The sequence below is a fragment of the Haliotis rufescens genome, unplaced genomic scaffold (assembly GCF_023055435.1).
Source record: "Haliotis rufescens isolate VD_foot unplaced genomic scaffold, xgHalRufe1.0.p SCAF_6, whole genome shotgun sequence".
In the NCBI taxonomy this organism is placed as follows: Eukaryota; Metazoa; Mollusca; class Gastropoda; order Lepetellida; family Haliotidae; genus Haliotis; species Haliotis rufescens.
The window spans coordinates 11,137,706-11,383,683 of record NW_025964334.1 but is presented as its reverse complement, the minus strand read 5'-3'; the positions used below and the strand labels follow the sequence as shown (position 1 = coordinate 11,383,683).

The window sequence follows — 245,978 nt, the reverse complement described above, 5'->3', positions numbered from 1 at the left end:
TGGACATATCTGAAGCTTGAGTAAAACGTCTTGACCTAAGCCTCTTGTTTTGATGATGCTTATCACACAGAACCTCTGACCCGTATGCATAAGGAAACAGATCAGCAATGATCCCACCGCCAATTTCAACATGACAGTTATCTTTCAGGAAGTCAAACATTTCACATATTGTTTTCTCAGTAAACTTCAGATAACATTTGCTTTCATTTTTCTCAAATTGTGATGAACCTTTGAAGATAGAATTAGTAACTATATGTTGTCTGTGCTCACCACGTGATGTGAGAAATGACTCGTGAAATGAGGAATGAAGTTGTTGTAAAGTTTGTCATGTGGTATACTTGTGAAGAAAGTGAAAACATTGGGATTTGACAAAAATTGAACCAAATCCTTCATTGGTTTCAGATCTAAATGGTTTTTGTTCCACTTGTCTCGAATACACCGTGACGCTACAACCCTTTCACCTTAATCTTATATAATTTCAGATGGGAAACGAAATCCTGATTTGTCAATAAAAAATGAAAAATGTGACTTAATGATTCAAGGGTAATTCGTGAACATCGGGAATGTCAATGTCAACAATCATTTCCAAGATTAGATTTTCTGGATGATACACATGACAATCACGTCGTCGTTTGTTGGAAACAAATGACTTAATTTTTGCTTATTAAACAAAAGAGGCAACCTGCTACAAAATCACTTATTTTATGAATATATGATGAACTGTTACAACAGGTGAATTGACAACTCAACAATATTTACGCAGTTCATTGGGAAATACGCTGCGAAATTAACAGAAGCAAAGCGTTTTATGAATAAGTCTATTCGAATGTAAATCATACATTTTCGTATATACATTTCAAATGGGAAACGATTGTATTTTAGATAATGTTTGCATTTTGCTTGGACAGCACTGCAGTAAGAATGGCCACCGTTGATTTACGAATCCACGATTTACAACAGTCGCTATTTCATGTCTTCTCACTTTGTAGATTCATGAATGTCAGCGAAACGCTGACCATGGTAAAAAAGTCTGCAAAACGTTTCATTATTGTACTCCTTTGAAAGTTGAGTCCCTAGTACGGTGGCCTAACTTTGGTTGCTGGTGATTCATAGCCCATCTATAAAATGTATTTTTACAATAGTCACAATGATATGGCTGTATACTTGTTTTAAATTTATACCTGTCATAATCTAGTACTTTACTGACCCTTGTCGACAGATGTTAAAGTCTATAATTATGTATTATTACTGTAAACTGGATTTAGTCACGACATGGCTGAAATACTGCCGATGTGACTATAAATCTTAACGCACTCACTCATGTTTACGAAACACTTCTTATCATTGAAGGAAACTACATGGATATGTTGCCTCTTGAAATCTTGAAAAACATCTCACTGATCTTTGGCTACTTTTCAATCATGATAAAACATGAACGTTAGATCATTACCGGACACGCGAATAACGCATGTTCTTCCCTGCAGGTAGCACCCACCACTGGCACAATTTAATCAAGAATGTAAGTGTTTGTTTCTTTCCTGACACTGAAAAGAGGTTCTTCTTTCATGCGACGACGACATCTAAATAATTAAGTGATGGAGCAGAAAATCCAGTTACACGATAGCGAATTTGCTGATTTTGTTGAAACTAAATACGATATGTCAATTTTTAATTGTGTCCGCTTTGAACAAGATCAGATGGCTTTCTGCCTATGTGTAAAGCAAAACGTTTTAGAAATATGTTCGCTTTGCAACACAGTTGGGAGCAGTTTTATGTCTCGGCCCAACCATTACTTTTGTAGCTTTTAATGAAACTCGGGACTGAAGTCCACCAGTTTCTCAGTGTTGATGACGTCTTTGTTACCATTGGCAGAATTAACAAACTGTAAGAGAGGACACAGAATTGGAATATATTCTTTCTGTCCCAGTCAAATGTTTTCCCGAGTACCAGGGCTCCATAAAAAAATCCGTGCAACGAAAAATGTATGGCAGGGTAAATGATAACCATAATTCGTAATACAATCAAGAAAGGACTTTCTTCACATTTACAGAGGATGTCCCACGCAACAACCTTGATGATAAACTTCATTCCTTGATGACATTTGTTGAAGCATTTGTCACTAAGTGCTGTGCCAAAGACATAATGACATCTTAATCGTCAATGGTTCAAGACAATTAGTCAAAAATGAAAGCAAATGTCATACAGTTACGTCCCGTTAATCCAACATTGTTGTGTGCATATCATTAGGTCGGATTAACGAGTAGGTCGGATAAACGAAATTAGGTAGTATTAACGTTCGTGATCGGCAATCGGACAACTACACTGCAGATAACGATTCAAAGGCGTAATAAAAAGGGAAAAAGGGAATATTCATATTGTTATGTTACATTGTTGGCGGAATACGTTTTCTAATCATGCAACCTCTAAAGTTTAACACAATACTACTGTTACGGAATGTACGACTCATTCACATGACTGTATGTTGCTGAGTACAAAATGTGTGAAAAAATATTGGACATAGATAAAGTTTTCGAGTGGGATTGGTCTTGAGCAGCAAACAGAAAGCCTTCTGTTTCACTTTTCAGACCTATAGACTTCATCCAAGCAGAGGACTCTGCACGGTTGCTGATCCTCTCAACACACTGCATATAAAGGCGATGCAGTGGTCGTTCAGATAGCGTCTGAGTCTGGGATAGTATGTGGCACCTCGCTTGCTTGACGCTCATTTCAGTACCGTCCAGCAGTATAGAACTATCAACAAAATCAACATTAACATTAAAATTATGTCCATCATCCTTGGCTCGTTTATGGAAACTGTGAAATGCCTTGTTTTCATCCTGAGACTTGACATGCTTCACAAGAGGATCATCAGACCAATAAATGTGTGCAAAAGTGCACAAAACAATCCTATCAGGAAGAGCCTCCACCATTAATCAAACCACGCCCTCCCATATAAATTTGCAAATATAAGCGGTTAAAGTTTAAATTTTAACTCGCTCACTTGTGTTAGGGTGTCAGTACCCTGAATTTCTTGTTTCGTCAACAGCACCAAAAGATGAGGATAGAACGGTATTATTATAATAATTATTATTTTCTGACAGCCAGGTAGCCAGTTTCATTCCATTTATTTATCCACTTAAAGTAGATATAAATGAGACAAGTGAAACCACCTGATCTATTTTGTATTTAGATCTGTACATGAAGAGTCAGCGTCACAAAGAACTATCCACAAAACACAAATTCTAAATCAGTCACAAAAATTATGTCTGACGTAATTTCCTCTTTTTACTTGTACCATATGTTGTTCGTTGTTTAGGTCATCACGAGTCTTGCCTTTACATGTGTTTTTGAAGAGTGCTTATGTCGAGTGAGTGAATTGGGTTTAGCGCTGCTTTTAACATCATTCCAGTTATATCACGGCGTGTCAGCTTAATGAGGGAGGAAAGCTCGAAGTGATGCAGGTCTCGGACGTTTACCTCTTCGGCGAAACCCACGCGCACGGGTATGGTGCTGACAAACCTAGAAACGTAATCAGGGCGAACCGGGATTCGAACCCTCAATCATAGTTTTTTGGCGTGCCAAAGGGACGCAACTCTGCACAGCGAATAGCGGCGCCTTAGACGACTGGGCCACCCGTGCACCCCGCCACTGTTGGGGCAGGCTACGCTCAGGTTGTTGCGAAAACCTGTTGTCATCATTATTCTGCATCCCGATCATTGTTATTTTAGCTCAACATCAAGGACATCAACGCACATCTTCTGCACCATTCAACTACTACCTAAAGTACTCACGGAAATGAAAAAAACAACTGTTTTTTCGATCTCAGATTTTATATAAATGCAGTTAATATACAAAATATATAAATATTCAAACAACTCAATTAGTACTAATACATCGTATCAAAGGTTTCTGTGTCTTTTGACAGTAAAAGTGTGTTAAAATATGAACAAAACAGACTATTGTGAAACTGAGCATGCCCAGCTGTTAGTAGATCAAGGTGAATGTCCATGACCTATGACACCTTGACGACAGGTGAAAACAGGTGCTTGAAACCCACGTGCATGTGATTTGTCAGTGGTTAGTGATTTGTCAGTGGTTTTGTGGGATAGTGAATCATCGTCAAAATATCAGAACGTAAAAGTAACATTTTCCCTTCTCAAACAACAACTTACATGTCATTATTATTATGTACATAAACATAGCTGTTAGTTTTATTGTTGTTTTGATATTTTTTTCCAGGCTAATTTACATAACAGACACTTGGTCCTGATCTCACCTTTAACATACAGTTGTCATCCATCTGCAATAACGATCAAATATCCCAAGATGTTACTTACTTATAATATTAACGCTAAATGGGTGACCAACAGCCGTAAGAATGTACGTATCAGAATACGGATCACATGTATGTTGTTTTGTTGTGTGAATGTAAACTGTTTATTGATCATGATATTGTCCAACTCTTTGTTAAAATTATTTGATAATTTATTTGAAACATACGAAATCTGTTGTATTTATCCTTAAAACCACCTTCCTAATTATGGTTAATATTGTGAAATAAATGTTCGTTTACAAATTAGATATTCATCTACCTCATTAGTTATATTTAGACATATGCATTATTTGACTACTTAGGGCTGATGTTTCTGCTGGTAGACAGAAATCATTATTGATTATTAATGATCCATTCATGTATTTTTTATATTTTCACTGCTGTTTTGCCTTTTACGTCCATTGAAATCTGTTTCTGGCATCAAAATCGAGACAAATGATTATTGGGGTAGACGATGTATATTCATTATTCTTGTATACTGTGTATCCGAATTCCAAATTAATCTTGTTTATGATTGGTATGTCGGCATCATCAACACGCCCAAACTCATTCACCATCACTGAGTATCGTGACCCACGACCTCAACCTCTCTCTCACAACCAATGTCACGTGGCAGTAACTGATTTCCTACTGTACGCCCATGCTTAATGATGTCATCTGAATGTCATACAGTATTTAGATACATTCACCCTAAAATTAACGATGGAAGACAAACAGGCCGACAGTTAGGTGGTTCATTGAACTATCCCCCTGTATATATACAGAAATAAGTAGCATAAAAATGATTACATATAGATATACAAGCAACTCCTTCTGGAGTTATGAGAGAAATGTTAAAATGTAATGCATTCTAACATAACTCTGTACATATGTTTAAAATGATCCTAAATGTGAATATATTGTAATGTGAGTATATAGTAATATATATATATTGCGCTGTTTTGTCCAGGTACGAGGAAAAAGGCATAACTGTGTTAGCTTACCTAACAGAAGTCACACAACTAGTTTTAGTTATCTTTCACCTTCCACTGCAATACGTAATTCATTCAGTGTTGAATACTTGGTATCCTTTGCATTTAAAGTGACAGTATCAATTATACCCCCACATAATTCAGAGATAGGTCTTCATTGTCCAACATGTAGGATGTACTTTGAAGTGTGGTAGACAGTTTTGGTAAAATGTTGAATAACACACAACTTTCATCTGTCAGTGATGGATAACACAATATTAGTTCAAAGTGCATATGTGAGTGATGAGAAACACAAGCAAGGTTCATAGGGCAGTGATGGCCAATGCCTGCATAATCTCTGTGCAATATCTACTTTGAGTGAACCATATTTCTTCATTCCCCACGTCTATAGGAGATTATGTTTGAGTGAGTGCGTTGGGTTTAACGTCGCTTTTAACAACATTCCAGTTATATCACGGCGTGTCAGCTTAATGTGGGAGGAAAGTCCGAAGTGATCACGTTAACCACTTCGAGAAACCCACGAGCACGGGAATGGTGCTGACAAACCTAGAAACATAATCTTGGCGAACCGGGATTCGAACCCACAAACAAAGATTTCTGGCGTGCCCAAGGGACGCAACTCTGCACAGCGAACTGCAGCGCCTTAGACGACTGTTCATCCGTGCCCCGATTATGTTTGTGAGTAAGGTGACAAGGGGATTCTTAAAATGTGAACATGAAATCCCCAAACGTAACATACATTGATTGGACATCTTGGATCTCTATTTAAGGCTAGTCCCTGTTAAAGGAATGTGTCGTTGTGCTGAGACCGAACTGCATGTGAACTATACGTAACACTGAAGGTTGCTCTATGGAGCAGAGGCCTTGTGGCCGCCCTTACTGGAATTACTCATGGAGAAGAGTGTCCACTGTGTCGGTTGCGATGGTTTACTTAGTTTGAGCTTCCTCTTAATTCAGTGGAGATCACCCACCAGCACCCGTCACACCAACACATCAGATCAGGAAAATAATGTCAGTGCAATTTCGTTAATCGATGAAGTTAATCGTATGATTATTTCACTGATTTCTTTCAAAAAGGCAGAAATTATTAAACGATTATTTGAAAGTTATTACTTAGGTGAATGTTTTATTAACGAAAACTTTTATATGATGCTAATTTTTTATGGATAATTTTAGTACACAGGGCTCCACCGTAGGGTAGTCACATGCGAATATGTACAGTTAGCTACACGGATTTTGTCGAAATATTAGATACCTACACAACGTGACATTATACATTCATGCAATAAAGATGATTTAAAAAGAGAGAAGTTGTTGATTTGTTTGTTGATTGCAGAGTAGCCTCGGTGATATTGATTTGAACCCTCCTAATTAAATATGGTACCTTTACCTGGCCACATTTGTGGTCATCTTGAGTGATCTTTCCACTTCATAAAAAGTAGAGGATACTCCGAAATAAGTTACAATTGCCAGCATTGCAAGATGTATTAGCGTCTAGTAATAGTTGTATGATACTTTGAACGAATTGAGAACGAATTACAAACAGTAGTCACGTATGCCAGTAGATGTCATGACCGTCAACGATCTAGAAGGACGATAAGATGGGAAATGACACTCTAAGGACCTGCTCACATACTTAACAAGGGACACCGTTAGGGTAGGACATGGTGACACATATCATGGGAGTTACTGATGGGGCGAGACATGGTCACACACGTGACGGGTGCTACCGATCGGGCAGGACATGCTCACACACATGATGGGTGATATCGATAGGACAGGACATGGTCAAACACATGACGGGTGCTACCGCAAGGGCAGGGCATGGTCACACACATGACGGCTGCTACCGATAGGGCAGGACATGGTCCCTTATATGATGTGTGATGTCGATAGGGCAGGACATGCTCACACCCATGACGAGTGCAACCGATTTGGCAGGACATGCTAACACACATAACGGGTGCTACCGATAGGGCAGGACATGGTCAGACATATGATTGGTGCTTCCGATAGGGCAGGACATGGTCACACCCATGATGAGTGCTACGTATAGGGCAGGACATGCTCACACATATGACGGGTGCTTTCGATTGGGCAGGACATGGTCACACACATGACGGGTGCTTCCGATCGGGCAGGACATGCTCACACATATGACGGGTGCTTCCGATTGGGCAGGACATGCTCACACATATGACGGGTGCTTTCGATTGGGCAGGACATGGTCACACATATGACGGGTGCTTCCGATTGGGCAGGACATGGTCACACACATGACGGGTGCTACCGATTGGGCAGGACATGGTCACACATATGATGGGTCTTTCCGAAAGGGTAGGACATGGGTCACACACATGGCGGGTGCTTCCGAAAGGACAGGACATGGGTCACACACATGACGGGTGCTTCCGATAGGGCAGGTCATGCTCACACCCATGACGAGTGCTTCAGATAGGGCAGGGCATGCTCACATCCATGACGGTTGCTTCCGATAGAGCAGGACATGCTCACACCCATGACGAGTGCTTCAGATAGGGCAGGTCATGCTCACACCCATGACGGGTGCTTCCGATAGGGCAGGACATGCTCATACACATGCCGGGTGCTTCAGATAGGGCAGGTCATTCTAACACACATGACGAGTGCTTCAGATAGGGTAGGTCATGCTCACACCCATGACGGGTGCTTCCGATAGGGCAGGTCATGCTTACACCCATGATGAGTACTTCCGATAGGGTAGGTCATGCTCACACCCATGACGAGTACTTCCGATAGGGCAGGTCATGCTCACACACATGACGGGTGTTTCCAATAGGGCAGGACATGCTTACACCCATGAGGGTTTCACCGAAGTGCTGAACGTCTCAGACATGCATCACTTCGGGCTTTCCTCCCACATTAAGCTGACACGCCGCGATATAGCTGGAATACTGTTAAAAGCTGCGTTAAACCCAACTCACTCACTCACTCACCAATATTCATGTTAAAGACATGTTTAAAAATAAAGAAAAATAATATCGCCGATCAAGAATCAGCTGTTTTGTATCAATCCGCGTGTGAGCATTACTGTCACCCCAACCGCATTTCTCAGTTAACATGTTGTTCCGCATGAAAAATAGTACAGTTAAAACAACTTTAAAGATCACCTTGCAGTTTGATTTGCATAGTGTACACTGAGAACATCACACTGCTGAAAGCGGACAATGTTGCTAATCAAGGCTTGTTGTTATTAGCAAGACTTTGTCATTGAGACAGCCGCCGTCGCGTCGTGTCGCTCAGAGAAGAGGAAAGACGCAAAACCTGTATCAGATATGTGACAGCTGAATCAGGAACGACAACAGAACTGGTTTTGCGAGTTTATTCCGGACAACAAGTTCTATAGACTACTCAGAGTCAGAATCAATGAGTATTCTTCTCTTTGGTACCGGTAGATGACTATCGACAGTAGAGTGACCCGAGTCATTCTTTTTCCAGGACTGTGGTTCATCAGCCTTTTTGTCTGTGGACAGTCCAGCCCTTGATGGCATGGTCTTCACAAGGGAGCCCAGCTTTTGTCTGCCAACAGGTTGGCGTTTAAACCACGTCTTTCCAGATTTTACCCCGAACACTGTGTAGGGTACAAGACAAAATGGACTGTCATCATTGCAAAAGACTCGCTTGCGAACATCCCATACAACTTGTAAACGGCAACCGGACAACATTCGTCCCCAGGTTGAGCTCAGGCTTTGGGTGTCGTGTCATGGGATTGATCACCCCGTCATGTGTTTGACTGACGTTCCAAATACTGTAAATATTCCTTATCATCGTCATCAGTTTTGAGTCCAAAGTAGACTGTAGACTGTTCTGTTCCACCACAATGTGTTAAACACAGTATCTGCAGCTACCAAGCTGGCCGCATTCACTGAGCTTATTCAGTTCAATGTCGGACACAGGATCAGATCGCTGGGGTAGGTTTCCTTTGCCTTGCTTTTTTATGATTTTATTTTGATTTCAAAACCTCCCTCAGTTTAGCAAAGTGCATAGATTTCCACAAGCAGATGTTTGTAATCTTGTCTCTTGAGGTCAAGCTCTATGCTACCCTTGATCCCCTTCAAAGTAGACGGTTTGTATTCTGAACCATCTGATTTGCGTGGCGAAATAAAACTTTTACAGAGAATAATGTTAAGTTTACTGGGCTAATGTCTTCAACTTTTCTTGTGTCATTTAAACTTTCCTGTATAGATTTGTGCACTAAATTCATATCAAGATTAATCTTAATCCTGTTCATTGTGTTTTCATGTTCATTGGCAGTTATTATTGGCAACTTATTGATGTCATCATCGTTCACAAAGGCAAACCCGTCTGCTTTAAGTCTGGTGTTCGAATTCGGGGTTTCCAAAAGGTTCTTCAGCATAGACGCTGGAAACCCGGACTTGGTGGTGTTGATCTTGGCGCACAAGAAACAGTTTCTCGCAAAACTCGCAATCGGAATCTTGGAACTTCAATCTGGCTATATGCAGTTTTGACAACAAAGACATTAAATGTGTTCAGAGGTAGAATTATGTGCATAACTCTTCCTGTCAAATCTCCGTCCACTTTAACGAGGTCATTTACTTTGACAGGTGTCAAATGGTCCGCCATGTTTGTTTACAACATGTGGAATCGTTGTCGATGATATGAAACTATGTTCTTGGCTTATAAATCTCGAATCAGTGAGATTGTTGCAAGTGAAACATATCAATGAATGCACTTGATTTGTGAATCAATGAGAAACAAATTGTTCCGTCGTCGAATGAATGTTGTTTCACTGACCAATCAGCTTCGAGAATCACTTATTGCACACTGTGCAAATCATTCGTGACCAACTCGTGTTATTCCGGGCCAAGCCGAATAGCGACTCGTGCCCCTTATCATGGCCATATTTGCGACTTGGCTCCGTCTTAGCGCAAACGGGCATACCTAAAAAGATTGTCAACTCGTTGCGTAATGGTTCACATATATTTCCCCATATATTATATATATTTCTGATGCAATTTAAAGGACATCGGGACGTGCGGAATTATACAGTATGATTAAACACATTTAACTGTGTCTTGGGTATATTTTTAGATGTAAGACATATGTTATATTAAATCAAAAATTGTTTCTGAGGGATTCTTTGACGAAGAACTTGAAATCATACGCGCATTCTGATTGGTTTGTCGTATTTTCGTACATAACATTCATCGAGAGGGGGACGAGTCTTCTTGCAGGTTACGGAAAGGGGCGAATGGTGACGAATGTGTGCAAATATCAGGACACTGCATAATAATTCGCGTTCTTGCCTATGTTTGGCTCTTGTGGCTACTTGTGGCGCATTTCGTTGTGCAGAGCTACGTCCCTTAGGCGTGCCATAAACCAATGGTCGTGGGTTCGAATCCCGGTTCGCCTTCATTTTGTTTCTAGGTTCATAACTTAACCCTTTTCATCTGACACGCCATAAAAAAAGGTTAATTATTGTTCCACGCGGCGTCAAAGCAACGCACTCAATGATAGATAGATAGTTTTTCTTAGACGTGAAAATCAGTCATACAAACGTAACTGTAAATGAGATAGGTCTAAAGCAGAAAACTAAAACAACTACAAGAGCACAGTTTGCCGCAACAGAAGTTGTAAACAGTTATCGTTAGGGCGTGACGACGGCAGATCTCGTGTTATTGAGCCAATCCCGTTTCTTTTCATGTGACAGAAATCGTGCATGAATACCCTCACGACATGTGGTGTTTGTGAAAAATCAAGCGTATCCTGATCCACTGGTTACACCTGTCACAAACATACGCAAAGGCAAGTCAATTCTGCATCTGAAAACAACAGGGAACTGTTGGCATTGCTATTTGCATTAGAATAACAGATGAAGACGTAACACGATAAAAGACAGCTGATATAATTCCCATAGAGTAAGATATATTATTTGTATTGCGCGCACGTGTGTTTAGATAAATAGATAGACATGTCACGCCCATTGTGTCATACAATAATGTCTCTCAGACGTGAAAACAATCATACAAACTAACTGAAAATAAGATAAGGTATAATACAGAAAACGAAAAGAAATGACTACAAGAGCACAGTTTGCCACAACAAAAGTTGTAAACAGTTATCGTTAGGGAGTGACGATGGGAGGTCTCGTGCTATTGCGCCAATGCTGTTTCTTGTATGAAAACCCCTACCGCGTGGCGTTTGGATTACATTGTGCTGTCCACAACATCCTGTAACATGTGTACGTGCCCTGTGGGTTGGTTAAACGAACTAGCTGGAGGTTAATAGCCCCTTGCCTGTGTTTGAGTCAACCAGGACGATAACTGTATGTTCAATAGTGTCATTATTATTGAGTTTCAAATCCGAAACTTACTAATTATAAAGGTCTGAAAGATTGCTGCTGGCATTCAGTTGTGATTCATTTTGTCCAAATCGCACACACCAGTTGACAAAAGTAAAAGTTACTCAACCAGTGATTTTGTTTATCATATCATCTGGAAAATATAGATACAACCCAGACTGATGGAAGTGCTTAGGTAATTTATTCCAAGGTTCACAAGACGTCATTTGATCATTTTATTAAGGTCACAAAATGTGAAGCATGCATCGGATGCCTTAAAGACATTTTAATACTTGAGTACGTGATCACATTCAGATGATAATGTTTAACACTGATTGCAGTAAATTATATAGTTGCTTTATCGTATGTTGAGCTGCATTGGTGATGTTGCAGAATGCTGTTCTGCTTTCATAGTCTTATGAACAGGATAGGATGAACCAGAGTATTTTCAGTGGTCAAACGCTGAATCAATATCATTGTGATGTTGGGGATATCGATTAATGAAGAGTAGTATTATGAGTCCTTTAAAGGTTAACACGCGCACATTTATTGTTGTGCCTTATTATCCGCCGTCATTATCATGCTATCGTAGGTGTTATGGCGACCACCTGATAGTTAAAAGTACTCTGCATTTATAAGCGAGTGAGTTAGTATGGTGTTTCGCCCGTTTAGCAATATTCCAGCAATCAGTGATGATTGTTGAGTGATGCACGGTGAGCGGTGTGTGTATGTGCACCAAAAATGACCTCGCAGATCCATCTTTGAGAATCAAACCCTGGCCTTCGCTGGGACGAGAGAACGTTTAAACACTTGGTTTTGTTTTAAGACAAATCCAATTGGGCATTAAGGTGACAGACACTGAACCATTATCTTTGTTGTTTTACACTGCAGTGATTTTGGTTTTCAGTGATGTAGTTAGTTTTGGAGGATACCAGCTATCCTACCGCCTCTACAGCATATACGAGAGGAATCGACAAAGTCTGAAGGAGGTAGTCGCAGTATACAGTAAAATACACATTTGACTGTTGGACAATACCAAGCGTAAACGACTTGGGCAAAATGACACTAGTAATATTGAACTGACTCGAATTGACAATCGGGTTAAACATTGACTTGCATGTGAATGCAAGTGTTTTCTTAAACACACCAGGTTTTGTGCGCAGAGAGAACATTCCCATAGGACACACGGTCTTAACATTCCTAGCCTTGATATGACTTAAACACACGACTTTATCGTTGCATTAACGAAATGTAAGGGGTTTCTACATGCGTCACACGTTTACATTACATTTACATAACAATTTTGTTCAACAGAATAGGGCGATTTATGCCCATTGAACACTTTCACTCATGCATGGATCTGCCTGAAATAACGTTTGTATAACTGACAAGGAAAGCGAATATTGATTTTATTGCAGCTATAGAACTAGCATATGCATGAGCTTTTCATATCAAAATGCCAATTCAACTGTGTGCCTGTAAGGAGAGCATTACTAAAGCAACTCTTGTGTGTGTCTCGGTTCATACGTGAAGTCCAACGACGTCAGTCACCATACACACTGAGAATAATGTAGAAATATTAATGCGTACAATGTTGTTTCTGGATAAATCAGCGATTCTTTGGATATTTCTCGTTTCGATTGGCTTTTCCAATTCACAAGGTATGTTCACTTTAGTTTACTGAAGATATCAAAGAAAATCACAATCATACAGATGTGTAATATTTATGGTTGATTTAATATAATAATTAATCAAATATTGACAAAGTAACCCACGTGAATGCACATGGTCATAACACACATTAACGAAGGAGAATCAACAGAACGAAGTAAGAATAGTTTGACATTTGGGCCATGTTCAAATCGTCTTTGAAATTCACATTGTGACATTGATGCTGGGGCTGTCTTGTTGCAGCCCCAGGTCACCCTGATCATTCCGAAATTTTAAGAAATATGTGAGAAACTATTTCACCATGGATAAAGGAACCCGTGCTCTATTGTTACACTACATTTCGAACATGGCGTGATAATACCGAGAAAGCGGCTCGAAAATGACTCGAAAGTGACGCGTAAATGATGCGAAGTTGGCACAAAAGTGGCAGGATAGTGCCATAAAAGCGACGCGGTAGAGGGCGCGATGGTGTCGCAAAAGTGACGCCATATTGAAACACGTCAGAAATACTGCCGTGTGTTACTTCACCATGTGTATCGAATGCGAAGTTACATGTAAATGTATGTTCAGTCTTACCTGGAGCCTGTGCAAAACGTTTTATTTGTGTTCCTCATGTTATGTTTAGCAATGTGTAACCGTTACATCCATAACAATACAAAGCTTAACATGGACATGTTCTGTGTACTTTTTCTGTATGGATACAAATCCTATTATATATTAATCAAGAAGAAGTTCATAGAAGTTCACAAACTAATGTGTGTGATATTTGAGTAACTCGTTTGTATCAGTTATCAATTGTCTTGAATTTAGGAGTAGTGGTGCCTGAATACACTGAGTGTGTATGACTTCCAGATTCACGCCAAATTTGGTCCTGGGTTCATCTGATTTATACACATTAAGGACATGCGTTTTTCTACCACATGTTCCGTAAATTCCAGAAATGTTTTATATTGCTTTGGTTACCAACAAAACCCCCGAAATGATCAATGTTCAAATTATGAACATCAAGACTTGTGGTTTGGTACATAAGAGGGGAAATTGAACAGGTGGCGTAGCGGAATTCGATGCCTTGGTGAATATTATATGTATTCTAAAACTAATACTTGGTGAAATAAACAGGTGTAATAGGTCATGCCATTCTCTGTATCTGGGTAATGAGCATGACACTATATGAGCTGCCGCTCTTGACTTTTACCGCTACATTTGTACATGTATTAGATATAGGTCTGTCAACACTTGAATTTGTATTGCAAAAACATGTTTAGATGGCGAATGATCATTCGTAGAATGGCAAGAAGAAATCGGAAGATTGCTTGCTTCAATCACACCAAATACAATCTTTAAAAAAATAATAAATCAGGTCTTTGTATTTGAATATGAACAGCTCCTTACTATCTTATGCCCAGATACACATTACCAAGCATCACAACCCGTTGCGATCAGTCCGTGCAGCTTATTGAGCCATTCTGGTTTAAACATCTATTTCGTAGGTATCAGATAGACACGTTTATTGTAGTTAAGTTAAGATAGCAAAACCTAAGATAATGAAAATAATATCAGTATCATTATCAGCATGTCCCGAAATATGTAACATAAGAAAAAAAAAACCAATGGAAGAAAAGGGCTGGGTTTCAATGCAGCATATTTTAATAACGCGCGGGAAGCCATGATTCCTACTTATTAGATAGACAATGCAAGTCAGCCATGGCCATGCTTATATTTTTTACCTGTATGCCGTGCTTTCTCATGCATTATATTCATATAGGATGGGTGTGTGTTTATGCTTTGTACGTGAGTACTTATATTTTGACATTAAAGTGTTGACTGACCAAATGTCATGGAGTTACACAATGTATTGGTGCGGTTTCATGATAAGTCAATACGTCCACCTTTGATAACAGGTTACTGAATAATTATTATATAAAATCCAATCGTGCTTAGCCATAAAATAATAGCGTAAATCTTGAAATTAACGCGAGCGTGAATTAAATGCGAAAAATGCGAGTGGTGTTTTTTCGCATAAATGAAACTTTGCATTTGATTTTGAGTCGTATTTTTGGCTTGGGGTCAACAGTCGTATTAATTTGGAGACGCATTAATTTCAAGATTTACAATATGTACATGTAAAAGTACAATGTGAAATGTACAGTTCCTTGATAAAGGCACTATGTCCTGGACCGAAACGACCCTTTGAAATAGTGAAGAAGATAAAATCCGTGTCATCCCTATCTTCCACATTACCTTATAATTAATTGATGTTTCTTGAAACATTTTAAAGGTCACTATACATGAAGTGATCATGCTTACACCTTTGGATACTTTTATTTTCTGTTTGTAACGCCTGATTGTAATAAGGGGCGGTCGGGTAGCCTAGTGGTTAAAGCGTTCGCTCGTCACGCCGAAGACCCGGGTTCGATTCCCGACATGGGTACAATGTGTGAAGCCCATTTCTAGTGTCCCCCGCCGTGATATTGCTGGAATATTGCTAAAAGCGGCGTAAAACAATACTCACTCACTCACTCACTGATTGTAATAATAATCGACAGTTGATCGAAAATGATTTTACAAGCCCCTATTCCTCAATTGTTCAACTGGAGTCTTGTGCGGCAGTCAATATCAGTGTCAGTACGAATTAAAAGTAACTGCCCGTATCATCTAAAGATTAGTCCTTTAAACTCATGTCCACATGATACCAACAATTTTTAAAAATATTTTTTTAAAGTGATTTATTTCATATGAAAACATATTTATACATATGCCACGTACTAAGCCAAATGTAATCAGTGGTGAAAAGTGGGAAAATTTGACAATTTGCGCAAAAAACGTGCACTTTGCAAAAACGATGTCAGGTGCCGTTGCACGGAATGCACGTGCAGATATTCTGTATAAAACTGCTGCGCCGACTCGACGACCACTCTGAAAAACACACCACAGAAAGGCACGTTTAACTGCATTAGAGAGGGGGAGAACCGTTGGAATGGCCAAACAGAGAGTGACGCACGCCGTCATTGCCAGAACGTTTGGATGTGCCCGTATAACCGTTACCAGTTAGATGCAACGGGGATGTGAGACAGGCCGGACAACAGACATGCCGAGAAGCGGGAGACCACGGGTGACTACGCCCATTCAAGACCGCTACATCCGTACAATTCATCTGCGCTCACGTGGCTCACGAGAATGGTGGTTATTCATGGTAACATGAATGCACAGAGACATAGATAGTTTTGCGACCAGTTGTGGAGCCATTCATCCAGCAACAGACCCGTGGAATCATTTTCCAGCATGACAATGCGACACCGCTTGCGGCATGGTTGACGCTGAACTTCCTTAACAACGCACACATTCAGGCCGTTATGGGACCACCTCAATCGCCAAATCAGAAGTCGCCCAGTGGCTCAGGTCAACCGCCAGCAATTGGAACAACAACGGCTCCTTAACGATAGGCAACGCATTCCCCAAACGACATCCGACGATTGACGTCATCGACGTGTTCTGGCGTGCATTAATGCTCAAAGTGGACATACTTTAACGATATTAAGGTGACATTTATGATGATTAATTTATAAACGGAATCATTTTCCATGAAGTAGAATGAAAATGCAATGTAATGCCGATATTGCATTCTCCGCATTACACAAAGAAAGAGTCAAGGGGTCCAAATTAAAAATTACACAAATCGTGCACGAAGAGTCCATTAATGACACAGTATACGAAGTCAGGTAACACGTCATCAATAGCGAGTGTGACCACCCTAGGCATCCATGCACGCCAACACACGCCTCCTCATTGACGTCGTCAGTCGGCAGATAATGTCAACAGGAATCCTGTTCCATAAATTCAATAGAGTCTGTTCAAGTTGCTGTCGGTTCGCTGGAGGCGGTACATGTTGTCTCAGCTGACGATCAAGATGATCCAAGATATATTCAATGGGGTTCATGTCTGGAGAACAAGGTGGCCAGGGCAATACGTTGACGTTAACGTTGTTCAGGTAGTATTGAACAATTCGGGCGGTGTGAGGCCTTGCGTTGTCTTGTTGCAAAATTAATCCTCTTGGCTGATGTTGAATAAAGGGCACCGCAACAGGTCTCAACACTTCAACCCTGTATCGCTGAGCATTCAGGTTTCCTCGGATGATAACCAATCGTGTTGTAATCTGGCCACAAATGCCACCCCATACCATGACGCCTCCACCTCCAAACGGGTGGCGCCAGTCGCTCTCCCCTTCGTCGAAAAACTCGAACTCTGCCATCGTTCCTGAACAGACAGAACCGACTTTCATCTGTAAAGAGCACTCTCGCCAAGTCACGTCGTTGCCACCGACGTACAGTTCTAGCCCATTGCAGTCTGCGTTGACGGTGTAGACGGGTCAAGGCCATTCCACGGAAGGGTCGGTAGGCTCGTATACTAGCCGTACGAAGTCGTCGAAATACTGTTCGTCTGCTGATGGTTAGGTAAGAGGGAGTTAGGGAAAGGTCATAAAACAATATCCACAATATTAATGAGAAGAATTAGGGAAGGGGAGTTATTTTCAGTCAGTTAGAGCGTCAAAATCCTCTCACCTTCCTCTGCCAGTAATCTTTTACTTCTTCTTTTTCAAATGGGAAGAACAATTCTATCTGCCTTTGTTCATTTGAATACAGAATTGGCATGTTCCTTGACACATAAGTGTGAGGTTTTCATCATAACAATATGTTCACTTGAAAATCAGGAAGTTCCGTTTGAGTTCTACTGATAAACGATTTTTTAATTTGCCGTTTACACGATATACGGCTTTTCCAATGGACGAGAGGTCGGTCACATCACTGCAAAATTGACGTTCACAATTGTATGAACGACTCAATTTGACACGAGACCGTGTTTTTGAAATGACGTAGACATGGATTGACTATTTTCACATTCCCCTGGGAATTTCCTAGCACGAGAACTCACAGAAGCGTTCTTCTAATCATTTAGAACCCTAAAGCTTGAACTCAGCGTGTCAGTATACCTTGAGAAACGTCAGTGAGCATGCTTGTTCACGAATACCCTCGTTACGGCCCATCCTTATGAACGAAACAAAGAAATACACATCTAAACTATCGTAGTATCAACTCGATCCGTGTCTAGGCTCACAGTGACCTTTCCCAGCAATCTTTGAATTTACCAAAGTGTCTGTTCGGCACATTTTGAACCACCTTTCAATGTTTGGCCAGTTGATAATTGATGACTAACACATGTACCCGCCACGTTTTTTTAACAACTTCGGAAACCTCTCCCGTCACGTTTATCGTGTCGGCCATTTGGACGTCTTGTACCTGATGTAAATGTATTACGACGCGCTGTCATTGTGACTGACTTACTGAGGTAGTTCTTGACCTTTCTCATCTAATGGTGATATTAGTTGGATACATGGGTTGCTTAAGAGTTTCTGTAGAGCAGACTGCACATCCACACGCTCATGTCACCTCTATTTTTGAGAGACTATTTTGTTCCACGACATAGCTGATTGTTGTATGGCTGTCAGTGTGAACATGAAGTCACACGTACTAAAAAATTTGTTGCATAGATCTTGGCCAACAACCTTTGAGGTAAGAAATTGTGATACCAAAATTATAAGAATGGACTTTCACTTTGTGTGAGTTCATTGGAGTATGAACCTACATAGAATGAGGGCCAAACTGTATGAACATCGGAGCTTGCGATACAAAGTGAGTGAGTGAGTGGGGTTTAACGCCGCTTTTAACAGTATTCCAGTAATATCATGGCGTGTCAGCTTAATGTGTGAGGAAAGCCCGAAGTGAGGCAGGTCTCAGACGTTTACCACTTCGGTGAAACCCACGAGCACGGGTATGGTGCTGACAAACCTAGAAAAATAATTGGGGTGAACCGGGATTCGAACCCACAATCATAGGTTTTTGGCGTGTCCAAGGGACGCAACTCTGCACAGCGAATCGCGGCGCCAAAGTGAAAGTCAATACTTAAATAATCTATTGATATATGAGGAAACTCAATTTCCTGAGTGGAAGGCGGTTGTATACATATTCCTATTGCCATATTATTGATAATCGTTTTGGATTTTTTTTCATTATGCTGATAAAAAGTGCGATTGTCCTCATCATTTGAACTGATGGCGAACGTCACAAACACATGCAAAGGCAAGGCAATTGTTCACAACATGGAACAATGGTACAAGTCAAAAAAGGGAATTGCATCGGATACAAGTTATGCCACTGATGCTTCAAATTTGGAAATGTCCTCCACATGTCTGACATCATAAAGCAAAATAAAACACTAATATCATAGCATTCACATAACGTTGAATTGTCCTAAAAATTTGGAAGTGATTACGTACACCATGCATTTGCTGCCAAACTGACCTTATAAAAGATAGGTAAACTCCAAGTTTGAAGGTTTATCAAAGGGCAAGGTCAAGGTGTAAAACATGTTCCGTAAAAACATGTCAGTTGTGACATGCAGAAAAGAGGACACCCTACAGCAAGTAAGATGATATCAATTCCCGACCAGTATCAACTACAGGATAATTATACATTTTGAGAACACGTGTCATCTCCATTTTCTGTTGCATCTTCAGATATAGATGGTGGCGTCTCCGAATGGCAGGAATGGGGTGATGTCACATGTGACCAAACATGTGGAGTAAATGTGACGGGCACAAGGACGAGACTGAGGAGCTGTGCCAACCCGTTACGTAAGGGCAATGGAAAGACTTGTGTGGAACAAGGACTTGTGCAGCAGGAGTCATCACGGATACTGTGTGACAAAATACCTGAGTCCTGTGGTAAGGGTATATGACGTTGCGCTCATATATGATTGTTTGAAAAATATGTTTGTTTTTGATACGTTTGTCTCTAAAGTACCATGCTCCAATTGCATAATACTGTTTCATCGGTATGTTTTAATGTCGTCACATATATCATTGAACAATCGATTCAACGATCTTAAGTACATGTACGTTGAATGTGTTGTATTTTGTTATATTCACATACAGTTCGTTTGACTCCAAATGAGAATGATGAATTGCAAAATAACTCGAAATCCAGAAAAGTGTACGAAACATCAATACGGTACTTGACCATGAATACCCTGTACCCAACAAAATCTGAATTTTGTTTATTTTAAGACCCATGACGGATGAAGTTCTTTAAGAAACTATCATGTAATTTTGTATAGAAATGTGTACATGACACGCAGGGGGACACACCGTGGAAGGAACAGCGCAAGCATGGTCGTGCTACACAGTGACCCTGTTCATTCAATGACAAGATGCGCTACTCAGCAGATGTTAAACAGTTGATGTTGAATGTGTATGATTTCTTTAGAAGTGAAGCAGAAAGAGCAAAGCCTTTTTATGCAATGAATAAATTCTTGAAACGAGCTTCAAAAGCTATTGGTATGTCCCCTCAGAAACTTAAAAATGTTGTTATACAAATAGTCAGGCCAAGGAGGTAGGGAACATGTCAAAACCACGCAAGGTTGATAAATAAGACAGTTTTCAGAGGGATCAAGTCAGATGTGTAATTGTTAAACTGCACTCAGAAAATAAGTACCTGTCCCTAAGAATTTTGAAGAAACACCCTGAAACTGACCACGATTTACGTGTTACAAAGTACAAACTATGGCAGCTGTTGCATACATTTGGTTACAAATACAAAAAGATAACTGGAGAAAATAGGGCTGTGTTGTGTGAACGGTCTGACATTGTTCGTCTCCGAAATCATTACCTTCGTACCATCAAGCAGAAACGTGAAGAAGGATATGAGCCCGTCTTCTTAGATGAGACATGGGTAAATGCGTCACACACAGCCAGCAGTCAGTGGGTACCCAGTGGTGACTGTAAGGAGTCTGGTAGAAAGTTACCAATGGGAAAGGGTGAAAGACTCATAGTTCTCCATGCTGGTTCTGCTAGTCAGGGTTTTCTCCCAGACTGTGACCTCGTCTTTAGAGCCAAGGCCAAAGACAACAGGGACTACCACATATAAATGAACGGCAATGTATTTCTGGAGTGGGTGAAAGATAAATTAGTCCCTGCTTTGCCTACCAAGTCTCTCATTGTCATGGACAACGCATCATATCATAGTGTGCAGGATCCAGAAAGCAAGATTCCAACCTCTAATAACCGTAAAGGAGACATGGTTACTTGGCTGCAACGGAGGAACATTACCTTTCCTTCTCGAGCGACGAAACCACAGCTCTATGAAATCATCAAAACTATGAAACCTGACCCCGTGTATAAAGTTGACAGTTACATCAAGGGTCAGGGTCACGCTGTCTTACGACTGCCACCTTATCACTGCGACCTGAATCCAATCGAGTTGGTATGGGGCATCGTCAAGGGTGACGTTGGAAGATCGAACACAATGTTCAAATTACGAGACGTTGAACAACTCGTAAAGGAATCCCTTGGTCGGGTAACAGTAGAAACATGGAGGCGTTATGTGGCCACAGTTGTTGACGAGATAGAGCCACGTTATTGGTCACGAGATGGACTACAGCCAGCAACAGCCCAGCCTCTAATAGTGGCAGTCGGTTCAGGCACCAGCAGTTCCGACGACGAGATCAATGGCATGAGCAAGTCAGATTGCGACGGCCCCTCTAACGCTCTGTCATTTCCCCTACCACAGAACGTGCAGTTCATGCGTGCTTGCGCTTTTCCTTCCACGGTTTGTCCCCCTACGTGTCATGTACACATTTCTATACAAAATTACATGATAGTTTCTTAAAGAACTTCATCCGTCATGGGTCTTAAAATAAACAAAATTCAGATTTTGTTGGGTACAGGGTATTCATGGTCAAGTACCGTATTGATGTTTCGTACACTTTTCTGGATTTCGAGTTATTTTGCAATTCATCGTTCTCATTTGGAGTCAAACGGACTGTAGGTTATCGTGGTAACACTTCCACTATACATGGCAGATATACATTGTTTGTTTCAGAATGCAATGACATTGTTGGCTATAAGTATGAAGTTGATATTCATGTTTAAGGCAGATATGTATCAGAATAATAAGATGTGCAAGAAATAGTATATACATTTGACAATACTTGAGCAAAATATGTTAAAGGTATCCCACTTGATGGTGCATATGGGGAATGGAGTTCGTGGTCGGGAGAATGTCCTACAACCTGTGGCCTCAATGTTAGATACGTACGAAGGAGAAATAGGACATGTGACAGTCCTAAACCACAAAATGGTGGCCTTGACTGCCAAGGTTCCCATTCTGAAGAAAAGACTAGTCCATGCGACATACCTCCTTGTCCAGGTAAAGAATGAATCGGAATTTGTCATCATGGCGTGTCTATTTCATGCATGGTATTCAAAACATTGAAGAGGTGCTTCATAACAAAATTATCGAAATACATTACAATGAGGGTGAGTGAGTGTGAGATTAACACTATTATGAACAGTATTACAGTTACATGACAGTGTGAGGGGAAATCCCGAGTTGTGTTGAGCACTTTCGTAGAACACATGACCACTGATTACCAAAGGACTTCGGCTTCTAGGAATCGAACCTACTGATCCTTGGTGAGGTGAGGTGAGGTGAAATTGGGTTTAACGTCGCGTCCAAGATTATTGCACTTATGTAGCGACGTACATGTACGTGTATGTGTTTGTGTGGCTGCTTGTACTAGTCCGGAGTGATGCCGATTTATAGTGCTAGCTCACTGAGATACCATGCCGCAGTTTAAAATGAATGCCCCACTCAGACACAGTATACTGACTCCTAGCCGACCAGTCCTTGTTTTAGCCCCTTAATGTCAAGCGCCAGACAGGGTAACAACAAGTACCATCTTTTGACGTCTTTTGGTATGACGCGGTCGGGGATCGAACCCCGGACCTTCCGCTCTCCGGGCGGACGCTCTACCACTAGACAACAGAGGCGGTCTACTGATCCTTGAATTATCCTCGAGGGTTTTGGTTTTGCTTATTGCTTGCGCCGCACTCAGCAATATTCCAGCTATATGACGGCGGTCTGTAACTAATCGAGTCTGGACCAGACAATCCAGTGATTTACATTATGAGCATCGATCCACACAATTGGGATACGATTACATGAATCACCCAAGTCAGCGAGCCTGACCACCCGATCGCCTTTTACAAGTATAGCGCCTTTTACGGCAAACATGGGTTGCTGAAGACCTATTCTAATCCGGATCTTCACGGGTCTGTCCTCGAGGGACAGATGATCACGAAATGGTATGAGAACATCAGTCAACACCTTGAGTTAACATTTTTTAAGGTAAATGTTAAACATAATGTTCTCTGAAATCAAGATATTATTAAGTACTTTTTTAACTATGTTTCAAAATATTGTATATTGATATCTTGTATGCACTAGCTTATAAACATTTGTATCTGTGTTTGCTGTCGTTAATTGGAGATGCAGTTTGAGTACCATGTTGATATATTTCCACACCCCACTCACTCCTTTTAAGATGGCATAATCAATGGCAAGTATGGAGAGTGGGGCCCATGGACTACGGATCAATGTTTACTAACCTGTGGAGTCAAGGTTCAGACAGTAGTAAGGAGAAATAGATCCTGTAATAGCCCGGCACAACAAAATGGGGGATTGCCTTGTCAAGGTCCGTCTACCGAAGCACGACAAATTGATTGCGAGGGTGTTGCACCTTGCCCAGGTAGGTTTTGCTTGTCTTTTACTGGCAGTGTAACATTAATATATATAGATAACTTCCTATCCCTTCCCACATCCAGTATAAATCTCTGCATGAAGCAGAGTTGATTGTACGATTCCGACTATATCATGGGCATGTGTTTATGAATCAAGTGTTTATAAAGTAACCAAACAGTGAGCGAGTGAGTGAGTTAAGATTTAACGTCTCATCAGCAGTATTTCAGCCATATCGTGACGAGAAGTACATTAATAATACATATATTTAGACAATATAAAAAGCTGTCAACGTTGGACAGTACAATAACTAGAATATCACTGAGTCGATTTAAAACCAGTTGAGAATATATAAAAGTCATAAGTATTAGTGAACAACACAATATAAACTGGGCTAGAGATCGTCAGTGACTAAAGGGAGATTACCATACTAGGGACCATGGGGACTTACAGAGCCTTTGCTTCCTGCATTGACCCCGGCAGGATTCATATCATCGCTTCAGTCACTGGCGACAGTGTACCAATTAAGCCTAAGATAAAAATGTCAAAAATGCTACGTTTAAAAGCATGGCATGCAGAAAAATACTTCGAATGATATGGGACTTACATACACTCTTTGGGGGACAATAATTTTACGCTACTTTAACCCCCCTCGAGGGTACAGCCACTAACAATCTAAGTTATTAATTATCACTACCCATTTTTAAAACAATACAGTAAATACATCAACATTTATGAATAAGGTCTATTTCCTTTAAAAAAACATAGTATCAAATGTTTTAAAACTGAAATATTTATCTCTTGTGAAGGAAAAATCAATACAGTCAAGCAGGACATGCTTGACTGTGATTCTTTCATCACAAGGGTTACAAAACGGAGGATTCTCACCTTTTAACAAATACTCATGTGTATATCTCGAATGGCCAATACGACATTGTCGCATCTTCAAATCTGGACTGACAGCCCAAGTAGGTGTAACCAATATTTCAACCAAACAGTGAAATAGGTTTTTGCGAAAAGGTGAGCGTATCCTTCCCCATGGGGGCACACGTCACAAACGCATGCAAAGGCAAATACATTTTTCACCTGAAAAAGCATGGGAACATATGGTACAAGTCAAAAAGAGGAATTGCATCGGACATCATTTTTGTCACTGATGCATCAAATTTAGAAATGTGCTCTACATGTCTAATATCATAAAATAAAATAAAACACTAATATTATAGCAATTAATTTAATGTGGAAATGTCCTCAAAATCGAACTGAAGTATGGGGTCTTGTGCATCCTACATGCTGCGCATCTGGCTACTTCTATTCTTCAATTATGATTACACCATGATTGCACCATCGACCTTTACTCGTGATGCAATTTGTAATAACAAGTGCTAAGAACTGTAAACATTTGATACAAAATCACCGTGTTGGAGAATAGATCCTAATAATGTTACACACTTTCGCTTAATACACATACAACCTTATTCCTAATTCAGGTACACGAGTTCGCTTTATACATACACACACACACACACACACACACACACACACACACACACACACACACACACACACACACACACACACACACACTACAGCAAATGTCTTTTATGTTGAAAGACAACTTACCTACATGTTAGGTAACAATATCTTTTCTAGATGACATAGTTGATGGTGGTTATGGAGAATGGAGCCAGTGGGCTGGAGCGACGTGCACAAAGACTTGTGGAGTCGGAGTTACCGTTAATATTTGGAGAAACAGGTCATGTGACAGCCCTGCACCACAAAACGGTGGACTTCCATGCAGTGGTACCAACTATGAATCAACATCCATGGAGTGTAACATACCTCCGTGTCCAGGTAATGGAGCCGACAGATATTCTACTCTATACTAACGTACTTCATACAATTCAAACGCGGAAGTATTACTTCCATGCATTCAGTTGGTTAGGATGTACCAATCCGTTGGTGTAGTTTGACTTCCGTTCATTTTGCAAATAAAACTAGCAAAAATAATCATGATAGCAACAAGTATATGAAGAATATTTAAGCAATATTTTTATTTGGATTTTTTATTATTATTTTACTGCTGATTGTGTTTAGAATGTGAGAATACTCATTTGCGATAAATGAGCTTTTGGAACCTGTGACTTTCCCCTTTAAGATGATGTTGTTCACGGCGGTTACAGCCCATGGGGCAAGTGGAGTGCTGATAATTGCTCTGCAACATGTGGAGTGCAGATTACAAAGCTGCTGAACAGATATAGGCGTTGTGAAAGCCCTGTGCCATTAAATGGTGGAAAACCATGTGAAGGACCCTATTATCAACAACAGTTTGAAGTATGTGAAGACATTCCTCCATGTCCAGGTAAAACAATAATATTTGCTCTCTGACACGTGTTACAGATATAGGCATTATTATCATGTATTTGAAATGAAATAGAATTGAGTTCAAAATATAAACTGTTATAGATCATTACATTGGAATGTATTTTTGTCAAATCATATATTCTTGATACATGCAGTCATGATACATTGTCGACTATATTGAAAACACACGTGTTCTATTTTATATATGCTATCGACGTCGACCGCACACGTATTTGACGAAGCATTTTGTTAGAAGGGGAGATAAACACGTGTCTACACTTGACACACACTATTCCTTAAATATCATAAACGTATAATCGTGTTCTTTTAAAATGTAAACGTACTCTCCAAAAAGGTAGGGGTATTCGAAAATAACAGACGATTACTGAAATACAAAGATGCGTCGAGTGATGGTAATGGATGAATAAGGAAAGGGAAGGACACGGTAGTTGATTACGTGCATGCGTGGGACAAGCATTATCGCCTTGAAAAACAAAACGTGAACGAGCATGGCGATAAACGACACAACTATTGGCACCAGTATGTTGTCCCTGTAGTAATCCTTCCATGAACAATATTCAGTGGCGTTCTGGTAATCATGGTGATCACGCGGCACATCATTACAGACTTACGCCCAAATCTGTCATGTTGGCTTACGTTCGCGTTTGCATGACTTTCGTTAAAGACATATCTATCTAGAAGGTCCAGAGTGAATCTGGACTATCTGAAAACATTACACGAGACCATCGGGGATTGCCCTAGTTTATATACTCCAAACTCCATTTGTGTTTGGCTAACATGTTTTGACACAGGGTCGCCGTGCATGCTGATTAGCTGCATGCTGACGATAGCGTATTGTCTGGTCAGAAATTTGAACTCTGGTGTCCTGGCGCAAGTGAACAGCGACTTAATCGTGGACTTGTGTTGTAAACCTTGCACATATTTCTTGTCTGCAGGAACCTGTTCTATAGTCTGCAAAAAATTGTTCCAAAGCTAATTGCTGAACGTTCAAATTGACATGTGGTTGGTGAAAGTGTATGTAATCAAGGGATCGACCGTTTTATACCTTGCATGGATGGTGAAAGAAGGCAAATGTACAAGTATTTTTAACACACTTGATTCCCTGGGAGGAACATGTTGATGTGTATTTTTCAGGAAACAATCCCTCTTATCATGCGACATCGTCATTCTATGAATGTTTGAAGCTAGTTTGTCTTTGTTTATAAAAACAATATACAATCAGTCGATGTCACTTGAACATGTCGCTGTAGCATATTCATGTGTACATATTGAGTTCAAAGAGAGCACTGTCTCGAACACTGTCTTTTGTTATCAATTTATTCGTCTTAGGTCAAGTCGTGAATGGCAGTTTTAGTCAGTGGAGTGAATGGACACAGACTTCCTGCCCAGAGACTTGTGGAGTCGATGTGGAAACTTTACAGAGAAGGAGTAGGGCATGTGACAATCCTCCTCCATTCAATGGTGGGCTTCCATGTGACGGTTCAACTTCTCAGGAAAGAAATGGGAAATGCACGAATCTATCTCCATGCCCAGGTGCTGTAGATTTTCTTTATATACATTGAACTCTTTCCATGGCTATGATATTCAATCAGAAAAACGGCATATTTTAGTTTCAATTAACACGACAAATAAAAGACACCAATATTCGTTGCTATACCACTGTACATATACCGATCACGAATGAACTCATTGTACAAACATATTGAAAGTTAAAAGGTAGGACACAAGAAAGAAGAATTTAGTATGTTTCTCTTGGCGGTAGATGTTGTGTGTTGTTTGTATAAACTGTTATAAGATGTTCTGCGATTATGCATTATTGCAATTGATCGTGAAAAGAAATGGACATAATTACTCTTTTGCACGCACCCTTGTCTTGTCTATTTTAGTGACACTGTGATATGTCTAAATTCTACCTCTTGACACTACCAACCTTGTATATTTCCTTAGTTAATTAACGTTGGTTCTATTGTCACTGTATGAATGCTAGAAAACGATTGATGTATCGGATATAAATGTAGAATACGCATTTATTCAACTTTTCAAATTCGTAACCATTTTCAGACATTTGGATTAATTTCTGTTTTCACAGTTGATGGTGGAGTGTCAGAATGGGGAGAGTGGGACACTCCACGGTGTCCAACATGTGGGGAGTATGTTACAGGAGTATCATTAAGGCTGCGCCCATGTGACAACCCAGTTCCGGCCAATGGTGGATCATTCTGCATTGAACCAGTGCAGGAGATCGTCGTCAGATCATGTGAAGTCGCTCGTTGTCCAGGTATGTGTACTACTGTCAACTACCATGCAAATGCAAAATCGTAAATCCAGAGTATTTGAAATTAGCAATAGCATAGTACGACGGAACCAAGCTGAACATTAAAAGTTGTTTTCTTAGAAATAATTTCGTTGTTCAAAGCATCCAGATCAACAAATTTACAAACTTAATGTAAACAGTGAGATGTTTGACCAGCGATCAAAGTTAAAAGGAAATGGAATCTGTACGGGTACACACTGTTCTGGAATGTTTATAAAGTTGATAGAGATGCGCATTGGGTATGCCAGTTAGCATTTAGAGGAGTGTAATGTGAGTTTTGTTATAAATACAATGAAACCATGGGTACAATTTACTTTCAATTTAAAAACGTAATTAGTTCACTATTAACTATTCATTATCTATATATGTTTATGTTGTGGTACATATGACGCTATTATTTAAAATTGATTAGATAAACCTTGTTGAGAAAAACTAACAAATTGATTAGCATTTTTGTGTTTATGTAAGAAATAAACGACGAGTTGAAGTTGTTGATCGTACAATAAACCACTGAAGGGAGAATATACTATGAGAGGCGCAGCAGTGTTTTATTGTATGATAAACAACGACCACGATTCGTTTATTAAATATACTGAACGGCAAAAGAAACGCCACCATGGGTGGATATATGAGAAAGCTTATTTGTCCAAACACTAAACATAATTTGAGACATATTAAAAAGATGAAACTTGGCAAAACTGATCAAGGCTGAAATTAAAGTGTCAAATGCTCTTAAAGTGAAACACAATACTAGTCTCAGAGAAAATTGAGAAAATGGCATCACAAGTCAGTATCTTGTGTGTCCGCTATGTGCATTGATGACTGCCCTGCAACGTCGATACATGGAATGGATGAGGCGGTTGATGAAGGCCATAGGCACTTGAGCCCACACTCTGAGGAACGCCTGACGCAGTTCATCTGCAGTTGTCGGCCTTGGTCGGATGTCATTCAGCCGTCTTTAAATCTCGCCCCACAGGTGCTCAATGGGAATTAAATCGGGACGGAGAGCAGGCCACTGCATGTTTCTGATGCCATTCTGCTGGAGCAAGTCTCTTGTTGCTCTCGCAGTGTGGACACGGGCGTTATCATGCTGAAACTCGTGGTTGCGGGGATGTGCCAAATGAGGTATGGCGGGTGGTCTCAAGACTTGATCAATGTACCGAGCTGCTGTGACACCATTGCCTCTCCCTTGATCGATGTTCTGGAAGACCACAGGGTCGAACCTCTGTGCAAACCAATTCCACCCCACACCATGATGCCCGGACCAACCCACGCGTCTCTCTCAACAACACAAGCATCCGAATAACGTTCCCTACGGCGTAGCCAGACTCTCTCTCTCTCTCTGCCATCTGCTGTTGAGATACAGTAACTGCTCTCGTCTGAGAAGAGGACTCTTCTCCACTGCTGGAGGTAACGTCAACGTTAGAGAATAACTAGTTTCGATTATCTGCCTGTAAATAATGGTAACTAATTCATGAATGGATCACGGAAAATCAGTGCAAAGTAATGTAAGGTCATGTTAAAGTTTAGAAACTTTGACCAAAATTACGCAGATATTTAAATGACAACTTTTCATGCAATGTTACTTGGGGTGACGTTTCTTTTTCGGTTCAGTATATATGAGATATCAACATTATGTACAGCCGCTCTATTGTTAGTCATAAAAAGATAGTTGAAGACGTGAATTGTTATTTTAGTTATTCACAATTCTTTTTACACACTCAGCAATGAATGCAGCCTTTTGTAGGAACAAAAATCGCAACACCTTAAATTAGATCTTGATTGACCGGTTCCTGCTAAGCATCTGAAGATTATGTAGTAGATAGACGCTACCGCAACGCGTACATATCAGACATTGAAAACGTTTACCTTTGACATCGCGGTAGATTATTTCATGTTAACTGCACTTTAACTTAAATTTCCCTTGTTTTGAAATGCTCAATCAGAGCAGAAATTCCGATTCATATGTACAGAAACAGATCAGCAAAGAGGGGAGCACAACAGGTACCGATGGGGATGTTAAAGTCCAGCATTTTACTCTCTGTGTAAACTTCCGATGACATTTGCTTTCAGTGTTTGACAAATTGCCCAGAACCTTTGAAGATGGAAATATAACTTTATCTATGATTGCTATAATTTAGTCACAAATGCTTTATGCGTCAATGAATGATTTTTTTCCATAAGCTTTTTCGTGTGGGATAATAGTAAGCAAAATTGAAAAACAAATGTTTTTGCAAAATATTGAACGTTTATGAGATTTATTTTTGAGATTTTACTTTAATATACATGCACAAAATACATGTAGGAAATAAATATCATATATGCATTAAAGACAACAGAAACGTGTGATCAGCTTAAGTGTATAGGTGTATACAAAGGCACATTCTACGCCATACTTGAATATCAGATACACCCGGGAAAGCCAGACTCATAATTCGAGGGAATCTGCTGTTGGTACCACGAGCGCCACGTCGATGGCTCGGCCGTGAATGTTGTGAACCGAGAATTCGTAGACTTTTATGATTTAATCGAAGCATACAAAAATACGTTAGTAGACATATGCCTTGTGATATTAACGAATTGCCCAGAAAGTGCAAATGCATGTACATAAAATGCAGTAAACAAACGTACAATTAATCGTATCACAGGATTATCAAACTACAGCTAACGGGCGGTGAGTCAACACAAGGTGTGGATGTGATTACATTTTCAACGCTTGTTTAAGAAGATCAAACATATCGCAGTGTTTTCATATGCTGAACTGTAATAACATTGAGATGATATTAAGTAAAAATGCTATAAAAGTCATATCTTACATAATAATACCAGCCGAAAATTTCATAGGCAGAAGGTGACCGAATATATCAACAAAATGAATCCCCCTTGAGTTATTGGTGACGGAAACATGAGAGTCTAACATGTTTATATTAAATTCATGCATAAAGGTAACAACCCTTTCCGTCGCTTGGTAATGAGTGAGTGAGTGAGTATGGTTTTACGCTGCTTTTAGCAATATTCCAGCAATATCAGGGCGGTGCACAAACAGAAATGGGCTTCACACATTGTACCCATGTCGGGAATCGAATCCGGGTCTTCGGCTTGACGAGCGAACGCTTTAACCACCAACCTACTCGACCGCCCTTCGCGAGGTTATGAGAACTTATTCAGTCTGGATCGCAACTGGATCGTGTATAGGATCGCCATCGGATCCCAACCGGACCCGACCGGATTCTTACATGATGATGGTAGTATTCCGACTTGATCATGACAACAGTTGTTTACTAACGGGATATATATTGCATGTGTGCACCAAATTTGCTCATACAATAATTATGAAGTCCCTAGGTGGCTACAGAAATTCTTTCATAAGACCCTGTGGAGAGGTTTCGTTGATCTCACATTTGTGTTAAGCTGTGACAGGTCAAATGTTGCTGCAGTCGACCACAAATGAATGTAAATATAAAACGTCAACGTTAGAGAAGAACCATTATCGATTATCTGCCGGTGAATAATGGTAGCTAATGCATGAATGGATCACAGAAAATCAGTGCTGACATCTGATGTTTTCGAAAGACTGGTGGAACCCGCTACTAAATAACTAAAAAAACGCGGCATGTAAAGAAAAGAATCATGACCAGACAATGTCCTGTTTTTATTGAACCTAAAAGGATATATTCAGTTTAAAATACATCTGTTGCTATCAAGTAAAGACAAACACTTAAAAAATATCGTCGTTTTGCTACATGGTGGGAGACTGTTTTTTGGAGTTGGAGGATAAACACATTCAGCTAGCATGTCTGTCTGGCGGTACTGTCCACAGTCGCATCACACTGGACCATTATCTTTGTTGAATTACACTGCAGTGATTTTGGCATGTAGTTACTTTGGGAGGATACGAGCTATCCTACCGCCCCTACAACATATATGAGAGGAATCAACAAAATCTGAAGGAGGTAGTCGCAGTAGAACAGTAGAATACACATTTGACTGTTGGACAATAACAAGCGTAAACGCCTTGGGCTAGATGACACTAGTAATATTGAACTGACTCGAATTGACAATCGGGTTAAACATTGTGTGAGTGAGTGAGTATGGTTTTACTCCGCGCGCTTTTAGCAATATTCCAGCAACATCACGGCGAGGGACACCAGAAATGGGCTTCACACTTTGCACCCATGTCGGGAATCGAACCCGCGTCTTCGGCGTGACGAGCGAACGCTTTAACCACTAGGCTACCTGACCGCACCGGTTAAACAATGACTTACATAGTGTGTTAAATCAGGTTTTGTCAGCAGAGAGAACATTCCCATAGGACATATGGTCTAAACATTTCCAGCCTTGATATGACTTAAAAACACGCTTTTATCGTTGCATTTACCTCGTGATAGTGGGCTAAATGTAAGGGGTTTATACATGCGTCATACGTTTACATTACATTTAAATTTCAATAGTCGGAAAATGCGATATCGTTCACCTCAATTTTGTTCAACAGGATAGAGAGATTTATCCTCATTGAACACTTTCACTCATGCATGGTCATACCTGAAAAAACGTTTGTATAACTGACAAGGAAAGCTAATATTGATGTAAATTGCAGATATAGAACTAGCATATGCATGAGCTTGTATATTTATATCAAAATGTCATTTCAACAGTGTTTGCCTGTGAGGAGAGCATTACTAAAGCAACTCTTGTGCGTGTCTCGGTTCATACGTGACGTCCTACGACGTCAGTCACCATACACACTGAGAATAATGTCGAAATATAAATGCGAACAATGTCGTTTCTGGATAAATCAGCAATTATTTGGATATTTCTCGTTTCGATTGGCTTTTCCAAATCACAAGATATGTTTACTTTAGTTTACTGAAGATATCAAAGGACATCACACGCATACAGATGTGTAATATGCATGGTTGATTTAATATGATAATTTTCCAAACATACAAACAGCGGCTGCCAACTCTTACCTACTCGTTTATATTGCTTTGGCTAACAGAAAAAATTCACGAAAGTTCAATGTCCAACTTTCAATGTTCAAAACTCACGACTTTGTGGTTTGGTACATAACAGAGGCAAAAAAGGCGGCGCTGCGGAATTCGATGCCTTAATGAATATTATACTTAACATACCTAATCTAATATTAGGTGATATAAACAGTGTAATAGATCAAGTCATTCTCTGTATCTGGGTAATAAGCATGACACTATATGATCTGCCGCCCATGACTTCTACCGCTACATTTGTACATGTATTCAATATAGGTTTGCTTGAACTTGAATAATATTACGCAGACGATGCAATTTGTATTGCAAAAACATGTTCGGATGGCGAATGTTCATTGGTAGAATGGCAAGAAGACATCAGAACATTGCTTGCTTCAATCACACCAAATACAATCTTTAAAAAATAATATATCAGGTCTATGTATTTGAATATGAACAGCTCCTTCCTCTGTTATGCCCAGATACACATTTATACATCACAGGGCACAAATGGTGAGTATACTGGTGAGCCGGGGAGGTGGAGAGGCTGTTCCATTGAGTGATGCTGTTGTCCTTTAGCATATTAGCATACAATCATAAGGGTGTCCAAATTTGTCCTTCCCAAATATGTCTTGAATCGATTACATATTCTTCACGTGTGACCATTTAATTTTTTTTAACAGGTTGCTCTGGGACATACACAGCTTACTTTGTCGTAGATGGATCGGAGAGTATCAGTAACTCAAGTTTTGAGGAAGTTAGGATTGCGTTGATGACGTTTGTTAATGAAAGTATGTGTAGTCCTCCCTTTAGCAGGCTAAGATATTTAGCAATTGCACACATACATTGGTATTATATGTAGTTTTGTTTTGTTTGTTGTTTAACGCCGCACTCAGCAATATTCCTGCTTTATGACGGCGGTCTGTAAATAATCGAGTCTGGACCAGACAATCCAGTGATTGACATCATGAGCATCGATCCACGCAACTGGGATAAGATGACATGCACTATTTTATTCCGGTATGGCCTATTAAAGCTAGTGGTATCTTATGTGTTTAAATTACGGTTTTGGGCGTTAATAAAACACACTGTCGCAAGTATATTCTATTCAAATCAAATGGATAATTGAATATGCTTTCTTTTACATAAAACATAACATCACTGCACAAAATTTGAACAGTTGCAGTAACACACGGTAATCGCATTAAACATCATTTTCAACTGTACAGTATTTCAGTATTTCAGTTATATCACGGTGTATTAGACTGATGTGGGATAAAAATCCGAAGTGGTTTAGGTCATCCAATGGGTGTTCGGGAAAAGGTGAGCGTATCCTGCCACACAAGTGGCACCCGTCACAAACATATGCAAGGACAAGTCAATTGTTCATCTGAACAAAGCACGGAAACACACAATGATGCCCGTCCTCACTTTTACCGAGCATGTAAATTATATTGTCCGTCAAAAACATGGACGAGTATAAACAATATGTTCATTCACGTAATACATGTCATACATTTGACAAAATGTATTGACTCGGAGCATTATTGTTAATCACAGCAAATGCATTCGGAAGCGGTAACTAAGTTACATCTGTCGTAGAAGTTCAACCTGATACATGTACGTTTTGAAATGAAAACACAATTCCGTCCGCGAGTCCATAACGTTTTATTGTGAGCTCTTCTCTAAATGTGCTAAGTGTTCAACTCCCAGTTCCAAACACGTAGTAACTTATCAACAATCCACATACATCTTGTGCAGTGGTCTTCCGGAAGATCTTAATCTTGACCGTATTAGACAACTGACGAGCGCACGCCTGACCTGTGACCTCGTTGCAACCCTCATGAGGTGTTTGCCGAAGGGAGAGGCCCAGCGCAGAGCTCGCGACACACTGTATAGTGAATGTTGTATACAGTATATTGCAGTTGATATACTGTATAGTGCATGTGATACTTATTTGCGGAAATGTTACAACTTTCAAGATTCAAGATTCAAAATGCATTTATTTCATATACAACAGACCGCCGTCATATATCACTGGAATACTGCTGATAGCGGCGTTAAAACAATTTGTTTTCATAATGGAGCGCTGCAGTCATTTAAAATAGAACCGTTTACATATGTAGCACCAGCTCACTCTTTCTGTTTCGAATATTCGGCCGAAAATATATTATTAACCAGGTCTTTGGGAAGAGATATCAGATTTTTATAAGCAGCCACATAGGGATGATAAAGGACCCCTCGCTGATTAGGTTCCTGTTTACTTAAGAGCAGAGTTGGCCTTGTTAGATGATATTACCAAAATCCGGGAGCTCCGGAGGAGGTCAAACTGGTCTTGTTAATGTATGGTATAAGTTGACGTTGACCCAAGAGAATATTGTAAAAAATGAGACCAACTCAAGACTATAATGATTGGAAAAGTCTAGATTTCCACAGCTCTAGCCTGAAATTAAGAATTATTCTATGCACCATTTTAATTGTATTATTTTCATTTTGTAGACATGGATGGACCAACCAGGAAAGAAATTGATGGAATATTAATATCACATGTTACCACTGAACCAGTTAAATTCATCACACAATAATAAATTAGTATTTGACATTACGGCATTTGATTATTAGGGCATGATCATGTACATGTTCACTGTAGTAATGTACACACCAGTCAACTTGATTATAATTTTTATCATAGTGTAGCGCGGCATCAACGATTACTTTGTGATTTCCTCACTTGTCATCGATGTATTGTATCCGCGAAGATTCCGGGGTAGAATAGATCTTCAGCAACCCATGCTTGCCGTAAAAGGCAACTAACGGGATCGGGTGGTCAGGCTCGCTGACTTGGTTGATGCATGTCATCGATCTCAGTAGCGTGGATCGATGATCATGATATTAAGCACTGGATTGTCTGGTCCAGACTCGATTATTTACGGACCGCCGTCATATAGCTGGAATATTGCTGAATGCGGCGTAAAACAACATACCAAACCAAAGACATCGAACAATAGACGACAATTCAAAATTCTTATGGATAGCTTCAATAGGGACAGCGCCGGTGTCAGTACAATTTTCCTAGTAAAAAATATGGATTTACAAAATATAATCTGAAGCAGACAAGAACAATATTTTTTGTATTAATGCTTACTTTCACGGATAGAATTGAGGCAATCTAGGCTTGTCAAATCGTTCTAGACTTGAGCTGGATTCCTTTTAAATTTATTCTGTATGGTCTGGGAGACGAACGGGCGTCAGTATCGCATGGAGAACTGGGACAGCCCGAATCAGTGTAATCGGATATGTTGTGGAGTTTCGGTTTGGGGCTGTTTGCTGAATAGAAGAAGGGCTCACGAACAAGGGCACAGTGTAGAGATTAAATCATTACCACCTCTCTTTATATCAGATATGTTATTGTGATTTGAAATCTCTTTTGGAGAATTGCGAGTTATGTATACTCTGTATTCTTTCGTCATGGTAGCATATATATTTTCTTTGTTGCATTTTGAATTATCCACAAATGAGAACTACAATGTAAACCTCTCTCTGGAGATATACAATGATACTACTGAAGGGCATATCTGAAAAATGGGACTTATCGACAAATATTTCTTTCTTAAATACTACCCGTTACAGGCATTCTGATCATTATATCATACTTTGTACAGTTTAAAAGTCAAATAATGGCAAATTGTGTATCTTTCTATATTTGGAATTAATTATAATTTCTGCAATAAAACCTTAGCATCAGATAGTGATATAAACGAATATGATCTATACTGTGATAAATGAATTATCAATTTCGTATTATGAATTAGATAAACAGAAATATGATAGTAAAACAAATTATTTTAATCTATTCGTGTGAGAAAGGTAACGAGAGATCTAGGCAACTCACTAACGTAGCCATTTGTGAAAAATGAAATATTAAACATGGGGTTTGAACATGTACATTGAATGACAGAGAAGAAAGCAACGCAATAATTAAATTATGAATCAAATTCTGTTATAAATATAACAGAATATTAAGAAAAATATAAGTTTAATTTCTCATTGTTGGAAGGTGTTTAATAATAGATTTTGTTTGATTGTCTGTTGTTTAACGCCGCGCTCAGCAATAGACCAGCTATATGACGGTGGTTCGTAAATAATCCAGTCTGGACCAGACAATCTATTTATCATCATCAAGAGCACCGATCTACGCATATGGGATACGATGACATGCATCAACCAAGTCAGCGAGCCTAACCACCCGATCATGTTAGTCGCCTTCGTACAAGCATGGGTTGTTGAAGGCCTATTCTAACCCGGATCTTCACGGGTATTTATTTAAATGATAAGGTACAATGAAATTCTGTATATGTCCATAATAGGTGTGTATAAGTAGATGGATAATATGTCCATACACGCCAAGTAAATGGTATATGCATTAATTTAAATGCATATGGTTCAATGATGAGTTCTTTCACAAGTCCATATTTCAAGACATGTATTTGATATTCATAATAACTCCACAAAAGCTACACAATGGCGACAAAACGGTACCAGCATCACAGATACCAATAATACATTGGATACATATAATTACTTTAAAGTTAAAACATGTATCTAAATAGAAAATTAGAAGGATTACACTTCCGACATTTTTCGTATTTTATTTTCGTTTGGACAGAGAAGTTGTGATTGGTATCTGATGGGTGCAAACAGGTGTTCCCTTCCGCCCAGGCCTTACGGCAATGCTATAGCCCAAAAAGAAAAAAAGCCTTGTTCAACAGGTTCAGGCTGAAATTTCCACCCCACTTGAGCTCCTTTTAGATTTAAATATAGTTTCTCGTGTCGATATGTGTCAAAAGAAATGAATTAAATATTACAGCACTGGTGAATAGGTTATATGCGAATGTCAGCGTCGATCCTACAATATCCTTTTATGCAAAATACATATATACTGATGAATTAACGTAGTAATACTACGCAAATATATGTCCAGATGTATACATCAGTATCATCTCGTGATCTTAATTCGTGCTTACAGCTCTTTTTCTACCGGGGATTCTGGGGTGTTACATCACACCAGAAAGCCAGGTCCAAATTCAAGTCATAATTTCATGGTCCCTCTTGTATGTTGGAAACCAATATCGCAATATGGCTGAATATTGCTGTGGTATTAACCTGATTACTCACATAATTATTACATTTTCTACAGTCATCTTTAAGGAGGTATATCTATATCATCCAAATGTCCATACATATATGTCCACATTTATATGTATAAAGCAAGTCGCCCTGCACTCTTACTTAAAAGATAAATGCTAAGCGTTTCCTCTGTATGTATTTATATAATGTAAATATCGTTTTAATATAATGCTGATGCAGTGAACGTACCACAGACCTGATGCTAGAGTAACATCTAATTTCTGAAATGAACATATTTTACAGAAAGAAACTGTTGTTAAACAATAGTTATAAAATATAATAACAAGGAGCCAAGAGCCAAATATTGGGCTGTGTTGGACATATTTGTTTCGGGGTCTTATGACAGACAAACCTGATGCCTTTAAGTATAAAGATAAGTAAGTATAGCTGTTGTACATATTCAAATATGTTTGTGATTAACCCAACCTTGAAAAATATTGAAAGATGAGTGGTAACTATTTATGTCATTATTTCAAATAAGAATGAGAGCACATCAGGAAAGCATGGCACTTTAATATACGTATCTTGTTAACCCAATATTCTTTTTTAAGTAAGAACAGCATGTATATCGAGAGTATAGGTTTGGTGCGTGACTTATCACACAGTACTTTTCATACGGGTAGACGATTCATACGGGTAAATATGATTTACTTCAGAACTAGTATAGATTACTTAAGGTTAAGGGGAAATGTATGTAATTAACAGAACTTTGGCCGGGTTTAAAGGATTTGGGTCCTGGCTTGGGCTTTGTGTTGGACGTGTAGACGGCATTTCCAGGTTTGACGTATCAATGACCAAAATGATGTCTGATGCAATTCTCTGCCTTTTCGGGTGAACAATTGGCTTGCTTTTGGATGTGTTTGTGGCGGGTGCCACTAGTGGATCGAAATGAGCTCGCGTTTTTGCGAGCATCCAGTGTCATTTATTATGATTAATCATGAAACATGCTCCTGATGTTGTCGCAATCGTGCAGTTGGCGCTACTTTTGGCAAGGGTTTCTCATGATAATGGAATGCTTATGTCGCTTTTGTTGACCGAAAAACATGAAAAGATATAATGTTAGTGTATATGGTCATGTAATTAAGAAACAAACGACGAGTGGGAGTTGTTTATTGTACGATAAACAACGACCACGACTCGTTTATTTCTATATGAGGTATCAACATTACGTACAGCCTCTTTGATGGTGTTAAATTAGGAAAAAATACACGCTTTAAAATATTTACCCGTACTTAAATAATGATGACTCCTTGAATAGAATCCGACAGCGGCCATGCTAGATAAGTCCATTTTAGGATTTGAGTTTGGTCTTTCCCGCATATTCTTACAATTTTCTCGTCGATTATCTGTACCTTTTCTCCCAGTACCGATTGTCATATCACTCTCACTTTCGGATTCGATTGTTCGGGCACTGCGTTTATCTACCTTCTCCAGCAACATTTATTTGGAACAACTCACTAGACACATACCTCTCAAAAATAAGGTCAAATTTATGATGTTGCGAGTGCATGTTCGAATCTCAATAAATGACGTCATGATAGAACAATGTTTTATTGTGAAATAAATGTCGCTTCCTTCTTTGTTCTTTGCGATTTATCGTGTAGCTATCTTATATCATCAAATGTCAATTTCTAATTGCTTTATCATGACGTGTCATGTACATGTAGCAAAAACATACACAAATATCGTTGACTTCGACGTAGAATAGTGTCATGAAATATGATTATCCTCTTGTGTGCAATATTTCTGGTTGATAAATCTAACATATTCTTACTTTAAGAATAGCGACTATACATTATTATATCCCTTATCAGGTCTCTGTAACATTTGCAAAATGATACAAATATAAAAATACACCTGAACCTAATTGTAATGTATTAATATCCTTACGTTGCTGAGTGCGGCATTAAACAACAAAAAAGCAAAACATAATATCTTTAAGAATTATGTTAACAATTCCAATGCTAAATATAATCTCACAATCTCCATACCTCTTTCTCTCTGTTTATTATGAAAACATAACATTTTTTTTAATAATCTGAAGGAATAATAATGGCAATACTATCACAATTATCATCATTATTTATGTTGCTTATCCTCAGGTGAAGTAGTCCTTCACACTATACATTCAGTGAAGAAGCCCATGAACATATGAACTATGTAACATACATTAATGGAAATTAGATGAAAAGTTTAAGTTAGCAAAATTTACTGATATTATTCGGTCGAACGTCTATCAGCCATCTATTCTATTCATGAAGAACATTTCATGTGGGACCAACAGAGGGAATTATGACTATCGACTTGCTAATTATTTTTTGATATTCATGCTATTGGTTTGATTTTATCACAAAATACGTAGGATCCGATTTTTTTCCGTTTTTGTTGAAATAAAACTGAATTATATTTGCTGTTTACATATCTAAGTTTGCCAAATTGTTACAAAATGTTTGCCCACAGGAAGGCTACGTATTCCCAACATATTGTGCTAGACACAGTATAACTGGACTGAGGGAGGGCGGTATTCCTCCTTGTGGGTCACCTGCTTGGCAATATGGGACGGGAAAACTGCAGGTGGTGAGGGCAGCTAAGTTGATGGTACAGACATAAGAGAGATCATTTTACAAATGTGAAACCTCATTCTACAAAGGAAGAGGCGAAAGCTGAAACTTGGTGAGGTTTACAGAACAAAGGCAGTTATTTCTAGTTTCTTACTGACTCTCGAGGATACATTTAAGAAAAAAAATTAATGCGCGTGCTTGCGTGCGTGCGTGCGTGCGTGCGTGCGTTTGTGTGTTCGTTTGTGTGTGTGTGTGTGTGTGTGTGTGTGTGTGTGTGTGAGGTAGAAGAATTGTACAGCATAAAAATGGCTACGTATGTAGTTCAGGTAGATATGTAGAATGCACGGCCAGTATGACCTTTGAGTCACTACAGTTTCAGTTATTAAAATGCGTAAAACAGTATTTGAGTGAAAGAAAACACTTTTAGTGAGTGAAACAAAAGAACTCAGTACAGGCACACCCAGTCCCCCAACCCTAAGTCTGCATGTATCAATACTCATACCTGCCACGTCCTCAACCACTTAACTCACTCATACAATCATCTCACAACATGTTCGCCAAACCTCGTATCACAACGCATGCACGCATGCACGCACACACACACACACACACACACACACACACACACACACATCACATTCTTCTTTCCCCACAATTATGTCAACGTCAGCCATCATGGATCCATGCGCATGCTTTCATACATAATCCATCCTCCCACCATTCCCCAAAATCCATCGAACTATAACTATATACGCCTTCATGTATCGGTATTCGTGCTTATATACATACATACACACCCCTACCATTCCCCTACATCCATCGCACTATATAACTATGACTATCCGGACTTATGTTCACATTGCATTGCATATGCATCGAATTACACGTTAAAATATCTTAAATATTTTACAACATGTACATATTATATATCAGCAAACAGAGATTATTATAACGCAATAGATTTCATCCGTCAAAACATCACAGAAAGAGGGGCAGCCTGGAATTTTACAGTGGCATCTGAATGCACTTAGAAGTTCAACTGGTCAGGAGGTGAGAGTTGCGGAAGTTTACGATAAACTTCAGTTACAGATCTCCATTACCAATATCTAAAGTATGAATAAAGATCACAGCTTGCTATGACGTGTACTGCATTCCTGCAGAATTAGCAATGTCCTTAGCTCTAACTTTTATGTCTAAATGCTTATGTAGATAAAGACCCAAATGTATATTGGCATGACCATATTATATTCTACGCAAATATCACCACATTTAAAAAAACAAAGCTAGATTGAGTCTTTGATCATGAAGGGCATTAAGAACTGATACACACAAGGAAAAATATTTATGGATTTCAAGGGAGGAACACAGCGTTCCGGAGTATATACTTTCTCCTTCATCAGGTGAATATTATTAAATGCTATGAGGCAGAGAACATATATATGTACCTGTAAGAACAAGAAAAGTAAAAAGATAGCAAAGAAGGAAACGCAACAAGGGAAGCCAACAGATAACTGGCGCTGTTTACCCCGCCTCCCGTTTGCCCATTGTCCATTTCCCATTACCAATCATTCATAAGTTAAGTTTTGCCTTTAATTTGTCCATCGAAAATCAACCATCAACGTCTATTATCTCAACCCTAAAAAATACGAGAATATGTAGTTTACTGAGAAAGTGTTATCCAAATATAATATGTGTTACTGTTGACCACTTTCTTAATGGCATTGTGGGTTCAAAGCTTTCGGCCATGGAAGCCGTGCCATTTTTCACTTGTCAGAGGAGTACACAAAGTATATGTCATCTGGACTAACATTTTTGGTTCGGTGGCTGGGTTAGATCGCTGACTTTGTGTGCTGGCGATTGGGTGCCTCACTCACGGTGTGGGTTCAAATCCCGGTCGGGACTCAACCCAAGAAAGTACGAGAATCTGTACTTTACTCAGAAAGTGTTATCCCAATTATAACATTTGTTGCCATGAAAGCACAATAACGGTATATTCGGCTTTGGATGGGTAATAATATCACAGACATTTACGGATATTGATGATGACTTGGAGGAGCTTCGTAACGCACGTCTTCTCCATTCAGGGATTGGTAAATCAAAATGTGTGTGTACGTGCGTGTGTAAATGTGGGCATGTTGGATGTTACATAAAACATTCATCTTGAGCGGGATGGTAGTTCGAGTTGGATTAGCATGTTAACTATATGATCTTCTTGAGGCAGAGAATGCCTCGCATGAATGTATTGATGAGATTCCTAGGGACATGGGGCCTTTTCGTCCCCAGGAATACCCACAGTGGAGACTTCAATGGTGATAGGGTGTACACAATGTGCTGCCTAGTAGATTGTGTGTCATCAAACCGGACAACGTTGGTCTTTGACTGATTGTGGCGTAAAACACACTTATTCATTTACTTATATCGGAAATTGAATGTTCATCTTAATTGTTATTGATGAACACGTAATATATTTTTAAAGATATAAACAGTGACATAATAACTACAACTTTATGTGAGCATGAGTAGCTCTATTGGAATGAGATGAATAAGTCTTACAAAGTTGTTAGCTTCTTCACAACCGTTTTACTATAAATTGACTTTATTGGGTAATCAAAAAAAGAGATAGGACCTAAAATCCTCAACCAAGTCAGTGAGCCTGATCACCCGATCCCGTTAGTCGCCTCTTACGACAAGCATAGTCGCCTTTTACGGGAAGCATATAGGTTGCTGAAGACCTATTCTACTGCAGGTCGCCTATTTAATGAAATTGTGAACGCTGAGACATGAGCACGTGAGCAGGACATGCTTAATCTTATTTACGAACACCTCGTGATCCATCTACAATTTTATTTTCGCCCAATGGAATAAAAAATGTTGACACTTAAATGACAAATTTTTGGCTTATGCATGCCTTTTTTATAGCCACTACCACGACTTACGAATGCCACGTGCATTTTGCTTTACTGTTTCCGTTTAAGACATTGCAAATCGACAATGTCTTCGTTTTGACGCACCGTTTGTCGAATATCAGGCCACCAATATTTTCCAATAACATGTATCCAATTTAGATACCGGCATTTTGTGTAGTCAGGTTCAGTGAACTACATACTACCACCTGTGCGTTTCTTTTTTGAAGAGTGTATGCATTACTTAAAGAGGCACTGATCTAGAGCAATTCCCCGGGACTGGTTGTTGCCTTTGTTATTGTTTTTTTCCCCATGAGTACTGCATCCATGCAGTGAAAGCATTTTCGGATTTTGGATTGCGTCGATAATACCATTACTACTAGCTTGTTGTCATCCACGTTTTCTGGTATAACCCTACACTTGTGTATTTGTCGTCATTCACTTGATGCTCAGTTAATGATTTTATTACAGGTATAATTAGTGGTAGCACCACTCAGATTACCTGACAAAGGTTCCCATTTGGCATGTATTGTGTCTGGAGTAATTATTCAATCTAAAAACAGGTTTAAAGTGAGGTGAAATGTGTGTGATATAATATATGCACGTGGCAGCCCAGCAAGAGATGAATGATCAGTTGATTTTAAATTACTTTTTAGTGAATCAACGGATCGTTCCTTGTCAAAGGAATAACAGAAAATACGTTGATTGATGAATCACTGTTATCTTGCACAGTGGATATGTCAAAAGTGAGTGTTTACATGTCTAGGTTTACTAAAACAAAGGGCATATATTCATATTATGCCGTGAAGTGCCGATATAAAAGCAACATACTTTGTTCAAAGGCTTAACCGATAATACGTTGATTGCTCACTGTTACCTTACTCAATGGATTTTTTGGGAACCGTCGACGTTATGAAAATAGTTGTCACGTGGGCTTTCTCAGCCGACCATTGAGACTTGACACCTGTGTGAAACACCTGAAACAATCTAAGTGATCAGTTGAGGAACGGACACGGGTTATAATATCCCGAAACGATATATATATATTTTGAAATATTTGATTGTTACAGAGACACGTGACATCGAATAAGTTTCTTTGTACAGCTGCTGACGTGTAGGATAGTATTCCTTTGTGGGCATATTCACGGATACATTCCTCGAACAAGGAAGCTGCCTAAAATTATACACATAAATTTGGTAGGTTATAATTATGATATTTGCCTTTTGTTTTCCTTCATTTGCTGAAGCATTGGACAGATTCATTCTTGTTCCTCTACGTCTTGGTTGGGAAATTCTTCGATGCGCGATAGACGTTGTTTTCACAGGTCTTTTTTTGTAATCGTGTATATATTACAGTCAATTTGTAAAATGTGATTCTCTCAGGCAATCTATTAAAATGTGTAAATATTTCAGTCATTTTGACTGAAAAATCTGTCCATTTCTTTAACAGATTGACTAAAAGTGATTAAGACGATCAAAAGGGCCTTAAAACATCACAATAGATTATTATGTAGGTTGGATTAGAAGCCAAACAATATACAAATGTACTTTTCATCGTAACATTTACAGTCTCTTGGTGATGATATTAAATATAAAAATCTTTGGAATTCGTTTTATAATAATACAGATGGAAATACTTTTCAGTGAATTTGTAAAATAACTGAATATTTAGGCGTTTAATAAACTTTCAAAGTGAAAATTTTGCACATTTTGACTGTAAAAATATAAACACGATAAAATAAGCAATACTCAGGAGAAATATTTACTGAAAGTCAACATTCATGTAGTGTAAACGAAAATCGCACAATTACCAAGCAAGTGACTTATCAAAACTTCGTCACCAGTACCGATGCTACGCACAAAGATACCTACATTTCCTTATTATTTCCAAAACTGTATTTCATTTTCTTGATCAATGTGACCATACGCCGTTATACTATCAATAGCGCAGCACAGGTCGCGAACTAGATTTCTACTGTATCATCCAGGTACTCACGGGGAAAAAACAATAACAAAGGCAACAACCAGTCCCGGGGAATTACTTTAGATCAGTGCAAATGATACATCTCGATCCATGGATCTATGGCGTCACTCTATGCACTCACTCCGCATGCACCTGAAGCAAGAAGCAAGAAGTAGCTCTGAAACTACGTGACAAAGAATATAATTAAGTTGCTATCAATAAAATGGTGTCATTTACTTCTTTCCTGGTACTGTTGAATAATTTTGACGTATCAGTTTATTGAAAACACAAGTTTGAGGGATACACTCACATCATTTGTGTCACTTATACGTTTGTTAGATGAAAGAAGGTAGAGTAAGCAATAAAATGTCATATACTAATAAATAAAAATACTTAACGACAGTTTTTTGCCATTAAAAGTATGCTTTCGAGAGGTTAACAATTAACCGTTTAAACAATTACTGCTTTACGACACGGAAAGGTAATTCTTGCTCTCCCGAAAAATGTAAATCTCACCGCCTGTTTAATGGCTTCTTACAGACAAGTTTATATTATATTTTTTTCCAGCAATTAACGGCGGGATGTCGATTTGGACATCATGGAGTGAAGGACCTTGTTCGGTCACATGCGGCTCGGCATTCCAGAATGTAAACAGAACAAGATCCTGTACAAACCCATCACCCCAATATGGCGGTAACGACTGCAGCGGACCTCGTTTTGAATCTATGAAGAGAACCTGTACTCGGTTGCCAAGTTGCCTAAGTAAGTATGCCTCGGTGGGGATTCAGGGACGAATAAATCCCCAGTGAGAGAGTATGCTTTTACGCCGCTTTCAGCAAAAATCCAGCAATATCACGGCGGGGGACACCAGAAATGGGCTTCACACATTGTACCCATGTCGGGAATTCAGGTCTTCGGCGTGACGAGCGAACGCTTTAACCACTAGGCTACCTTTAAACGTTGAGGTCGATTTTATTGTTTGTTGATGTCCGAAAAGCGTTCGATTTGATCAACCAGAAACTCTTGTGGTATTCAATTATAAAAGTATGGAATAAACGGTCGTTTATTGGTGATTGCGAAGGATTCATTCAGTGTACTGTGTTGAGACCCTTTCTGTCCACGATGTTTATCCTTGAATTACAGTATATGACAGTATATAAGTTTTTCAGTTTGCAAATATGCCAGTTAACTTTGTATTTAAATGCTCGATATTAAGATAAAACTCATTCTTCTTTACCGTGTGGAGATTTGGGGTTGCAACGCTAGTCAAAGTGTCGAAACTTTTCACACTAATTTTGGTAAATATGTATCTAGTACGGCGATATTGCGAGATTGGCTGAACGTTGAAGATATGGTTTGAATGTGGATATATGAAGTGTGTTAAATAATGGTGTACATCCCCGACAGGGTTTATTGTTAACGAAGACGGTTGGTGAATTTAGTAAAATTACTTGGGCAACTCATGCTCAATATTTACTCGACATTTATGGACTTTTTTAAAGATATTATTCACACGGTAAGATATCATTGAATACAACTTTCTAAAAAATTGCCGTATACAGTGCATGTTAAGATTAAGTGAATTGCATATACGGAGTAATCTGTACAGAAAAGAGGATACTGTTTATTCACAGCATTTTCTGCTCTATTGAGAACGAAGTTCATTTTCTATTTATCTGCCCGTTTTACAGATCGTTGAGACAAAAGTCTAATCCTGTAAAATTTTCTGTCAATACCTTTAGCAATATCTTAAAAAGCAAAAAATAACTGTAACGAAGGACGCTCTATTACCACAGACTAAGACTACTTTTATACCCAAGTATTGATTTCAAAGTTATTGCCTGATTGTGTGTTACTGTTTACAACTGGAATGCACATGGACCAATGGCCTCCCATTCAGGAATAAAACAGAATAGTTATAATGATCATTCGAAACATCTATTGAACGCGAAAATACTATTGAATTATCGATCGAAAAAATGAACGTTCATTTTTCAGTAGGTTCCTCTTGAAATGCCCAGAACTGCAAAACAACATCGTCTGGTTCTTGTTGACATAGAAGGAAGAGGGCAGAATTATTGAGATTTATAATTAATCAATAAATTTCTCAGCGGGAGAATAAACCCCTAATACACAGCCACGAACAAGACAAACTGCACGTGGCTCTCTGAGAGGGAGTATAAATCCCTAGGCCTCATACCCAACTTCGAAGCCAAAAGCCCCACACCTTTACCGAGTCAATGAAACTCACCTTACCTCCATCGAACAGCTGTTAACTGTCAGTTTTGGATTTGCTTTAATTCTTTTACAATCTCATATTATAACATGACGGTAAGTTAAATTCGATGTAGTTGTATCACTCGGGGTCCACGTGGTTTCATGTGTCCCTCGTTAGGTTTTATACCTAACGCCTGTATCCTGAGTGATACTGCTACAACTTGTGCAGCATAACTGTTTTGATCAATGTGTGTCATGGCATCTAATTCAGTGTCGCCTATAGAGAGTGGTGTCATCGGGGGAGCAGTAGGAATTGCGTTAACGTTTTTGCTGATTGGTGGACTGGCCACATGTCTGCTACGAACGGGAAGGTAACTACACGCATTTCATAAACGTTATACGTTCGATATGATATTAAAATCATTCTTTGAGGAATAATTCAAGCATTAGAGTTTATATAAGACTTTCCGCCATACTTTACTGTTTAAGATTGACATGGAGATCATCTGCGTGCACAGATTCTGCAGACGGGAGACACACGACCGATACAGGTGACACTGGGCAGATTCATGCACATGCGCATGTGTCGGGTGTTACTGCTCACGACTACGCTGAACTGAATGACCTCACAAGAGAGAGAGGTGCGATGCCAACGTATGAAGTCATACAAAATCCAAACAGAGTATAAGAGGGCTGCAGATCATCACCAACCAAAGTTAGGCCTTTATACTCGGGTCCTTGCATGGTGACTGACGCCACTTATGCTACCTGCATGACACCCCAGCAAGAGACAATGTGTTTGCTATGCAATGGTTCAAACATACATAATTAGATCAGAATCAGAATCAGAATTAACTTGTTCTTTGATTGAAACATTTTGGAAAAAAATATTACCAATAATCGATATACCTGAAGTTAAACCATTTCCGATCGGAGCAGATATTCCGATTTATATGCATTGTAACATGATGATTGCGAAATTCAATCAAGGAGAATAATCCAGAACTCGATAGTCCAGCTATATGACGGCGGTCTGTAAATAATTGAGTCTGAACCATACAATCCAGTGATTTACATCATGAACATCGATCCACGCAAATTGGGATCGATGACATGCATCAACCAAGTCAGCGAGTCTGACCACCCGATCCCGTTAGTCGCCTTTTACGACAAGCAAAGTCGCTTTTTATGGCAAGCATGGGTTGCTGAAGAACTATTCTACCCCGGATTTGAATATTAAACTGGTCATACTTTGTTGTGTGTTTGTATTGAGAAATACTGCTGTACATCTCAAGAAATAGTGGATATGACATTCCTTCACAAAAGAATTGTACACAGCAAAAAAAGTGTAGGTTTCCGTCTTCCGGAAACCTTCCGGATACCTACCCATTTTGGATCCGGCCCGGATACCTTTCGGAAACCTTCCCAAAAAAATGTCAAAATTTGGGGGGTGCATTTTGTTCACTTAAGTGTGAAACACATAAAAAAATTATCTTGAAAATACGAAGAAATTTGAAGGTTGCTGAAGGCATCTGGTTGGTTTCCGGAAGGTTTCCGGAAGGTATCCGGATGCAAATTTTCTCCATGTCTTGTTTCTGGTTATTAATGTTAGCCTGTACATATGAGATAGCTGTTGTAATATTCTGTGTTATTTTAGTTGTAAATATCCTCCTTAAACTGAGATATGTGGGCATGCAATGTTCACAAGTTCGATTCGCGACATGGGTACAAATGTGTGAAGCTTATTGCTGGTGTCACCCACCGTGATATTGTTGCAATATTGCTAAAAGTGGCATAACACCATTCTCACTCAGAAAAAATGGAAAGTCATTGGTTATGTGCTTTGGCAACTGGCCCTGGTGAAATTAAAAGATTAGTTTTTGAACGGTATCAGTACTTGTTATATATGGACAGTGTAGTTTCATGGGAGTACGAAACACAATACAATTGTCCCAAATTGGTGCCTAAGACTAATGTCATCCATAAAAAATCACCTAAATAAAGCACAGAAAAAAATATCAATGTTATTTGATTACTAGCTTGGAACTACAACTTTTGTTAAGTGAGCTGTATTCATAGTCGGAAAACATTCAGGGCATTAGTATATTTTATATTTGTTCAGCACCTATGTTATGGCTGATCAGTATCATATTTCTTTATGCTTATGAAGCAAAACAAATAATGTTTTTGGAAAAAAAATCATATTTATTGATTATATGACATTTCAGTGGTAAATATCACAAAATGAAATTTGATCAAGCAAGAAGAGGAACTAGCATAAAGTAACCAGTGGTGTTTGCAAGAACTTACAGAACAGACTCTTCAATGCAATTTTCTAAATAAACACATTAGTCAAATCTCAGAAGAATTTCATGGAAGAAGAATATGTAAAGTCAATTATGTTTCTGCAGTAAACCACAAAAGTCATTCAGATTTGTATAGTCAGAGTCGGTGTACACAACCTGGACATAGTCACAGTGCTTTGGCATAAATTCATTCAGACTTGATAAGTGTCATACTATAGTCACTATACTATAGTCACTATACTATAGTCACACTGATGTGGCATTATTCATTCAGAATCATCACTTTCTGATGTGAATCTGTTGGTTGTTATCGGGAGGATTGTTCATCATCCGGCAAGTCCCTTGTCTGACATGTCTGAGCAAGATCTTCTTAAATGTAGCTGGTGTCAGATTGTGAAATCCAAGTCCTGGAACAACTCATAACATTTTTAGAAACTTGTTATTCAAAAATTATGAAACACATATTTACAAATGTAAAATGTTGTTTTCTCGAACAGTGGGGCATTGACAATTTATCTTGCAACTGATATTTAACCAATCTTTGAACATGTAAATAAGCCATTGCAAACAGAAAAGTGTTCAGAAAATACAAAAATGTATCCGGTCTTCAAAAACAATACCTTAAACGCCACACGGTTCACCTGAATTTTGCTTGAATGTTTGCATTACATCAAAATATATGGAAGGGTAAACAAGACAATGCAAAACTAAGTTACATAGGTTCTTATACATAAAAACAGAACTATTCATAATAATCAAAACTTCAATCAGACAGGTCATGTAAGTGATCTCAAAATACAACATAATGAGCGAGTGAGTTGGTATAGTTTCATGCAGCTCGTTAACAATATTGCAGCTATGGGCTTTACACATTGTACCCAAGTGGTGAATCGAACCTGGGTTTCAGAGATCGTTTTACCCACTAGGCTACCCTAGCACACCAAATACAAAAGAAAGTACATTAGGATTTCAGACAATAGATATTCTCACCAAATTCATTCATTCATTATTGGAAGCTATATTGAAATTCAAATTTTGACAAATTAGGATGAGACTGTAGAAGTATTTATCTAAGTTATTATGGATATTTAATATCTACCGTTAATTGGTAGTCCGACACAGACAGTGATAAGAAATTCAACTGAAAAGCACAACCTGAACCATCAACTAAAAACTATGTATATTACATTAAAGGGGCCGGTCATGTATTACCGGTGTGTTCTCATTCATTTCTGACACTACCCTCCCTGAAAGAAAATGCAAAGCACTTTATATTTTATTGTCTATTTTTTCATAACCCTTTTTACATGACCGGTCCCTCCCCTAGAGACTCTCACATTTTTTGGGTGACCCTCCCCGTTTGTTCTGATCTGAATTAAAATATTCATGGCAATATTCTTGACTAAAATCATTATCATATTTTTATCATATTTTTTATCATATTTTTATCATATCTTATCACACCTTATCATACCTTATCATATCCTATCTTTTAAAAAAAATAACTTTATGAAGATTAACAATAACATGCAAATCTGCCAAAAATATTGGTCTGGCAAAGTTTAAATTAATCATGATTACTGTTATAAAGTTTTGGATACATCGTCTGTTTCTAAATACAGTGAAACCCAACTTTGACTTGCATGACATTATTGAATCATCGACCCAATGTTCTTTATGCATTGATATGCATCTGCACAGAGTGGTCAAAGTCCTTGTCTGACACATAGTGTGCTACAAGGGAGACATCTGTTTGTGTCCAGCCAAACTGTCTGATAATCTCAAGGGCTGCCTTGGTAGCATCAAGGGATGGAGCTAATCCTAAATAAACATAAAACAAGTGACATCATCTTTTCTACAGAACACATGATCAAAGCCTGCCCCACCTTTGATGTTTATTACCTTGCTACTCTAAAAAAAGCTAATTAGCAAAATGAACTCAATGTCAACTCATTGTGGGCTAGGGATTAACAGGGCAATTAGTGTCGTGTGGGTATTAGCACTTGCAATTGTCTGTTAATTACTTAATTGAGTAGTGACGGCTTAGTCAGTTGTGCATTTACAACCATGCTGACTGCTATTCAACCTATCAAGTCAGTTTACTATGTAACAAGCTTCTGGGGACCAAGGAAATGTATCTTGCTGGATAACAGTTTTTTTTCTACTTTATGAGATATCTGATATATAATAATGACAGTTTTGATGTGCATTTCTTTGTTTTGTTCACTAGGATGATTAGTAGTGATGGTATTTGAATTAGACACTATTTATTCCAAAAGAGGAATAGGGTTGGTGAAGAGGCAAAGCTTATTTGAACACAAAGACATTTAACAATTAATAAACAGAAACTGTACAAAAATCAGATTAACTGTTTAGATTAACTGTGCCTACAGTTGAAACTATCATGATGCAAATTTTCACTGAATCAAAGTCATATTTTTTCATGACTCAGATCAGGTTGTAATGATTTAACTTGCTAATCTCAAATGACCCATCCCGACTTATGGCGCTTTTTATGATTTGGTTTGGTTTGTTGTTTTATGCCGCACTCAGCGATATTCCGGCTATATGTAAATAATCGAGTCTTGACCAGACAGTCCAGTGATTGACATCATGAGCATCGACTCACACAATTGGGATCAATGACATGCTTCAACCAAGTTACCAAGCCTGACCGCCACCCGATCCCGTTAGTCAACTCTTTAGACAAGCATAGTCGCCTGTTACGGCAAGTATTGGGTTGCTTTATATTTGTGTGTCCAAATTACGCGATTATTAGAAATAATATGTATTATTATACACATGAATATGATATATAAATGGCTTAATATGGTAATGTTGAAAATTATGTACAGGAAAACATTGAAAGAATTCATCGATACATGCATTTGTCAGAATCTGTTAGATTTAATCAATATGGTTTCATACTTGAATTATCTACTTACAATTTAATAACTACATTATTGCTTAACTGATAGTATTGAACTTTATTGTAACTAATACTTTTTGTGTATTTGATAAGCATATATATAGGCAATCAGATTGTTTGCAAATCCATTACATTTTGAAATAAATATGTTCAAAACACATGTAGTAGTACATATTATTTAGAAGATGGCAATAGTTATGACATGAAAAGATGTAATGTGTAGGATTCTCAAAATGGTATCCACAACGGCAGGTAGTAGAAACATGTTGTGTTTGTTGTTTAACACAATATTCCAGCCATATGACAGTGATCTGTAAATAATCGAGTCTGTACCAGACGACCCAGTGATTGACAATGTGGGCATTGATCTAAGCAATTGGAGCAGAATCGTGAATATTAACCTAATGAAGGAGTAAGTATATACACAGAAATTTTGTGATCCTCATAATAAAGAAGTTGACATCAATACATTTCCTCCTTTAAGTCCTTATGTGTATCACTTGTAAATAACTTTCATAGACTTCAGGAGTATATCTGTGATACATGTGTACACTTAAATAATTTCACTGCATCCTTACCTGAGGCAGGAATCGATAATTTGACAGAAACCGTAGTCAAATTTATAGCCAAATACAGGTATTTGAAGATTTTCAGTTGTGGCAACACTTTCAGTAAATCCCATACAGTATTTGATTTGTAGTAGTAAACTGTTCTGGTATTTTCTATTTGTAGCTGTAAAGAAGTTCCAAAATTGTAGCGAGCACCTGCACAGACATTAGGAGAAACAAGATGACATATATATTGACCCATTTGTAAAATTTACAAATTTTATCAATAAAATAGTTCCATATTGGTTGATTTATTTGTTTTAATGTAAGGGCAGAAATAGCATCAGTTATAACTGACAAAAATCTCTTGTAAAACCTTTCAACATGTTCAAATGATGCATCGAAAGGCCACTGTGAATAATTGTGATCTGACAGCACCATGTTAGGATTTTTAAATACAGTTTCAGCTTGACATTGAGTACTTTAAACTTCAAAGCTTATAATATATTCACAATAAGTTAGCTGCGTCTGCCAATCAGAGTCGGCGAGTAAACTGGAGTAGGGAGTTAATTTCTAAGGTAAACTTGTTTTAACGTTTCACAACTATTTGTGTTTGTATGAGACGATGTGTGTTTAATTCCATATATTTTACTTCAAAGCATGTTATCACAATAAATTGAGTCGCGTATAGGATACGTTGGAGTAGAGGCTAATTTATAATGTAAACTTGTTTTAACATTTCACAATTATTGGTCTTTGCAAGTTATCAATCCAAGTTTAATTTCATTTATTTTACCAAGGTAAAAAAAATAAGGTGCCATTTTCGCCAAGTAATAATCGCCGTTTTCGCTTTCGGCAAGGGTTTTGCCAATCGGTGACGTTTTAGCTATAACCCGCTTATTGCACATTATAAGTTTCAATATATAATCAATTTAACCACTGGAATAAGTAAAAAATGAAATAAAAACGATATAGAAAACAAAGGTGCTTTCATAAACAAGCACTTGATATAAAATGCGCAGCCGCAGGCAATATTTAGTAAACAAATAATTAAAACTGTCAACATTGCTGGGCTTATGCAAAAACATAGCGTGTGGAGACGATAGACCACTGAAAAGAGCATATATATGTACACCCAATGACCCCTGACATCACAAGGCATTATTTTGCCAGTGTGTCAGGAAACAAAATACTACAAATTACATCAGAGGGTGATGTGACCTGTTTGAAAAGTTTGTGGTACTGTATTCTAAAGGTAGGCCCAAGATTCTAGACAATCCAGTGATTGATATTGTGAACAACAATCCACTCTGTCAGATGGTCACTGTCAGATGCCATGAACCAGGTCACCGAGCCTGATCACCCGATCTATTAAGTTATCTCTTATGGGTGAGGCGAAAACAGCACCTTGTTTTGGCAAAAAGGGCTACTAATTGTCGTTGTCTGTTATCTGGAGATGTTGTGATGTTGTTGGCAGAAAGGGGAGATATATATGAAATTTCTATAAAATTACTATTCATTTCCTACTTACTAACATAAATATGAAATATATAGTATACCTGTAGTACAGTTTCAGCTTGACATTGAGCTAATCTGAGTGAGTGAGTGAGTGAGTATGGTTTTACGCCGCTTTTAGCAATATTCCAGCAATATCACGGCGGGGGACACCAGAAATGGGCTTCACATATTGTACCCATGTTGGGAATCGAACCCGGGTCTTCTGCGTGACGAGCGAACGCTTTAACCACTAGGCTACCCGACCGCCCCTGAGCTAATCTGAGTAAAGCTACTTAAATCTTAAAAGCATGTTATCTTTCAATGATAAGTTTAGTTGCACCTCCCAATCAGAATCATGAGTAAATTTGAGTAGAGGCTAATTTCTAACTCTAATTTTAGGTGATAAACATTTCACAATGATTTGTGTTTGCAAGTTTAATTTCATTTATTTTACTTCAAAGTAATCAAAGCATGTTATATTTTCACAATAAGTTCAGTTGCATCTTCAAATCAGAGTCGGCGAGTAGAGGCTAGTTTCTAATGTAAACCTTTTTGAACATTTCTCATTTATTTGTGTTTACAAGTGACCATGCGAGTTTAATTTCATGTATTCGGGCATGTTCAGTACCAAGGTAAAATAAATAACAAGGTGCTGTTTTCACCGGGCAATAGCAGGCGAGGTGCCGTTTTCGCTTTATAGTATAACCCTCTCTTAAAACTAGCATAGGTTGATGGGGACCAATTCCAACCCTGAATCCCCACATGAGTGGGTATGGTTTTACGCTGTTTTTAGCAATATTCCAGCAATACCACAAGGGACACCTGACATGAACTTCACACATTGAATCGAACCTTGGTCTTCAGCACTTCAACCACTAGGCTACCCCACCGCCAAAATTCCCAACATGATAAAGTTGTCATCATGGTATTCTTCAACAAGTTCAAGTGAAAATATCCATACCTTTCAAATGTCTTTTCTTCCACTTCACTATGTTCACTGTTGCAAAACTTCTGTCATTTAATTTGTTCTTGATTCTTGACACCTGCAAAAGTAAGTTTAGTCTATAAACCATTCTCACAGATTGGTGAGTACCACAGATTGCTTTGACGGTACGATATGAACTAAGAAAATGAGTCACATTAGATTTAAAGGAATATAAGTAGGCAAACATATTTCTACATCATTTACATTAGCAAGGATTAACATAAGTAAGGTAGATTGCTTATCATACAAAAATAAAATCACACATTTACTAACATATATAAAACTGAATAAGTGGCTTACAGATGATAAATAACTTTAATACGTGATCCATATTATTCACATATTCCTCACCTGAATCAGAGATCATGTAACAGTCTATATGTAATATGGTCTCTGTCTGAATATGTCACGTCTTCAGCTCCCTGCATGACATCAGCTGCAATCGCCAATTTTGACGAGGTTGTGAAACATTTCTGCTGTAGGATTATTACGTCCGCTGGGATATCCCTTGTCACACTGCCTTATCTAGGCATGGTAGGCAAACACATATTCCATACACGACGTAGGTATAATTCCTAATACACACTGTCGAAATCCCCGCGGCTCCCAATATGGCCTGTATGAACTGTAATCGGCCAACCTCGTCTCTTTCCGTAACTGCTTCAGAAATGACCGCTCGTCATTCGTGACCAACTCGTGTTATTCCGGGACAAGCAAGTCTACCCATAATTCCCTGTATGGCCGAGGGCGCCATTTTGGAACACAAATGTAAACAAACACTCAAACCTCGTGTAATCGATGTACACCGTGATGCTTGATTGCGATATGCCTACCTCGTGTATCGATACATTGTTCTCAATCACCTCTAACACGGAAATCCCGGTCTAAATCCATCTGAGCCATTCACAACGAGGACGTCAAGTATTTCGAAAACTCGACTGACAGCCGAAGGAAGAGCAGCTTGCGGATGCCAGGTACGTAGCAGGGCTTCGAGACATAATGTTCCATGATTTCTATACAGAGATCTTATGGAATGGATTGATTTAGATATATTCCTGATCTCCATGTTACTACTGTAAACGTCAAGGGCCTTTTAGTTTTGTTGTTTTCGGAAACCTTTTGTTATCATTATGATCAAGTGTTTGTTGTGACATGGTATTTCTATTTGGACTTGCATAAGAGCTACAGGGGCAGGACTTTTAAGGGTCGTGTCCTTATTCTCAACATAACGCTGGGATTTGATGATGAGGGTTAGTTACCAAGGGTATACATCTGGCAAAGTGCATGTCAAACAAAATGTGGCATTCAATTCCAATCATGTGTTGCCACCTGAACCACCTGAAAGTGAGATATGGATTACAATGAATAATGACAGCTTATCAATCTCTTAACAAATTCGCACTGAAACATTGAAAGGATAAAGACAAGTTAGTTGTTTTCTGTTTCAGCATGTTCAGGGTTTGTGGGAGGTTCACAGACATCCTCAGGGGGGATACAAAGTATTGAGTGAGTATTTTTGTTTCAGATAAATACAAACTACATGTATTCATCATGGTATATTTCAATGCAATGTGAAACATCACACTCACAATAGTCCAGCTCTGTGATGGCAGCCTGTAAATAATTGATCATAGACCAGGCAATCTAGTTATTGTTATTATCAGCAAAGATCCATGCCCTCAGAGTATGATGACAACCTAGTCTGACCAACCAATTCATCAGTTGATTAGTGTTTGCAGCGGTAAAAACTAACACTTTCAGTCCACTAGTCCTAAAATGATAGCATATAGCAAAACCTTTAAAATGTCAAAATGACTAGTGCCAATTTCTAACCCTGGTGTTTGGATGTTGTGTTTGTGTGTGCATGTATGAGTGTATTTAACTTAAATCATGAATCTTATACTTGTTTCTCTGTGCTTTTACAATGTAACCCAAATTTTCTCGGGAATAATAAAGTATTCTCTTATTTATATCATTTCTGAACAAAGTGTCATATCAAGGTTAGATCTCTGTCAAAACAGTGCCATGGAAAAGCCAAACAAATAGCCTAGAAATAAAAGTAAATACTGCATTGCATTAATCTGCATTTCAAGAAAATTTGGCAATAATTCATGGAATGATATTCACCTCGGTGAGGATCTCTCTGCATTGTCGAACAAGTTATTTCCTATGTAATGTATGTGTTGAATGACCCTGACTTTGTTGTCTAAATATTGTTTTGACATTTGTTAAATATGGGGATAAATGTCATTTCTGAATGTTTGACATGAATTATTATAATTAGGGCAGTTCTAAGTCGGAATCACAACCGGCGTCTTTTCATTTGAATCAAATGTACAACATGTACAGTTTGGACATTTCTGTGATGTGAATGCTACTTATGTTTGTAGAATGTCGGGATGAATAAAAGAGACAGTCATCTGTGCAGCATCAATGCAATGAAAGACCATAGAAGAGCACAGTGGTAAATATTTTGAAATTATTCTGTTTGGTTCATATGGTTATTTTTGCAAATATTTCTTTAGTTTGTTCCTTATCGCTGTGGGCACGGATGTCCTATTATCTAAGGCACTACAATTTTCTGTGCAGAGTTGCATCTCTTTGGCTTAGCAGAAACCTATAGTCATGGGTTCAAATCCTGGTTCTACCCGATTATGTTGCTAGGTTTGTCAGCATTATACACATGCTCGTGGGATTCATCAAAGACCTGCATCACTTAGGGCTTTCTTCCCACATCAAGCTAACATGCGGTGATATATCTGGAATACTGTTCAAAGCAGTGTTAAAGCCAACTCATTTTTTTAACACTGCATCCAGCAATAGTTTGGCTATATGACAAGGATTGTAAACATATATTTTATCTTATCCTGACTCATACTTATTGCTTATCTCTCTCTCTTCCGAATAGGTAGTGGAAACGTCCTGTGCTGTTAACAGAGAAAACAGCTCACCCAAACGCACCCTCACTCTGCGCATGCGCACCGGAACCATGTGACCAAGCCCAGTAACTCATCACTCTCTCTTTTTCGCGCCATCTTGGCAGCTGGAAATTTTTTGCTGTGCATCGTAATCCAAGCTTTCCTTAAAAATTCACCCTTTTAACAAAATTGTTTGCTTGGATTATCTTCTGTGGTATTATATACATCATATCTAACGATTATTTTATATATTTGGCATTAGAATTTTTCGTTATTTGGACTTAAAGACAGCCCCGATCGACTTATGAAAACATGTAACCGATGTAAATTATGTGTTTCAGATTCGGACCCTCATCCAACCTGTACCAGCTGCACAGTACAGAACTGCACTGCAGAGAATAGATGCAAATTTTGCGCCCCCATGGGGAAGGAAGAATTTAGTTATTATCTTTGTGCAGTGCAGAGGAAAATGATGGATCGAAAACGACGTGAGTCATCGAGGAATTCGAATTTGATATTATTCAAATAACTCCCGCTGAAGATGATGCAGTCACCCTCCATCTTACTTCCTCGTCTACCAGTAAGAAGTCTGGAGGGTCTAGGGATAAACCTACTGAAAGTTTCAGTCAGGCGATCAATCTGCAACAATTAGCTAAAAAAAAGAGTGCTGCATCATCTACTTTGAAGCCGTCTTCCCCTAGGAGAGAGCATGTTTTTGCAGAGGTTATTACCTCAACAAAACCACGGACTATTAATCAACAAGAGTAAACACAGACGCCAGCGTTCGCGCAGGCTCCCGCCTTCGCGCAGCCTTCAACGTTTACACTGCCAACTACCTTCACGCAGCCTACCTTTTTTACACAAGGTACTTTGCCAACGCCTGCTATTAACACAGATATGATAGCAAATATCACTCAGCAAGTTGTAATGGCTATGCAACAACATATGTGTAAACAACCTGGCACGCAGTCGACTACCTCTTCACACAATAGCTCGCAGATGTCGCAGCCTTCATTTACGGCTCCGAATCCTAACGCCTCCTATCTTCTGCGAGAGGAGGATGTGTTCGAGCCCCCTCAAAATGACGACTCATCGGGGGAATATTACCCTTAAATCTATGAGGATCATGAATTATTGGCGTGGATTATAGATAGACTACTGATACCATCACCGTCAAGAAATTCTTCTCCCACTGATACATACTGTATCAAAGGGGACGATATAGACACACTAACCATCCCACCGATAAAACCAATCTCCAACATAGCAGAGAATCTTAATGTTTCTTTTGCGAAAGCCACGAAATCACAAGGACTTCCAACACCGAGCTTTAATTTTAAGAAATTCCCCATGCACGCCATGTCGCAACTTCTTCGCTCACCGGAGTTTGATGAGGATTACTCACTTATGTCAGACTCCAAAAGTAAAGCCTATCGCATTGAGGATAAGAAAATTGCACAACTTGACTACAAGACATGCATTCTTTGGACTAGCGATGTCACGCGCTATGAACGAAGCTATGATCTATGAATTAAAAGAGCCTCAGAACGACCGTGAAAGAATGTTACTTTCAGCGCTCGTCAATAAAAAGAAAAATCAAGAAATTCTTTCTGATCATATGAGTTCAGTGTCGGCAGGTTTAACACTACTACGACGACAAGGTCTTATAAATAATTCTAATTGGTCAGATACCTATACAAAAGAATTATTAAGACAACCCTGGGAGGCCCCAACCATTTTTAATGGTAACATACGGAAAATCAACAAAGAAGTGCTTCAAGACTCCAAAGATCATATGCTGATCAAGTCAGTTCAGACTATGAATTCTATGTATCGTCAATCCATGCAGAAAACCCATTTCAAAAGCCGTTTCACGGGCATTCAAAAAGCTAAAGAGAAACGCTCGTACAACTACAGAGGCGTGAAATCATCTGCCTTTCGCAAGTCACATGACACGTCACGTGATCGCGGCCGCGGATCGAGGGGATCCCGCAATTACCGTTGAAGATGGGCTGATGAACGACAGGGAACTCCCCCCCCCCCCCCCCCCAGCCGTTCATGTACAGCATTCCCCAATAGGCGGAAGATTGGCAAGATTTTGGATGAATTGGGACATTCTAGGAGACGAATTTGTTTCCAACATTCTAAGAAAAGGCTACGCCCCGACTTTATTCAAGAAACCCCCGTTATCTCGCAAGCCACCGGAAATACGTTATCGGAAAGAACTTTTGCCGAAGTTGACCGAAGCAATCAATTCACTTCTCAACAAGGGCGCAGTCCAGAAAATTCAACTAGAATTACTAACGCCGGGTTTCTATTCACCGATCTTTCTGGTTCCCAAAAAGAATTCAAACGAAAGTTTCGTTTGATTTACAACATGAGGAAATTCAACAAGAAATACCTCCCAAAACCGGAGAAGTTCAGAATGATTCATTTACCACAACTAAAACAGATGATAAGACAGCACAACTTTCTCGGAAGCATCGATCTACAGGATGCTTACCTACACATTCCCATAAAACGGACTTTCAGGAAATATTTACGTTTCCTCTTCAAAGGACAACATTACCAGTGGGCGGTCCCGCCCTTTGGAATTTCCACGGCCCCGTGGCTACTTACACGAGTGACCAAACCAATTGTGACATTTCTTCACAACAAGGGAATTCGTTGTGCTTTTTACCTAGACGACGGGATACAAGCCCATCAATCAACAGAGGTACTCAGACTACAACTGAATTTCACCCTGAAATTATAAACACAACTGGGTTGGTTAATAAATTTTCAGAAGTCCGATCTACAACCATCTCAGGACCTCAAATTTCTGGAGATCAGATTTCTAACCAATCAGAACCTCATAATGGTACCAGAAGATCGGTGGATAAAAATCAAGACTTGTTTGCCAACAGCAATTTACAAGAAAATCTCAGTCAACGAATGGCAAGTGATACTAGGCTTACTCACGTCAGCCCAAGCGTTGACGGTCCGAGGCAGACTACACTTACGCCCTATTCAGAGATTTATAAATCCATACCTAGAGTATCAGGATTTAAAACTGCAACTACCACAAACTTTGGGGAAACACCTCTAATGGTGGACAGTGAAATCGAACGTTTGCGCAGTAACTTGTTTAAACGAGCCGGATTACAACAACCACTTATTCGTGGACGCCTCACTTCAAGGTTGGGGAGCTCACTTCAACAGAGAAGTAACAGCAGGCATATGGTTAGAAGCAGAAAAGCTCTACCTCATCAATTATCTGGAATACGAGGCAGTAATCCATGATGATCAGAACAGACAATTCAACTGTGGCATACAATATAAACCTTCAAGGAACGACAAAATCGGAGACCCTCCTGAAGTTGACATTTCAGACAAATAGTAGACAATCTGAACTTAACAATAAAGGCAAGACATATACCAGGAGTGGCAAATGTCTTAGCAGACGCCTTATCCAGGCCAGCCAAACCATCACCGACAGAATGGAAGCTACACCCAGAAGCATTCCAACTGGCAATAAAAGAGAAAGGTTGCCCACTGATAGATCTATTTGCAACCAGATTCAACAATCAGATAACAACATTTGTATAACCAGTGCCAGACCCACTAGCTTGGTCAGTCGATGCTCTGTCAATATCATGGGAGGGACTAAATGCGTACGCGTTTCCTCCACCAGCCGTGATACCACAGATATTACAAAAGATCCTACACACAAGCAGCCTACAACTGCTTTTGGTAGCGCCTTACTGGCCGGCGAGAACGTGGTTTCCAGATCTCGTTGAACTAGCAGGGAATCCAATGTTAAAACTTCCAAACTGGCCAAATCTACTGCTACATCCTCACTCCAATCAGGTCCATCCAAGACCAGATCTATACCAACTTCACGTATGGAGCATATCAAGAGCAGTCTCGTTAAAAGAGGATATTCCATAAGAGCAGCTAAGGCAGTCTCCTTAGCACTTCGTAGATCAACGAGGAATCTCTATGATGATAAATGGAAAAGTTTTGACCAGTTTGCAACATCCAAGGGTTTTTCTGCAGCCAAAGCTACTATACCACAAGTAGCAGAATACCTATGTCACTTACGAAGTACAAGGAATCTTAAAGGTTCGACACTGGGCACTTATTTGGCCGCTATCAGTTCTGTACTGACAATGGCTAACGGGATAAAACTTACTAAAGTTCCCGAGCTGATAGCCCTACTCAGATCCTTCAGACTTGAGGACCAACAGAAAAGATTTAGAACCCCAGTATGGGACCTAAATATAGTGCTACAACACCTAACCCGTGATGCATACGAACCGCTCCAACAGGCCGACTTTGAACACCTGACGCAGAAAACCCTATTTCTTCTGGCATTAGCTACGGCAGCCAGAATGTCTGAAATCCACGCGATAGACTTCAATCCATCTCATTTGACAGTGGTAACAACTCATCAGCGCACCTTGGCTTAAGATGGGACCTTATTGCAAAGAACCAGTTACCAGGCAAACCAGACAGACAATTCCACATTCCGGCTCTTTCCTCCGTCTTTGGTGCAGAGGATACATAGGATTTACCACTATGCCCAGTCAGAGCCTTAAGATTATACCTACAAAAGTCTAAACCTAGAAGACAAGGTTTTAAGAGACTATTTATTCCTTTATTAAGGAATACACACACAGAGGTATCCAGAACAACTATCTCATTTTGGATGAGAGCTGTTATTCTCAGAGTATACAGAGCAGTGGGATTGGACCCCCCTTCAGCCTCCAACCCGCACGAAGTAAGAGCCTTAGCCTCAACTTTGGCACTTCACGGCAACTGCTCCATAACAAATATTATGGAAGGCTGTTTCTGGAAATCAGATACGGTTTTCGCCAATCACTACCTCAGAGACCTTGCTACAGAAGACTTAGCTGGCATTCACCAATTCGGACCATTAGTTGTGGCACAACAACTCACGAATCCTACCAGACGACATTAGAAGATCACACTCACCCAATATCACGTAGACTTGTTGACGTCAGGCTACTGTTCCATAACCAACGACTGAGAGTCCATGCCCCCTGTTTTACTATGTAATTCAGCACATGAGTGAGAAATGATTGTGTTAAGATTATTGCTCTTCTCTTAACACCCTAATCGTTTAAGGTGAACAATATTTAATCTTAGAAACCTTATAAATCCACAAATCTATATGATTTACTTCCATTTTGCTGCTCACAAAAAAGGAAGGTGGTCCCCAATTAAGAATTTACACAGAAGATTAACAACGATCCTATGGGGTTTATAGAACAGATCGACGTTTATCACACATACAGGTGAAACCCACCACCTACTGTGAGATTCAAGCAATAAGTATGAGTCAGGATAAGATAAAATATGTATTTTTTAGAGTAAAAATATCATTTATACTTATCCTGACTCATACGAATGAGTACCCTCCCGGCCTTCCCCTCTTTCCACTGATGTGTTTCGACCATTAAGTAGGAAATAAGAGAGAGTGATGAGTTACTGGGCTTGGTCACATGGTTCCGGTGCGCATGCGCAGAGTGAGGGTGCGTTTGGGTGAGCTGTTTTCTCTGTTCTTTGGGAACAGCACAGGATGTTTCCACTACCTATTCGGAAGAGAGAGAGATAAGCAATAAGTATGAGTCAGGATAAGTATAAATGATATTATTACTCTAAAAAATACATATTTTTCCATGTTGATGAGTTGAAACTATCACTAAATGACATCACTTAAAAAGATTCCCAGCATTCCAAGCCTAATTAATAGATAAGGTAGTGATTGAGTAGGCTCGTGGATCGCATGTAATCATACCACAGTGATGTGGGATATTGTCCATAATAGTTATCATCGGTTTGTCTGGACCGAGTTCATAACATTAATCACTGGTTTGTCTGGTTGAGATTTGAGATGTGATTATCTTAAATGTTTAGCATATAACAAGACTCACATATGATAACTTAAGTGATTTTGCTGCCTTCTATCTGTAAGTACATGTGGCAACAATTCTTTTTGATTGCTTAAATTTTTGTACATTATGCTGCAGAAACTGAAGTCCTGCTTGAGATCCCTGGATGAGTACTCCAGGTTGACAGTCTGGAAGGACCAGACAAGGGAGTCCTAAACAGAAGGTGCACCCCTTCAGATATCAGAGGTGATTTGCAGACAGCGACGACGAGGACCCTTTTTTTTCAATGGAGGCCGACCGAGAAGTTGTATGCCAAATGGTACTGGGACACACAAAGGCTGGTCTGCCTAATGTGAGAAGACCAACCAATGCCAAGCTTGAGTGGAATTCTTCCAGGACATTCAGGAAATTCTTGTCTTGAGCCATGTGGTAAACACTTGAAAGGAATGATAAATGGGACTTATTGTCTTTAAATGTGGACCCAAACACCAAATGGAAAGTTCACAATTCTACTAACACAATGCTACAGAGATAGAGTCCAACTGGTATCCCCTCATCCTGGTTCCTGTTCATCCATGACAATATAGAAAGAAAAGGAGTATTGAGGGAAAGTAAGTTCTCTGAACTGGTGAACATAATCCGTAGGTACTGTCAAGCGAACAGTTATCACACTCTGTTATGAGTATTGAAGAATAAGATGAAATTGCATACTGCATCAGGAACCATCATGTGAACACTGTTCAATGTGCGATATACTATAGGCATATGAATAAAAGAAATTGATAATTTGATTGTTGCTTATGTTTCATTTGCCAGCTGTGTAAATGGGGATGTTTCATGATTTTGCCTCAGTTTAATAGCTACACTTATCTTATGAAACCATGCATTGCTTGGGCATCTCAAGAATAAATAACACATGTTTCCTTTGCTCTGAAAACGTCTGATGACACATTGATCTGTTATGTCAAGGTCAAAGTCACAACCAGACAAAAAGTTTGTTTGTGGTCTAACTCTTACTTTGGGCAGGGGTCGAAGTTATACTACATTTTCCCCTAAATTGTCTTTTCTGCAGAAGTCTTAGTAACTCTTATACATATACTGGTTACATTACTTTCATATTTTTGTCAATGATATGTTGAATTCTACCAAAGGACTGCATATTTGGTTTATGTGCTGGATAGCTCTTTGAAATGTTTTTGAAATATTTATCACTGATATTGAAGGTCAAATTCACACTCAAAAGTGATAACTCATGAAGGGTTGAAGTGTAAGATCAAGGCAATAGTGAAGGGGTCATTCATAAAGTATTTCTGCAATTATGACTAAAATGCCTATTTCTGGAGATATTTGTGAAGTATTAAGCACATAGTTGTTATATTATTTGAATACACATATATGAGCAGTGGTTACAACTCCAGTGTCAAATTAACTCTCAATCCCTTTTAATAAAAGATTTCACAGTAACTGAGGAAGAGCTCACTGTAGTACCATAAAACTAGGGTGAGGCAAATTTCAATGAAGTTAGTATTTTGGATATAACAAGTACATGTACCGTTACAAATAGTCTTATTATCATCTCACTAGGACCAAAGGCCCAAGTGAGCACATTGTCAATGACTTTTTCTTTCTCTCAGTACAAACTGGAAGTCTGGACATGAAATTTAAGGATATCATTGTACGAGAACTGATGTTTGTTCATTAAATACCATTAACATCTGAAAAGGACAATATATGAAATTGAACAATTGTCTTTTCTCAAAAAATGTTTTAGGAGGATATTTACCATTAAAGTAACCCAGAATATTACAACAGCTACCTGAAATGCACATGCTAACATTATTTAGCAGAAGCAAGTCATGAAGAAAATTTGCATCCGGATTCCTTCCTGAAACCTTCCAGATGCCTTCAGCAACCTTCAAATTGCTTGGTATCTTCAAGTTAATTTTTTTATGTGTTTCACACTTAAGTGAACAAAATGCACCCCCCAAATTTTGACATTTGTTTTGGAAGGTTTCCGAAAGGTATCCGGGCCGGATCCAAAATGGGAGGGTATCCGGAAGGTTTCCGGAAGGTTTCCGGAAGACGGAAACCTACACTTTTTTTGCTGTGCCCTGTCTTGTCTATTTTAGTGACACTGTGATATGTCTTATTTTCTACCTCTTGACACTACCAACCTTGAAATATTTCCTTATTTAATTAACTTTGGTTCTTCTGTCACTGTATGAATGCAAGAAACGATTGATGTATCGGATGTAAATGTAGAATACGCATTTATTCAACGCTCCAAATTCGTAACCATTTTCAAACATTTAAAATGAATTTCTGTTTTCACAGTTGATGGTGGAGTGTCAGAATGGGGAGAGTGGGACATTCCGAGGTGTCCAACATGTGGGGAGAATGTTACGGGAGTATCATTAAGGCTGCGACAATGTGACAACCCAGTTCCGACCAATGGTGGATCATTCTGCATTGAACCAGTGCAGGAGATCGTCGACAGATCGCGTGAAGTCGCTCGTTGTCCAGGTATGTGTACTACTGTCAACTACCATGAAAATAGGAGCGGTCGGGGAGCCTAGTGGATAAAGCGTTCGCTCGACACGCCGAAGACCCGGGTCCGATTCTCGACATGGGTACAATGTGTGAAGCCCATTTCTGGTGTCCCCTGCCGTGATATCGCTGGAATATTGCTAAAGCAGCGTAAAACCAAACTCACCCACTCACTACCATGTAAATGCAAAATCGTAAATACAGTGTATTAGCAATAGCATAATACGTCGGAACAAAGCTGAACATTAAAAGGTGTTTTCTTTTAATCATTGTTCAAAGAATCTAGATTAACAATGAGGTTTTATTTGCCATTAGAAGCTTCGCTTTCACTTTGTAAATGTGCCAGTTAACATTTTATTTAAATTATTCGATATAAAGATGAAACCCATTCTTCTTTAGGGTGTGGAGATTTGGGGTTGCAACGCATGTCAGTGTTGAAACTTTTCATACTAATTTATTTATTTTAGACATTGGTAAATATGTATCCAGCACGGAGATATTGCGATACTGGCTGAATGTTGAAGATATGGTTTGAATGTGGATATCATATGAAGTGTGTTAAATACTGCTGTGCACTTATTAAAACGAATGATGACAGACATCCCCGACAGTGTTATTTGGTAAAGAAGAAGGTGGTTGAATTTGGTCATATAACTGGAATATTGCTGAGTGCGACGTTCAACAACAAACCAAACAAAACCAAATACAGTATAACACGGGCTGCAGATCATCACCAACCAAAGTGAGGCCTTAAATCTCGGGTCCTTGAATGGTGACTGACGCCAATTATACTACCTGCATGACACTCCAGCAAGAGACAATGTGTTTGATATGCATTGGTTCAAACTTAAAGCATTGTAACTTGTTGATTGCCAAATTCAGTTGAATAGAATAACCCAGATAGGTACAGAACTAAATTGTGAAATCAGTAAAAAACCAAAAAAAGGATCGATGAACAATTAACAAATGATCTGAACACATCGGATTTGGTCTACAGTCATAAAATATAATACAACTGGTCAAAATATTAGCAGCGGCAATAAATAATAGGCACTGTTACAAAAGTCAGTTCTTGATTTCACAATACGCAGCAAATAGTCGGAAAACAAAAAATCAAGCATTTGCTACACAATTGTCACATTTATTATTGATTATTTCTTATTATTGATAATATATGGACTGCTACCATATCACTGTGTTGACCATGTTGATACTTTGCAGTTGATGGAGGGCTATCAAACTGGACACCGTGGTCAATCGTACCCTGCTCTGTCACATGTGGAGTAGATGCCAAGACAAACCAGAGCAGACGTAGGGATTGTAACGCCCCTGCTCCGGAAGCTGGTGGCAAGAACTGCACAGGTCCATTGACGGAAACCAGTCAGACACACTGCAATGTTCCTCCATGTATTGGTATGTGAAGGCCAGTTTGCCATACAGTTTATACTTCTGAAGTGTACATGTACAACTTTTAGTTTAATTATCGGAGGACGAAACTGTGCCTTTCTGGTCATATGTCAACCCACAAAGATCATATGACATCTTAAGAGATGTATGATCATACGCAATCTTATGCATTCTCATATGAGTGTGAGATATGTGTCTGTTACAACTAGCAGTTAAAATACACATAACTTCTGGACGTGCAGAGCGACTGTCATAAAGATACCAGGAGTATTTAAACTTAAGAAATCAAGAGTATGACAAAGCTAAAGAAGAAATTCATATTCCTTGTATTGATCACATGTATTATGTACAGTAAACTACGGTTATAACGAACACGCTTATAACGAACTGACGGATATAACGAACTTACGTTTTAGTCCCGACTATTTGCTGTGGTTATGCTGTATATATGCTTATAACGAACTACGGATATAACGAACTAAAAATAGTAGGCCAATTGAGTTCGTTATAAACGTAGTTTACTGTATGTCAGACCAAGCCTTTTGTACTGACTTTCCAATGTTCATTCATCTTTGTAGAAATGATAGAAATTTTGTCCAGAGAAATAAAGAGGTATTGCATGAAACAATGAAACGATTTGCCAATTCCAACCACTAGGCGACGACGTTGTTGGCGGGTGGAGCCAGTGGAGTCCTGCAGTATGCACAACCACCTGTGGTCCAGCCCTAGAGGGAAGCATTGAAAGAAGCAGAAGTTGTATTACGCCGGCCAATAATATCAGCTGTATAGCCGAAATAACAGAATCCCAAATGGAAAACTGCGGCCTCCCAAAATGCCCAGGTAAATGTGTAGCCATTTGTAACTGTAACACTTTCATGTATTGCAGTCTATAAAATGTAGCCACCCTTCCCTGAGAAGTAACTCGTTTCATGTACACTCTCAGTGCTATATTTCCAACACCAAACTTTGGAAAAGTCTCTCCCCCTTGACTGAAGCAGCTCTGACAGAGCGAATTTGTATGTAAAGGATGTTGACATTAATAGTGTGTCTCCAAGTTAACAAAGGAGAGAATACGAATGGAATATCCAATCCGTCTCCAATTAACTTGCTCGTATGACACCTGTTCCCCAAATAAGATATAAAAACCATGTCCATTTTACACTGTTAATCAATCGCCAAATCATTTTTATGTTACTACATTTTGAAATACATGGAATATCCTGATAACATTATGTATCAATTGCTAAAGGCATCAGATAAATCGTCTCTTTGGTATATTTGACGAAAACTGTACAGGTGAGACATGGTCAGAACCAAAACGAATCATAGTGAATGAACAACACTGGTTTCATTTTCTGTGGCAAGCAGAAACATTCCTGATTTCACTAATGACAGCAAATAGTCGGATGAACACAACATCAGCATTTGCTACACAATTGTCACATTTATTATTGATAATATATGGATTGCTAGCATATCACTGTGTTGACCATGTTGATACTTTGCACTTGATGGAGGGCTGTCAAACTGGACATCGTGGTCAATCGTACCCTGCACTGTCACATGTGGAGCAGATGCCATGACAAACCAGAGCAGACGTAGGGATTGTAACGCCCCTGCCCCGGACGCCGGTGGCAGGAACTGCACGGGTCCACTGACGGAAACCAGTCAGGCACACTGCAATGTTCCTCCATGTAGTGGTATGTGAAAGCCAATTTGCCATAAAGTTTATACTTCTGTAGTGTACATGTACAACTTTCAGTTTAATTATCGGAGGATGAAACTGTGCCTTTATGGTCATATGTCAAACCACAAAGATCATATGACATCTTAAGAGCTGTATGATCACACGCAATCTTATGCACTCTCATATGAGTGTGAGATATGTGTCTGTTACAACTAGCAGTTAAAATACACATAACTTCTTGACGTGCAGAGCGACTGTCGTAAAGATACCAGGAGTATTTAAACTTAAGAAATCAAGAGTATGACAAAGCTAAAGAAGAAATTCATATTCCTTGTATTGATCACATATATAATGTACAGTAAACTACGGTTATAACGAACACGCTTATAACGAACTGACGGATCAAACGAAATTACTTTTTAGTCCCGTCTGTTTGCTGTGGTTATGCTGTATATATGCTTATAACGAACTACGGATATAACGAACTAAAAATAGTAAGCCATTTGAGTTCGTTATAACCGTAGTTTACTGTATGTCAGACCAAGCCTTTTGTTCTGACTTACCAATGTTCATTCATCTTTGTAGAAATGATAGAAATGTTGTCCAGAGAAATAAAGAGGTATTGCATGAAACAATGAAACGATTTGCCTATTCCAACCACTAGGCGACGACGTTGTTGGCGGGTGGAGCCAGTGGAGTCCCGCAGTATGCACAGCCACCTGTGGTCCAGCCCTAGAGGGAAGCATTGAAAGAAGCAGAAGTTGTATTACGCCGGCCAATAATATCAGCTGTATAGCCGAACTAACAGAATCCCAAATGGAAAACTGCGGCCTCCCAAAATGCCCAGGTAAATGTGTAGCCATTTGTAACTGTAACACTTTCATGTATTGCAGTCTATAAAATGTAGCCACCCTTCCCTGAGAAGTAACTCGTTTCATGTACACTCTTAGTGCTATATTTCCAACACCAAACTATGGAAAAGCCTCTCCCCCTTGACTGAAGCAGCTCTGACAGAGCGAATTTGTATGTAAAGGATGTTGACATTAATAGTGTGTCTCCAAGTTAACAAAGGAGAGAATACGAATGGAATATCCAATCCGTCTCCAATTAACTTGCTCGTATGACACCTGTTCCCCAAATAAGATATAAAAACCATGTCCATTTTACACTGTTAATCAATCGCCAAATCATTTTTATGTTACTACATTTTGAAATACATGGAATATCCTGATAACATTATGTATCAATTGCTAAAGGCATCAGATAAATCGTCCCTTTGGTATATTTGACGAACACTGTACAGGTGAGACATGGTCAGAACCAAAACGAATCTCAGTGAATAAACAACACTGGTTTCATTTTCTGTGGCAAGCAGAAACATTCCTGATTTCACTATAGACAGCAAATAGTGCATTTACTACACAATTGTCACATTTATTATTTATAATATATGGATTGCTAGCATATCACTGTGTTGACAATCTTGATACTTTGCAGTTGATGGAGGGCTGTCAAACTGGACATCGTGGTCAATCGTACCCTGCCCTGTCACGTGTGGAGTAGATGCCTTGACAAATCAGAGCAGACGTAGGGATTGTAACAACCCTGCCCCGGAAGCCGGTGGCAAGAACTGCACAGGTCCACTGATGGAAACCAGTCAGACACACTGGAACGTTCCTCCATGTAGTGGTATGTGAAAGCCAATTTGCCATACAGTTTATACTTCTGTTGTGTACATGTACAACTTTCAGTTTAATTATCGGAGAACGAAACTGTGCCTTTCTGGTCATATGTCGAACCACAAAGATCAGAAGACATCTTAAGAGTTGTATGATCACACACAAGCTTATTCAGTCTCCTATGGGTGTTGGATATGTGTCTGTTACAACTAGCAGCAGTTTAAATACGCATAACCACTGGACGTGTAGAGCGACTGTTGTAAAGATACCAGGAGTATTTAAACTAAAGAAATCGAGAGTATGACAAACCTTAAGAAGAAATTCATATTCCTTGTATTGATCACATATATTATGTATGTCTGACCAAGCCTTTTGTACTGACTTTCCAATGTTCATTCATCTGTGTAGAAATGATATAAATGTTGTCCAGAGAAATATAGAGGCTTTGCGCGAAACAATGAAACGATTGTCTTATTCCAACCACCAATACAAATTACAGAAGAAAAAGAGTGTCTATTTACCTTTGATTTATGATAACAGTTTACTCTCTGGGTGATAAACAAAGTTCCGATTTTGTGTTCTGATATATTGCGATCAATGTAGAACCAGAAGAGAGTACCTCCTTGCCTTTATAACATAGTACGATGTACCACTCCAACGGAGTGAATGTCCGTGTGAGAGATGAAAGTTTTGAACGTGAACACTGATGCTTACTGCATGTTTCGTTTCTTTCCAATTTAACAAGATATAGAATAATAGATCTCACCTACAGCTGTAGGTCTTCCATCTAACTTATCCAGCTTTCCTAACTTGCCTTCTATGACCTGGGATGTTATTATTACTGCATCGCTGTTGACACCATGCTTGATATTTTTGCATTTACCAAATCAACCATTTAAATACATTGAACATTGAAATATATTTGCTACATCCTTCGATTTGATTACAAAACTTCTGTATGTTGTTATTATTGATGCATCTAATAAGTATAATTGTTCTCCTGTGTCAGGTATGAGCATAATATATCTTCACAATATTTACTTTGCTGTATGTTTTAATCGTACTATGTAGGAATTTACACAGTTTATCCTATGGTAATTTTGTAAAGTTTCATGGATGGAGGTACCCAACCTTTGCTATGCTATATCTTCATTTATTCTATGTATTAATAATAGTATACACACTCTTTGCCAGGAAAAAATGTTGATGATATACTGCATGTATGTACACAATCTTTGCTTTGCTATAATTTGAATTGTTCAATGCATGAATGTATACAATCTTTGCTATGCTACATAATAAATTATTCATTACATTAACGTACACAATCTTATGACTGGTATATATTGAATTATTTCATGCATTAATGTTGACAATCTTTGCTATTTCGTATTGTGAATGATTATCTGTATAAACAATATACAAAAACGTTTGTTGGGCGATATATTGCATTGGTGAATGAATGAATGTACATAATCTTTGCTATGCCTTATTTTAAATTGTTCTATACATGTATGATTATCTGTATAACAAATATTTAAAAACGTTTGCTATGCAATATATTGTATTGTTTAATGAATGAATGTACCTAATCTCTGCTGTGTTAAATTTGAAATTCTTCTTCACATGAATGAACACAATCGTAAGCTACACCTACACTTCAAGTCGAAGACACAACGCAATAGACCTGTCAACATCAACGATTCAACCGTAGAGATGTCCAACCAGAAGTGCCGGTCGACCAATGTTACCTTAGATGTTCATGGTTCTGTAATGTACGTATTGCATGGATGCTTTGGCCATTCGACTGGAATAAATACTTATGGGCCGAGATATATTCTTTCGTTAACTGTAACATTTCCAAATTAGCTTAATACACATAATACAATGTGAAAGTCCTTCACAAGAAGGAAATCAGTTATAAGTTTCAAACTTGTTTGCAACGTGACATACCACGTGTTATCCGTACATATCCATGATGTCATGGCGTTGTTTCGAAGATAAGTATGTTTTTTTCTTTTGCAGTACGCTCCTTATCATAGCCACGATCCAGTCCTGAAGCAACATGATGATTGATCAAAGCCTTGTATTGAAGAAGACCTGATGATTCATCCTCGATATCTAGAGTAAGGAGTAAGTGCAAATTCACAATTCATAAGGTATTCTTCTCTCCGTTGCACATGGGAAGTAAAATTAAGTAAGCAAGCATACACCTCAGAAACCTATCCAATCTGATAATCAAGGGTGTGCTAATCTATTGCATTAACCTGGGAGTCGCAGGAGGCAGTTAGTTTCAGCAGCACATGTAACAACTCTCTCGTAGTCATTGATATTGGAGCAATATCAGGATGGGGGACACCAGAAATGGGCGCAACACAACTAGAATATCGGGCCCGGTACTTCGGTGTGACAAGCGAACACTTTAACCAATAGGCTACCCTGCTGCCACATGCATCTTTGAATTCACAAAACGCGTAATCTTAAAGATACCTACATGTGAGACCAACAAAGGTGACTAGGCAACAACGATAATGATGTAAATGAATGCGACAAAAAACTTTCTATAATCATAAGAAATGTATGCTAAAAGCAGAGTCTATTGTAGGATTTCGACTTGATCTTGACCATGTGATTATGAATCACTACTAGGTCATTGTGGTTGCTTATACATCAAATGTGGAAACTCTCCTAAATGTCTACATAAGGACTTTTTGAAAGCTTTCCTATGACCTGGAATATTGTAACCCTGATCAAACAAGTTTTGAGAAAGAGTCGTATGACGCTCTTTGAAATCTTTGTAGAAAGAGCATGCTTGATCATACCTCAAAACTTTTCTGTTACTCTGACTCTGAATGGCCAAGTAGATTTACGAATTTGGATCTATTTCTAGTACGATACATATGAATCCTGATTTGTTAATAACCATTAACAAATGAGACTTAATCATTCAAGGGTAAATCCTAAATATCGGGAATGTCAGTGTCAACACTCATTTCCACGATTAGAATTTCTGGATGCTACACATGGCAATCACGTCGACGTTTGTGGGAAATAAATAACTTAATTGTTGCTTATTAAACAAAAGAGGTAACCTGTTACAATATCAATTATTTTATGAATACTAGTATATGATGAACTGTTACAACAGGTGAATTGAAAATTCAACAATATTTATGCAGTACATTGGGAAATACGCTGCGAAATTAACAGAAGCAAAGCGTTTTATGAATAATCCTATTCGAATGTACACGATTTAAACAGTCTTCTCACGTTGATAATATTCAATCTTGTTGAAGATCTAGAAATCAGATAAATGTAGATTCATGAATGTCAGCGAAACGCTGACCATGGTCAAAAAGTCTGCAAAACGTTTCATTATTGTACTCCTTTGAAAGTTGAGTCCCTAGTATGGTGGCCTAACTTTGGTTGCTGGTGATTCACAGCCCATTGTTACAATGTATTGTTCTGGAGAGTCACAATAATATTGTTGTTTACTTGTTTTAAATTTATACCTGTCATAATCTGGTGCTTTTACTGTCCTTTGTCGACATATGTTATAGTCTATAATTATGTATTATTATTGTAAACTGGATTTGGTCACGATATGGCTGAAATACTGCCGATGTGACTATTAATCTTAACTCACTCACTCACTGAAAGTTGAAAATAACCTGAAATACAGAATGTTACGAAACACTTAACATCATTCTAGGGAAACTAGATGAATATGTTGCGTCTTGAAATCACGAAAAATATCTCACTGATCTTTGTCCATTTTTCAGTCATGATAAAACGTTAACGTTAGATCATTACCAGACACGCGAATAACGCATGTTCTACCCTGCAGGTAGCACCCGCCACTGGCACAATTTGCACAAGAATGTAAGTGTTTGTTTCTTTCCTGACGCTGAAAAGTGGTTCTCATGTCATGCGACGACGACCTCTAAATAATTAAGTGATTGATAAAAAAATCCAGTGACACGATAGCGGATTTGCTGATTTTGTTGAAGCTAAAAACGATATGTCAATTTTTAGTTGTGTCCGCTTTGTACAAGAGCAGATGGCTGGCTGCCTATAAGTAAAGCAATACGTTTTAGAATTAAATATGTTCGTTTTGCAACACAGTTTGGGGCAGTTTTATGTCTCGGCCCAAACATTACTTTTGTAGCTTTTAATGAAACTCGGGACATCAGTCCACAAGTCTCTCGGTGTTGATGAAGTCTTTGTTACAATTGGCAGAAAGAACAAACTGAAAGAGAGGAAACAGAATTGGAATAAATTCTTTCTGTCCCAGTCAACTGTTTACCAACGTACCAGGGCTCCATAACAAATCCGTACAAGGAGAAATATATGGCAGGGTACATGTCTCAACGATTAACCATAATTCGTAATACAATCCAGGAAGGACTTTCTTCATATTTACAGAAGATATTTGTCCTACACAACAACCTTGATGATAAACTTCATTCCTTGATGGCATTTGTTGGAAAATGTGTCACTAAATGCGGTGCCCAAGATATAATGACATCTCAATCTTCAATGGTTCACGACAATTTGTCAAAAATGAAGGCAAATGTCATGCAGTTAAGTACATTAGGTCGGATTAACGAGCATGTCAGATAAACGAAATTAGGTAGTATTAACGTTTGTGATCGGCAATCGGACAACTACACTATAGATAACGATTGAAAGACGTAATAAAAAAAGGAAATATTCATATTGTTATGTTACATTGTTAGCGGAATATGTTTTCTAATCATGCAACGTTTAACACAATAGTACTGTTACTGACTGTATGACTGATTCACTTGACTGTATGTTGCTGATTACACAATGTGTGAAAAAATATTGGACACAGATAACGTTTTCGAGTGGGAAGTGATTGGTCCTGAGCAGCAAACAGAAAGCCTTCTGTTTCGCTTTTTAGGCTCGCCTACTTCATCCAAGTGGAGGAATCTGCACGGTTGCTGATCCTCTCAACATACTGCATAGAAACGCGATGCAGTGGTCGTTCAGATAGCATCTGAGTCTGGGATATTATATGGCACCTCGCTTGGTTGACACTCATTTCAGTATCATCAAGCAGTACAGAACTACCAACAAAATCAAAATAACATTGAAATTATGTCCCATATCCTTGGCTCGCTTAAGGAAACTGTGAAATGCCTTGTTTTCATCATGAGTTTTGACATGCTTCACAAGAGGATCAGCAGACCAATAAATGTGTGCAAAATTGCACAAAACAATCCTATCATGAAGAGCCTCCACCATTAATCAAATCACTCCCTCCCATTATTATTGGCAAATATAAGCGATTGAGGGAAGAGCGCGGGTGGTGCGATCTGTTGTCTGACATGATGATTCTTCATGTGAAGGGTCGCTATATGGCTGAAATAATGCCGATGCATTAAAGTTTAAAGGCTAACTCAATCATTTGTCTAAGGGTGTCAATATCCTGAATTTCTTGTTTCGTCCAATCAACATCACCAAAAGAATACGAATAGACGGGTATTATTATGATGATTATTATTATCTGATAGTTCGATAATAGCCAAGTCGCCAATTCCATTCCATTGATTTACCAACTTAAAGTAGAAATAAAAGAGGCAAGTGAAACTGCCTAATCTATTTTGTATTTAGATCTGTACATGAAGAGTGAGAGTCACAAAAAAGAACTATCCACAAAACACAAATTCTAAATCAGTGATCAAAATTATGTCTGACGCATTTCCTCTTTTTACTCCGCCATCATATAGCTGGAATATTGCTGAGTGCGGCGTTAAACAACAAACCAACCAACCAACCTCTTTTTACTTGTACCATATGTTGCGCGTTTTGTAGGTCAACACTTGTCTTGCCTTTACATGTGTTTTTGAAGACTGACACTGTTGGGGCAGGCTACGCCCACGTTGTTGCGAGAGCCTGCTATCACCATTTTTTAATAGTGATTAAATAAATAGTGATTCATAAACACATGCTTATTATCGAGTTGGAATCGTACAATGGACACTGATTTTATCAAAGAGTAGGTAAACATAAACCAATACACAGTGGTTTAACCAGGATTCGAACCCACAATCATGGATTTCTTGCGTGCCCATGGGACGCAACTCTGCATAGCCAACTGCGGCGCCTAAGACGACTGGTCCATCCGTGCCCCGATTATATTTGAGAGTGAGGTGACAGGGTGATTCGTAAAATGCGAACATGAAACCTCCAAACTTAACATACATTGGAATTGTATTTAAGGCGAGGCCCTGTTAAAGAAAACTGTTGTTGTGCTGAGACCAAACTGCATGTGATCATGAACTATATGTAAACACTGAAGGTTGCTCTATGGAGCAGAGGCCTGGTGGCTGTCCTTACTGTCAGTGTCCTCGAGTTACTTATGCGCTGTGTCGGTTGCAATGGTTAGTTTGAGCTTCCTCTTAATTCAGGGGAGACCACCCATCAGTACCCGTAAACACATCAGATCGGGAAAATAATGCAATTTCGTTAATCGATCAAGTTAATAGGCAGGAATTATTATAATGGATTATTTGAAAGATTGTTGTTAGATGAATGTTTTGTAACGCAAAATTTTATATGATACTAATTTGCATGGAGAATGTCAGTACACGTGAGAATTGTTATAAATGGAATATTTGAAAGTTTGTATACATAAACCAATACACAGGGGGTTTACCTCGCTGATTTACCCATTATACAGGGCGTTCATTTGAGATTGGCAAATGTATGTTCATTGCTCGTTTATGGTTTCTCTTGTGTCAAGGGGGATTATGTTCAGTGAAGTATATTCTGTTTCTGGAGAAATTATATAAATGAATTTCTTCGTTCAAAATAGGGAATTTCATTAATCACATTACTCTGCATCCCGATCATTGTTATTTCAGATCAACGTCAAGGACATCAACGCACATCTGCACCATTCTACTACTACCTAGTGTTTACTTCCACCTTACAAACAGACACTTGGTCCTGATCTCAACTTTAACATACAGATGTCATCCATCTGCAATAAAGATCAAATATCCCAAGATATATTACTTATAATATTCACGCTAAATGGATGATCAACAGCCGTAAGAATGTCGGTATAAGAATATGTATCACCTGTATGTTGTTTTGTTGTGTGAATGTTAACTGTTCATTGATCATGATGTTGTCAAACTCTTTGTTAAAATTATTTGATAATTTGTTTGACACATACGAAATCAGTTGTATTTATCCTTAAACCCCCCTTCCTAATTATGATTTATATTGTAAAATAAATGTTCATTTACAAATAAGATATTCATTTACCTCATTAGTTAAATGTAGATATACATCTATACATTATTTGACTACTTTGGGCTGATGTTTCTGCTGGTGGACAGAAATCATTGGTGATTATTTATGATCCATTCATGTAATTTTCACTGCTGTTTTGCCTTTTACTCCCATTGAAATCTGTTTCTTGCAACAATCGAGACAGATTACTCTCTGGGGTAGACGCTGTATATTCACTATTCTTGTATACTGTGTATCCGAATTCCAAATTTGTCTTGTTTATGATTGGCATGTCGGCATCATTAACACGCCCAAACTCATTCACCATCACTGAGTATCGTGACCCACGACCTCAACCTCTCCCTCACATCCAATGTCACGTGGCATTAGCTGATCTCCTACTGTACGCCCATGCTTAATGATGTCATCTGAATGTCATACAGTATTTAGATACATACACCCTAAAATTAACGATGGGAGACAGACATATATATATGTTGTGTTAATATAACAAATCTAAGATGTTCTATAATGTGAATTGTCTAATTTCTAAATCATCCTTGCAGGCTTGGGCACTTACGTAATCACACAGTGGGTTGGCTACACTAAGAAACAGTTTTTCCTGATCAGAGGGTGTATTGCAATTTTGCACATTTATTTAAAGTTCTGACAGTGTTGCGCAGTGGGCAGTGCAGTAAAATATGTGTTTCGTCATCTGTTTTGTCTTCACAGTAAAAGTATTGTTTTTGTCTGGGGCAAGTTCTCGAATCTACCAGTCTTGAGCCTTGAAGGTACAATCCCACATTAAAATTGCGCCAGTGCTCGTCTATTATTGCGTGTCATATTATATTGCATATAATGTTTACATGCGTAACCTCTTTTAAAAGTCCTGTAGTTTGTTTTGTCCTCTCCCTCGTTGTCCATTCTCCTTCTCTTACTTTGCTTTCCTCATTTCCACAGCTTCCATGTTCAGACACATGCTTAGAGCTCTTACGGTAACTTACGTTGGTATTTCAAAAGTAGGACAACATATATTCCTGCAACTTCTTATGCAATCTTTTCTCAAGTTCTTCTTTTTCTGTCCTCCTTCTTCTCTAGACTGTCGGACCATATATACACACCTCTGTTTATTCCACTGTTATCCATGTTCACTAGCGACGGTCTTCAACTGTCTAACAACATGTGTGGTTGTGGCCATGATAATGCATTGTACATATGTATTGTAAGACGAATCATCATGACTCAAAAGCTTTATACTGAATAGTTCTTATTCATCCCCTAAGAGGCTATTGGGTCAACAAGTGTTACCGGCAATAACCATTGTAGACAAGGCATATGCAGAGTCAGCAGAACAAGTATCAGATAAGTTGAAGCTATTTTGTCCAGATACGTGGCAATAGGCATAATTGTGTCAGCTTACCTAACTAACAGAAGTCACACAACTAGTTTTAGTTATCTTTCACCTTCCAGTGCAATAAGTAATTCATTCAGTGTTGAATACTTGGTATCCTTTGCATTTAAAGTGGCAGTATCAATTACATCCCCGCATAATTCAGAGATAGTCCTCATTGTCCTACATGTAGGATGTACTTTGAAGTGTGTTAGACAAGTTTGGTAAAATGTTGAATAACACAAGCATCATCTGTCAGTGATGGATAACACAATAGTTCAAAATGCATGTGTTAGTGATGAGAAAAACCAGTAAGGTTCATAGGGCAGTGATAGTCAATATCTGTATAGTCTCTGTGCAATATCTATCTCTGTACCCATTCCCTACGTCTACAGGAGATTATGTTTGAGTGAGTGAGTTGGGTTTAACGCCGCTTTTAACAGTATTCAAGTTATATCACGGCGTGTCAGCTTAATGTGGGAGGAAAGCCCGAAGTTATGCAGGTCTTAGACGTTAACCACTTCGAGGAACCGACGAGCACGGGTATGGTGCTGACAAACCTAGAAACGTAATCGGGGCGAAGTGGGATTTGAACCCACAATCATGGATTTCTGGCGTGCCCAAGGGACGCAACTATGCACAACGAACTGCGGCGCCTTAGACGACTGGTCCATCCATGCTCCCGATTATATTTGAGAGTGAGGTGACAGGGTGATTCTTAAATGCGAACATGAAATCTCCAAACCTAACATACATTGATTGGGCATCTTGTATCTTTATATAAAGCTAGGCCCTGTTAAAGAAAACTGTCGTAGTGCTGAGACTGAACTGCATGTGATCATGAACTATATGTAACACTGAAGGTTGCTTTATGGAGCAGAGGTCTAGTGGCTGCCCTTACTGTCAGTGTCCCGGAGTTACTCATTGAGAAGAGTGTCCACTGTGTCGTTTGCAGTGGTTAGTTTGAGCTTCCTCTTAATTCAGGGGAGATCATCCATCAGCACCGGTAAACTCATCATATAGGGAAAATAATGTCAATGCAATTTCGTCAATCGATCAAGTTAATAGGCAGGAATTATGATTGGATTATTTGAAAGTTTGTTGTTAGATGAATGTTTTGTAACACAAACCTTTATATGATACCAATTTGCATGGAGAATGTCAGTACACGTGAGAATTGTCACAAGCGAATGTGTTAAGTTAGCTACATGTTGAAATAAGAGATACTCGCACAACGTGACAATATACGCTCATATAATAAAGATGACTTGACAAAAAGAGAAGTTGTTGATTTGTTTGTTGATTTCAGAGTATCCTCAGCGATATTGTTCTAAACCCTCCTTATTTCAGACGGTGCCTTGACCCCGCCACATTTGTGGTCATCTTGAGTGAGTGATCTTTACACTACACAACAAGTAGAGGATACTCCGAAATATCTCAAAATTTCCAACATTACAAGATGTGTTAGAGTCAAGTTTTATGACGATGGGAAATGACACACTAATTATAAGGACATGCTCACACCCATGACAAGTGATACCGATGGGGCAGGACATGATCACACACATGACGGGGATTTCCGATAGGGCAGGACATGGTCTCACAATGACCATGCTAGCAATGAGGCAAGACATGCTCACACTTTTACATAGTTGAAAACATTATTACGGGTGATACTCATGGTGTAGAACGTGCTCGAATTCTTGACAGGTGTTACCGGTAGGGCAGCACATGCTCACACTCATGCCATGTGCTACAGAGAAGGCAGGACATCCCAACGCTCCTTAAGGGTGCTACCCATAGGGAAGGACATGCTTACACTCATTACAAATACTAGCGATAGTGCAGTGCATGTTCAGGTTCCTAACAGGTGCTTCCAATGGGACCGGGCATGTTCTCACTCAAGGCGCATCCTACTGATAGGGCAGAGCATGAGAGTAATTGCTACCGATAAAGAACAACATACCCTAGCCCTAGGTATAGGCAACTTACATAAAAAATGTGTACATGTTTCATCTTCCATTTGTTTCTCAAATGCTGAGTTTTGTTTTCTTTTTGAGAATAAGGTTACTTTGTACCCCTGACTTGAGATAAAAGAGGCTGCACATGTATCCGTAGCAACTAAATGAATCAGATGTTCTGTTCTCATAATTAGTGTTCATATATTGTTAATCATTAATATTAATGAACATTATCCAAACCTAACTTTAGACATCAATTTCAACAAATATTCCGTTTATTATTTATTAATATACATTGAGATAATACCGAAGTACATTGCCGGTAATTGTTCTGAAGACATCTATTTGTCACAGCTGAATAAAACACAACGACATATTTACGAGTGTTACTTCTAAAGCTAATATTGGAAATTCGAATCAAAGGTTTATTATTAGTTAATACAAAATTGTCAGGGTACCCATTGTCATGGCACTAACTGCCACTCCGGATTACCTGGGACCCGTTCTACAAAGGCTAAGTAGCTTATGGTTGCACTAAGGGTTTGTTCTCACTTTGCCGGCAGATTATATGGATTAATAAAGTCTAATTAAATCTAATCCGCATTAGTCAGATTACGCAATGTCCAGAGGTGTGGTCTGCAAAGTGCCTTTGCAAACAACCCAGATGTGAACTTGTTCGTGAGGAGAGCTTGTGCCCTACCTCTACTGATCATGAGACCCGAAGATATCGAACATTTCTGGTTCAATACCCTTGAAGCTGCTAAAATGGAAGACCCTTCAATTTGGAAGTTTGCTGATTACGTAACTGAGCAGTGGGTTGAGGGAGAAGACAGAAATATGTGGAACCATTTTGACACGCTAGGTCCACGAATCACGAATCATGTTGAGGGGTGGCACGCAAGAATCAACAACATGACCACCAACCATCCCAACATCTTCAGGTTCATCACCCTTATAAAATCTGAACAATCAATGACAGAGGTGACCATCAGTCAGCTCCAGTCTGGTGGTAAGAAACGCCCCAAGAAGAAACAGTATCGCCAACTGGAGCATGAAATAGACCGCCTGAAAGTCTGTCTTCCGAATAATGGCAAGACAAAGATGGAATATCGAGATGCCGTCTCCCATCTGGTTGGATTGTAATATTTTATTGTTGTGATTTAATGCATGATGTGCAAATGTAAATGTATATAAAATTATATATGAAAATAAAGAAATATGTGAAAGAATTGTGTTTGAAGAATTATGTGAAAGAAATGTGTTTTATTGGGTTATATGGTAATCATTTGGAATAAGAGCTACCTCACCTTGCCGGCAGTCAGTCAATTAATCTGTGTTTAATCCCTCCATTGTATGTGGATTATCCCGGGAGATTACCTTAATTATCCTAGACAATACCTGTCGGCAAAGTGGGAACACCCCGCACTAAGATCGCTTTGTAGAACAAGGCCATTGTAGAAGTATTCCATGTCTCCAGGGGCGGGCCAATAACAGCACTCTTTCAACGTGTTAAGTCATACCAATTAAACTAACAAAAAGTAATCCAGTAATCCGATTAACCTTTAAATAAACCACATACTGCTGATTCCGTTTATGCAAGACGTGTTATACTTCACACATATATTTACATATTAAATACAAGCATTGGTCACATCCAATGTATTGCCTGAGGTTCCCTGTAGATCCCTGTTGGCCACCACTCTCCTACCCAACTACATGTAAGGCGCATTTCGCTGTCAAGAGTTGCGTCCCTTGGGCGTGCCAGAAACAGTGGTTCCTGTTTCGCTGTGTTTGGAGTTTGTACGGTTGCTCGTTGGTTTTTCCAAATGCAATAAAGGTTTAAGACCTACATCATTTCCGGCTGTTCTCTCACATCAAACTGACACGCCGTGATATAACTGAAATGCTGTTCAAAACACCCACACACTCACTCACATTCATCAACCCTGTACTCTTGGGACATTTCCATTCTCTCAGATTCCCTTCGTGTAATTATCCGTTCTTGGCATCCTTCGGGTCATTTTCGTTGCTTATTATGGCATCGTCCATAGTTTTATGTGGTAGTCTCCCTACAATCTGTCATTATTTTACTTATATCTTTGCTGTCGCCATGAAAAAAGGTCTTTTGTGAACAGAGTACAAGCAATGCCCCATTTAATGCCCCATGTTATTAATTATTTCTTTAGTTTAATTTCCCTCATAATTATTAATTATCATAACTATACCCTTTGGCACTTTGCTTAACAAAGTACGAACAATGCCCTATTTCCAAATAGCGTTTATAAATAACTGTTTTCAAAATATACTGCAACTGATATTAGCCTTTTACAAAACTAGATCCTGTGTTATGTATGTACACAGGGAACCACAGGTTTTATCAACTGCATGTGGATAACAAGTTGTACTGAACGCTACAAGACGAGAGACATTCAACTGCTTGCATTTTGTCGAACTTGTCAGTAGAGATCATAACACTGTCAGTTCTGAGAATCGGCTATACAAGTAGCAGCGTGTAGTGTTCGTGTGCTTTTGTGTAGATCCAATGTGTGGGATCATAGACACCATACACGTTGGCAGGGCGAGGTTTATTCATTTGAAAGAGCTATTCACTATTACTGTTTAGGGGCATACTTATTTTCAAATAAACGTTTCAATAGCTAGTCGATCGTCTTTGATAACCCACAGTCAACTCATATTGCAACAAGTGTAGAGGCGCTATGCGGCGATCACCATTTAACACTATGTTGGTCAGGGCACGCTGACACAGTGTGTATATAGCGATTTCTGTATTTCAGTCTGCACAGATGGTTGACAGTTCTGACTTTCACATCTACTTGAAAGCGGTCATGTATACGTTTCGCATTTGTCATTTGTAATTAAGTCAATGTGTTTTATGCCGAGTGGTGCTAGCGTTAGTGAAAACAACAAACTTCATGGAAACATTGCTGCACAGGATGTCTGCGTGCCGAATATCACCCTTTGAGAAGACAATAGGTGTTCGTTAAACAGCCGAGGATATTTTCTATTGATATCAACCACTGATTTGTTTGGCTCATATTCCATCATTTACTTATAGAGCTCAAATGATGCTCGAAAAATGACATATACCCATTCATCAGGGGGTGGTTTGTGTAAATAAAGGTAACTATTATTGGTAAAACTTTGAGGGCCAAAACAGTTCTATACTGTCATCCTTATGAAGATAGCGGGTTTGCCAGATAATACGAAACGAATAATTTGATTCAAGATAAGCTGAGACCCGTGAAGATCCGGTGTAGAATAGGTCTTCAGCAACCCTTGGTGGCTGTAAAAAGCGAATATGCTTGTCATAAGGGGCGACTGACGGGATCAGGTAGTCAGGCTCGCTGACTTGCTTGATGCCTGTCATCGTATCCCAGTTACGTTGATCGATGTTCATGATATCAATCACAGGATTGTCTGAACCAGACTCGATTATTGACAGACCGTCGTCATATAGCTGTAATATCGATGTGTGGCGTTATACGACCAACAAACAAACACACACAGCACTTTAAGTTGAATACTTATTAACATGATCCAAAGTAACATCACATTTAAATACACTTTAAATTACATATGAATAATGTTTTACCATGTAATGTAGACAAACACTACAATTATTTGAATATAACATACCAAGCCAGTGTACATTGTGGCATCGTCGTTGATACTGGAAGGCATTCATAAGACTGTCTTCGCTGGTTGAATGAATACTTTATAGCAAAAGGTAGTTCAGGTGACCAAATATTTCGATTATTGCAAATACATATCCGATATTTTTATCCTACAGAACATAGTGTGAACAAAATAACAGAAGTCCTTGATTACCATGGTCATTTGTTGATATAATAAATATACTATTGAACATGTAGTCATTATTCACGAAAATATTAGTCGTTTATTCACATTCCATTTTGGAGATAAATGTCATGGCATGTAATATAGTGTACATATTAGATATGCTTGGCATTAAGATATCCTTGCCGACTCCAATACCTCTAGTAATTATGGAATCACATTTGTGATACAATGTCATTTACAAGGAAACTGAAGATTCTTGTATAACTGTTTGGGTACGCGAACGCGTACATATGATGCATTTCTGAGACTTATACGAACGATGATACGATATGACTGAACACATGAGCACCTAAAATGTAACAAAACATAAAAGGGTGAATATCAGCCTTCAGGTAAATCTTTGTTCACTTTCAAAGCTAACACTTAACAATGAAAGCATTATGGGCATTCAATACCTCGCAATACTAAATACATGTTCAATGTCTTCAAATCACAGATAACGCCCATCTTAAGCACTGCATGTTGTGACATTCATACAAAAAGATGACATGCCACTGAATATTATACCCCGCAACGCCTTTAAAATATAATATCAAAGGATTAGTTTGATTAGAAACATGTATTAAGTGTGCAGGTGAATGAAATTTTCATAGAGTAACACCCGCACGACTATAGCGTGGGTTCAAATGAATATCAAATGTTCTACTTGTAGAAATCCACTATATACCTCAGACGAGTTTTGATACATTCTTTGCCATTCATTCTTTCACAAACGTGGTCTTTATTCGTCGTACATATTGGGCTTTTCAAAAGGTTATTTTTAAAAAAAGTGAGCTATTCAAATGTAAATAAAAAATGGCAATGGAACAATTCTCAATTGAAATGGTTAATTAATAATTCCTACTAATAATATCAACAAAGTATGGACTATCTCAACACAACGTACATTATACATCTTCAATTTAAGGATTGTAATTCTAAGATTAATAGCAAAATGTACTTAATGTTCGAATCGTCAGTGTTCCTTTCACGTCAAGTAGCCTAGCTGGTGTTTCCACATCACGTTTAAAAACTCATGCTTTTAGTAAATATATCTGCCTGCCTGTCTGTCTTTAACGCTTTAACGTTTGTAGATATATTCATTCTGTAGTAAAGTGAGGAATATTCGAAATTAACAGTCTATAACTATAACATGTCAATATAACTATATATCTATCTATTGAGTGATGACAATTGGTGGAGAAGGTTTTCGCTATAAGGTGGGCGTGCCCCGCCCCTCTGATGGCCCTTGTCACAAATCCATGCAAAGGCAAGTCAATTATCCACCTAAAGAAACACGGAAACTTGGCTCAAGTCAAATTAAGGAATTGCGTCAGACAATAGTTTTGTCATTGATGTGTCAATTTTGGTAATGTCCTCTACCTAAAAAGTTTTGAAAGCTTAGCTGATGCCCTTGCTGTTGTAACCCTGGTAAAACAACTTTTGAGCAAGAGCTGTATGATGCTTTGTGAAACCTTAGAAGAAAGAGGGTGTTTAACTGGCTTCCTTCATTCCTAGTCCAGGTGCCTAAATTAGTGGAAAGCAATTATCTATTTGAGAACTTTATGAACAATAGAAGATCAGCAATGTACCTGAACTAAAGCCCTTGTTTTGACTTTGGTAATGAAACCGGTAGTCCCGACTTGCATGCATCAATAAATAGATTCGCGAAAGATGGGAGCCCTTGGGAATGTTGGTTTTGTTGCTGAATGCCCTTTCCCCAAATTTCACATAGATGTTATTTATGAGGAATTTCAGAATCTCACATATTGTTTTGTCAGTAAACTGTCAGGTGACATTAAATTTTACTTTACTTTTTAACAATCTGAAGAAAGAGGTGAAACTATATCTATTTTAATGCCCCATAGATCACAGAAAGAAGTATGTTGCATGGACAAGTGATAAGAAACTTGGTTCTTTTATGAGAATAATAAGAACTCCATTGAGCTCCGAAGAATCCACATGGTATTAATTCCGATTGTCTCTCTTTGCACGTATTTTTATGGAACTTTCAAATCCAGTACGTAAGTGGAAAGGGAAATCAAAATCAAACTCCATTCAGTACTTGTAGGCCATTAGCCTTTTGTACAAACGAAATACCATTTAGGTGCACATAGTATAGAACAAAACGTTTGTTTAGCAGTTTTAAGAAACATTCATGTTATCAAAGTTGGAGTATTTGTGTTCTATCGACATTGGCATGATGACATGCGCAAACATTTGTATTTGTGTTATCTTTGCATCTTATAATTTGAAGTAAAGGTGAGGCGATTATGGTTTTAAGGAATGTATACTGTTTAACAAGACCATGACCACCTTTCTTGCTTGAATTGCAATATTATTTACAGCTTGCGTCCACAGTAGTCTATTACTAAAATACATGCCAAGAGAGCTGTATCCAGAAACTAACTCAATCGCATTTCCATCATGATACCATTTTTGAAAACTATATTTTTCGAAACAACTATTTTGGTTTTCCATAGATTTACTGGCATTTTCCATTTACAACAGTAATTAAGCAATGTATTTAACCTTGCTTGTAGATTGTTTACAGTATTGTCAAACGACATAAAGTCATCAGCAAATAGGAGAACAATATGAGTAACATCAGGATGTAACTGAACATCAAAACGACCTTTTTGTTCATTGTCACCAACAAATTCGTTTACGAAACTGGAACAGAAGATAACTAAGCATACACCCTTGCCTCACACCCATGAAACAATCGGTGGTGTACAAACGCTCTTGTTTGAATGAAATAATACTGTAGATGGATTGTAACATTTAACCCATTTTAGTACTCATTTTTGTTATAGAATTACTCTGAAATGGAGTCGAATACACAAGAAAACTCAATCAATGCTGCAAAACCCCTCGAACGTGAAAGGTGACGCTTAATTATAGCATTTAAAATTATACAATTATCAATAGTTGAATAACCTTCAGATATTTTGCTAAGCATTGAAGCAAAATACACTAGTCTTTTGTTAAAGAAGTGATGTCAAAGTTTTACTCATGTAAATTAGGCTTATTGTCTAATAATTATAAGGAACAGAGGCGTCTTCTTTTTATGCAAGGGAATATTGTTCCAGTGAACCAGCATTCCGGGAGAACACCGTTTTGATGCTGTGAAATAATATATGTAAATAAGGTATTATTACAGCAGACGAATGTTTTACGGTAGATATTCACTGAGAATGCCATCAAGACCAACTGCTTTGTTATTTTCAAAGCACTGGTGATGTAAAAAATGTTGGATCTGGTGATTATGGAATCTAATATGTCAATTGTCAGTACTTACACATAACCTGGAAATGTCCTCCACCTCACCGATATCCTCCTGTATATCCTGCTTTCGAACCCAGTACAAAAGTGGAATGGAAAATGTATCACTAATACATGTACATGTTTCCATAATCCCTAAATGATAATCCCATGTGATTGTTTCTCAAGATAATATATGTGTACCTGAAAAACACAGAAAAGGGATTGTCTTTTAGCCTTGAGATATCAACACCATTCGGATGAACCACATGACGCTAAACCTAAACTTTCCAACCAAATAGGCTTACAACTGATGATCAGGACTGACAACATGTCTAATTGCATTTGGAAAAGACAAACCGAGACGTAACAGGATAAGCGACAACTTGTTTATTGTGGACACCTGTGTCGGACGGTAGAGGTTTCATGCCTATTTTGTCATACATCAAATTATTCTTAGATGTGGACATTTCAATACAAATGTTAGTGTAAAATGGTAAAGTCCATACAGAAAACATTTGTCACCACAAAAATTTATTTTAATCGCAGTGTCACTTTTGCAATACAAACGTTGGTGCAAATCAGACAAGTGCATCACATAACATGACAAAAAAACCGAAGAAGCACAATTTGTCACAACAAAAGTTGTAAACACGTATCGCTAGGGAGTGACGACGGGAGGCGTCTGTGCATTTATTGCGCCAATGCTGTTTCTTTTCATTTGACAGAAAGGCGAGTATGAATACCCTCGTGACTTGGCGTTTGGATTACATTGAATGAACTCTTTTGGTTGGTATTTCGCTCTAGCTGGAAATAACAGCCCCGTTCCTGTGTTCAAGTCAACGAGCACGATAAACGCATTTTAAGGAGTGTCATTGATGTTTGAGTTTCAAGACCGTAACCTACTAGAGGATTTACAATTGCAGCTTACTTCTAAGCGGGTATGGCGAGGACTAATTTGAATTCGGTCATGATTCATTTCATACAATAGTTGCCAAAAGTGACACCGCGTGTGAATTAGTTTATCGATTGATATTACGCTTTGATAATATTTGTACATCTGGTACTTAGTACTACAAACGCATGTCTGTAGAGAACATGTGGGATACATGCATACTGATATAAACGCATGGGCAATTTATTCCAAAACTCACAAAACGTAACTTGATCATTTGATTATGAACACAAGATGCTAGGCATGCATCAGTTAGCCTTTAAGACATTTTTAGTACTGTTTTTCATGATCACAGTCAGACGATAATGTGTCAAATAGATAACAATAAGTTATATCAGGTGCTTCGGTAGTGCAAAACAAGCTTCCACTTTTCGCGAACACCTGGTGGTCACCGAATTTAAGTGACCCAATCTTATAATGTCCACGGCTAATTTGCCTTTTACAACCAATGGAATTTGTTTCAGTGGATTAGCGAGTTATTCTCTGGCGTTGACGTGTCATATCTACCAGAACTGGGTCGAGTTTTCTGCTGGTGGAGTTTAATCATAAGCTAAGTAGCAATTATGCTGAGTCAGCTTCAACGAAATGTTTCGACCGAGACATTAAAACTGCCCAACACTGTGTTTCAAAACGACCATATTTCTGTGACATGTTTCTTTATTTATAAACAGCAGAATATCTTTACTTGTTCACAATATGAATACTTGACACTTTTTATGCAGAGCAACTTCTTTTTATTCTCTGTCACGACGTTTCAGAGCTGCGTCTTACTTCTTGCTCCTTCATCATCTAAATGCCTAGCCAAGACTTCATTTGTACACAACAGACCTAATTCCATATTACGAAATTGTATTTAGCTTCCTCAAAATTAGTAAATACACTGTCATGTCACTGGACTTTCTGGTCCATCATTTAATTGTCTGATTTGTTTACAGAGAGTTGTCGCATGACTGGAGTATTGCTGTGCGGCGTCAGACAATACATACGTTTTCATGCCAATTGTGAGTGGAGGGTGCTCACATGCTCACCCTTTTTGGCGATATATTCATATACATTTCACAGTTATTCTGCCTTTAACATCTAAAGGAATCTGTTTAGGCGGATATTCGAGAATGATTATTATCCCCCGCCACGCAGGAGGAGGGGGAAATAGGCATGGGTGCGGTCCTTCCGTCCGTCCGCAACGTTTCGTTTCTGGGGCATTACTCGGAAACCGTTTTAAAATTTGTTTCGAAACTTTGCATATTTTTCTCATACATGTTAAACTGGTGCCATTTCAAGATTCGGTATTTTTGGAAAAAAATAATTGTAGTGTTTACTTTGCAACAAACCGGACTCAAATACGCCTAGCTCGGAAAGCGTTTAATATGTTATTACGAAACTTTGCATATATATTAGACACACACTGAACTGGTGCCTTTTAATGTTGTGGTATTTCTTTAAAAAATGTTTTTAGTGTTTCCTTGTTGTTTTCGGGGTTACCCTCTCTTTCTCCAAACTTTTAATTTTCAATCTGGATATGTACAACATTTATATCTTAACGTCCTTGTTTCGTTGCATTTACGTCGTGATAGTGGTTGTATGCAAGGTATTCCCACATGCACTATATATACGTTTACATTATATTCACATTTCTTTGCCCCCTGCATGCCGTTGAACAATGCGGTACCATTCAGATTCACAAATGCAGGCGCTGATCAACGGTATAGGGCGATTTAAACTCATTGAAATGATTCATTCATGCATGGGCGTCGCCTGCCTAAAGAATCTTTATTATTATATGAACAAGAAAAGCGTTTATTATACCTTACAGGCCACGCATATGCAAGATTGTTTTTTTTATATTCATATTAAACTAAAGATCACTTGCCGCTTCAACTGCGTGTATTTGTAATGGGTCCCTAAATAGAGCGACGCTTATGCGCTATTCAGTTCAAACGAGAATTTCTACGGCGTCAGTCGCCACCTACTTCTTTCCCATGTACTGTGAATAATGTAGAAATATAAATGTACAATGTCATTTTCGGATAAATCGGCAATTCCATGGATATTTCTCGTGTTGATTGGCTGTTCCTATTCGCAGGGTAAGTTCACTTTAGTTCACTTAAGGTATCTACAAGACAAATGAGTAAGTGGTTTTACGCCGCGTTTAGCAATGTTACAACAATATCACAGCTGGAGACAACCGAAATGGGCTTCACACGTTGTACCAATGTCGGGAATCGAACCCGGGTCTTCGGCGTGACGAGCGAACGTTTTAACACCAGGCTACCCGACCGCCATCTACAAGACAAGAACAGATGTACATGTAAGACATGGGTCGGATTTCTACTGGTAGTTTTTGTAAAGATTAAACAAATGCTTTGTGATGTGAATGTATGACAGAAAACGGAAACAACACATTAACACCCGAATGATATGTTGCTCAGCGTAAGAGTAGGGGTGCTGACGGAAGAATGGTAGGAGATTATAAAATTTGTAAAAATACAATTTTGTGTTGTTTTACTCGACAATCGCCTTATGGTTTAAGGAACAATGACTATATGTTCGCAATGACTACAGAAACATCAATTGTGATATTTCTTACAGAAAACCATATTCATAGACATTCTCAGAGTACCTAAATAGCGATAAATCTGATACAATTCTAAGGAACGCGAAATGTAACACTGAAGAATATGCTTATTTTATTCATATCAATTAGGAACAAAACAATGTTAATCATGTTGAGATCACAAAGGAAAGAGTCAGTGTACAACAAATGACACATGAAGAAAGGTCAAGGTTAAACACTGTCAGTAACGGTTATGACCACCATCAGCGGTAATGATTGTCTGGCATCGTCTTCCCATAGACTGAATCAAATTCCGGAAAACCGGTTTTGGAATGTTCTGATACTCGTCCCGAAAAGCCCAAAACAAAGCTGGTTAGGTCTGTGGCGGAGGATGGCGTCGTCGCAAACGTCGATCCAGATTAGATAGGTAATATATACGTCAGGAGAATGAATGAATGAATGAATGAATGAATGAATGAATTGTTCTACACAGACATATTTTGCAGTTTGCTTACGCCAAACATATTCAAATACTATTATCATTTGATCGGAAAAGGCATGTTACGATCTCAAGGCAGTCACGGTGATAGCTATCGCCTTGTACTATATTTACATCAAGACGTCAAAATGGCCGACATGATAAACGTGACTGGAGATATTTCCGAAGTACTTCATGAACCTATAGCGATTTCAAGTGGTAGTCATCTTTGATCAACTGATTTTCCCAGGGTTTTCCCAAGGAATGTGGAAATAGTCGATGTCAAGAATACTGTCAAATTGAATGTCAAATTGTGTAGTTTGTTCGCTTATTAACGTCCATTTCGCGATTATGTGCCCGGCCTTTCGTCCCATGTATTCTTGTATACTAAACATTACAAAATTATAAATGAATAAATATTGACTCTTTAGCGTAATGTTTATTTTTCCCCACCTCGATCATTTCAAGTGAGTCAAAACAATGATAATTTATATAGACTCATTAACGCCGTACAACGAGACTTCATTTGGGTAAATAACGAATTTGTCACCTTGGTACATCATAAGTTATTATTAATGTTGTTTGAAACGCTCAATTTGTGAATCTGTTCGTGTTACGGGATCACATGACAGACCACATGGAATGCAAGGTTTACTCCAAAGTCAAAGCGTATGTCTTTGATTTACCATAGAAACGATGGAAATTCCCTCAAACATTACTCTCCGATTTTCACTTCGCACTTAGCAAAAAGCTACTGTCAGAGCCATTTTGGCTACACTTCTAAGTGTAACTCTCAATCTATTTCTTAGCGAGGTTAGAGTACTCTTAAGAAAGGTCTCATGAGATTTTGTTATGAATACGCCCCCTGACTACCACTAGCTCAGTTGAATTGCAAATGGTTATCATGCAAAACATGATGTCTAAAAAATAATCGCTATGTCGACCGATTGCTCTCATTTTCATGAATATACATATGCCTGTTAACCTCGATTGTAATCAAATACTACATACAGCATACATAGAACTAAATATTAAAACAGCTCGTATTTAGTTATATCCATCTTTTTTCTATCAATTCTGAATTTGTTTTAAATCTTTTATAATGGCAGATTATAACATGTTGGTAAGATTCGTTGTAGCAGTATCACTCGGGGGACATATGGTTTTATGTATCCTTCGTTAGGTACTATAAAATCTAAAGCTTGACGAAGACAACCTCATGTAACCCTCGTGATACTGCTACAACTTATATTATTCTCGTGTATTTAGCCAAAAGCTAGGCATACCTGTGCGAAGTGAGTTGGAATTATACAACTGTGGTGCAAGGTGTATTCATTACAAATGCGTTCCAGCACAGGATCGTCAAATATTTTCATATTCCTACATTGCATGTTCGCGTTAAACGGACTTTTAAACTTAGTGATATTTTTATAACTTGGGTGCATTAAACGCGGTACATTTTTAATCATATATTATTATATTATTTATGAAACGTACATGTATATTACAAAACGATTGATGAATGTTAGATAGACTGAACACGAGGTCCTTTTAAACAGGTATTGTGATGGTATGTTTTCTTGAAAACACGTCTTTAAAAGTAACATTTAATGTAAAGACTGACCTACCATGTACCCATGACAGGTGCATGTCTAGAATCAACCAATAACCATTTATCACAGTAAGATGTTCATCCCCACATCAGCGTGGCTTGATAATCATTAACACTTTATGTAAAAGCACGATGAAGAAAATACATGAACACATATGAAAGAATTTTGCTTTTGGTAAAGAAGACAACTAAGAAAGGAAGAATATATTTAGCTTGAGGATCAACCCATGTATATAATGGCTGCTGTGTGACCATACACATGAATGTCTGATTAGGATTATTGGTAATCCACTACAATTTTGACAGACGTATTGAACCTAGACCAAATCATATTTCTCTATAACTTTGCCTTAAAAATATGTACATTATGATCTTATACTCACTAGTTGCATTGTGCTTTCGAGAAAAGTTGCCAAACGCATGTGAACCAGATGCATAACTTATCTCGACAGACACTCTTAGCGATGTCATTCTTCAGAATCTACTGTCCTTTGTATTCAATACTTACTCGTTGTCATGGGATTTCAGCTACATAAGCCTTGGTTTAAGATGAACGTGTCTTGTGTATAGTTTTTTTTCTGGTACATACCCACTTGGAAAAAATCCTTCAGAAGTAATCGAGATGAGGCTTGGTCGTCCTAATAAGAACTGAACACCTGCAAAAACCAAAAACATTATCGCTTGGAACGCATTGTTTGGGTATTATAGAGTCTATGTATCTGTTAGTATCTTCAACTCTATGTCACTGATTACCTGTCATATTCAAATCTATATATAACCATCTACGGGGAAGTTTGAACATGAAAAATGACGTTACGCTACTTTGCATTGGGCGTGGCCTGCAGGGCCCCGTTTCATAAAGCGATCTAAATGCCACGAATGTGATTTGCAAAGGACGATTTCTTAGTGCTGAGAGAAGATCTTGACACAGGAAGCTCATCGTAAAAAGAATAATTTTACCATGAATTGGGATATTACTCGATTCAGATCAATCAAAGGTTATGAAATCACAATTAACCCCCCTCTAATTGAGGAAGGAAGGAATACATACTTAGAGAATATAACTTCTTTTTCAGTGAGTGTCGGTAGGCATATATAAATAGGTATGTGTGCGATAGTAGGTTACACAAAGCGAAGGTGCAGTACTACAATATTCAAATGATGTGTGGCAATACATTCAGTGCAGAAAACACAATAGAAACCTACAAAAGGAATGTATTAAACAGACAGATTGGAATTTGGCGCTTTCTATATACGACTTTGACATTATTTCCTTTGCGTCACAATGAACGATATAACGTCATTATAGGGACGTGCTGTGTAGAATGAAACAGATGCAAGGCTTGTTTAGTTTTCTTCAGGGGCGCCCACCTAATGCAAGCTTACGCAGTTGCTGTACTACATGCTTTCAATGCCTGTCAAATGTACGAGTGAAGTATTACTGAGTAAAATCTGCGTGAGCATAAACAGCACCATGTTTTATTTAATAGACTGTTGTCGGTGATTCCATAATTCCGTTTTTATCGAACTCCCGATATCTCATTATATATTACGTAGTCCATTGCGGGTCCTTTCCCTCTGCAGGTGGCCTCAAAATGTTTGTAATCTCATGTTACATCCAGGTAAATATGAAGCATGTATGTATTGTTGGTATATTCATACTTTTGAAAGAAGAACTATGGTGATACCCGAACATTAATACAACAACGTTCTTCAAAACGACGTCTTTTATTACCTGGTTCTGTGCTCTATAAACATGCATGTAGTCTTTTGTTGGTATAAAGGCCTATCAGTTCCTATTCAACTCCATAGGGGAATCTGAAGAAACCAGTTATGCCTCAAGTGAAAAATGCTATCGTGTATTCTGAGTTACGGTCTACACCCACTTTCAGATTTGCCAGTTATCAGACAGGTGTGTCTGTGATAACCTGTAACCCGTAATAGAGTAATGGTTGATTAATAGTTGCATGTTGTGAAAGGAGCACGTGTGCATTCACTCCGTTTGTTGTTTAACGCCATTGTGTGCAACGCTCCAGCTCTAAGACGGCGGACTGTTAATAATCGATCCTGAAGCAGACAAACAAGTTTCACAACATGGACAACGTCCAACGCACCCAAAACAGACAACTACAGCTTCACAATCCAGCCATTCAGTCACTTCGCACGACAAGCATAACTTTCATGAGACTCATTCATACCCGGAATATCAACGGGCTGATAAAGTCAGAATCGTACACAGTACACTTTTTGTAGAGATGTCTCACAATTATGATTTTTGTCGCTTTTATTTATTTTACATGCATTTGCATATAGAGAAAATCCTTGGAAAAAAGTCATGGTATGAACGCTCGTACAAACCTGTCAATGTGTAGAATGACCTCTATTTACATAGAGTCGACTGAACGCCAAACAATATTTCAACATGCTGATTGCTCTGTAATGCATTTGGTTTTCCTTTTCTTAATGTATATTCTGATGATGTGTGTATCAGATAGAACAACGCATTATTTGTATAAAATTTTATTCTCATTTTACTTGTTTGGAAGGGGGCACGGGTGGCCCAGTCGTCTAAGGCGCCGCGATTCACTCTGCAGAGTTGCGTCGTTAACGCACGCCAGAAACCTATGATTTTGGGTTCGAATCCCGGTTCGCCCCGATTATGTTTCTAGGTTTGTCAGCACTATACCCGTGCTCGTGGTGGTAAACGTCTGAGACCTGCATCACTTCGGGCTTTCCTCCCACATTAAGCTGACACGCTGTGATATAACTGGAATACTGTTAAAAGCGGCGTTAAACCCAACTCACTCACTCACTCACTTGTTTGGAAAGGGTTGAAATGGAAATTTCATTTATTGAAAGAGAATGGTAACATCTGTAGTCATATCGGAACATTTGCATTCGCACACGCATCAGCGACCAAAACGATCTCCGATGCACCATGACTTCTTCAGTAACTTCCCGTGTTTTTTCAGCTGAACCCTTGATTTACCAGTGCGTGTCATTGTGACGAGTGCCAACGGTGGCGCAAGGTATTCTCACCTTTTCGCGAACAGCTGGTATCATCACTATTTGACAGTGATTTATAAACACATGTGTATCCTTTTAGCAGAGATTTGTTATTTATTGTTTGTGATTATATTTTTTATTTATTTTTATTCATCTTACTGAGTTACGAGACGACCTAATCCGATGACATTTGACATTTTTAACTGGTTGACACAATTTTCTTCTTTATAATACATTAACTTTCTTTTGCATAAGAAATTTGAATATAAGAAAGTTATAATTACTTTCCTGGTGTTAACAATATGTACTTAATATACTGTGGTTACTGAAGCAATAAATTCAAATAGAGGACGTTGTTCTATTCATATATCAATTTGACCATCTGTTTGGAAGAGGTTCGTGTTTGTATAAATTGATGCAGTGTGTTTGCTGGTGTATTGATTTTGTGTGAGTTCTTCTTAATCTTAATTTTGACCTGTGTTGTATTCAAGATCCATTTTTCTAAATCAATCTAGATAGAGCTCACCTTTGAACGCAGCCAATATATGTTTTCAATCGTTTCTTCATCTTTATTTTCACATATCTTAAGACTTCTTTATGCTTAATCTGACTTGTTTCACCAACGTAGCTTGAAACTGTTCTATAACACAGCCAGGTGAGTCAGCTATTGCTGAAAAGAAATGAATGTGTTTTGGAGGTATCAACGATTTTCACACTGTATTTCTTCATATGTGATTTCTATTTTTTATTGACTATCTTGTCATTAAGCTTTCACAATCCTTTTAAATTGTTTATGACTCCAACTAAGCTTCCGTTTTTGAGATAGTTTCCTTTTTTATCTTTTCGTTGATCCTATCCATATTACTCTCGTTATGTGGCATCTTTCGAAACCATCAAGAAACCAGTTGGTGTCATCATCGAATTGTACATGTGATGGTAAATACTCAATATTTCCTATTTCTATTCCCTTGATATGTGGATCGTTTCATATCAACATTGCCAGTAATTGTGCACAAAGAATAAATATGTATGAAGAGAAGGGGTCTCCCTGACAACATCCTCTAGATATTAAAAAAAATGATGCACCAAATCCATTTTCGCACGATTGTGTACCATTTTAAAGGGTGCTCATCAAACTTTTAAATGAATCGCCCAAACCCCCAAAAATCAAATGATGTTTGAATAAAAGATCAATCGATAGTGTCAAAGGCTTTCCCAAAGTCCACAAGCAATAATTGTCCTAGAATGTGATAATTTTCAGTGTGTTAAATTAAGTAATATACTAGTATTTGTCTTGTGATTTCTCCATTATATCTCCCAGACATAAGGACTTTCTTGGTCCCCGCTTATTGGTATATTCAGCACTTTGTTAATTCCATTAGTATTGTTGATTTTCAAAAGTAACACTTGAGATATATAATCTTACCTTGCTTTAATTCAGTATTTTTGGTCAAATTGGCAGTTCCTCGTATACAACGTGATGAACGCCTTAGGGGTATTATTGGCATTCATCAACCTGGTAGAAATCAGCAAGAAGTAGCCAATGTCTTCAGTGTGTCCCAGTCTGTGATTTTCAGATTTTGGAGCAGGTTTCTGCAGACACAAAATGTTAATGATCTGTCCCACACAGGGGCCCCTACGTCGAAAACACAAGTCCAGGATAAAATAATCAGAAATTAGGTTTATAAAATCGAGCCCGAACAGCCAATCAAATCGTTGTTCACTTGCTCCATGCCACCATAGTTCAAGTCACTGATCAGGCGATTAGAAATTGTCAGCATTCCGCTAAACCCCCGGAATTTCAATTTTGAGCTGGCTGAGAACACCCCGATGTTGACCAGAAGGTTCTCTTTCTGATGGTGAAGGCGGAGTTTTAATTCTAGACACAAGTGTCCTCCTGACATAACCTGGTTGTAATTTCTGTGTGACTTTGTCTTTCTTCAGGATACAATCTGCATTTCTAATTTATTATTTTTACGATAGGAAAACACACTCGGTTAATAGTCTCTAGTCATCCATTTCACGTTATACATTGTATCCGTGGTTACCGAAATATAATGATTGATTAAACAAGATGTAACGCCCGGACATCAACGCTGAAACAGCCAGGTTACACTACCACCCCTTTTGCATATGTATTTGGAGGTGATTACGTACACCATGCATTTGCTGCCAAACTGACCTTATACCAAATAGGTAAATTCCAAGTTTGAAGGATTATCTAAGGGCACGGTATCAGTGTAAAACATTTTCCTTTCAAAAAGGTAAGTTGTGACATGCAGAAAAGAGGACACCCTACAGCAAGAAAGATGATATTAGTTCCCGGCCAGTATCACCTACAGGATGTACATTTTAAGAACATATGTCATCTCAATTTTCTGTTGCATCTTCAGATATAGATGGTGGCGTCTCCGAATGGCAGGAATGGGGTGATGTCACATGTGCCCAAACATGTGGAGTAAATGTGACCGGCACAAGAACGAGACTGAGGAGCTGTGACAATCCGTTACGTCAGAACAATGGAAAGACCTGTGTGGAACAAGGACTTGTGCAGCAGGAGTCTTCACGGATACTGTGTGACAATATACCGGAGTCCTGTGGTAAGGGTACCTTGGGCTCAAAGAATATTGTTTGAAATTTATATTTTTGTGTTTGATTCGTTTGTCTCTAAAGTACCATGCTCCAATTGAATCATACTTTTTTATCAGTATGGTTTTATGACGTCAATTATACCATTGAACAATCGATTCAATGATCTGTACTTAGGGCATTAGTACCACATGTGAGTAAGTGAGTGAGTTGGGTTTAATGCCGCTTTTAACAGTATTCCAGTTATATCACGGCGTGTCAGCTTAATGTGGGAGGAATACCCGAAGTGATGCACGTCTCAGACGTTTACCACTTCGGAGAAACCCACGAGCACGGGTATGGTGCCGACAAACCTAAAAACATAATCGGGGCGAACCGGCATTCGAACCCAAAACCCGTACGTTGAATGTGTTTTATTTTGTTATTTTCACATAGGTTATCGTGGTACCACTTCCACTATGCATGGTAGATATACATTGTTTGTTTCAGCATGTAATGGCTGGCAATAGACTTGAAGATGACATTCATGATTGAGGCAGATATGTATCAGAATAAATAAGATGCTCGAGGAAAAGTGTATACATTTGTCAATACCTAGAGCAAAATATGTTTAAGGTATCCCAGTTGATGGTGCATATGAGGAATGGAGTTCATGGTTGGGAGAATGCCCTACAACCTGTGGCCTCAATGTTCGATACGTACGAAGGAGAAATAGGACATGTGACAGTCCTAAACCACAAAATGGTGGCCTTGACTGCCAAGGTTCCCATTCTGAAGAAAAGACTAGTCCATGCGACATACCTCCTTGTCCAGGTAAAGAATGAATCGGAATTTGTCATCATGACGTATCTATTTCAAACGTGTTATTTGTAACGCTGAAGGGGTGCTTCATAACAGAATTTATCGAAATACATTTAATGAGGGTGAGTTAGTATGTGATTAACACCTTTATGAACAGTATTACAGTTACATAACGGTGTGAGGGGAAATCCCGAGTTGTGTTGTGCACTTTTGTTGAACACATGAACACTGGTGAATTAAGAACTTAGGCTTCAGAGAATCGAATCTACCAAACCTTGAATAAAATTGAGGAAGAGATGATCACGAAATGATATGAACATCAGTCAACACCTTGAGTAAATATTTTTAAGGTAAATGTTAAACGTAATATTCTATGAAATCATGATATTATTACGTACGTTTTTAACTATTTTTCAAAATATTGTATATTGATATCTTGTATGCACCAGCTTATAAACATTTGTATCTGTGTTTGCTGTCGTTGATCGGAGATGCAGTTTGAGTTCCATGTTGATATATTTCCACACACCACTCACTCCTTTTAAGATGACATAATCAATGGCACCTATGGAGAGTGGGGCCCATGGGCTGCGGATCAATGTTTACTAACCTGTGGAGTCAAGGTTCAGACAGTAGTAAGGAGAAATAGAACCTGTGATAGCCCGGCACCACAAAATGGGGGATTGCCTTGTCGAGGGCCGTCTACCGAAGCACGACTAATTAATTGCGAGGGTGTTGCACCTTGCCCAGGTAGGTTTTGCTTGCCTTATACTGGCAGTGTAGCATTAATATATATAGAAAACTTCATATCCCTTCCCACATCCAGTATAAAGCTCTGCATGAAGCAGAGTCGATTGTACGATTCCGACTATATCATGGGCATGTGTTTATGAAGTGTTTGTAAAGTAACCAAACAGTGAAATAGGTTTTCGAGAAAATGTGCGCGTTTCAGTTATGTTTACACCGTGATTGCACCATCGACCTTTACCCGTGATGCAAGTTGTAATAACAAGAACTCTAAACATTTGTTGGAGTATACATTCTAATAATGCTATACACTTTATACAACCTCACATCCTACCTCATTCCTAATTCAGGTACACGAGTTCGCTTAATACATACATCCTCATTCCGAGCTGAAGCGTTATTGTAAGTAAGCGTTATTGTACTAATAAAACTTGGACAGCACCCAAGTATATGGCAAATGTTTTTTAATGTTGAACGACAACTTACCTACATTTTAAATGAGCTGTTAAGGTCCGAGTAATATCTTTTAAAGGTGACATAGTTGATGGTGGTTATGGAGAATGGAGTCAGTGGGCTGGAGCGACGTGCACAAAGACTTGTGGAGTCGGAGTAACCGTTAATATTTATAGAAACAGGTCATGTGACAGCCCTGCACCACAAAACGGTGGACTTCCATGCAGTGGTACCAACTATGAATCAACATCCATGGAGTGTAACATATCTCCGTGTCCAGGTAATGGAGCCGACAGATATTCTACTCTATACTAACGTACAATTCAAACGCGGAAGTATTACTTCCATGCATTCAGTTGGTTAGGATGTACCAATCCGTTGGTGTAGTTTGAGTTCCGTTCATTATGCAAATAAAACTAGCAAAAATAATCCTGATTGCAACAAGTATATGAAAATATATTTAAGCAATATTTTTATTTGGATTTTTTATTATTATTTTACTGCTGATTGTGTTTAGAATGTGAGAATACTCATTTGCGATTAATGAGCTTTTGGAACCTGTGACTTTCCCCTTTAAGACGATGTCGTTGACGGCGGTTACAGCCCATGGGGCCAGTGGAGTGCTGATAATTGCTCTGCAACATGTGGAGTGCAGATTACAAAGCTGCTGAACAGATATAGGCGTTGTGATAGCCCTGTGCCATTAAATGGTGGAAAACCATGTGAAGGATCCTATTATCAACAAAAGTATGAAGTATGTGAAGGCATTCCTCCATGTCCAGGTAAAACAATAATATTTGCTCTCTCTCTAACACGTATTACAAATACAGGCATTATTATCCTGTATTTAAAATCAACCAGAACTGAGTTCAAAATATACACTGTTATAGATCCTTACATAAGAACGTATTTCTGTTAAAGCATACATTCTTGATACATGTTGTCATGATACATTGTCGACTATATTGAAAACACACGTGTTCTATTTTATAATAGTAATGGATGACGAAGGAAAAGGAAGGACTGGGTAGTTAATTACGTTGGGGACAAGAATTATCGCCTTGAAAAACAATATGTGAACCAGCATGGCGGGCAAACGGCACAACTATTGGCACCTGGTTTGGACAAAGAGGAATGGGAAAACGGGAGGGCTTCCGAACACCTATTTATTCACTCTGATGACGGAGTTCTGAAAACAATTGACAAAAATAATAAATCTTTGTTTTAACACCAAATATTCATACAATCACTAAATATACATGTATAAAATACACCTCTTAGTGAAAGTCTCTTGGCATTAAATTAATTACTCTCAATTGTACAATGACTCGGTGTTACTAATTTTCTCTGGAATGCCTTATATTATTTATGAAATAATTATCAAATAAATATATAAAATAGTGTAACAAAATATCAGGAAACCGATAATATATAATTTCTTTTGCACTCTTACTAAAAAATACAGTGCACGCAAAAATCGCTGGAAGCTTTCATACACTTGTTACTTCCAAAAAAAACCTCAATTGAAAGTTCACTTCTCTAACGAAAATAATTGCAAAATACTCGGAAATATCTTTAGATATTCTATAAAATACCAAATAGCAAATTAATTAACGCTTTTGAAAATATATAACATTTACTTGACTCAAAAATGTAAACAAACACTGAAACTAGTGTGACACTGTCAGCCAGCCGGCCTAATGCCGAGATTTGGACTAGTCTATTTTACTCGAGGGGAAAAAGGTTGTGCGCTCAAGTAAATGTACTCAAAAAGGAAAGCCTAACAAACGTCTAAATAAAGCGAAAACGCTAAACATTACAAATATTGGAAATAAATTGAAAATAAAGTGACTTTGCTCTAATAAATGTACTTTTAAGAAAACATCCCTACGATAGAATATAATGGACTGTTCCAAGAGTCAACAGTTGTCAATATCCTACACTTTTCCTTGAAATATGCATGAATATAAAATTACATGAAATAATACATGAAAAGCTACTATAAGCATTAATAAACAATATATAGAGGATATTTAATGTGTTTTCTCAAATACCACTTTTATCTCATCGAGTGAAGTGGGGAGAGTCTGATATTTTCACGAGTGACGCAGTCACGAGTGAAAATATTAGACTCTCCCCAATTCACGAGATGAGATAAAAGTGGTATTTGAGAAAACACATTGAATTTTCTATTTATTATATACATGTTTTATTTTTATTACTTGCAATTTGTATATTTTTTCGAAAACAGTGTCTGATAAATTACTAAGTTCTCCCTGTCGCCTCTTTACCATCGCCGTATAAAGTGGGTTTGCGTAAAGAATATAGTTCGTGAATAAAACTAGCCCTGTTAATATATGATATGCGAAATATATTATTTCATATTGAGTATTAAGTTACGTGGACATTTTTTTTGGTCATAATTAAACATTCCTGTTTAAAATGGATAACTCTTTAATGTTTTGATTCAGGAGAAAGTAGTTCCGGTACCTTGTTTATATCAGTCACTAGTGACTGATATAACATTTTTATATCAGTCACCAGTGACTGATAACTTGATCTATCGTTACTGATAAATTCCAGTATTTCATTCATATGTATATAATAAAAAGTACAACTAATTACCTGAAGAGTAAACCTCCCATATTTTTGACAATTTCTCCCTCTCTCGCTCGCTTGACTCTTTCTGTTGGAACGCATGTGATCGAGTGCTCGGGCGGAAATACAATGAGTTGAAAAATACTATCTATTCGAAACAATCGATATAGTTAGAATTTATTGATGATTCTCTGTCGACAAAAGAAAAAATATAATGACTTACAAAAAGTACAAAAAGACGACTTAAGCTTTTAAAATAGAAAATGTATTACAAAATTATAAATTGAATATTTTCTTCACAAAATTAATTCAATCCAGCACCAGTATGTTGTAATCCTTCCATAAACAATATGCAGTGGCGTTCTGGCAATCACTGTGATCCCGCCGCATGTCATACAGACCTACCACCAAATCTGTCATATCGACAAACGTTCACGTTCGCAAGACTTTCGTTAAAGACATATCAGCGATTGGCCCAGTTTCTACACTCTAAACCCCATTGGTGTCAGGCTGACATGTTTCGACGATGCTGATGACGATGGCGTATTGTCTGGTCAGATACTTGAACTGTGGTGTCCTGGCGCAAGTGAACAGCGATTTGATCGTTTTTGTTGTTGACGTAGCGCATATTTCTTTTCTGCAGAAACCTGTTCCAAAGTCTGCAAAAACATGTTCAAAAGTTAGTTACTAGACGTTCACAGTTACATGTGGTTGTTGAAACTGTATATAATCAAGGGATCAACCGTTTTATACCTTGCATGGATGGCGAAAGAGGGCAAATGTACGTGTTCCAACAATAAGTATATTTAACACACCTTGGAGGATTCCCTTGGAGGAACGTGTTGTGTATTTTTCAGGAAACAATCCCTCTTATCATGCGACCTCGTCATTGTACGAATGTTTGAAGCTAGTTTTTCTTTGTTTATAAAACACAAAACACAATCACTCGATATCACTTGAATATGTCGCTGCAGCATATACATGTGTACATACAAAGAGCACACTGTCTGAAACACTTTTGTTATCGGTTTATTCGTCTTAGGTCAAGTCGTGAATGGCAGTTTTAGTCAGTGGAGTGAATGGACACAGACTTCCTGCCCAAAGACTTGTGGAGTCGATGTGGAAACTTTACAGAGAAGGAGTAGGGCATGTGACAACCCTCCTCCATTCAATGGTGGGCTTCCATGTGACGGTTCAACTTCTCAGGAAAGAAATTGGAAATGCACGAATCTATCTCCATGCCCAGGTGCTGTAGCTTTTCTTTATATACATGTACATTGAACATTTCAACGTGTATAATATTCAATCAGGAAAGGGCGGTCGGGTAGCCTAGTGGTTAAAGCGTTCGCTCGTCACGCCGAAGACCCGGGTTCGATTCCCGACATGGGTACAATGTGTGAAGCCCATTTCTGGTGTCCCCCGCCGTGATATTGCTGGAATATTGCTAAAAGCGGCGTAAAACCATACTCACTCACTCACTCAATCAGGAAAACGGCATATGTTAGTATACTTAACACGGCCAATAAAAAACATGAATATTCGTTCCTATACCACTGTACATTCAGGATATTGTGAATTACAATACAGATGAAGATGCACATATAACGATCCCTAATGAACTCATTGTACAACCATATTGAAAGTTAAAGGTAGGACAAAAGAAAGAAGAATTTAGTATGTTTCACTGTTATGAGATATTCTGCGACTATGCATTATTGCAATTGAAATTGATCGTGAAAAGAAATGGACATAATTACGCTTTTACACGTACCCTTGTCTTGTCTATTCTAGTGACACTGTGATTTGTCTTAATTCCACCTCTTGACACCACCAATCTTGTATATTTCCTTAGTTAATTAACTTTGGTTCTATTGTCACTGTATGAATGCTGGAAACGATTGATGTATCGGATATAAATGTAGAATACGCATTTATTCAACTTTCCAAATTCGTAACCATTTTCAAACATTTGAAATTAATTTTTTGTTTTCACAGTTGATGGTGGAGTGTCAGAATGGGGAGGGTGGGACACTCCACGGTGTCCAACATGTGGGGAGAATGTTACAGGAGTATCATTAAGGCTGCGCCCATGTGACAATCCTGTTCCTGCCAATAATGGATCATTCTGCATTGAACCAGTGCAGGAGATCGTCGTCAGATCGTGTGAAGTCGCTCGTTGTCCAGGTATGTGTACTACTGTCAACTACCATGCAACTACCATGCAACTACCATGCAAATGCAAAATCGTAAATCCAAAGTGTTTGAAATTAGCAATAGTACGACGGAACCAAGCTCAACATTAAAAGTTGTTTTCTTAGAAATAATTTCGTTGTTCAAAGTATCCAGATCAACACATTAAGGGATAGAGATGCGCATTGGGTATGCCAGTTAACATTTAGAGGAGTTTTAGGTGAATTTTGCCATAAATACAATAAAACCAGGGTTACAATTTACTTTCAATTTAAAAGCGTAATTAGTCCACTCTCTACTAACTACTCATTATCTATATATGTTTATTATGTGGTACATATAACGTTGTTACTTAAAATTGATTAGATAAACCTTATTGAGAAAAACTAACAAATAGATTAGCATATATGTGTGTATTTAAGAAATAAACGACGAGTGAGAGTTGGTTCTCGTACAATAAAGCACTGCAGGGAGAATAAACTATGAGATGTGCAGCAGTGTTTTATTGTATGATAAACAACGACCACGATTCGTTTATTTAATATATTAGATATCAACATTATGTGCAGCCGCTCTATTGTTAGTCATAAAAAGATAGTTGAAGACGTGAATTGTTAATTTAGTTATTCACAATCTTTTCTTACACTCAGCAATGAACGTAGACTTCTGTAGGAACAGAAATAGCAACCCCTTTAATTAGATCTTAATTCACCGCTTCCTGCTAAGCATCTGAAGATTATGTAGTAGATAGACGCTGCAGCCACGTGAACATATCAAACATTGAAAACGTGTACCGTTGACATCGCGGTGAATTATTTCTTGTGAATTACACTTTAACTTAAATTTATTTGGTCAATTTCCCATGTTTTGAAATGCTCAATCAGAGCAGAAATTCCGATTCATATGTACAGAAACAGATCAGCAAAGAGGGGAGCACAATAGGTACCGATGGGGATGTTAAAGTCCAGCATTTTCTCTCTGTGTAAACTTTAGATGACATTTGCTTTCAGTGTTTGACAAATTTCTCACATCCTTTGAAGATGAAAATAAAATTTTATCTATTGTCGCTATTTTTAGTGACAAAATGCTCTGTGGGTCAATGAATGAAGTTTTTCCATAAGCTTGTCGTGTGGGATAATAGTTTGCAAAATTGAAAACCAAATGTTTTTGCTAAATATTGAACGTTTGTGGGATATATTTTTGAGAATTTACTTAAATATGCATGCACGAAATACATGTAGGAAATATATATCATATATACATTAGCGACAATAGAAACGTGTGATCAGCTTTAGTGTATAGGTTTATACAAGGGCACATTTAAAGCCATACCTGAATATCAGATAGTCCCGGGAAAGCCAAACTCATAATTCGAGGGAATCTGGTGTTGGTACCACGAGCGCCACGTCGATGGATCGGTGGTGAATGTGGTGAACTGTGAATTCATAGAGTTTTATGATTTAAACGAGGCATACAGAAATACATTAGTAGACATATGCTTGTTCAGAAAGTGCAAATACATAAAATGCAATAAACAAACGTAAAATTAATCAGATCACAAGATTCTCAACACAAGATGTGGATGTTATTACATATACAACGCTTGTTTTAGAAGATCAAACATATCGCAGTGTTTTTTTATGCTGAACTGTAATAACACTGAGATGATATTAAGTAAAGAAGCTATAAAAGTCATATCTTCAATAATAATACAAGCCGAAAATTACAAAGGCAGAAGGTGACCGAATACATCAACAAAATGTAGCCCCCTTGAGTTATTGGTGTCGGAAACAGGAGTTTAACATGTACATGCATGGTATCATTTCCGGCACTAGGTAATGAGTGAGTGAGTGAGTGAGTGAGTGAGTGAGTGAGTGTGGTTTTACGCCGCTTTCAGCAATATTCCAGCAATATCACGGCGTTGGACACCAGAAATCGGCTTCACACATTGTACCCACGTCGGGCATCGAACCCGAGTCTTCGGCTTGTCGATCGAACGCTTTAACCACCATGCTACCCGACCGCCCCTCGCTATGTAATAAGAACTTATTCAGTCTGGATCGCGTACCGGATCGCCATCGGCTCCCAACCGGACCCGACCGGATTCTTCCTTAATCCGACTTAATCATGACAACAGTTGTTCATTGACGGGATATATATTGCACGTGTGCACCGAATGTGCACATATGATAATTATGAAGGCCGTACATGTAGGTGGCAACAGACATTCTTTCATGAAACCCTGTGGAGAGGTTTCGTGGATCTCACATTTGTAATTGTGGTAAGGGTCACTAGTATGAAGCTGTGACAGGTCAAATCATGCAGTCGACCACAAATGAATGTAAATATAAAGCGTCAACGTCAGAGAATAACCAGTATCGATGATCTGCCGGTAAATAATGGTTACTAATTCATGAATTGATCACGGAAAATCAGTGCTGACATCTGGTGTTTTCGAAAGACTGGTGACACCCGCTACTCACAAACTAAAAAAACGTGGCATGTAAAGAAAAGAATCATGACCAGACAATGTACTGATTATATTGAACCTAAAATGATATGTTCAGTTTAAATTACATCTGCGGCTATCAAATAAAGACAAACACGTCGTTTTGCTACACAGTGGGAGATGGGTTTCGGGAGTTGGAGGATAAACACATTCAGCTGGTATTGTAGCAGGTGTATATATTTGTATTTTAGCCTTGTTTGTAAATAAAATTATTAAAGTTTTGTTTCTGTTCAACTATATTAAAACAGAGGTTTGTTTTTATCCCATCATTCTAAGTCAAGCCCTCTATTGATCAATCCCAAGCTATCCTGTGATTGGTCAAATTCAAACTTTACCTTCTTGCTCTGACTAGCTCCATATTGTCACTTTCACTATGCACTGCATTTGGAGCATTTGTAGATCACCACTAAAGGTTAGTTAATAATTTATCTTTACTTCTAAATAGGATTAAATAGTAATCAAAGATTAGGCATTATAAATAAGCATCTAACAAGTAATTATATTTACATTGAATCATATATTTCTATTTATGTTGATGTTTTGAATGAATGTGTTTTAGAGGCTGAACTTTAACCTTAGCAATAGTGTATTTTAATATTATCTTGTATACATGCTAACTTATATCTACATTAATGGACTTGCACAAACTATGCATTTTGTTATTCATTTCATTGTATTTAGTCACTCTAAGTATTTATTCCTGCTCTGTAAATTACGGCCCTATATATGGCGGTACTGTCCACAGTCGCGTCATGAACACCTCTTGCCAGCCAAAGTTCAACATGTCTAAAGAGCGCATATCTTTTTACATTCTGATTCCGAATGACTATCTTCAATTAATGCTAAATATTCAACCAGTGTGGTTTGCATATCTGGCTGTTCAAAAACGTGGTTTCAGAGCCGCTGTTACATTATGTCAACGCGTATAATCCACTTTAACTGACAGGTTAGCTTCTAAAAGTGTTTACGTCCTAAAAATAACAGCACGTTTAAACAAATACGAAATGTAATAGCGAGATACACAATCTGACATGTCTAAAGCGAGGGCGCATATGTTTTTTACATTCTGATTCCGAATGACTAACTTTTAATGCTCACTATTCATCCAGTGTGGTTTGTATATCTGGCTGTTCAAAAACTTGGATTCTGAGCCGCTATTACATTATGTCAACACGTACAATCCACTTTAACTGACATTTTCGCACTTGCTTAGGTTAGCTTCTAATTATAACATCACGTTTAAACAAATACGAAATGTAATAGCGAGATACCAATCCGACGTTTCCTCAAAAGTTGCCTTTGAGCTGTTGCGGTTGTGACGTTATTGAGTACCGAACACTACCTGTGGGTAAAGGTATCTGGTACACTAAGACATGTAATTTATGCAGAAATGACTTCACAGTAAAACACCGTGCTCCAATCACTTTATCAAGTCACCTTTTAAAAGTGTTCTTCATGTTTCTAGATTCACATACATGTAGAAGGAGTTTGCCCATTGCAAAAACAACAATATATTCATTGGCACAACTGGCCTTTGAAATAGTCCGGGTAAACTACATTTTCAGACAATATCATCTTTACTGCACATGTTAGGAATTAATTGCAATCAACAATAAGTACAATGTATATGAAACGTAACTACTCTTATAGTGCTCTAAGTGCACATAATAAAAAAAGCTCTTTACTAAGGCGGAGTAAGGTTTGATTGTGTTTTGCAGTTGATGGTGGTTTTAGTGAATGGGGTGAATGGAGTAACCCTGACTGTCCTGTCACCTGTGGACGTGAAGCCAAGAAAGTAGTTTCTAGAAATAGGAATTGCACCGAACCACCTCCACAGTTTGGGGGAGCCAACTGTACAGGACCATCCGAAGAGAGTGCAAACAGAAGTTGCAACCACACAGAATGTCCAAGTATGTATCTCTTATAAACTTTTTTTTGACTTGAAAAACGTATAGATTCAGCCAAAGATTAAAACAATGTCCCCTTTTGTTGCACATGTTTAAAGTGGTATGTGGTTTGCACAGTAACAAGCCATAATAAATGTTACTATTCTAATTGTTCAATAATTTGTGGACTATGAAGCACTAACATATTTGCTTAAGAAATAAGGTGAATGGTCTATTATGAAGTTGTACAGATGGTATGTAAATATTGCATAGTATTATTAAAGTATTTGCTGTAGTTGCTAAAAATAATTTTGTATAGGTAAATTAAATTATTAGTACAATCAACGTTGGAATACTTTGTTACCAGAATGGCACTAAACGTGGTGACGTATTCCCAATACACAATATAAAGTTACAGCTCAATCACCCAAACTGGGCTGATCGGTTCTTACCATATTGCCAATGTATATATAACATAAGCTTCACCAGATTTCCAATCTATGTTTTTCGTTGTCCCGTATTCACCCGGATTATGATCCTTTCTTTGTCATCATCATATCGGTTTCTGTGTATCATCAAAGTGGTAAGCATCTACGACTTGTACCACTTTGGGCTGTCCACCAAATATTAAGCTTATACTCTGTGATGTAACTGAAACTCATTTGAACACATCACAATCACAACCCACTAAAACATTCAATTGGGGAAAAGAACGTTTATCAAATGATTTAAGAATCCAAGAGTAACGTTTGATTGTGTTTTGCAGTTGATGGTGGTTTTAGTGAATGGGGTGAATGGAGTAACCCTGACTGTCCTGTCACCTGTGGACGTGAAGTCGAGAAGATCGTTTCTAGAAATAGGAACTGCACCGAACCACCTCCACAGTTTGGGGGAGCCAACTGTACAGGACCCTTTGAAGAGAGTGCAAACAGAAGTTGCAACCACACAGAATGTCCAAGTATGTATCTCTTATAAACTTTGTTTTTGACTTGAAAAACGTATAGATTCAGCCAAAGATTCAAACAATGTCCCCTTTTGTTGCACATGTTTAAAGTGGTATGTGGTTTGCACAGTAACAAGGCATAATAAATGTTACTTTTCTAATTGTTCAATAATTTGTGGACTATGAAGCACTAACACATTTGCTTAAGAAATAAGGTGAATGGTCTATTATGAAGTTGTACAGATGGTATGTAAATATTGCATAGTATTATTAAAGTATTTGCTGTACTTGCTAAAAAAGAATTATGTATAGGAAAAGTAAATTATTAGTACAATCAACGTTGGAATACTTTGTCACCAGAATGGCACTAAACGTGGTGACGTATTCCCAATACACAATATAAAGTTACAGCTCAATCACCCAAACTGGGCTGATCGGTTCTTACCATATTGCCAATGTATATATAACATAAGCTTTAGCAGATTTCCAATCTATGTTTTTCGTTGTCCCGTATTCACCCTGATTATGATCCTTACTTTGTCATTACCATATCGGTTTCTGTGTATCATCAAAGTGGTAAGCATCGACGACTTGTACCACTTTGGGCTGTCCACCAAATATTAAGCTTACACTCTGTGATGTAACTGAAACACATTTGAACACATCACAATCACAACTCACTAAAACATTCAATTGGGGAAACGAAACGTTTATCAAATGACTTAGGAACCCAAGAGTAACGTTTGATTGTGTTTTGCAGTTGATGGTGGTTTTAGTGAATGGGGTGAATGGAGTAACCCTGACTGTCCTGTCACCTGTGGACGTGAAGCCGAGAAGATCGTTTCTAGAAATAGGAACTGCACCGAACCACCTCCACAGTTTGGGGGAGCCAACTGTACAGGACCCTTTGAAGAGAGTGCAAACAGAAGTTGCAACCACACAGAATGTCCAAGTATGTATCTCTTATAAACTTTGTTTTTGACTTGAAAAACGTATAGATTCAGCCAAAGATTCAAACAATGTCCCCTTTTGTTGCACATGTTTAAAGTGGTATGTGGTTTGCACAGTAACAAGGCATAATAAATGTTACTTTTCTAATTGTTCAATAATTTGTGGACTATGAAGCACTAACACATTTGCTTAAGAAATAAGGTGAATGGTCTATTATGAAGTTGTACAGATGGTATGTAAATATTGCATAGTATTATTAAAGTATTTGCTGTACTTGCTAAAAAGAATTATGTATAGGAAAAGTAAATTATTAGTACAATCAACGTTGGAATACTTTGTCACCATAATGGCACTAAACGTGGTGTCGTATTCCCAATACACAATATAAAGTTACAGCTCAATCACCCAAACTGGGCTGATCGGTTCTTACCCTATGGCCAATGTATATATAACATAAGCTTTAGCAGATTTCCAATCTATGTTTTTCGTTGTCCCGTATTCACCCTGATTATGATCCTTACTTTATCATCTCCATATCGGTTTCTGTGTATCATCAAAGTGGTAAGCATCGACGACTTGTACCACTTTGGGCTGTCCACCAAATATTAAGCTTACACTCTGTGATGTAACTGAAACACATTTGAACACATCACAATCACAACTCACTAAATCATTCAATTGGGGAAACGAAACGTTTATCAAATGACTTAGGAACCCAAGAGTAACGTTTGATTGTGTTTTGCAGTTGTTGGTGGTTTTAGTGAATGGGGTGAATGGAGTAACCCTGACTGTCCTGTCACCTGTGGACGTGAAGCCGAGAAGATCGTTTCTAGAAATAGGAACTGCACCGAACCACCTCCACAGTTTGGGGGAGCCAACTGTACAGGACCCTTTGAAGAGAGTGCAAACAGAAGTTGCAACCACACAGAATGTCCAAGTATGCATCTCTTATAAACTTTGTTTTTGACTTGAAAAACGTTTAGATTCAGCCAAAGATTCAAACAATGTCCCCTTTTGTTGCACATGTTTAAAGTGGTATGTGGTTTGCACAGTAACAAGGCATAATAAATGTTACTTTTCTAATTGTTCAATAATTTGTGGACTATGAAGCACTAACACATTTGCTTAAGAAATAAGCTGAATGGTCTATTATGAAGTTGTACAGATGGTATGTAAATATTGCATAGTATTATTAAAGTATTTGCTGTACTTGCTAAAAAAGAATTATGTATAGGAAAAGTAAATTATTAGTACAATCAACGTTGGAATACTTTGTCACCATAATGGCACTAAACGTGGTGTCGTATTCCCAATACACAATATAAAGTTACAGCTCAATCACCCAAACTGGGCTGATCGGTTCTTACCCTATGGCCAATGTATATATAACATAAGCTTTACCAGATTTCCAATCTATGTTTTTCGTTGTCCCGTATTCACCCTGATTATGATCCTTACTTTGTCATCACCATATCGGTTTCTGTGTATCATGAAAGTGGTAAGCATCGACGACTTGTACCACTTTGGGCTGTCCACCAAATATTAAGCTTACACTCTGTGATGTAACTGAAACACAATTGAACACATCACAATCACAACTCACTAAATCATTCAATTGGGGAAACGAAACGTTTATCAAATGACTTAGGAACCCAAGAGTAACGTTTGATTGTGTTTTGCAGTTGATGGTGGTTTTAGTGAATGGGGTGAATGGAGTAACCCTGACTGTCCTGTCACCTGTGGACGTGAAGTCGAGAAGATCGTTTCTAGAAATAGGAACTGCACCGAACCACCTCCACAGTTTGGGGGAGCCAACTGTACAGGACCCTTTGAAGAGAGTGCAAACAGAAGTTGCAACCACACAGAATGTCCAAGTATGTATCTCTTATAAACTTTGTTTTTGACTTGAAAAACGTATAGATTCAGCCAAAGATTCAAACAATGTCCCCTTTTGTTGCACATGTTTAAAGTGGTATGTGGTTTGCACAGTAACAAGGCATAATAAATGTTACTTTTCTAATTGTTCAATAATTTGTGGACTATGAAGCACTAACACATTTGCTTAAGAAATAAGGTGATTGGTCTATTATGAAGTTGTACAGATGGTATGTAAATATTGCATAGTATTATTAAAGTATTTGCTGTACTTGCTAAAAAAGAATTATGTATAGGTAAAGTAAATTATTAGTACAATCAACGTTGGAATACTTTGTCACCAGAATGGCACTAAACGTGGTGACGTATTCCCAATACACAATATAAAGTTACAGCTCAATCACCCAAACTGGGCTGATCGGTTCTTACCATATTGCCAATGTATATATAACATAAGCTTTACCAGATTTCCAATCTATGTTTTTCGTTGTCCCGTATTCACCCTGATTATGATCCTTACTTTGTCATTACCATATCGGTTTCTGTGTATCATCAAAGTGGTAAGCATCGACGACTTGTACCACTTTGGGCTGTCCACCAAATATTAAGCTTACACTCTGTGATGTAACTGAAACACATTTGAACACATCACAATCACAACTCACTAAAACATTCAATTGGGGAAACGAAACGTTTATCAAATGACTTAGGAACCCAAGAGTAACGTTTGATTGTGTTTTGCAGTTGATGGTGGTTTTAGTGAATGGGGTGAATGGAGTAACCCTGACTGTCCTGTCACCTGTGGACGTGAAGCCGAGAAGATCGTTTCTAGAAATAGGAACTGCACCGAACCACCTCCACAGTTTGGGGGAGCCAACTGTACAGGACCCTTTGAAGAGAGTGCAAACAGAAGTTGCAACCACACAGAATGTCCAAGTATGTATCTCTTATAAACTTTGTTTTTGACTTGAAAAACGTATAGATTCAGCCAAAGATTCAAACACTGTCCCCTTTTGTTGCACATGTTTAAAGTGGTATGTGGTTTGCACAGTAACAAGGCATAATAAATGTTACTTTTCTAATTGTTCAATAATTTGTGGACTATGAAGCACTAACACATTTGCTTAAGAAATAAGGTGAATGGTCTATTATGAAGTTGTACAGATGGTATGTAAATATTGCATAGTATTATTAAAGTATTTGCTGTACTTGCTAAAAAGAATTATGTATAGGAAAAGTAAATTATTAGTACAATCAACGTTGGAATACTTTGTCACCATAATGGCACTAAACGTGGTGTCGTATTCCCAATACACAATATAAAGTTACAGCTCAATCACCCAAACTGGGCTGATCGGTTCTTACCCTATGGCCAATGTATATATAACATAAGCTTTAGCAGATTTCCAATCTATGTTTTTCGTTGTCCCGTATTCACCCTGATTATGATCCTTACTTTATCATCTCCATATCGGTTTCTGTGTATCATCAAAGTGGTAAGCATCGACGACTTGTACCACTTTGGGCTGTCCACCAAATATTAAGCTTACACTCTGTGATGTAACTGAAACACATTTGAACACATCACAATCACAACTCACTAAATCATTCAATTGGGGAAACGAAACGTTTATCAAATGACTTAGGAACCCAAGAGTAACGTTTGATTGTGTTTTGCAGTTGTTGGTGGTTTTAGTGAATGGGGTGAATGGAGTAACCCTGACTGTCCTGTCACCTGTGGACGTGAAGCCGAGAAGATCGTTTCTAGAAATAGGAACTGCACCGAACCACCTCCACAGTTTGGGGGAGCCAACTGTACAGGACCCTTTGAAGAGAGTGCAAACAGAAGTTGCAACCACACAGAATGTCCAAGTATGCATCTCTTATAAACTTTGTTTTTGACTTGAAAAACGTATAGATTCAGCCAAAGATTAAAACAATGTCCCTTTTTGTTGCACATGTTTAAAGTGGTATGTGGTTTGCACAGTAACAAGGCATAATAAATGTTACTTTTCTAATTGTTCAATAATTTGTGGACTATGAAGCACTAACACATTTGCTTAAGAAATAAGCTGAATGGTCTATTATGAAGTTGTACAGATGGTATGTAAATATTGCATAGTATTATTAAAGTATTTGCTGTACTTGCTAAAAAAGAATTATGTATAGGAAAAGTAAATTATTAGTACAATCAACGTTGGAATACTTTGTCACCAGAATGGCACTAAACGTGGTGACGTATTCCCAATACACAATATAAAGTTACAGCTCAATCACCCAAACTGGGCTGATCGGTTCTTACCCTATGGCCAATGTATATATAACATAAGCTTTAGCAGATTTCCAATCTATGTTTTTCGTTGTCCCGTATTCACCCTGATTATGATCCTTACTTTGTCATTACCATATCGGTTTCTGTGTATCATCAAAGTGGTAAGCATCGACGACTTGTACCACTTTGGGCTGTCCACCAAATATTAAGCTTACACTCTGTGATGTAACTGAAACACATTTGAACACATCACAATCACAACTCACTAAAACATTCAATTGGGGAAACGAAACGTTTATCAAATGACTTAGGAACCCAAGAGTAAGGTTTGATTGTGTTTTGCAGTTGATGGTGGTTTTAGTGAATGGGGTGAATGGAGTAACCCTGACTGTCCTGTCACCTGTGGACGTGAAGCCGAGAAGATCGTTTCTAGAAATAGGAACTGCACCGAACCACCTCCACAGTTTGGGGGAGCCAACTGTACAGGACCCTTTGAAGAGAGTGCAAACAGAAGTTGCAACCACACAGAATGTCCAAGTATGTATCTCTTATAAACTTTGTTTTTGACTTGAAAAACGTATAGATTCAGCCAAAGATTCAAACAATGTCCCCTTTTGTTGCACATGTTTAAAGTGGTATGTGGTTTGCACAGTAACAAGGCATAATAAATGTTACTTTTCTAATTGTTCAATAATTTGTGGACTATGAAGCACTAACACATTTGCTTAAGAAATAAGCTGAATGGTCCATTATGAAGTTGTACAGATGGTATGTAAATATTGCATAGTATTATTAAAGTATTTGCTGTACTTGCTAAAAAAGAATTATGTATAGGAAAAGTAAATTATTAGTACAATCAACGTTGGAATACTTTGTCACCAGAATGGCACTAAACGTGGTGACGTATTCCCAATACACAATATAAAGTTACAGCTCAATCACCCAAACTGGGCTGATCGGTTCTTACCATATTGCCAATGTATATATAACATAAGCTTTACCAGATTTCCAATCTATGTTTTTCGTTGTCCCGTATTCACCCTGATTATGATCCTTACTTTGTCATTACCATATCGGTTTCTGTGTATCATCAAAGTGGTAAGCATCGACGACTTGTACCACTTTGGGCTGTCCACCAAATATTAAGCTTACACTCTGTGATGTAACTGAAACACATTTGAACACATCACAATCACAACTCACTAAAACATTCAATTGGGGAAACGAAACGTTTATCAAATGACTTAGGAACCCAAGAGTAACGTTTGATTGTGTTTTGCAGTTGATGGTGGTTTTAGTGAATGGGGTGAATGGAGTAACCCTGACTGTCCTGTCACCTGTGGACGTGAAGCCGAGAAGATCGTTTCTAGAAATAGGAACTGCACCGAACCACCTCCACAGTTTGGGGGAGCCAACTGTACAGGACCCTTTGAAGAGAGTGCAAATAGAAGTTGCAACCACACAGAATGTCCAAGTATGTATCTCTTATAAACTTTGTTTTTGACTTGAAAAACGTATAGATTCAGCCAAAGATTCAAACAATGTCCCCTTTTGTTGCACATGTTTAAAGTGGTATGTGGTTTGCACAGTAACAAGGCATAATAAATGTTACTTTTCTAATTGTTCAATAATTTGTGGACTATGAAGCACTAACACATTTGCTTAAGAAATAAGGTGAATGGTCTATTATGAAGTTGTACAGATGGTATGTAAATATTGCATAGTATTATTAAAGTATTTGCTGTACTTGCTAAAAATAATTATGTATAGGAAAAGTAAATTATTAGTACAATCAACGTTGGAATACTTTGTCACCATAATGGCACTAAACGTGGTGACGTATTCCCAATACAAAATATAAAGTTACAGCTCAATCACCCAAACTGGGCTGATCGGTTCTTACCCTATTGCCAATGTATATATAACATAAGCTTTACCAGATTTCCAATCTATGTTTTTCGTTGTCCCGTATTCACCCTGATTATGATCCTTACTTTATCATCTCCATATCGGTTTCTGTGTATCATGAAAGTGGTAAGCATCGACGACTTGTACCACTTTGGGCTGTCCACCAAATATTAAGCTTACACTCTGTGATGTAACTGAAACACATTTGAACACATCACAATCACAACTCACTAAAACATTCAATTGGGGAAACGAAACGTTTATCAAATGACTTAAGAACCCAAGAGTAACGTTTGATTGTGTTTTGCAGTTGTTGGTGGTTTTAGTGAATGGGGTGTATGGAGTAACCCTGACTGTCCTGTCACCTGTGGACGTGAAGCCGAGAAGATCGTTTCTAGAAATAGGAACTGCACCGAACCACCTCCACAGTTTGGGGGAGCCAACTGTACAGGACCCTTTGAAGAGAGTGCAAACAGAAGTTGCAACCACACAGAATGTCCAAGTATGTATCTCTTATAAACTTTGTTTTTGACTTGAAAAACGTATAGATTCAGCCAAAGATTCAAACAATGTCCCCTTTTGTTGCACATGTTTAAAGTGGTATGTGGTTTGCACAGTAACAAGGCATAATAAATGTTACTTTTCTAATTGTTCAATAATTTGTGGACTATGAAGCACTAACACATTTGCTTAAGAAATAAGCTGAATGGTCTATTATGAAGTTGTACAGATGGTATGTAAATATTGCATAGTATTATTAAAGTATTTGCTGTACTTGCTAAAAATAATTATGTATAGGTAAAGTAAATTATTAGTACAATCAACGTTGGAATACTTTGTTACCAGAATGGCACTAAACGTGGTGACGTATTCCCAATACACAATATAAAGTTACAGCTCAATCACCCAAACTGGGCTGATCGGTTCTTACCCTATTGTCAATGTATATATAACATAAGCTTTACCAGATTTCCAATCTATGTTTTTCGTTGTCCCGTATTCACCCTGATTATGATCCTTACTTTATCATCTCCATGTCGGTTTCTGTGTATCATCAAAGTGGTAAGCATCGACGACTTGTACCACTTTGGGCTGTCCACCAAATATTAAGCTTACACTCTGTGATGTAACTGAAACACATTTGAACACATCACAATCACAACTCACTAAAACATTCAATTGGGGAAACGAAACGTTTATCAAATGACTTAGGAACCCAAGAGTAACGTTTGATTGTGTTTTGCAGTTGATGGTGGTTTTAGTGAATGGGGTGAATGGAGTAACCCTGACTGTCCTGTCACCTGTGGACGTGAAGCCGAGAAGATCGTTTCTAGAAATAGGAACTGCACCGAACCACCTCCACAGTTTGGGGGAGCCAACTGTACAGGACCCTTTGAAGAGAGTGCAAACAGAAGTTGCAACCACACAGAATGTCCAAGTATGCATCTCTTATAAACTTTGTTTTTGACTTGAAAAACGTATAGATTCAGCCAAAGATTCAAACAATGTCCCCTTTTGTTGCACATGTTTAAAGTGGTATGTGGTTTGCACAGTAACAAGGCATAATAAATGTTACTTTTCTAATTGTTCTATAATTTGTGGACTATGAAGCACTAACACATTTGCTTAAGAAATAAGCTGAATGGTCTATTATGAAGTTGTACAGATGGTATGTAAATATTGCATAGTATTATTAAAGTATTTGCTGTACTTGCTAAAAATAATTATGTATAGGTAAAGTAAATTATTAGTACAATCAACGTTGGAATACTTTGTTACCAGAATGGCACTAAACGTGGTGACGTATTCCCAATACACAATATAAAGTTACAGCTCAATCACCCAAACTGGGCTGATCGGTTCTTACCCTATTGCCAATGTATATATAACATAAGGTTCACCAGATTTCCAATCTATGTTTTTCGTTGTCCCGTATTCACCCTGATTATGATCCTTACTTTATCATCTCCATATCGGTTTCTGTGTATCATCAAAGTGGTAAGCATCTACGACTTGTACCACTTTGGGCTGTCCACCAAATATTAAGCTTACACTCTGTGATGTAACTGAAACACATTTGAACACATCACAATCACAACTCACTAAAATATTCAATTGGGGAAACGAAACGTTTATCAAATGACTTAGGAACCCAAGAGTAACGTTTGATTGTGTTTTGCAGTTGATGGTGGTTTTAGTGAATGGGGTGAATGGAGTAACCCTGACTGTCCTGTCACCTGTGGACGTGAAGCCGAGAAGATCGTTTCTAGAAATAGGAACTGCACCGAACCACCTCCACAGTTTGGGGGAGCCAACTGTACAGGACCCTTTGAAGAGAGTGCAAACAGAAGTTGCAACCACACAGAATGTCCAAGTATGCATCTCTTATAAACTTTGTTTTTGACTTGAAAAACGTATAGATTCAGCCAAAGATTCAAACAATGTCCCCTTTTGTTGCACATGTTTAAAGTGGTATGTGGTTTGAACAGTAACAAGGCATAATAAATGTTACTTTTCTAATTGTTCAATAATTTGTGGACTATGAAGCACTAACACATTTGCTTAAGAAATAAGCTGAATGGTCTATTATGAAGTTGTACAGATGGTATGTAAATATTGCATAGTATTATTAAAGTATTTGCTGTACTTGCTAAAAATAATTATGTATAGGTAAAGTAAATTATTAGTACAATCAACGTTGGAATACTTTGTTACCAGAATGGCACTAAACGTGGTGACGTATTCCCAATACACAATATAAAGTTACAGCTCAATCACCCAAACTGGGCTGATCGGTTCTTACCATATTGCCAATGTATATATAACATAAGGTTCACCAGATTTCCAATCTATGTTTTTCGTTGTCCCGTATTCACCCTGATTATGATCCTTACTTTATCATCTCCATATCGGTTTCTGTGTATCATCAAAGTGGTAAGCATCGACGACTTGTACCACTTTGGGCTGTCCACCAAATATTAAGCTTACACTCTGTGATGTAACTGAAACACATTTGAACACATCACAATCACAACTCACTAAAACATTCAATTGGGGAAACGAAACGTTTATCAAATGACTTAGGAACCCAAGAGTAACGTTTGATTGTGTTTTGCAGTTGATGGTGGTTTTAGTGAATGGGGTGAATGGAGTAACCCTGACTGTCCTGTCACCTGTGGACGTGAAGCCGAGAAGATCGTTTCTAGAAATAGGAACTGCACCGAACCACCTCCACAGTTTGGGGGAGCCAACTGTACAGGACCCTTTGAAGAGAGTGCAAACAGAAGTTGCAACCACACAGAATGTCCAAGTATGTATCTCTTATAAACTTTGTTTTTGACTTGAAAAACGTATAGATTCAGCCAAAGATTCAAACAATGTCCCCTTTTGTTGCACATGTTTAAAGTTGTATGTGGTTTGCACAGTGACAAGGCATAATACATGTTACTTTTCTAATTGTTCAATAATTTGTGGACTATGAAGCACTAACACATTTGCTTAAGAAATAAGGTGAATGGTCTATTATGAAGTTGTACAGATGGTATGTAAATATTGCATAGTATTATTAAAGTATTTGCTGTACTTGCTAAAAATAATTATGTATAGGTAAAGTAAATTATTAGTACAATCAACGTTGGAATACTTTGTTACCAGAATGGCACTAAACGTGGTGACGTATTCCCAATACACAATATAAAGTTACAGCTCAATCACCCAAACTGGGCTGATGGGTTCTTACCATATTGCCAATGTATATATAACATAAGCTTTACCAGATTTCCAATCTATGTTTTCGTTGTCCCGTATTCACCCTGATTATGATCCTTACTTTGTCATCACCATATCGGTTTCTGTGTATCATCAAAGTGGTAAGCATCGACGACTTGTACCACTTTGGGCTGTCCACCAAATATTAAGCTTACACTCTGTGATGTAACTGAAACACATTTGAACACATCACAATCACAACTCACTAAAACATTCAATTGGGGAAACGAAACGTTTATCAAATGACTTAAGAACCCAAGAGTAACGTTTGATTGTGTTTTGCAGTTGTTGGTGGTTTTAGTGAATGGGGTGTATGGAGTAACCCTGACTGTCCTGTCACCTGTGGACGTGAAGCCGAGAAGATCGTTTCTAGAAATAGGAACTGCACCGAACCACCTCCACAGTTTGGGGGAGCCAACTGTACAGGACCCTTTGAAGAGAGTGCAAACAGAAGTTGCAACCACACAGAATGTCCAAGTATGTATCTCTTATAAACTTTGTTTTTGACTTGAAAAACGTATAGATTCAGCCAAAGATTCAAACAATGTCCCCTTTTGTTGCACATGTTTAAAGTGGTATGTGGTTTGAACAGTAACAAGGCATAATAAATGTTACTTTTCTAATTGTTCTATAATTTGTGGACTATGAAGCACTAACACATTTGCTTAAGAAATAAGCTGAATGGTCTATTATGAAGTTGTACAGATGGTATGTAAATATTGCATAGTATTATTAAAGTATTTGCTGTACTTGCTAAAAATAATTATGTATAGGTAAAGTAAATTATTAGTACAATCAACGTTGGAATACTTTGTTACCAGAATGGCACTAAACGTGGTGACGTATTCCCAATACACAATATAAAGTTACAGCTCAATCACCCAAACTGGGCTGATCGGTTCTTACCCTATTGCCAATGTATATATAACATAAGGTTCACCAGATTTCCAATCTATGTTTTTCGTTGTCCCGTATTCACCCTGATTATGATCCTTACTTTGTCATCTCCATATCGGTTTCTGTGTATCATCAAAGTGGTAAGCATCGACGACTTGTACCACTTTGGGCTGTCCACCAAATATTAAGCTTACACTCTGTGATGTAACTGAAACACATTTGAACACATCACAATCACAACTCACTAAAACATTCAATTGGGGAAACGAAACGTTTATCAAATGACTTAAGAACCCAAGAGTAACGTTTGATTGTGTTTTGCAGTTGATGGTGGTTTTAGTGAATGGGGTGAATGGAGTAACCCTGACTGTCCTGTCACCTGTGGACGTGAAGCCGAGAAGATCGTTTCTAGAAATAGGAACTGCACCGAACCACCTCCACAGTTTGGGGGAGCCAACTGTACAGGACCCTTTGAAGAGAGTGCAAACAGAAGTTGCAACCACACAGAATGTCCAAGTATGCATCTCTTATAAACTTTGTTTTTGACTTGAAAAACGTATAGATTCAGCCAAAGATTCAAACAATGTCCCCTTTTGTTGCACATGTTTAAAGTGGTATGTGGTTTGAACAGTAACAAGGCATAATAAATGTTACTTTTCTAATTGTTCAATAATTTGTGGACTATGAAGCACTAACACATTTGCTTAAGAAATAAGGTGAATGGTCTATTATGAAGTTGTACAGATGGTATGTAAATATTGCATAGTATTATTAAAGTATTTGCTGTACTTGCTAAAAATAATTATGTATAGGTAAAGTAAATTATTAGTACAATCAACGTTGGAATACTTTGTTACCAGAATGGCACTAAACGTGGTGACGTATTCCCAATACACAATATAAAGTTACAGCTCAATCACCCAAACTGGGCTGATGGGTTCTTACCATATTGCCAATGTATATATAACATAAGCTTTACCAGATTTCCAATCTATGTTTTTCGTTGTCCCGTATTCACCCTGATTATGATCCTTACTTTGTCATCACCATATCGGTTTCTGTGTATCATCAAAGTGGTAAGCATCGACGACTTGTACCACTTTGGGCTGTCCACCAAATATTAAGCTTACACTCTGTGATGTAACTGAAACACATTTGAACACATCACAATCACAACTCACTAAAACATTCAATTGGGGAAACGAAACGTTTATCAAATGACTTAAGAACCCAAGAGTAACGTTTGATTGTGTTTTGCAGTTGTTGGTGGTTTTAGTGAATGGGGTGTATGGAGTAACCCTGACTGTCCTGTCACCTGTGGACGTGAAGCCGAGAAGATCGTTTCTAGAAATAGGAACTGCACCGAACCACCTCCACAGTTTGGGGGAGCCAACTGTACAGGACCCTTTGAAGAGAGTGCAAACAGAAGTTGCAACCACACAGAATGTCCAAGTATGCATCTCTTATAAACTTTGTTTTTGACTTGAAAAACGTATAGATTCAGCCAAAGATTAAAACAATGTCCCCTTTTGTTGCACATGTTTAAAGTGGTATGTGGTTTGCACAGTAACAAGGCATAATAAATGTTACTTTTCTAATTGTTCAAAAATTTGTGGACTATGAAGCACTAACACATTTGCTTAAGAAATAAGCTGAATGGTCTATTATGAAGTTGTACAGATGGTATGTAAATATTGCATAGTATTATTAAAGTATTTGCTGTACTTGCTAAAAATAATTATGTATAGGTAAAGTATATTATTAGTACAACCAACGTTGGAATACTTTGTTACCAGAATGGCACTAAACGTGGTGACGTATTTCCAATACACAATATAAAGTAACAGCTCAATCACCCAAACTGGGCTGATCGGTTCTTACCATATTGCCAATGTATATATAACATAAGCTTTACCAGATTTCCAATCTATGTTTTTCGTTGTCCCGTATTCATTCGGATTATGATCCTTTCTTTGTCATCACCATATCGGTTTCTGTGTATCATCTAAGTGGTAAGCATCTACGACTTGTACTGCTTTGGGCTGTCCGCCAAATATTAAGCTTACACTCTGTGATGTAACTGAAACACATATGAACACATCACAATCACAACTCACTAAACATTCAATTGGGGAAACGAAACGTTTATCAAATGACTTCAGAACCCAAGAGTAACGTTTGATTGTGTTTTGCAGTTGATGGTGGTTTTAGTGAATGGAGTGAATGGAGTAACCCTCTCTGTCCTGTCACCTGTGCACGTGAAGCCGAGAAGATAGTTTCTAGAAATAGGAACTGCACCAAACCACCTCCACAGTTTGGGGGAGCCAACTGTCCAGGACCCTCTGAAGAGCGTGCAAACAGAAGTTGCAACCACACAGAATGTCCAAGTATGTATGATACTTATAATCTTTGTAAATGACTTGAAAAACAATTTCAAACAATGTCAACTTATTTGCAAATGTTGAACGTATTAACTTGACTACAGATTGAAAGAATATTAGATTGATGGGAGATGTTGCATATGAACAAAGCGTGATGAAAATACCTATTCTAACTGTTTGATAACGTTTGCAAAAGTGCTGATTATCTTCGCCATGCATCGCTTTGGGCTGTCTGCGAAACTTTAAGCTTACACTCTGTGATTAAACTGAAATATATTTGAAAGCCAATTAACACAACACTCACACCACACCACTCTGAGTGAAGGAAACACCCATAAATCCATAAAGGACTCAAGAGAAACCCAGTTAATTTTGCTCTCCCGTCATCTGATATTTTTAGAATAAAAAACTTTCTCAAATCACTCTGCAAATAAATCGATCCATTATATCAGAAATAAAATCAAGTGTCACCCAATGAACCACATTTCATGTTACTGCTATTTAAGTTTCAGCTTTATGAGGACACTCATATGAAAAAGTTGAAGGAACCTATTTAATAAATATTTCACAAAATATGTTCAGATGATGTTTTCATTGATCACATGGTTCAGAAATTACACGCATTACACATGGTTATCCAATTACTGTAACATTTCATCACTTTCGATGAACCAATGTCAGCACTCAATCAAGCTTTTTATTTGTGAGAAATAGTGATCAAGTGAGACAAGATGGAAAGGACCCATTTTAAACACATGTATATCCTCTGTTCAATAATTTGAAGATTCATGTGAATTAGAAATACTGAACAACAAAAGTTCCTGTGGCATTGAATAAGATTTAATTAAAGACTCCTGTAAGTGTTTAAATGGTTAAATTAGCCATATTGAATTCAGAAAATGCGTGATTTCATACAAAACCATGAAAATGCCAAAATGTCAATTTACAAATCAATATTGTGTGTGTCCACCTCTGGTTGCGATGCAAGCAACACATCTTCGTCTCATGGAATGGACAAAGCGGGATATCTGTCCATATCTGCTAGAGCATGTTTCGAAGTTCCTGGAGTGTCTGTGGAACACGTTGTTAACGACAAAAGGCGCCCATCCATCTCATCACACATGTGCTCGATTCGATTCGAGAGATCAGCGGAGAGAGCCGGCCAGGGGATGACATTCACGTTGTTTTCTTGAAGTGAATCCTGAACAAGTCGAGAAATATGAGTTGTCATGTTGAAAGGTAATGTCTGGGCCATGACGACGCAAAAACGGTAGAACAACAAGGCCGATGATCTCCTCTCAGTAGCGCTGTCCATTAAGATTTCCTTCTACCACTATCAAACGGGTCCTCTGTCTTGCTGTAATCTCACCCTATACCACAACGCTGCCGTCCCCGAACCGATCTTCTTCCATGACACGGGGCACTGGTGGCCCAGTCGTCTAAGGCGCCGCGATTCGCTGTGCAGAGTTGCGTCCCTTGGGCACGGCAGAAACCTATGATTGTGGGTTCGAATCCCAGTTCGCCCCAATTATCTTTCTAGGCTTGTCAGCACCATACCCGTGCTCGTGGGTTTCACCGAAACTGGTAAATGTCTGAGACCTGCATCACTTTGGGATTTCCTCCCACATTAAGCTGACACGCCGTGATATAACTGGAATACTGTTAAAAGCGGCGTTAAACCCCACTCACTCACTCACTCACTCACTCACTCACTCACTCACTCACTCACTCACTCACTCACTCACTCACTCACTCACTCACTCACTCACTCACTTTTCCATGATACAATGATTGACGTAACGTTCACCTCGACGTCGGTACACTCCAATCCGTCCATCGCTGTGGCTGAGGTGAAAACGAGACTCGTCAGTGAATAGAAGTTGTCCCCACTGCACGGCCGCCCAGCGTAGATGCTGTCTGTACCACTGTAGACGTGCTTGACGCTGGTTTCCTGTCAAAATGGGACGTCTCGCCAGAAAGGCGACAAACACTGCACATCAGAGGCGACGACGTACGGTTTGTGAAGATATTCGTCGAAGGCCAGGGATGCTTCTTGCAGTCACTGTTGCTGGCTTAAATCGATTTCGTTGGTGTTTTGTTCGAATCCAGTTGTCTTGTCGATTATTGGTTACACGTGGCCTGCCACTCCGAGGATGGCCTCTAACTGCATTCGTCTGTTGCCAACGTTGCCATAAACACCAACTGGTGTTTCTGTGGACGTCAAATTGTCTTGCAACATCACGTTGACTCGATCCTGCTTTAAGCATACCAATGACTCCCAGACGCTCATTTCCGGACAGGCGTGACATTTCGTAATGTTGAATAATTGCGTAATTTTGTAATTTTTCTGAGTGGTTGTTGTCAGCACGATGCTAAACAATGTATATGGAATCACGTTAACGCACATGTTTTTATACCCATTCTTGGGTTGTGCAATGAATGGGGCTTGCATAAAAGTAAACGTTTGCATGGAATGCATGTTTTTCTGTAGCAGTTGCGTTTTTGTGACTTGATCCCATACATATACTACAATATTGAAAATCAAACTTTACTTGTTTGAAAAATACACGAAAATATTGGTGTCACAGGAACGTTTATTGTTGAGTATACAACTAATATATCTGCAGGCTAACAGGTTTGCTCGTGACATGGGATGAAGAGGGCACATACTACTTTAAAACTCTTATTTAAATATTAATTGCGGACAAGGCGAACGTATCTAGGCGGACGTTCCCTGTTACAGTATGACTGATGGTGTTTCGGTGTGCCTGAATGATCAACAGTAGCCATGATCTTTGATGGTACAGTAGAGACGGATTGAGGGTGACTCACCAGCTACAATAAATGAAATTATATTCATGTCATAGTGTATGAGAAAGGCCAAAATCAAACTGTCATAAAATTGGGAGTGCGTTGTATCAGTGGACGAAGAGGGGATTGAAATACTGTGTTATCACTTATTCAGAAATAATGCAACAGACTGCTGAGCGTGCAGCTCACCCCACGATGTACATGTATCTCCTGCATTTACTGAATGCCATATGTGTTTACTTTTCAGTTAACGGAAGATTCACGATGTGGGGTGAATGGGATAACCCTGAATGTTCTGTAAGCTGCTCCATCAATGCCACGAAAGTGGTTGTCAGAATCAGAAATTGTATACCTCCGGAATTTGGCGGTGCAATGTGTGAAGGACCTTACAATGAAAGCGAAACTCGAAACTGTCTCCTCAATCAATGTCCAAGTAAGTTTATTTAACTGTGTTTCAAAACGATATTTGATAAATACACGTTAGATCTGTCTATATACATGAGTAAATACATACATGTGGGTATTGTGGAGAAAGGGTCTTGATTTAGATTTCTTGATGTCGGTAAGAGGACAATTCTCCCAGTGTTTTAATGCACACACACACACACACACACACACACACACACACACACACACACACACACACACACACACACACACACACACACACACACACACACACACACACACACACACACACACACACACACTGTGCTTTTGGTCATAGTCTGAACCAGTGAACTAGTACACACTAGAACGATTGCAATAAGGAGCATTTACAAAAGATTAGCCCAACCGAAGTTTGAGGATGTCTTAATACTGAGCATTAAGCAAGCTAAATCTTTGCAGCTTTAAGTACGAATGTGATTGGTATTCCAGAAAGTGGTGAGTAAATAAGAAAACATTCAACTTTATGGAAAACACTTCTCGTTTATTAGAGCCGTACACCGTTATCACGTTAGAGTGAATACAACCAAGGGAAGAGAGGTATATATGCATATTATGTTGTGATAAGCAGCAGATTAACATTAACAACAACATGTAATGGATAAGAAGTAGGACACAGATGATTGGCTGAAGCCAGATGTACAGTAAGAATATCAAATAGCACACACGCAATGAAGCCAGATGTCCTTTTTGACACCCTGCTTGGTTACTATGTGAAAATCAATTGAATAGATCTTCATGGGGAGACGAGATGTAATTCCCTTTATCTCTGTTGACAAGATGTTTGTGACGGCGTATTTATATAGCTTCTTAGATTCCAATTCCTATTATAGTTTGGTTGAGAGGATTTGGACTTGTCAAACTGAATTTGATGGCTTGTGAATGTTTGCTGGTGGCCTGAGAGGGTTGATTTGCTGTCTTCTTTGGCTGTTGAAGTCGTTTGTTCTTTCAGGCAGGTATCTACTTGGTTTGAGGTGCGAGTCACCACATTCACAATTAATCGTATAGATCGCAGCTGCAGCCCTCTTAGATAAGGTGGAGTGTTTGCACCAAAAACATGTTTTGTACAATAAAAGCAAAAGTGGTTATTTATTTAACCGGAACTTAGAGCACAAGAGAATTAAACATTTAACACATTAAACCAAAGGGGCACTGTCCTTCAATCTGAGCCTGGCCACACTGTTGTATTATGCATGTCATAATGTGCAATTTGTTTTCTAGAAACAAACTCCCATATTATGACAAATAAGAAAAGTTTTGGATTATTGGATATAGTTAATAATATTCGCAGATTTGTTAATAGTTTATTCAATAGAATGAGGGCAGTCGTGGTATCAGAAGAGTGAAGTAAAGATCTCACGTTTACCGATGCATTTAAAATCGAATTAGAGTTAAATAGTTCCAAGCATTATTAATATCAGAGAACAAAACACAGAGTCTCACCCCTAAAAGTAATTTTCACTGCAAAGGCCTCTCAGTAACGAACGTCTAATGTTCCAATGTGGTGATGAAAAGTAACTAGTGTACTATAGGCACCTTAACGTCTACCTTGCAGTCGACGGCGGGGTATCTGAATGGGATGATTGGAGCAAACCCCTGTGTGGAGAACGCTGTGGGACAGATATCCAGGGATTTGTCATTCGAACAAGAACTTGTACAAATCCGCCCCCCACGTATAATGGTCTATTTTGTACGGAACATTTGCAAGAAACAGCTACAAGTCCTTGTAACCTTCCACGTTGCTCAAGTTAGTTCGTAATGCTTACTTCTAACGAAAATTAACACATGGCCATAAACATATGATACGCATATACATATGGATGTTATAAAGTAACAACTATCAGGTCGAAAGTGTTATTATCATTGTGCATAGATCCGGACCAGGAACTAATACTTAACCTAATATCCCGAGTTTGGATACCATAACACAATGTTGTGAACAGCACATTAAGGAGTTTGTTCAGGTTTGTACAATTACATTTAACGGTGCAATGACAGTGTTATACTATTGAAAGGAATACTATAATCTTTTTAAAAAAACCCATTCATTTAATGTGACATTTACATGATATACGGCTGTTCCATCGGACCAAAAAATCAATCACACGACCGCAAAATTGACGTTCATAAATGTATGAACGACACAATTAGACGTTCATACGTGTTTCACGAGACTGAATTCTTGAAATGACCTAAACACTGGCGGACTAAGTATACCTTCCAGGACGGGTGCCTGGGAATTCCCTAGCACGAATAGATACAGAAGCGTTATTTCTGATCCTTTAGACCCTTTAATCTTGTACTCAGCTTTAAGCATACATTGAGAAACGTCAGAGAGTTTGACTGTATGCATCGTTTACGGATATCCTCGCTACGACCAATCCTACTGAACCATCCCAAGAAATGTACATTCAATGCATCATGGTATTGACTCGATCCGTGTCTACGGCAATCTATGAATTTATCTTAGTACACATCCTTATAATCACCTTCCAGTGATTGGTCCGATAATAATTATGACTAATACATGTTATCGCCACAGGTTCATTAAAAATCTTCTGAAATCTCACCCGTCACGATTGTCGTGTCGGCCAATTGTACTTGATGTAAATGAAGTACGAAGCATTGTCATTTTGACTGACTTCCTGAGATAGTTCTTAACGGACGTTTCCCATCCAATATTATTATTATTTGAATACATTTGCTGTAAATAAACTACAGATAAACAGATATTCTTATGGAGCCTGGGGGCACGGGTGGCACGCCAGAAACCTATGATTGTGGGTTCGAATCCCGGTTCGCCCCGATTATGTTTCTAGGTTTGTCAGCACCATACCCATGCTCGTGAGTTTCACCGAAGTGGTAAATGTCTGAGACCTGCATCACTTCGGGCTTTCCTCCCACATTAAGCTGATACGCCGCGATATAACTGGAATACTGTTAAAAGCGGCGTTAAACCCAACTCACTCACTCACTCGTGTGGAGCCTGTTGAGCATACATACCCATGTCACCTTTCGTTTAGGGAAACTAGTTTATTCCACTTTACAGCTGGTTCTTGCATGGTGGTCAGTGGAAACATAAAGTCACGTGTACCAAATTAAACTGTGTATAGATGTAGGCCTACATCATTCGAGGTAAAAAACATAGGCTGACATTCACACTGTTTGGCCCTCATTCTTGGCAAGGTTCATACTCCAGTGAACTCACACGAAGTCAAACATTCTTTTCAACAGTGCCTGAATTTCGGTTCACGAACGATGTCACAATGCAGCGGTTAAATGCATAATTAAGATGCGTTAATGAAAGCCAACATACCAACTTAATAACTCTTTTCAGGTAATGACAACGTTACGGACTGGACGAATTGGAGTGAGCCAGTGTGTACAGTCACTTGTGGAAAAAGAATAAACGGAACTGCCAGCAGAACCAGGATGTGTACTTCGCCATCCAACGGAATTAACTGCGTTGCACGTCTTCTGGAAAGTGACACGAGAGAATGCAAGCTCCCTGACTGCCCAGGTAATCTTTTGCCCAGGGCATATGTTACATATGCTTTATTCCAAAAACAAAGACATCCGAAGGTAAAGAAGGGTATCAATCGTTTCGACACCAGATGCACAGGAAATTGTGGTCACAGGTTAAAGAGTTGTACATATAGGAGGGCCTCAAGTTGGTGCAGACCTTTTCTCATACATATTTGTTGGTCACTTTTCGGGCAGACATGTCATTTTTGTATTCAAAACACATGACTATGTCTCTGTCAGTGATGTATAAAAGTCTGTCCAGTACAAACGTTATAACTCGATGTGTACCAGTTTGGACATCGACGCATTTAAATGATGTTGTACATGGCACAAGGAAATACAAGCACTGTACGGGCGCGACGGATATTTGTATGGATTTGTAGAAAACGTTTTGCGACATCTTAAATTTACACAACCCCCAGTCCAACTAAATGTGAAACAGCATTGTGATAATCATTAACTGACTCGTGAGAAGTTATCTTTTATCTCTCATGGGCATTGTCTAGACTTCGAAATTTCTTCTTCTTGGGTGGCATAAAACTTACTGTATGGTGATCGCAGTATTACCCTGCTCAACCTGGGGTATCTCAATCAACATTTGTACAGAGTTCGATTCCATCCCTCGAGATGATTTGTTGGCGTCGACCGACTGCTCAATGAGATATTTTGTGCTTCTTGATAAGGTGTTTGGTGTTAATGGTGGTCGGGCATCCTCTGTGGAAACATTACCAATGAATGGAAGTTTGTGATCTGTTGAAAACAAACAAGTACAGAGCCCTCTTGGAATTGAGAACAAACTGAAAATCAGTCTGCGAATTTGGCACAGTGGAACACTGTTTCTTCTCTGTAATTTCTTTTAAAGCCAAATGATTGATATTTTCACACATATTGTGTCACGCATGAGATGCCCCCTTAAACCACTTTTGTCTTACCAATCAGAAATGGGGATCGCACAAATGGGGATCCCAACAGTGGCGGAATGTTTCGTTTCGGGACGATTTCCCCTGTGGTTTTTCATCGTCTGTATTACACCTATTCCTTTTTTTAAAATAAATTCAAACATTTGTGATTAAGTATTCCCTAAAGTATCACAATGAACAAAGATGATATTTGGATTAGACTTACCCCCTAAGAAACCCATGCTTTTCGCAAGAGGATAACTAACGGTGATCAGGGTCCTTGACTTGGTTGATGCATGTCATCGAATCCCAATTACGTAGATCGATGCTCATGATATCAGTGACTGGATTGTCTGGTCCATACTCGGTTATTTACAGACTTATCGCTCCTGATTGTTTTAATGAAGAAAGAAGTTGCTTATCAAAAACTATTGTCCTTACTTAATATAGCAACGCCCATAACAGATATAAGTTGTACATAAATATCACACGTAGAATCACGTCGCCAAACGTTTTGGTAATATACCATCTTACGACAACTGTACATTTAAATTGTCATACGAATTAATCGTCACAACACCAATGAAGGTGATTGTTACAGAATGAAACAGTACTCTTCAACAAGAATGATACTAAACTATAGCTTATCGTTGATAATTTTTTAGATGAAATCTGAAATCTGAAATCCTTGGCAAATATAGCCAGATGCTAATACGATTGACAAAAACCTAAAACCACAAACCTTGAATACCTTAGAATACTGTCACCAACCTTTTAATAAACTTCTTATTGATTCTATTCATTTTGTTTCCTATTTTAAGTTTAAACATTGTATTTTATAATAATTTTAAGTGAGATATACACAAACGAACGAAATTCAGTTTTAAAATGTCACGTTGACATGAGAGATATGATAACATATCAATCTCTAATGTTTCGGGAGTATATTTAATGTTCAGCATATACACCATTCCACACACACTCCAGTAATTAATGACACACGTCACAACTGACATTGCTCAATAATTCCAAAAATGTTGTCATCCTGATAAAGCATCTTCAGAGCAAGAGTCATATGACGCTCTTTGAAATAGACACAGAAGGAAGAGACTCTGTCGCACTTCAAAAGTTCGGAAATGTACCTTAGACCGTAGACATAAATATAAGTTGACTATGTTCAAGGTAAAGTCACCCTTCTTGTCACACAAGCTTGTGGATAGTTTGTTGTCACTCTGGATTATGCATAGTTCTAAATTTCAAATAGACGAGGCTTTTTCCCTGGATTCTTGTATACCTAGTTCAGTTCTTTTCTTTTGTAAAACCAAATCTACACTGTAAAGAAGAAACGTAGGAACTTGACGTAACCAAATTCTACATAACTAAATTTTAACATGACACTGAATAATGCTTGATTCTTATTCCATTATACATCTCAAAATAGAAAAGTCTTTTCAGACAAACACGTGCGTGTGAATGCATCGATGTTTTGACAGCCTACAGACAGATAGAATAGATCAGGTGGTCAGGCTCGGTAACTTGGCTGACTGCCTGTCATCGTACCACGACGGCGTGGCTTGATGCTAAAAATATAAATCATTGGATTCTTTACCACCAGCCGTTATGTAGCTGGAGTGGTACAGATTGCGGCGTTGAACAAAAAAGAACAAGCAAACATACACACACATTTGGTATTAATCACATTTCTAGTTCTGTGTATTCACAGTAAAATCAACTTTAGTAGAGCACCTTCAAAAATGTTTAAGGAAATGAACGCTGAAGGACGAAGGTGTATGGAACGTGCTGATATTGCAATAAGAAACCACAAAACGTCTCTTTGTGTCGGACGTTTAGTTGACGTGTACACATGAATGTCCGGTTATTAGATAATTTGTTGGTCGAAATTGTGGTAGGCACTTGCGGGAGGGAAAGATGTAGGGACAAAGTGGAACATAGGAAAGAACGAGGAAGGCTAAGACATGATGGCACCAGGGTGAGACGGCAATTGAATCACATCTGGTCAAAATTGAGAGTAAAAGTTGCTCTTGATTGAAGTTATAGTTGCTGTTACCAGTAGGCATTTTTTATGTGAAGTACAGCTGCAGCTGCAGCTTTGAAAACAACCGTATGACAAATGACTTGACACATACATTTATTTGCATGCTTCGACTCACGTGCTTTAAAATGCGACACTAATTGAAGCGGAAATAAATCCTCACGCCTCATGAATTAAGTTGAAAAGATAATCATGTTGAAAAATGGATGTTGAAAATGAAAATAAACTGACCCTATCTGAAAATGTGCCCCTACAGCTAATATTTAATGCCAAAAATTGAATATAAAAATCAACATCAGACATTAATCAGTCTCGATTTTCTGCGAAAACAGATTTCACCTGGCATACAAGGCAATGAAGTGGTGCAAATTATATCAATGGGTTACTGTAAATCAGTGATGACACCAGATGTTCGCGAAAACAATAATCATATTCTGGAATACTGGTAGTAGCCGTCAATGACATAAAAAGTCACTCTGCTTATTAACTTCCCTTCCAATGTGAGGAGCCTACGTAATTCGATGACGAGAGCAAACTATGTACATCTCTGAAAGTAAACAAAGAATACCAAATCCCTCTCCTCGGTTTCTTTTTCTTGGCACAAACTGAACCTTTCCCGATTTCACAATAGGCAGCAAATAGTCGGATGAACATAACATCAGCATTTGCTACACAATTGTAACATTTATTAGTCATAATATATGTATTGCTAGCATATCACTGTGTTGACCATGTTGATACTTTGCAGTTGATGGAGGGCTGTCAAACTGGACATCGTGGTCAATCGTACCCTGCCCTCTCACATGTGGAGTAGATGCCATGACAAATCAGAGCAGACGTAGGGATTGTGTCAATCCCGCTCCGGAAGCCGGTGGCAAGAACTGCACAGGTCCACTGATGGAAAGCAGTCAGACACACTGCAATGTCCCTCCATGTAGTGGTATGTGAGGGCCAATTTATCATTCAGTTTATACTTCTGTAGTGTACATGTACAACTTTGTGTTTAATTATTGGAGGACGAAACTTTGCCTTTCTGGTCATATGTCGAACCACAAAGATCAGATGACATCTTAAGAGTTGTATGATCACACCCAATCTTATGCACTCCCATATGGGTGTTGGATATGTGTCTGTTACAACTAGCAGCAGTTAAAATACGCATAACTTCTGGACGTGTAGAGCGACTGTCGTAAAGATACCAGGAGTATTTAAACTAAAGAAAGCAAGAGTATGACAAACCTTAAGAAGAAATTCACATTCCTTATATTGATCATATATGTTATGTTTGTCAGATTAAGCCTTTTGTACTGACTCTCTAATGTTCATTCATCGGTATAGAAATGATAGAAATATTGTCAAGAGAAATATAGAGGCAATGCACGAAACAATGACACGATTTGTTTATTCCAACCACTAGGCGACGACGGCGTTGGCGAGTGGAGCCAGTGGAGTGCTGCAGTATGCACAACCACCTGTGGTGAAGGCCAAAAGGGAAGCGTGGAAAGAAGCAGAAGTTGTGTTACGCCAGCCAATAACATCAGCTGTACGGCCGCACTAACAGAAACCCAAATGGGAAACTGCGGCCTGCCTAAATGCCCAGGTAAATGTGTAGCTATGTATAAATGTACCACCTTCTTGTACTGCAGTATATAAAATGTAACAACTCTACCCAGAGAAGTAACTCCTTTCCTGTATATTCTGAGTGCTCTATGTCCACCATCACAGTATGGAAAAGCCTCACCTCTTTGACTGAAGCAGCTCTGACAGAGCGAGTTTGTATGTAAAGGTTGTTGGCATTAATAGTGTGTCTCCAAGTTAACAAAGTAATACGAGTGGAATATCAAATCCGCCTCCAATGCACTTGCTCGTATGACACGTTCCCAAAATAAGATATTAAAAACCATGTCCATTTTATGCTGTAAATCAATCGCCAACTGTTTTCATTAACTACATTTTGAAATACATGGAATATCCTGATAACATTATGGATTAATTTCTAAAGGCATCAGATAGATCATCACTTTGCTATATTTGACGCACACTGTACAGGTGAGACATGGGCAGCACCAAAACGAATGGTAGTGAATAAACAACACTGGTTTCTTTTTCTACGTGCAAAACAGAAACATCCCTTATTTCACAATCCGCAGCAAATAGTCGGATGAACATAATATCAGCATTTGCTACACAATTGTCACATTTGTTTTTGATAATATATGGATTGCTAGCATATCACTGTGTTGACCATGTTGATACTTTGCAGTTGATGGAGGGCTGTCAAACTGGACATCGTGGTCAATCGTACCCTGCCCTCTCACATGTGGAGTAGATGCCATGACAAATCAGAGCAGACGTAGGGATTGTAACAACCCCGCTCCGGAAGCCGGTGGCAAGAACTGCACAGGTCCACTGATTGAAAGCAGTCAGACACACTGCAATGTCCCTCCATGTAGTGGTATGTGAAGGCCAATTTGTCATTCAGTTTATACTTCTGTAGTGTGCATGTACAACTTTCAGTTTAATTATTGGAAAACGAAACTTTGCCTTTCTGGTCATATGTCGAACCACAAAGATCAGATGACATCTTAAGAGTTGTATGATCACACCCAATCTTATGCACTCCCATATGGGTGTTGGATATGTGTCTGTTACAACTAGCAGCAGTTAAAATACGCATAACTTCTGGACGTGTAGAGCGACTGTCGTAAAGATACCAGGAGTATTTAAACTAAAAAAAGCAAGAGTATGACAAACCTTAAGAAGAAATTCACATTCCTTATATTGATCATATATGTTATGTTTGTCAGATTAAGCCTTTTGTACTGACTTTCTAATGTTCATTCATCGGTATAGAAATGATAGAAATATTGTCAAGAGAAATATAGAGGCAATGCACGAAACAATGACACGATTTGTTTATTCCAACCACCAGGCAACGACGGCGTTGGCGAGTGGAGCCAGTGGAGTGCTGCAGTATGCACAACCACCTGTGGTGAAGGCCAAAAGGGAAGCGTGGAAAGAAGCAGAAGTTGTGTTACGCCAGCCAATAATATCAGCTGTACAGCCGCACTAACAGAAACCCAAATAGGAAACTGCGGCCTGCCTAAATGCCCAGGTAAATGTGTAGCTATGTATAAATGTACCACTTTCTTGTACTGCATTATATAAAATGTAGCAACCCTACCCAGAGAAGTAACTCCTTTCCTGTATATTCTGAGTGCTCTATGTCCACCATTACAGCATGGAAAAGCCTCACCTCTTTGACTGAAGCAGCTCTGACAGAGCGAGTTTGTATGTAAAGGTTGTTGGCATTAATAGTGTGTCTCCAAGTTAACAAAGTAATACGAGTGGAATATCAAATCCGCCTCCAATGCACTTGCTCGTATGACACATGTTCCCAAAATAAGATATTAAAAACCATGTCCATTTTATGCTGTAAATCAATCGCCAACTGTTTTCATTAACTACATTTTGAAATACATGGAATATCCTGATAACATTATGGATTAATTTCTAAAGGCATCAGATAGATCATCACTTTGCTATATTTGACGCACACTGTACAGGTGAGACATGGGCAGCACCAAAACGAATGGTAGTGAATAAACAAGACTGGTTTCTTTTTCTACGTGCAAAACAGAAACATCCCTTATTTCACAATCCGCAGCAAATAGTCGGATGAACATAATATCAGCATTTGCTACACAATTGTCACATTTGTTTTTGATAATATATGGATTGCTAGCATATCACTGTGTTGACCATGTTGATACTTTGCAGTTGATGGAGGGCTCTCAAACTGGACATCGTGGTCAATCGTACCCTGCCCTCTCACATGTGGAGTAGATGCCATGACAAATCAGAGCAGACGTAGGGATTGTAACAACCCCGCTCCGGAAGCCGGTGGCAAGAACTGCACAGGTCCACTGATTGAAAGCAGTCAGACACACTGCAATGTCCCTCCATGTAGTGGTATGTGAAGGCCAATTTGTCATTCAGTTTATACTTCTGTAGTGTACATGTACAACTATCAGTTTAATTATTGGAGGACGAAACTTTGCCTTTCTGGTCATATGTCGAACCACAAAGATCAGATGACATCTTAAGAGTTGTATGATCACACCCAATCTTATGCACTCCCATATGGGTGTTGGATATGTGTCTGTTACAACTAGCAGCAGTTAAAATACGCATAACTTCTGGACGTGTAGAGCGACTGTTGTAAAGATACCAGGAGTATTTAAACTAAAGAAAGCAAGAGTATGACAAACCTTAAGAAGAAATTCACATTCCTTATATTGATCATATATGTTATGTTTGTCAGATTAAGCCTTTTGTACTGACTTTCTAATGTTCATTCATCGGTATAGAAATGATAGAAATATTGTCAAGAGAAATATAGAGGCAATGCACGAAACAATGACACGATTTGTTTATTCCAACCACTAGGCGACGACGGCGTTGGCGAGTGGAGCCAGTGGAGTGCTGCAGTATGCACAACCACCTGTGGTGAAGGCCAAAAGGGAAGCGTGGAAAGAAGCAGAAGTTGTGTTACGCCAGCCAATAACATCAGCTGTACGGCCGCACTAACAGAAACCCAAATGGGAAACTGCGGCCTGCCTAAATGCCCAGGTAAATGTGTAGCTATGTATAAATGTACCACCTTCTTGTACTGCAGTATATAAAATGTAACAACTCTACCCAGAGAAGTAACTCCTTTCCTGTATATTCTGAGTGCTCTATGTCCACCATCACAGTATGGAAAAGCCTCACCTCTTTGACTGAAGCAGCTCTGACAGAGCGAGTTTGTATGTAAAGGTTGTTTGCATTAATAGTGTGTCTCCAAGTTAACAAAGTAATACGAGTGGAATATCAAATCCGCCTCCAATGCACTTGCTCGTATGACTCATGTTCCCAAAATAAGATATTAAAAACCATGTCCATTTTATGCTGTAAATCAATCGCCAACTGTTTTCATTAACTACATTTTGAAATACATGGAATATCCTGATAACATTATGGATTAATTTCTAAAGGCATCAGATAGATCATCACTTTGCTATATTTGACGCACACTGTACAGGTGAGACATGGGCAGCACCAAAACGAATGGTAGTGAATAAACAACACTGGTTTCTTTTTCTACGTGCAAAACAGAAACATCCCTTATTTCACAATCCGCAGCAAATAGTCGGATGAACATAATATCAGCATTTGCTACACAATTGTCACATTTGTTTTTGATAATATATGGATTGCTAGCATATCACTGTGTTGACCATGTTGATACTTTGCAGTTGATGGAGGGCTGTCAAACTGGACATCGTGGTCAATCGTACCCTGCCCTCTCACATGTGGAGTAGATGCCATGACAAATCAGAGCAGACGTAGGGATTGTAACAACCCCGCTCCGGAAGCCGGTGGCAAGAACTGCACAGGTCCACTGATTGAAAGCAGTCAGACACACTGCAATGTCCCTCCATGTAGTGGTATGTGAAGGCCAATTTGTCATTCAGTTTATACTTCTGTAGTGTGCATGTACAACTTTCAGTTTAATTATTGGAAAACGAAACTTTGCCTTTCTGGTCATATGTCGAACCACAAAGATCAGATGACATCTTAAGAGTTGTATGATCACACCCAATCTTATGCACTCCCATATGGGTGTTGGATATGTGTCTGTTACAACTAGCAGCAGTTAAAATACGCATAACTTCTGGACGTGTAGAGCGACTGTCGTAAAGATACCAGGAGTATTTAAACTAAAAAAAGCAAGAGTATGACAAACCTTAAGAAGAAATTCACATTCCTTATATTGATCATATATGTTATGTTTGTCAGATTAAGCCTTTTGTACTGACTTTCTAATGTTCATTCATCGGTATAGAAATGATAGAAATATTGTCAAGAGAAATATAGAGGCAATGCACGAAACAATGACACGATTTGTTTATTCCAACCACCAGGCAACGACGGCGTTGGCGAGTGGAGCCAGTGGAGTGCTGCAGTATGCACAACCACCTGTGGTGAAGGCCAAAAGGGAAGCGTGGAAAGAAGCAGAAGTTGTGTTACGCCAGCCAATAATATCAGCTGTACAGCCGCACTAACAGAAACCCAAATAGGAAACTGCGGCCTGCCTAAATGCCCAGGTAAATGTGTAGCTATGTATAAATGTACCACTTTCTTGTACTGCATTATATAAAATGTAGCAACCCTACCCAGAGAAGTAACTCCTTTCCTGTATATTCTGAGTGCTCTATGTCCACCATTACAGCATGGAAAAGCCTCACCTCTTTGACTGAAGCAGCTCTGACAGAGCGAGTTTGTATGTAAAGGTTGTTGGCATTAATAGTGTGTCTCCAAGTTAACAAAGTAATACGAGTGGAATATCAAATCCGCCTCCAATGCACTTGCTCGTATGACACATGTTCCCAAAATAAGATATTAAAAACCATGTCCATTTTATGCTGTAAATCAATCGCCAACTGTTTTCATTAACTACATTTTGAAATACATGGAATATCCTGATAACATTATGGATTAATTTCTAAAGGCATCAGATAGATCATCACTTTGCTATATTTGACGCACACTGTACAGGTGAGACATGGGCAGCACCAAAACGAATGGTAGTGAATAAACAAGACTGGTTTCTTTTTCTACGTGCAAAACAGAAACATCCCTTATTTCACAATCCGCAGCAAATAGTCGGATGAACATAATATCAGCATTTGCTACACAATTGTCACATTTGTTTTTGATAATATATGGATTGCTAGCATATCACTGTGTTGACCATGTTGACACTTTGCAGTTGATGGAGGGCTGTCAAACTGGACATCGTGGTCAATCGTACCCTGCCCTCTCACATGTGGAGTAGATGCCATGACAAATCAGAGCAGACGTAGGGATTGTAACAACCCCGCTCCGGAAGCCGGTGGCAAGAACTGCACAGGTCCACTGATTGAAAGCAGTCAGACACACTGCAATGTCCCTCCATGTAGTGGTATGTGAGGGCCAATTTGTCATTCAGTTTATACTTCTGTAGTGTACATGTACAACTTTCAGTTTAATTATTGGAGGACGAAACTTTGCCTTTCTGGTCATATGTCGAACCACAAAGATCAGATGACATCTTAAAAGTTGTATGATCACACCCAATCTTATGCACTCCCATATGGGTGTTGGATATGTGTCTGTTACAACTAGCAGCAGTTAAAATACGCATAACTTCTGGACGTGTAGAGCGACTGTCGTAAAGATACCAGGAGTATTTAAACTAAAAAAAGCAAGAGTATGACAAACCTTAAGAAGAAATTCACATTCCTTATATTGATCATATATGTTATGTTTGTCAGATTAAGCCTTTTGTACTGACTTTCTAATGTTCATTCATCGGTATAGAAATGATAGAAATATTGTCAAGAGAAATATAGAGGCAATGCACGAAACAATGACACAATTTGTTTATTCCAACCACTAGGCGACGACGGCGTTGGCGAGTGGAGCCAGTGGAGTGCTGCAGTATGCACAACCACCTGTGGTGAAGGCCAAAAGGGAAGCGTGGAAAGAAGCAGAAGTTGTGTTACGCCAGCCAATAATATCAGCTGTACAGCCGCACTAACAGAAACCCAAATGGGAAACTGCGGCCTGCCTAAATGCCCAGGTAAATGTGTAGCTATGTATAAATGTACCACTTTCTTGTACTGCAGTATATAAAATGTAGCAACCCTACCCAGAGAAGTAACTCCTTTCCTGTATATTCTGAGTGCTCTATGTCCACCATCACAGTATGGAAAAGCCTCACCTCTTTGACTGAAGCAGCTCTGACAGAGCGAGTTTGTATGTAAAGGTTGTTTGCATTAATAGTGTGTCTCCAAGTTAACAAAGTAATACGAGTGGAATATCAAATCCGCCTCCAATGCACTTGCTCGTATGACTCATGTTCCCAAAATAAGATATTAAAAACCATGTCCATTTTATGCTGTAAATCAATCGCCAACTGTTTTCATTAACTACATGTTGAAATACATGGAATATCCTGATAACATTATGGATTAATTTCTAAAGGCATCAGATAGATCATCACTTTGCTATATTTGACGCACACTGTACAGGTGAGACATGGGCAGCACCAAAACGAATGGTAGTGAATAAACAAGACTGGTTTCTTTTTCTACGTGCAAAACAGAAACATCCCTTATTTCACAATCCGCAGCAAATAGTCGGATGAACATAATATCAGCATTTGCTACACAATTGTCACATTTGTTTTTGATAATATATGGATTGCTAGCATATCACTGTGTTGACCATGTTGACACTTTGCAGTTGATGGAGGGCTGTCAAACTGGACATCGTGGTCAATCGTACCCTGCCCTCTCACATGTGGAGTAGATGCCATGACAAATCAGAGCAGACGTAGGGATTGTAACAACCCCGCTCCGGAAGCCGGTGGCAAGAACTGCACAGGTCCACTGATTGAAAGCAGTCAGACACACTGCAATGTCCCTCCATGTAGTGGTATGTGAGGGCCAATTTGTCATTCAGTTTATACTTCTGTAGTGTACATGTACAACTTTCAGTTTAATTATTGGAGGACGAAACTTTGCCTTTCTGGTCATATGTCGAACCACAAAGATCAGATGACATCTTAAAAGTTGTATGATCACACCCAATCTTATGCACTCCCATATGGGTGTTGGATATGTGTCTGTTACAACTAGCAGCAGTTAAAATACGCATAACTTCTGGACGTGTAGAGCGACTGTCGTAAAGATACCAGGAGTATTTAAACTAAAGAAAGCAAGAGTATGACAAACCTTAAGAAGAAATTCACATTCCTTATATTGATCATATATGTTATGTTTGTCAGATTAAGCCTTTTGTACTGACTTTCTAATGTTCATTCATCGGTATAGAAATGATAGAAATATTGTCAAGAGAAATATAGAGGCAATGCACGAAACAATGACACGATTTGTTTATTCCAACCACTAGGCGACGACGGCGTTGGCGAGTGGAGCCAGTGGAGTGCTGCAGTATGCACAACCACCTGTGGTGAAGGCCAAAAGGGAAGCGTGGAAAGAAGCAGAAGTTGTGTTACGCCAGCCAATAATATCAGCTGTACAGCCGCACTAACAGAAACCCAAATGGGAAACTGCGGCCTGCCTAAATGCCCAGGTAAATGCGTAGCTATGTATAAATGTACCACTTTCTTGTACTGCAGTATATAAAATGTAGCAACCCTACCCAGAGAAGTAACTCCTTTCCTGTATATTCTGAGTGCTCTATGTCCACCATCACAGTATGGAAAAGCCTCACCTCTTTGACTGAAGCAGCTCTGACAGAGCGAGTTTGTATGTAAAGGTTGTTTGCATTAATAGTGTGTCTCCAAGTTAACAAAGTAATACGAGTGGAATATCAAATCCGCCTCCAATGCACTTGCTCGTATGACACATGTTCCCAAAATAAGATATTAAAAACCATGTCCATTTTATGCTGTAAATCAATCGCCAACTGTTTTCATTAACTACATTTTGAAATACATGGAATATCCTGATAACATTATGGATTAATTTCTAAAGGCATCAGATAGATCATTACTTTGCTATATTTGACGCACACTGTACAGGTGAGACATGGGCAGCACCAAAACGAATGGTAGTGAATAAACAACACTGGTTTCTTTTTCTACGTGCAAAACAGAAACATCCCTTATTTCACAATCCGCAGCAAATAGTCGGATGAACATAATATCAGCATTTGCTACACAATTGTCACATTTGTTTTTGATAATATATGGATTGCTAGCATATCACTGTGTTGACCATGTTGATACTTTGCAGTTGATGGAGGGCTGTCAAACTGGACATCGTGGTCAATCGTACCCTGCCCTCTCACATGTGGAGTAGATGCCATGACAAATCAGAGCAGACGTAGGGATTGTAACAACCCTGCTCCAGAAGCCGGTGGCAAGAACTGCACAGGTCCACTGATTGAAAGCAGTCAGACACACTGCAATGTCCCTCCATGTAGTGGTATGTGAGGGCCAATTTGTCATTCAGTTTATACTTCTGTAGTGTACATGTACAACTTTCAGTTTAATTATTGGAAAACGAAACTTTGCCTTTCTGGTCATATGTCGAACCACAAAGATCAGATGACATCTTAAGAGTTGTATGATCACACCCAATCTTATGCACTCCCATATGGGTGTTGGATATGTGTCTGTTACAACTAGCAGCAGTTAAAATACGCATGACTTCTGGACGTGTAGAGCGACTGTCGTAAAGATACCAGGAGTATTTAAACTAAAGATAGCGAGAGTATGACAAACCTTAAGAAGAAATTCACATTCCTTATATTGATCATATATGTTATGTTTGTCAGATTAAGCCTTTTGTACTGACTTTCTAATGTTCATTCATCGGTATAGAAATGATAGAAATATTGTCAAGAGAAATATAGAGGCAATGCACGAAACAATGACACGATTTGTTTATTCCAACCACTAGGCGACGACGGCGTTGGCGAGTGGAGCCAGTGGGGTGCTGCAGTATGCACAACCACCTGTGGTGAAGGCCAAAAGGGAAGCGTGGAAAGAAGCAGAAGTTGTGTTACGCCAGCCAATAATATCAGCTGTACAGCCGCACTAACAGAAACCCAAATTGGAAACTGCGGCCTGCCTAAATGCCCAGGTAAATGTGTAGCTATGTATAAATGTACCACTTTCTTGTACTGCAGTATATAAAATGTAGCAACCCTACCCAGAGAAGTAACTCCTTTCCTGTATATTCTGAGTGCTCTATGTCCACCATCACAGTATGGAAAAGCCTCACCTCTTTGACTGAAGCAGCTCTGACAGAGCGAGTTTGTATGTAAAGGTTGTTTGCATTAATAGTGTGTCTCCAAGTTAACAAAGTAATACGAGTGGAATATCAAATCCGCCTCCAATGCACTTGCTCGTATGACACATGTTCCCAAAATAAGATATTAAAAACCATGTCCATTTTATGCTGTAAATCAATCGCCAACTGTTTTCATTAACTACATTTTGAAATACATGGAATATCCTGATAACATTATGGATTAATTTCTAAAGGCATCAGATAGATCATTACTTTGCTATATTTGACGCACACTGTACAGGTGAGACATGGGCAGCACCAAAACGAATGGTAGTGAATAAACAAGACTGGTTTCTTTTTCTACGTGCAAAACAGAAACATCCCTTATTTCACAATCCGCAGCAAATAGTCGGATGAACATAATATCAGCATTTGCTACACAATTGTCACATTTGTTTTTGATAATATATGGATTGCTAGCATATCACTGTGTTGACCATGTTGATACTTTGCAGTTGATGGAGGGCTGTCAAACTGGACATCGTGGTCAATCGTACCCTGCCCTCTCACATGTGGAGTAGATGCCATGACAAATCAGAGCAGACGTAGGGATTGTAACAACCCCGCTCCAGAAGCCGGTGGCAAGAACTGCACAGGTCCACTGATTGAAAGCAGTCAGACACACTGCAATGTCCCTCCATGTAGTGGTATGTGAGGGCCAATTTGTCATTCAGTTTATACTTCTGTAGTGTACATGTACAACTTTCAGTTTAATTATTGGAAAACGAAACTTTGCCTTTCTGGTCATATGTCGAACCACAAAGATCAGATGACATCTTAAGAGTTGTATGATCACACCCAATCTTATGCACTCCCATATGGGTGTTGGATATGTGTCTGTTACAACTAGCAGCAGTTAAAATACGCATGACTTCTGGACGTGTAGAGCGACTGTCGTAAAGATACCAGGAGTATTTAAACTAAAGAAAGCAAGAGTATGACAAACCTTAAGAAGAAATTCACATTCCTTATATTGATCATATATGTTATGTTTGTCAGATTAAGCCTTTTGTACTGACTTTCTAATGTTCATTCATCGGTATAGAAATGATAGAAATATTGTCAAGAGAAATATAGAGGCAATTCACGAAACAATGACACGATTTGTTTATTCCAACCACTAGGCGACGACGGCGTTGGCGAGTGGAGCCAGTGGAGTGCTGCAGTATGCACAACCACCTGTGGTGAAGGCCAAAAGGGAAGCGTGGAAAGAAGCAGAAGTTGTGTTACGCCAGCCAATAATATCAGCTGTACAGCCGCACTAACAGAAACCCAAATGGGAAACTGTGGCCTGCCTAAATGCCCAGGTAAATGTGTAGCTATGTATAAATGTACCACTTTCTTGTACTGCAGTATATAAAATGTAGCAACCCTACCCAGAGAAGTAACTCCTTTCCTGTATATTCTGAGTGCTCTATGTCCACCATCACAGTATGGAAAAGCCTCACCTCTTTGACTGAAGCAGCTCTGACAGAGCGAGTTTGTATGTAAAGGTTGTTTGCATTAATAGTGTCTCCAAGTTAACAAAGTAATACGAGTGGAATATCAAATCCGCCTCCAATGCACTTGCTCGTATGACACATGTTCCCAAAATAAGATATTAAAAACCATGTCCATTTTATGCTGTAAATCAATCGCCAACTGTTTTCATTAACTACATTTTGAAATACATGGAATATCCTGATAACATTATGGATTAATTTCTAAAGGCATCAGATAGATCATCACTTTGCTATATTTGACGCACACTGCACAGGTGAGACATGGGCAGCACCAAAACGAATGGTAGTGAATAAACAACACTGGTTTCTTTTTCTACGTGCAAAACAGAAACATCCCTTATTTCACAATCCGCAGCAAATAGTCGGATGAACATAATATCAGCATTTGCTACACAATTGTCACATTTGTTTTTGATAATATATGGATTGCTAGCATATCACTGTGTTGACCATGTTGATACTTTGCAGTTGATGGAGGGCTGTCAAACTGGACATCGTGGTCAATCGTACCCTGCCCTCTCACATGTGGAGTAGATGCCATGACAAATCAGAGCAGACGTAGGGATTGTAACAACCCCGCTCCAGAAGCCGGTGGCAAGAACTGCACAGGTCCACTGATTGAAAGCAGTCAGACACACTGCAATGTCCCTCCATGTAGTGGTATGTGAGGGCCAATTTGTCATTCAGTTTATACTTCTGTAGTGTGCATGTACAACTTTCAGTTTAATTATTGGAGGACGAAACTTTGCCTTTCTTGTCATATGTCGAACCACAAAGATCAGATGACATCTTAAGAGTTGTATGATCACACCCAATCTTATGCACTCTCATATGGGTGTTGGATATGTGTCTGTTACAACTAGCAGCAGTTAAAATACGCATAACTTCTGGACGTGTAGAGAGACTGTCGTAAAGATACCAGGAGTATTTAAACTAAAGAAAGCAAGAGTATGACAAACCTTAAGAAGAAATTCACATTCCTTATATTGATCATATATGTTATGTTTGTCAGATTAAGCCTTTTGTACTGACTTTCTAATGTTCATTCATCGATATAGATATGATAGAAATATTGTCAAGAGAAATATAGAGGAAACGCACGAAACAATGACACGATTTGTTTATTCCAACCACTAGGCGACGACGGCGTTGGCGAGTGGAGCCAGTGGAGTGCTACAGTATGCACAACCACCTGTGGTGAAGGCCAAAAGGGAAGCGTGGAAAGAAGCAGAAGTTGTGTTACGCCAGCCAATAATATCAGCTGTACAGCCGCACTAACAGAAACCCAAATTGGAAACTGCGGCCTGCCTAAATGCCCAGGTAAATGTGTAGCTATGTATAAATGTACCACTTTCTTGTACTGCAGTATATAGAATGTAGCAACCCTACCCAGAGAAGTAACTCCTTTCCTGTATATTCTGAGTGCTCTATGTCCACCATCACAGTATGGAAAAGCCTCACCTCTTTGACTGAAGCAGCTCTGACAGAGCGAGTTTGTATGTAAAGGTTGTTTGCATTAATAGTGTGTCTCCAAGTTAACAAAGTAATACGAGTGGAATATCAAATCCGCCTCCAATGCACTTGCTCGTATGACACATGTTCCCAAAATAAGATATTAAAAACCATGTCCATTTTATGCTGTAAATCAATCGCCAACTGTTTTCATTAACTACATTTTGAAATACATGGAATATCCTGATAACATTATGGATTAATTTCTAAAGGCATCAGATAGATCATCACTTTGCTATATTTGACGCACACTGTACAGGTGAGACATGGTCAGCACCAAAACGAATGGTAGTGAATAAACAACACTGGTTTCTTTTTCTACGTGCAAAACAGAAACATCCCTTATTTCACAATCCGCAGCAAATAGTCGGATGAACATAATATCAGCATTTGCTACACAATTGTCACATTTGTTTTTGATAATATATGGATTGCTAGCATATCACTGTGTTGACCATGTTGATACTTTGCAGTTGATGGAGGGCTGTCAAACTGGACATCGTGGTCAATCGTACCCTGCCCTCTCACATGTGGAGTAGATGCCATGACAAATCAGAGCAGACGTAGGGATTGTAACAACCCCGTTCCGGAAGCTGGTGGCAAGAACTGCACAGGTCCACTGATGGAAAGCAGTCAGACACACTGCAATGTCCCTCCATGTAGTGGTATGTGAAGGCCAATTTGTCATTCAGTTTATACTTCTGTAGTGTACATGTACAAATTTCAGTTTAATTATTGGAGGACGAAACTTTGCCTTTCTGGTCATATGTCGAACCACAAAGATCAGATGACATCTTAAGACTTGTATGATCACACCCAATCTTATGCACTCTCATATGGGTGTTGGATATGTGTCTGTTACAACTAGCAGCAGTTAAAATACGCATAACTTCTGGACGTGTAGAGAGACTGTCGTAAAGATACCAGGAGTATTTAAACTAAAGAAAGCAAGAGTATGACAAACCTTAAGAAGAAATTCACATTCCTTATATTGATCATATATGTTATGTTTGTCAGATTAAGCCTTTTGTACTGACTTTCTAATGTTCATTCATCGATATAGATATGATAGAAATATTGTCAAGAGAAATATAGAGGCAATGCACGAAACAATGACACGATTTGTTTATTCCAACCACTAGGCGACGACGGCGTTGGCGAGTGGAGCCAGTGGAGTGCTACAGTATGCACAACCACCTGTGGTGAAGGCCAAAAGGGAAGCGTGGAAAGAAGCAGAAGTTGTGTTACGCCAGCCAATAATATCAGCTGTACAGCCGCACTAACAGAAACCCAAATGGGAAACTGCGGCCTGCCTAAATGCCCAGGTAAATGTGTAGCTATGTATAAATGTACCACTTTCTTGTACTGCAGTATATAGAATGTAGCAACCCTACCCAGAGAAGTAACTCCTTTCCTGTATATTCTGAGTGCTCTATGTCCACCATCACAGTATGGAAAAGCCTCACCTCTTTGACTGAAGCAGCTCTGACAGAGCAAGTTTGTATGTTAAGGTTGTTTGCATTAATAGTGTGTCTCCAAGTTAACAAAGTAATACGAGTGGAATATCAAATCCGCCTCCAATGCACTTGCTCGTATGACACATGTTCCCAAAATAAGATATTAAAAACCATGTCCATTTTATGCTGTAAATCAATCGCCAACTGTTTTCATTAACTACATTTTGAAATACATGGAATATCCTGATAACATTATGGATTAATTTCTAAAGGCATCAGATAGATCATCACTTTGCTATATTTGTTGCACACTGTAAAGGTGAGACATGGGCAGCACCAAAACGAATGGTAGTGAATAAACAAGACTGGTTTCTTTTTCTACGTGCAAAACAGAAACATCCCTTATTTCACAATCCGCAGCAAAAAGTCGGATGAACATAATATCAGCATTTGCTACACAATTGTCACATTTGTTTTTGATAATATATGGATTGCTAGCATATCACTGTGTTGACCATGTTGATACTTTGCAGTTGATGGAGGGCTGTCAAACTGGACATCGTGGTCAATCGTACCCTGCCCTCTCACATGTGGAGTAGATGCCATGACAAATCAGAGCAGACGTAGGGATTGTAACAACCCCGCTCCGGAAGCCGGTGGCAAGAACTGCACAGGTCCACTGATGGAAAGCAGTCAGACACACTGCAATGTCCCTCCATGTAGTGGTATGTGAAGGCCAATTTGTCATTCAGTTTATACTTCTGTAGTGTACATGTACAACTTTCAGTTTAATTATTGGAGGACGAAACTTTGCCTTTCTGGTCATATGTCGAACCACAAAGATCAGATGACATCTTAAGAGTTGTATGATCACACCCAATCGTATGCACTCTCATATGGCTGTTGCAAATGTGTCTGTTACAACTAGCAGCAGTTAAAATACGCATAACTTCTGGACGTGTAGAGCGACTGTTGTAAAGATACCAGGGGTATTTAAACTAAAGAAAGCAAGAGTATGACAAACCTTAAGAAGAAATTCAGAATCCTTATATTGATCATATATGTTATGTTTGTCAGATTAAGCCTTTTGTACTGACTTTCTAATGTTCATTCATCGGTATAGAAATGATAGAAATATTGTCAAGAGAAATATAGAGGCAATGCACGAAACAGTGACACGATTTGTTTATTCCAACCACTAGGCGACGACGGCGTTGGCGAGTGGAGCCAGTGGAGTGCTGCAGTATGCACAACCACCTGTGGTGAAGGCCAAAAGGGAAGCGTGGAAAGAAGCAGAAGTTGTGTTACGCCAGCCAATAATATCAGCTGTACAGCCGCACTAACAGAAACCCAAATGGGAAACTGCGGCCTGCCTAAATGCCCAGGTAAATGTGTAGCTATGTATAAATGTACCACTTTCTTGTACTGCAGTATATAGAATGTAGCAACCCTACCCAGAGAAGTAACTCCTTTCCTGTATATTCTGAGTGCTCTATGTCCACCATCACAGTATGGAAAAGCCTTACCTCTTTGACTGAAGCAGCTTTGACAGAGCGAGTTTGTATGTAAAGGTTGTTTGCATTAATAGTGTGTCTCCTAGTTTACAAAGTAATACGCGTGGAATATCAAATCCGCCTCCAATGCACTTGCTCGTATGACACATGTTCCCAAAATAAGATATTAAAAACCATGTCCATTTTATGCTGTAAATCAATCGATAACTGTTTTCATTAACTACATTTTGAAATACATGGAATATCCTGATAACATTATGGATTAATTTCTAAAGGCATCAGATAGATCATCACTTTGCTATATTTGACGCACACTGTACAGGTGAGACATGGGCAGCACCAAAACGAATGGTAGTGAATAAACAACACTGGTTTCTTTTTCTACGTGCAAAACAGAAACATCCCTTATTTCACAATCCGCAGCAAATAGTCGGATGAACATAATATCAGCATTTGCTACACAATTGTCACATTTGTTTTTGTTAATATATGGATTGCTAGCATATCACTGTGTTGATCATGTTGATACTTTGCAGTTGATGGAGGGCTGTCAAACTGGACATCGTGGTCAATCGTACCCTGCCCTCTCACATGTGGAGTAGATGCCATGACAAATCAGAGCAGACGTAGGGATTGTAACAACCCCGCTCCGGAAGCCGGTGCCAAGAACTGCACAGGTCCACTGATTGAAAGCAGTCAGACACACTGCAATGTCCCTCCATGTAGTGGTATGTGAAGGCCAATTTGTCATTCAGTTTATACTTCTGTAGTGTACATGTACAACTTTCAGTTTAATTATTGGAGGACGAAACTTTGCCTTTCTGGTCATATGTCGAACCACAAAGATCAGATGACATCTTAAGACTTGTATGATCACACCCAATCGTATGCACTCTCATATGGGTGTTGGATATGTGTCTGTTACAACTAGCAGCAGTTAAAATACGCATAACTACTGGACGTGTAGAGCGACTGTTGTAAAGATACCAGGAGTATTTAAACCAAAGAAAGCAAGAGTATGACAAACCTTAAGAAGAAATTCACATTCCTTTTATTGATCATATATGTTATGTTTGTCAGATTAAGCCTTTTGTACTGACTTTCTAATGTTCATTCATCGGTATAGAAATGATAGAAATATTGTCAAGAGAAATATAGAGGCAATGCACGAAACAATGACACGATTTGTTTATTCCAACCACTAGGCGACGACGGCGTTGGCGAGTGGAGCCAGTGGAGTGCTGCAGTATGCACAACCACCTGTGGTGAAGGCCAAAAGGGAAGCGTGGAAAGAAGCAGAAGTTGTGTTACGCCAGCCAATAATATCAGCTGTACAGCCGCACTAACAGAAACCCAAATTGGAAACTGTGGCCTGCCTAAATGCCCAGGTAAATGTGTAGCTATGTATAAATGTACCACTTTCTTGTACTGCAGTATATAAAATGTAGCAACCCTACCCAGAGAAGTAACTCCTTTCCTGTATATTCTGAGTGCTCTATGTCCACCATCACAGTATGGAAAAGCCTCACCTCTTTGACTTAAGCATCTCTGACAGAGCGAGTTTGTATGTAAAGGTTGTTTGCATTAATAGTGTGTCTCCAAGTTAACAAAGTGATACGAGTGGAATATCAAATCCGCCTCCAATGCACTTGCTCGTATGACACATGTTCCCAAAATAAGATATTAAAAACCATGTCCATTTTATGCTGTAAATCAATCGCCAACTGTTTTCATTAACTACATTTTGAAATACATGGAATATCCTGATAACATTATGGATTAATTTCTAAAGGCATCAGATAGATCATCACTTTGCTATATTTGTTGCACACTGTAAAGGTGAGACATGGGCAGCACCAAAACGAATGGTAGTGAATAAACAACACTGGTTTCTTTTTCTACGTGCAAAACAGAAACATCCCTTATTTCACAATCCGCAGCAAATAGTCGGATGAACATAATATCAGCATTTGCTACATAATTGTCACATTTGTTTTTGATAATATATGGATTGCTAGCATATCACTGTGTTGACCATGTTGATACTTTGCAGTTGATGGAGGGCTGTCAAACTGGACATCGTGGTCAATCGTACCCTGCCCTCTCACATGTGGAGTAGATGCCATGACAAATCAGAGCAGACGTAGGGATTGTAACAACCCCGCTCCGGAAGCCGGTGGCAAGAACTGCACAGGTCCACTGATGGAAAGCAGTCAGACACACTGCAATGTCCCTCCATGTAGTGGTATGTGAAGGCAAATTTGTCATTCAGTTTATACTTCTGTAGTGTACATGTACAACTTTCAGTTTAATTATTGGAGGACGAAACTTTGCCTTTCTGGTCATATGTCGAACCACAAAGATCAGATGACATCTTAAGAGTTGTATGATCACACTCAATCGTATGCACTCTCATATGGGTGTTGGATATGTGTCTGTTACAACTAGCAGCAGTTAAAATACGCATAACTTCTGGACGTGTAGAGCGACTGTCGTAAAGATACCAGGAGTATTTAAACTAAAGAAAGCAAGAGTATGACAAACCTTAAGAAGAAATTCACATTCCTTATATTGATCATATATGTTATGTTTGTCAGATTAAGCCTTTTGTACTGACTTTCTAATGTTCATTCATCGGTATAGAAATGATAGAAATATTGTCAAGAGAAATATAGAGGCAATGCACGAAACAATGACACGATTTGTTTATTCCAACCACTAGGCGACGACGGCGTTGGCGAGTGGAGCCAGTGGAGTGCTGCAGTATGCACAACCACCTGTGGTGAAGGCCAAAAGGGAAGCGTGGAAAGAAGCAGAAGTTGTGTTACGCCAGCCAATAATATCAGCTGTACAGCCGCACTAACAGAAACCCAAATGGGAAACTGCGGCCTGCCTAAATGCCCAGGTAAATGTGTAGCTATGTATAAATGTACCACTTTCTTGTACTGCAGTATATAGAATGTAGCAACCCTACCCAGAGAAGTAACTCCTTTCCTGTATATTCTGAGTGCTCTATGTCCACCATCACAGTATGGAAAAGCCTTACCTCTTTGACTGAAGCAGCTTTGACAGAGCGAGTTTGTATGTAAAGGTTGTTTGCATTAATAGTGTGTCTCCTAGTTTACAAAGTAATACGCGTGGAATATCAAATCCGCCTCCAATGCACTTGCTCGTATGACACATGTTCCCAAAATAAGATATTAAAAACCATGTCCATTTTATGCTGTAAATCAATCGATAACTGTTTTCATTAACTACATTTTGAAATACATGGAATATCCTGATAACATTATGGATTAATTTCTAAAGGCATCAGATAGATCATCACTTTGCTATATTTGACGCACACTGTACAGGTGAGACATGGGCAGCACCAAAACGAATGGTAGTGAATAAACAACACTGGTTTCTTTTTCTACGTGCAAAACAGAAACATCCCTTATTTCACAATCCGCAGCAAATAGTCGGATGAACATAATATCAGCATTTGCTACACAATTGTCACATTTGTTTTTGTTAATATATGGATTGCTAGCATATCACTGTGTTGATCATGTTGATACTTTGCAGTTGATGGAGGGCTGTCAAACTGGACATCGTGGTCAATCGTACCCTGCCCTCTCACATGTGGAGTAGATGCCATGACAAATCAGAGCAGACGTAGGGATTGTAACAACCCCGCTCCGGAAGCCGGTGCCAAGAACTGCACAGGTCCACTGATTGAAAGCAGTCAGACACACTGCAATGTCCCTCCATGTAGTGGTATGTGAAGGCCAATTTGTCATTCAGTTTATACTTCTGTAGTGTACATGTACAACTTTCAGTTTAATTATTGGAGGACGAAACTTTGCCTTTCTGGTCATATGTCGAACCACAAAGATCAGATGACATCTTAAGACTTGTATGATCACACCCAATCGTATGCACTCTCATATGGGTGTTGGATATGTGTCTGTTACAACTAGCAGCAGTTAAAATACGCATAACTACTGGACGTGTAGAGCGACTGTTGTAAAGATACCAGGAGTATTTAAACCAAAGAAAGCAAGAGTATGACAAACCTTAAGAAGAAATTCACATTCCTTTTATTGATCATATATGTTATGTTTGTCAGATTAAGCCTTTTGTACTGACTTTCTAATGTTCATTCATCGGTATAGAAATGATAGAAATATTGTCAAGAGAAATATAGAGGCAATGCACGAAACAATGACACGATTTGTTTATTCCAACCACTAGGCGACGACGGCGTTGGCGAGTGGAGCCAGTGGAGTGCTGCAGTATGCACAACCACCTGTGGTGAAGGCCAAAAGGGAAGCGTGGAAAGAAGCAGAAGTTGTGTTACGCCAGCCAATAATATCAGCTGTACAGCCGCACTAACAGAAACCCAAATTGGAAACTGTGGCCTGCCTAAATGCCCAGGTAAATGTGTAGCTATGTATAAATGTACCACTTTCTTGTACTGCAGTATATAAAATGTAGCAACCCTACCCAGAGAAGTAACTCCTTTCCTGTATATTCTGAGTGCTCTATGTCCACCATCACAGTATGGAAAAGCCTCACCTCTTTGACTTAAGCATCTCTGACAGAGCGAGTTTGTATGTAAAGGTTGTTTGCATTAATAGTGTGTCTCCAAGTTAACAAAGTGATACGAGTGGAATATCAAATCCGCCTCCAATGCACTTGCTCGTATGAGACATGTTCCCAAAATAAGATATTAAAAACCATGTCCATTTTATGCTGTAAATCAATCGCCAACTGTTTTCATTAGCTACATGTTGAAATACATGGAATATCCTGATAACATTATGGATCAATTTCTAAAGGCATCAGATAGATCATCACTTTGCTATAATTGACGCACACTGTACAGGTGAGACATGGGCAGCACCAAAACGAATGGTAGTGAATAAACAACACTGGTTTCTTTTTCTACGTGCAAAACAGAAACATCCCTTATTTCACAATCCGCAGCAAATTGTCGGATGAACATAATATCAGCATTTGCTACACAATTGTCAAATTTTTTTTTGATAATATATGGATTGCTAGCATATCACTGTGTTGACCATGTTGATACTTTGCAGTTGATGGAGGGCTGTCAAACTGGACATCGTGGTCAATCGTACCCTGCCCTCTCACATGTGGAGTAGATGCCATGACAAATCAGAGCAGACGTAGGGATTGTAACAACCCCGCTCCGGAAGCCGGTGGCAAGAACTGCACAGGTCCACTGATTGAAAGCAGTCAGACACACTGCAATGTCCCTCCATGTAGTGGTATGTGAAGGCCAATTTGTCATTCAGTTTATAATTATTCTGTAGTGTACATGTACAACTTTCAGTTTAATTATTGGAAGACGAAACTTTGCCTTTCTGGTCATATGTCGAACCACAAAGATCAGATGACATCTTAAGAGTTGTATGATCACACCCAATCGTATGCACTCTCATATGGGTGTTGGATATGTGTCTGTTACAACTAGCAGCAGTTAAAATACGCATAACTTCTGGACGTGTAGAGCGACTGTTGTAAAGATACCAGGAGTATTTAAACCAAAGAAAGCAAGAGTATGACAAACCTTAAGAAGAAATTCACATTCCTTTTATTGATCATATATGTTATGTTTGTCAGATTAAGCCTTTTGTACTGACTTTCTAATGTTCATTCATCGGTATAGAAATGATAGAAATATTGTCAAGAGAAATATAGAGGCAATGCACGAAACAATGACACGATTTGTTTATTCCAACCACTAGGCGACGACGGCGTTGGCGAGTGGAGCCAGTGGAGTGCTGCAGTATGCACAACCACCTGTGGTGAAGGCCAAAAGGGAAGCGTGGAAAGAAGCAGAAGTTGTGTTACGCCAGCCAATAATATCAGCTGTACAGCCGCACTAACAGAAACCCAAATTGGAAACTGCGGCCTGCCTAAATGCCCAGGTAAATGTGTAGCTATGTATAAATGTACCACTTTCTTGTACTGCAGTATATAAAATGTAGCAACCCTACCCAGAGAAGTAACTCCTTTCCTGTATATTCTGAGTGCTCTATGTCCACCATCACAGTATGGAAAAGCCTCACCTCTTTGACTTAAGCAGCTCTGACAGAGCGAGTTTGTATGTAAAAGTTGTTTGCATTAATAGTGTGTCTCCAAGTTAACAAAGTGATACGAGTGGAATATCAAATCCGCCTCCAATGCACTTGCTCGTATGAGACATGTTCCCAAAATAAGATATTAAAAACCATGTCCATTTTATGCTGTAAATCAATCGCCAACTGTTTTCATTAGCTACATGTTGAAATACATGGAATATCCTGATAACATTATGGATCAATTTCTAAAGGCATCAGATAGATCATCACTTTGCTATAATTGACGCACACTGTACAGGTGAGACATGGGCAGCACCAAAACGAATGGTAGTGAATAAACAACACTGGTTTCTTTTTCTACGTGCAAAACAGAAACATCCCTTATTTCACAATCCGCAGCAAATAGTCGGATGAACATAATATCAGCATTTGCTACACAATTGTCACATTTGTTTTTGTTAAATATATGGATTGCTAGCATATCACTGTGTTGATCATGTTGATACTTTGCAGTTGATGGAGGGCTGTCAAACTGGACATCGTGGTCAATCGTACCCTGCCCTCTCACATGTGGAGTAGATGCCATGACAAATCAGAGCAGACGTAGGGATTGTAACAACCCCGCTCCGGAAGCCGGTGGCAAGAACTGCACAGGTCCACTGATTGAAAGCAGTCAGACACACTGCAATGTCCCTCCATGTAGTGGTATGTGAAGGCCAATTTGTCATTCAGTTTATACTTCTGTAGTGTACATGTACAACTTTCAGTTTAATTATTGGAAGACGAAACTTTGCCTTTCTGGTCATATGTCGAACCACAAAGATCAGATGACATCTTAAGAGTTGTATGATCACACTCAATCGTATGCACTCTCATATGGGTGTTGGATATGTGTCTGTTACAACTAGCAGCAGTTAAAATACGCATAACTTCTGGACGTGTAGAGCGACTGTTGTAAAGATACCAGGAGTATTTAAACCAAAGAAAGCAAGAGTATGACAAACCTTAAGAAGAAATTCACATTCCTTTTATTGATCATATATGTTATGTTTGTCAGATTAAGCCTTTTGTACTGACTTTCTAATGTTCATTCATCGATATAGAAATGATAGAAATATTGTCAAGAGAAATATAGAGGCAATGCACGAAACAATGACACGATTTGTTTATTCCAACCACTAGGCGACGACGGCGTTGGCGAGTGGAGCCAGTGGAGTGCTGCAGTATGCACAACCACCTGTGGTGAAGGCCAAAAGGGAAGCGTGGAAAGAAGCAGAAGTTGTGTTACGCCAGCCAATAATATCAGCTGTACAGCCGCACTAACAGAAACCCAAATTGGAAACTGTGGCCTGCCTAAATGCCCAGGTAAATGTGTAGCTATGTATAAATGTACCACTTTCTTGTACTGCAGTATATAAAATGTAGCAACCCTACCCAGAGAAGTAACTCCTTTCCTGTATATTCTGAGTGCTCTATGTCCACCATCACAGTATGGAAAAGCCTCACCTCTTTGACTTAAGCAGCTCTGACAGAGCGAGTTTGTATGTAAAGGTTGTTTGCATTAATAGTGTGTCTCCAAGTTAACAAAGTGATACGAGTGGAATATCAAATCCGCCTCCAATGCACTTGCTCGTATGAGACATGTTCCCAAAATAAGATATTAAAAACCATGTCCATTTTATGCTGTAAATCAATCGCCAACTGTTTTCATTAGCTACATGTTGAAATACATGGAATATCCTGATAACATTATGGATCAATTTCTAAAGGCATCAGATAGATCATCACTTTGCTATAATTGACGCACACTGTACAGGTGAGACATGGGCAGCACCAAAACGAATGGTAGTGAATAAACAACACTGGTTTCTTTTTCAACGTGGAAAACAGAAACATCCCTTATTTCACAATCCGCAGCAAATTGTCGGATGAACATAATATCAGCATTTGCTACACAATTGTCACATTTGTTTTTGATAATATATGGATTGCTAGCATATCACTGTGTTGACCATGTTGATACTTTGCAGTTGATGGAGGGCTGTCAAACTGGACATCGTGGTCAATCGTACCCTGCCCTCTCACATGTGGAGTAGATGCCATGACAAATCAGAGCAGACGTAGGGATTGTAACAACCCCGCTCCGGAAGCCGGTGGCAAGAACTGCACAGGTCCACTGATTGAAAGCAGTCAGACACACTGCAATGTCCCTCCATGTAGTGGTATGTGAAGGCCAATTTGTCATTCAGTTTATAATTATTCTGTAGTGTACATGTACAACTTTCAGTTTAATTATTGGAAGACGAAACTTTGCCTTTCTGGTCATATGTCGAACCACAAAGATCAGATGACATCTTAAGAGTTGTATGATCACACCCAATCGTATGCACTCTCATATGGGTGTTGGATATGTGTCTGTTACAACTAGCAGCAGTTAAAATACGCATAACTTCTGGACGTGTAGAGCGACTGTTGTAAAAATACCAGGAGTATTTAAACCAAAGAAAGCAAGAGTATGACAAACCTTAAGAAGAAATTCACATTCCTTTTATTGATCATATATGTTATGTTTGTCAGATTAAGCCTTTTGTACTGACTTTCTAATGTTCATTCATCGGTATAGAAATGATAGAAATATTGTCAAGAGAAATATAGAGGCAATGCACGAAACAATGACACGATTTGTTTATTCCAACCACTAGGCGACGACGGCGTTGGCGAGTGGAGCCAGTGGAGTGCTGCAGTATGCACAACCACCTGTGGTGAAGGCCAAAAGGGAAGCGTGGAAAGAAGCAGAAGTTGTGTTACGCCAGCCAATAATATCAGCTGTACAGCCGCACTAACAGAAACCCAAATTGGAAACTGTGGCCTGCCTAAATGCCCAGGTAAATGTGTAGCTATGTATAAATGTACCACTTTCTTGTACTGCAGTATATAAAATGTAGCAACCCTACCCAGAGAAGTAACTCCTTTCCTGTATATTCTGAGTGCTCTATGTCCACCATCACAGTATGGAAAAGCCTCACCTCTTTGACTTAAGCAGCTCTGACAGAGCGAGTTTGTATGTAAAAGTTGTTTGCATTAATAGTGTGTCTCCAAGTTAACAAAGTGATACGAGTGGAATATCAAATCCGCCTCCAATGCACTTGCTCGTATGAGACATGTTCCCAAAATAAGATATTAAAAACCATGTCCATTTTATGCTGTAAATCAATCGCCAACTGTTTTCATTAGCTACATGTTGAAATACATGGAATATCCTGATAACATTATGGATCAATTTCTAAAGGCATCAGATAGATCATCACTTTGCTATAATTGACGCACACTGTACAGGTGAGACATGGGCAGCACCAAAACGAATGGTAGTGAATAAACAACACTGGTTTCTTTTTCTACGTGCAAAACAGAAACATCCCTTATTTCACAATCCGCAGCAAATAGTCGGATGAACATAATATCAGCATTTGCTACACAATTGTCACATTTGTTTTTGTTAATATATGGATTGCTAGCATATCACTGTGTTGATCATGTTGATACTTTGCAGTTGATGGAGGGCTGTCAAACTGGACATCGTGGTCAATCGTACCCTGCCCTCTCACATGTGGAGTAGATGCCATGACAAATCAGAGCAGACGTAGGGATTGTAACAACCCCGCTCCGGAAGCCGGTGGCAAGAACTGCACAGGTCCACTGATGGAAAGCAGTCAGACACACTGCAATGTCCCTCCATGTAGTGGTATGTGAAGGCCAATTTGTCATTCAGTTTATACTTCTGTAGTGTACATGTACAACTTTCAGTTTAATTATTGGAGGACGAAACTTTGCCTTTCTGGTCATATGTCGAACCACAAAGATCAGATGACATCTTAAGAGTTGTATGGTCACACCCAATCGTCTGCACTCTCATATGGGTATTGGATATGTGTCTGTTACAACTAGCAACAGTTAAAATACGCATAACTTCTGGACGTGTAGAGCGACTGTTGTAAAGATACCAGGAGTATTTAAACCAAAGAAAGCAAGAGTATGACAAACCTTAAGAAGAAATTCACATTCCTTATATTGATCATATATGTTATGTTTGTCAGATTAAGCCTTTTGTACTGACTTTCTAATGTTCATTCATCGATATAGAAATGATAGAAATATTGTCAAGAGAAATATAGAGGCAATGCACGAAACAATGACACGATTTGTTTATTCCAACCACTAGGCGACGACGGCGTTGGCGAGTGGAGCCAGTGGAGTGCTGCAGTATGCACAACCACCTGTGGTGAAGGCCAAAAGGGAAGCGTGGAAAGAAGCAGAAGTTGTGTTACGCCAGCCAATAATATCAGCTGTACAGCCGCACTAACAGAAACCCAAATTGGAAACTGTGGCCTGCCTAAATGCCCAGGTAAATGTGTAGCTATGTATAAATGTACCACTTTCTTGTACTGCAGTATATAAAATGTAGCAACCCTACCCAGAGAAGTAACTCCTTTCCTGTATATTCTGAGTGCTCTATGTCCACCATCACAGTATGGAAAAGCCTCACCTCTTTGACTTAAGCAGCTCTGACAGAGCGAGTTTGTATGTAAAAGTTGTTTGCATTAATAGTGTGTCTCCAAGTTAACAAAGTGATACGAGTGGAATATCAAATCCGCCTCCAATCCACTTGCTCGTATGAGACATGTTCCCAAAATAAGATATTAAAAACCATGTCCATTTTATGCTGTAAATCAATCGCCAACTGTTTTCATTAGCTACATGTTGAAATACATGGAATATCCTGATAACATTATGGATCAATTTCTAAAGGCATCAGATAGATCATCACTTTGCTATAATTGACGCACACTGTACAGGTGAGACATGGGCAGCACCAAAACGAATGGTAGTGAATAAACAACACTGGTTTCTTTTTCTACGTGCAAAACAGAAACATCCCTTATTTCACAATCCGCAGCAAATTGTCGGATGAACATAATATCAGCATTTGCTACACAATTGTCACATTTGTTTTTGATAATATATGGATTGCTAGCATATCAGTGTGTTGACCATGTTGATACTTTGCAGTTGATGGAGGGCTGTCAAACTGGACATCGTGGTCAATCGTACCCTGCCCTCTCACATGTGGAGTAGATGCCATGACAAATCAGAGCAGACGTAGGGATTGTAACAACCCCGCTCCGGAAGCCGGTGGCAAGAACTGCACAGGTCCACTGATGGAAAGCAGTCAGACACACTGCAATGTCCCTCCATGTAGTGGTATGTGAAGGCCAATTTGTCATTCAGTTTATACTTCTGTAGTGTACATGTACAACTTTCAGTTTAATTATTGGAAGACGAAACTTTGCCTTTCTGGTCATATGTCGAACCACAAAGATCAGATGACATCTAAAGAGTTGTATGATCACACCCAATCGTATGCACTCTCATATGGGTGTTGGATATGTGTCTGTTACAACTAGCAGCAGTTAAAATACGCATAACTTCTGGACGTGTAGAGCGACTGTTGTAAAGATACCAGGAGTATTTAAACCAAAGAAAGCAAGAGTATGACAAACCTTAAGAAGAAATTCACATTCCTTATATTGATCATATATGTTATGTTTGTCAGATTAAGCCTTTTGTACTGACTTTCTAATGTTCATTCATCGATATAGAAATGATAGAAATATTGTCAAGAGAAATATAGAGGCAATGCACGAAACAATGACACGATTTGTTTATTCCAACCACTAGGCGACGACGGCGTTGGCGAGTGGAGCCAGTGGAGTGCTGCAGTATGCACAACCACCTGTGGTGAAGGCCAAAAGGGAAGCGTGGAAAGAAGCAGAAGTTGTGTTACGCCAGCCAATAATATCAGCTGTACAGCCGCACTAACAGAAACCCAAATTGGAAACTGTGGCCTGCCTAAATGCCCAGGTAAATGTGTAGCTATGTATAAATGTACCACTTTCTTGTACTGCAGTATATAAAATGTAGCAACCCTACCCAGAGAAGTAACTCCTTTCCTGTATATTCTGAGTGCTCTATGTCCACCATCACAGTATGGAAAAGCCTCACCTCTTTGACTTAAGCAGCTCTGACAGAGCGAGTTTGTATGTAAAAGTTGTTTGCATTAATAGTGTGTCTCCAAGTTAACAAAGTGATACGAGTGGAATATCAAATCCGCCTCCAATGCACTTGCTCGTATGAGACATGTTCCCAAAATAAGATATTAAAAACCATGTCCATTTTATGCTGTAAATCAATCGCCAACTGTTTTCATTAGCTACATGTTGAAATACATGGAATATCCTGATAACATTATGGATCAATTTCTAAAGGCATCAGATAGATCATCACTTTGCTATAATTGACGCACACTGTACAGGTGAGACATGGGCAGCACCAAAACGAATGGTAGTGAATAAACAACACTGGTTTCTTTTTCTACGTGCAAAACAGAAACATCCCTTATTTCACAATCCGCAGCAAATAGTCGGATGAACATAATATCAGCATTTGCTACACAATTGTCACATTTGTTTTTGTTAATATATGGATTGCTAGCATATCACTGTGTTGATCATGTTGATACTTTGCAGTTGATGGAGGGCTGTCAAACTGGACATCGTGGTCAATCGTACCCTGCCCTCTCACATGTGGAGTAGATGCCATGACAAATCAGAGCAGACGTAGGGATTGTAACAACCCCGCTCCGGAAGCCGGTGGCAAGAACTGCACAGGTCCACTGATGGAAAGCAGTCAGACACACTGCAATGTCCCTCCATGTAGTGGTATGTGAAGGCCAATTTGTCATTCAGTTTATACTTCTGTAGTGTACATGTACAACTTTCAGTTTAATTATTGGAGGACGAAACTTTGCCTTTCTGGTCATATGTCGAACCACAAAGATCAGATGACATCTTAAGAGTTGTATGGTCACACCCAATCGTCTGCACTCTCATATGGGTATTGGATATGTGTCTGTTACAACTAGCAACAGTTAAAATACGCATAACTTCTGGACGTGTAGAGCGACTGTTGTAAAGATACCAGGAGTATTTAAACCAAAGAAAGCAAGAGTATGACAAACCTTAAGAAGAAATTCACATTCCTTATATTGATCATATATGTTATGTTTGTCAGATTAAGCCTTTTGTACTGACTTTCTAATGTTCATTCATCGATATAGAAATGATAGAAATATTGTCAAGAGAAATATAGAGGCAATGCACGAAACAATGACACGATTTGTTTATTCCAACCACTAGGCGACGACGGCGTTGGCGAGTGGAGCCAGTGGAGTGCTGCAGTATGCACAACCACCTGTGGTGAAGGCCAAAAGGGAAGCGTGGAAAGAAGCAGAAGTTGTGTTACGCCAGCCAATAATATCAGCTGTACAGCCGCACTAACAGAAACCCAAATTGGAAACTGTGGCCTGCCTAAATGCCCAGGTAAATGTGTAGCTATGTATAAATGTACCACTTTCTTGTACTGCAGTATATAAAATGTAGCAACCCTACCCAGAGAAGTAACTCCTTTCCTGTATATTCTGAGTGCTCTATGTCCACCATCACAGTATGGAAAAGCCTCACCTCTTTGACTTAAGCAGCTCTGACAGAGCGAGTTTGTATGTAAAAGTTGTTTGCATTAATAGTGTGTCTCCAAGTTAACAAAGTGATACGAGTGGAATATCAAATCCGCCTCCAATCCACTTGCTCGTATGAGACATGTTCCCAAAATAAGATATTAAAAACCATGTCCATTTTATGCTGTAAATCAATCGCCAACTGTTTTCATTAGCTACATGTTGAAATACATGGAATATCCTGATAACATTATGGATCAATTTCTAAAGGCATCAGATAGATCATCACTTTGCTATAATTGACGCACACTGTACAGGTGAGACATGGGCAGCACCAAAACGAATGGTAGTGAATAAACAACACTGGTTTCTTTTTCTACGTGCAAAACAGAAACATCCCTTATTTCACAATCCGCAGCAAATTGTCGGATGAACATAATATCAGCATTTGCTACACAATTGTCACATTTGTTTTTGATAATATATGGATTGCTAGCATATCAGTGTGTTGACCATGTTGATACTTTGCAGTTGATGGAGGGCTGTCAAACTGGACATCGTGGTCAATCGTACCCTGCCCTCTCACATGTGGAGTAGATGCCATGACAAATCAGAGCAGACGTAGGGATTGTAACAACCCCGCTCCGGAAGCCGGTGGCAAGAACTGCACAGGTCCACTGATGGAAAGCAGTCAGACACACTGCAATGTCCCTCCATGTAGTGGTATGTGAAGGCCAATTTGTCATTCAGTTTATACTTCTGTAGTGTACATGTACAACTTTCAGTTTAATTATTGGAAGACGAAACTTTGCCTTTCTGGTCATATGTCGAACCACAAAGATCAGATGACATCTAAAGAGTTGTATGATCACACCCAATCGTATGCACTCTCATATGGGTGTTGGATATGTGTCTGTTACAACTAGCAACAGTTAAAATACGCATAACTTCTGGACGTGTAGAGCGACTGTTGTAAAGATACCAGGAGTATTTAAACCAAAGAAAGCAAGAGTATGACAAACCTTAAGAAGAAATTCACATTCCTTTTATTGATCATATATGTTATGTTTGTCAGATTAAGCCTTTTGTACTGACTTTCTAATGTTCATTCATCGGTATAGAAATGATAGAAATATTGTCAAGAGAAATATAGAGGCAATGCACGAAACAATGACACGATTTGTTTATTCCAACCACTAGGCGACGACGGCGTTGGCGAGTGGAGCCAGTGGAGTGCTGCAGTATGCACAACCACCTGTGGTGAAGGCCAAAAGGGAAGCGTGGAAAGAAGCAGAAGTTGTGTTACGCCAGCCAATAATATCAGCTGTACAGCCGCACTAACAGAAACCCAAATTGGAAACTGTGGCCTGCCTAAATGCCCAGGTAAATGTGTAGCTATGTATAAATGTACCACTTTCTTGTACTGCAGTATATAAAATGTAGCAACCCTACCCAGAGAAGTAACTCCTTTCCTGTATATTCTGAGTGCTCTATGTCCACCATCACAGTATGGAAAAGCCTCACCTCTTTGACTTAAGCAGCTCTGACAGAGCGAGTTTGTATGTAAAGGTTGTTTGCATTAATAGTGTGTCTCCAAGTTAACAAAGTGATACGAGTGGAATATCAAATCCGCCTCCAATCCACTTGCTCGTATGAGACATGTTCCCAAAATAAGATATTAAAAACCATGTCCATTTTATGCTGTAAATCAATCGCCAACTGTTTTCATTAGCTACATGTTGAAATACATGGAATATCCTGATAACATTATGGATCAATTTCTAAAGGCATCAGATAGATCATCACTTTGCTATAATTGACGCACACTGTACAGGTGAGACATGGGCAGCACCAAAACGAATGGTAGTGAATAAACAACACTGGTTTCTTTTTCTACGTGCAAAACAGAAACATCCCTTATTTCACAATCCGCAGCAAATTGTCGGATGAACATAATATCAGCATTTGCTACACAATTGTCACATTTGTTTTTGATAATATATGGATTGCTAGCATATCAGTGTGTTGACCATGTTGATACTTTGCAGTTGATGGAGGGCTGTCAAACTGGACATCGTGGTCAATCGTACCCTGCCCTCTCACATGTGGAGTAGATGCCATGACAAATCAGAGCAGACGTAGGGATTGTAACAACCCCGCTCCGGAAGCCGGTGGCAAGAACTGCACAGGTCCACTGATGGAAAGCAGTCAGACACACTGCAATGTCCCTCCATGTAGTGGTATGTGAAGGCCAATTTGTCATTCAGTTTATACTTCTGTAGTGTATATGTACAACTTTCAGTTTAATTATTGGAAGACGAAACTTTGCCTTTCTGGTCATATGTCGAACCACAAAGATCAGATGACATCTAAAGAGTTGTATGATCACACCCAATCGTATGCACTCTCATATGGGTGTTGGATATGTGTCTGTTACAACTAGCAACAGTTAAAATACGCATAACTTCTGGACGTGTAGAGCGACTGTTGTAAAGATACCAGGAGTATTTAAACCAAAGAAAGCAAGAGTATGACAAACCTTAAGAAGAAATTCACATTCCTTTTATTGATCATATATGTTATGTTTGTCAGATTAAGCCTTTTGTACTGACTTTCTAATGTTCATTCATCGGTATAGAAATGATAGAAATATTGTCAAGAGAAATATAGAGGCAATGCACGAAACAATGACACGATTTGTTTATTCCAACCACTAGGCGACGACGGCGTTGGCGAGTGGAGCCAGTGGAGTGCTGCAGTATGCACAACCACCTGTGGTGAAGGCCAAAAGGGAAGCGTGGAAAGAAGCAGAAGTTGTGTTACGCCAGCCAATAATATCAGCTGTACAGCCGCACTAACAGAAACCCAAATTGGAAACTGTGGCCTGCCTAAATGCCCAGGTAAATGTGTAGCTATGTATAAATGTACCACTTTCTTGTACTGCAGTATATAAAATGTAGCAACCCTACCCAGAGAAGTAACTCCTTTCCTGTATATTCTGAGTGCTCTATGTCCACCATCACAGTATGGAAAAGCCTCACCTCTTTGACTTAAGCAGCTCTGACAGAGCGAGTTTGTATGTAAAGGTTGTTTGCATTAATAGTGTGTCTCCAAGTTAACAAAGTGATACGAGTGGAATATCAAATCCGCCTCCAATCCACTTGCTCGTATGAGACATGTTCCCAAAATAAGATATTAAAAACCATGTCCATTTTATGCTGTAAATCAATCGCCAACTGTTTTCATTAGCTACATGTTGAAATACATGGAATATCCTGATAACATTATGGATCAATTTCTAAAGGCATCAGATAGATCATCACTTTGCTATAATTGACGCACACTGTACAGGTGAGACATGGGCAGCACCAAAACGAATGGTAGTGAATAAACAACACTGGTTTCTTTTTCTACGTGCAAAACAGAAACATCCCTTATTTCACAATCCGCAGCAAATTGTCGGATGAACATAATATCAGCATTTGCTACACAATTGTCACATTTGTTTTTGATAATATATGGATTGCTAGCATATCAGTGTGTTGACCATGTTGATACTTTGCAGTTGATGGAGGGCTGTCAAACTGGACATCGTGGTCAATCGTACCCTGCCCTCTCACATGTGGAGTAGATGCCATGACAAATCAGAGCAGACGTAGGGATTGTAACAACCCCGCTCCGGAAGCCGGTGGCAAGAACTGCACAGGTCCACTGATGGAAAGCAGTCAGACACACTGCAATGTCCCTCCATGTAGTGGTATGTGAAGGCCAATTTGTCATTCAGTTTATACTTCTGTAGTGTACATGTACAACTTTCAGTTTAATTATTGGAAGACGAAACTTTGCCTTTCTGGTCATATGTCGAACCACAAAGATCAGATGACATCTAAAGAGTTGTATGATCACACCCAATCGTATGCACTCTCATATGGGTGTTGGATATGTGTCTGTTACAACTAGCAACAGTTAAAATACGCATAACTTCTGGACGTGTAGAGCGACTGTTGTAAAGATACCAGGAGTATTTAAACCAAAGAAAGCAAGAGTATGACAAACCTTAAGAAGAAATTCACATTCCTTATATTGATCATATATGTTATGTTTGTCAGATTAAGCCTTTTGTACTGACTTTCTAATGTTCATTCATCGGTATAGAAATGATAGAAATATTGTCAAGAGAAATATAGAGGCAATGCACGAAACAATGACACGATTTGTTTATTCCAACCACTAGGCGACGACGGCGTTGGCGAGTGGAGCCAGTGGAGTGCTGCAGTATGCACAACCACCTGTGGTGAAGGCCAAAAGGGAAGCGTGGAAAGAAGCAGAAGTTGTGTTACGCCAGCCAATAATATCAGCTGTACAGCCGCACTAACAGAAACCCAAATTGGAAACTGTGGCCTGCCTAAATGCCCAGGTAAATGTGTAGCTATGTATAAATGTACCACTTTCTTGTACTGCAGTATATAAAATGTAGCAACCCTACCCAGAGAAGTAACTCCTTTCCTGTATATTCTGAGTGCTCTATGTCCACCAACACAGTATGGAAAAGCCTCACCTCTTTGACTTAAGCAGCTCTGACAGAGCGAGTTTGTATGTAAAAGTTGTTTGCATTAATAGTGTGTCTCCAAGTTAACAAAGTGATACGAGTGGAATATCAAATCCGCCTCCAATGCACTTGCTCGTATGAGACATGTTCCCAAAATAAGATATTAAAAACCATGTCCATTTTATGCTGTAAATCAATCGCCAACTGTTTTCATTAGCTACATGTTGAAATACATGGAATATCCTGATAACATTATGGATCAATTTCTAAAGGCATCAGATAGATCATCACTTTGCTATAATTGACGCACACTGTACAGGTGAGACATGGGCAGCACCAAAACGAATGGTAGTGAATAAACAACACTGGTTTCTTTTTCTACGTGCAAAACAGAAACATCCCTTATTTCACAATCCGCAGCAAATTGTCGGATGAACATAATATCAGCATTTGCTACACAATTGTCACATTTGTTTTTGATAACATATGGATTGCTAGCATATCACTGTGTTGACCATGTTGATACTTTGCAGTTGATGGAGGGCTGTCAAACTGGACATCGTGGTCAATCGTACCCTGCCCTCTCACATGTGGAGTAGATGCCATGACAAATCAGAGCAGACGTAGGGATTGTAACAACCCCGCTCCGGAAGCCGGTGGCAAGAACTGCACAGGTCCACTGATTGAAAGCAGTCAGACACACTGCAATGTCCCTCCATGTAGTGGTATGTGAAGGCCAATTTGTCATTCAGTTTATAATTATTCTGTAGTGTACATGTACAACTTTCAGTTTAATTATTGGAGGACGAAACTTTGCCTTTCTGGTCATATGTCGAACCACAAAGATCAGATGACATCTTAAGAGTTGTATGATCACACCCAATCGTATGCACTCTCATATGGGTGTTGGATATGTGTCTGTTACAACTAGCAGCAGTTAAAATACGCATAACTTCTGGACGTGTAGAGCGACTGTTGTAAAGATACCAGGAGTATTTAAACCAAAGAAAGCAAGAGTATGACAAACCTTAAGAAGAAATTCACATTCCTTTTATTGATCATATATGTTATGTTTGTCAGATTAAGCCTTTGGTACTGACTTTCTAATGTTCATTCATCGGTATAGAAATGATAGAAATATTGTCAAGAGAAATATAGAGGCAATGCACGAAACAATGACACGATTTGTTTATTCCAACCACTAGGCGACGACGGCGTTGGCGAGTGGAGCCAGTGGAGTGCTGCAGTATGCACAACCACCTGTGGTGAAGGCCAAAAGGGAAGCGTGGAAAGAAGCAGAAGTTGTGTTACGCCAGCCAATAATATCAGCTGTACAGCCGCACTAACAGAAACCCAAATTGGAAACTGTGGCCTGCCTAAATGCCCAGGTAAATGTGTAGCTATGTATAAATGTACCACTTTCTTGTACTGCAGTATATAAAATGTAGCAACCCTACCCAGAGAAGTAACTCCTTTCCTGTATATTCTGAGTGCTCTATGTCCACCATCACAGTATGGAAAAGCCTCACCTCTTTGACTTAAGCAGCTCTGACAGAGCGAGTTTGTATGTAAAAGTTGTTTGCATTAATAGTGTGTCTCCAAGTTAACAAAGTGATACGAGTGGAATATCAAATCCGCCTCCAATGCACTTGCTCGTATGAGACATGTTCCCAAAATAAGATATTAAAAACCATGTCCATTTTATGCTGTAAATCAATCGCCAACTGTTTTCATTAGCTACATGTTGAAATACATGGAATATCCTGATAACATTATGGATCAATTTCTAAAGGCATCAGATAGATCATCACTTTGCTATAATTGACGCACACTGTACAGGTGAGACATGGGCAGCACCAAAACGAATGGTAGTGAATAAACAACACTGGTTTCTTTTTCTACGTGCAAAACAGAAACATCCCTTATTTCACAATCCGCAGCAAATAGTCGGATGAACATAATATCAGCATTTGCTACACAATTGTCACATTTGTTTTTGATAATATATGGATTGCTAGCATATCACTGTGTTGACCATGTTGATACTTTGCAGTTGATGGAGGGCTGTCAAACTGGACATCGTGGTCAATCGTACCCTGCCCTCTCACATGTGGAGTAGATGCCATGACAAATCAGAGCAGACGTAGGGATTGTAACAACCCCGCTCCGGAAGCCGGTGGCAAGAACTGCACAGGTCCACTGATTGAAAGCAGTCAGACACACTGCAATGTCCCTCCATGTAGTGGTATGTGAAGGCCAATTTGTCATTCAGTTTATAATTATTCTGTAGTGTACATGTACAACTTTCAGTTTAATTATTGGAGGACGAAACTTTGCCTTTCTGGTCATATGTCGAACCACAAAGATCAGATGACATCTTAAGAGTTGTATGATCACACCCAATCGTATGCACTCTCATATGGGTGTTGGATATGTGTCTGTTACAACTAGCAGCAGTTAAAATACGCATAACTTCTGGACGTGTAGAGCGACTGTTGTAAAGATACCAGGAGTATTTAAACCAAAGAAAGCAAGAGTATGACAAACCTTAAGAAGAAATTCACATTCCTTTTATTGATCATATATGTTATGTTTGTCAGATTAAGCCTTTGGTACTGACTTTCTAATGTTCATTCATCGGTATAGAAATGATAGAAATATTGTCAAGAGAAATATAGAGGCAATGCACGAAACAATGACACGATTTGTTTATTCCAACCACTAGGCGACGACGGCGTTGGCGAGTGGAGCCAGTGGAGTGCTGCAGTATGCACAACCACCTGTGGTGAAGGCCAAAAGGGAAGCGTGGAAAGAAGCAGAAGTTGTGTTACGCCAGCCAATAATATCAGCTGTACAGCCGCACTAACAGAAACCCAAATTGGAAACTGTGGCCTGCCTAAATGCCCAGGTAAATGTGTAGCTATGTATAAATGTACCACTTTCTTGTACTGCAGTATATAAAATGTAGCAACCCTACCCAGAGAAGTAACTCCTTTCCTGTATATTCTGAGTGCTCTATGTCCACCATCACAGTATGGAAAAGCCTCACCTCTTTGACTTAAGCAGCTCTGACAGAGCGAGTTTGTATGTAAAAGTTGTTTGCATTAATAGTGTGTCTCCAAGTTAACAAAGTGATACGAGTGGAATATCAAATCCGCCTCCAATGCACTTGCTCGTATGAGACATGTTCCCAAAATAAGATATTAAAAACCATGTCCATTTTATGCTGTAAATCAATCGCCAACTGTTTTCATTAGCTACATGTTGAAATACATGGAATATCCTGATAACATTATGGATCAATTTCTAAAGGCATCAGATAGATCATCACTTTGCTATAATTGACGCACACTGTACAGGTGAGACATGGGCAGCACCAAAACGAATGGTAGTGAATAAACAACACTGGTTTCTTTTTCTACGTGCAAAACAGAAACATCCCTTATTTCACAATCCGCAGCAAATAGTCGGATGAACATAATATCAGCATTTGCTACACAATTGTCACATTTGTTTTTGATAATATATGGATTGCTAGCATATCACTGTGTTGACCATGTTGATACTTTGCAGTTGATGGAGGGCTGTCAAACTGGACATCGTGGTCAATCGTACCCTGCCCTCTCACATGTGGAGTAGATGCCATGACAAATCAGAGCAGACGTAGGGATTGTAACAACCCCGCTCCGGAAGCCGGTGGCAAGAACTGCACAGGTCCACTGATTGAAAGCAGTCAGACACACTGCAATGTCCCTCCATGTAGTGGTATGTGAAGGCCAATTTGTCATTCAGTTTATAATTATTCTGGAGTGTACATGTACAACTTTCAGTTTAATTATTGGAGGACGAAACTTTGCCTTTCTGGTCATATGTCGAACCACAAAGATCAGATGACATCTTAAGAGTTGTATGATCACACCCAATCGTATGCACTCTCATATGGGTGTTGGATATGTGTCTGTTACAACTAGCAGCAGTTAAAATACGCATAACTTCTGGACGTGTAGAGCGACTGTTGTAAAGATACCAGGAGTATTTAAACCAAAGAAAGCAAGAGTATGACAAACCTTAAGAAGAAATTCACATTCCTTTTATTGATCATATATGTTATGTTTGTCAGATTAAGCCTTTTGTACTGACTTTCTAATGTTCATTCATCGGTATAGAAATGATAGAAATATTGTCAAGAGAAATATAGAGGCAATGCACGAAACAATGACACGATTTGTTTATTCCAACCACTAGGCGACGACGGCGTTGGCGAGTGGAGCCAGTGGAGTGCTGCAGTATGCACAACCACCTGTGGTGAAGGCCAAAAGGGAAGCGTGGAAAGAAGCAGAAGTTGTGTTACGCCAGCCAATAATATCAGCTGTACAGCCGCACTAACAGAAACCCAAATTGGAAACTGTGGCCTGCCTAAATGCCCAGGTAAATGTGTAGCTATGTATAAATGTACCACTTTCTTGTACTGCAATATATAAAATGTAGCAACCCTACCCAGAGAAGTAACTCCTTTCCTGTATATTCTGAGTGCTCTATGTCCACCATCACAGTATGGAAAAGCCTCACCTCTTTGACTTAAGCAGCTCTGACAGAGCGAGTTTGTATGTAAAAGTTGTTTGCATTAATAGTGTGTCTCCAAGTTAACAAAGTGATACGAGTGGAATATCAAATCCGCCTCCAATGCACTTGCTCGTATGAGACATGTTCCCAAAATAAGATATTAAAAACCATGTCCATTTTATGCTGTAAATCAATCGCCAACTGTTTTCATTAGCTACATGTTGAAATACATGGAATATCCTGATAACATTATGGATCAATTTCTAAAGGCATCAGATAGATCATCACTTTGCTATAATTGACGCACACTGTACAGGTGAGACATGGGCAGCACCAAAACGAATGGTAGTGAATAAACAACACTGGTTTCTTTTTCTACGTGCAAAACAGAAACATCCCTTATTTCACAATCCGCAGCAAATAGTTGGATGAACATAATATCAGCATTTGCTACACAATTGTCACATTTGTTTTTGTTAATATATGGATTGCTAGCATATCAGTGTGTTGACCATGTTGATACTTTGCAGTTGATGGAGGGCTGTCAAACTGGACATCGTGGTCAATCGTACCCTGCCCTCTCACATGTGGAGTAGATGCAATGACAAATCAGAGCAGACGTAGGGATTGTAACAACCCCGCTCCGGAAGCCGGTGGCAAGAACTGCACAGGTCCACTGATTGAAAGCAGTCAGACACACTGCAATGTCCCTCCATGTAGTGGTATGTGAAGGCCAATTTGTCATTCAGTTTATACTTCTGTAGTGTACATGTACAACTTTCAGTTTAATTATTGGAGGACGAAACTTTGCCTTTCTGGTCATATGTCGAACCACAAAGATCAGATGACATGTTAAGAGTTGTATGGTCACACCCAATCGTCTGCACTCTCATATGGGTATTGGATATGTGTCTGTTACAACTAGCAACAGTTAAAATACGCATAACTTCTGGACGTGTAGAGCGACTGTTGTAAAGATACCAGGAGTATTTAAACCAAAGAAAGCAAGAGTATGACAAACCTTAAGAAGAAATTCACATTCCTTATATTGATCATATATGTTATGTTTGTCAGATTAAGCCTTTTGTACTGACTTTCTAATGTTCATTCATCGATATAGAAATGATAGAAATATTGTCAAGAGAAATATAGAGGCAATGCACGAAACAATGACACGATTTGTTTATTCCAACCACTAGGCGACGACGGCGTTGGCGAGTGGAGCCAGTGGAGTGCTGCAGTATGCACAACCACCTGTGGTGAAGGCCAAAAGGGAAGCGTGGAAAGAAGCAGAAGTTGTGTTACGCCAGCCAATAATATCAGCTGTACAGCCGCACTAACAGAAACCCAAATGGGAAACTGTGGCCTGCCTAAATGCCCAGGTAAATGTGTAGCTATGTATAAATGTACCACTTTCTTGTACTGCAGTATATAAAATGTAGCAACCCTACCCAGAGAAGTAACTCCTTTCCTGTATATTCTGAGTGCTCTATGTCCACCATCACAGTATGGAAAAGCCTCACCTCTTTGACTTAAGCAGCTCTGACAGAGCGAGTTTGTATGTAAAAGTTGTTTGCATTAATAGTGTGTCTCCAAGTTAACAAAGTGATACGAGTGGAATATCAAATCCGCCTCCAATCCACTTGCTCGTATGAGACATGTTCCCAAAATAAGATATTAAAAACCATGTCCATTTTATGCTGTAAATCAATCGCCAACTGTTTTCATTAGCTACATGTTGAAATACATGGAATATCCTGATAACATTATGGATCAATTTCTAAAGGCATCAGATAGATCATCACTTTGCTATAATTGACGCACACTGTACAGGTGAGACATGGGCAGCACCAAAACGAATGGTAGTGAATAAACAACACTGGTTTCTTTTTCTACGTGCAAAACAGAAACATCCCTTATTTCACAATCCGCAGCAAATAGTCGGATGAACATAATATCAGCATTTGCTACACAATTGTCACATTTGTTTTTGATAATATATGGATTGCTAGCATATCACTGTGTTGACCATGTTGATACTTTGCAGTTGATGGAGGGCTGTCAAACTGGACATCGTGGTCAATCGTACCCTGCCCTCTCACATGTGGAGTAGATGCCATGACAAATCAGAGCAGACGTAGGGATTGTAACAACCCCGCTCCGGAAGCCGGTGGCAAGAACTGCACAGGTCCACTGATGGAAAGCAGTCAGACACACTGCAATGTCCCTCCATGTAGTGGTATGTGAAGGCCAATTTGTCATTCAGTTTATACTTCTGTAGTGTACATGTACAACTTTCAGTTTAATTATTGGAAGACGAAACTTTGCCTTTCTGGTCATATGTCGAACCACAAAGATCAGATGACATCTAAAGAGTTGTATGATCACACCCAATCGTATGCACTCTCATATGGGTGTTGGATATGTGTCTGTTACAACTAGCAGCAGTTAAAATACGCATAACTTCTGGACGTGTAGAGCGACTGTTGTAAAGATACCAGGAGTATTTAAACCAAAGAAAGCAAGAGTATGACAAACCTTAAGAAGAAATTCACATTCCTTTTATTGATCATATATGTTATGTTTGTCAGATTAAGCCTTTTGTACTGACTTTCTAATGTTCATTCATCGGTATAGAAATGATAGAAATATTGTCAAGAGAAATATAGAGGCAATGCACGAAACAATGACACGATTTGTTTATTCCAACCACTAGGCGACGACGGCGTTGGCGAGTGGAGCCAGTGGAGTGCTGCAGTATGCACAACCACCTGTGGTGAAGGCCAAAAGGGAAGCGTGGAAAGAAGCAGAAGTTGTGTTACGCCAGCCAATAATATCAGCTGTACAGCCGCACTAACAGAAACCCAAATTGGAAACTGTGGCCTGCCTAAATGCCCAGGTAAATGTGTAGCTATGTATAAATGTACCACTTTCTTGTACTGCAGTATATAAAATGTAGCAACCCTACCCAGAGAAGTAACTCCTTTCCTGTATATTCTGAGTGCTCTATGTCCACCATCACAGTATGGAAAAGCCTCACCTCTTTGACTTAAGCAGCTCTGACAGAGCGAGTTTGTATGTAAAAGTTGTTTGCATTAATAGTGTGTCTCCAAGTTAACAAAGTGATACGAGTGGAATATCAAATCCGCCTCCAATGCACTTGCTCGTATGAGACATGTTCCCAAAATAAGATATTAAAAACCATGTCCATTTTATGCTGTAAATCAATCGCCAACTGTTTTCATTAGCTACATGTTGAAATACATGGAATATCCTGATAACATTATGGATCAATTTCTAAAGGCATCAGATAGATCATCACTTTGCTATAATTGACGCACACTGTACAGGTGAGACATGGGCAGCACCAAAACGAATGGTAGTGAATAAACAACACTGGTTTCTTTTTCTACGTGCAAAACAGAAACATCCCTTATTTCACAATCCGCAGCAAATAGTCGGATGAACATAATATCAGCATTTGCTACACAATTGTCACATTTGTTTTTGTTAATATATGGATTGCTAGCATATCACTGTGTTGACCATGTTGATACTTTGCAGTTGATGGAGGGCTGTCAAACTGGACATCGTGGTCAATCGTACCCTGCCCTCTCACATGTGGAGTAGATGCCATGACAAATCAGAGCAGACGTAGGGATTGTAACAACCCCGCTCCGGAAGCCGGTGGCAAGAACTGCACAGGTCCACTGATGGAAAGCAGTCAGACACACTGCAATGTCCCTCCATGTAGTGGTATGTGAAGGCCAATTTGTCATTCAGTTTATACTTCTGTAGTGTACATGTACAACTTTCAGTTTAATTATTGGAAGACGAAACTTTGCCTTTCTGGTCATATGTCGAACCACAAAGATCAGATGACATCTAAAGAGTTGTATGATCACACCCAATCGTATGCACTCTCATATGGGTGTTGGATATGTGTCTGTTACAACTAGCAGCAGTTAAAATACGCATAACTTCTGGACGTGTAGAGCGACTGTTGTAAAGATACCAGGAGTATTTAAACCAAAGAAAGCAAGAGTATGACAAACCTTAAGAAGAAATTCACATTCCTTATATTGATCATATATGTTATGTTTGTCAGATTAAGCCTTTTGTACTGACTTTCTAATGTTCATTCATCGATATAGAAATGATAGAAATATTGTCAAGAGAAATATAGAGGCAATGCACGAAACAATGACACGATTTGTTTATTCCAACCACTAGGCGACGACGGCGTTGGCGAGTGGAGCCAGTGGAGTGCTGCAGTATGCACAACCACCTGTGGTGAAGGCCAAAAGGGAAGCGTGGAAAGAAGCAGAAGTTGTGTTACGCCAGCCAATAATATCAGCTGTACAGCCGCACTAACAGAAACCCAAATGGGAAACTGTGGCCTGCCTAAATGCCCAGGTAAATGTGTAGCTATGTATAAATGTACCACTTTCTTGTACTGCAGTATATAAAATGTAGCAACCCTACCCAGAGAAGTAACTCCTTTCCTGTATATTCTGAGTGCTCTATGTCCACCATCACAGTATGGAAAAGCCTCACCTCTTTGACTTAAGCAGCTCTGACAGAGCGAGTTTGTATGTAAAAGTTGTTTGCATTAATAGTGTGTCTCCAAGTTAACAAAGTGATACGAGTGGAATATCAAATCCGCCTCCAATCCACTTGCTCGTATGAGACATGTTCCCAAAATAAGATATTAAAAACCATGTCCATTTTATGCTGTAAATCAATCGCCAACTGTTTTCATTAGCTACATGTTGAAATACATGGAATATCCTGATAACATTATGGATCAATTTCTAAAGGCATCAGATAGATCATCACTTTGCTATAATTGACGCACACTGTACAGGTGAGACATGGGCAGCACCAAAACGAATGGTAGTGAATAAACAACACTGGTTTCTTTTTCTACGTGCAAAACAGAAACATCCCTTATTTCACAATCCGCAGCAAATAGTCGGATGAACATAATATCAGCATTTGCTACACAATTGTCACATTTGTTTTTGTTAATATATGGATTGCTAGCATATCAGTGTGTTGACCATGTTGATACTTTGCAGTTGATGGAGGGCTGTCAAACTGGACATCGTGGTCAATCGTACCCTGCCCTCTCACATGTGGAGTAGATGCCATGACAAATCAGAGCAGACGTAGGGATTGTAACAACCCCGCTCCGGAAGCCGGTGGCAAGAACTGCACAGGTCCACTGATGGAAAGCAGTCAGACACACTGCAATGTCCCTCCATGTAGTGGTATGTGAAGGCCAATTTGTCATTCAGTTTATACTTCTGTAGTGTACATGTACAACTTTCAGTTTAATTATTGGAAGACGAAACTTTGCCTTTCTGGTCATATGTCGAACCACAAAGATCAGATGACATCTAAAGAGTTGTATGATCACACCCAATCGTATGCACTCTCATATGGGTGTTGGATATGTGTCTGTTACAACTAGCAGCAGTTAAAATACGCATAACTTCTGGACGTGTAGAGCGACTGTTGTAAAGATACCAGGAGTATTTAAACCAAAGAAAGCAAGAGTATGACAAACCTTAAGAAGAAATTCACATTCCTTTTATTGATCATATATGTTATGTTTGTCAGATTAAGCCTTTTGTACTGACTTTCTAATGTTCATTCATCGGTATAGAAATGATAGAAATATTGTCAAGAGAAATATAGAGGCAATGCACGAAACAATGACACGATTTGTTTATTCCAACCACTAGGCGACGACGGCGTTGGCGAGTGGAGCCAGTGGAGTGCTGCAGTATGCACAACCACCTGTGGTGAAGGCCAAAAGGGAAGCGTGGAAAGAAGCAGAAGTTGTGTTACGCCAGCCAATAATATCAGCTGTACAGCCGCACTAACAGAAACCGAAATTGGAAACTGTGGCCTGCCTAAATGCCCAGGTAAATGTGTAGCTATGTATAAATGTACCACTTTCTTGTACTGCAGTATATAAAATGTAGCAACCCTACCCAGAGAAGTAACTCCTTTCCTGTATATTCTGAGTGCTCTATGTCCACCATCACAGTATGGAAAAGCCTCACCTCTTTGACTTAAGCAGCTCTGACAGAGCGAGTTTGTATGTAAAAGTTGTTTGCATTAATAGTGTGTCTCCAAGTTAACAAAGTGATACGAGTGGAATATCAAATCCGCCTCCAATGCACTTGCTCGTATGAGACATGTTCCCAAAATAAGATATTAAAAACCATGTCCATTTTATGCTGTAAATCAATCGCCAACTGTTTTCATTAGCTACATGTTGAAATACATGGAATATCCTGATAACATTATGGATCAATTTCTAAAGGCATCAGATAGATCATCACTTTGCTATAATTGACGCACACTGTACAGGTGAGACATGGGCAGCACCAAAACGAATGGTAGTGAATAAACAACACTGGTTTCTTTTTCTACGTGCAAAACAGAAACATCCCTTATTTCACAATCCGCAGCAAATAGTCGGATGAACATAATATCAGCATTTGCTACACAATTGTCACATTTGTTTTTGTTAATATATGGATTGCTAGCATATCACTGTGTTGACCATGTTGATACTTTGCAGTTGATGGAGGGCTGTCAAACTGGACATCGTGGTCAATCGTACCCTGCCCTCTCACATGTGGAGTAGATGCCATGACAAATCAGAGCAGACGTAGGGATTGTAACAACCCCGCTCCGGAAGCCGGTGGCAAGAACTGCACAGGTCCACTGATTGAAAGCAGTCAGACACACTGCAATGTCCCTCCATGTAGTGGTATGTGAAGGCCAATTTGTCATTCAGTTTATACTTCTGTAGTGTACATGTACAACTTTCAGTTTAATTATTGGAGGACGGAACTTTGCCTTTCTGGTCATATGTCGAACCACAAAGATCAGATGACATCTTAAGAGTTGTATGGTCACACCCAATCGTCTGCACTCTCATATGGGTATTGGATATGTGTCTGTTACAACTAGCAACAGTTAAAATACGCATAACTTCTGGACGTGTAGAGCGACTGTTGTAAAGATACCAGGAGTATTTAAACCAAAGAAAGCAAGAGTATGACAAACCTTAAGAAGAAATTCACATTCCTTATATTGATCATTTATGTTATGTTTGTCAGATTAAGCCTTTTGTACTGACTTTCTAATGTGCATTCATCGATATAGAAATGATAGAAATATTGTCAAGAGAAATATAGAGGCAATGCACGAAACAATGACACGATTTGTTTATTCCAACCACTAGGCGACGACGGCGTTGGCGAGTGGAGCCAGTGGGGTGCTGCAGTATGCACAACAACCTGTGGTGAAGGCCAAAAGGGAAGCGTGGAAAGAAGCAGAAGTTGTGTTACGCCAGCCAATAATATCAGCTGTACAGCCGCACTAACAGAAACCCAAATGGGAAACTGCGGCCTGCCTAAATGCCCAGGTAAATGTGTAGCTATGTATAAATGTACCACTTTCTTGTACTGCAGTATATAAAATGTAGCAACCCTACCCAGAGAAGTAACTCCTTTCCTGTATATTCTGAGTGCTCTATGTCCACCATCACAGTATGGAAAAGCCTCACCTCTTTGACTTAAGCAGCTCTGACAGAGCGAGTTTGTATGTAAAGGTTGTTTGCATTAATAGTGTGTCTCCAAGTTAACAAAGTGATACGAGTGGAATATCAAATCCGCCTCCAATGCACTTGCTCGTATGAGACATGTTCCCAAAATAAGATATTAAAAACCATGTCCATTTTATGCTGTAAATCAATCGCCAACTGTTTTCATTAGCTACATGTTGAAATACATGGAATATCCTGATAACACTATGGATCAATTTCTAAAGGCATCAGATAGATCATCACTTTGCTATAATTGACGCACACTGTACAGGTGAGACATGGGCAGCACCAAAACGAATGGTAGTGAATAAACAACACTGGTTTCTTTTTCTACGTGCAAAACAGAAACATCCCTTATTTCACAATCCGCAGCAAATAGTCGGATGAACATAATATCAGCATTTGCTACACAATTGTCACATTTGTTTTTGATAATATATGGATTGCTAGCATATCACTGTGTTGACCATGTTGATACTTTGCAGTTGATGGAGGGCTGTCAAACTGGACATCGTGGTCAATCGTACCCTGCCCTCTCACATGTGGAGTAGATGCCATGACAAATCAGAGCAGACGTAGGGATTGTAACAACCCCGCTCCGGAAGCCGGTGGCAAGAACTGCACAGGTCCACTGATGGAAAGCAGTCAGACACACTGCAATGTCCCTCCATGTAGTGGTATGTGAAGGCCAATTTGTCATTCAGTTTATACTTCTGTAGTGTACATGTACAACTTTCAGTTTAATTATTGGAAGACGAAACTTTGCCTTTCTGGTCATATGTCGAACCACAAAGATCAGATGACATCTAAAGAGTTGTATGATCACACCCAATCGTATGCACTCTCATATGGGTGTTGGATATGTGTCTGTTACAACTAGCAGCAGTTAAAATACGCATAACTTCTGGACGTGTAGAGCGACTGTTGTAAAGATACCAGGAGTATTTAAACCAAAGAAAGCAAGAGTATGACAAACCTTAAGAAGAAATTCACATTCCTTTTATTGATCATATATGTTATGTTTGTCAGGTTAAGCCTTTTGTACTGACTTTCTAATGTTCATTCATCGGTATAGAAATGATAGAAATATTGTCAAGAGAAATATAGAGGCAATGCACGAAACAATGACACGATTTGTTTATTCCAACCACTAGGCGACGACGGCGTTGGCGAGTGGAGCCAGTGGAGTGCTGCAGTATGCACAACCACCTGTGGTGAAGGCCAAAAGGGAAGCGTGGAAAGAAGCAGAAGTTGTGTTACGCCAGCCAATAATATCAGCTGTACAGCCGCACTAACAGAAACCCAAATTGGAAACTGTGGCCTGCCTAAATGCCCAGGTAAATGTGTAGCTATGTATAAATGTACCACTTTCTTGTACTGCAGTATATAAAATATAGCAACCCTACCCAGAGAAGTAACTCCTTTCCTGTATATTCTGAGTGCTCTATGTCCACCATCACAGTATGGAAAAGCCTCACCTCTTTGACTTAAGCAGCTCTGACAGAGCGAGTTTGTATGTAAAGGTTGTTTGCATTAATAGTGTGTCTCCAAGTTAACAAAGTAATACGAGTGGAATATCAAATCCGCCTCCAATGCACTTGCTCGTATGACACATGTTCCCAAAATAAGATATTAAAAACCATGTCCATTTTATGCTGTAAATCAATCGCCAACTGTTTTCATTAACTACATTTTGAAATACATGGAATATCCTGATAACATTATGGATTAATTTCTAAAGGCATCAGATAGATCATCACTTTGCTATAATTGACGCACACTGTACAGGTGAGACATGGGCAGCACCAAAACTAATGGTAGTGAATAAACAACACTGGTTTCTTTTTCTACGTGCAAAACAGAAACATCCCTTATTTCACAATCCGCAGCAAATAGTCGGATGAACATAATATCAGCATTTGCTACACAATTGTCACATTTGTTTTTGTTAATATATGGATTGCTAGCATATCACTGTGTTGACCATGTTGATACTTTGCAGTTAATGGAGGGCTGTCAAACTGGACATCGTGGTCAATCGTACCCTGCCCTCTCACATGTGGAGTAGATGCCATGACAAATCAGAGCAGACGTAGGGATTGTAACAACCCCGCTCCGGAAGCCGGTGGCAAGAACTGCACAGGTCCACTGATGGAAAGCAGTCAGACACACTGCAATGTCCCTCCATGTAGTGGTATGTGAAGGCCAATTTGTCATTCAGTTTATAATTATTCTGTAGTGTACATGTACAACTTTCAGTTTAATTATTGGAGGACGAAACTTTGCCTTTCTGGTCATATGTCGAACCACAAAGATCAGATGACATCTTAAGAGTTGTATGATCCCACCCAATCGTATGCACTCTCATATGGGTGTTGGATATGTGTCTGTTACAACTAGCAGCAGTTAAAATACGCATAACTTCTGGACGTGTAGAGCGACTGTTGTAAAAATACCAGGAGTATTTAAACCAAAGAAAGCAAGAGTATGACAATCCTTAAGAAGAAATTCACATTCCTTATATTGATCATATATGTTATGTTTGTCAGATTAAGCCTTTTGTACTGACTTTCTAATGTTCATTCATCGGTATAGAAATGATAGAAATATTGTCAAGAGAAATATAGAGGCAATGCACGAAACAATGACACGATTTATTTATTCCAACCACTAGGCGACGACGGCGTTGGCGAGTGGAGCCAGTGGAGTGCTGCAGTATGCACAACCACCTGTGGTGAAGGCCAAAAGGGAAGCGTGGAAAGAAGTAGAAGTTGTGTTACGCCAGCCAATAATATCAGCTGTACAGCCGCACTAACAGAAACCCAAATTGGAAACTGCGGCCTGCCTAAATGCCCAGGTAAATGTGTAGCTATGTATAAATGTACCACTTTCTTGTACTGCAGTATATAAAATGTAGCAACCCTACCCAGAGAAGTAACTCCTTTCCTGTATATTCTGAGTGCTCTATGTCCACCATCACAGTATGGAAAAGCCTCATCTCTTTGGCTTAAGCAGCTCTGACAGAGCGAGTTTGTATGTAAAGGTTGTTTGCATTAATAGTGTGTCTCCAAGTTAACAAAGTGATACGAGTGGAATATCAAATCCGCCTCCAATGCACTTGCTCGTATGAGACATGTTCCCAAAATAAGATATTAAAAACCATGTCCATTTTATGCTGTAAATCAATCGCCAACTGTTTTCATTAACTACATGTTGAAATACATGGAATATCCTGATAACATTATGGATCAATTTCTAAAGGCATCAGATAGATCATCACTTTGCTATAATTGACGCACACTGTACAGGTGAGACATGGGCAGCACCAAAACGAATGGTAGTGAATAAACAACACTGGTTTCTTTTTCTACGTGCAAAACAGAAACATCCCTTATTTCACAATCCGCAGCAAATAGTCGGATGAACATAATATCAGCATTTGCTACACAATTGTCACATTTGTTTTTGATAATATATGGATTGCTAGCATATCAGTGTGTTGACCATGTTGATACTTTGCAGTTGATGGAGGGCTGTCAAACTGGACATCGTGGTCAATCGTACCCTGCCCTCTCACATGTGGAGTAGATGCCATGACAAATCAGAGCAGACGTAGGGATTGTAACAACCCCGTTCCGGAAGCCGGTGGCAAGAACTGCACAGGTCCACTGATGGAAAGCAGTCAGACACACTGCAATGTCCCTCCATGTAGTGGTATGTGAGGGCCAATTTGTCATTCAGTTTATACTTCTGTAGTGTACATGTACAACTTTCAGTTTAATTATTGGAGGACGAAACTTTGCCTTTCTTGTCATATGTTGAACCACAAAGATCAGATGACATCTTAAGAGTTGTATGATCACACCCAATCGTATGCACTCTCATATTGGTGTTGGATATGTGTCTGTTACAACTAGCAGCAGTTAAAATACGCATAACTTCTGGACGTGTAGAGCGACTGTTGTAAAGATACAAGGAGTATTTAAACTAAAGAAAGCAAGAGTATGACAAACCTTAAGAAGAAATTCACATTCCTTATATTGATCATATATATTATGTTTGTCAGATTAAGCCTTTTGTACTGACTTTCTAATGTTCATTTATCGGTATAGAAATGATAGAAATATTGTCAAGAGAAATATAGAGGCAATGCGCGAAACAATGACACGATTTGTTTATTCCAACCACTAGGCGACGACGGCGTTGGCGAGTGGAGCCAGTGGAGTGCTGCAGTATGCACAACCACCTGTGGTGAAGGCCAAAAGGGAAGCGTTGAAAGAAGCAGAAGTTGTGTTACGCCAGCCAATAATATCAGCTGTACAGCCGCACTAACAGAAACCCAAATGGGAAACTGTGGCCTGCCTAAATGCCCAGGTAAATGTGTAGTTATGTATAAATGTACCACTTTCTTGTACTGCAGTATATAAAATGTAGCAACCCTACCCAGAGAAGTAACTCCTTTCCTGTATATTTTGAGTGCTCTATGTCCACCATCACAGTATGGAAAAGCCTCATCTCTTTGGCTTAAGCAGCTCTGACAGAGCGAGTTTGTATGTAAAGGTTGTTTGCATTAATAGTGTGTCTCCAAGTTAACAAAGTGATACGAGTGGAATATCAAATCCGCCTCCAATGCACTTGCTCGTATGACACATGTTCCCAAAATAAGATATTAAAAACCATGTCCATTTTATGCTGTAAATCAATCGCCAACTGTTTTCATTAGCTACATGTTGAAATACATGGAATATCCTGATTACATTATGGATCAATTTCTAAAGGCATCAGATAGATCATCACTTTGCTATAATTGACGCACACTGTACAGGTGAGACATGGGCAGCACCAAAACGAATGGTAGTGAATAAACAACACTGGTTTCTTTTTGTACGTGCAAAACAGAAACATCCCTTATTTCACAATCCGCAGCAAATTGTCGGATGAACATAATATCAGCATTTGCTACACAATTGTCACATTTGTTTTTGATAATATATGGATTGCTAGCATATCACTGTGTTGACCATGTTGATACTTTGCAGTTGATGGAGGGCTGTCAAACTGGACATCGTGGTCAATCGTACCCTGCCCTCTCACATGTGGAGTAGATGCCATGACAAATCAGAGCAGACGTAGGGATTGTAACAACCCCGTTCCGGAAGCTGGTGGCAAGAACTGCACAGGTCCACTGATGGAAAGCAGTCAGACACACTGCAATGTCCCTCCATGTAGTGGTATGTGAAGGCCAATTTGTCATTCAGTTTATACTTCTGTAGTGTACATGTACAACTTTCAGTTTAATTATTGGATGACGAAACTTTGCCTTTCTGGTCATATGTCGAACCACAAAGATCAGATGACATCTTAAGAGTTGTATGATCACACCCAATCGTATGCACTCTCATATGGGTGTTGGATATGTGTCTGTTACAACTAGCAGCAGTTAAAATACGCATAACTTCTGGACGTGTAGAGCGACTGTCGTAAAGATACCAGGAGTATTTAAACTAAAGAAAGCAAGAGTATGACAAACCTTAAGAAAAAATTCACATTCCTTATATTGATCATATATGTTATGTTTGTCAGATTAAGCCTTTTGTACTGACTTTCTAATGTTCATTTATCGGTATAGAAATGATAGAAATATTGTCAAGAGAAATATAGAGGCAATGCACGAAACAATGAGACGATTTGTTTATTCCAACCACTAGGCGACGACGGCGTTGGCGAGTGGAGCCAGTGGAGTGCTGCAGTATGCACAACCACCTGTGGTGAAGGCCAAAAGGGAAGCGTGGAAAGAAGCAGAAGTTGTGTTACGCCAGCCAATAATATCAGCTGTACAGCCGCACTAACAGAAACCCAAATTGGAAACTGCGGCCTGCCTAAATGCCCAGGTAAATGTGTAGCTATGTATAAATGTACCACTTTCTTGTACTGCAGTATATAAAATGTAGCAACCCTACCCAGAGAAGTAACTCCTTTCCTGTATATTATGAGTGCTCTATGTCCACCATCACAGTATGGAAAAGCCTCACCTCTTTGACTGAAGCAGCTCTGACAGAGCGAGTTTGTATGTAAAGGTTGTTTGCATTAATAGTGTGTCTCCAAGTTAACAAAGTAATACGAGTGGAATATGAAATCCGCCTCCAATGCACTTGCTCGTATGACACATGTTCCCAAAATAAGATATTAAAAACCAAGTCCATTTTATGCTGTAAATCAATCGCCAACTGTTTTCATTAACTACATTTTGAAATACATGGAATATCCTGATAACATTATGGATTAATTTCTAAAGGCATCAGATAGATCATCACTTTGCTATATTTGAAGCACACTGTACAGGTGAGACATGGGCAGCACCAAAACGAATGGTAGCGAATAAACAACACTGGTTTCTTTTTGTACGTGCAAAACAGAAACATCCCTTATTTCACAATCCGCAGCAAATAGTCAGATGAACATAATATCAGCATTTGCTACACAATTGTCACATTTGTTTTTGTTAATATATGGATATCTAGCATATCACTGTGTTGACCATGTTGATACTTTGCAGTTGATGGAGGGCTGTCAAACTGGACATCGTGGTCAATCGTACCCTGCCCTCTCACATGTGGAGTAGATGCCATGACAAATCAGAGCAGACGTAGGGATTGTAACAACCCCGCTCCGGAAGCCGGTGGCAAGAACTGCACAGGTCCACTGATTGAAAGCAGTCAGACACACTGCAATGTCCCTCCATGTAGTGGTATGTGAAGGCCAATTTGTCATTCAGTTTATACTTCTGTAGTGTACATGTACAACTTTCAGTTTAATTATTGGAGGACGAAACTTTGCCTTTCTGGTCATATGTCGAACCACAAAGATCAGATGACATCTTAAGAGTTGTATGATCACACCCAATCTTATGCACTCTCATATGGGTGTTGGATATGTGTCTGTTACAACGAGCAGCAGTTAAAATACGCATAACTTCTGGACGTGTAGAGCGACTGTTGTAAAGATACAAGGAGTATTTAAACTAAAGAAAGCAAGAGTATGACAAACCTTAAGAAGAAATTCACATTCCTTATATTGATCATATATGTTATGTTTGTCAGATTAAGCCTTTTGTACTGACTTTCTAATGTTCATTCATCGGTATAGAAATGATAGAAATATTGTCAAGAGAAATATAGAGGCAATGCACGAAACAATGACACGATTTGTTTATTCCAACCACTAGGCGACGACGGCGTTGGCGAGTGGAGCCAGTGGAGTGCTGCAGTATGCACAGCCACCTGTGGTGAAGGCCAAAAGGGAAGCGTGGAAAGAAGCAGAAGTTGTGTTACGCCAGCCAATAATATCAGCTGTACAGCCGCACTAACAGAAACCCAAATGGGAAACTGCGGCCTGCCTAAATGCCCAGGTAAATGTGAAGCTATGTATAAATGTACCACTTTCTTGTACTGCAGTTTATAAAATGTAGCAACCCTACCCAGAGAAGTAACTCCTTTCCTGTATATTCTGAGTGCTCTGTGTCCACCGTCACAGTATGGAAAAGCCTCACCTCTTTGACTGAAGCAACTCTGACAGAGCGAGTTTGTATGTAAAGGTTGTTTGCATTAATAGTGTGTCTCCAAGTTAACAAAGTAATACGAGTGGAATATCAAATCCGCCTCCAATGCACTTGCTCGTATGACACATGCTCCCAAAATAAGATATTAAAAACCAAGTCCATTTTCTGCTGTAAATCAATCGCCAACTGTTTTCATTAACTACATTTTGAAATATATGGAATATCCTGATAACATTATGTATGAATTTCTAAAGGCATCACATAGATCATCACTTTGCTATATTTGACGCACACTGTACAGGTGATACATGGGCAGCACAAAAAAGAGTGGTAGTGAATAAACAACACTGGTTTCTTTTTCTACGTGCAAAACAGAAATATCCCTTATTTCACAATCCGCAGCAAATAGTCGGATGAACATAATATCAGCATTTGCTACACAATTGTCACATTTGTTTTTGATAATATATGGATTGCTAGCATATCACTGTGTTGACCATGTTGATACTTTGCAGTTAATGGAGGGCTGTCAAACTGGACATCGTGGTCAATCGTACCCTGCCCTCTCACATGTGGAGTAGATGCCATGACAAATCAGAGCAGACGTAGGGATTGTAACAACCCCGTTCCGGAAGCTGGTGGCAAGAACTGCACAGGTCCACTGATGGAAAGCAGTCAGACACACTGCAATGTCCCTCCATGTAGTGGTATGTGAAGGCCAATTTGTCATTCAGTTTATACTTCTGTAGTGTACATGTACAACTTTCAGTTTAATTATTGGATGACGAAACTTTGCCTTTCTGGTCATATGTCGAACCACAAAGATCAGATGACATCTTAAGAGTTGTATGATCACACCCAATCTTATGCACTCTCATATGGGTGTTGGATATGTGTCTGTTACAACTAGCAGCAGTTAAAATACGCATAACTTCTGGACGTGTAGAGCGACTGTCGTAAAGATACCAGGAGTATTTAAACTAAAGAAAGCAAGAGTATGACAAACCTTAAGAAAAAATTCACATTCCTTATATTGATCATATATGTTATGTTTGTCAGATTAAGCCTTTTGTACTGACTTTCTAATGTTCATTTATCGGTATAGAAATGATAGAAATATTGTCAAGAGAAATATAGAGGCAATGCACGAAACAATGAGACGATTTGTTTATTCCAACCACTAGGCGACGACGGCGTTGGCGAGTGGAGCCAGTGGAGTGCTGCAGTATGCACAACCACCTGTGGTGAAGGCCAAAAGGGAAGCGTGGAAAGAAGCAGAAGTTGTGTTACGCCAGCCAATAATATCAGCTGTACAGCCGCACTAACAGAAACCCAAATTGGAAACTGCGGCCTGCCTAAATGCCCAGGTAAATGTGTAGCTATGTATAAATGTACCACTTTCTTGTACTGCAGTATATAAAATGTAGCAACCCTACCCAGAGAAGTAACTCCTTTCCTGTATATTATGAGTGCTCTATGTCCACCATCACAGTATGGAAAAGCCTCACCTCTTTGACTGAAGCAGCTCTGACAGAGCGAGTTTGTATGTAAAGGTTGTTTGCATTAATAGTGTGTCTCCAAGTTAACAAAGTAATACGAGTGGAATATGAAATCCGCCTCCAATGCACTTGCTCGTATGACACATGTTCCCAAAATAAGATATTAAAAACCAAGTCCATTTTATGCTGTAAATCAATCGCCAACTGTTTTCATTAACTACATTTTGAAATACATGGAATATCCTGATAACATTATGGATTAATTTCTAAAGGCATCAGATAGATCATCACTTTGCTATATTTGAAGCACACTGTACAGGTGAGACATGGGCAGCACCAAAACGAATGGTAGCGAATAAACAACACTGGTTTCTTTTTGTACGTGCAAAACAGAAACATCCCTTATTTCACAATCCGCAGCAAATAGTCAGATGAACATAATATCAGCATTTGCTACACAATTGTCACATTTGTTTTTGTTAATATATGGATATCTAGCATATCACTGTGTTGACCATGTTGATACTTTGCAGTTGATGGAGGGCTGTCAAACTGGACATCGTGGTCAATCGTACCCTGCCCTCTCACATGTGGAGTAGATGCCATGACAAATCAGAGCAGACGTAGGGATTGTAACAACCCCGTTCCGGAAGCCGGTGGCAAGAACTGCACAGGTCCACTGATTGAAAGCAGTCAGACACACTGCAATGTCCCTCCATGTAGTGGTATGTGAAGGCCAATTTGTCATTCAGTTTATACTTCTGTAGTGTACATGTACAACTTTCAGTTTAATTATTGGAGGACGAAACTTTGCCTTTCTGGTCATATGTCGAACCACAAAGATCAGATGACATCTTAAGAGTTGTATGATCACACCCAATCTTATGCACTCTCATATGGGTGTTGGATATGTGTCTGTTACAACGAGCAGCAGTTAAAATACGCATAACTTCTGGACGTGTAGAGCGACTGTTGTAAAGATACAAGGAGTATTTAAACTAAAGAAAGCAAGAGTATGACAAACCTTAAGAAGAAATTCACATTCCTTATATTGATCATATATGTTATGTTTGTCAGATTAAGCCTTTTGTACTGACTTTCTAATGTTCATTCATCGGTATAGAAATGATAGAAATATTGTCAAGAGAAATATAGAGGCAATGCACGAAACAATGACACGATTTGTTTATTCCAACCACTAGGCGACGACGGCGTTGGCGAGTGGAGCCAGTGGAGTGCTGCAGTATGCACAGCCACCTGTGGTGAAGGCCAAAAGGGAAGCGTGGAAAGAAGCAGAAGTTGTGTTACGCCAGCCAATAATATCAGCTGTACAGCCGCACTAACAGAAACCCAAATGGGAAACTGCGGCCTGCCTAAATGCCCAGGTAAATGTGAAGCTATGTATAAATGTACCACTTTCTTGTACTGCAGTTTATAAAATGTAGCAACCCTACCCAGAGAAGTAACTCCTTTCCTGTATATTCTGAGTGCTCTGTGTCCACCGTCACAGTATGGAAAAGCCTCACCTCTTTGACTGAAGCAACTCTGACAGAGCGAGTTTGTATGTAAAGGTTGTTTGCATTAATAGTGTGTCTCCAAGTTAACAAAGTAATACGAGTGGAATATCAAATCCGCCTCCAATGCACTTGCTCGTATGACACATGCTCCCAAAATAAGATATTAAAAACCAAGTCCATTTTCTGCTGTAAATCAATCGCCAACTGTTTTCATTAACTACATTTTCAAATATATGGAATATCCTGATAACATTATGTATGAATTTCTAAAGGCATCACATAGATCATCACTTTGCTATATTTGACGCACACTGTACAGGTGAGACATGGGCAGCACAAAAAAGAGTGGTAGTGAATAAACAACACTGGTTTCTTTTTCTACGTGCAAAACAGAAACATCCCTTATTTCACAATCCGCAGCAAATAGTCGGATGAACATAATATCAGCATTTGCTACAAAATTGTCACATTTGTTTTTGATAATATATGGATTGCTAGCATATCACTGTGTTGACCATGTTGATACTTTGCAGTTAATGGAGGGCTGTCAAACTGGACATCGTGGTCAATCGTACCCTGCCCTCTCACATGTGGAGTAGATGCCATGACAAATCAGAGCAGACGTAGGGATTGTAACAACCCCACTCCAGAAGCCGGTGGCAAGAACTGCACAGGTCCACTGATGGAAAGCAGTCAGACACACTGCAATGTCCCTCCATGTAGTGGTATGTGAAGGCCAATTTGTCATTCAGTTTATACTTCTGTGGTGTACATGTACAACTTTCAGTTTAATTATTGGAGGACGAAACTTTGCCTTTCTGGTCATATGTCGAACCACAAAGATCAGATGACATCTTAAGAGTTGTATGATCACACCCAATCTTATGCACTATCATATGGGTGTTGGATATGTGTCTGTTACAACTAGCAGCAGTTAAAATACGCATAACTTCTGGACGTGTAGAGCGACTGTCGTAAAGATACAAGGAGTATTTAAACTAAAGAAAGCAAGAGTATGACAAACCTTAAGAAGAAATTCACATTCCTTATATTGATCATATATATTATGTTTGTCAGATTAAGCCTTTTGTACTGACTTTCTAATGTTCATTCATCGGTATAGAAATGATAGAAATATTGTCAAGAGAAATATAGAGGCAATGCACGAAACAATGACACGATTTGTTTATTCCAACCACTAGGCGACGACGGCGTTGGCGAGTGGAGCCAGTGGAGTGCTGCAGTATGCACAACCACCTGTGGTGAAGGCCAAAAGGGAAGCGTGGAAAGAAGCAGAAGTTGTGTTACGCCAGCCAATAATATCAGCTGTACAGCCGCACTAACAGAAACCCAAATGGGAAACTGCGGCCTGCCTAAATGCCCAGGTAAATGGGTAGCTATGTATAAATGTACCACTTTCTTGTACTGCAGTATATAAAATGTAGCAACCCTACCCAGAGAAGTAACTCATTTCCTGTATATTTTGAGTGCTCTATGTCCACCATCACAGTATGGAAAAGCCTCACCTCTTTGACTTAAGCAGCTCTGACAGAGCGAGTTTGTATGTAAAAGTTGTTTGCATTAATAGTGTGTCTCCAAGTTAACAAAGTAATACGAGTGGAATATCAAATCCGCCTCCAATGCACTTGCTCGTATGACACATGTTCCCAAAATAAGATATTAAAAACCATGTCTGTTTTATGCTGTAAATCAATCGCCAACTGTTTTCATTAACTAAATTTTGAAATACATGGAATATCCTGATAACATTATGTATCAATTTTCCTAAGGCATCAGATAGATCATCACTTTGCTATATTTGACGCACACTGTACAGGTGAGACATGGGCAGCACCAAAACGAATGGTAGTGAATAAACAACACTGGTTTCTTTTTCTACGTGCAAAACAGAAACATCCCTTATTTCACAATCCGCAGCAAATAGTCGGATGAACATAATATCAGCATTTGCTACACAATTGTCACATTTGTTTTTGATAATATGTGGATTGCTAGCATATCACTGTGTTGACCATGTTGATACTTTGCAGTCGATGGAGGGCTGTCAAACTGGACATCGTGGTCAATCGTACCCTGCCCTCTCACATGTGGAGTAGATGCCATGACAAATCAGAGCAGACGTAGGGATTGTAACAACCCCGCTCCAGAAGCCGGTGGCAAGAACTGCACAGGTCCACTGATGGAAAGCAGTCAGACACACTGCAATGTCCCTCCATGTAGTGGTATGTGAAGGCCAATTTGTCATTCAGTTTATACTTCTGTGGTGTACATGTACAACTTTCAGTTTAATTATTGGAGGACGAAACTTTGCCTTTCTGGTCATATGTCGAACCACAAAGATCAGATGACATCTTAAGAGTTGTATGATCACACCCAATCTTATGCACTCTCATATGGGTGTTGGATATGTGTCTGTTACAACTAGCAGCAGTTAAAATACGCATAACTTCTGGACGTGTAGAGCGACTGTCGTAAAGATACAAGGAGTATTTAAACTAAAGAAAGCAAGAGTATGACAAACCTTAAGAAGAAATTCACATTCCTTATATTGATCATATATGTTATGTTTGTCAGATTAAGCCTTTTGTACTGACTTTCTAATGTTCATTCATCGGTATAGAAATGATAGAAATATTGTCAAGAGAAATATAGAGGCAATGCACGAAACAATGACACGATATGTTTATTCCAACCACTAGGCGACGACGGCGTTGGCGAGTGGAGCCAGTGGAGTGCTGCAGTATGCACAACCACCTGTGGTGAAGGCCAAAAGGGAAGCGTGGAAAGAAGCAGAAGTTGTGTTACGCCAGCCAATAATATCAGCTGTACAGCCGCACTAACAGAAACCCAAATGGGAAACTGCGGCCTGCCTAAATGCCCAGGTAAATGGGTAGCTATGTATAAATGTACCACTTTCTTGTACTGCAGTATATAAAATGTAGCAACCCTACCCAGAGAAGTAACTCATTTCCTGTATATTTTGAGTGCTCTATGTCCACCATCACAGTATGGAAAAGCCTCACCTCTTTGACTTAAGCAGCTCTGACAGAGCGAGTTTGTATGTAAAGGTTGTTTGCATTAATAGTGTGTCTCCAAGTTAACAAAGTAATACGAGTGGAATATCAAATCCGCCTCCAATGCACTTGCTCGTATGACACATGTTCCCAAAATAAGATATTAAAAACCATGTCTATTTTATGCTGTAAATCAATCGCCAACTGTTTTCATTAACTACATTTTGAAATACATGGAATATCCTGATAACATTATGTATCAATTTTTCCTAAGGCATCAGATAGATCATCACTTTGCTATATTTGATGCACACTGTACAGGTGAGACATGGGCAGCACCAAAACGAATGGTAGTGAATAAACAACACTGGTTTCTTTTTGTACGTGCAAAACAGAAACCTCCCTTATTTCACAATCCGCAGCAAATAGTCGGATGAACATAATATCAGCATTTGCTACAAAATTGTCACATTTGTTTTTGATAATATATGGATTGCTAGCATATCACTGTGTTGACCATGTTGATACTTTGCAGTTGATGGAGGGCTGTCAAACTGGACATCGTGGTCAATCGTACCCTGCCCTCTCACATGTGGAGTAGATGCCATGACAAATCAGAGCAGACGTAGGGATTGTAACAACCCCGCTCCAGAAGCCGGTGGCAAGAACTGCACAGGTCCACTGATGGAAAGCAGTCAGACACACTGCAATGTCCCTCCATGTAGTGGTATGTGAAGGCCAATTTGTCATTCAGTTTATACTTCTGTGGTGTACATGTACAACTTTCAGTTTAATTATTGGAGGACGAAACTTTGCCTTTCTGGTCATATGTCGAACCACAAAGATCAGATGACATCTTAAGAGTTGTATGATCACACCCAATCTTATGCACTCTCATATGGGTGTTGGATATGTGTCTGTTACAACTAGCAGCAGTTAAAATACGCATAACTTCTGGACGTGTAGAGCGACTGTCGTAAAGATACAAGGAGTATTTAAACTAAAGAAAGCAAGAGTATGACAAACCTTAAGAAGAAATTCACATTCCTTATATTGATCATATATGTTATGTTTGTCAGATTAAGCCTTTTGTAATGACTTTCTAATGTTCATTCATCGGTATAGAATTGATAGAAATATTGTCAAGAGAATGTGGAGGCAATGCACGAAACAATGACACGATTTGTTTTTATTCCAACCACTAGGCGACGACGGCGTTGGCGAGTGGAGCCAGTGGAGTGCTGCAGTATGCACAACCACCTGTGGTGAAGGCCAAAAGGGAAGCGTGGAAAGAAGCAGAAGTTGTGTTACGCCAGCCAATAATATCAGCTGTACAGCCGCACTAACAGAAACCCAAATGGGAAACTGCGGCCTGCCTAAATGCCCAGGTAAATGTGTAGCTATGTATAAATGTGCCACTTTCATTTACTGCAGTATATAAAATGTAGCAACCCTACCCAGAGAAGTAACTCATTTCCTGTATATTTTGAGTGCTCTATGTCCACCATCACAGTATGGAAAAGCCTCACCTCTTTGACTGAAGCAGCTCTGACAGAGCGAGTTTGTATGTAAAGGTTGTTTGCATTAATAGTGTGTCTCCAAGTTAACAAAGTAATACGAGTGGAATATCAAATCCGCCTCCAATGCACTTGCTCGTATGACACATGTTCCCAAAATAAGATATTAAAAACCATGTCTATTTTATGCTGTAAATCAATCGCCAACTGTTTTCATTAACTACATTTTGAAATACATGGAATATCCTGATAACATTATGGATTAATTTCTAAAGGCATCAGATAGATCATCACTTTGCTATATTTGACACACACTGTACAGGTGAGACATGGGCAGCACCAAAACGAATGGTAGTGAATAAACAACACTGGTTTCTTTTTGTACGTGCAAAACAGAAACCTCCCTTATTTCACAATCCGCAGCAAATAGTCGGATGAACATAATATCAGCATTTGCTACACAATTGTCACATTTGTTTTTGATAATATATGGATTGCTAGCATATCAGTGTGTTGACCATGTTGATACTTTGCAGTTGATGGAGGGCTGTCAAACTGGACATCGTGGTCAATCGTACCCTGCCCTCTCACATGTGGAGTAGATGCCATGACAAATCAGAGCAGACGTAGGGATTGTAACAACCCCGCTCCAGAAGCTGGTGGCAAGAACTGCACAGGTCCACTGATGGAAAGCAGTCAGACACACTGCAATGTCCCTCCATGTAGTGGTATGTGAGGGCCAATTTGTCATTCAGTTTATACTTCTGTAGTGTACATGTACAACTTTCAATTTTAATTATTGGAAAACGAAACTTTGCCTTTCTGGTCATATGTCGAACCACAAAGATCAGATGACATCTTAAGAGTTGTATCATGACACACAATCTTATGGACTCTCATATGGGTGTTGGATATGTGTCTGTTACAATTAGCAGCAGTTAAAATACGCATAATTTCTGGACGTGTAGAGCGACTGTCGTAAAGATGCCAGGAGTATTTAAACTAAAGAAAGCAAGAGTATGACAAACCTTAAGAAGAAATTCACATTCCTTATATTGATCATATATATTATGTTTATCATACCAAGTTTTTTGTACTGACTTTCAAATGTTCATCTATCGTTGTAGACATGATAGAAATATTGTCAAGAGAAATATAGAGGCAATGCACGAAACAATGACACGATTTGTTTATTCCAACAACTAGGCGACGACGATGTTGGCGAGTGGAGCCAGTGGAGTGCTGCAGTATGCACAACCACTTGTGGTGACGGCCAAAAGGGAAGCGTGGAAAGAAGCAGAAGTTGTGTTACGCCAGCCAATAATATCAGCTGTACAGCCGCACTAACAGAAACCCAAATGGGAAACTGCGGCCTGCCTAAATGCCCAGGTAAATGTGTAGTTATGTATAAATGTGCCACTTTCTTGTACCTCAGTATATAAAATGTAGCAACCCTACCCAGAGAAGTAACTCATTTCCTGTATATTCTGAGTGCTCTATGTCCACCGTCACAGTATGGAAAAGCCTCACCTCTTTGACTGAAGCAACTCTGACAGAGCGAGTTTGTATGTAAAGGTTGTTTGCATTAATAGTGTGTCTCCAAGTTAACAAAGTAATACGAGTGGAATATCAAATCCGCCTCCAATGCACTTGCTCGTATGACACATGTTCCCAAAATAAGATATTAAAAACCATGTCCATTTTATGCTCTAAATCAATCGGCAACTGTTTTCATGCAACAACATTTTGAAATACATGGAATATCCTGATAACATTATGTATCAATTTCTGAAGGCATCAGATGGATCGTCACTTTGCTATATTTGACGCACACTCTACAGGTGAGACAAGGGCAGCATCAAAACGAATGGCAGTGAATAAACAACACTGGTTTCTTTTTCTACGTGAGAAACATCCCTTATTTCACAATCCACAGGAAATAGTCGGATGAACATAACATCAGCATTTGCTACACAATTGTTACATTTGTTATTGATAATATTTGGATTGCTAGCATATCACTGTGTTGACCATGTTGATACTTTGCAGTCGATGGAGGGCTGTCAAACTGGACATCGTGGTCAATCGTACCCTGCCCTCTCACATGTGGAGTAGATGCCATGACAAATCAGAGCAGACGTAGGGATTGTAACAACCCCGCTCCAGAAGCCGATGGCAAGAACTGCACAGGTCCACTGATGGAAAGCAGTCAGACACACTGCAATGTCCCTCCATGTATTGGTATGTGAAGGCCAATTTGTCATACAGCTTATACTTCTTTAGTGTACATGTACAACTTTCAGTTTAATTATTGGAGGACGGAACTTTGCCTTACTGGTCATATGTCGAACCACAAAGATCAGATGACATCTTAAGAGTTATATGATCACACACAATCTTATTCACTCTCATATAGGTGTTGGATATGTGTCTGTTACAACTAGCAGCAGTTAAAATACGCATAACTTCTGGACGTGTAGAGCGACTGTCGTAAAGATACCAGGAGTATTGAAACTAAAGAAAGCAAGAGTATGACAAACCTTAAGAAGAAATTCACATTCCTTATATTGATCATATATGTTATGTTTGTCAGATTAAGCCTTTTGTACTGACTTTCTAATGTTCATTCATCGGTATAGAAATGATAGAAATATTGTCAAGAGAAATATAGAGGCAATGCACGAAACAATGACACGATTTGTTTATTCCAACCACTAGGCGACGACGGCGTTGGCGAGTGGAGCCAGTGGAGTGCTGCAGTATGCACAGCCACCTGTGGTGAAGGCCAAAAGGGAAGCGTGGAAAGAAGCAGAAGTTGTGTTACGCCAGCCAATAATATCAGCTGTACAGCCGCACTAACAGAAACCCAAATGGGAAACTGCGGCCTGCCTAAATGCCCAGGTAAATGTGAAGCTATGTATAAATGTACCACTTTCTTGTACTGCAGTTTATAAAATGTAGCAACCCTACCCAGAGAAGTAACTCCTTTCCTGTATATTCTGAGTGCTCTGTGTCCACCGTCACAGTATGGAAAAGCCTCACCTCTTTGACTGAAGCAACTCTGACAGAGCGAGTTTGTATGTAAAGGTTGTTTGCATTAATAGTGTGTCTCCAAGTTAACAAAGTAATACGAGTGGAATATCAAATCCGCCTCCAATGCACTTGCTCGTATGACACATGCTCCCAAAATAAGATATTAAAAACCAAGTCCATTTTCTGCTGTAAATCAATCGCCAACTGTTTTCATTAACTACATTTTCAAATATATGGAATATCCTGATAACATTATGTATGAATTTCTAAAGGCATCACATAGATCATCACTTTGCTATATTTGACGCACACTGTACAGGTGATACATGGGCAGCACAAAAAAGAGTGGTAGTGAATAAACAACACTGGTTTCTTTTTCTACGTGCAAAACAGAAACATCCCTTATTTCACAATCCGCAGCAAATAGTCGGATGAACATAATATCAGCATTTGCTACACAATTGTCACATTTGTTTTTGATAATATATGGATTGCTAGCATATCACTGTGTTGACCATGTTGATACTTTGCAGTTAATGGAGGGCTGTCAAACTGGACATCGTGGTCAATCGTACCCTGCCCTCTCACATGTGGAGTAGATGCCATGACAAATCAGAGCAGACGTAGGGATTGTAACAACCCCACTCCAGAAGCCGGTGGCAAGAACTGCACAGGTCCACTGATGGAAAGCAGTCAGACACACTGCAATGTCCCTCCATGTAGTGGTATGTGAAGGCCAATTTGTCATTCAGTTTATACTTCTGTGGTGTACATGTACAACTTTCAGTTTAATTATTGGAGGACGAAACTTTGCCTTTCTGGTCATATGTCGAACCACAAAGATCAGATGACATCTTAAGAGTTGTATGATCACACCCAATCTTATGCACTATCATATGGGTGTTGGATATGTGTCTGTTACAACTAGCAGCAGTTAAAATACGCATAACTTCTGGACGTGTAGAGCGACTGTCGTAAAGATACAAGGAGTATTTAAACTAAAGAAAGCAAGAGTATGACAAACCTTAAGAAGAAATTCACATTCCTTATATTGATCATATATATTATGTTTGTCAGATTAAGCCTTTTGTACTGACTTTCTAATGTTCATTCATCGGTATAGAAATGATAGAAATATTGTCAAGAGAAATATAGAGGCAATGCACGAAACAATGAGACGATTTGTTTATTCCAACCACTAGGCGACGACGGCGTTGGCGAGTGGAGCCAGTGGAGTGCTGCAGTATGCACAACCACCTGTGGTGAAGGCCAAAAGGGAAGCGTGGAAAGAAGCAGAAGTTGTGTTACGCCAGCCAATAATATCAGCTGTACAGCCGCACTAACAGAAACCCAAATGGGAAACTGCGGCCTGCCTAAATGCCCAGGTAAATGGGTAGCTATGTATAAATGTACCACTTTCTTGTACTGCAGTATATAAAATGTAGCAACCCTACCCAGAGAAGTAACTCATTTCCTGTATATTTTGAGTGCTCTATGTCCACCATCACAGTATGGAAAAGCCTCACCTCTTTGACTTAAGCAGCTCTGACAGAGCGAGTTTGTATGTAAAGGTTGTTTGCATTAATAGTGTGTCTCCAAGTTAACAAAGTAATACGAGTGGAATATCAAATCCGCCTCCAATGCACTTGCTCGTATGACACATGTTCCCAAAATAAGATATTAAAAACCATGTCTGTTTTATGCTGTAAATCAATCGCCAACTGTTTTCATTAACTAAATTTTGAAATACATGGAATATCCTGATAACATTATGTATCAATTTTCCTAAGGCATCAGATAGATCATCACTTTGCTATATTTGACGCACACTGTACAGGTGAGACATGGGCAGCACCAAAACGAATGGTAGTGAATAAACAACACTGGTTTCTTTTTCTACGTGCAAAACAGAAACATCCCTTATTTCACAATCCGCAGCAAATAGTCGGATGAACATAATATCAGCATTTGCTACACAATTGTCACATTTGTTTTTGATAATATGTGGATTGCTAGCATATCACTGTGTTGACCATGTTGATACTTTGCAGTCGATGGAGGGCTGTCAAACTGGACATCGTGGTCAATCGTACCCTGCCCTCTCACATGTGGAGTAGATGCCATGACAAATCAGAGCAGACGTAGGGATTGTAACAACCCCACTCCAGAAGCCGGTGGCAAGAACTGCACAGGTCCACTGATGGAAAGCAGTCAGACACACTGCAATGTCCCTCCATGTAGTGGTATGTGAAGGCCAATTTGTCATTCAGTTTATACTTCTGTGGTGTACATGTACAACTTTCAGTTTAATTATTGGAGGACGAAACTTTGCCTTTCTGGTCATATGTCGAACCACAAAGATCAGATGACATCTTAAGAGTTGTATGATCACACCCAATCTTATGCACTCTCATATGGGTGTTGGATATGTGTCTGTTACAACTAGCAGCAGTTAAAATACGCATAACTTCTGGACGTGTAGAGCGACTGTCGTAAAGATACAAGGAGTATTTAAACTAAAGAAAGCAAGAGTATGACAAACCTTAAGAAGAAATTCACATTCCTTATATTGATCATATATGTTATGTTTGTCAGATTAAGCCTTTTGTACTGACTTTCTAATGTTCATTCATCGGTATAGAAATGATAGAAATATTGTCAAGAGAAATATAGAGGCAATGCACGAAACAATGACACGATATGTTTATTCCAACCACTAGGCGACGACGGCGTTGGCGAGTGGAGCCAGTGGAGTGCTGCAGTATGCACAACCACCTGTGGTGAAGGCCAAAAGGGAAGCGTGGAAAGAAGCAGAAGTTGTGTTACGCCAGCCAATAATATCAGCTGTACAGCCGCACTAACAGAAACCCAAATGGGAAACTGCGGCCTGCCTAAATGCCCAGGTAAATGGGTAGCTATGTATAAATGTACCACTTTCTTGTACTGCAGTATATAAAATGTAGCAACCCTACCCAGAGAAGTAACTCATTTCCTGTATATTTTGAGTGCTCTATGTCCACCATCACAGTATGGAAAAGCCTCACCTCTTTGACTTAAGCAGCTCTGACAGAGCGAGTTTGTATGTAAAGGTTGTTTGCATTAATAGTGTGTCTCCAAGTTAACAAAGTAATACGAGTGGAATATCAAATCCGCCTCCAATGCACTTGCTCGTATGACACATGTTCCCAAAATAAGATATTAAAAACCATGTCTATTTTATGCTGTAAATCAATCGCCAACTGTTTTCATTAACTACATTTTGAAATACATGGAATATCCTGATAACATTATGTATCAATTTTTCCTAAGGCATCAGATAGATCATCACTTTGCTATATTTGAAGCACACTGTACAGGTGAGACATGGGCAGCACCAAAACGAATGGTAGTGAATAAACAACACTGGTTTCTTTTTGTACGTGCAAAACAGAAACCTCCCTTATTTCACAATCCGCAGCAAATAGTCGGATGAACATAATATCAGCATTTGCTACAAAATTGTCACATTTGTTTTTGATAATATATGGATTGCTAGCATATCACTGTGTTGACCATGTTGATACTTTGCAGTTGATGGAGGGCTGTCAAACTGGACATCGTGGTCAATCGTACCCTGCCCTCTCACATGTGGAGTAGATGCCATGACAAATCAGAGCAGACGTAGGGATTGTAACAACCCCGCTCCAGAAGCCGGTGGCAAGAACTGCACAGGTCCACTGATGGAAAGCAGTCAGACACACTGCAATGTCCCTCCATGTAGTGGTATGTGAAGGCCAATTTGTCATTCAGTTTATACTTCTGTGGTGTACATGTACAACTTTCAGTTTAATTATTGGAGGACGAAACTTTGCCTTTCTGGTCATATGTCGAACCACAAAGATCAGATGACATCTTAAGAGTTGTATGATCACACCCAATCTTATGCACTCTCATATGGGTGTTGGATATGTGTCTGTTACAACTAGCAGCAGTTAAAATACGCATAACTTCTGGACGTGTAGAGCGACTGTCGTAAAGATACAAGGAGTATTTAAACTAAAGAAAGCAAGAGTATGACAAACCTTAAGAAGAAATTCACATTCCTTATATTGATCATATATGTTATGTTTGTCAGATTAAGCCTTTTGTAATGACTTTCTAATGTTCATTCATCGGTATAGAATTGATAGAAATATTGTCAAGAGAATGTGGAGGCAATGCACGAAACAATGACACGATTTGTTTTTATTCCAACCACTAGGCGACGACGGCGTTGGCGAGTGGAGCCAGTGGAGTGCTGCAGTATGCACAACCACCTGTGGTGAAGGCCAAAAGGGAAGCGTGGAAAGAAGCAGAAGTTGTGTTACGCCAGCCAATAATATCAGCTGTACAGCCGCACTAACAGAAACCCAAATGGGAAACTGCGGCCTGCCTAAATGCCCAGGTAAATGTGTAGCTATGTATAAATGTGCCACTTTCATTTACTGCAGTATATAAAATGTAGCAACCCTACCCAGAGAAGTAACTCATTTCCTGTATATTTTGAGTGCTCTATGTCCACCATCACAGTATGGAAAAGCCTCACCTCTTTGACTGAAGCAGCTCTGACAGAGCGAGTTTGTATGTAAAGGTTGTTTGCATTAATAGTGTGTCTCCAAGTTAACAAAGTAATACGAGTGGAATATCAAATCCGCCTCCAATGCACTTGCTCGTATGACACATGTTCCCAAAATAAGATATTAAAAACCATGTCTATTTTATGCTGTAAATCAATCGCCAACTGTTTTCATTAACTACATTTTGAAATACATGGAATATCCTGATAACATTATGGATTAATTTCTAAAGGCATCAGATAGATCATCACTTTGCTATATTTGACACACACTGTACAGGTGAGACATGGGCAGCACCAAAACGAATGGTAGTGAATAAACAACACTGGTTTCTTTTTCTACGTGAGAAACATCCCTTATTTCACAATCCACAGGAAATAGTCGGATGAACATAACATCAGCATTTGCTACACAATTGTTACATTTGTTATTGATAATATTTGGATTGCTAGCATATCACTGTGTTGACCATGTTGATACTTTGCAGTCGATGGAGGGCTGTCAAACTGGACATCGTGGTCAATCGTACCCTGCCCTCTCACATGTGGAGTAGATGCCATGACAAATCAGAGCAGACGTAGGGATTGTAACAACCCCGCTCCAGAAGCCGATGGCAAGAACTGCACAGGTCCACTGATGGAAAGCAGTCAGACACACTGCAATGTCCCTCCATGTATTGGTATGTGAAGGCCAATTTGTCATACAGCTTATACTTCTTTAGTGTACATGTACAACTTTCAGTTTAATTATTGGAGGACGGAACTTTGCCTTACTGGTCATATGTCGAACCACAAAGATCAGATGACATCTTAAGAGTTATATGATCACACACAATCTTATTCACTCTCATATAGGTGTTGGATATGTGTCTGTTACAACTAGCAGCAGTTAAAATACGCATAACTTCTGGACGTGTAGAGCGACTGTCGTAAAGATACCAGTAGTATTGAAACTAAAGAAAGCAAGAGTATGACAAACCTTAAGAAGAAATTCACATTCCCTATATTGATCATATATATTATGTTTGACAGACCAAGTCTTTTGTACTGACTTTCTAATGTTCATTCATCGGTATAGAAATGATAGAAATATTGTCAAGAGAAATATAGAGGCAATGCACGAAACAATGACACGATTTGTTTATTCCAACCACTAGGCGACGACGATGTTGGCGAGTGGAGCCAGTGGAGTGCTGCAGTATGCACAGCCACCTGTGGTGAAGGCCAGGAGGGTAGTATGGAAAAAAGCAGAAGTTGCGTTATGCCAGCCAATAATATCAGCTGTACAGCCGCACTAACAGAAACCCAAATGGGAAATTGCGGCCTGCCTAAATGCCCAGGTAAATGTGCAGCAATGTATAACTGTAACACTTTCATTTACTGCAGTATATAAAATGTAGCAACCCTACCCTGAGAAGTAACTCTTTTCATGTACATTCTGAGTGCTATATTTCCACAATCAGACTACAGAAAAGCCTCACCTCTTTGACTGAAGCAGCGTTGACAGAGAAAATTTGTATGTAAATGTTGTTTGCATCAATAGTGTGTCTCGAAGTTAAGAAAGGAGAGAGTACGAGTGGAATATCAAATCCGTCTCCAATTCAGTTGCGCGTATGACACATGTTTCCAAAATAAGATATTTAAAACCATGTCCATTTTGTGCCGTTACTCAATCGCCACATTTTGAAATACATGGAATATCCTGATAACGTTATGTATCAATTTCTAAAGGTATGAGAGAAATCGTCACTTTGCTATATTTGACGGACACTGTACATCTGAGACATGGGCAGAACCAAAACGAATCGTAGTGAATAGACAACACTGGTTTCTTTTTGTACATGCAAAACAGAAACATTCCTGATTTCACAATCCGGAGCAAATAGTCGAATGAACATAACATCAGCATTTGCTACACAATTGTCACATTTGTTATTGATAATATATGGATTGCTAGCATATCATTGTGTTGAACATTTTGATACTTTGCAGTTGATGGAGGGCTGTCAAACTGGACATCGTGGTCAATCGTACCCTGCCCTGTCACATGTGGAGTAGATGCCATGACAAATCAGAGCAGACGTAGGGATTGTAACAACCCTGTTCCAAAGGAAGGGGGCCAGAACTGTGTAGGCGCATTGACGGAAGGCAGTCGGACATTCTGCAATGTCCCTCCATGTATTGGTATGTCATTTGTATATGGGAATGCGATGATAATTTTAGTCGGATCAGTGGTTGAAAAAATAGTGTGGAGTTGGCCACAATTGGAACCACAAAGATGAAATATCAAATAAACAACTTTATCGGTTCGTTAAATGTTATGTATTGTATTAGCCGCCTTGCAATCTAGTGAATGTGAAATCCTTGTTTATATTTGAGGCAATTAGAATACAAATGATAACGTGACTTTAGATAGCTGTTCGTACATATATCACGAGTATATAATCAAAAGTAATCAGGAGCATGACCATGAAGATGTTGCTATGAGTTATTTTGCAAATGCCATACTGAAATCATATATATTTCTGCCAGAGCAACATTTGGGGATACTTTCAATGTTCGTCCTGCTTGCAAACATGCTATGGAGGTCGTCCGTAGAGTTACAAAATCATTGCACCAAAGAATGAAATGATTTCCTTTTTTCAACCTCTAGGCGACGACGATGTTAGCCAATGGACCAAGTGGAGTGCTGCAGAATGTACAGCCACCTGTGGTTTAGGCCTAAAAGGAAATATGGAAAGGACTAGAACTTGTATTGCACCTTCCAATAATATCAGCTGTGTTGCCACTCTCATAGAAAGGCAAATGGGTAACTGCCATCTTCCTAAATGCCCAGGTAAATGTGTTACCATTTGTAAACTGAACGACTTTCATGTTGAGATATTGTTCATGTGTGTAGCAACCCTATTCAGAGAAATAGATCATTGGAAACATATTCTTAGCGTTATATTTATACCACAAGAGCATAGAAAGGCAAATGGGTAACTGCTGTCTTCCTAAATGCCCAGGTAAATGTGTCACCATTTGTAAACTGAACGACGTTCATGTTGAGATATTGTTCATGTGTGTGTCAACCCTATCCAGATAAATAGATCATTGGAAACATATTCTAAGCATTATGTATAAACCACAAGAGCATATAAATAACAGCCCTTTGACTGAAGCAGCATTTTCAGAATGAGTCTACATGTACATGTTTATTTGAAATTATTAAATTGTTTCTAATTAAGCAAAAACGTAAATACATTTGAAATATGTAATCTATTACCTGTTAGTGTGTTCGTATGAAACAGGTTTTCTGGATAAGATATGGCAAAGGAAAGGTTCCTATTGTGTTCCCAATCAATGAGCAACCGCCTCTGTGGTCTAGAGGTAGAGCGTCCGCCCGGAGAGCGGAAGGTCCGGGGTTCGCTCCCCGGCCGCGTCATACCAAAAGACGTTTAAGGATGGTACTTGATGGTACTATATGTTACCCTGTAACTGCGCTCGGCATTGAGGGGCAAAAATAAGGACAGGTCGGCTCGGAGTCAGTATACTCTGTCTGAGTGAGGTATTCATGTTACACTGCGGCATGGTATCTCAGTTTGCTTGCGCTTTATATCGGCATCAGTCAGGACCAGTACAAGCAGCCACACACATGTGCATGCACGTCGCTATGTAAGTGCAATAATCTTGGACGCCCAATTTAACCTCACCCCAATCAATCAGAAGCCTTTTTGAAACTTCGCAGTTGATGGAGGGATGTCAAACTGGACATCGTGGGCAATTGTACCATGCTCATTCACATGTGGAGTAGATGCCATGACAAATCAGAGCAGACGTAGGGATTGCAACAACCCTGTTCCAAAGGAAGGAGGCCAGAACTGTGTAGGCGCATTGACGGAAAGCAGTCAGACATTCTGCAATGTCCCTCCATGTCTTGGTATGTCAATTTGAGTCATACTTATTTCTGTAGTGGATATGGCAATGCGATGATAAATGTAGACGGATCATTGGTTGCAACAATAGTGTAGTGTTGGTCTCAATTGGATCCACAAAGAAAATGTATCAAATAAACAGCTGTATCGGCTCACTAAATATATATATATATATATATATATATATATATATATATATATATATATATTGTGGACGTATTTCTAATGTGTTTTACAACGTCGCAGGCGATGACAACGTCACACAATGGTCAGATTGGAGTGACACGTCCTGTCAAGCTACGTGTGGTCAAGAAAGAGAAGATATTGTGGAGAGAAAAAGAACTTGCATCGATCCTGCAAATGGTATCAATTGTACAGCACTACTCCATGATACCACAAAGAGGTTTTGTGGTCTTCCGAAGTGCCCAGGTAATAATTATGAAAAGCTCCTTTCAAGCGTTGCATTACCTACATTAGGTATAATGAATCTCCAATGCAATCAATAGACATATTTTTAAAGTTGCCCTAAAAATAAATATGACCGGATGCCAGGAATTTGTTACGTTTTAATGAAAAACGTTTAACATGTTTCATTATTATCATTATTATTATCAGAATATATATTAGTATCAGAAGTAGTAGCAGCAGAAACAGCAGTTGTAGTAATAGTAGTATTAGAAGTGGTAGTAGTAGCCTTATAAACATAATAGCTGTACATTTGTGTAAGCTAATATAGTTGAACCAGACAAAGTTTGGAATCAGTTAATGCTTAAAAGTTGTGTCATCGTTGATCAATTTGACATAACTTCTGTCTGTACAAAGTGCAAGCATCGTTTTCCAACTGGACGGAGTGGTCAATCGTCCCCTGCCCAAGTACCTGTGGAGCTTCTGCCACGACAACCCGGAGTAGGCAGAGAACATGCATCAATGGTCCTTCCTCAGCACTCAGCGATAGTGGGTGTTCAGGGCCTTTAAACGAAACAGAGACGCTATTTTGCAATATCTCAGCGTGTTCTGGTACGTGGAAGTCATTTTCGTAAACAAAATGACCCAGTGATTCTGAGTGTGTATGCGCAAACTTTAACCTAACTTGAACTTAAAGTCTCCTTTTTCAGAGATCATTGAAGAAGTAAGATGTCACGCTTTGTGTTCGCATAGTTTTTTCAGATTGGAAACGGTGCATGGTTTGTCCCTTGTCAAAATGCGCGATGCTATATAATTGTTACATATAGTTTCACACCTCCTTACTCATTCTTTACTCAAGAGCAGGGCATGCTTACCCTTTTTTCGTGTACACCCGGTGTCATCACCAATGTTGATGTAACCAGGAGAGCAGGGCATGGTACCATTTTCGTTAACATCTTGTATCATCACTTATTTTGATGTAACCATTAGAGTAGCACATGCGTACTTTTTTCGCGAAAACCTGGAGTCATTAATAATTTTCAGTGATCCATTCATATACTTTTCAACACCATTTACCTGTTACCTTTTGTACTTTCTGTTTCGTCGGATACTTGATACAGATGATTCTTCAGCGTTGGCGTCTTGAATTTTGATAGACACATTTCGTTTCTGTGTATGTATGATTTATTCACGTCTGTCTATAGATGATGACGATGTCGGTGCTTGGTCACTGTGGACGGATCCGGAATGTACTGTGTCCTGCGGTCCGGGAACAAAAGCCTTCGTGTCAAGAATCAGGAAATGTACAAGGCCAGCAAATGGTTTTAATTGTACCCAAACTCTTCAAGATACAGAGTTTAGAGACTGTGGTCTTCCTGAATGCCGAGGTAACTTTATAATACATGGAAGTTCAGTACATTTTGTAATTCATTCTTGTAATTATAGAAACGTTTTTGGTCTCTTTAAGAATCATGATCGTGAAGTACTTTGCCATTATCAACAGACAATGGGGTAGCCTTTTTTAAATACTCTCTTGTCCTCTAATTTCAAAAAGACAAAGAGATTGTGTTTGACAATCTGAGGTCGTTTGATTTATTTATTCCATAAAGATGCACTTTATTAAATACAAGTCAAAGAACAATAATTTTCTGTACTATTTGTGTCCATTGGTTTTACTGTTAAGCCTCAAAATCTTGTTTCGTCTGTTGTCAACCTAACATGTCTACGTACACGACAATCTTCCCTGCACTGACATTATTTTGGAACCAACTGTATATGTTAGACTCCCATAACCTCTCTCGGAGTTTGCAATACACTGTTATAAAATTGGCATTTAAGAGTTTTCATGTCCATAGTCAACGGAGGGTTGTCACTCTGGTCATCGTGGACACCGGATCCATGTTCAGTGACCTGTGGGGTATCTGCTTTGACCAGTCAGAGAAGGACGAGGCAATGCAACAACCCTGCGCCAAACCATGGTGGAAATCCGTGCACAGATCCCCTTCTGGAAACTAGTTTCACATTTTGTGATGTCCAAGCATGCGATGGTAAGCAAGCGTAATTCCATTGCAAGTAAAATAATTTAAAACATTTATGAATATGTACTGCACATTATATTGTTCCAAATAAAAGGAAGCAAGCATAAAGTATAGACGATACCAAAGTCGTCATCTGGCAAGGTACAAGAATACTTTTACTGTTTAACAGTAGCAATATCCCTATAAATGATGAGACGAGGTCAGTCATGTGTAATGTTACTCACATAATCACCAAAGATGCGACATAGTACATATTGACATATTGAATGAGTTGGGTCTTGAGCTATTGGCAATATCCCAGCAATATCACCCACGAACACCAGAAATGGGCATCACACATTATATCCATGTTGAGTCTCAAACCCAGGCATTCGGCGGGTGCTACCAGTGGGGCTGAAACATTGCCATGAGGTAGTGATTCATTAGCATCCACCTGCTTATGAAATGTAGGAATCATACAATGAAGACCTTTAGTACAGATTTCTTATCATTAGGAAAAAAATTTCTTATCGCTTGTTATTTAAATATAGTATAACTTGAGCTATTTCGAGAGTACTATAGTACATATTGACATAGTACATATTGACATCAAAATCGAAATCAAAGGAATATCTTAGAAACTTTTGTGCATCGAAATAATCAAAATGACAGCAGTATCTATACCAAGTTTTAACAATCAAGAATATCCTCTTCATGTCGAGGAATATATAATTAGATCCGGCTCTACATTTCCCAACCCCTTAGGTATCTTTGAGCAGATTAATTGTATTCGAATTTTACGGAAAGGCATTTTTTGCTTACAAATTAAGCTGTCCTGGTTTCACCATCAAACGTCTCAATAACGAAAACGTGTCATTTCGATGTTTTATTTATTGATGACATATATCTAATGTGTTTTACAACGCCACAGGCGATGACAACGTAACACAATGGTCAGATTGGAGTGACCAGCCCTGTCAAGCCACGTGTGGTCAAGGAAGAGAGAATCTTTTGGAGAGAAAAAGAACTTGCATCGATCCTGCCAATGGTTTCAATTGCACAGCACAGTTGCAACATACATCAATAAGGGGCTGCGGTCTTCCCGAATGTCCAAGTAGGTTTTGATAAATATCTTTTGAACAAATACGTTTGACTGCGATGACGTTATTGTTAAGGAAAAACACATGATGTGTTTTAAGGCGTCAAAATTACCGACTGCTAATTTGGGTTCTAGTCTGATATTTTTAAAGGAATAGTTTGTTCAGAAAGATGCCCATAAGGATTAGTTGTTGGCAGAGTAGAAAACAGTAAATAGTTGGTCAAATTATTTGTGTTAACGGTGAAAATGAATGAACTGTTTGATGACGCTCAGTAAATAAATGCATAAGAAAATTACAATGTATGGCAGTGGTTACGGCTGGGAATAAAATATACTGTTCTAAAACCTCCTATCCCAAAACCCATCCAAATGAAATAGATCCAACCTCAGGGCGTTAAGCTAGCACGATCTAAAATAACAATGCTAACAATGTGTGTGAGGTCGATCCGTGAATTGAAACAATTTCTTATTCGTAGTTCATGGAGGATTGTCAACGTGGACATCGTGGTTTATGGTTCCCTGTTCAAGAACATGTGGAGTATCGGCCACGACAACTCAGAGTAGAAGGAGGTCGTGCACCAATCCTACTCCAAGATACGGTGGGAGCAATTGTACAGGAAATCTGGAAATAACCAGGACGATATTCTGTGATGTCGAGGCATGTGCTGGTATGTGAATGTTATTTACCTAATTATTCGAACTTAATAGCGGAATATCAGAATGTGGTTGGGATGTTATTGGTCAATACATGTAAACTGTTGCTGTCATGTCACATGCTAAAATACGCTTTAATATCAGAAGCTATGTTTCTATTCATTCGAATCATTTCGCGGAATGATAAAATGCTGCTGTGAGTTTAGAGATAAATAAAGAAGGATTTCGTTTTAATTGAACTTTACGTGAGAAAATTATATTAAATATGAATGTATCTTCAGATTTATCTAAAATGATATTCTGATACACAGGATAAACTAATGGAAACGCATGGACATTCATGAGTTTGATATGTTCTGACCATTACATTTCCTCAATTCGATCAGATATCCTACTTGTTGTTACCCTGTCTGGTGCTCGGCATTTAGGGGCTGAAACATGGACTGGTCGGCCCCCCGGAGTCAGTATACATTATGCTGTGTCTGAAATGGGTATTCATGTTAAGCTCCGGCATGGTATCTCAGTGGGCTAGCACTATAAATCGGCATCAGTCCGGACTAGTACAGGCAGCCACAAAAAACACACAAACGTGCATGCACATCGCTATATAAGTGCAATAATCTTGGACGCGACGTTAAACCCCACCTCACCTATTGTCATTAAGTATGAATATGGTGTTTGTTTAGGCTTTTGGTTTATAATTAAATAAACTACTTTCAAATCTGTAGGCGACGATAACGTAACCCAGTGGTCGACTTGGAGTGGCCCGAACTGTAAAGATACCTGTGGTCCAGTGAAAGTAAGACGAATGGAGAGGATTCGAAATTGCAATGAACCGTCCAACTGCACAGCACCTCTTGTAGATACATCAGAGGAGGAATGTGGCCTTCCTAAATGTCCAGGTAATCGTCCGCATAACGTGGTGAACTATGTTTATTACAGGAGTGAGTGAGTAAGTGAGTGAGTGAGGCTTTACGCTGCTTTCAGCAATATTCCAGCAATATCGCGGCGGGCGGGCGACACAAACAATACTTCACGTATGGTACCCATATGGGAAATCGACCCCGGGCCTTCAGCGTGGTGAGCGAACACTTTAACCGAAGTTACAACATATGTGAACCCTAACGGTGGTCCCTATTCGTTGATCGTTGGTGCGATACCCGGAGTCGCCCTGATTAGTATCAATTGGTTTCTTAGCTCCATACCGTGCGCATGGTTAAATTAAATTGGTGAACAGCTATGACAAGCATTACTTCAGTATTTACACAATCAAGCTGGGTGGATACAGTTCATGTGAATCACTGCCCCAACACCGTTAATAAGTGGAGAGGTGTGTATGTGTTAGTGAGCTAATTTTTATGTTTCTATGTCACTAAGTGGTTCTTATACATCGAATAGGTGTACGTAAAAATATGAGAATCGCAATTAACAGTATTTTAAATATATTTACTGTATTTCATGTTTCACAAAACAGTCCTGCTCTCCCCTCTTTGTGTAACCAGTGTCTCAGGCGCCGCAATTCGCGGTGCCGAATTTCGTCCCTTGCGCACGCCAGAAACCTATGATCGTGTGATCTAATCCCGATTCGCCTTACCTGTGCTCGTGGGTTTTACCAAAGTGATTAACCAGGCCTGCATCACTTCGGGCTTTCCGCCCACATTAAGCTGACACGCCGCGATATAAGTGGAAGTCTGTTCAAAGTGGCCTTAAACCCAACTCACTCCCTCACTCACTCACTCATCCACTATTGTTAAATATTTGCACAACCATGACTAAGGATATATTATGGTCATATATAATGCAGAGTTAATAAACCAACATGATGGTCGTGAACACCGTTGATAAAGTGTGGTTTAATCAGCGTTACAGCGTCAAATCCATCGTAAACCAAAACAAACTTTCAAAAACATTACTGAAGGACAGGTGGAGGAAATTTCCATATTTGATGCATCAGTGCCAAATATTCTGTCTGATTCAATTCCTTTTTTTGACATGTACGTTATGTCTCAGTTTGTTGCGATAAACAACAGGTGCCATCGATGGAGCAGGATACGCTCTTTCAGCGAACACCTGGTGTCATCACTATTTGATTGTGTTTCATTAACACACGATTATGATATAACCTCGGAATCATACAATGGACTCTGCTTTCAGCGGAGAGTTTTCATCCTTATGGGAAAGGCTGTGTCACTTGTATTTACACACTTTGTTTTTTCTACAGTTCATGGAGGTTGGTCAAACTGGACGGCCTGGTCGGTTGTTCCCTGTTCAAGAACATGCGGAAATTCTGCCCAAACAAGTCAAAGTAGACGCAGGACATGCACAAACCCTTCTCCAATGTATGGCGGAGACAATTGTACAGGAACATTATCTGAAACCGAGGAAACTTTCTGTGAGATCCCACCGTGCATCGGTATGTGATTGCAATGTTCAGCATTAACACAACTTAAATTACTCATATTTTGTCGTCAGAATTCGTTATTGCGAGTAAGTGCCTGAGTGTGATTTTTCGCAACGTTTAGCAATATGTCTGCAATATCAAAAAGGGGACTCTATAAATTGGCTTCATGTTTTGTACAAGTTGGTAATAAAACCCAGACCTTCAACATGACCAGGGTTATTGGTTCCAAATAATGCTAATGCAAATAATAAATGTTTTTTTCTATAAACCTTATTACAAAGAATATATTTTAGGAGCTGCCTTGCAATTCTTTTTGGAACATGCACTCACTCACTCAATCCCTCACCCATTCATCCACTCACTCACTCACTTTCATTTACATTGTAGGCGATGACAACGTAACTGAGTGGTCATCGTGGAGCAATATTTCCTGCCCCACCACTTGCGGGCGAGGAACAAGAGGAGTCGTTAGTAGGATCAGAGATTGCGTCGAACCTGCCAGTGGTACAACATGCTCAGCACCACTTGAAGACAAACGTTCTCGGGACTGCAGTTTTACTGAATGTCCAGGTTAGCAACACGTCTCACCGCGGAAATGTTCTTACACCATCGGCCACGATTTTTTAAATATTATTTTCAATGAACTAAGCGAATATTGCGTGAATTACGTGTGTCGACTATAAATCGGCCTCACTGGGTGAAGAAGCTCCCTGCTATTCTATGACTAGCATCAGAGTGGATTTTCATAAGATTTGGTGGTTGTAAGGTGTGATCATGATTTGGCTGATGTTCTGTCATCCTTCCTTAACGGCGTGGATCATAGTCCCCGCAACCAACCACTGTTGTCACTACAGAGGCTTGATACCTTACAGGCATACACGATACAGCTAGCCTGTCACCTTGATTTGGATCTAAATCCAGCGTGGTCAGGTGTTGACGACTTCGATGAAACTGATGAGCACGGGCTGGCGCTGACACATCTAGAAACATAAACTGTGTTAATCTGGGATTTGAACCCACGATTATAGTTTTCTGGCCCACCTAAGAAAACACAGCGGATTAAGACGCCTCCGACGACTGGGCCACCGTGCCCCTTCCCATTTGGGGCTTCTTTTTATCCCAGAATATGCCCGCGTCTCAAATGCATGCTTTCATGTCGAGCAATATTCCAGTAGCTCGAGCTCCAGCTTTGGTGTTTACATTTCGCAACTTTTGAGATAAAGTCGAGCATGCACTTTCTACTAAGATTTTAAAGAGCGTCATACGACTCTTGCATATAAGTTGTTTGATCAAGCTTACAACATTCAAGGCCTAAGTAAAGATTTTCAAAGTGGTTTATGGTAGACATGTATGGGATATTTCAGTGACAAAAATGATGTCAGATGCAATTCCCTATTTTGACTTGTGACTTTCTGGGGGAACAATTGAATGGCCTTTACACGTGTTTGTGACGGGTGCCACCGGTGGGGTAGGATACGCTCACCTGAACACCTGGTATCATTACTATTATTTGATAGTGATTCATAAACACACGGTCATGATATAGTCGGAATTGTACAATCGACTCTGCTGTAAGCAGCGATTTCTATTGGATATAGAAAGGGTTTTGTCGATTTATTTACGCTTCATACAATGAAAACAACATAAATAATTATGTTAACCTTTGTCGATGAGTATTTAATTCATGTAAAGTTTAATCAATTTTATCTAGAATCCTCTCCACGTGTGGAAGTAAGGAATAACAAATGATGTCTGACAGTCACTCTTCTATAAATATTTGACGTAGTTCATTATTAATATACATATGCATCCATGTTTAGTGGACGGAAGACCTGGTCTGTGGTCGGAGTGGATAGACCCTCCCTGTCCTGCCACATGCGGAGCAGTAATAACGAAATATCTGGTGCGGAAACGAAACTGCTCAGACCCAGAACCTGCCTATGGTGGGCGGAACTGTACAGATCCACTCGTGGAGACAAAGATCGGAACATGTGGTGGAGTTGATTGCGAAGAGCCACGTGAGTAACAACGCATCTGGCTGGTCGAGTTTGCTGACAAGATGACTGATCGTATTTTCCTAGTAAATTATACTCTTCCTCAATTGAAACGCACAGGTGATATGATTTGTACAATTTTGAAAAGTAGATATCAATAGTATTGAATTTCACAAATGCTACTGTGCCATTTGATACACTATTTGATAGCTTTTCGCTCAACTTTCCGCGAACTCCTGGCTACATCACTAATTGATAGGGATTCATAAACACATGTTCATGATACAGTCGGAATCGTGAAATCGACTCGACAATCAAGATTTCTTGTGGCCATGGAAATGGTTTTACCCTTTTCAGTTTAAAACGTCGGCTTGCTTCGTCACAAACCGCAAACGAAACGACTTGTAAAATTGAGGAATCCGTTTCAGGATATCTAAAACATTTTGCTCTCTGTTCGCATTTCGGTATGCAAGGAGACGTCACTGTTTTCATCGTCAACTAGTTCCAGTTATTCGCCTTCAGAGGGACATATTCCAGAGCAAGATATTTCAAGGCTCGTCATGCACGTGTTACAATGGACGTTCTATGAAACATGTACTGCGTTCACATTTGTGAGATGACCTTGTTGGAGTGCATAACCGTCACATCAAACGCTTTACGGGGTGTTGGGGTAGCTCAGCGTTCTCCCGTCACACCGAAGGCCCGAGTTCGATTCCCCACATGGGTACAAGTGTGAAGCCCATTTCTGGTGTCCTCCGCCGTGATATTGGTGGAATATTGCTGAAAACGGCGTAAAACCTCCTTTACTCAATCAAACAGTTTAGCAGCTTGAGGAGGTACTGCTTGATGGATGACCAAGAGTACTACAGTCTCGAATTCAGACACTTATTCAATCCATGTGCTACAGGCGAATGGTGGTCACAACAGATACTGACGGTAGCGCCGTCGTTTCGGGAGTTCAAAGGTGTATTTGTCCGTTAGTTTGGTAAATCGTCACAACTTGCCTTTGCCGTGCTCCGTGTATAAATGATGTTCATACATGTCCGATCTAGTACTTTACTTAAGAATTGACTTTCACTTGCGACGACGTTCATACAATGTTTGGCCCTCACTCTATGATGGTTCATATACCAATGAGTGAGTGAGTGATTATGTTTTTACGCCGCTTTTAGCAATATTCCAGCAATATCACGGCGGGGGACACCAGAAATAGGCTTCACACATTGTACCCACATATTCCAATGAACTCACACAAAGTGAAAGTCAATCCTTAAAATGTTTTATCTCAATTTCTTACCTCATAGATTGCTGTAGACTGTCACTATCAGCATAGACACGGATCAAGTCGATACTACCATAGTTTGGATGTGCATTTCTTCGTTTTGGTCACTAGGATGGGTCGTAGCGAAGATATTCGTGAACGATCGCCCAGTCAAACTCTCTGACGTTTCTTAATAATAAAACGCTGAGTTTGAGATTAAAGGGTCTAAATTATCAGAAAGAACGCTTCTGTACGTATTCGTACTAGGGAAATCCCAGGGGTTTCCCCGGGAATGTGGAAGTAGTCCGTCAGTGTTTACGTCATTTCAAGAAGACGGTCTCGTGAAAAACGTATGAACGTCAAATTGTGTCGTTCATAGACTTATGAACGTCAATTTCGCGGTCAGGTGACCGACCTCTCGTCCAATTGAAGAGCCGTACATCGTGTAAACTTCAAATTAAAAAATAAATTTCATATTAAGCTAAACTTGTCTATGCGTCCTCATCGTACCTGCGTACAGTAACCGAAGTCTAGTGCCCGTACGACGTATTTCACTTGTTGTCTTGTTGTCTGTTTTTTGTACATTGTTATATTGTGCTGACAAAGAAAGGATCATTATCAAGGGGAACCTTGGATTCGAAACCAGTATCATGGGATCCTAGCACGACCAAGGGAGGCAAATAGGGAGAGCAATTTATAGCGCCTTAGTAGACTTGGCCATCCTTGCACCGCTATCTCTGAACGTTTCAGCAAACGCATAGCGGTAAAGCGGAATAAAGATGGTAAATGTGCTGATAGCGGTAGACACTAACCATGAGCGTATGGGGCGGTCGGTTAGCCTAGAGGTTAAAGGCTAAAGCGTTCGCTCGTCACGCCGAAGACCCGGGTTCGATTCCCGACATTGGTACGTGTGAAGCCCATTTCTGGTGTCCCCCGCCGTGATTGTGCTGGAATATTGCTGAAAGCGGCGTAAAACCATACTCTATCACTACCATGCGCGTAACCCTTCATACACATTACATTCTACTGTTGACGGTAGCATTCTATCATCTGTATTTCAGCTATCCCACCAACTCTGAGCTATCTCGCTATCGGCATTAGCAGCACAGTTGGGGCAGGGTTAATCGCCGCTATTGCCGCCATAGTCTCTGCCATCTACTGTCGCAAGAAAGGGTAAGTTCATGTATTTTTAACGCTTGTGCGTCAATGTTAAGTAAGTGAGTCAATGATAAGTAAGTGCGTCAACGAGTTGAAGCCAATGACCAGAGGTATGATGTTGACAAACCAATGATTATATTCAGGGAGAAGTAGGGATTCGAACCTTGTATGTCAATAAACATATATATACAATATAATGATAAACCTTAATAGCTAATACATTATTTTTAGTGATTATTATTGGCTTTTTCGTATGCTGTGACAAAAAAGTCCATTGTCAGCAGTACGAGTTAACAGTTTTAATAAACAAACTTTGTATATAGTTGCGAATCTTAATTATTTGTTTTTTATATTATAGACATGTACGGGTAGGATGTATAGTATTCAACAACATAAACGTCCCTCTTGATGAGTCGTTACAATATGCTAAGGGCCAGGTTAAGATCATGCATGGAGTAATGAAATTTTGTTTCTGGTGGCTGCAATTTTGAAAATAAAGCATTCCGACATCACAGACCCGTGAAGATCCGGGGTAGAATAGGTCTTCAGCAACCCATGCTTGCCGTAAAAGGCGACTATGCTTGTCATAAAAGACGACTAAAGGGATAAGGTGGTCAGGCTCGCTGATTTTGTTGATGCATGTCTTCGTATCCCAATTGCGTGGATCGAATATCATGATATTAATCACTGAATTGTCTGGCCTAGACTTGATTATGTACAGACCGCTGTCATATAGCTGGAATATTGCTGAGCGCGGCGTTAAACAACAAAACAACCAACCAACCAACCCGACATCACAGAATCATTGGTCATTCTGAGACTTTTATAACATCTTTGCTGATATTATATTTGTCTCGAAAATTTAGATCGGGTCCGCATGCTTGCATTTTACTGCACGGCGTACAAACACCAACCTATATTTTCAGAGCGTCAGTGAAAGACCTTCCAACTTCTGAACCGCCTGACAATGAGTCAAGCATTTGGTCGGACACTGATCTCAACACTACATACAGCAGTTTAGTGAGTGTGGACCTTAAACCGTTGGATACAAGGGGTTATGGAGAATACCCCGATGTGTTACAAAACAAGGAAGGACCGTTCTCAGTCCACGACATGTCTGCAATACAGTACTAGGCCGTCTTCAGAACATATACTGACTCTAACATAGGAGACACTGGAGAACACAGTCCAGCTGGCTGGTCTTCATGGTGCCTTATAATATGATGCTAATAAAATGGTATTTTGGTACGATAACGTTACCAGGTCTGTTGTTGTGGAACATGCTGTGTCATGCATTCATTGTATCAATCAGTCATAGCTCAGGATATTCTTTTACCTTGTGCAATGTCACCCGGAGATATACTTTGTGTCGTCAGTTGTATGTATGTTTACTTTAACTAGATAATGTTGATATTGTATGATATAGATGTGTTCATATTAGTTTTGTATGATTACAAAATGATATTGAGAAGCTATGATATTGAATGACCTTTAATTTCATAAATGTTTCTTGGTGTACGGTAAAACTATTTATATTTTTGTTTAACCAATAAATCAGGTATCAGACTCGTTTGGTATACATAAGATACTAGTTTCTATCGCAAATTATTCCAGAACGTTGCTATTGTACTTGAAGTGCGTGGTGTAGGAATAACTTAGTTTGAATTTTAGATGTATCCAATGTGACTCATTAAAGCTTTGGCTTTAATATTGACCTGAAACGTTTCTCATTTCCACGTTATAGCTACATGTCTAATAACAGATTAAACATATTATTGGACAATGTCCATTCAAGTAGTATAGCAAATCAACATGTTGTTGCAAAATGCGTTTAATCAATTTATTTCTGAACATATTATATGTAGGTTTGTGTTATAAATGACATATCTCGCATCTATATGTCATCACTGAGATATCTGCCCTTATTTTCATGAAAGCTTGACACAACTATACCAAACATAGAATTATACATAATATCATAACCGTTGATAATGACTTAAGACTCATGTAAACGGCCGGGGAAAAAGTATACACCCTTGTTTGATTGTGTCTGAAAATGAAGCAAACACGAAAACGGTTATTCAATGGTGATGTATTTGATACGGGTATCATAGTTGTGTTTTGGACGTTGGGTTTGCAATGTTTCAGAGACTGTTTTTAGCCCAGTAACGTTTTGATAACGCATATAATGTGTTGGTCCAATACCAATCTGGAGATTGCGTAACTACACTTTCTTTTGAAGGATGTTTTGTTATATATTTACGTCGTATAGACATATTATGCTAAATAATACATGCATTAATATTACCTTTAATACTACGATTTATTGCAGCCGACTTATGTTTGATAAATGTATTTTGTACGATGAATAAAATGTTGCGCCCATGTCCTTTTTGTTTGAAAGAGCATCTGGAATATATTAATATTACATAGGGAAAATATACGTGAATAATTACGCAACGAGTTGACAACTCGTTTAACTATGCCCGTTTGCGATGAGACGGAACCCAATCGCAAAAATGGCCTCGAGGGGGGCACGAGTCGCTTGTCCCCTTAGTAGTCATGGATGTGGCAACCTCCTCTCGTTCAACAGACTAGGAGGTAAACGTGAAAGTCATAATAACTTACACAATCTATCGTGTATATTATCAACATACGTGACCCACCAGAATAAAAGGGAGCTTTTGACGTGAAAGTAGTTGCGTGTAAATCTCCATGTGTGTCAACTGTACAAAAATATCACTCACTCATCTGATTCATATTTTTCTCTCGTTAGTTCGTAACGTAATAAAACATTATTTCCTAACATTACAGCATACATGTCGACTTTCAATTAATCAGACATTATATGTAAAAATGCAATCATAACATAAACAGTTATAAATTGAAAATTGGACTGTGCAGAAAATGAGTCCCAATATTTGATGCCATGCATATCTGTAATGAATAGGAATTGAAGCTTATAAATAGTTTTTGTATAGTCCTGAGATAATGAAGTTTTAATTAAAATATAACGTCATATGTTATTTTTCTCCCGTAAGGCCCCTTATCTCATGGTTGGTCACATATACAGATGGATGGAAAGAACGAGTTCTACACCTTGTTCCCATATGGGGAAATCGAACCCGGGCCTTCGGCATGGTCCTGTATATTTTCAAATTTTGAAAAACAACTTGCGCTTCCACCAGCTGAAACTGAACCACTGCTGCAGCTGGTATGTGTAACCTCATTCACTCATCAACTGCTCTTGTAGTGTGTTTGTTTGTTGTTTAACGCCGCACACAGCAATACTCTATCCATATGACGGCGGTCTGTAAGTAATCGGGTCTTGACCAGATATACCAGGGATTGCAAAACATCATCAGGCATCGATCTACGCATTTCGGATACAATGACATGCATCAACCAAAGCAAGTCAGCGAGCCTGATCATCCGATCCATTTGGTCGCCTCTGACGACAAGCATGGATTGCTGAAGACAATTCTAATTCTAGTTTTCATGGGTTTTTTTATATTGATTTTTTAAAAACATTGACAGTGCTTAAGTCTGTGTACGAATACCACATCCTGTCAGTACGTAAAAGACTTTTAACATATTGTATTGTTTTACAAATGGTATTATTCAGTTAATCTGGATCTATGATTAACGCGATGGCAAAAGACAAGGTACTTATCGCCGTTTTTTTTAAGGGGGATACACGAAGATTTATTTCCAGAAAAAAAGTTTAAAGTTAAAGATACATTCATAAAATGCAAAGTAAAATTGAGCCCAGAACAGGGATTCCTTAAGATCCGGGGTTAAATAGGTCTTTAGCAACCCATGCTTGTCGTAAGAGGCAACTGACCGCCTCCGTGGTCTATTGGTAGAGCGTCCGCCCGGAGAGCGGAAGGTCCGGGGTTCGATCCCCGGCCGCGTCATACCAAAAGACGATAAAAGATTACTTGTTATGACCCTGTCAGGCGCTCGGCATTAAGGGGCTAAAACAAGGACTGGTCGGCTCGGAGTCAGTATACTGTGTCTGAGTGGGGTATTCATGTTATACTGTGGCATGGTATCTCAGTGAGCTAGCACTATAAATCGGCATCAGTCCGGACTAGTACAAGCAGCCACACAAACACACACACGTACATGCACGTCGTTATATAAGTGCAATAATCTTGGACGCGACGTTAAACCCCATTTCACCTCACCTCACCGTAAAAGGCGACTAACGGGATCGGGTGGTCAGGCTCGCTGACTTGGTTGATGCATGTCATCTTTTCCCAATTGCGTGGATCGATGCTCATGATATCAATCACTGGATTGACTGGTCCAGATTCGATTATTTACAGACGGCCGTCATATAGCTGGAATATTGCTGAGTTCGTCGTTAAACAACAAACGAACAAAAAAGTTTCCTGGAAAACAAACAAATGGGGACACCAAGATGGTCTTAATAGATGTGGGGATTCGAACACTGGTCTTAGACTTGATAAGCCAACGCTTTAATCACTGGGCTAACCAACCTCGCCCAGGGGTTGCCGTGAACACGTGGAAGTAATGCTATGGTAGATTGTTTGGCATCGATTGCGCGTGACGTTTTTAGATGCACCTTTACTGTTCAAAGTTTAACCATAAGCTGCTTCTGTTGTGTGTAATCAGAAGTATGAATGTGTAAACACTTCGTCGTTTAGTATTGATTTGATTTCATACTACCGCGTACATTGTGTCGCTTCTACAATGAATTTTAAGTGATATACGGATTCTATAAGGCATGCATAGGATTGGGGTTGGAGACATAATCTCATCCTGAACATTCAACATTGTGTATCTTATTCGGAAAATAGGTAGGTGCAGTTATTGTTTTTCATTGTACCGAAATATAGATGTCGTAATAAAAAAAGTCTGACTGAAAATGTCGGACAGATGCATTACGCATCCTGGTTGACTGCGCGTCAACGTGCACTTTGAACATTATTCACCGCTCATGTTAACAGAGGGTGGCCCAGTCGTCAAAGGCGCCGCATCCCTTAGGCGTGCTGATGTGTTCGAATCCAGTATTCGTGTGACTATATGTCTATGTCTATAAAAGAAATACTGTTCACAGCCGAGTTAAATCAAACTGACTCCTCTAATAATAAACAGAAATATATGTAATAATCTGCAGGGTATCTGTATAATGGGAAAAAACTGTACTGTTATTTTTAGTTAATGTTGCCTGAATGACTACATGTATCGTGTGTTACTTTCAAATATCTTGTAGGTTTTATTTTCAGTTACATATACATGTTTGTTTGTTTGTTTTTTAACGCCGCACTCAGCAATGTTCCAGCTATATGACGGCGGTTTGTAAATAATCGAGTCTGAACCAGACAATCCAGTGATTGATATCATGATATTCGATCCATGCAATTGGGATACGATGACATGCATCAACCAAGTCAGCGAGCCTGACCACCCGATCCCGTCAGTCGCCCCTTACAACAAGCATAGTCGCCGTTTACCGCAAGCATCGGTTGCTGAAGACCTATTCTACCCCGGATCTTTTCAGGTGGCATATACATGTATATCGCTTGCATCACATATGTACATCAATTTCACGTCCAACACAGAGCCAGTGTCAGCAATGTGATCAATCTGTTATAACATGTTTTTTAATGTTGTAACTCACCAGTTTCCTGCTATATGACGGCGGCCCGTAAACAATAAAGTATTGACGACAAACCAGTGATTGATATTATAAGCAGCCATTCGCTCAATCAACCAAGTCACGCAGTTTGACCATCCAATCCATGAAGTCGTTTCCAAGGACAAGCATAGGTTGCTCTAGACGTTTTCTAATCCTAATCCCTTAAGGATATAACATGTATTAAACATTAATAAAAACACGTTTCAAATTTGTATTTCCAGAAATGGCCAGGAAGTTCGTACGGCGAATGAAACTACTGATGACACAGACAGCCATAGTGACGACAATCGTCTTCACACTACCGGTGTTCTTTGTCCTAGATAACATCCACGACACATCACCCATTGAGGAAATAGTTACTCATAAGTCACTGTCGCGTTTGGAGACCAGTTCATGTCCGCATAAGAACTGTTCGAGAACACCACATGGACTTTACCCTTTATCAGAACAAGACGTTTCTTGCAGCAAAATAATCTTAGGGGACAAACATGAACTTGTAAAAGCTGAATATTTGATGTCAATATCTCTGAAATCGACACTCATGGATGAAATGTATCCTTTGAAGACACAGGCATGTCATGAATATAGGCAAAAAGCAGGCTACATCAATCACACAATGACTAAAGACGAAGAGGATTTCCCTATTGCATTTAGCATGATTGTGTACAAACATATTGAGCAGGTTGAGAGATTACTACGCATGGTATGGCGACCGAACAACGTATACTGTATATCCATTGACGCCAAGACAAGAAAAGAGTTCGTGGAGGCGGTTTTATCTATAGCCAAGTGTTTTGATAATGTTTTTGTTCACCCAGTGCAGGTTGATGTGCAATGGGGGACCTTCTCCGTCCTGGAGCCAGATGTGCACTGCATGGACCTGCTATGGAAGCAGAACAGAAAATGGCGATACTTCATTAATTTGACGGGGCAGGAATTTCCACTGAAAACCAACTACGAACTTGTTCAGATTCTGAAAGCGTACAATGGTGCTAATGATATAAAGGGAACGTTCAGAGAGTGAGTAAATATACCAATCTATATCAGTTGTATATAAATGGGTGTATTTAGTTCATAGATCCGAAGCCCTGAGTTCGAGGTACGCGGCAAGATCCGTCGATAGGGAACATTACCCGGCTTGTATGGGCAAGTCATGATATGAGTGCGCTTGATTGCAACAGTTTATCGTTCGGGGGTTTTAAACAATATTTCTGCGTTTTAAAATACAATATAGAATTCGGCGTCATGCTGAAGTTTCGCTTCACGTTCAAGGCTCTCTTGTATTGTATATCAAATAATACACTGAGATTTTACCAGCTGATCGTTCATATACACCAAATTGCTACATGCTGAACACGAAGCTTCAGTTCTTAAAATTTCGAGCACCTTCGCTCGGACATATAAGACTCATTTGAATGTCAATCGGGAAAATAACGTGTAACAAAGAACTGCACGATTCTTTATCGGTATATACAGTTCTATTGTAAAAAATAATAATGACGATATTGTTCTCGTAAGTACAGTCACGAGTCTTCCAGCATAGCGTGGTCTAGAGCATCTCCCTGGAAAGCGGAAGGTCGGTGGTTCGACCCCCGGTCGCGGCATACTAAAACCAGTAATAGTACCACTCTGCCCGTCGGTCTGCATTTAGGATATAAAACAAGGGCTGGTCGGTGTGTCGGTAAACAAGGTTGGTTGGTTGGTTGGTTTGTTGTTTAACGCCGCACACAGCAATATTCCTGCTTTATGACGGCGGTCCGTAAATAATCGAGTCTGGACCAGACAATCCAGTGATTAATATCATGAGCATCGATCCACGCAATTGGGATCGATGACCTGTATCAACCAAGTCAGCGGGCCTGACCACCCAATCCCGTCAGTTGCCTTTTACGAAGGGCATAGCGGGAGTGGGGTTTCTATGTTAAAACTGGCGTCTCACGAATATCTGGGGCCAGGGATCAGTGTCAATCTCGAGGCATGAGCAACCAAAACGCACTGTATTATCGGCATATAACTGCACGACACATAACCCAAATGACAAACGTCCACTGGAGGAATGCATTCAGGCAAAACTCATGGTTCGTGAAGGTGAAAATGAGAAGGAGGCGTTCGTAAAATCTCACTTCTCAGTCAGAATCTTGAACATTGTTTGTGTCTGTTGTTTAACGTCGCATTCACCAATATTCAAGCTGTAAGAAGGCGGTTTGTAAACAAGCAAGTCTTGAGGTAATCGTATCTCTTTGCTGTTCCATAGTATTTTCCTAATATATTCCAAATTCGTAACATACCGCACCACCAACCATACCATAATTTACATGAATCGTAATCTTACGAAAACTGCAACACGATTCCTACACACATGCTTTCAAATATGTCTACTTATATCTTCGATCAACTTTCCATTTACTTATCAGGTTGGCTACATCGAAAGGGTGTGAAAGTTTGGCCGCCATCGCTCAGCGCATTGGCGGATAAAAAACTCTTCATCGGTCGTTTCCAACTCGGTCAGTAAATACATGGTTGCACGATCTCAGCTTTATGTTTTTTCTTGTTCGTTTGTACGCCGCCCTCAGCAATGTGCCAGCTATATGACGGAAGTGTGGCCCAGACAAGCCAGTGGTTGACATCATGCAATTGGGATACGATGACATGCATCAACCAAGTCAGTGAGCCTGACAAACCGATACCGTTAGTCGCCTCTTACGACAAGAATAGTCGCCTTTGACGGCAAGCATGGTTGCTGAGTACCTATTCTAACACGGATCTTCCTAAGCTATATGTATTCGTATTTGAAGACAAGTGTCGAATGAAATGAATCAAAATGCATTTGTTGTAGCGATGCAAGCAGAAGTATATAAACTGCGATTAAGATTTGGCTCGGATATATGTGAGTTGATTTGAAATTGGGTTTAACGTCTATTGCACGCGTCTATAATTGCACTTATATAGCGACGTGTGTGCTGGGAGGGGGGGGGGGGGGGGGGGGGGGAGGGGAGGAGGAGGCTGGGGCTGCTTTAACTAGTCCGGACTGATGCCGATTTATAGTGCTAGCTCACTGAGATACCATGTCGCAGTTTAACATGAATACCCCACTCAGACACAGTATACTGACTACGAGCCGACCAGTTCTTGTTTTAGCCCCTTATATTAATGCCGAGCGACAGACAGGTTAACAACAAGCACCATCTTTTAACATCTTTTGGTATGACGCGGTCTCTCCGGGCGGACGCTCTACCACTAGACCACGGAGGCGGTCTAGATCGGATATATCGAAATATTAAGAACATGTTATAGGTCATCCCTTAGCTCTGTGTAGCGACAAGAGAATGTCAAAATCGGGGAGCAACATGATCAACTAACATGCTGTTCAATGAGACAATGAATCAAACTTGATCACACGCACTATAAACCTTGTGTATTGAAGGGCCAATATGGATCGGTGGGCGGGTGCAGGAGTGCCTCCGGCTGGTTTGAAGCCACGGAAAGGCGCTGTCCATATCGCCGCATCCCGTGGCTACGTCGACTACGTCTTACACAACGACACTGCGATGTTGTTGTTGCAGTGGGTGAAGAAGGTCCGGATCCCAGACGAGGCTTTCTTCTCAATGCTCAACTACAATCCACATCTGGAAGTACCGGGATCCTACACAGGTAGGACGCATGTTGTTCGTTTTGTTTTGTTTTGTTTGTTACGCCGAACAATATTCCAGCTACATGCAGGTGAAAGCCTGGACATAATTGAATCTGAACCAGATCATCCAGTGAGTGATCGACCCACGTCGTCGGGGTACGATGACACACAGTTAACCAAGACACCTGGTGAAACTTTTTGCTCACCCAGAAAATGAGTGAATGATGTTCTAGGCCGCAATCATCAAAGGTCCATCAATTTCACGTTGATCTGTATACTAGTATTATCGCGTCTAGGGCAGGCATACGCCGTCGAGATACGAAGATAATCAGCCACGAAAACTATCATCAAGCTTTTGATCCGTGTTTGGGAACTTGATTATACCTTAATAACAGAAGAGGGACGATTACAATTAAGCCGTTTGGTGTTGTGTATTGACCTGTGGGAATGTTTGACTTTTGTACTTTGGGTGATTCCTTAGTCAGTGAATTGTGTACAGTACACTACGGTTATAACGAACTCAAAGGACTACTAATTGTAGTTCGTTATAACCGTGGTTCGTTATAAGCATATATACAGCATAACTACAGCAAATAGTTGGGACCAAAAAAGTAAGTTCGTTATATCCGTCAGTTCGTTATAAGCGTGTTCGTTATAACCGTAGTTAACTGTATGTAAATCTTGACCGACGATACGTCACAAGGTAATGATGCTGTATTATTACATAATAATAACTTGTACGGCTATGTACTGCGGCCGTTTGAAAATAGAATTCACCGAGTGCGATGAGTTTGATACTGTTAGATTTGCTTGTAGATATACTCTACGTTATGGAAACTTAATCCATATTTTCATTCCATATATTTTTAGTTAATAATTATATCAGAAAAACTCTTATATTTAAAGAAAATATTGGAACAATATTGAGTGTATTTTACACTGGTATTAACCCACGAACTATTCTTTGAAATTCTCCAGCACTTTTGTTTTCATTCTAACGCTGGTCGACCTGGATGAGTAATAGTCTGTCCAGGAAGACAGGGTCACACCACAGTGAATACGATATGTGATATCAGAGTGAGTGAGTGAGTGAGTGAGTTTGGTTTAAAGCCGATTTTAACAGTATTCCAGTTATATCACGGCGCGTCAGCTTAATGTGGGAGGAAAGCCCGAAGTGATGCAGGTCTCAGACGTTTACCACTTCGGTGAAACCCACGAGCACGGGTATGGTGCTGACAAACCTAGAAACATAATCGGGGCGAACCGGGATTCAAACCCACAATCATAGGTTTCTGGCGTGCCCAAGGGTCGCAACTCTGCACAGCGAATCGCGGCGCCTCAGGCGACTGGGTCACCCGTGCCCCCTGTGATATCAGAAGTGATAACGAAATCTTGTTTAAAGTGTCTTAAACACTAGCACCCTACCACGCAGGTGGTTCTCGACGTTTGAGCTGTGACATGACAAGCAAGTGACGTCGCATTAAACAATATAATTCATGATGGTCTTAGAAGCTGGCCAACCGAGTAATATGGTTTGTTAAAATACGGCAAGTTAGATCCTTTAACGAGTTGTAATAATCTTTATTTCCCAGGTGACGTGGATGACGACAAGCGTATGTTCCTAGGACGTTACAAACTGTGGTACCCTCAAGACACCTGTTCTGGCAGGATTGCCAGGAATATTTGCATAATGGAGGTTCGGGACCTGCCAAATCTTGTCAAGGCCCCGGAGCTGTTCGTCAACAAGTTCTTCTACGATCACCACCCCCTGGCGTACGACTGTCTGGAGAAGTGGTACCACAACAAGGTGGATCTGGAGAAGAGTGGGAATCTGGAGTTTGATGCAACCCTGTATAGAAACAGATGTATTACTCGTGATCACTTTTAGAGTGTGCGTGAATGAGTTTAAATCAACTTTGAACAGTATCTCAGTTGGATCACAGCGTGTAATCCGATCGAACTGGAATTCGGGGCGGTGGGGTAGCCTTATGGTTAAAGCGTTCGAAGTCCGGGGTTCGAATCACCACATGGGTACAATGTGTGAAGCCCATTTCTGGTGTCCAAAGCCGTGATATTGCTGGAATATTGCTAAAAGCGGTGTTAAACCAAAACTCATTCCCTCACTCGAACTGGACTTCAAACCCTCAGGTTTGAGGAGCGCCTAAGGGACTTCTAACAGGTGTCCAAGTTCCCCATGCAGAGTTGCGTCTCTTGGACGTGCCAGAAACCTGCGATTGTGGGTTCGAATCCCATATATATTCTGATTCTTGGTTTGTCAGCGCCATACCCTTTGGTTTTTGCTGGTATGTGTTTTAGATATCAGATCCACTTAAGTTTCAACATCCACGCCATGATTTAACGGAATTATTGTTCAAAGCGGTGTTTAAATTCGAACTCATACACCACACTAACGACTAACGAGTGTACGGCAGAGTGGATGAAAAGTTGTCTTGGACAAAAATAAAAGTCATTTTTGAAGTCTTCACCAGAACATTTTCTCAAGTGATTGTCCTCCCGAAGAACTTGACCGCCTCCGTGGTCTAGTGGTAGAGCGTCCGCCCGGAAAGCGGAAGGTTCGGGGTTCGGTCCCCGGCAGCGTCATACCAAAAGACTGTAAAAGATGGTTTTTGTCTTTACCCTGCATGGTGTTCGGCATTTAGGGGTTAAATCAAGACGAATCGGTACGTACACTGTGTCTGAGTGGGGTATCCATGTTAAACTGCGGCATGGCATTTCAGTGGACTAGCAGTATAAAAGCGTCATTTGTCCGGACTAGTACAAGCAACCACACACACACACACGCGCGCACACGCGCACGCTCATGTGCATGCACGTCGTTATATAAGTGAACGCGAGGTAAAACCCCATTACACCTCTCCGTATTGTTGAGTGTTAAAAAAGACTTCAGTGTAACCTCGTTAATCCGCACTCCATGAGTTAAAAAAGTCCGCAATTCGGTCGACTTTCATTTGGAACGTCAACTTGAATACAGCCATTACAATTCAATATCGACCCGTAAGAGGCTTGTCCGGTTAGAGTCAACTAACCGGATCGGGTGGTCAGACTTGACAGGTGCATGTCATCGAGTCCCAATTGCGCGCATGATGTCAATCACTGGATGTCTTGTCTGGTATATATATATATATATATATATATATATATATATATATATATATATATATATATATATATATATATATGCGGACGATTTGCTACCGTCAGATAGGCTACCGTCCGGTTTAACGAGGTGCACTGTATAATGTATGTCTATTGGTGCAAAGGAAAACACTGCATTATACCACCGAGTAATGTGCTTCTATTATGCCAGGAATTTGGTCTTATTGTCAGGTTGCTTCGACACAAGGTTTCCAAAGCGTGGGATACTTTAAGGGACATTCCCGCGATCTTAAATTCTCTCACTTTCGGTATATTTAGCTCGTTTTTAAGGTCGACATCGCGAGTCTTTCCCTGACAGTATTCCATTCATGGTGCATTTTTTACACGGGTTCTAACCCTCATCGTTTGATTTGAGGACGTCTAACTGTCAACCTCAGCTTCGGCGTCACATGACAGTACGGTGTGAAAAAACTAATAAGTATTTTCAAATATTTGTATACTCATTAAACGCTCAGGTAAGACTTCTGCCCGTATCCCCCCTCAAATACACACATGTATATATATGCTTACATATACAACGTTTGAAGGGGGGATAGTCGCCTTTTACAACAAGCATGGGTTGCTGAAGACCTATTCTACCCCGGGTCTTCACGGGTCATGTTGATTGGGATATTTCGTTGATTATGTCAACAGCATTTCCTTGCAGAGTTTTTTGTGTGTTTTGTTTGTTGTTTAACGCCGCACTAAAAACGCCGTATTGATGAATGAAATGTTGCTTGTTTGAATGTTAAACTTTTATAGAGGGAAAACTAAAAAGTTGCCGCTTCCACATGTATCTGAATGTTCACTGAGTGGAATCGTGCGGTTATGTGGCTCATGTTTAAGGAATCGAGTGTTACTCGGACATTCCCCCTGAGTAATAAGACAAGAATATAAGAATATGTCCCATGATGAACGCTAGAAGCATTCGTAAAATATGATACATATCTCTCGGAATCTATCAGTTTTACCAAGCCGTACCAAGGTGGGAACATGAGAGTGTTTGAGTATTGTTTGACGCCGCCTCGAGCACTATTCAGGCAATATCACGGCGGGGGACACTAGAAATGGGCTTCACACATTGTACGCATGTTTGAAATCGAACCTGGGTCTTCGGCGTGACGAGGAACACTTTAACCGCCAGGCTACCCCACCGCCTCGGGAAGATAAGAATATATGGTTATATCTTGTACCAATATGGGGATGCGAACCAGGCTCCCGCTCACGCTATATGCTTTAGGTCTTAACCCTGTTGACTACCACGGGTAGTATAGGTCTTCAGGAACCCATACTTTGCGCAAGAGGCGACTAACGGGATCAGGTGGTCAGGCTCGCTGATTTGGTTGATGGATGTCATCGTATCCCAATTGCCTGGATCGATGCTCATGATGTCAATCACTGGCTTGTCTCGTCCAGACGCGATTATTTACAGACCGCCGTCATATAGCTGGCATATTGCTGAGTGCGGCGTTAAACAACAAACAAACATATGTCTATACCATGTATTAAAAGCATGTGTTAATTAATTACTGTCAAGTAGAGATGATACCAGGTGTTCGCGAAAAGGTGACCGTATCCTGCTCCAAACGGCGGTACACGTAGCAAACACATGCAAAGGCAAGTCCTGTGCTCACCGAAAAAGACTTATGAATACGTAAATATGGTTCTAAACAAGTCAAAATAGGGAATTGCATCAGACATCAGTTTTGTCACTAGTGCGTGAAATTATGCGTGCAGTAGTTTTGGTGCTCTTTCGTCATAACAGTGCAAGAGTATTGCTTTCAAGCGTAACAACATGCATCTGCTCTTCAAATAACAACAATCACAGTTCACTGGCACACGATGTGCACCTTGTATAGATGCCTGGTGTAGCATTCATTTATCCTTGGAGCTACTGACTTTCATTCCGTGAGGATATAGCGTCAGAGTAGGTCCCCAGTTCCCCACGTCTGTTTGTAATGGGGATCAAGCTTATGCAATATGTTTGGTTGATTATGTTTTAGCGTACCCCGACGTCGTTGGTCGTTACTTGTGCCGTCAGCCACTGCTTTGACGTAAGGAATCACGTATTCACAGATAAGCTTGATAAGCGGAAAACTTTCAGGTAAAACAATATTTACTCATTAACGTCGCCCACATGCAAACGAAAATGAAGACCGTTTTTCTCTAAGTATTTATATCAAATCGTGAATGTCCTTTCAAAAGTCTTGACAAAACAGCCTTCTAAATAAATACCAATGATTGTGAACAAATACGAATGTACAAGCGTCATTCGATATAATTAGGGACTTCTGGATGAATTATTCAGATATGTATAATGAAAACAACATCCTTTGATGGGGGCGAGTGACGTCAATGCAAATATTCTTTGGCCGAGCTTGTAGATTTAATTGGAGCTGAAATGGAACATTGTCAAAAGAAGTGTCTCAGAAAATGATTACAATTAGTTCCTCTTCTATAGTAAACTTATTATCTTTTCTGGTTTTGAAACATCACTGTCTTCATACCTGCATTTTGTAGACGGATTCTAGATTCCTCAGTAACACTAGTCAAACTTTAATTGTTATTCGAATACAAGATAGTCTTGGTCTCCAAGGTGCCTGATCTGAAATACAAGTCGGGATAATTAGAAATACTAATGAATACAACGTCAATATCGAACCAATTTAAAGTAAATGTTGAATTTGTTTGTGTCCCGTGTGTGGTGCAGCGCACAATGCGTGAACTAATCATCCTGAATATGGGCGCGTTGTGGCGTGGCTCCCATTGCTGGTCGTACTAATATGAATGACATATCCAGACTCTGTTACTTGCCTGTCAGCTGTACCGATGACGTGGATTAATTCCCATGCTTTCAGGCTCTGGGTTGCCTGGTCCAGACTTGATCATTTATCGGCTAGTAAAGATGGAGCAATACAGAAGGTTGCGCTAACTACATTGACTTAAAATAATACTGATTTGAGGTTGGGTCCAGAGAATGAATCTCTTTTTTTTAAATTTTCGACTCCGTTTTATAGTGACAGAAATGTGATTGTACATGTAGTGCTATACTGAACAACAAAAGTTCCTGTGACATTGAATAAGATTTAATGCAAAGTTATGTTTTTTACCAAATCTGAAACAATTTCGGTTTGCAACAGATAAAAGACTCCTGTAAGTCTTCAAATGGTTTAATGTGCCATACTGACTTCAGAAAATGCGTGATTTCATAAAATAAAAAAATGAACACGCCAAAATGTCAATTTACAAATCAATAGAATGTGTGTCCACCTCTGATTGCGAAGCAAGCAACACATCTTCGTCTCATGGAATGGACCAGGCGTCGCACAAAGTCATGTGGGATATCTGTCGATATCTGCTTGAGCATATCTCCTCCGCCCCCCGAATCCGTCCATCGCTGTGGCTGAGGTGAAAACGAGACTCGTCAGTGAATAGAACTTGTCCCCACTGCATGGCCGTCCAGCGTAGACGCTGTCTGCACCACTGTAGACGTGCTTGACGGTGGTTTCTTGTCTAAGTGGGACGTCTGGCGGGTCTTCTGGCGACAATCTGCACATCTGAGGCGACGACGTACGGTTTGTGAAGATATTCGTCGAATACAAGGGATGCTTCTTGCAGTCACTGTTGCTGGCTGGAATCGATTTCGTAGGTGTGTTTTTCGAATCCGGTTGTCTTGTCGATTATTGGTTACGCGTGGCCTGTCACTCCCAGGATGGTCTCTGACTGCATTCGTCTGTTGCCAACGTTGCCATAAACACCAAGTGGTGTTTCTGTGGACGTTAAATTGTCTTGCAACATCACGTTGACTCGATCCAGCTTCAAGCATACCAATGGCTCGCAGACGCTCATTTTCGGACAGGTGTGGCATTTCGTAATGTTGTATAATTGCGTAATTTTGTTGTTTTTCTGAGTTGTTGTTGTCAGCACGATGCTAAACAATGCATATGGAATCCCGTTAACTCACATGTTTTTATACCCATTTTTGGGTAGTGAAATGCATGGGGCTTGCATAAAAGTCAACTTTTGCATGGAATGCATGCTTTTCTGAAGCAGTTGCGTTTTTGTGACTTGATTCCATACATGTCCTGCAATATTGAAAACAAAACTTTACTTGTTTGAAAAAATACACTAAAATATTGGTGTCACAGGAAGGACGTCTAAGGACGTGTCCCTCAATCGTGCCAGAAACGTACTGTGATTTTAGGTTTGTCAGCATCAAACATCAGCTCGTGGGTTTCACCAAAGTAGTATACGTCTAGGGACCCTGCATCACAGCAGGCTTTCCTCCCACATCAAGCCGTGATATATCTTAAATACTATTCAAAGCGGTGTTAACCAAACTCACTTCCTCCCTAATTTTAACCCAAATAGCATACGCCACCCTGACCACGAAGGCCTCTCCTGTATATCATGGCTGTTTGCTTGACCTTTCTCCATTCATGGCGAAGGATATCCCCGATTTAGCATGGATATCCATATCCCACCAAGACCTAAATGCAGGGATACAGCCTGATTTACGATAGCAACTACACGCGAGTAATTGCCTACAACTAAATTTTTAAACCTATGAATAAATGTCACTTTCAAGTGTTTCCATCTTTCTCTCCGAGAAAAGAAACCATGACTTACAACCGACATTTTGACATCGCCTGAAGCAGTTTTCGTTATTTGGCCATTGAGCAACGGCGTCTCGGAGTGCCATACATCAACGCTTGACAACTTCCAATCAATAGTTCAGGATAGGTGCAGAACTAATGAAGACCTCTTCTGAAAATGTTAATGCTTTATCATAAGGTGGGTCATAGGCGAGTCTGCACAGAATCAGCAATTAGACGGTCTCAAAGTTGTAAATAGCGAAACTTTATATTTAGTACCGACGAGCATACAGGGAGAGAAAAGAGTAATGTTAATGTTACTCACATAAAACAGATAACCGCCTTCTTGGTCTAGTGGTAAAGCGTCCTCTGGAGAGCGGAAGGTCTGGGGTTCGATCCCCGTCCTCGTCATAATAAAAGACATTAAACGATGGTTCTTGTTGTTACCTCTTCTGGCGCTCGGCATTAAGGGGCTAAGCCCCTTAATGCCGAGCGCCAGACAGGGTAACAACAAGGAGGTGGTCCACGGAGGTGGTCCCTTTTATTAATGGACTTACAATAACTCCCCAGGAGGGAGTTGGTACCAGTGAGTGAGTGAGTATGGTTTTACACCGCTGTTAGCAATATACCAGCAATATCACGGCGGGGAACACCTGACATGGGCTTCACAGTTAGTAGCAGTAGTAAGGTACTGTTTGAGTTACCCTAAGTTTCAGACAAGTAGGGTTGTCAATTTGTACTGAACGCACTGACAATACCAAATACTGTGTAAATATTAATTTGATAATACACAGAAATGTGGATTCTCTAAAGGTAAATACCTTTAATAGTGTTTGAAAAGGCCTTTCTATCGCATAAAAACAAATTTGAGAAATCTATAAGATGTGAACATGTATTTAAACTTTCCATTTCGTCTGCCAAATGGTGGCGGTCAGAAATAGTCGCACTTAACCCATAATGCCATTGAGTTTTCCGCTGAGACTTGAACCTTTCATTGTTATGAATATATCCACACATCAACTTAAAGACTTCTACTTAACGGGTTTCTTCACACTTACTGTGATCATTAACATAACAATGGATTCTAGGAATGCTCATGTGGTATTGAACAACGGTATCAGGCCTGTTGTGTAGTGTTGTACACTACTGCCTTGAGTTTGCCCTGGAATCAATACGCGACGCTGGTATGATCGACATAAAACTCACTCACTCACTCACTCACTCACTAACTCACTAACTCACTAACTCACTAACTCACTAACTCACTCACTCACTCACTCACGCATTCACTCACGCACTCACTGAACAAAAATCAGTTCCAATACTCAGGGATTTAACGTGGTTCGTTATGACTTTACACCTGGAATTGGCGGTATATAAACCGTCATCTACATATATAGAGCATATTTCAGTAATAAGATAGACCTTCAAAAATAATAATTTATGTTCGAGAGCGATTCTGTAGCTCAAGTCATTATTCGTTTTGCTGTCAACAAAAGTCCAGGTACATGTATCATGGCGGCATGTAATTATTAATAAAAATGCACTGTTAGTAGTCCTGATCACCCGATCCACAATGTAGTCGACACCACCCAAACACCATTACTCTAATCTAGCGACAATCACGGAGTTATAGGGGACCGTCCAGGGCCAAGCCTTAGAGGCCGACCACCCTATCCATATTGTAGTTGGCACCACCCGATCGCCATTTGTCCAGTCTAACGACAGTCACGGAGTTCTTGAGGCTCGTCCAAGAACACAACCTTGGGCTGCCCACCCGATCAACAGAGCCTGATCCCCATTACGACAAGCATGACGTACTGACCATGGGCACGTATTCTGAACCGGCATCCGAACAAGATGGTCAGACCATTCCCTACTGCTGCCTATTAGTTATTGATGCAGGTGGGACAAGGAAACAGACCACGTAAGGATGGTTCGGCCCACACCACATACAGAGTAGCTATGTCTGCTGGTCGTGGAATATGTCCTGGGGGGCGTCCTATTAGTAATCTATATTCGCCTTCAAAAGTCAAGGGTTATCCTGGAAGGACATTGTCATTACGGAACACCTGGTGTAATTGTTCTTCCAGCGATATTTTTATACTAAATCGTAGCTGAATCGTCTTTAGCGTCACCAATCGCTGTGATGGATATTGGATAAGAACTCCAAAATCGACTGCATTGGTAACTGTTCTCGTTTACACTACTCCTACTCGTGAGTGCTTCCCTCAGTTACTTAGAACCGCTGGTTGTAGGCGTGAATCACAAATTATATTGTTTTTAGCCTTGTTCTCGTGGCACCATAACTTCTGGTAATTGCTTCCATACCACTTAGATCCATTAGTTTGGGGTTCGAATCCACATTCGACTGTATCGATCGTTCGTAGAATCAACCCTGCTCTTGAGTGCTTCCTGAAACTGGTTTGGGTTTCGAATATAACATTGGACTGTATTGATCCTTGTTCTTTAATGAGTAAGTGAGTGAGTGAGTTGGGGTTAACGCCGCTTTTAACAGTATTCCAGTTATATCACGGCGTGTCAGCTTCATGTGGGAGGAAAGCCTGAAGTGATGCAGGTCTTAGACGTTTACCACTTCGGGATTCGAACCCACAATCATAGGTTTCTGGCGTGTCCAAGGAACGCAACTCTGCACAGCGAATTTCGGCGCCTTAGACGACTAGGCAATCCGCCCCCCCCCCCCCCCCCCCTTCCCTCCCTCTTGATCTTGATGCACCAGTCCTCTTCGTGAGAGCTTCCTTAAGTTACTTAGAACCGCTAGTTTTGGGTTCGAATCCCAAATTTGACTTTTTTTATCCTTGTTCTCGAAGCACCATATCTGATCTGTTTTTATTCAAATCTTTGGGCGAAATATTCCCAAGAAGTCTAAGGCGCGGCATGTTGCTTTTTAGAGTCATACCTTGGCCATCAGGATTCGATTGCTGTAGGTTCGAAGCTCAAATGTACCTTGTGCTTCTAGAATCGGAGTTTCTCCAGAACTCACCAGTCTCCTACCTGTGTTTCTTAGAGCTTTCCTCCGTCATTACGCAAACCCTGATAACGCGTTTTTTCACTGTCATCATTTCTCATTCGTTGTCCTGGTGAGCAAGATGGATACTAGTATATAATTGAATAGGACGTGAGATGTTACTTTTGTCTTTTGACGTTTAGAGATGTTGATGATATATGAAAAATAATGACAAAAACGAAACTAATTTTAAGGATGTTATTGCAAGAGGATTACAGTAATTAGTCTGAAGACATATCATTTGCGCGTGGAAATCAATATGCTACTTCCATCGAGATGAGCAATCAATGAAAGACTAGTACTCGGGCTCTTACAGCTAAAAGCTTCTTGTAATTCACTAACAGACTCGTTCCGGTAACGAACGTTACACTTCCATGCAATGCATTTACGACCATGTACCTTTAACAGTTGTGACGCAACACAAAGTATCCATATATGCACCTGGAAAAAAGGTCAGCACTGCCAGCCATATATTTTCATGTAAAAGAGCCTTTTAAAACGGTCGTATTCTGCATTCATTTTCTGACGAAACACACTTCTTTCTTATACAATCAACAATACTCGTGTTGCAATACAGAAAGAAAAATCGATTATCTTATGACATGGTTTGTCACATGAAGAGTCAGTGCAAAATGGGAGAAACAGCTTACAATTTTGTGGAAATCTTCATCTACGAAATACATGTGATACAACTAATATTCCCAGTATAACCTAGTGTACTGCTTCTACTACACCTGCAGTTTAGGATAGTTTTACAACTTCAATATAGGTAGGTGAAAACATTTACCATGTTTTTCCTGAAGGGACAGAAAAGGGACAAGGGACAGAAAATTCAATGATATACATGACTTCATTGGCTTTACCAAAAAGGACAAGATCAGGTTTGCTGGCCTGGATAGGCCTGAGGCTGTACACGAGCATATTCCAAAGAATTTTGTTTTAATCACTTTCCATGACGCCCTCTTCATATTCTGGGTCTATTGTCTGACATGATTCTTCGTATGGTGGAAACAAATTTTCTCAGAGTGCAAACGCTGCGCCTTATCATGATAGTCATATTTCTTGTGTTATTTAAAATGCTAATCCGTGGTATCGGAATAAAGTTAAAAACACACACACTCGATAGCATGGATGCCGGTTTGGGTTGAAGGCTATCTGAGAGGAAGGCAACCTACTTCGACGTACAGAAGTTCATTATTACATACTCTCAGGGAAATACTCCCGAAGAGGATACCAGTTTGTACGGCAGCGTCGGTGCCTGAAACTGAAGACTGAAGCTGGTTGCGTAATTATAACAGGTGGTTTGATCCGTTGTCTGTTGATCTATGTAGATGGGCATCGTGATAATATTGACCTCGGTGTATTTACATCGGGTCAGCTGTGTATTGGAAATGACAAGTTACTGTCAATGCAGCTAACTTGTGAAGCTGGAGCTAGAATGTATTTAACATTATTCGCCTGTAAGACCAACTCACGCTGTGTGAGTCCAACTGGCATATGCTTACTTAAAAGCTCACTGCTTTATCTTGGTTGTTATAGCTTAGTGTTAATCAGTCCTTAAGCTATCTTTTGATTTATCCTTCTTAATGCGCCACAATGTAATCGGTCTGTCTATTTATTTAGTTTTTGAAGTCACGCGTGTGTACTTACGTCCGCTCTAAACGTCTTATGACACTTTAGAGACAAGGCGGCGTCATCGTTAATTAAGCACCCTGACACTAATCCAACTCCAGTAAGCCCCCGCATCTAAAGCCACATCCTCATCTTTAATTAAAACAGCCCAAGACGATGGTTGTACTGCTACAAGACAGCTGCCACATTTCAACGAAATGGAAGCAACAGAAGTATCTTATTTCAGTCACGTTTCAATGACAACACGAATGAATGCTAAGTCGAGCTGAATAAAGTATATCACTGAATGAAACACTCATGGAGACAGAATATGTCAAGTCTTACTGACACATTTCGAGCATAGTGCTTCTGTCTTGACTTCATTTTATAACTGCACCTTATACCAAAATACATGTGCATGAACTTCCATTTAAATGTGATGACAGCTGGAAGAGAGAGTTATCTGATGGCCATTTTCTGCCAAGCTCTTGATCTTGTAAGTGATACCTAGGGGAACTTAGACATTGTCTGTTTGTAATTTCAATCAACATTAGCTGCTAATTTGGTATACGTTAAAGGTAACAAGTTCCCGTGCATCACGGACAATTATGCGTAATAATAAATAAACAAAGAACGATTTTGCCACAGAACAATATAGTAATGTCCTTAGACAAGAACTTTGAATGAGACTTTCAACATAATGCCAACAAATGACATATGGACATTAATCAGTCAGATCACCCGTCACAATGCAAGTAATCTGACTAAAACGGAAACGTAGACATATCACGAAAACATGTTCATTGTCCTTTCAGGAGCGCGCATGTGTTCCACGTGATGCAGTTATCGCCTGGCCCGGTCGTCTCATGCTCACAATACGTGTCTGGATGGTTGCTGAGGGAAGGTTGTTCCACTCTTCTGTAACATCATTGCCGTGTTCCTGCAGAGCTGCTTGATGGACAGTGCGTCTTGAGAGGGACATCTGCAGCTCGTTATACACGTGTTCGATGGGGTTGAGTCTGGTGACCGGACTGGCCATTCCATGCTGACAATGGTCTCCTGCTTTAAGTAGGCATCAACGACCCTGACACGATGAGGTCGTGCGTTATCGTCCATGATGATGAAGTCCGATCACGAATGTCATCCCTGTAGCACACACCTGTCATCGTGCCCCGCTGTAGGAAATGGAGATCGGTTCTTTCAGAGCTACTGTTCCCACCCCAAATCTTGAGTGAGATCCCCCTACAGCAGTCGTGTTCAGCTACCTTGGAATCCTGAAATCCTTGTCTATGCCACACTCGGGCATGACGATCTGGGAAGTCTAGACACCATCTCGATTCAATGAAAATTACTGGACCCCAGTCCTAGTCTTTCCAATTGACGTAATCTTCAGTCCAATCCAAACGAGCCTGTCCGTGATGTTGGACCAATTGGGATATGAATGAATGCCTACCGTGACCATAGACGATTACGCACTGCCTGGGTAGAAACGTTAACGCCAATGACGTTCCCAGGTCAATTCTGAGTGTGTTTGCAGTCACGAGACATTGGTCTTCCCACTGTGTGTGGAACACTGTCGACCACCTGCATGTCAGTGGGTAGCTGATCCAAAC

At 39.4% G+C, this 245,978-nt stretch overlaps 7 protein-coding genes and 2 long non-coding RNA genes across 11 annotated transcripts; 8 read left to right on the top strand and 1 right to left on the bottom strand.

Annotated features, from left to right (window-relative positions):
- The first annotated feature begins 13,124 nt into the window (after positions 1-13,124).
- On the top strand, positions 13,125-34,492 carry LOC124128598 (hemicentin-1-like). The gene is made up of 9 exons (XM_048385960.1): positions 13,125-13,305; positions 19,887-20,093; positions 22,378-22,575; positions 23,753-23,956; positions 25,600-25,800; positions 26,105-26,308; positions 27,661-27,864; positions 28,421-28,609; positions 34,314-34,492. Exons 1-9 carry the CDS (start codon positions 13,227-13,229, stop codon positions 34,490-34,492), a joined length of 1,665 nt encoding a protein of 554 aa, XP_048241917.1. The 5' UTR covers positions 13,125-13,226.
- A 12,320-nt stretch (positions 34,493-46,812) lies between these two features.
- On the top strand, positions 46,813-67,947 carry LOC124128482 (semaphorin-5A-like). Of its 2 annotated transcripts, none has more exons than XM_048386319.1 (3): positions 46,813-47,006; positions 48,733-48,832; positions 67,876-67,947. In XM_048386319.1, the coding sequence occupies exons 1-3, from the start codon at positions 46,826-46,828 to the stop codon at positions 67,877-67,879; spliced, it is 285 nt and encodes a 94-aa protein (XP_048242276.1). In that variant the 5' UTR covers positions 46,813-46,825; the 3' UTR covers positions 67,880-67,947. The 2 variants fall into 2 exon arrangements, with proteins under 2 accessions (XP_048242276.1, XP_046347868.1); XM_046491912.2 differs by lacking the exon at positions 67,876-67,947 and adding an exon at positions 48,951-49,522.
- Positions 51,015-57,221, bottom strand: LOC124128054. Its single transcript, XR_007218756.1, has 3 exons — positions 57,078-57,221; positions 56,703-56,784; positions 51,015-51,174 (listed from the first exon to the last, which is right to left on the bottom strand). It is a non-coding gene; the product is annotated as an uncharacterized LOC124128054 (long non-coding RNA).
- Positions 67,948-70,917: 2,970 nt separating the features above from the next.
- LOC124128479 lies at positions 70,918-80,095 on the top strand. 2 transcript variants are annotated; one of them, XR_007218755.1, is made up of 5 exons: positions 70,918-71,195; positions 71,847-72,029; positions 72,680-74,636; positions 74,887-74,987; positions 79,755-80,095. It is a non-coding gene; the product is annotated as an uncharacterized LOC124128479 (long non-coding RNA). The 2 variants fall into 2 exon arrangements; XR_007218754.1 differs by having other exon boundaries at positions 74,887-74,994.
- Positions 80,096-84,393: 4,298 nt separating this feature from the next.
- LOC125374700 (coadhesin-like) lies at positions 84,394-113,025 on the top strand. Its single transcript, XM_048385959.1, has 9 exons — positions 84,394-84,612; positions 98,018-98,117; positions 101,605-101,811; positions 102,416-102,613; positions 103,881-104,081; positions 104,380-104,583; positions 107,442-107,645; positions 108,395-108,583; positions 112,817-113,025. Exons 1-9 carry the CDS (start codon positions 84,394-84,396, stop codon positions 113,023-113,025), a joined length of 1,731 nt encoding a protein of 576 aa, XP_048241916.1.
- A 2,142-nt stretch (positions 113,026-115,167) lies between these two features.
- Positions 115,168-135,511, top strand: LOC124126395 (SCO-spondin-like). Its single transcript, XM_048385958.1, has 17 exons — positions 115,168-115,180; positions 115,624-115,815; positions 116,561-116,752; positions 117,498-117,689; positions 118,434-118,625; positions 119,371-119,562; positions 120,308-120,499; positions 121,244-121,435; positions 122,180-122,371; positions 123,116-123,307; positions 124,052-124,243; positions 124,987-125,178; positions 125,923-126,114; positions 126,859-127,050; positions 127,794-127,985; positions 134,575-134,757; positions 135,369-135,511. The coding sequence occupies exons 1-17, from the start codon at positions 115,168-115,170 to the stop codon at positions 135,509-135,511; spliced, it is 3,027 nt and encodes a 1,008-aa protein (XP_048241915.1).
- A 3,022-nt stretch (positions 135,512-138,533) lies between these two features.
- On the top strand, positions 138,534-143,211 carry LOC125374699 (coadhesin-like). Its single transcript, XM_048385957.1, has 6 exons — positions 138,534-138,654; positions 139,132-139,314; positions 139,978-140,169; positions 141,495-141,686; positions 142,164-142,346; positions 143,012-143,211. The coding sequence occupies exons 1-6, from the start codon at positions 138,534-138,536 to the stop codon at positions 143,209-143,211; spliced, it is 1,071 nt and encodes a 356-aa protein (XP_048241914.1).
- Positions 143,212-143,690: 479 nt separating this feature from the next.
- On the top strand, positions 143,691-225,061 carry LOC124120098. The gene is made up of 100 exons (XM_048385956.1): positions 143,691-143,863; positions 144,529-144,720; positions 145,198-145,380; positions 146,046-146,237; positions 146,715-146,897; positions 147,563-147,754; positions 148,232-148,414; positions 149,080-149,271; positions 149,749-149,931; positions 150,595-150,786; positions 151,264-151,446; positions 152,112-152,303; positions 152,781-152,963; positions 153,629-153,820; positions 154,298-154,480; positions 155,146-155,337; positions 155,815-155,997; positions 156,663-156,854; positions 157,332-157,514; positions 158,180-158,371; positions 158,849-159,031; positions 159,697-159,888; positions 160,369-160,551; positions 161,218-161,409; positions 161,887-162,069; positions 162,735-162,926; positions 163,407-163,589; positions 164,255-164,446; positions 164,924-165,106; positions 165,772-165,963; positions 166,441-166,623; positions 167,289-167,480; positions 167,958-168,140; positions 168,806-168,997; positions 169,475-169,657; positions 170,323-170,514; positions 170,992-171,174; positions 171,840-172,031; positions 172,509-172,691; positions 173,357-173,548; positions 174,029-174,211; positions 174,877-175,068; positions 175,549-175,731; positions 176,397-176,588; positions 177,069-177,251; positions 177,917-178,108; positions 178,586-178,768; positions 179,434-179,625; positions 180,103-180,285; positions 180,951-181,142; positions 181,620-181,802; positions 182,468-182,659; positions 183,137-183,319; positions 183,985-184,176; positions 184,654-184,836; positions 185,502-185,693; positions 186,171-186,353; positions 187,019-187,210; positions 187,691-187,873; positions 188,539-188,730; positions 189,208-189,390; positions 190,056-190,247; positions 190,725-190,907; positions 191,573-191,764; positions 192,242-192,424; positions 193,090-193,281; positions 193,759-193,941; positions 194,607-194,798; positions 195,276-195,458; positions 196,124-196,315; positions 196,793-196,975; positions 197,642-197,833; positions 198,311-198,493; positions 199,161-199,352; positions 199,831-200,013; positions 200,679-200,870; positions 202,861-203,043; positions 203,709-203,900; positions 204,378-204,560; positions 205,227-205,418; positions 205,896-206,078; positions 206,746-206,937; positions 207,416-207,598; positions 208,258-208,449; positions 208,927-209,109; positions 209,762-209,953; positions 210,423-210,605; positions 211,500-211,691; positions 211,933-212,115; positions 212,509-212,703; positions 213,297-213,479; positions 213,948-214,139; positions 215,041-215,223; positions 215,685-215,876; positions 216,591-216,764; positions 218,084-218,275; positions 218,651-218,833; positions 220,084-220,281; positions 222,580-222,691; positions 223,603-225,061. The coding sequence occupies exons 2-100, from the start codon at positions 144,600-144,602 to the stop codon at positions 223,808-223,810; spliced, it is 18,441 nt and encodes a 6,146-aa protein (XP_048241913.1). The 5' UTR covers positions 143,691-143,863; positions 144,529-144,599; the 3' UTR covers positions 223,811-225,061.
- A 3,899-nt stretch (positions 225,062-228,960) lies between these two features.
- On the top strand, positions 228,961-233,863 carry LOC124120096 (beta-1,3-galactosyl-O-glycosyl-glycoprotein beta-1,6-N-acetylglucosaminyltransferase-like). The gene is made up of 3 exons (XM_046482836.2): positions 228,961-229,364; positions 231,769-231,995; positions 233,568-233,863. The coding sequence occupies exons 1-3, from the start codon at positions 228,961-228,963 to the stop codon at positions 233,861-233,863; spliced, it is 927 nt and encodes a 308-aa protein (XP_046338792.2).
- The last annotated feature ends 12,115 nt before the right edge of the window (positions 233,864-245,978 follow it).

Excerpts from the sequence above, each read along its gene's own strand:
- LOC124126395 (XM_048385958.1), top strand. Across the intron at positions 123,308-124,051 it reads CAACCACACAGAATGTCCAA|TTGATGGTGGTTTTAGTGAA; the intron begins GTATGCATCTCT and ends TGTGTTTTGCAG. Across the intron at positions 127,986-134,574 it reads CAACCACACAGAATGTCCAA|GTAATGACAACGTTACGGAC; the intron begins GTATGTATGATA and ends AACTCTTTTCAG.
- LOC125374700 (XM_048385959.1), top strand. The coding sequence starts at position 84,394 with ATGACCACCAACCATCCCAACATCTTCAGGTTCATCACCCTTATAAAA. Across the intron at positions 107,646-108,394 it reads GAATCTATCTCCATGCCCAG|TTGATGGTGGAGTGTCAGAA; the intron begins GTGCTGTAGCTT and ends TTGTTTTCACAG. Across the intron at positions 108,584-112,816 it reads TGAAGTCGCTCGTTGTCCAG|TTGATGGTGGTTTTAGTGAA; the intron begins GTATGTGTACTA and ends TGTGTTTTGCAG.
- LOC124120098 (XM_048385956.1), top strand. The coding sequence starts at position 144,600 with ATGACAAATCAGAGCAGACGTAGGGATTGTAACAACCCCGCTCCGGAA. Across the intron at positions 159,889-160,368 it reads CAATGTCCCTCCATGTAGTG|GCGACGACGGCGTTGGCGAG; the intron begins GTATGTGAAGGC and ends TCCAACCACTAG. Across the intron at positions 191,765-192,241 it reads CAATGTCCCTCCATGTAGTG|GCGACGACGGCGTTGGCGAG; the intron begins GTATGTGAAGGC and ends TCCAACCACTAG.
- LOC124128598 (XM_048385960.1), top strand. The coding sequence starts at position 13,227 with ATGCGTACAATGTTGTTTCTGGATAAATCAGCGATTCTTTGGATATTT. Across the intron at positions 23,957-25,599 it reads GGGTGTTGCACCTTGCCCAG|ATGACATAGTTGATGGTGGT; the intron begins GTAGGTTTTGCT and ends TATCTTTTCTAG. Across the intron at positions 26,309-27,660 it reads AGACATTCCTCCATGTCCAG|GTCAAGTCGTGAATGGCAGT; the intron begins GTAAAACAATAA and ends TATTCGTCTTAG.
- LOC124128482 (XM_046491912.2), top strand. The coding sequence starts at position 46,826 with ATGTCGATTTGGACATCATGGAGTGAAGGACCTTGTTCGGTCACATGC. Across the intron at positions 47,007-48,732 it reads TCGGTTGCCAAGTTGCCTAA|TGTCGCCTATAGAGAGTGGT; the intron begins GTAAGTATGCCT and ends CATCTAATTCAG. Across the intron at positions 48,833-48,950 it reads TGTCTGCTACGAACGGGAAG|ATTGACATGGAGATCATCTG; the intron begins GTAACTACACGC and ends TTACTGTTTAAG.
- LOC124120096 (XM_046482836.2), top strand. The coding sequence starts at position 228,961 with ATGACTAAAGACGAAGAGGATTTCCCTATTGCATTTAGCATGATTGTG. Across the intron at positions 229,365-231,768 it reads ATAAAGGGAACGTTCAGAGA|GGCCAATATGGATCGGTGGG; the intron begins GTGAGTAAATAT and ends TGTGTATTGAAG. Across the intron at positions 231,996-233,567 it reads AGTACCGGGATCCTACACAG|GTGACGTGGATGACGACAAG; the intron begins GTAGGACGCATG and ends TTTATTTCCCAG.
- LOC125374699 (XM_048385957.1), top strand. The coding sequence starts at position 138,534 with ATGACAAATCAGAGCAGACGTAGGGATTGTGTCAATCCCGCTCCGGAA. Across the intron at positions 138,655-139,131 it reads CAATGTCCCTCCATGTAGTG|GCGACGACGGCGTTGGCGAG; the intron begins GTATGTGAGGGC and ends TCCAACCACTAG. Across the intron at positions 142,347-143,011 it reads CGGCCTGCCTAAATGCCCAG|TTGATGGAGGGCTGTCAAAC; the intron begins GTAAATGTGTAG and ends GATACTTTGCAG.